The sequence below is a fragment of the Galleria mellonella genome, unplaced genomic scaffold (genome assembly GCF_026898425.1).
Source record: "Galleria mellonella isolate WM207_F2 unplaced genomic scaffold, CSIRO_AGI_GalMel_v1 utg643, whole genome shotgun sequence".
Lineage (NCBI taxonomy): Eukaryota > Metazoa > Arthropoda > Insecta > Lepidoptera > Pyralidae > Galleria > Galleria mellonella.
The window spans coordinates 956,100-1,244,457 of NW_026442135.1; the positions used below are offsets into that span (position 1 = coordinate 956,100).

A 288,358-nucleotide genomic window follows, 5' to 3' on the forward strand; every position below is an offset into this window, starting at 1 on the left:
TTTTTTTTTTACAACACAGGGTTTTTTTTTATTTGTAATTCAAATACAATACATACCTAATAAAACACATACACACACACGCACGTGTATGCACACACACGCATACGCACACGCGCAGCCACGCACACACGCGCACGCGCACATCGCACGCACACGCGCGCGCTTTTCTAATTCTAATATTAAATCATATTTATTTTTACTTCACGCAACTACCTTTTACTTCGAATTGTCACTACTTTATTGGGGGGGACCTAGTGTCTAAGATACAAGTTAAGACTTAGTTTAGGCTCCAGATCTCCCACAAATTACGATACTTTTATTTTGTATAAAGTAAATAATCCTCACACTGTAATTTGTGGAGATGAATAAACTAATTATTATTATTATAGTTCATACTTTCTATAAGGTGCCCGCATTACACCAAGTATTTACTTTAACAGATTATTTACTTGCACCCAGTACAGAAGCAATTGTTTCATAATACGAGCTTCCACTATTTTCAATGATGTATGAATATAGTAGGAATAATGAATGTATCATGGGTGAAACAGTATACTCTGTTATGTCCACGGTACTGCTCATGTCTATAGGCGACGGTTACCACTTTCCATCAGGTGGCCCGTTAGCTTGTTGGCCATTCTAAGTTGTATAAAAAAATAATAATAATGAAATAGATATATTTAATAGTAAGAGCTGTTATATAAGAAATACCATCGCACATTACAAATACTCATTAATTGATTTTAACGACGTTCAACTTGTAAACTTTATTAATTATCTAGATTGTAAGCAATTCAATTTTCGTTAATTATACTCGTATGTGGTAGCTTCTAATTTGCTTATTGTTGTTATGTATAGTTAATTATTAAGTTATTACAACTGTAAGACTTCTTTAAAAATTATAAAAAATAAAATTATTTTTCAAGGGAGACCGGATGGGCCTTGCGCATCCCAGAATTGTCTAGTTTTTTTTTTAATGGATGATAATGGAATGGTAACCCCACCCGCGCCATCGCTATACACCGGCGGGGCACCAGTGAAGGATGATAGGTGAGGATGAAGTAGGTCAGTAAGCCCATCATGACGAATTCAACAAGAATTGTTCACGATGGTTTCCAGGGGGAACCACGTGGAGGTCGACCTAATAAGGCATATTGCTAGCAATAGGGCTGTCAAACTCTAACAATCCCTTTCCCCCCAGAATTGTCTAGTGCCTACCCCAGAATAAAAAGTGGAGTTGTCAGTTATAAATAAAGAGAGATTGGAGAGTGCATATACGCATATTTTAAGGGGCTAGGCCCTTTCTGGAAAATAATCTTAAATACGCCGATGGGGGTGAGCTCAATCTATTCTAAAATAAGAAATTCCCCTCTTTTCCCCTTTAAAATACGCCTATGCTTATAACTAGTGTTGTATAGGGCATGTTAGTGTAAAACATGTATAATTTCTTTGTTTTTTTTTTTATTTAATTTTTTCGCCATGTTAGTATGGGAGTCTAAAAATTTCTTGTCTTCTTTAGACCTATATGATTTCGATTTAAACATGTGGACTGGATTAGTTATAAGAGGTATCATCATACCTACCCCTTGGCGGCATCTGCCAGTAGTTGCCACGCTTGGCAGGTGGGTTGGCAACCGCAGTTTGGCTTTGGTAATATTTTAAGACGGACGCTTCCCAAAGTTAGTGTTAACAGTTCCAAAATTATTTTCAGATTTCGCCTACCGTGGTCGAAATTTATTTTTACACTTCATTATTTTGATGTAGGACAATAGGTAGCTACAGTATGACGTGCCAAACTGCAAAAGTTGCGTGACTCTAGACATTTGTGGTTATCTATAGGAAAGTCTAATAGATAAGCAAAATAATTATAGATGGCTAAAGATAGTAAGCAAAGAACAAAAAACTAGTTTTAATGATGCTAGAATAATAATAATAATACAATTGAAATAAAATAAAAAAAAGACAACATAAAAAAGTAAGAAAAGCTTTTATAATTATTTATTTAGGATGGAAGGTGATTATCGGTTCTTATAGACTAGATTCAGATTGAAAAAAATAATTGACTCTGTTGTAAAAATCCAGTTAATTTGATTATAAAAACTATTAAATCGATTTCAATAAAATTTCTATGGGACCAATTTGTAAGTATATCCTTTCAGATAAAACAAGAATTTTCTAAAAGATACATATGAATACTGATGAATACGTGGATGATGAAAAAATGTTTATATCGGTAGGAGATCGACCCCACAGCCGTCAAAGGTGAAACACCTCAAGGTCATCGAAAGAGAATAAGGTTGTGATATAATAAAACAAATACAGGTGAAATTTACATATGTGCGTGGATGACCACATTTAATATAATTTAAAACTGTGTTGTTTAATAATAAAACGACAACAACTAGTTATTTTCTTTTAAAAACTAAACATTTAGAACAAATTTCAATGTGATTTCTAATAATAATAATAATTTATTTGCTCAAAAACACGGTATACAGGTGTTGTTAATAATATATTATGACATCGTGCTGTCTTTTCATTCTCAAGTATCATCCCTCACTGGTGCCCCGCCACTGTATACTATTAGCGCAGGCGGATTACCATTCCATTATCATCCATAAAAAAAAAATTTATGAACATGTGTGTTTTGCCAAAACAATGGCCTTCAAAATTTAGGTATAATACTGCTAGTAAACAAATGAAAGTTAATGATAATTATTTAATTACAAAATAAAATGGTAAAAAAATAAAACTGAGTATTCTGCAATCAGACTTTGTACAAAAGTCGATTGCTTGGGTACCTCTGTCCCATTCGTGTTTCAACCGTGAAGCAGTTGTTCGCATGGCTGTGTTTCGGTTTGAAGGGTGGGATATGGCGTGAATTTATTGGGTACAGAGGAATAACACCTGAGTCCTCAGGAATGGCAACGCATGGGGGGTATCATGGGCGAAACAGTATATTCTGTTATGTCCATGGTACTGCTCATGTCTATAGGCGACGGTTACTACTTTCCATCAGGTGGGCCGTCAGCTTGTTTACCATTCTAAGTTGTATAAAAAAAAGACACTATTTTGGGAAATCTTTAACATTACAAATCTATAGGAATAACCTGCAAGTATATCGTTTAGATAAAAAAAAAAAAGAATTTTCCAAATCGATTTGAGAGTTATGAGGTAAAAACCAAAAAAAAGCAACTGAATTGAATGCCTCCATCTTCTTTGTAGAAAACCTAGTTTAGCGAGACTCATATGTATTTAAAAAATTCTTTATTCACCTGTAATTTCAATTGACATCAAAAAAGGAAAAAGTTCTCAATTACATTGTATTTTTCTGTCATATAACTCTATAATCTACTTATAATTCTACCAGAGGGAGACTGTACAAAAGTCGTTTGTTTAGCCACCTCTGTCCCATTCGTGTTTCAACCGTGAAGCAGTTGTTTGCATGGCTGTGTTTTGGTTTGAAGGGTGGGATAAGCGTTTTATTTGCAACAGTCTTGATCTTCATTTGTTTGACAGCTGAAAATAGAATGGTATCCTCGTCTATTATGTTTTCACCATTAACGTTTTCAACGGGACGGTGAGTAGGTAGTCCTTATGCAAAGGTATATTGACACTGGTGACTAGTGTCCCCATTACAGACAATCCCTTCCTTCCTTTTCTCATCATTTACAATACGTACATAATATTTAGGCTATAGTGTGGTTTTATTAGTAAATGAACATTAAAATTTGTCGACACATTATAATAGGTTGTTAGGAAATTAGTGTTTTGTATCTATCAAGGTCTTTTAAAATTAGATATGACGTAAATTCCCAGTAAGCCTATGTCTAAGCTAATACTGTAGATTGTAGGTACAGCACATTCACATTAATCTATTTATTGCAATGTTATTTATTCATCCCTTAAAAACTTTATTATTTACTGCACAAGATTGAAAATCGCCTGAAAATTATTTACAGCTTTTGAACCTTGTCTGGTACAGCCTGCATATGACTAGACCTGGCGAAAATAAACGATCTTGTACGGAAATAGCCGAATGTATAGAAAATGGCTACCGTTTTTGCGCATGTCACCCTTCAGCCCTTCAGCCAGACGTGACGTCATCACCAAATAGGGATGTTTTACATCCCTCTAACGTCGATATTATAACCCTTTAAATTATTTTTATCACAGTTGTGCAAAAATAATGTTAAATGAGATATACTAATATATATAATAAGTACCACTGGAGATATAATACAGCGCCCTCTAATCTAAAGCTAATACAAGTTTGGATATAATTATGGGCACTCAACTATTGATTACTTAAAAACTTTTTTGCAAATAGTTATGATACATTACTTTGGATTTGGAGTTGTCTTTAATAATATGTGTCTCAAATCTTTTTGCAAAAAATTCTTAATGTCTACTGTCATCTATTAGTCCTCTATGATTTTTATAAAGTCACTGAAAAAGTACGTTACGACCTATAGTTGTAGTTGAGTTGGGTGTATTGAATTGGATGCCAGTATTTTGGAGAGTCCAATTATTAATTACATGATGTTAAAATGGGGGAATGGGGAACTGAAAATGCACACATTTAAGAGGAGAAAACTAAGAAGTAACACATCTGTATAGCTCAATCTTTGGACGTACTTCTTAATTATTAATTTTATTACTTTAATAGTAAGGAGGGTGACGTGAAAATGCACCCTTTATTAATGCGGTGGTTGGTTTAATCGATATCGAAAACACAAAGGTAACCCATCTCTAGTAAACTTTCGATGTCGGCAGTCAGTGCAGTAAGCGCGCCGCGGATGTTCGCATATCGCGTCATCGATTCCATATTTGAATGAAAATTTTGAAAGACGAAAAAATAGTGTACTTTTATGGCCAGTCTTATGATAACTCAAACAATCAGAATAAGAACATTTTTATTTTTAAGATCTTGTGTAATAAATTGCGTAAGTGTGAATTTGTTATTATATTCATTTTGCATAATTATGCATAAAGAAATTGGATAAGTATAATTTACGATAACAGGAGTATAATAATATTGCGTTCACTGATAACATTTTTTTTCAGTTAATTAGTTTAAATTAAGAACGTGTATATTTTTTAGGAGACAAAGTTAAAGTTGTTTAAGTGCATATTTTTTTCTCTATATAAATAAAAAAAAATATATTGGAATCTATACAAAATATAAATTGAAGTAGTAATTAATTGTAACCACGTTGCACCCACCTGGCATATAGAGTAAAAACGTGCATGCTATTTTACAAGTCCTGAAGGTATTTTATTGATTGTGCGCGGTTCACGGGCTGCAGGGATGCGCTGTAAGTCATGAGGAAGGTCAGGACTCTATTCCTGGATGGTTCAGTCACGTGTATTAGTCAGAGCACGTGATCATTGTTTATGTTTTTAATTTTTATTGTGTCCTAGATAAAGTATTTTCGCCCTATAATAATATTTTGTAATGTAACAGGACTTTTCCTTTTGGAAGAGAAACTTTTTTATCTTTGTATCTAGTCTCTTTCAACTAAAAAAGAATATATTTGTGTTAATTAAAAATATATATTTCTTTATACCAGAGTATAAGTAATAGTACTACTACATTTAAATGAAACGAAATTTTTGATGATTACGTGATGATGACGCAATAATGTGACGCACTTATATTGACCAAATCATTTCCAACTACCCCTACGCCAATTTTTATTCAAATAGGGTCACAAATTTAGTCATAAAACGTCATAAATAATTAATTTCACATATAGACATACTATTCCTACTTTAACTGATTCCTAAATAAAAAGTATTTATCTTGGATGTGATTTAATTCTATACTTGTCTCTGTCGATTTTATCATCTCTATTTTGCAGAAATTGCAATGATTTATATTAAATTATGTAAATAAATTACTCTAAAAGTACGAGGTTTGTCCGGAAAGTACGTATAAAAGTTTTTTAAAAATTTTATTTTACAATTATTCAGGTAAATCAATTTTATCCCCTTCAAAGTACTCCCCCTGTGACATAATGCACTTGTGCCAACGCCGTTTCCACTGTGAGAAGGCTCCTTGAAAGTCCTCTGGTTGTAGGTTTCTCAGCTGCCCCGTCGTAGCTTTTTTTATCTCATTTATGTCCCCCAAATGCCGCCCCCGAAGTACCAATTTGGTTTTTGGGAACAAGAAGAAGTCACACGGGGCCAAATCCGGCGAATAGGGGGGTGTTCGGTCACCGTAATGGAATTTTTACTCAAAAACTCACGGACAACAAGAGAGGTGTGGGCAGGGGCATTGTCGTGGTGAAGAATCCAACGCCCCTCTCGCGCCAATTCTGGACGAACTCGTGCCACACGAGCTTTGAGGCGTCTGAGCACATCGACGTAGAATTTTCCATCAACTGTCTGGCCTGGAGGGACGAATTCTTGATGGACAATCCCCCGAACATCGAAAAAAACAATCAACATTGTCTCGGCCCTCTCTGAATCTTTTTAGCCACTTGTGGACGGTTGGTTCCTTCACAGCATCATCCCCATAAACTGTTCTGAGATCGGCAAAAATTTCACGGCCATTCTTGCCGAGTTTCGAGAGAAACTTGATTACGACGCGCTGCTCTTCAACGGAAGCGGGCTCCATGCCGACGGGGTTTCGTTAAGAGGTAACTTCACAGATGGCGTGACAAGCCAGTTCGCACCGCACGGCGGTCAGACCAGAACTGAAGCATTGTTAGGGACATAAGGAAGGGGTCCTGCGCTTACCTGGCCTCCCCACTCCTCTTTCTCGCATTCCAGAACACTTTTATACGAACTTTCCGGACAGACCTCGTATTAATCTAGTATTATAAATGTGAAAGTTTGTAAAGTTGTCTGTCATTGAATCACGTTCAGACGAATAGATTGAATGTAATGTAATGTAAATTGGACTCTCTTTTCCGTGCTTAACCTCTCATTTAGGCAGTTGTGCATATGAGTCGTGGCTAGTACAGCCAACTCGGGGGAAAGGGATTGTTAGTAATGGAGACTGAGAATCCCATTGCTAGCAATATACCCAACCAGGTCGACCTCCTCGTGGTTCTACCTGGAAACTATCATGGTTAATTCCTGATAAATTCATCATGATGAGCTAATTGGCCTGTTTTCATTCTCATCTATCATCCTTCACTGGTGCTCCGCCAGCATATCCCGTTAGCGCAGGTGGGGTTATCATACCATTTTCACCGATCAAAAAAAAAAACTAGGTGGGGAGTGAAGGGGAGGGGAGTCGCTAATGCATTAAAAGTGAGGTGAAAATGCAAGCGAGTCAATTGATCCAACGTGACCAATAATACATCAGAAATTAATCACAATGGTTTCCAGGGTGACCATGAGATCAATTTGACAGGGTATATAGCTAACAATGAGGCTGTAAAACCCTATTATAATATTAATAATCCCTTTTCCTCTTATGCAGGGCTTCTTAAATTTTTTGCAGTCACGGACCATTTTCACAATTTAAACTATTCCACGGACCTCTGTCAAATGACATTTTAGTTAGGTCCTAAAATTTAGGAAAAGAAAAAGGATTTTTTATAAAACAAAAAAACTTTTAGTGGTAGCTTCAGTAGATTCTATTGACCTGACGACGACGATGCGTCTCGTCGAGTATGCTACACAATTTTCTAATAAATATTTTTACAGTTGACTGACCTATTGCGGAATCCTGATACACACGCCACGGACCCCTAAGGGATTCGTAGACTCCACTTTAAGAAAACCTGCTTTTTTTTATACCACTGAGGTGTCAAATTAGCATATGGCCCACCTGATGGCAAACGGTTTATGATGGGTGAAAATGGAATGGTAACCCCGCCTGCGCTGACGGGATACGCTGGCGGAGCACCAGTGTAGGGTGATCGATGAGAATGAAAACAGGCCAGTTAGCCCATCATGATGAATTCATCAGGAATTAACCATGATAGTTTCCAGGGGGAACCGCGAGGAGGTCGACCTGATTGGGTATATTGCTAGCAATGGGATTTTTAGTCTCCATTACTAACAATCCCTTTCCCCCCGATGGCAAACGGTTACCGTAGCTTATTAGCTACGCGCGCGTTGCCGACCCTGCAGAAAGTTTTTTACCCCCCTTTTGAAGAACCCCATGCAGTAGTCTCTTGGGAAAACCTCGGCAAGGAGCTCATTCCATAACCTGAAGCTCTTATGTAATGATTGAATAACGATGAAATTGCACGTGGATACATGTCGTATCTCTATTACAGTTTTTATTCAACAAAATTATGATTGGCGCCGATTTTCGTTATGTGAATCGAGCGACAGTCTATTTGTCTATGACTCCAATTGAATGTAGCGGAATTAAATCAGAATTGAAATTAGAATGAAACCAGAGGAAGACTTTGTACAAAAGTCGATTGCTTGGGTACCTCTGTCCCATTCGTGTTTCAACCGTGAAGCAGTTGTGTTTGCATGGCTGTGTTTCGGTTTGAAGGGTGAGATATGGCGTGAATTTACTGGGTACGGAGGAATAACACCTGAGTCCTCAGGAATGGCAACGCATGGGGGGTATCATAGGCGAAACAGTATACTCTGTTATGTCCATGGTACTGCTCATCTCTATAGGCGACGGTTACCACATTCCATCAGGTGGGCCGTCAGCTTGTTTGTCATTTTAAGTTGTATAAAAAAAAATCAATAGCATTTTATTTATCTAAAAAAAATTAGAGCCTTCCTTCAACTAAATACGTCAATATTGACGTATATACGTCTGGACAAGTTTCCTTCTTGTTTTTCATCTCTTGTCCTTTATTTTTGGACGTAAAATATCTATCTGTATACAAAATTTAATATTATAACACAAAATTAATAAACATTCAACTATCTACGAATTTTCAAGTTCCGTCTGCGCTAACGGTTTACGTTTGCGGGGCACCAGTGAGGGATGAAAGATGAGAATAAAAAGACAGGTCAATTAGCCCATCGTGATGAATACACCTGGAAATCAGCACGATGATTTCCAGGGGAGACCATGTGAAGGTCGACTTGACAGGGTATGTGGCTAGCAGCGGAACTGGTAGTCCGCATTACTAACAATCTCCTCACCCCAAAATAACAGATTTGACTAGTAGAATAAACAGTTTAAACATGAATCCTGAAAATACATTCATTTTTTGAACAGTCATGTAAAAAGATACAGTATTAATGGTAGGTTAATAATAGAATTAACAGCAATAGCTTACCATTAGCTATGTTGTAGTCAATGTTTCGTGTAATTATCTTTGGGGAACGATTTATCATAAAAGGTCCGTCAACGTTAGCCGTATTATAACGTGACTACCGAATCTTAGTGGCCTTCGAACAGGCTTAGATCAAACACTGTAACGTATAATTTTAAATTGATGATTTGTTTACGCTGACGAGGTGTATCAGATGATAAGCGAGGCTAAATTTAGTTCACTATGATCGATGTTGGCAACCCAACATAAATACATTTATTCTAATGGCAACAGCGCCCTCGCTTGTTCTCCTAATAAAAAATCTAAACTTGATGCATGTGTCTTGTAATTATTATGTCAAATTAATTTTATTACTAATTTCTGGCCCATTCGTATTTCTACCGTGAAGCAGTTGTGTTTGCATGGCTTTGTTTCAGTTTGAAGAGTGGGATATGGCAGTAAATTTACAGGGTACAGAGGAATAACACCTGAGTCCTCAGGAATGGCAACGTATGGGGCGTATCATGGGCGAAACAGTATACTCTGTTATGTCCATGGTACTGCTCATGTTTATAGGCATTACTACTTTCTACTACTTTCCATCAGGTGGGCCATCAGCTTGTTTGTCATTCTAAGTTGTATAAAAAAAAAATTATATTATGGGGAAATTAAGATTTATACAAAGTAACTACAAGAAGCATTGAAGTTGAAATTTTCAAAAAACCTTTCTTAACAAATGTGTGCGTTATCAAATAATCTTATGTTCGAAATTTCAGCTTTTTAGGCTTAGTAGTTTTGGCTGTACTTCGATAGACAATAGACAATCAGTGCAAACGATTTTCAACCGAGTTTAGAAACAATGAGGTTCCCAAATCGGTTGTATTTTTATGTTTGTTACCTCATAACTCCGTCAGTTCTTAATCGATTTAAAAAAATATTTATTCATCTGGAAGGATATATGTGCAGACCTGCTTTATAGTGCCCTATAGCACAGATAATATAATACTATACAGTGCCTATAGTTTGTGTTTTAAAATAAAAATTATTGGTTTTGTCACAATTAAAGGGGAAGACATCTTTAATTATATAATTATAGATTAGAAACACTTTTTTTTAATTAATATAATATATAACCCGAAACCGTGTACAAGTAAATTTTGCTTTGAGAAACAATTTTTGCTTCGCAAAGAAAAAAGTTTTAATCATCGCAAAATGTCTATGGGTCTAACATAGTAGAAAAAGAACTATCGACACAATCAAGTAATATAGTTACGAATAAAAACTCGAACGAAACCTTATTCTTTTAAAATGCGTAATGATTTTGGCAGAGCGTCAATCAATCGCGTGACATCATCAAATGGTCATCAATAGAACGTCGTTTATTGTATTGGCTTTAGCAGACAGTCATCACAAAAGTCCTTTGTAAACTCAAATATACCTACCAATTAGGTACACGGTATAATGCTAACAATAAATTTTGTCTCGATTGACTGACCTGTACGGAACCGTCTCAATGTATTGAAAGGTCAGTGGGACAAACGAATCGATATATCATCGCTACAAACGGTTCATTGTTCCGTACCTATCGTACTGATATCGAGTATATTTATTTTATTTATTTATGCATTATTATGTGTAAGTACATGTAGTATGTGTAAGTCATACTCGCTTTAATGTCTAAATAACAATAATAATAATAATGAATGAGAGGTTGCCGTACTATAAGTACGAGCCCCAGCCGGTCCTCGAAAGCGACAGCGTCAGGCTCTACTGGGACCGATCCATCATCACGGACAGGACCGTTCTTGCGAACAAACCTGATATCGTGGTGATGGATCGGGCACTCTCGAGGGTGTTTTTGGTGGATGTCACTATACCGCATGACGAGAACCTCGTGAAAGCCGAAACCGAGAAAAAGAGAAAACATCTCGACCTGGCTCACGAGGTGACCGAAACGTGGGGGGTGACGTCCACCGGAATCATTCCAATCGTTATGTCGGTGAACGGTCTTATCCCAACCAGTCTGGAACAACATCTCAGACGGTTAGGATTCCGAGGCGGCTCACTCCCGGGGAAGATGCAGAAAGCGATGCTCTTAGATTCTGCCCGCATTGTACGACGGTTTCTCTCCCTGGGGCCCTGAACCCCGGCCGACTGTGCTTCTGCCGGGGGTTACTTTCCATCTCCTCTCTTTAAGAGGGGAGATGAGAATTTTTGTAAAATTAATAGAAGATAATAATAATAAAGATTTATTGCACATAAAAATATACAGTCATGGGGTTACAGAAATTTCAAAGTGAATTATATGTGTATAAAATGTAACATTATGCCCAGCACATTAGTGTCTAAACTAGGCCTAGCCTGTATCTTAGACAACAATGCCTTCAATTGGATACATATTTTCGTGCAGTTTCGCTATATTAAAATAGTACAAGATTCAGTAAACAACATGTTTCATATTAAATAAATTGGTGGGCTGGTTCGTTGGGCTCCCTATAATATGGTTGAACACAACGATGGCTAGCTCATCCGTCATACTCGTAACTGACTACTGCTGTACATAGGCCTTCCTCATAGACTGCCACAAGGAACGGTCCCGAGCCAAAAAACTAGAGATCATTTCGTCCTGGTTAAAATATTATAATTATGATAAATAATTTTTCATTATCTATTGTTTTTGATAAATTGTCATAAAAATGGATTTCGCCCTTAATCCGGCCCTGCACGTAGATAAGTATTTTTTTTGATGGGTGATAATGATATGGTAACCCCGCCTGCGCTAAGGGGATACGCTGGCGGAGCACCAGTGAAAGGTGATAGATGAGAATGAAAACAGGCCTGTTAGCCCATCATGATGAATTCATCAAGAATTAACCATAATTGTTTCCAGGGGGAACCGCGTGGAGGTCGACCTGATTGGGTATATTGCTAGCAATGGGATTCTCAGTCTCCATTACTAATAATCCCTTCCCCCCCCCGTACGTAAGTATTATTATATCATACGCAATATTGACGCATTCACTTTTCTCCAGATATCGCGTGCTGGTACTTACATTTTATAAAGTTTGACAAGCTTTCAAGCTTCCCAATTCATTGCTTGTCATTCCGAATATCGATGCCATTTATTGCGAGAAATATTCGATTTATAATCGAAAATATTTTACAGGATGAAATATGGAATTGTATACAGTCATATGTGGTCATACCACAATATACTTGTGTTTTTTTTAATGAGTGATAATGGAATGGTAAATCTGTCTGCGCTACCGGAATACCAGTGAGGGATGATAGATGAGGATGAAAACAGGTCAGTTAGCCCATCGTGTACAAAAGTCGTGTGCTTGGGTACTTCTGTCCCATTTGTGTTTCAACCGTAAAGCAGTTGTGTTTGCATGGCTGTGTTTCGTTTTGAAGGGTGGGATATGGCGTGAATTTACAGGGTACAGAGGAATAACATCTGAGTCCTCAGGAATGGCAACGCATGGGAGGTATCATGGGCGTAACAGTATACTTTGTTATGTCCATGGTACTGCTCATGTCTGTAGGCGACGGTTACCACTTTCCATCAGGTGGACCGTCAGCTTGTTTGCCATTCTAAGTTGTATAAAAAAAATCCACTAGAATTAACCACGATGGTTTCCAGGGGGAGCCGCGTGGAGGTCGACCTGAAAGGGTATATTGCTAGCAATGAGTCAGTTAGACCCCATTACTAACAATCCCATTCCCCCCAAAGTACTTGTATTAAGTAGGTACTAACTAAACAGTTGATGTACATCATTATCATCATGTCAGCCTTTAACCAACCCTTGGGGGGTTTTGCCAGTAGTTGCCACGCATGGCAGGCGGATTGGCAACCGCAGTCAGCCTTTAAAGGCGTTTTAAGAGGGACACAGCTATCTATCATTCTTGAGAGATGCTTTATCTTTTGCCCATTGATGTACATAATTACTAATAACTACAATTGTAATTCCTTAATAATATTATAAATGTGAAAGCGAGTATGTCTGTTTGTCTGTCTCAATGTCTTAACATCTTAACTGATCACTATCAAATTTGTTATACTTGTACTACACTCGCGAGCAATCAAATCGACTCAACCCTTGACGGCGCACATATGCATTGATTTTACTAAAACGACAAACGTCAATTATAAAAATGATGTGGCGTTCGAAAGCTTAAGATGTCAGCTTTAATTTGATATCATTATCATTGGAATCCATCAATTATTTCTTAAGTAAATGATGTCTGAACGTAAGAGTAGGAAAAATGGGAATTCAGGAAAAGGGCCTAGGTCCCGTATTCCCTTATTGTTTCCCGGGTTCTCGCATCGGTGAATATGGAATAAAGCAGGACATAGACTTTTTATCCCAGTTAGTGAACATATCCCGGTCATGCGGACTAAGTCGTGGGTAAAAGCTAGTAAGGGTTAAAAATTCCAAAATTCTCAAATAAATTACTCTAAATTATCCACACGATATTTTTCTGTCCAAAAATTTCTCCAGCATGTCCATTTCTCCAAAATTTCTCCAAGACAAATTTTTTTATCCAAAACCATAAATTTTCCATCATCCATTCGGTCGTAAAAAAAATAATTAACATCTAAATCTCTTTTTATTACTTTTACGTCTATAAGTACCTACGATTCTTTCGAATATAATTTATTCCATTGACTTTTGCCGAATTTCATTGCAAAAAGTTCTCTCTCGTAATCCAGTACCCCTTCTGAAGACAGGAGGGTGAGGTACAATGGTCCCCTCGACCTTGACACACTTACCTAGCATGGGGCGTCGGCTACCGGCCTACGATTTGCGTTTTGAGTAATAGCTGTATAAAGTGTATATTACACTTCCCCAGACGTAAAAAAAAAGATAATATGATTAAGATGTTAAAAAAATATATCATTCATCTATGGCGCCTGTTTTTTTATGTGGTCTATAGGCGATGGTTACCACTTTCCATCAGGCGGGCCGTCAGCTTGTTTGCCATTCTAAGTTGTATAAAAAAAATGTTTTCAAGAATGTATTGTGTTTGTTTGAACGAATAATTGTATTCATATTTTTTTATGCATCTTAGAATGGCAAACAAGCTGACGGCCCACCTGATGGAAAGTGGTAACCGTCGCCTATAGACATGAACAGTACCATGGACATAACAGAGACTGTTTCGCCCATGATACCCCTCATGCGTTGCCATTGCTGAGGACTCAGGTGTTATGCCTCTGAACCCTGTAAATTCACTGCCATATCCCACCCTTCAAACCGAAACACGGCCATGCAAATACAACTGCGTCACGATAGAAACATGAATGGGACATGTGATAGGTGCCCAAGTAAACGACTTTTGTACAAAGTATCCCTCTGGTAATATTGATACCATATAGGTGGGCCGTCAGCTTGTTTGCCATTCTAAGTTGTATAAAAAAAAGAACTAAAATAATAAAATAAATATTAGTAAGGTAGTGTAATATACTCCTTAGAAAGCACAGTGATGTTTATGTCGCCATAACTTTGATGCGGACTCCTTGATTTTGCTCTTAATTCAATGTGGTTTTTATTGCAAAATATTATTGCTAGCATTGTCAATAAAAACGAAATGGCTATAACGAGTATATTCACGACTGGAATTATAAAGGTGGTGATCAGGTGCAATTTGTCATTTCCTGTATTGATTTATTTATTTATTGTAGTATTGATTTTGATTAATATTTTTGCGACAATATATATATATATAATATAATATAATCTATTTTCGAATATGTTAAAAATCCACTATTTAGTATTATTATTAGATAACAGACTTTTAACATATATATATTAACATATATACATTGTATGTAATATATATATATATATATATATATATATATATATATATATATATATATATATATATATATATATTATTATTATTATTTACAATATACATATTACTCCTAAATAATATAACATTTTATAGAACTATAATGTATTATATTAAATAAATGTACGCCTCAGACAAAAATTTACTACAGAACTCGGTGTCACCCCCAAGGGAGAAGTTACTGCGTTGTGGACCCTCAATCAAGATTATAGAGATTGACAGTTGGATAGTTTTACGAAGGAAACTGCGCTGACATGATAGTTAATGTTACGTAACAATAGCAAGCAATTCGAAAAATATAAGCGATTTCGTATACCAATATAGGAGGTAGGCCTAATGATTGCAAAAAAGAACTACAAAATCTGGTGGTCTACCATGAAATGAAATTCCGAAATTTCGGGCTCAATTTCGTGTTTTTGTTCGTACCGAAATCGACCCAGTAAATGGAGCTTAACATTTCGTTCATCATAAATCCTATCCTAATAGTTCAGAGGGGGGGGGGGAGGGATTGTTAGTAATGGGATCAAATAGCCCCATTACTAGCAATATATCCTGTCAGGTCGACCTCCACGTGGTTCCCCCTGGAAACCATCGTGAACAATTCTTGTTGAATTCGTCACGATGGGCTAACTAGCCTGCTTCATTCTCACCTATCATCCTTCACTGGTACCCCGCCGGTGTATACGGATAGCGCGGGTGGAGTTACCATTCCATTATCACCCATTAAAAAAAAATAGTCCAGAGGAACGTTATTTTTAACATTTTTAATAATTTTAAACGGCATGTATGCGGCCCTCTGATTAGAATTTGGAAACTGTACACAATATATATACCTATAACATGTTATTACTCTCAAATGTGAGGCTAAGCGCGGAAAATGAAGTCCTTTTCACAACATGTTATATTTGACTGAATTGTATAGAGCGAGCGATTATAGACACTTTCGCACTGCATTAAGGTATCTATTCGCTTGCTCAAATTATTATTCATATTTCATTTTCAATAGCAACGATTAACAAGTGCGACAAAATCATTGCGAGTGAAAATCACGTTTTTATGATTTATCATTGATTATATCACAGTGGTTAAAAATAATATTATAATTTCACTAATTAATAACGAATTTAATATAGCAATATCCGTGCCTCTATTGCAAAATGTTTGGCATTGCATTCCAGATCTGCCAAAACCGTTATGTAGAGCTACGCCCCACTGAAAGTTTTGGCATATTTCCAAGTGAAAGTACAGCCTATTTTAATACAAGCGAAATACCTACTTCTGCACTTTTTTTTAATGGGTGATAATGGCATGGTAACCCCACCTGCGCTATCAGTATACACTGGCGGGGCACCAGTGAGAGATGACAGATGAGGATGAAAGCCGGTCAGTTAGCCCATCGTGACGAAATCAACTAGAATTAACCACGATGATTTCCAGGAGGAACCACGTGGAGGTCGACCTGACAGAGTATATATAACATAGAGTATTACTAACAATTCCTTTCCCCCTCTACTTTTGCACTATTCCTATAGACTTATTTAAGGGTGGGGCCGGATAGGCCGTGCCCACCTCAGAATACTCTGGTGCCCACATCTTAGGATTAGGGGTAACAAAGATATAACTGAAAGTACATTACGCACCTTTTTAAAGCGCTAAAAAAATTACTTTCTTAATTATACAATATTATCATACCTACTTGTACGACAATTAGTCCGTTACCCAAAGGTGGTCTTGAAAAGATTGTCTTAAATAAAAAGACCGTTTTACTGTACTTATACAACTGTATCGTTACATTTATTAATTGTCTTGCTGATTCCCTATATTGTATAATGCAAACAAAGTATAAACATTTATTCATTCACTTAAATAATAAAAACCTCGACTACTTTGTTAAGAGTGTACGACTAAAGAGAGAAAGAGAGATGGATTTATCGTAGAAAATATAGTCCTAATGAAAATTTTAATATTACATTTTTGCTTTGTTACAGGGAGAAATCACAACAAGAAAAATGAACATACCGCTGGAAAATGTCTAATTAAAAAAAAATACTAGATTTATTATAAATAAGTCTAAATAAAATGTCATTCATTTAGACGGAGTAGTTCATCAACCCACTCATATGCACAGAGACGGATCAAACGTATTCAGAGATTCACTAAAACTACGACAAAAACTATTAAAAAGGACGACGACATACTTCAAAGTGGTAGAATTCGTAAAAAAAGACGCGATACGGTATTTTACGTATGATTACGAAATACATCAATCATAGTATAAAATATTATGAACATATTCATAGGTAACAATTATCACTCTAAAAATCTTGTTAAATTGAAATTTATTTGATTTCAATAAACTAATAAATAGACAATAAACGATTAATATAGGTAGAGAAAAAAAAAATACCCAGACACGAAATTAAAAAAATAAAATCCATTAACCAAAGAAAAAATTTAAATATTCTTTTCTTTTAAATTTTTAAAAATCGAACTAATTATGGCGGCAAAAGCAGAACCTATTGGACCTCGGAATGGACATGAGTTAGCTCCGTTGAACACACGGGCGGACGGGAGTGAGCGGCCGCATGGTGTCACCATAGTACTGCAAGGATCCAGGGGATCTTTGCAGAGAGATGTGCCTGGCGAGGACAGAGCGGCCTGGTCTGGGAAAGTGCAATTCTTTCTTTCCATCATCGGATACTCTGTGGGATTGGGGAACATATGGAGGTTTCCATATCTATGTCAGCAAAATGGTGGAGGTGAGTACATTTTATTGTACTTTTTATTTATCGTTATCATCGTGTCAACTGTTTACTGTCCACTCCTGAACAAAAGCCTCCTTTTGGAGGGGGGAGGGGGTTCAGTAGCTGATACTCTTGGTAGGCTAGTTGGCAATTGCAGTTAGGCTTTAGTATTGTTTTAAGAAGGATGCTGCTGTCCATCCCTTGACCGTTAAGTTCCCTAGTTCCCTTAGTCGTGTCTAACGACATCCGTGAGAAAGAAAGGGGTAGTCCATTCTATACCGGGACCACACAGTAAAATCGATATTATGGTAATGCAATACATACCAGCGATAATTTATTCGAATTGCATATACAGTCTAAACTATCTTAATTCAGATAGTTCGTACCACGTACCAATGCCTAGGCAGGGTCATATCGATCGGCAACATGCCACCACGCTATGACCTTTGACCTTTCATGTTAACCCGTATAGATTGAAAAAACGAAGCTTATGATCATGTGATTTTTTTTAGTCGATTAATAATTATTGTTATATTTATAAGTTTTTACCAGCCATATGATATATGAGAAATGACAATGTTTCTTGACATCCTTGAATAAGCATATTAAATTATTAAGAGCTGTGCTCTTGTCAGTGGAGCTCTTGCCACTCACTACGATTTTCAGCGAGTCTCTTCACCTCTTGATACGACACGACACCAACTTTTCCCTTGATCTGCCTGATGTAACTATTCCTCGGTCTCCTTCTTCCCCTCTTTCCTTCTATCTTACTTTCTATTATAATGTTCATAAGTTCGTGCTGTCGTATCAATATTATTACAATATAAATAAATTAACAAAATTTGTTACCCTATAACTATTTTGTAAAATTAAGGTCAATTTTCAACTATCTCATCAGATAGCGTGATCCGTAGCAATGCCTACGTCGTAGGCTTGTCTCGTAGCGATAGGCGTAGCCAAAATCATTATTTTTCTGACTTTTTACTCCTTTATAAGTCAATAAGTGTTCAGTGCATAATTAAATAAATACTTCACATTATACATATATATTATATACATAATACATACATATTAATACATATGTATTATACAATAAAAATTTAATGTCAAATTGTGAATAGTAACAGTACAATGTATCCTCTTATTTACATGAAGCTGTTTATGTCTACAGGTAAAACTTTACCATCAGGTAGACTGCCTTCTTAGTAATTCAAAATTGCATAAAACATTATTAAGGTGATTTTTGTACAAAAATATATTCAAACCTAAACGTACATTTTTTTCACAGGAGCGTTTTTAATCCCGTTCCTCATAATGCTGGTGCTCGAAGGCATCCCGCTGTTCCTGATCGAGATGGCGATTGGACAGAAGATGAGGCTTGGTTGCCTGGGTGTGTGGAACACCATCCACCCGTGGCTGGGCGGCATCGGCATATCGAGCTGCGTGGTCACGCTCTTCGTAGCTCTTTACTACAATGTCATCATAACTTGGGTCTTCTTCTACCTCTTTAATAGTATTCGGGTGAGTTTTAGTATTTTATTTATTGTAAATTACTTCTTGTTGTAAACTGCTTCGAGAAAAGCGGGTCAACTTTTTCATACAATTTTACGTGATAAATAGTTATGAGTGATTCCTTTATAACTTATTTATTTATTTTGCCTTATCAATTCTGCATCTTTTTAATGAATAAACACCCATTTTCTTTCTTAAATAATAAGTCAAGACACATTTTATGCGTAAGTATATAGAATACTGATATCACCTTCTACCGAATTTATCATGGGGAGTGTTCTAAGGAATTGTTCGGATTGATACCTGCTGCTGATTTTCACCACCGTACAACCCGCCACAAACTAAAGTTTCATCCCAATCATCTGGACGAGTGGCGGTCTTCCACCGTGCGTTTTTCAAGGCACTTTCTTCCACGCACAACCATTCTTTGGAATCAACTTCCAGCAGCAGTATTTCTGAACCGATACGACAACATAACCTTCAAGAAAAGAGTATATTTCTTTTTAAAAGGCCGGCAGCACACCTGCAATGCCGCTAGTGTTGTGGATGATCATGGGCGGCGGTAGTCACTTACCATCAGGTGAGCCGCATGCTCGTTTGCCCCCTGTGTTGTAAAAAAAAAAAAAAAAATAAATAAAAAAAAAACGAGTCAGCTAATTTGACAATTGGCAAAAAATTGACAAAAAGTTGACCCGTTTTTGAGGTTCGATGCTCTATCTACATAGTTTAAACTTACTAGTTGTAAAAAAAATTAATTCCTTTACCTCATTTTTAAACAGCTAACAGGCGACCAGTTGCCTTGGGCGCACTGTCCCCAAGACAATGGCACAGCTGAAATAGAATGCAACAAAGCCTCAGCCACTGTCTACTTTTGGTACCGTGAAGCGCTAGATGCGTCACCCAGTATCGATGAGCCAGGCGTGCCCCGTTGGTGGATAGTGCTGTACCTTCTGTTGGCATGGATCATCGTGTTTTTTATCGTTATGAAAGGAATCCAAAGCAGTGGCAAGGTCAGTGTAATTTTTTATCGATATTTGTTTTTTAAATAGTAAAAGTAGTACTTTTTTTTATGCAACTTAGAACAGCAAACAAGCTGACGGCCCACCTGATGGAAAGTGGTAACCGTCGCCTATAGACATGAGCAGTACCATGGACATAATAGAGTATACTGTTTCGCCCATGATACTTATACACAATATTGCCGTGTGGTCCCAGCATAGAATGGGTCACTTCCTTTCCTGAGGGTGTCGTAAGACTAAGGGAACTTCATAGTCGAGGAATGGGCAGCAGAGTCCCTCTTAAAACATCACCAAAGCCGAATTTCGATTGCCAATCCGCCTGCCAAGCGTGGCGATTATTGGCAAAGCTCCCCAATAGGTCTTTCTATTTTTTTTTATGGGTGAAAATGGAATGGTAACCCCGCCTGCGCTAACGGGATACGCTGGCGGAGCACCAGTGAAGGGTGATCGATGAGAATGAAAACAGGCCAGTTAGCCCATCATGATGAATTCATCAGGAATTAACCATGATAGTTTCCAGGGGGAACCGCGAGAAGGTCGACCTGGTTGGGTATATTGCTAGCAATGGGATTTTTAGTCTCCATTACTAACAATCCCCTTTCCCCCAGGTCCTTCTATTACATGCTTATGTTCAGCAGTGGACTGTTAACAGCTGACATGATAATGATATAATGATGTACTTACAGTATTAGGATATTGGGGGGAAGGGATCGTTAGTAATGCGGGCTACCAGTCCCATTGCTAGCAATATACCCTGTCAGGTCGACCTCCACGCGGTTCCCCCTGGAAACCATCGTGCTGAGTTCCAGGTGTATTCATCATGATGGGCTGACTGATCTGCCTTTTTATCATTATTCACCTATCACCTCTCACTGGTGCCCCGCCAGTGTATACCGTTAGCGCAGGCGGGGTTACCATTCCATTAATCATGCATTAAAAAAAAAAGTATTAGGATATTAGCTCTAATGGTTTATTGTAGCAGAAGATACAGAAGTTCGTGTATCAACTAAAAAGACTGGCTGGCGAACAGATTCAAACTTACCAGGCCACCTCTGTCCCATTCGTATTTCTACCGGGAAGTAGTTATGTTTGCATGGCTGTATTTCAGTTTGAAGGGTGGGATATGGCAGTGAGTTTACTGGGTACAGAGGAATAACACCTGAGTCCTCAGTAATGGCAACGCATGAGAGGTATCATGGGCGAAACAGTATACTCTGTTACGTCCATGGTACTGCTCATGTCTATAGACGACGGTTACCACTTTCCATCAGGTGGACCGTCAGCTTGTTTGCCATTATGTGTTGTTTAAAAAGATTCAAATTATATTTGAATCTTCATTCATATGGTTCTTATGAAGCTTAATAATTAATTTATTGGTACTTTCCAGGTGGTATACTTCACTTCGTTGTTCCCTTACGTCGTGCTGACTATATTTTTCATACGTGGAATCACTCTACCAGGCTCATCTGATGGTATACTGCACATGTATAAACCTAAAGTAAGTATTCAATAAAGTAAGAGATTATCTGTATATATAAAAATTAATGCCACTTTTCGTTGTCATTTTATAACTCAAGAACGAGCTCATCTATCCATACCAAATGTTTAGACTTTGTTCGGACTATTTAGTAGATGGTTTATGTGAAGTTTGCACAAAATCGGACGAGCGGTTCTTCGTTTATCACATTTTTTGTAACAAATGAATTCAATAAATGGCGGATCATTTTGTTAATGGAGATTTTTGTGTCAAATTCAAACTGTTTTTTTTTAAGTTGGGGATTGTGCTGTCAAATTGAAACTTTTCAGTGTTGACAGTACAAGCATGTTGTTATGTCATTCATGCGGTTATTTAAAATTATTTTTTTTTTTATTATTTCACTTTATACATAGCGAAGCACATACCGGGCTGCTAGTATTTTTATAAATAGATGATCTATATCTGATTTCATCACTCTCTATAAAATAATAAACTATAAATGGGACACTAGCATACTGTTGAGCCTTGTTTCATTTCGTACAGGCAATAAAAGAATACAAAAATTATTTTATATACAGATTTGTAATAATAATGTATCGTATCACAATCCAATTATCCGCATGTGCAGAAAATATACCAATGTAATGCAAGGACCTTGATATTTTCCAACAATCCTTGCAATATTACATTAAGGCTGCCAATTTGTTACTTTAAATTTATAGTCGTTGCTCTTTTAATGTTTATAATATCGAATGTTATGCAGAGCAGTTGTTGGAGTGCAAATTTGATGCTGTTTTATGTAATATTTATTTTACTACTGTATTAATTTGTAATATGTTGTTTTGCTATAAATAAATAAATTATCTGCTGAATATGAAATGAAAAGGAAATATTTATTTATTTATTTATTTATTTATTCATTAGTACAAATATGTGTACATGGCGGACTTAATGCTAAAAGCATTCTCTCCCAGTCAACCATAGGGAAGTGTCAGAATACTCGAATGCGGTACTACTAATTATTGATATACATACATACTAAAATTACATATATAAACGAATAAATATATATGAATAACAAATATACTTACACATATATGATATATACTATATTATACACGAATTTGGGAATAATATGGGTTCACTATTAACGAAGCTAAACTAGAATATTCTGTTTTAGCTTATAGATCTTAAAGAATATTATACATTATATTTATTTATTTATGTTCATAATTTTTCTCGTATAAAACTTGAATCAAAATCGTGTCAGAATTGGTGATCCGTAATATACATACAATAGGGAAGAAAGATTCTTGAGTGGCGACCGTGTACGGACAAACGCAGTGTAGGACGACTCACCACTAGATTGAGTGACGACCTGAAATGCATTGCAGAGAGTCAGTGGATGCAGGTGGCTCAGGACCGTTCTTTATGGCAGTCTATGGGGGAGGTTTATGTCCAACAGTGGACGGATAATGGCTGAAATTATGGAGATGATCAATATACATACATATAAATTATAAGTAAATAGGCAGATAGATTGAGAACTTTTTATCCCATATTTAATTGTTTAATAATAAATATGGGGTCCATAAACTTTTTTTTTTTGTATTTATTTATACTAGCAATCTATCTACTTGCTGGGACAATAAGTAGTATGTTTGACGTTTACTTGAATGGCGTGCTCAGTAAGCGACCTATGTCGCTTCATACTTTATTTTATTTAATCATATCTTGGGACATTTCAGTCTGCCGATCCATCATTTTTATACTCGGGTCTTTGTTTCAGTTGGAGAAACTACTACAACCAACAGTGTGGTTGGACGCGGCGACACAAGTCTTTTACTCCTTCGGGCTCGCATTTGGTTCCCTCATTGCGTTCGGCTCCTACAACCCTCCGAACAACAACTGCGTGAGAGATGTACTCCTTGTGTCTGTTTGCAACGCTCTCACCGCTATCTACGCGTCGGTGGTCATATTCAGCATTCTGGGCTTCAAGGCATTTACAATGACCGAGAGCTGTATTACCAAGTAAGTTTTTCTGAAGTGAAGAAAATAAAGAGATAAAATGCTTAAAGTAGATCGTGTTACCAGTATACGATGACTGGTTACTAGTGGTGGCTGGTAGGTGAGGATGTCATGTCAATTGACCTACTTTTATTAATTCAGGTTTAATCATGAAGGGTTTACGTGGTCCGAAAAGGTTAACCAGACAGGGTATTTTACAAGCAATGGGGTCGTTGAACTCATTTGGACTTAAATACTAACAACCTTTAAAGAAAATAAATCCATAAGGGAGGGTTCTTTATTAAGTGATTAAGAAAGATTTGTTCTAATGATGTTGAGTTTTCATTGTTGCCACTTGGTAGAATTTTTATTTTACAATTGTTTAAAACACTTGTGTAAACATAGAATAGTACCCACAAGTGTTTTATAGGAATTAGTCAACAATCAGCAAATGAATGGACGAACAGCTGGATCATGGCCACCATCAGCAAACACCAAATACAGTCTTTTGCCCTTTTACCCCTAATGCATCTGTATTTCTGAGGATTGGAGTGTCACGTGTTTAAGCTGGCCAGCTGGCGTGGTATAGGTGCAGGGTTGTATATCGAGATTTCCTTCTCTTCTACTGATTCTCTCTTTTTCTCTTCTATTGTTTTTTAAACCCATTAGTTACCTCTTACAATATCTGTGGAGTGAAAAAAGTGGTGACGTATTATATACTGAGATAGCATAGTGACGTCAGCAAGTCTGAAAAGACGTCATTTTATTTAGCTAGGGATCTCGGTCTTAAAATAACTAAAAGAATATTTTATCTCTATTGAAGGACATCACCAATGGACCCTGTTACTTGGGTATTTACTCTGTCACTACAGGGACGTTATCAAGATTCCTTTAGTTAAACAAACTCTTAAATTACACTTTTATTGCATATAGACAAATAAAGATCTTGGCGTTGCACCACATCGGAGGGTTCCAGCTGAACTCCACCCACGACTACTACCGGCAGGAGTTCCCCAAGATCAACGAAAATATCACCTCTGCGTTAAACCTTACCGAATGCACCATCGGTCAACAACTTGAGCAGGTGAGTTAAAGTTCTAGTTGGAACTTCGATTAAAACTTTGCTGGCCGGAAATTCCGTCATGGTCCTCTTCAGAATTAAACTAAAATTGTGATAAAAACCTAAATACAAAGAAAAGTAATTTTTGGTCATGAACGTTTTGTAACCCAAATGATGTTGCCCGTCGTAGTAGGAGGACGTATCTACACGCCAGTGCAATGACGAGTTTACTCATCACCGGTTAGCAACGTTTGGATATGAAAAGGCGAGTTAACTTGTCACCGGCCAGTGTTAAGAAATACTGGTTTTAATAGAAGTAGGGAAATGATTTAGAAACTGACAACCATCTCCTGTACAGAGAATTAATCTGTAACATTAATACAGTGCATCCAGTCAAGTTAGTTATGGCCTGCTTTAAATATTTTGTCGTCCTTCGATATACGTTTTTTTGGAAAAAGGTTTAGCTGGTAAAATAATCCCTTAAAAGTATGTTAATTATTTGAATTCCATTCTTTAGGTATGAAGAGAATCTTAGATATAACAAAATACACTGGTACCTCGTTCAGTATTGTCACTGCAATATCCTCTCATTCAAACCGACATATCTATGCCAGAGCAGTTTGGTGGCAGAATCATGAGTAGATCATAGGTACCTATTAAGACAAGTTTGTACAAAGTTTCATCCTGTTCTTTACTTTACAGGCAGCAGAAGGCACCGGATTAGCCTTCATAGTGTTCACGCAAGCGATTCTGAAGCTGACGCCGGCACCGTTTTGGTCAATCACGTTCTTCTTGATGCTCCTATCGCTTGGATTGGGCAGCCAGATCGGAATTATGGAGGGGATGCTAGCCTGCATCTTCGATATCGACTTCTTCAAACGGCTCACCAAACCGATGATTACAGGTTAATAGATATTTAGGAATGTGAAGGTTATGCAATCTGAAGTGACAAAGGATTACTTGGATTAGCAAACAAGTTGATAGTCTACGTAATGGAAATTTATAATCTGCGTCTATAGTTATGAACAATACCATGGATGTCATGAAGTACACTCTATTATTATTCTGTCCACTGCTGCTCATAAAAGAAGTTTTATAAGTGGTAGCTACGCTTGGCAAGCGGATTAGCAACCGTAGTTAGGCTTTGTTGATGTTTTCAGAGGGAAGCATCTTCCCATCGACCAATAAATTCCCTTAGTCGCCTCATACGACACCCACAGGAAAAGTGCAGTCTAGCTGAGGTGGCTTGCCATCTAACGATTATTCCATTAAGCCTTCGAGTCTTGTATAAAATTTACATGTCATGCACTTCTATTTTTGCATATATCCGAATTTTTATATTTAGAATTTGCCCCAATCAAATAAATTGTTCCCAGGCGTGGTATGTACGTTCTGCTTCACCGTGGGCATGATCTTCACTACCGGCGCCGGCGAGTACTGGCTCAAGATGTTCGACTCGTTCGCCGGCACCATCGGGCTGGTGGTCGTTGCGCTGCTAGAGATGATCGCGGTCATCTACATATATGGACATGAGAAGTAGGTGTCTAATTATATTATATATAGTGAAATAAATAAATAGATCATTATATAAATATACATTAATTTAAATATAAATTATAAATAAATAGTTTTTTTCGTCATCATGTATAATGTCCACTGCTGAACATAGGTCTCACCCATAAGAGAATGCTAGTAGTTGCCATGCTTGGCAGTCTGATTAGCAACTGCAGTTAGGCTTTTCATTATGTTTTAAGAGAGACGTCATAGTCATCATAAATTGATGATGTTGGCATCTTTTCATGAGATGAAAATGGAAGATCACATTCACTGACGTTACCGACGATATGTACTGGCGGTCTATGTGATAAATTCATAAAAAATTACCGCGATGGTTTTTAGAAGGGACCACAAAGAAGCCAACCACAGAGGGTACATTGCTAACAAGAGCCCCCCCTCCTCTCCTCGCGAGTATTTACCATACCATTTACAGGGTACAGAGGAATAACATCTGAGTCCTCAGGAATGGCAACGCATGCGGGGTATAATGGGCGAAACAGTGTACTCTGTTATGTCCATGGTACTGCTCATGTCTATAGGCGACGGTTACCACTTTCCATCAGGTGGGCCGTCAGCTTGTTAGCCATTCTAAGTTGCATAAAAAAGATATTCAATAATGCACAACGGGAGTTCATAATATAATTAATGTTATTATTATAAGATAATCATAATAAAAAATCTAAATTAGCTGAATATTAATATGCAATATGCAAGTAAAATGGACGACATTATATAATTGAATCTAAAATGTAGAATATTGTATGCAACACATATTTGTAAATGTATGACGGACGTAACCTACTGAAAAATAATGACATGCATGTATAATTTTACAATAATAATTTGAACTTCAATGTGGCTTTAGTAATATGACTTCTAATTAATAGTTGATTATTAATAATACATATAAAATGTTGCATGCCAAGCTGGCTGAATGTCATGGTTACACAAAATGTATAATCTTATCTAAACTTACCACATTCATCGCAACAAATTTCATTTCATTTCATTTCATTTCGTTTCGTTTCGTTTCGTTTCGTTTCGTTTCGTTTCGTTTCGTTTCGTTTCGTTTCGTTACGTTTCGTTTCGTTTCGTTTCGTTTCGTTTCGTTTCGTTTCGTTTCGTTTCGTTTCGTTTCGTTTCGTTTCGTTTCGTTTCGTTTCGTTTCGTTTCGTTTCGTTTCGTTTCGTTTCGTTTCGTTTCGTTTCGTTTCGTTTCGTTTCGTTTCGTTTCGTTTCGTTTCGTTTCGTTTCGTTTCGTTTCATTTCATTTCATTAGACAAATGTGGACATGTTGATGGAAACAGTCGACATGTGCCTCTGATTACTCCATTTTTAAATTTAAATTATCTTTTTTTTATTTATTTATAAATTGTTCACTACACTTACAGTATTCCAAAACATGTAGTGAGCCATAGGTTTATTTCACTAACTTAAAAATTTTAAACAACATTTAGAAAATCTATCTAATTTATCGTTAAATATATCAATATCTGGCTGCTGAACAATCAGAGAATTGAGCAGAGAAATAGTATGATTAGTAGGAGCAAACTGAGCAGTAAACGGGGCGTGAATTTACTGGGTACAGAGGAATAACACCTGAGTCCTCAGGAATGGCAACGCATGGGGGGTATCATGGGCGAAACAGTATACTCTGTTATGTCCATGGTACTGCTCACGTCTATAGGCGACGGTTACCACTTCCCATCAGGTGGGCCGTTAGCTTGTTGCCATTCTAAGTTGTATAAAAAAAAAAGGTGCTTTATTCAAATAGACTTTTATTCAAACATTAGGAATAGTGGTGAATATTTTGCTTTATTCTACGGAGTGCTTATACTTTTTTTTTATTGATGATAATGGAATGGTAATCCCGCCTGCGCTAATCCCTCATTGGCGAGACACCAGTGAGGGATGATAGGTGAGAATGAAAAGGCAGGTCAGTTAGCCCATTACGAATACAGCAGTAATTCAGCACGATGGTTTCCAGGGGAGTCCATGTAGAAGTCGACCTTATATTGTTAGCAATGAGACTGATAGTCCGCATTACTAATATGGAATGGCTGTATTCAGGTTCACAAACGACATCTACGAGATGACGGGCTACCGGCCCGGGCTGTACTGGCAGGTGACCTGGCGTTACGTGGGGCCGTTCATCGTCACCGGCATCCTCATCTCCTCAGTCGTCTCCATGCTTATCTCGCCGCCCGAGTACAGTGCTTGGGATGCTGCTGAGGTGAGATATTAACATTTTCTTTGTTTTTTTTTTTATGAAAACTTGTCTATACAATGATGTACAATGACGAGGCACCAATGAAGAATGATAGGTGAAAGTGAAGTCAGTACAATTGCTGCTTCATGGAGAATTTATAGCAAATGATCCATTATACCCGAAAAGGGTTTTTTTTATGGGTGAAAATGGTATGGTAACCCCGCCTGCGCTAACGGGATATACCGACGGAGCATCAGTGAAGGGTGATAGATGAGAATGAAAACAAGCCAGTTAGCCCATCATGATGAATTCATCAGGAATTAACCATGATAGTTTCCAGGGGGAACCGCGAGTAGGTCGACCTGGTTGGGTATATTGCTAACAATGGGATTCTCAGTCTACATTACTAACATCCCATTCCAACTAACAATTCCTTCCCTGGTTGACGCTAGGTAGGCGGCACGGTCGTAAAACTAAAAGCCAAATCTTTTTGTAATATGGATAGAAACATATTACGCCGATCCCAAATAATAGTGAAATAAGGGTAGGAAGATGAGGATGATATCCATGATAGTTTCTAGGATAACCTTGTGGAGGTCGATCTGACAGTGTACATTACTAGCAATGGCGACTCTAATGACAGCATTACTGATATTTCCTTCACACATTATTCACACACATCTATTAAAAATATTAACAGTAGACGACAGACATCTTGTATAGATACTTGGTATCTATCTATCTACCAGAGAAGATTATTTTTGGTCGAAAGCATAGATTATATTCGAGACGTGAGCATATTTTTTTTATGACATTGCTACGAGACAGTGTTAAGGGAAACAATACTTTACAGCATTGCAGATGACCTCAAGACAATTAATTTAATGCTGGTCTTATTCAATCTATATTAGCTGAACCTAAACCAGAAATTTTTTAACATCTCTGTAAATTATTGATGCCCATTAATTCCTCTCTAGTGAAATGTAGTCTCTAGCGTCTAGGGAAAGTAGATAAAGCTTTATTTGAGAAATCAGTTTAGGGTACGATAGGGCTGATATACCTGAAAAAGGTAATAGCCCTTAAAAATAAAAAAAACTTTATTTATACTGTATTTATTGACAAAAATATGTCGTACAATAATAACGTCAATGATTCTAAATAAACGTCGTTTTTTAATCACTTTAAAGTTGTGGTCCTAGAATGACTAAATAATGACGTCCTTTTAGAGTCACAGACGTCGTTATACTAAGTGAAATAGGGAACTATAATATGTACAAATTTACAGTATTCTTTATTATACACAATTGATAAGTAAATATATAATAAAAATAAAAGAAATACTCATACATACAAAAATTTATAAAATGAGATTCCAATCAGCAAATTACATCCTTATTTATCTGCCACGATGGCGTGTTTCCAATAATTGCGCCAGAAGAGCTGCCAGAAGGCGATTCTCTCGTGGTACACATAGTCCCTCATCTCCATGCGAACATCGATATTCATGTAAGGTCGGGACTCGTTCACTGGACTCCATTGTACCGGAAGCAATTTCGTCAACTTTGGTGTTGGGTTCCTATAAGTTATAAATATAGATTAGGTAAGTTTGTGTATGGAACAGGTTTCAGATTTTGGCCTATATTGGTTTGCAACAAATTTTATCCACAAAATAGTTAAATTTGCCTTAGATAAATGTTTAATAAATGTTTAGACGTCTTACTGCAAAAGCGTTTGTAACTTTTTAATTATCATCATATAGGCCGTTTTTTTTTAATGGGTGAGAATGGAATAGTAACCCCGCCTGCGCTATCAGTATACGCTGGCGGGGCACCAGTGACGGATGATAGGTGAGAGTGAAAGCAGGCCAGTTAGTCCATCGTGATGAAATCCACTAAATTTAACCACAATGGTTTCCAGGGGTAACCGCGTGGAGGTTGACCTGATAGGGTTTATTTCTAGCAATGGGGCTAATGAACTCCATTATTAACAATCCCTTTCCCACCTATCAGCCGTTATTTGTTCACTGTTGAACATATGCTCCCATGGATTGTCATAAGGAACGGTGCCATGTCATATTGTATTTTACCATTGGGAGATAGTAGAGCTAGCTACGCTTGGCAAGCAGGTTGGGAAACGCAGTTAGGCTTTGGTGATGTTGAAAGAGGGACGCTGCTGTCCATTCCTCGACCTCTTAAGTTACTTTAGTCGCCTCATACGACACTCATAGGAAAGAAAGAGGCCACCCACTCTATACTGCGTTCAGATAGCAACAACTATAACAAATTTATATATTTCTACGTATACCGCTGTAGTGTCAACGTACACTTTAACGATTTCAAATTACTTATGGCACAGTGAGCACTGAGCAGTGTTTACTTACTATAAACATATTCACACATTTTCTATTTCACTGGCTTTAGATGAAAAATTCATGGTTAGACCCTCTGAACACGTATCTCGCAAACTGTTTGCGACAGTTTAAAGTCGCTTGTACCCTCAATCTTTATTTTTGACATATTTTGTAGTGACCTAATAGTGATTAGAGAATGAACAATAATAAATATTGGTATGGTCTCTATAGAGCGGTTTAAAAACCAAAATATCATTCGAAAATAGTTAGAAGTATTCAGGGCCGTGCCTGACGGGCGTTCATTGCGTGCACCGCACGCAGGCGGCCGAAATTAAGAGGCGGCCAAATCGTTACAAGTTGTTTACTGGGCCGATTTCGGTTAACCAAAAACTGATTTTTTTCCCGGTTTGATGCCCTGTGTATAATAATAAACATTAAAAATTAAAGTAGTTTTTTTTTAATGTTATCCTGGGGGCGGCCATACAGACTGGCACGCAGGCGGCCATATACCCAGGCACGGCCCTGGAAGTATTAGTAATAAAATAAATCCTGTTACTCAAATAAATTTTTTATTCCTATCCTTAATTTAAGTTATCACCGAATGCAATCAAAATGAAGTACATAAACAGCAATTATAATTTGTTGATTTAAAAACAAATAGTTTATATATTTTTAGTATATATATATACCTACTCTTTGTCTTTTTTCTCAATGTCCTCTACTTAAAGATTGTCTGGAAGAGATTGCTTAGCGATAAGACCGCCTTTTGTATCACTTGTTTTTAAAATTAACTGTATTTATTATTTTATATATATAAAATATTCATAAGAATATTTTTTACATAATCTCAGTTGTGGATAATTGGAATTCTCTGTCAGTCTACGATATTAAGTAAAAGCTTCTAATACTTTAGTTATGATACCACTCTCTAATAATACGTCAGTCTAAGTTTCTCCTGGTATCTGCATATATCCTATCATCATCATCATCTTAGCCATCATCTAATGGAGGGTCGTCCTACCTTTCCTTTTTTAACCTTTCTTCCCCATCGGTTGTCATATATATATATATATATTTTATAAAATATTAAGAGATAGGTTCATAATCTTTCAAGTACTACAGATATCGATGATATAACGTTTTCAACCGACATGTGTACTCGTATATGTTATTACTAGTATGTCACCAATTTGATAATTTCAATTTTATAAATTATTTCAATTAATAATCTACGAAGAATCTACATGTTGTTTTTTTTGTTGGGTAAAATATTAAGAGAGATAATGCGCATCGTTATATTTTAAGCTGAAGGATAGGCGTAGAAATAAATGAGTGTTCAGATGAATATATTTCTGTTTCTCGTGATATTTATTTGCCATTCTAATGAGTAAAAGGAGATAAGATTATTTTTTAGCCTTGTAAAATAGATACACGATATCGCAAGTTTAAACTTAACAAAATGTTAACAACTTACTCATATTTTACGAAATTCGCCCACATCGTAGTCATTCTGTCTCTAATTAAAATCTGTTCATCAGTAAATATCGTTCCTTTATCGAAAAGATATTGCAATTCCTCCGTGTGGGCTGCTCCAACACCTGGTATGTCTTTGAAATCACTACCTCCAACATAAGAAAATAAATACTTATATACTTTTAAAGCTCCCTGCTCCATATATCTGTTTACAGCACTTTCTGCCGCATGATTGAGAACAAAGTCTGATGAGAAATCTACTAGTTCCAACATCGAATCTTTAGAAAATTTCTTGCCACCCATATAAAATGATTGAATTATTTTTGCAAGACTTCTCAACTCTTCTTCTTTAAAATCGAAGGTATTCTTCAATTTAGCATAGAATATAGAACTCATATTAGCATAGAACTCATTTGATTTCCCAACAAAACCTCCAAAGTCTTCTTTGCTATTATAACCAATAAGAATTGACGTATTTTTTATTATCGTGGAATTATTCAAATGGAAAGGATCTTCTGTAACGAAATGTTGGACTCCTTTATAACGTTTCTCTTTACACACTCGTGGTAGGAAGTTAATATTATTAGCAGCTTTCATTAGTACAATAGGATCTACTGTCGCTAAGTATTTCAGAGCATCTTTTGTGTTAGTCGTATTGTAACCTAGTTGTTTACCCAATTTTATAGCTGCATCATGATCAGGCTTCACAAACATGCCTGTTACTTCAGCGCTTCCACTTTGTATTATAGCTTTATTGAATAATCTTTCATTTTCAGAATACAAATGTAAATCAACCGCTCCCCCTCCATAACTTTCTCCAGCAATTGTGACCTCATTAGGATTTCCACCGAAAGCACGAATATTGTCCTTTATCCATCTCAATGCAGTGACTTGATCTTTCAATCCCTGATTTCCTGGTACATCTGGATCTTTCAAACAGAAAAAACCGTATGGACCCAATCTATAGTTAACGGTTACAACTATAATACCATGTTGAGCCAAATATTTGCCATCATACTGGCCTCCGCTGCCTATAGAAAACCCACCACCATGAAACCAGACAAATACTGGAACGAGCCGGTTAAGATTAGTAATATTTGGCACAAATATGTTCAAACGCAAACACTGCAGGACACCCCCTTCTATCCTTCGAACTTGAGGGCATTTAACAGAAGAATTAGGAGCATTAAAAACCGTTTCAAATTTTGGGAACTCCAAAGATTTCTGTAAAATAAATACATTTCATTGTATTATTTTTGTAAAAATAATATCCACTTTTAAACTGTTTCAGTCTAAAATTTTTTAATATTTTTTAACTACAAGTATAGCAAGATGTTATTTTTATCTACCGCGAATGAAATTTTTTACTCATCTGTTATTAAAACAATTACTGAAATGAACTCTGAAATAAAGAAATATATTTTTTTTTTTATATAACTTAGAATGGCAAACAAGCTGACGGAAAGTGGTAACCGTTGCCTATAGACATGAGCAGTACCATGGACATAACAGAGTATACTGTTTCGCCCATGATACCCCCATGCGTTGCTATTCCTGAGGACTCAGGTTTTATTCCTTTGTACCCCGTAAATTCACGCCATATCCCACCCTTCAAACCGAAACACAGCCATGCAAACACAACTACTTCACGGTTGAAACATGAATGGGACAGAGGTACCCAAGCAGTCAACTTTTGTACAAAGTCTCCCTCTGGTAAAAATAGGTGGACAATTCTAGGTCGATATACGACACACTTCATCCTATTCATGTAATCAAACCTACATTAGAATAAATTATTTTTTAAAGAATTATCATAATCGGTTCAGCATTTCGTAACTTACACACAAAAAATTACAGTTGAAATCAGAATCTCCATCTTTTTAAAGTCAGTTGGAAAACAATCAAATTAATCAAGACCTCAATAGTTGTTATTTTTATTATTAAAACAGCATTCGATATACTCACCCCAAAAGGATTTTCCTCATCCACTAAAGCGTACGGTATACCTAAAAATGTGGAACTCCCATCCACCGCCCTCTGCCCCCTAACCGACCCACTGTTCGTTACCACAACATCACACCCCACTTGATGTAGCGCCAAAGTAAACAATACACTCAACAACATATTGAACAATCGGATTCGTACTGATTTGCAATCCACTTGACTGACTGTCCTCAAGTGATTCAGAACCACGAATATCATTTACATTCATAGAATAAAAAAGTGCAGTAGGCTCATTCTATATTTAAATGCCTAGCGGTAAGAGATTGTTTTCAAGTCTGAATTAGCGGATTCATTTTGAGACAATAATAATTTGTGAACTATTATCACTACAGTAAACGTAAGTTTGTAACAGATATATAGATTTTTTTTTCAATGGGTGAAAATGGTATGGTAATCCCGCCTACGCTAACGGGATACGCTGGCGGAGCACCAGTGAAGGGTGATAGATGAGAGTGAAAACAGGCCAGTTAGCCCATCATAATGAATTCATCAGGAATTAACCATGATAGTATCCAGGGAGAACCGCGAGGAGGTCGACCTGGTTGGGTATATTGCTAGCAATGGGATTCTCAGTCTCTATTACTAACAATCCCTTTCTCCCCAGATATATAGATTACTACTATTAAATACCACTGGTTTTTTTTTACAGACTAACAGTGTTTACCTTTTTACTTCTACTGAAGAATTTGACGAAAATTAGACATTTCTTGCAGTTATGGTGTCGGAAATGTTCGATTTTAAAATATTTGAAATGTCTATATATAGATTTATAGGCGACATTTATTATAAGTACTACCAATATAGTACTATACTCGTATTATCTATGCTATAAGATAGGTCGTCAGATTGTTTGTCATTCTGAGTTGTTCACTGCAGTACTGATGTTGTTTAAAGCCGTTATGTTTTATCATTATGTACAATTTATGGAATGGACAGTCTACAAAGTTGTATATTCTATGTTAGATATATTTGAAGTGGGAAAAGGTATTTACCCGTATGTACTAATGACATTTACTAAGCTTCTGTTTATGCAAGTTATTTTATGTTCATGACAAGTTAGCATAATATCGATTATTAATTCGACTTTTTATTTGAAGCTAAATTCATATAGATAGGTAGTTTTTTAGAGTGAATATGTAATGACAATCCTGTCTGCGGTATTGGCTGACAGAATTCCAGTGTGGGATGCTGATAGATAAAAATAAAGATGGTTGGCTCATGGAGAAGAATTCATAAAGAATTTTACCACGATGGTTTTCGGGGGGAGACGCGTTAAGGTGAACTTAATAGGACATTTTTCTAATAATGGAGTCGCTTCACTATAATAATATAACACTACTAGCGATCTGTCACGGTTTCGCGCGGTTAGTTTTTAACTATTTTAAAAAATAATATATTCGTTGCCTACGCTACTCGCTGATAATGTAGTATTTTAGAAATAAAATAATTTTTTAAATCTGTTTAAAGTTGCGTTTATCCATTACAAATCAATTTCTTCCTCTTTATTATATTAATATAGGTTTGTTTGGAAAGAGCCTACTTTACTAGTGTTCTCTCTTGAACTGTTGAAATAAATTCGTCTTTTATAGAGTTACTCGTACATGAATATACATATATATATATATATATATATATATATATATATATATATATATATATATATATATATATATATATATATATATATATATATATATATATATATATATATATATATATATGTAGGTATGTTTATAAAAAAATATTATTTTGACTTGAATTACTGAAACTGCCTAACCGTCGCCTATAGACATGAGCAGTACCATGGACATAACAGAGAATGCTGTTTCGTCCATGATACCCCCTATGTGTTGCCATTCCTAAGGACTCAGGTGTTATTCCTCTGTACCCTGTAAATTCACGCCATATCCCACTCTTCAAACCGAAACACAGCCATGCAAACACAACTGCTTTACGGTTAAAACACGAATGGGACAGAGGTACCCAAGCAATCGATTTTTGTACAAAAATTATATTACATAAGACATGCAAATGACATCATCTGATTCCAGAATCTTCTTTCAGGGTCACACTGTGAAGAAGAGCTATCCGGACTGGGTTTTGGGCATCGCCGTGGTCATGATTCTAGCTGGAGTACTACCAATACCGGTGGTACTGCTTCTCAGGCGATTCCAATGCCTGGCATTCGACGTGGATATCCATCAGGGCTCCATTAGGAGAATCGAGACAACCGTCTCCACGAAGGAGATGATGAGTGATCAGGATGTAAGTATTTTGGTATTTAATACGTTAAGGGTATTATATACTTACATGTGGTTTAACAAAGATAAAGGATTCAAAGGGCCTTACGCCTTACTTCTCGATTCGACAGCTCGATTTCTTTATTGTTTTATAAAAATTGTACTTTTTAATGAGTTCCTAATAATATTAATACTAATTATATTATTAATATAACGAAATAAAACAATTTGTAAAATAAATGAAATTGACCTGTTGAAGGTAAAATGAAAAAAAGGTAAAGGGTTTACTTACATACGACTTCTAATTTAACATATTTATTTAAAATAAGTTCACACAGACAAACACGGATCTTAACACATGAAATATAACATATACACCCTCATGTGTAATCAAAATCTATAGGCGAGCGTCATCGCTGTACATTGTTCATAGTATATAAAGATTTCTAACAAGATTTTTACTTGAAAGAAACATAATATTTATATTCGTTTTTGGAATAAGCGATACAGCATCTGATTTACATCCAAGATAGTATAGTAACGTATACAACTCTAATAAGAAATCAATTAAGTCATTTTCAGAGTCATGACCTAAAAATGACTAAAGAGCGACGTCACTTTAAAGTCGTAGACGTCACCCTACTATTTGGAATGTTAAACATTAGGTAGAGCTTATTTTAATGAAGGACATATAATTATTATGTATGTTTATTTTTTTAATATTTAACGATAATTACTGTAGATAATTCCCATGGCTAACCTTGTGTTAAAATAACTAACTATGCTAACCTTTACATGCATGCAAGCTAGTTTTTGTCAACTAATCGGTATATTTAACTATATTTCTATAATTCCTCTATGTTCATTAACTAGCAAACTTAAACTTTTATTTATAAAAAGATAAATCTAATATACCGATTGCATAGGTCATATGCATTAACCACAGACATAATTTAAATAGATGTCTCAATGTTTTTTTTTTTTGCCACTTATTAAAGGAGCTAATTCATTGATAGTAATCCCTTTCGTGCTAAACAAATTTAAACAGGAGCAGTGATAATGATGATTAACTTAAGGAAGTTTTTGATTTTATATTACTATTTATTACGTCTAATATATCCATTTGGTCGTTGATATTATTATTAGTACTCCCATGATTAAAATAAATTTAACGATAACTATATGCCGTTAACAAAAGTCCTTCAAGCCATTCTATCTATTCATTTATATCTGACATAGTATCAGACAGGAGCTGATAAGTTAGGTTTTTTTAATGGGAGATAATGGATGGTAAACCCCACCCGCGCTATCGGTATACACCGGCGGGGCACCAGTGAAGTATAATAGGTGAGGATGAAGTAGGTCAATTAGTCCATCGTGACGAAGTCAACAAGAATTGTTCACGATGGTTTCCAGGGGGAACCACGTGGAGGTCGACCTAACAGGGCACATTGCTAGCAATGGAGTTATCAAACTTCATGATAAGTTAGATAGGTCAGTTTGGCCACCGTAATCATTTTCCAGAATTAACAACGAAGGTTTCCAGGGGTACCGTGTGAATCTTAGTAATCGGGACTATTTTTTTACTTTAATAGATGATAATGGGATGGGGTAACCATTCCTTATCCCATCCAGAGAAAGGAATGGGATAAGGAATGGTTGCCTCGCCTGCGCTAACGGCATACGCTGGGGGAGTATCAGTGAAGGTCGATAAGTAAGAAAGAAAAAGCAGGTCAGTTAGCCCATCGTGATGAATACATCTGGAATTCAGCACGATGGTTTCCAGCGGGGACCACGTGAAAGTCGACCTGATAGGGTATATTGATTGCTAACAATCGGTCTGGTAGTCCGCATTACTAACAATTCCTTCTCCTAACTGATAACTTAGCTCAGTTGGCATACGTATGGAACATAGTAACCGGGATTATTATTTTTAGTAATATAAACTTATTGTTAGGAATAGGCACGGTAATCCCCTGTTACTAATAGTCAATTCTTCATTACCCACACAGGCAATACTCAAATACATTTTTATTTCTTTCTTTCTTTTACACCAAAACATTACTTTTGGTAGCTGTCGGGTAAAACAGACATACAAAACAGATATCTACGTTTGCGGCATCTATTTACGAAGTTATGTTTGTAGCATGGACAGCTAGCCAAATTGTAAATAACAATTTGTTGTGACTAACAGTGGATGCACACGTTCTTCAAGCATGCTTCCGTGTGCTTTACGTTTATTTCAACTAGCCAGAAATAGTTGGGTCAAAAAATTGACGCTTAAAATATGTATAACTGCGACATCTATTTTAATCTATGTCTGTGGGTACGTACGCAGTTTTACATAAAAATAGAGATAGCTCGAGTGAGAACGTGTGTAGACACTTACATGTATTCACCCCGCTTGCCGGCACACTAAACAGGTCCTATCTCCGGAAAACGCTCCGCCTGCGCCGGCGCAACTCGTCGCTGAGGCAGCTGCCACTAAGTTCACTATCGGAGATTTCGACGTAAGTAACTAACTAGGAGAAATAATTTCAATTATTGATATTGAAATTAATATTGAAAAATTAAGTGAATACCTATTAAATTTTCAAAATAAGGAAGTGTGTATTTTTGGGGTTTATCGGTTAATTAATTGCACATATATACAAGAAAGATTTTATATTCTGAAATGAAGTATATATGATACTCGTATTGTATATTTTTTTAATATTACGACACAAAAATTTATAGATCTGTATTTTCTTCTTTTATACTGTTATACTAAAATCATTATGCCTATTACAGTACAATAATAGAGTAAAAATTATTTCTTATCTGATAATGGGCTAGCTTTTGAGAAAGCATTTCTTTAAACCTATCTCTTAACTTTATATTATTATTATTGTTTACACTTTATTGCACCAAGTAAAAAGAGAAATAACAAATACAGTAAATATTAATGAGAAGTGATACAAAAGGCGGTCTTATCGCTATGCAATCTCTTCCAGACAACCTTTGGGTAGTGGACATTGAGAAAAAGACAAAGGGTAGGTGACGCACTATTATATAAATATTATCATATACAAACATATATACATACATACATACACATACATATTTCAATTTGATAATTTTGTAAAATTACTTTTTTGAGTCTTCCCCGAAAGGAGAAAGTTTATTTCTCCTTTCGAGTTCTCAAGGTTGACTGGGAGAAATCCCTTTAAGGGATAAGTCCGTCTGTAATATATTTTTGTTATAACCTAATGTCTATATTTAAAGTGTACATATAAAAGCATAAATAAATAAATATATAATAATTTTGTCTCCGATCTGTAATAAATATAGTTCACATTGGTTCTTAGAAGAAAGAAATCGCAGAACTCTCAAATTAAAATTTTAATTTTAGAGATAGGTTTTAAGGAAATAATGCCTCAAAGTGGACCTTCGAATATCCAATAAATTGTATCAAAAATTTCCAATAGTCATTTGAAGCTAATATTTTCAGTTCATTTACTGCCATGAATGTCAATTCGTCTGTAATATTTATTTCGCTCGTGCTAGTTTTCTACGTACAGTATACATGTTATGTTCATCCTTAACAACTCTAGGGAGTGGACAGCAGTGACGAGAGGCCAAAACGTCTACCCACCAGCATTGCTCGCAGTCGGCCGAAGAAATAAATGTTTGTCTCTCTTGTTCGTATACTTGCATGCTTTGCTTGTTTAGCTATATTAGAATAGATCTAGTATTTCTATGTTTTAACTTGATATTTTAAATAACATGATTGATAATCGGGGACTGTACAAAAGTTTGCTTGGGTACCTCTGACCCATTCGTGTTTCTACCGTGAAGCAGTTAGGTTTGCATGGCTGCGTTTCGGTTTGAATGGTGAGATATGGCAGTAAATGTATAGGGTACAGAAGAATAACACCTGAGTCTTCAGGAATAGCAAGACATAGAGGGTATCATGGGCGAAACAGTATACTCTATTATGTCTGTAGGCGACAGTTACCATTTTCCATCAGGTGCGCCGTCAGCTTGTTTACCATTCTAAGTTGCATAAAAAAATCTCAATTCTATTGGGTTAATACAGGTAGGTAATATGGTGTCATTTATTTTAGATTCGCGACGATAAAAGGACCAGTATCGCACCCCGAACACTTCATACAAAAAACGCCACGATTTTGTTTGAAACAAATTTGCACAAATTTTGAATTTACCTAATGCATGCAGCAGATAATAGATTCTTGCACAATTTGTAAATGTTCCTAATACGAGATATATTGAAGTAACAGTGCATAAAATAAAGGATGTAATTAAAATCATTAGCATTATTTTAAGAGAATCTTCTACATCTTTGGGTGGAAGGGTGGGGTATGGCGTGAATTTACAGGGTACAGAGGAATAACATCTGAGTCCTCAGAAATGGCAACGCATGGGGGGTATCATGGGCGAAACAGTAAACTCTGTTATGTCCATGGTACTGCTCATGTCTATAGGCGACGGTTACCACTTTCCATCAGGTGGGCCATCAGCTTGTTTGCTATTCTAAGTTGTATATAAAAAAAAATCTTTCCCAAAAAACATGATGAATACATCGTCTTGATGTGGGGACTCATTATTTAATTATATTTCGATCTATGTTCCATTGAAAAAAATATCCAGTTTCGCTTGTAGACAATCGTTGTTAATGATTTCGATTTCATCTCATAGTTAATGTCTGAGTTTCTGAAAAGAGAGAGACTTTGTACAAAACTCGTCTGCTTGGGTACCTCTGTCCTATTCGTATTTCAACCGTGAAGCAGTTGTGTTTGCATGGCTGTGTTTCGGTTTGAAGGGTGGGATCTGGCGTGAATTTACAGGGTACAGAGGAACAACACCTGAGCCCTCAGGAATGGCAACGCATTGGGGGTATCATGGACGAAACAGTATACTCTGTTATGTCCATGGTACTGCTCATGTCATAGTCATGGTGAGCCGTCAGCTTGTTTGCCATTCTAAGTTGTATAAAAAAAAGACAATTTTTCAATAATTTTACGGTTAAGACCTTAAAACGACTGAATAATGACGTCTTTTTAGACTCGCAAACGCTACTATAGTACTCGAGAAGATATGTATATATTTAATTAAAATAAAACATGTCTTTACAGTCCTCAGATAGCGAAGATGGGATCCGTACATCGGGCCGTTTCGAAGACTCGAGCAGCGACGAGGAAATATTAAATACTCGAACTGGACGCCTCGCTATGAAGCCGATTGGCCGTAAGCCCACCACATTTAAAATGGATGTTAATAATGATTGACGGGTAGTTTGTTTCTCAAACTTTCGACTACACTGGACTCCATAGCTGTCCACATTATTATTTTAATAACTTATACTTTCCATAAAAGGAGGATATTATTTTATCATTGCCACGTTGGCTAGAAAGAGTGGTATAACGTTTTATATCGAGTAATGGTGTATGTTCTTTGTTTTCTCAGTTGCGTCTAACAAAATCATGGGATTGAAAAGAAGTTATGGCACTTTGTAATCTTACTTCTTCCTTAATTCTTACTTATAAAAGAAAACAAGAATATTAGACCCAATACACCATTGTTAAAATACATCACATCGCTACTCTATATATGAGTATCAGATACTGAAATTAAAGAGAGAATTGATAGACGATTAACAGTCGTCAAAAGAAATGGCTGTAGAGTAGATGATATTTCACTGTTACCACCGAATATTTTACCAGTAAGAATAAGGCACATATATGAAATAGTAATACATAACTAAATACTGCCGATCGGCTACAAAGCGATCCCGTCCCGGCATCTCCAAACTGATATTAAAAGTATTTTTAATGTCGGACATAAAACAATTTTAAAATATATTTTAGTAGTTACAAGTACAGCGGGGGCACTTTTAACGCAATGGATTTGGAATCAAATATTTCGAGATTTAGTCCACAATTAATAGACGTTGAATACAAGGGTCTATATAAAACGCACATTGGCTCAAATGAGAGGAAGAAAGCTAAGTAGGAAACAAAGAGATCCATTTATTTTTACAATATCCTCTATATTATCCAGAGATATTAGATAAGTACATATAATAATTCACGTGATATCAGAGTAATGACCTTCTGGTATGTTTGAATGCGTCAAAAGTTACCCCGCAAATTTTCGAAATTGTTTTAGGTGTCTACTCAAAACGTCATAGCTGGATTTTGTTTACCAGTTTACATAGGATTACCATTCAAGACAACCATACAAATTACCATCACATCTCTTTTTTATCATTTAAATATATATTTTATATTTGTCTGTTAATTTCTTTTATACATATGTATTGAGATTTTTATATATTACATAGAGTGATTACAAAAAAATTAATGTTTTTCTCTGAGAAACATGAGTTGAGAAATAATAAAATATTTCGAGCCTTCCATGCTAACACACTACATCTAGTATCAAGTTACTATGGCAGTCGAAAAATTTTTGTTATATTACCTTGTACTTGGAGAAAAATCTATTGGTAAAGGATGCCAATTATCTCTCTATTCAACTCTATTGGTAAAGGATGCCAATTATCTCTTACTGTAAGTCGACTCATCTCATTATTCACACGGAATGAGGCAGAGCTAAGTGGGCTTTTATTTTAGAGTCGTATTTCACAATACGCGGTAGCACGGTGACGTACGCAACTCTAAATACGTGTCAATTTTGGATTAAAATTAGATCTTAAGATGACTAAAGAGTGACGTCATTTTAAAGTCGTAGTTCGCACCGTACTACTGGAGTACTAAAATCGAAAAATGTAGCAAAGTATTTCTTTAAATAAGGCCTGCACTGAACTATTTAGTGGGTATATATTACGCAGTATACGATGTATATTTCACATACAAAATTTCTTCTTTATTTCTTCTTTTTTTTCTTTGTACTTATTTTTCAGTGTACTTGCTCAACATATATATATGCGTTATAGTATATCATTGTAGGTGTTTTATTGTGACTAACTGAAGGAAGTAAAAAGTGTAGGTACGCCGGGGCCATGTCTTGTTGGATTTAAAAACCTGAGCGTACATAAAGTGGAATTTTATCCACGGACAATATATCCCTGATCTACGTAAGCTATTATAGAAAATCTTGCAAAATCAATTCTAATACTTAGTCCCCACTACACTACGAAATCTCATTTCGTAACTTTAAAACTAGTGAATTGCAGGCCTGGGTTTAATACATTACAAGATTGATGTATTATCCTTCAATGAAAGCAAGTGAGCAATTTTATTATAAGACATACAAATGTGGTTGTGTTCAGGTTTTTGATTGCAATGCTCTTAAAATTTGCGTACAATTAACTTAGTAGCCTGTTTAGGCATAATTTCTGATTATTATAATCATATAGGTCGACTGACAGAGAATGTTACGTTTGCCCTTTGCATCATACATTTTTTTTTTATTCCTAATGTAATAATTAAATTAAAAAAAAAAGAAACTTTTAGTCATAGAGCCCAATTTTTGCTACTTATGATTTGAAACTTAATAACTTGAGATAAGGTTTACTTTGAATGAAATTCGGGCATTCATCTATAGGTATTATTCATCATTAATGTAGAAGATCATTCATTAGATTTTAAGGAATGAGTGAATTAATCAGATGGTTCTATTGTAGAATTGTAGAACTGAGGTATGGAAAGGAGGGGACGATATTGATAGGTTTTTATAACGGCCGAATAAATAACTTTAATTTATAGCTCTGTCTGGGTTACGATTCTTGCCATGTCAAAGAAAAAAAAAAGCATTGCGATGTATCATGTATTTGATAAATAAATTCCAGTGAGTTACCAGCCGTCACCGAATTAGTGTTGATGTCTTATTTATATGGATTTCATTCTATGTATCAATGTTCATTGAGAACCACAAAGGTAAAAACACAATCAGTCAAAATATTCAAGTATTCAATTTATAAAGTACAGGAGAGTAACATCCGAGTCCTCAGGAATGGCAACACATGCGGGGTATCATGGGCGAAACAGTATACTCTGTTATGTCCGTGGTACTGCTCATGTCTATAAACGACGGTTACCACTTTCCATCAGGTGGACCGTCAGCTTATTTGCCATTCTTATTTGCATAAAAAAAAGTACGAATACCCTTTAGATGGTGTAGATAGTACCTAAATACATGATAGAATCGTTCTTTGTACATCACGTTTCATTCGAAGTAATTATGATCGAATTAAAATATGACTAATTTAATTATAGGTGTGTTGGATTTGTAAACGGAACGGTTAAGGATGGTCAATAAAGTAGAATGTTTTAGCGCTAAGTTGTTGATCACTTTCTAGTGAATTGTTGAATTCATGTCATTTTACGCACTCAATAGGGAATACTGGCTATTCGGAAATAAATAAAAATATATATAACATTCTCAGATAGTTTGGGCAAATAAAAAAAAAAATCATTGAAAAATTAATTACTTTGGCCTATATTTTTAAACACCAGAACTCCATACAAAACTACAATAATATAACTGGACTCATAAAATTGGTAATATCACTCATATGGATAATTAAGCCGGCAACATAACACCTGAGTGCATTTTCTTAGCCTTACATACTTTAAGTATTTATAGTTGATCGTTAAGCCGTTAAGGAATCTCGTCATTACCAAATTTATAGAATTAAGTATAGACAGTGCTTATTAAGCACATTAAATATAGTAAACGTAGAAAAATATCAAGGATATTGTAATAAAAATGCTTAATTATCGCTAATCACCGTTAATAAATCAAATTAGTTCGATGGAGACGCCCTCTGTCACGTGAGCAGCTGCAACAGTCAATAAATGCCTCTAACTGTAATTAAGGATTATATTTGTAAGCATATTTTTATTTTTTAATTAATTGTTTGTTTTCTAAAAATGTAAACGCATACGAAAACGATGTCTCAATCTCATATCTGTTACAATTAAAAATAACGGAAAATCCGAAATCATTTTTTAGTTAAAATGGACAATTCAAAGAACATGTGTTAAGGAAAAAATAGTCGAACATTTTAATTTATAACTATGAAATATTAATATTTTTATTTTAATGAGATTGTATTTTATATAAAAAACCAATGGCCCAGCTAGTTTAAGACACCTATTTTGCTTAGATTATTTTATTTATTTATTATTTTTATCAATCATATTTTATTTATATCAGCGTAATGGAACATAATGTAATGCAAAACATTTTAATATTTTTTAGTAATTTTACTAACCTGATATAATGCCCAGAATACACCATCAATCTAGTTTTACATAGAGCTCATAGATCTATATACATTATAGGAGGATGCTAATGAATTAGCAGATCTGATTGAGAGATCTTAACAACCTCATTTTTTAAGCAGATTGGGCATAAAGTAATTAATACAACAGAAATTATTAAATTGATATGACAGTAGGTACCATTACTGGTATCCATGTATTTTATATGAAACAGCTGTGGCAAACAAATATATGACACACAAAAAATGTATTAAAAAGTACCACCACACGTCATATCAAATCAAAATAATAAAAAATTATGTTATTTTTATTCTGTGCTATCCATCAAATATTGTACTTATTACAAAGTGCAATATATAGTTATAATGTTTCATGCCAATCATTAGATAATAATCGTAATAATATGGATTTAAATAAAAACTGAGGTAGCATGGCAACACTAGTGACTCTAAAGAGATGTCATTTTAACGTCGCGACCTTAAAATGACTTTAGAATGACGTTTCTATATTCACAGACGTCACCATATACGCGTAAAGACACTTTAAGTGTTGAGCATTTATTGTCCGATAAATACTCGAAGCAACCAAATAGTACATCATAATACCTAATTAAGTAGCTACTCATAAGTGATACTTACAAGGGAATATTTATTTTACATAGTTAAATTACTAATTTATTAATAAATTTTATTATTAACTTAATTCATATTATTCTATTATTAAAATATTGGATTATATTAATAAATTTCAGATTATGACTATGTGTCACAAAAGATTTAATATTAATAATTTAAAGTAACAAATTTCAATTATATTGTTCTCTCAACTACGTTAAAATGCATTTTAATAATAAAATTATAATTAAAATAATTAATCAAAATTAAATTTCAAATCAAACTCTGGGTAAGTATACACACTGAAGTTTCAAATATTTAATGGAAACGTTAGGTATTTTATTAAGTATAGAACTTAATTTAAAATTAAGGGACTGTGTTCCAAGAAACCGTTAAAACACTTTACACTTAGATTATATAGATAGAGCATTGAGTGTTAACGTGTCAACATTTTGTCAGCTATATTAACATTTGAACGATTTTTTTTTTTATCGCGCCTATTTTTAATTGTTACAAGTACTTGGATTAAAAAATTTCCAGATCAAATCGATTTCTTAAAATTGAATTGAAAACTATTAACATACATGTATAATTAAAAAAAAACTATAAAATTTTCAAATACATACCTTGCTCTTTCAAATACATTCTGGATAATTTTGTATCATTATTTTTTAATTTAATATTACAATGTAATTTCTCCCATATACTGAGTAATAAATGTACAATACGGTTACTGGTAATATTGACCTGTTTTTTGAGATTTGTACGGTGACACTCTATCTATATAATCTAGGGCTTTATATAACGTTATCAAAGATTAGACTGGGATGCTTTTATGGTTCTAATTTTAAATGCTAATTGCTTGTTAAGAATAAAAACTTTTAAAATGTATGTACCCAAATCATTGTTACAATGAAATTAAATTTGAGGCATCACTAAATTAAATTCATACAATATTAGTAATATTATAATTTGTACTTAATTCGCGTTTTATAAACAACTGCATTATGATTGTTCGCTTAACTTAAAGCAAGATATTTATGTTCTTATTATACTTAATATTAAATTAAAAATTTTAATTCTATAACTGTCAAAAACATAGTTTCATTTGATACATTCTTTTTTTTTTTTAATATGAACTAATACATAATCTTTAAATTATCATTTTAATTCGAAAATTAATTTCATTTCCAAACAACAACAATAATTTAGTTTAGTGATGCATTTAAAGTAACAGTTGGCAAGTTTATATAACGATATGCCTAAACTGCAATGACAACCCAGCCTTCACGTAGGTACTTAGAATACGAAATAGTTCTATAAAGCATGCTCAAACAAGAGCTACGTGTTTTAGTAGATAGCTTGGGATCACATCCCGTTCTAGTTGTAGAAAACCAATGATATTATATTATAAGACTATTGTAATTACATTTTGAAATGTAAAATTAAAATTGCTACATAATTATGTTGTTTTATTACCTATATATTTCATTACCTATATACAGATAGAATGTGTTAAAGGAAATTTATTAATATCTATTTTTTTATGCAACTAAGAATGGCAAACAAGCTGACGGCCCTGATGGAAAGTGGTAACCGACGCCTATACACATGAGCAGTACCATGGACATAAAGACATAGAGTATACTGTTTCGCCCATGATACTCCCCATGCGTTGCTATTCCTGAGGACTCGAGTGTTATTCCTCTGTACCCTATAAATTCACTGCCATATTCCACTCTTCAAACCGAAACATAGCCATGTAAATACGACTGCTTCATGGTAGAAACACGATAATAAAGTTTCTCTATACGAACTCACTGTGTTTTGTCGTTTCCGACAATTGTTTCGACTTCATCCGGATGTCTTCTTCGGGAGGTATACAGCACTTGACGAAATAGTGTCTTGTTTCACACTGCGAGCTGCAGCTCGCATAGGTCGTGATGGCGTCGGTGCAGGCAGAGCTGGGGGCGGTGACCAAAGAACCTGGTGTTGTCGAAGATGAGTAGCTGTATCTCGTGTAGTTATCGTTTTTTTTTTTTTATATGTATATGGACATCGGATTAAAATGAACATAAAATAAAAAATATTTATGTAAAAAAACAGGCATTCAATCATGACAAAATTCATACACGGAATCTGTACGGTAGTTAACTCAATTGGATATAAAAAGACATACATACATAAATACCACTTTGGATGGATATCTCTATCTCGAATTACGACCGAAGGTATGTATCAATAAATGTAAAGATACAACTTATTTATTTTTTATTGTACACAAAAAATTACAAACATATAATATATATTAAATACAGATGTACAACAGGCGAGCTTAACTCTGTAAGAGTTCTCTTCCAGCAAACCCTGGAAACTACCTTAGTAGGTAATTCAAATACACGCCAAATAATACAAAAACCTTTTATGATAAAATAAAAAAAAAAGTATTTTTGGGAGTCAAATAAAAGTAATTATTATTCTCAATACTTTATTAAGATATTTCATTCACAAAAATATTTCAATATCAATTAATGTAGATATAAATACACCACATATAATTAAATTTATTTCTCAATTTATGTCATGTATAATTTAGATCTGTTTTTTTTATATATATATATATATTATATCTAGCAATAAATACTTAAAAATACATTAAAAGTAAAATTTAAAGTCCATACAGTGTCTGTAAACACCGGTACCTCGGGTTTCCCTACTGAGGCGAAACAAGACAATTCTGTGTTCTGAAATTTGCTAATTATACCTCTATGTCTTGAAAGACAGTAAAATAATACGTAGTAGCCGTTTCCTTCTCTTGGCAATTAAAATATAATTTGAAATTTAATAAAGACAACAAAATACAAGTATTTTAAATATTATTATATGTTCAATATAAAATTGGCGCCCAACGTGGGACACAAATTTACATGTAAATGGAAAGTGACTATTGAGCACATTTAAAAGTAATACAATTAAGAAGCTTACTGCCAATTTATCTATATGAGAGCGCTTTTTCTTCTTTCCTTTTTTACGCTATTGTATTACAAACAATTACGCATTCATAAGTTATTCCCATACATATATACTCAAAAAACAATTTTATTAAATCCAATCATTTCCCGCCTATAATCTAAGTTCCCGCCATTTTCCTATAATTTTTCGTCAATCTTTTATCCAAATTTAATCACTGCTTATAGTCTATAGTAAAAAGGGAGAATGTAAGTTATGAAAAAAAAACCGCCATTGAGAAATATTTTTATGCTATTTTTTTGTCAGTAGACCTCCAATGACTATTTGCTATTGTATACGTTGTAGCACAGTGTCGCCACCTTTGCAGAGTTTATGTAGATTATTCTATTACAGTTCATAGCAGTCGCAGAAGCGACGGCGTGTACGACAAAAATGCAAGCTACCAGTGTTACCAGATACTATAGTATTAATTTAAAGCTATTATTATAAAATTTTAGCTAATTAATTTTATCTACTATTTACAGCCAATTCATTTTAAATATATTGCACTATGAAGTTTTTGTTTTACTTAAGTACCCTCTATTTACAAGCACAGCATGTTATTTAAAAAGTAAGTACTAAAGTTCTATAATCTATGCCCCTTGACTTTACAAATTCATGATGACAGTGATGATCAAATTAGGGGCTGAATAAATAACAAAAAAAAAAACTACACAAATAAAAAAAAAATGTTCGCAATTATAAATAAACAATACGAGTATAAGAAATTTAAATTTTAAATTACATCACATAAGATTGTAGGAAATGTATAATAAATTAATTTTCTAATAATAAATAAATAATAAATCTAATAAAACATGCTACAAGAATATCTAATTCGAGTTTTTAATTAAGTTTTTAGTTAATACTATCATTGTGATATTCACAATTTTTGAGAATATTGTTATTACACTATTTAAGTACAATTGTGTATAGGTAGAATATATCACTGTATACAGTTCATTTTCAAAAAGATCATTTGAAAAGAGGTAAGTTATAAAGAAATATACACTAAAAAAAACTAAAAATAATTGTCAATGGTTCAATGAAGAATGTATATGACTTCTTTTTGAATTTAATCGTAAATAATGTATATAATACTAGCTCTTACATGCGACTTTGTCTACGTGAGCGGGATGTTTACTGACCAAATTAAATTAATGGCCTATATCCTTCTCGATCCTATATAGGATATGTATTATAAATTTCATAGTTATTGGTTAAGCCGTTTAGGCGATACAAAGTAACTCAATTTTAACTTGTATAATATTAATAAGGATTTACTTGTTAAATAATAACAGTTGTGTTTGCATGGCTGTGTTTCGGTTTGAAGGGTGGGATATGGCGTGAATTTACTGGGTACAGAGGAATAACATCTGAGTCCTCAAAAATGGCAACGCATGGGAGGTATCATGGACGAAACAGTATACTCTGTTATGTCCGTGGCACTGCTCATGTCTAAAGGCGACGGTTACCACTTTCCATCAGGTGGGCCGACAGCTTGTTTGCCATTCTAAGTTGTATAAAAAAAAGCGGCAAATAACGACATATCAGCTTATGAAGTCCGAGATAATAAGATCAGGAATTGAAATCACAAAATAAACTTTAGAAATTCATTTTTGGATTCTTTAAAAATAATTATCACTTGTTTCGTGCCGTGGACAGTTTCTATCGTTCAGTAAGCCATGTCAGCGATATAAAAATACAATACTAGAGGGCACCACTAACACATGAACAGATATTATGTAAATAATCAAGTACAATCATTGATAATGACATAATTTAGTCCTGGAGTATAACATTGCAACCGAGTGCCAGCTATGCCTATAGGCGACAATTACCATCTTCTATTAGGCGGTAATACAGTGAACGCTCTATATAAGCAATACTTTTTATATTTTATTTATTCTACACAGCTTAATTAGTAAAAGAAATAAGTAAAAATATATTCCAGACATTCCAGTATTTTTATCCTTTAAACTCCTTTTTTTCCTATAAACTACCTAGTAACTTTTCCCAATAAGATTTTTATTTATTTTACTTAGTTCAAATGTGTTGCTTATATAGAGCGTTCACTGTAGTACCTTATATGCATACTATATCCACATTACGTACCAACCTTATCGGTTTTATTAAAAAAATAATAACTTACAGCAATAAAAATTGTTACAGCATTAACAACGATCGAAATTCAAAAAGACGTCCACAATTTCAAAATGGGGTTTTAGAACTGTTGGAAATAGATATTATTAAGAGTACATTAATAATGATAAACTACCAGTATGGATGGTAATGAAGATATGATGGTAATGAGAATGGTAATGAGGTGGTAATGAGAAATGATGAAGATGGTAATGAAGATATGGCTAGTATGGGAAGCAGTGTCCCTCTTAAAACATCACTAAAGCCAAACTGCGGTTGCCAATCCGCCTGCCAAACGTGGCAACTACTGCTAACACCCCCTTTATGGGGAGACCTATATTCAACTGTGAATGGTTGTTATGGTGATAATGAATGCTAATGATTTCGATTTAACCTTGTATAGTTGCTGGCAAAAGGCGAAACTAAATCCAACAGTTCCAAATCCTAATAGAGCTACCAACCTTCACGGTTGATAGCAGAAAGGGCATAGATTGAAAATATACTGTTACATAGCGTCACTCCTATTATTCTTTTGAGTCAACTTGCTCAACGTACTAAGTTGTGGGAACGCTGTCTTATTTTGTACTGGATTGAGCTTTGAGGTCATGAATATGAAAGGTTCATAAAGTGAGGGTCGATCCATTGCGGATACCTCAAAGTGCCGAACTTTCTCTCTGGCACACCAGTTGGAGGCTTTCGAACATGTGTTCTCGAGACTGTTGATGTCATCAGGGCCAGTACGGTTGCCAATGACTAGCATTACTACCTGTAAAAAAGTAACAATATATGACTTTCTTTTACCCGCGACTTTGTGCACATAACTATAATATACCACTGAGGTAGCAAACAAGTATATGGCCCTCCTGATGGTAAGCGGTTAAATACAGCATAACCTATGAATGCCTGCAATACCAGAGGCATTACACATTATTGTTAACCCTGAAGAAACCTCTTTACCTCTTTTTTGAAGAATCCCATACTGTAATAATATATTGATTAACTGAGACAGAAAGCAGGTCTTCTCCATTCGAAATAATATGTGAATACATATGGGAAATTGATGATGATGATTGTTTAAACAGTTAAAACGCCAATAAACAATCAGTTTCATAATTGTAACACTAATTATAACAATATGGTCAATTAATAATTAAGGTAGATTGTCGATATTTAAATGTCCGGCTCGAAGGACCAAGGAAATGTTTATGAAAAATATGGTATTTTGATTCTCATATATTGACATAGGTATTAGTAATTATTTGTAAACAAGCAACATTAATTTTACAAATAACTTTAAGGCATACTATTTGCAATAAGTAGATAAATACCTTTTCTCTGATTAAAATTTCCAGCACATCTATGAAACTTTTCTTTATTAGATTAATTTTTTTTCTAATAAGAAAATTATACCTCTTTTTTATCCTTATTTCTGTCTATATCTTTCTTCAGGTACATCAGAACATCGAGTGACTCTGGCTTTGTGGTGTCATATACCATAACAAATCCTTCAGCGAAGCCAAGGTAATGCCTCTGGAGGACTTGGTTGGCTGTTAGCTGCATTGTCGGTGATTGTGGTGGACCTATGGATGAACAAAATAGATATTTATTCACTAAAAAAATATTCTTATTTTTATTTAGGTTTCAATTTCCCTAAATGTAATAGATAAAGATCTTACACCACTTAAATCACTTTATTAAATATTTTTTCAATAGATATGTACAATAGTAAAGTAGAATGAACAGGCATTAGCTGAGGTATTAAGGCAGATAAAAGGTAATACAAAGTAATGATATTCAACTATAACTGAAATGGAATTTAAGATTAAAGATGTAAACAAAGAGGTTACCATGTCAAAAATATAAATGACTTTGTGTAGTATATCAAATATATATATTATTCATGTCTATGGATGACACTTTCCATTAGGTGGATGACTGGCTTTTTTACCATTCTAATTTGCGTAAAAAAATTATCTATTTAAATTAATCTAAACATTTATTATTAATTAGGTTAGAATTCTTATAATATTGGCAATAAGATAGTTACTTTGAACATTTGGATCACTTTTTTCTATACTTGTGAGGGTCTCATTTTGTTATTATATTTGGTTTCTGCCGAATATGTAAAATTACATATAATATCAATTCTGAAAGATAAATCTTACATAAAATACAACCCATAACATAAAATAATTCAGCAGTAAAATATAAATATTAATTGCATATAAGCCATGGTAGTTTTTATATAATTAACAATTAACAAGAGTAATTTTTTTATGATACTTGACTAGCAAATAAGCTGTCGGCCCACTTGATGATGATAATGGTAATTGTTAAGTTTTTTGCAGGTTCTTCTCAATAGGCAAAAAAAAAAAACAGTGAATCATAAAACATTACGATTTAAAGGAGCCTGTTAACAAGTGTATTTAAATAAAAATTATTTCTGTTCCATTCAAATATTTTCTAAAAAATGAAAAAATATTAGTGACTATAATATAAATTTTATATTTATGTTAAGAGACATGATCAAAGAACTTCTTGTGAGCAAATGATGCCTGATAAGCAAAAATGGAAGAGAAAGTCAGTGACGTTCTTTGAAAGTTGTGATACCTCTAAGCAGTGAGATAAAAGCTAAGAAATAATGATGATTCCGTATTTAAATTATAAAACGATTTGAAACCTTTCAACTCGCCTGTAAGCGGAGGCTCGAGTCCCGCAGTGTCATAGAAACAAACACGCTCCTTCGTACCCCTATCCGTTTCAATATTAGCCACGTAAATGTCTTCTATAGTAGGATAAAATGACGATTTCATATTTACATTTCCATATATTAGTTGCTCCAGTATAGCAGTTTTGCCCACCCCTTTCATGCCACAAATAACCACTTTACTTGTTTTGCCCATTTTTATTGAAATTCTATGTAAAAGGAAGAAAGTTAATCAATCGTAAACATGCTTTTTAAAGTGATGAGTTATGTGAAACCTGTTTTTATTTTTCACATTATTTATTTATGAATTGTGTTTCAAAAGTATATTGTTTTATATATTACTTTAATCCAACATATGGTAACAATAATAAATTATCAGAGAGCTATAGAAAATTTCGTAACATTTAGGACTGCAGCGAAGTACAGCATAGAGAGATTATTCCATTTAAAAGTTGGCATTCCCCTCACAGTCAAAACTGGGTAATAAATGTATGCAACCACGTAGAAGTATTAATCTAATTCAATGTATAAAAATTCATCGTTTTTCAACTATTATACAATGTTTCCATTAAAAACATCGATATTGATAGGCGTCATAAAAATATACCTATTGTATACAATTGTCAAATACACTAAACCCCTCCAGTTTAGGGGGGGGGGGGGGGGAATTGTTAGTAATGGGTTCTAAAAACCCCATTGCTCTAGTAATATACTCTATTGGGTCGACCTCCACGCGGTTCCCCTGGAAACCATCGTGGTTAATTCTTATCAAATTCTTCATGATGGGTCAATTGATCTGCTTTTATCTGGTTGCATAGAATTTAAACAAATATATTTTTTCAAAATAATGCGGACGTGGTTTGATAGACTTATAGTACCTAGTTTTCGGATTTGACATTGCATTTGACAGCTTTCAGAAACCGTCAGTTAGGTGACATTGACACTTCTTCGTCTACATTAAACTTGAAGAAAACATTTTTGTTTTATACAGTATTCTTTTCTTTATCTCTTTCTATGACATTACAAACTTATTAGAATTGAGTCATCTATTTTTCATAGTAAAGTAAAATATACAAAATTATTGATACAATAAACTTTTTTTGATTGATTGACGGCGAGTATGTCGGTCACTGCACTAGATTCTGAAATTACGAAAAGTGATAAATATTCAATTTTATTGCCCACTTACAATGAAAGGGAGAATTTGCCAATAATAATATGGTTGATTATTAAGTATTTAGACAACAGGTAATGTCTTGCAACATTATCACTTCATAACTTCTGTTATTTGTACCTATGTACTTCTAATATTTTATGCTAATTTTTTCAGCGGTTATGATTACGAAGTAATTGTGATCGACGATGGAAGTCCAGACGGTACTTTGGAAGTCGCGAAGCAACTTCAAAAGATCTACGGATCCAATAAAATAGTGTTACGCCCTCGTGAGAAAAAATTGGGTTTGGGCACAGCTTACATACACGGTATAAAACATGCGACCGGCAATTTTATAATTATAATGGACGCTGATTTGAGCCATCATGTGAGCACTTGTATTATTAACCTTTTTATATGTGTTATTTATAAATACTAGTGAGCATTCATCATGCACTCATTAATACCTGGGAGGAGAAAGGTATTGTTTAGTAATACAAGCTACCAGTCCCATTTCTGGTAATATACCCTGTCAGGTAGATCTCCATGTGGTCCCCCTGGAAACCATTGTACTGAATTCCAGATGTATTCATCACGATGGGCTGAGTGACCTGTCTTTTCATTCTCATCTATCATCCCTTACTAATGCCCTGCCAGTGTATAATAGGTGGAGTTACCATTCCATTATTATCCATTACAAAAAAAAAAAACTCGTCAATAGCCATAGAACTATAATAATAATTGAAAAACATTGGAAATTGAAGTATGTATGTATTATTTCACTATTAGGGTGATAGCTTAGGTAATATTTGTTTGTCATCTAGGGATCCCAATAGTTACAATGCATCAAAAAAAAATCTATTGCTTGGGTACCTCCCATGTGTTGCCATTCCTGAGGACTCAGGTGTTATTATTAATTTATTAAATTACTAGTACATAAACATAAATTCTTATTTGTACATTAATATATTTATACACCAATAGTATACCAACATACCACATCACAGAAGCATACTGAAGATATGGGCAGCATTATCTTCTTAGATTGCTTAATTAATTTATTTTTTCAGCCCAAATTCATCCCAAAATTCATAGAACTGCAACGGGAGCATGACTATGATTTAGTATCAGGCACACGGTATAACAATGGGGGCGGTGTACACGGTTGGGACTTCAAGAGGAAGCTTATATCACGTGGCGCCAACTTCCTAACTCAGATACTGCTCAGGCCGGGTGCATCTGATCTAACTGGGTCATTCAGGTTAGTTATCAACACTTAGTTTTTTACATACTAGTTGTCATTAGAAACCAAAATGACTTTTTTTTTTATTGGTGATAATCTAAATAACTCCACCTGTGCTATCGGTATATGCTGGCGGGACACCAGTGAGAGATGAGAGGTGAGCATGAAAGCAGGTCAGTCACCCCATTATGAAGAATTTCACAAGAATTATGTATGATGGTTTCCAGGGTGAAGGCTGACCTGAGAGAGTACATTGCTAGCAATGGGACTCTTAAACCCCACTACCAACAATCCCATTCTCTCCAGTCAAAATGACTAGTATTTATTAATATTGGGGCTGTGAAGGGCCTAAATGACATGCTGCTATACTGGTTTTAATGAACATTTATATTTTATTATTGATGGATTGATATAGAACAAATTTAGGCTTAAGATATTTTCTGTAATAACCATCGCTACATACTATTCACATGATTAAAATGTTTTCTATCTGCTTTCAGATTGTACAAGAAGGATGTCCTTCAGAAGTTGGTGGATTGCTGTGTGTCCAAGGGCTATGTCTTCCAAATGGAAATGATAATTCGGTAACTATATGTGAAAAAGACTCTATTTTCTGCGCTGAGCCTCTCATTTGGGCCGTTGTGCGGTAACTATATGATTATAGGTGCTATTTTTCATAACCTATATTAAAATAACAGTAAAATCTTTATTCTAAAGATCAACATGAACTACATTTGTAATCGATGCAAATCAAAATTATTATAAACATAGGTTATGATGGTTCATGAAATAGCAAATTTTATGAAACTAATAAAATATTAGGTTAAGAGCCTAGAGAAATGGTATCTTAGAATTAATCCTGATATTACATATAATTAAATTATATTTAAATAGTGACTGACTAATCTAATATTTTAGAATCATTGTCTTTTTTTTTTTTGTTTTAGCACTCACCCATAGACAATAAAAAAGAAATTATATTATTTTCTAATATAACTATAATATTAATTAATAGAAAATGAAATGTTTTTGGTAAGGGTTCATCTACTAATCTTATACTAATAATACGTACTAATCTATAGTATTAGATGGACTGATTTTATAAATTTTAACTGTCATAATAACCAAATTGACTCCATTCTTAGAAAAAAAAAATTATTCATCTGTCAGGTCATTTAATACAAAATAACAATGCTCTTTATTTTCAGGGATGTTGCGTTTTTCTTTTTTCAGGGCCAGACAACTGGATTTTACAATAGGAGAAGTGCCAATAACATTTGTCGACCGCGTCTATGGCGAGTCCAAGCTCGGCGGCTCAGAGATCTTCCAGTTTGCTAAAGCGTTGCTGTATCTTTTTGCCACTACGTAACTGAAATCCACACAATTAAACCTTTCGATAGATTTACACACATCTGTCATGTACACATATGAGATAGAACGAGACCGCAACATCTGATATCTTGTTATTTTCATGTGCGCATAATGAAAACGTATTTGAATGAATGAACGAATGAAAAGTTTTACTTTCAAATAATGATACAGATTATAAAGATTAACAATATGTACACAAGCAAAATGAATACTTAATTATGTAAAAGCAAGATAAAGAGGAAACAATGGGCGGCCTTATCGCTAAATAGCCATCTTTTCCAAGCAACAATATAAATAAATGTATACTTTGCAATTTTAACAAACTTGTAATAATAAATTTTACTTGTCTAAGAATATTGCTCTTGTATATTCACTTTACTGCTTATTCTAATAGCCGCCATGAATATTCTGATGTGTATACAGTTCACCCAGCAGTGGATATAAAAAATGGATTCATTAAAAAAATAGCTCATTAATAAAAATAGGCAAGTGCAATTATAACTGTTGTATCAAAAAGGATTTAATCCTGTTAATATTATTAAAAAAAAACTTCAACAATTTTTATAAAATTATAATTAATTTTATTAAATTTTATTAATTTTAATATCTATCCTTTTTTGCCATTAAGACATTTTCAAATGTGTTTTTTTCTCAGTGCATCAATTTAAAGAATTCTGAGATTTATAGAATTAAATCATTGCCCCAGTACTAATTTTGATTGAAGATTGAATTGATTAGTTTTTTTTTTTTTTGATATTAAGCATTTATAATGTCAATATTTTGAGATGTAAAGTTGTACATATTTTTTAATTATTGTTATTCTTCCGTTGAATATACAAGAATAGCTTATTTTTCATTTACATTAACGCAAGAAAAGACATTATGTAATAATTTTATTTTTAAATATATAATGAAGTGATAGGGGATAGTTTTATACAGTGTATAATCAGAAAGCTGGTGATCTTTTTATTACAAATATTATTCTTTTCTTTACTAACCAAAATACATATCTGATATTGTTTTATGGTCACAAAGATATGTACAAGTAATATTTTCAAAATTAAATGTGATAATAACCACGAGCTTTCCGATTATAGATGAATGTGTGGAGACTGTTAATATATATAATTTATAATTGTCACATTAACAAATATTTAATAAATGATTGTTTTATATTTTGAAAATTGATTATATTTTTTACCAACACTATAATAGTACACCTTTAACAAACTCATTGAATCAGAAAGCAATCCTAGTATTTTATATGCTGTAACAAATCTGGGCAAGTTCATTACAATAATAAACAGCTTGGACTTTGTAATCAGTCGATTAAATTCGAGCATAAACAGGCACGTATCTACTGCCGCTTTTAAGGGAAGGAATGAATATTCCGTGTTCTAGTGGTTCAATAGTATTATTTTGCAGTATGATCATCTACGAAGGCCGTTATATTCTTCATTATAAAACGAATGAAATGAACGAATGATAATATGGTGATTCTTTTTTGTTTGACATTGACAGATATTCAATTCATTGTTTTCGTCATTTCGTGTTCTGCATTGTTTGTTGTAATTTACCTATTATTTGTAAAATATTGCAAGACCTACATTTCGAAACTCAATGTAGTTTTAGTTAATTACTAAATCACAAAATGAGTTTCGCGAACGTTGGTTCTTTAATACGCAACTGTAGTGGTACGAGTTTACGATACGAGCAAGCGTGTTTGGAGCTAGTCACCAATGAAAAAATAAGCTTCTGGAGTCAATCTGAAGAATGCCAGGGTTGTGTTTTGCTGGAGACATTTAAGTTGCCGGCTACAGGCGCCGTCGTGGTACAAACCTTGAACCCTTTGCGATACGCCATCAAAAATGATCATGGAGTTATTTGCAATGGTTTGTATCTACCTACATGTTACTAATTAAATTGACATATCTATCTCTTTGCACACTTATAAGTCTTCTAGATAACATTTTTGTATGCCATATCTGCTTTTTTAACTATCCACTATATATAGATTTTATTATTTATTATGAAAGTTTATATAAATGATGCACGAGGGAGATTTCTCAGTAGTAAAGGATTCTACCCTCCTACTATATTTTAATCATCATGAAATTCTATTGATACATAATAATACTTAGCTTGGAGGACAGTAATTGGCTATTTTTGTCTCCTTAAGTGAACATAACACAGGCATTCTTATACCTTAATATTATTTTAATGTTAAATGAGTTTGTTAATCGTTAACAGCTTAAACTGTCACTAAAAGGAGGGAAAAGGGATTGTTAGTAATGGAGACAAAGAATCCCATTGCTAGCAATATACCCAACCAGATCGACCTCCTCGCAGTTCCCTCTGGAAACTATCATGGTTAATTCCTGATGAATTCATCATGATGGGCCAACTGGCCTGTTTTCATCCTCATCAATCACCTTTCACTGGTGCCCCGCCAGCGTATTCCATTAGCGCAGGCAGGGTTACCACTCCATTTTCATCCAATAAAAAAAAACCTGTCACTATGATATTGAATATACACATGTTATGCGGGATGGAGTAGAATATACACTACTTTTGATCTCAGTCAGTTAACATAACCTGGTTACATGGACAAAGTTGCAAAGGGGCTGCCTGAAAATCAGCACTGTATAGGTACATCTCGTTGGAGGTGTGCATATATCCAGCTGAGCGGGCTCCTATGACCAGCAAAATTAATTAGTTTTCTTTTCTATTGTTGTTTCTTTACCTGTTATTATTATTGTTAGTAATAAAGACTTTATCTATCTAAGTCATTAGTAAAAGCTTGTATTTAATAAATTATTGATATACAAGTATATTTTGTTCTGTAAGTGTTAACATTACTACCCACTTATGAAAAAAAAAAAAAAATTATAGCTCACGTTATTCATGATTGTTAGTTTACCAATACAAAAGTAGTCTAATAATATCTATGTATCTAAATTTTTTATTGGCATTTAGAAATTGTATTGAAATAAAGTAACTTGCATAGATACATGAACCTTTTACATTTTATATTATTTTTTTGGGCAGTTATCTAAAAAGTATTATTCATATACTGGTTTTTACCAACAACTTTGCATGACTAGGATATGTTGATTGACTGAAATAATTACTTAATAAAATTGTGTACCACAAAAAATGACTTCAATTAGAACATAACCAGTTACTTTGATTTAAAAACTAAGGGTGATTTTCTTTTTTTTTTTTATAAGTACACTTCTTGCATCAAATAGCTACTGTATTTTTGTTTTTCTATCTACTGTACACAAAGGTTGTCTGGAAGAGATATGCTGTAGCGATGAGACATAAGTGTAATATATATATATCTTTGTATTATTCTTTAAGAGGTGCAATAAAGAGAAAATAAATAAAACAAATCGATGGTTGTCTATTATGAAAATTATTAAATTTAACTCTAAACATCTTATCTGCTTTAAACATACCTATTCCAAAAATACAGAAAGTATAATTTATGACAGTATTTTTGTATGACAGTATTGATTATTCATATGATGTGACTCATGTAGTATTTAGATAAATAAATTGTGCCTTTGTCTATAATAAGAACAAGATAAATATTAACTGAAAATAAACATAATAGTGATTTTCCACTATTATATTTCATCAGACACCAATTGCTTGGGCACCTCTGTCCTATTCGTGTTTCTACCGTGAAGCAGTTATGTTTGCATGGCTGTGCTTCGGTTTGAAGGGTGGGATATGGCAGTGAATTTACAGGGTACAGAGGAATAATGCATGGGTGGTATCATAGGCGAAACAGTATACTCTGTTATGTCCATGGTACTGCTCATGTATACAAATGATGGTTACCACTTTCCATAAGGTGGGCCGTCAATTGTTTGCCATTCTAATTTTGCATAAAAAAAGTAATGAATGAGTATACTTTATTTGGATTATACAATATAGGGAATAAGTAAAACTAATGATACAGTTGTATGAGTACAGTAAGGCAGTCTTATTGTTGTTAAGAAACCTGTGTGTTATAAGAAACCAACTAAAATTTGGAAAATCAGCATAAGGCAATTTTAAAATAAGAGGTTCCTTATTATCATCTTCCTATCTTTATCCCAATTATTATTTGGGGTCGGCGTAATATGTTTTTTATCCATATTTCAATAAGATTTAGCTTAGTTTTACAACTGGGCACCTGCCTGACTTTAACCCTCTTTGGGAATGCATTTGTTGGTGGTTTCCGCCACCTACAAATGCATATGGAGGAAAAGATTAAGGGGAAAAAAGGAAAGGAACATTGGAAATGTGTATAGGAAATTGGTAAATAAGAAGAATAAAGAAATTATGTGGGAAAGAAAAAGGGGGGAGAAAGGACACTGCAGCGGATTGGTAGGCCGAGGTGGCCCTTATTTTATTGGACAGATTTCTAGAGGAAGTCATCCCTGATGCTATTAGGTTCCTTATAAATCAAGTTATTTATATATCTTATCAAGTTGTTTATGTGCATTTGTATATACCTTGATAAGTATTCAGTTTGACTACTTTGTTTTTCCAATATTAACCTATTTTTAAGTGATTTTCAGAATATTGTTCTTGTTTTGTTTGATTTTTTTTTTCAAATTTGTTATGTAATTCTGAATAGATTCTCACAATTAATTTAACTATATTTTTTCTAAAACAATCAATATCCTGGCCATGCAACCTTAGCTATTATTAAAAAAATAGTTTTGGGTGTGTTTCTGCCTTAGGCATTGTAATTACCAAAAATTAAATTTTTTGAAATATGCTAATTTAATAAAAATTACGACATCCACAAGGAAGGTGTGGCCTATTCTATGCCGAGACCAAACGGCCATTGGTATATATATTTGTATTATTCTTTATGTGTTGCAATAGTTAATAAATAAATAAATATCTATTTGTGTTTCAGGTACATACCAATTCGGCGAATATGGCCAGTATAGCATAAATGTCACTGATGTGACGACGGATGAGTGTTTGCCGCGGATGACGGCGGAACCAGATGCGCCCGCTTTACCCATTCTCACTGCCGTGGTCATTCTGTTGTCTATGGCAACACTATGGTACATCGTGAAGGGAATAGGCAAGAGGTTCATCGCTGGCCGCTTCTATGCCAGATTTTTTGGAAGGTAATTATTATTTTTATCTGTTTGTGTGTGTGTGACTACAAAAACTTATTGTTACGTATTTTCTTGTGTCCCCAATAGCGTTTCTATTTAATATTAAAAACTCGAGGCTCTGCTGCTAATAGTAACCTGAAAAGTTTGCAAATTTCACAAAATAAATTAGTAAAGGTATCATTTGGTTATGTCAATATTTAACATCGTCTACTAAATTGTATAAAGAAACTCAATTGTATGAAGGAACTAAATTGTATGTATGTATGTATGTATAAATACTAAATTGTATAAGGACTTATACTTATTGTAACATTTATACACTTACCATGTTTCTTGTAAATAAATAAATAAATAAAAGTATAAAGGAACTAAAATTATGACTATTACATAAACTTATATACTAAATACATGCATTTTGATAAGATGATATTGGATAAATAGACACTGTGAAATCACATTTCCGAAAAAAAGTCAAATTCAGAATTAAAAAACCACAAGACATGCAAATAATTTAATTTTACATAATCCAAGAACAAATTATGGAAAAAAGAATATAGTCTATGAGAGAGCACAGTTATATGATAAATAACCTAGAGATATAAAAGATATAAACTCGTCTGTATTGTTCAAAAGTATTGAAACACCACATTTTGAAGGTCTACTAGTAATAAGTAGTCTGCAGTACTATTTCTAATTCACGACAGTTATAGTTTTAAATTATATGTTAAGCTATTAGGATATGGCGTGAATTTACAGGGTACAGAGAATAACATCTGAGTCCTCAGGAATGGCAACGCATGGGGGCTATCATGGGCGAAACAGTATATGGTACTCTGTTATGTCCATGGTACTGCTCATGTCAGCTATTCTAAGTTGTATAAAAAAAAATGTTAAGCTAAGCTAATATAAATATAATGAGCGGCCGGAATAGGTAACTTTGTCTTTTTACTACAGAGAAGATAACGAGCTTGGCTCTGAGACCCGAGTGCTAACGACGGAGGCGAGTGTACCACGCTCGCCGACCAGGTCCAGACTGCGCTCGCTTGACATCTTCCGCGGCATCGCTATCGCTCTCATGGTAGGTATACAAGTTCTTCTATCTCGTTTTCTCATTACTAAATGTTTTTTTTTAATAGGTATAATGGAATGGTTACCCCGCTCGCGCTATCAGTATACGCTGCCGGGGCACCAGTGAGAGATGATAGGTGAGGATGAAAGCAGGTCAGTTATCCCATCGTGACGAATTCCACGAGAAGTAATCACGACGGTTTCCAGGAGGAACCGTGTGGAAGTCGACCTGATAGGGTGTATTGCTAGCAATGGCTCAGTTAGACCCTAATTACTAACAATCCCTTTCCAACCCATTACTAAATGTTGTGACCATATAGGTTTTTTCTATAGATGGATATAGAATGGTAACCTTGCCTTGAGGGAACATAGATGATGATGAAGTCATGTCCGTTAGTTTATTGTGAGGGATTCACTAGAATCTAGTTCATGAGAATGTGGAGTGAGTCAGTGAATAAAATGTCACGAACGAGGATGGAAGTGAAGGTCTGCTACCTTTTACGAAATCTAGCCATAGGCTCCATAATACATTATGTGGGGGGGGGGGGGAAGAGATTGTTAGTAATGGGGTCAAATAGCCCTATTACTAGCAATATACCCTGTCAGGTCGACCTCCATGTGGTTCCCCCTGGAAACCATCGTGACTAATTCTAGTTTAATTCATCAGGATGGGCTAACTGACCTACTTTCATCTTCATCTATCATCCCTCACTGGTACCCCGCCAGTGTATACCAATAGCGCAGACGGGGTTACCATACTATTATCACCAATTAAAAAAAATGCATTATGTGATGTTTATAGTGTCATTCACTACTATAGACAGTTATCACTTCTTGGTTGACTAATAGTTTGTGAAGTGTAAAAAAAAAATTGATCCATAGACTAATAACTAACATAGGATTAATTTATCCAAATTTTCAGATATTCGTGAATGCTGGCGGCGGTGGTTACGCTATCTTCAATCACAGCACATGGAACGGCCTCACCGTGGCTGATATAGTGTTCCCATGGTTCGCATTCGCTATGGGAGAGTCCCTTGTACTTTCACTCAATGGACGGCTGAGGACTTCTATGCCGAGATGCACTGTTTTATATCAGGTTCATAGATATTTCAGTAATTATTTACATTATTTTTACTTAAATGTACGTTTGTGTAGGTGAATTATGCATGCGATTTTTTTTTCCTAATATTTTGTAGACAGCTTTAGTTTTGGTGGCAAAACCATAGACAATTACAATGTATTGTAATATTATCGAAATGGCTTTTTTTTTGATGGGTGAAAATGGTATGGTAACCCCGCCTGCACTAACGGGATACGCCGGCGGAGCACCAGTGAAGGGTGATAGATGAGAATGAAAACAGACCAGTTAACCCATCATGATGAATTCATCAGGAATTAACCATGATAGTTTCCAGGGGGAACTGCGAGGTGGTCGACCTGGTTGGGTATATTCCTAGCAATGGGATTCTGTCTCCATTACTAACAATCCCTTTCCCCCCTATCGAAATGGCTATGTAATGTATAAATAATATAATCCTAATATGGGTATCAAATGAAAGCTTTTCCCTCGATATTAATATTTCACTTTCAGAAAGAGATATAACATTATAAAAGCTTGTTTTAAATATATATCTAAATTAAACATTTTCCTTGATAAACAATCTTGGCTACCGTTATATTTTAATTAATGTATACTTACTACAATAACTCACTTGTGTGCGTAATATTGGCATAATTTGATTAATACTTTATTATATTACTTTATTAGTTATTATTATATACCTATTGGCATAAATAATTGTTTCATACCTACAAAAAATAAGTTAATTAAACAGTGCTCTTTTAAATTTGATTTAGTTACGATAAATTCAAGGCCGGGGGAATTGTGAGGTTGTTGGCCATTCCAATTTATATACGATAATATTTATATCTGACACGCTTTTAAAGTTCATGTGATTAAATTTACGACTCCACTCTAGTATAAGTTAATCAAACTAATCTAAACTTATCACCAGGTGGCACGCCGGGCTTTAGCCATGGCTGTTCTGGGCATCGTCCTGGGTTCGGTGAACGTGTCGTGGTCGAACGTGCGCCTGCCAGGCGTGTTGCAGCGTCTCGCGGCCATGTACCTCATCGTGGGTGCTCTAGAGTGCGCCTTTATGAAGACCAGCCAGGATATCACGCCGGGTAATAAAACATTCTAAATTGTGAAGATGATTTTTTATGTACTTCTTTATTTAGAATATTAGAAGTATTATGCACAGAGATATATATATATATATATATATATATATATATATATTTTTTTTTTTTTTTTTTAATGTATGATAATGGAATGGTATCCTCCCCTGCGCTATTGGTATCAATTGTACAATCGAGAAGTTAAAATATGTGTAAACAATGCGAATGTTTAATATATATATAATATATTCCAGGTCGCTCGTTATTCCGCGACATCGTGGCCGGCTGGAAACAGTGGCTGGTCACCATCGTACTTGTCGTCATTCAGGTATGCAATATTTTTCATTATCAATTTTTTTTTATTTATTTATTTATTTAATACTTTATTGTACACATTAGTTATAAAAATATGACAGAGGTAAACAAAAGTACAAAGGCGAGCTTAACTCTGATAGAGTTTTCTTCCAGCAACACCCAAAGTGGAAAGGAGCATCAATGTCAGCGGATACAGCAGTGTACAATTTTTAAACAGCCAAAATTAAATTAATTAGATTATATTTTATAGTACAAATAAATTTATAATATACTTATCATTTTTTTACAATACCTAGAATGGTAAACAAGTTGACGACCCACCTGATGGAAAGGGGTAAACGCGATTCCGTACCTGAAGGTATCTGCTTCTTTATTGCCGAATTTTCACAACTGAATTGTCACGACTGGACTGAACTGAGCGGTGTCTTTGTCTGGCAGCTCGCGAAGTCTTTTCGGTACCCTCACACTGTCACTATTATTATCTAGAGCCCGCACTCACAGTATCCACACTGTGTTTAAACAATCTATGCTGATGAAAGCTCATACCTATCTTCATTAATTGAAACAGGTATATAGGTATTGTTTACCTGTAAAAGCCTTTACATCGCGTTCAGTCCCGATTGTGTAATCAAATAGACTGGTTTACAAGCACTTTTAAATCGTTTTTTATTTTTTTTATTTTACTGCAGGCTACGGACAGTTTTTATTTGTTGTGAAGAGCCCGCAAGAAACTCAACAGTTACTCTTTTAACAACAACTTTTCAAATAAAAAATATATATAAGTTTACCCTTTACTGTGTGTTTTACTAATGGGGAAAAATAGTAAAAAAATTCAAATATATATATATATATATATATATATATATATATATATATATATATATATATATATATATAAAAAAAAAACATTTGGTAACATGTAAACAGCCAAATATTAAAATAAAATCGATTGTAGGCGCTCAATGCGATTTATAACCCCGATATCAAATTTGAAACTTCAGGTATTTAAGGGTTAAATCTCTATTAACATTGTGTGTATTTATTTATGTATAAACAACGCGAAGGTTTAAAAGGAACTAAGTCTATTGGAATAAAGATGATTTGAAGGTGAATTTAACGGACATTTCACTTGTGTTCAGGTGTGCATAACCCTGGCAGTGCCTGCGCCAGGCTGCCCTCGAGGGTACATGGGCCCTGGAGGTCTCCATATGTCGATAGAAGGGAACTATCTGGAGAACTGTACCGCCGGTATCGCTGGCTACATTGACAGGTATACCTCGTTTAAAAAAACAATCTTAACAGGTTTGTTATAAAAAATTTATAATAAACGCATTTTTTACTTGACTGAAAAAAAGGAATTTTTCAATTCCGTTGTATTTTTTTTATGTCTAAATAGAACACAACCAAAATTTTTTTCCAATTTTTTATTTCTCTGTCTGTTTATAAGGGCTAATGTACGAAACTGTTGGACTGACTTTAATGAAATTTTGCATGGTAGTGCCTTACATCCCTGGTCAACATTTTAGATACTTTTAATTATGGAAAGTTAAAGAGTTCCCATGGGATAGTAACTTATACACACACAACCTACTTAAGTAAAGTCATTTTGACCTAAGACAAAGTGTGAGAACGACACGTCATTTGTTAATTTTGGTCCAGTATTCTCAGACATAGTAGGTAGATACATACATCGATACATACTAAACAGGAATAACAAATACCATGCGGGCAAAGTCGTGGTCATCAGCTAGTTCATGGGAAACAGTAATAATATATTATTATTTCATTTAATTATGAATAGGCTTATCCTGGGCGAGTCTCATCTATACCAGCACGGCGTGTTCCGCAAGCTGTACCACACACCACTGCCGCACGATCCTGAGGGCATCCTGGGAATTTTCTCTGGCGTTCTGGTGGTCCAGGCTGGTGCACACGCGACTAGGATCATGTTGGTTTACAACCACGCCAGGTATGATTTTTTTTTATTATTCTATATATAATATGGGCTTGTCCCAAGGGGGGAGGGGGTTGTAGTGTTTGAATAATAATGGAATGGTGCCCCACCTGCGCTATCTATATACACTAATGAGGCACCAGTGAGGGATGAGAGATGAGGATGGAGACAGGTCAATTAGTCCATCGTGACGAATTTTTTTTTATTGCAGTAATAATCCCCTGTTGTTTGTTTTTTTTTTTTTTTATAGGAAAAATAACATGTCAATAAATTGGTTGCAGAGCCCGCATGATGCGTTGGTTACTCTGGGCCCTAACGTTTACTATGGCCGGCGCCGCGTTGACTCTCTTCACGAGAAACGACGGGGTTATACCCATAAACAAGAATCTATGGTCGCTCTCCTACTGCTTGGTGACATCTTCGATGGCGTTCGTCGTGCAAGCAATGTTATACTTTGTGGTCGACGTGAAGAACAAATGGGGCGGTCGCCCTTTGTACTACGCTGGTGAGTATTTTTTTTTTTTAATGAAACTTAGAATAACAGAGAGGTTTGCAACTTGGAGAGTGGTAATTATTATACATTACCAGCATCATGGATATTACAGAGTGATTTATTACAGCGATTCCTAAAGTGGGTTCCGTAAAGTCACCAGGGTTCCGCCAAATTATTTATACAGAAAAACAATTCCATTCTTCACATTAAAAATTAAAAAAAAAAAAACTATAAAGTTTTTTATTTAAATTACATTGTTTATGATTTGTAATCGTTTGATATGGGGTTCCATAAAATAAGTATTTGGTGGATGTTCCGTTATCTTAAAAGTTTAGGAACCCCTGCTTTATTACCTGTATGGTAGCCAATATACATTAGTATTTCATTCTTGAGGATTGAGGTGTCCCTTTAATCGATGATAATGTACTGGTAGCTTCGCTTTTGCTATCGGCACCGAAGTTATTTAGATTTTTACTGTACCATGGACATAACAGAGTATACTATTTCGCCCATGATACTCCCCATGCGTTGCCATTTCCTGAGGATTCAGATGTAAATTCTCCGGTTTGAAGGGCGGGATATGGCAGTAAATCTACAGGGTACAGTGGAATAACACCTGTGTCCTCAGGAATGGCAACGCATGGGGGGTATCATGGGTGAAACAGTATACTCTGTTATATCCATGATACTGCTCATGTCTATAGGCGATTGTTACCACTTTCCATCAGGTCGGTCGTCAGATTGTTTGCCATTCTAAGTTGCATAAAAAACATTTTATTTTTCGCATTTTGGTTTTTGTTTAATTTTTTTTTAGAGAAATGGTGCCTCTCAATTGATCACATTGTCTGTATATTTTATATGTTTTTTTTCTTTCTATGCGCAGGTCAAAATGCCCTATTTTTATATGTGGGCAGTGAACTCCTTAAGAAACATTTCCCCCTAACGTGGTACGTCGCAGCGCCCTCTCATCAACAGATGCTGGCCGCCCACTCCGCCGCCATGTTGATCTGGCTCGCTGTCGGTGTAGTACTGCACAGAAAACGCATCTTTATCACTTTGTAATAAGGTTTATGTTTGCTGAGGGCGAGCTAATTTAATCTTTTATTTATACATAGATACTGGCCAACAGAAAAAAATAAACTTTATTTTTTTTTTAATACGGGGCTTATTATACAGTTAAATAGGTAGGATTATAATTTAGATCAAAATTATAATGCTAGTGCAGCACTTTTAACATTAGTAAAAATTATAGAATACCTTTTAACCCTTGGCGCTCCGCATGTTTTTGTTCCTCTGCCTACCAGCAATTCCGGCATATTTTCGCAGCGAAACGAGCGAAAAGGATTCTTATTTTAAGTGAGAAAAATTACACGTGCTTGTAAATGTTTGAGATTTTATTTATTATATACATACATGCAGTCTCTTCTTGTCAATGAGAGATAAATTTTAAATTGTATAATTCACCATGTTGTGATACCTTTGGAAACAATCTCCCACGTGCATTCTCGGTTTGCTTGGGCAAGTGTTAACTGATTCTTCCTGCGATTCTTCGCTTTCACATTCAATAACTATCATACGTCGTCTCTTTGGTAGTATAATTTCGGAATCAATACTTAAAGTGTCAGAATTATAATCAATATTGTCTTCCACAATATCTTCTAACATCGGAAAATCCAACACATCTTCAATGTCACTCAAATCTTTATTCACATCACAATAATTATTTTTCTCCATACTGCTAACAGCAAAATGGGTAAAAAAATTATTCAATCGTAACAGTAAAGAGACTGAGAACGTTTTAACAACAGATAACAATTGCCATCGCCAACAATTTCGTAACATCTTAGTATATTCATTATAAAAACATTGGGCTCCACAACGGAACAAATGACTGACGGCTCCGTAGCGGAGACAACGGGGCGCAAAGAGTTAAAACTTAGCTATTAAATTGATTTTTCATTTTCGCCTTATATTTAAGACAGATACACGCACACACGTGTGAACCTATTTGTTTGCTAGTGTAATAAATCCCTATAAAATATGTGTTAAGGTATGTAAAAAAATATTATTCATTATGTTTGAGAAAAACAATTGAAGGTTACGATTTCCCGCTAAAAATTTATACTTCATACATATTATTCTTAGTCTATTAATGTTTTATTTTTTTTTTTGTTCTGGCAATTTATGGCCAGTATCTATTGTATAATAAGGTGACATGACTATATTTTACGTGAATAATAATTTTCTATTTAATTCGATATTATCACGAAATATATGTTATAAAAAAATTATAAGACGAGATGCCAAAAGTTTAATTTAACGTCGTTTTAAATTGACTGAAAATGTATTATTGACTATTAACGAAATAAATTAAACAAATTAATCAATTTTTTTTTCGATTTGTTTAGTTTCATTCTTTTGCATTTTATTTTTTAATTAACTATATTTTCTTCACGCCTAGTCTCATAAGGGGTAGTTAAAAAGAAGTAAAAATCGACGGCTTATATTGCTTAGATAAATTTTGATCCTTATGAGTTTAATCATTGGCATGGACTAATACATTTTAACGCTCAGCTAAGAACAAGAAATAATACATACTCATATTGTGGTCTCTTTTCTTTGTATGCTAAATTAGTCTGTGAGAATAGGACAAGAATTATGCTTTTTTTTATTATTATAGATCGTAGTTTGAGAATAAGAACTAACATTTATGTTACGTACTGGGAACTCTTAGAATTGTATCGGCGATATGGCTTTTAAAGTTACACTAGTATTTACCCGTGGTTTCGTCCGCGTGTATAGCCTAATAGCACGTAGTTATTGAATTTCATAATTGTTTCAGCCGTTAAGGTGCTAAGAGGTACCAAACATACTTTCACATTTCTAAAATTGGTAAAAACAGTAACTTCTATGTTATTATTTGCTATAATCATAGGTGACTGATATTTATGCAAATATTAATTGAATATTTATCATTTATAATGTGAGATCATTATTGAAAATCGATATACGAATTTTGTATTGATTATAGAGTTTAATCCAATTGGTTGATTTTGTAAAAAGTGTCTATTAAATTATATATGTAGTTGGATTTATATTTAAAATGATTATCTGATAGCTGCATGGCCAAATATGGGCATGTCGAGTGATACGTCCATCACGACGGTAACTATCGACAAGTCTGACTACCCCATTGAGAATTATAGTCGTGAGTATATTTCTGATGTTATGTTTTTCGTATAGAGTGAAATAAAAAAAAAATATATATATATATATATATATATATTATGTTATATAGAATAATCATATAAAATTTTATAAATAAATAATACCACTGTTTTTAATTCTGTATTTCTTTAACACTGCAAAAATAAAACAGTTGTAAAGAAAACATATGCTCAAGTATCGAAAAGCGAATATTAAACTAACGTAAATTAAATATTAGTGATTAAGAAAAAATAATTTTAATATTGTAACCAAATTCTTTTCAAAAATACTACAAAAGTTCATTCGTGCGCTAATAATGTGTAATATAAGCTAAGTTTTATTCTTGTTCTTTCTTGTATAGACTTCATCATCATCATCAGACTACTAAAGTCCAGCAGTGGGTCTGGTAATGAGAATTTATTTTGATTAAATTTAATTAATAATTTTAAGTGGCAATAACATTGCGGTATAAATTTGATAGCTCAGTTGAACGTTTGATTATAACTCAGAGGTCCCAAGATCGTATCTCAGCACGGATATCGGAATTTTTCATATCATGTTTGAATAAATAATACATGATCACTCACTTCGTGCCTCGGAGGTTTTGTAAAGTGGTCGTCCGGTAAGTCACGTTAGGGGCCTTCGTGTACAAGGAAGGCGACTTAGAAATTTAACACCAGAGGGCGCCACCTTTAAACGAGTATTACTTTACAGCAACGAGTAGGATTAGTGTGATTTTTCAAAAGGAACTAGGATTATTTACTTTGTTAATAATAAAACGGATAATTATCATGTTTTAAGGCTGTCGTTCGAATTACACGAAAAGAAAAAGGTATATTTGAAGTGTTTTTTTTTTATTTTTTATTAAGAATTAATAATACAACAATTAATAATAATTGTTTTATTATAATCATAGTACAGTATTTCAATTTTGAATATAATAATTATTTCTTGTAAACTAGTGTAATGTTTTATGTATCATTATTTACAATTAACAGAATAATGGGTAAAGGAGTTTATATTTGTTTGTACCTATATAGATTAATAAAAATGTAATTTTTTTTTGTAATATTTTTAATCTGTAGATTCAACTGACTATTCTGATGTGATTACGTATTAAAGTTAAGTTTAATTAAACTCGTTGTTTTTTTTTTAGAATAGCAACAATATTTTGACAGCTGTTTTAAGGAATAAATTTAAATTTGAACCCTTTGGTAATAACGCCTAGAAATCAGGTGGAATCATGTGGAGGTCAACCTGATAGGGTATATTTCTAGCAATGAAGCTGTTATACCCTACTACTAATAATCCCTTTCCCCCAATAGGGTATAATGTTTTAAATTATGATGCTGGAATGGTACCCCGCCTGCGCTATCGGTATACACAAATGAGGCACCAGTAAGGGATGAGAGATGAGGATGGAGACAGGCCAATTAGTCCATCGTGACGAATTCAACGATAAATTAGTCACGATGGTTTCCAGGGGGAACCGCGTGGAGGTCGACTTGATAGGGTATATCGATAGTAATGTGGAGTAATCTTCCCATTACTAAACTTTCCCTTAATCCTTTCCCCCCGATGGGCTATATTACTAGCAATGTGGTTACAAAACCCCATTACTATAAATCTCTTCATCCAACCGTCTTTGACTTTGTTCTTAACTATTACTGCTAGCGTAAACCAGCAGTTTAAACAGGGTTTTTTAAGATAAATATATAATGTTATATTGATATACGCTTGTAGGGTGCCACTGAGTAACGCAAAAAATATATTCCTTGTTAATGAAGTCATAAGTTCAAACTCTTCAATAACAAAACCTGTTAATTTTCCATTGTTTAAATTTTCAATAGTAGAAAATACCTTTAACAAACGTAATTCATTCGAGAGATGGCTATAGGTTCGACATTCTGACTAACCTATCAAGTTTAAATTATATTGCCACGTTGGTTACGAATTATATTTTACAAGATTTTGTCCTCAAAGTGAAGGGTATTTTAGTAATAGCTAAAGAAAATCAAAATAGTTATTAAGTTTGTCACTTTAAATTGCTCTATTCTATTCTAAAATAGACAGTTAGATATTTTTATACATATATAAAATGAAGCCTAATTATAAGAAACAATATGTAATAACAAAACGCTTTGAGTAACCTTCACATGTCATTGAAATGTCAAACAGAAGTTTCTTATCACCTGTAATTTCATTGTTATTTCGACACTTTCGACCCCTACATTCTTCGCGACTACTTTTACTTTCCCCGAAAATAATGGAACCAAAAATTACCTTGAGAAAGGACCCAGCCTATCAAAAATTACAAGAATATTATAATGCGAACGCCGACAAAATAAATATTTTGCAACTTTTTCAAGAAGATCCCGATCGCTTCAATAAATTCAGGTGAGTTAATATAAAAAAAATATATATTATATTTCTTTTAAATGCGATATAAAGATGCATAAATTTTGTTTTTGTAAATTTTATTTTTATACATAATTAAATCATACACCGTTACATTCTAAATATTTTTAAAAAAATATTTGGTATTTTTTTTAAACTTACAAAAAAGTTTTTAGTTTTTTTTGCTTAACATATTGTATTTTAATCTAGTTATAGCTTATGTGTAAGATTTTATTAAATAAAAAATATATCTCTTTATTTAGAATATTACATTTTTCTAATTAAATATCCTATGTATATATTTACACAGAAAAATTAATTAAAAAAAATGAATAATTAATTCTCTATTTGCTGAACAGTGAGTCAGTAATAAATATTCAACATACTAAAGTACATATATGATTTATATACTTAATAAATTCAGAATAGGAAAAAAATATGGAACAATCTCAATAGAGAATCTATAGTTACAAATCTATGTTCAAGTAAATAATTCTCGTACATTTATACAATTCATTCTCCATATTTATTGTGTGATGGCTCCATTTTAGTCCTTAAATGTTATAGGAAATGATAAAACAAAACACTGTACCTTAGTGCAACTTTTTTTATGCTAAGATGTTGTCAGAAGAAAATTTTGATTTTACCACAAACACTACAACACAAATTGTAATCATTAATAATTAAATAAAATAATAATAATAAATCTCTTTATTTTCAGGTATATACCCATAGTTTACATTTTTATATTATTAATTAAATAAATTGTTATTATTATTTTTAAAATATGCATCAATTATAAAATACCAATTTAAATTATTTCGTTATAAAATCTTGTCGTCAGGTATGCTGTGAGAAATACAGTCTTTACAATATGATTACTTAAAACATTATATATTGTAAAGATCAAGAAATTAAGAATATATGTAATGTAAATAGAAATTATATTTAATTTCCAATTAAACTGTTTGGCTTATTACTGTCAAAAATCTAACATTGGGTTAAAGGAAAGGTACAGGGTATATGGAGACCAGTGTTTAGCAATAGTTGATTGTAGTCAAATTATGGTATATATAATATATTATTAAAATTATATTTTACAGCCTCAAAATCCAAACACCAAATGACGGAGATATCCTTCTGGACTATTCCAAGAATCGTGTAAACAATGATGTCTTTGCATTACTCCTTAACCTGGCTAAGAGCCGTGGTGTGGAACAAGCGAGAGATGCTATGTTTAATGGTATGTTTAGATTAGATGTATTTCAATGGGTGATAATGGAATGGTAACCCCACCTGCGACATCGATATACACTGGCAAGGCGCCTGTGAAGGATGATAGATGAGGATGAAGCAGACTTGCTTCATCCTCATCTATCATCTAACTGACTAGTTAGCTCATCGTGACAAATTCAACAAGAATTGTTCACGATGGTTTCCAAAGGGAACCACATGGAGGTCGAACAATAATAAATATTGCTAGCAATGGGGCTGTCAAACTCCATTACTAACAATCCCTTTCCCCCCAGATTGGATGTATTATATACTAGTAACCAGCCATGGCTTCACACAGATTTTTTAAATAATTAAATTGTTATAGCTTTCTATAGGTGAAAGAATTTATGAAATCGTAATTGATTTTATTTCGAGTTTCCCTTTATATATTATGTAGTTTAGTTTACACAATGTGTTCAGAAAAGGAGTGTACCGTTTTCAGAGTTTTCAGTCATATACTCTTGACAGAGTGGTAGTGTTTTTCATGAATATAGTGGATTTTCGTTGAGGCTTTTCTTCACAAGTGAAGTCCTCGCAATGTGTCTTCATGTATTTCTGCCCACGGCCGAGCGAGAGCATTCCACAATAATTGATAATTATACTTACGCAGGTGAAAAAATAAACTTCACGGAGAACCGCGCGGTGCTCCATGTGGCACTGCGCAACCGTCAGAACAGACCTATCCTGGTCGCGGGGACAGATGTCACGCCCGATGTGAACGCCGTGCTCGCACACATGAAGCAGTTCTCGGGACAGGTCATCAGTGGTGAATGGAAGGGGTGAGTCGATGGAGATAATAATAAAAATACTTTTCGTTCAACTTGTAATTTAAATTGGTTGAAATTTCCAAAAGTCTTGCATTATACAATTTCTTTTATTTTTTTTATGTTACTTAGATTGGTAAACAAGCTGATGTAAAGTGGTAACCGTCGTCTATAGACATGAACAGTACTATAGACATGAATAGTCCATGATACCCTTCATGCGTTGCCATTCCTGAAGACTAAGATGTTATGTCTCTGTACCCTATTATTACATGGCCATATCGCATCCTTCAAACCGAAACAAAACTGCTTCACGGCAGAAACAAATGGGATAGAGGGAAACTTTGTACAAACGACTTTTGTACAAAGTTTCCATCTTATAAAAAAACCTATGTTTCAAATATCAGCTTTCCAACTTGATAATTTTAGCTGTATATTGATAGTCATTCAGGGCAGGACAAATTATTTTTAACCGACTTCGAAAAGGAGGTTTTCAATTCGGTTGCATTTTTGTTTATGTTTGTTACCTCATAACTCCTGCAGTAAACCGATTTGGTTTTTGTTTGATCTGAAAGAATATTAAGATTGTTCCCGTAGGAATTGTATCAAAATGTATTTAATAGTTCAAATTTTATATCAAAATAAGTGGTTTTATCATAATTGAAGTCGGTTTTCTTTTGTGGGACACTATTATCTAGCTAAACTCAGTCATTACCACATTTTACTGATTATATATCTAAATTCAAAAATCAATGTCCAAGAGATTGGAAAGAATATTTTAACGAAATTTCAAAAGAAAAACGTATTTAGTATTTTTTATATACAACTTAGAATGTCAAACACCTGATGGAAAGTGGTAACCGTCGCCTATAGACATGAGCAGTGCCATGGACTTAACAGATTATATTGTTTCGCTCATGATACCTCCCATGCGTTGCCATTCCTGAGGACTCAGATGTTATTCCTCTGTACCCCGTAAATTCACGCCATATCCCACCCTTCAAACCGAAGCCCTTTAAACAGCTTTGCAAACATAACTGCTTCACGGTAGAAACACGAATGGAACAGAGGTACCCAAGCAAACAACTTTTATACAAAGTCTCCCTCTGGTTCATACCGAAATCGTCCCATTGAATGGAGCTTAACATTTTGTTCATCATAAATCCTATCATAAAAATCTAATGGAATGGCAATGGCTGGAAAGAAGCCATATAGTATATATTTGAAAAAAGAAAAAGAATTATTTGATTTTTTTCATACCATTCTTGTATCTGTTGATGTAGTGTTTAATACCTATAAATTAAATATGTAAATAAAAAAAAAACACTAGTGTAACTATAGAAGTGGTATCATTTTTACTACGTTTTGGAGTAATATGTTAACATTTTTGATATTTTAAAACAATATGTATCATGTAAATTTAATATGAAATTGGTTATATTTAATTTGTCATTAGTTTCGTTCGGTCACGTAATTTCAAACATTCATCGGAGGGTCTACCCTCTGATCATTTAGATCTTTCGTGTGAATACTATATTTTACATACATTATCATGTAATGTAATGTAAATTGGACTCTCTTTTCCGCGCTTAGCCGCTCATTTGGGCCGTTGTGCGTATGAGTCGTGGCTAGTACAGCCAGCCCAGAAGCACAGAAGCTTCCTGAGTTCTTCACAGGCCTTACAGAGCGACCTCATCGTTCCGAGGATTTCTAAACGTTGATGGGCCACAGCCTCACATTCCAGGATTACGTGAGCAGCCGTTTCTACGGCGTCGAAACACCCTCGACATAGAGGGCTGTCTGTGACTTCTATTGTGTATAAATGTTTGTTTAATGGGCAATGGCCCGTTATTGTCCCTATCATTATTTTGAAGTTTTTCCTATCTAGATGTAATAAACGTACATAATCATATAATAAAGTGTTGTCCTCTTCTCTCCTACTTGCTGTGCCCAACAGGGTCCATAATTGAAATGTTATCTACTAATTATATTATGGAACGCAATAAGAAATAAATAAATAATGTTACACTACTCATATACGAATATTGACCTCAGCTAATTTTATCGAACGTTATCACACTGATTATGAGTATGCAGTTAATATTAATAATAACATGGCGATAAAGTAGAGGGAAATTAGAAAATAAATCTACATTGTAAACTCATAAATTAATAGTTTTTTTTTATACAACTTAGAATGGCAAATAAGCTGACGCCCCACCAGATGGAAAGTGGTAACCGTTGCCTATAGACATGAGCAGTACTATGGACGTAACAGAGTATACTGTTTCGCCCATGATACCCCCCATGCGTTGCATCCCCCATGCGTTACCATTCCTGAGGACTCAGGTGTTATTCCTCTGTACCCAGTAAATTCACACCATATCCCACCCTTCAAACCGAAACACAGCCATGCAAACACAACTGCTTCACGGTTGAAACACGAATAGGACAGAGGTACCCAAGCAATCGACTTTTGTACAAAGTCTCCCTTTGGTAAATATTGTATTTCAACCGTAAAGCAGTTGTGTTTGCATGCCTGTGTTTCGGTTTGAAGGGTGGGATATGGCGTGAATTTACTGGGTACAGAGGAATAACACCTGATGGTACTGCTCATGTCTATAGGCGACGGTTACCACTTTCCATCAGGTGGGCCGTCAGCTTGTTTGCCATTCTAAGTTGTCAAAAAAATTAACGAAAACAGGAATTTGCGTTCGAAAATTAGGAATTTCATTTCATGGTAGACATTGTACAAAGTCTCACAAAGTCTGGTAAAAATGATAAATCCGCTTTATGTTTTATCTTGACACACCACCTATAAGTAGTCTGTCTTTTGTTTTCCTACTTTTGATATACACGTGTACGTAGTAGCGGGCAAAACCTAGTGTCCTTATTAATATTATTATAATTGTGAAAGTATGTTTGTTTATTTGTAACACTTTATTATATAGTAAAGTCTTAAATTATAGAATACAGAGTTCTTAAGAAAAAATGTGCACAACGACGGGGACAAGTACAATCCTATAAATGGGATCTCATTCAGTCAAACTTTAAGTGCTTGATAAAAATTGTGAAAAATAGCTAATTAACTAGTTAATTAATTACCTAATTATTTAGCAAATTAACTAGCTAATTAACTAGCTAATTATTTAGCTACTTAACTAGCTTATTAGCTAACTAACTAGTTAATTAACTAGCTTATTATTAATCTGTCTAGCTAATTAATTACCTTGTTTGTTTGATACCTTATAGCGTTTTTTATGTTTACTATGAAAATTGGTGTACGCGTACTATATGGATTGGAAATGGTTATAGACTACTTTTACTTTTAATCCCGGTCACGCGGACAAAGTCGCGAGTAAAAGTTAGTGTTATAATGTATTTATTTAAAAAATGTTGTTACGTCACAGGTACACGGGCAAGCCGATAACTGACGTCATCAACATTGGTATCGGAGGATCGGACCTCGGCCCTCTCATGGTCACAGAGGCGTTAAGACCTTACGCCAATCATCTTAAGGTATATATTTGTTTACCTATATGAAGTTATTCAACTAATAAAAAGTATTGGCTTGAAGTATAGATAATTTATCAGGTACTTATGTTATCAGTGTAATTATATATAATAAATAGATATCTGATATCAGTAGCGATATCTTCAATAAAATGCCTGCCCCCCGCCGACAATCTTTTTTTTTAATGCGTGAAAATGGAATGGTAACCCTGCGCTAACGGGATTCGCTGGCGGAGCACCAGTGAAGGGTGATCGATGAGAACGAAAACAGGCCAGTTAGTCCATCATGACGAATTCACAAGGAATTAACCATGATAGTTTCCAGGGAGAACCGCGTGGAGGTCGACCTGGCTGGGTATATTGCAATATAGCAATGGGATTCTTAGTCTCCGTTACTAACCATTCCTTTCCCCTCATCTACCGACAAGTTGAAAACGAATCGATAGGTACGTTTTCGTTAGCGCATAAAGAAGACGTCAAACGTCGCTGTCTCGTTTTATCTCACGTAGGCGATAGTAAATACGTATCTATTGACACATCACTTTGATAAGCAGTTGTTTAATATCCTTACTAATATTATAAAGGTGAAAGTGATATTGTTTGTTTGTTTATTTGTTTGTTTGTTTGTTACGTGGTAGCGCCTTAACGGCATAATCAATAGCTATGAAATTTGTTATACACCTACTATGTGGTATGGAGAAGTTTATAAGCTTTTTTTTATACAAGTTAGAATGGCAAACAAGCTGACGGTCCACCTGATGTAAAGTGGCAACCGTCGCCTATAGACATGAGCAGTACCATGGACATAACAGAGTATACTGTTTCGCCCATGTTACCCCCATGCGTTGCCATTCCTGAGGACTCAGGTGTTATTCCTCTGTACCCTGTAAATTCACGCCATATCCCACCCTTCAAACCGAAACACAGCCATACAAACACAACTGCTTCACGGTTGAAACACGAATAGGACAGAGGTACCCAAGCAAACGACTTTTGTATAAAGTCTCCCTCTGGTAGCTACTTTTTATGTCGCTTTTTTTAATACTTTTATGCGGTCACGCGGACGAAGTCGTAGGTAAAAGTTAGTGTTATATATATATTGTTGTTAAAAAACCAATATTCAGTATACTGCACAATCACTGAAGTCAACCCTTTTTTTTTTTAAGTCGGTTCAAAATGGTAACTCGTGAAACGTACCATGAGCAGCATCACCACGTGTATAGGCGATGGTGACCATTTTCCTTTCATCAGGGAAGCCGTCAACTTGTTTGTCATTCTAAGTTTTTGTTTTTTTAATGTTCGAAGGTGCACTTCGTCTCAAATATCGACGGTACACACTTGGCCGAGGTGCTGAAGCGCCTCGACCCGGAGACGGCGCTGTTCATCATTGCGTCCAAGACATTTACCACCCAGGAGACCATCACCAACGCCACCTCAGCCAAGAACTGGTTCTTGGAAGCCGCTAAAGATGTGAGTGTGCATACATCATTGTATGTTTTTTTTAATGGATGATAATGGAATGGTAACCCCACTCGCGCTATCGGTATACACCGGCGGGGCACCAGTGAAGGATGATAGGTGAGGATGAAGCAGGTCAGTTAGCCCACCGTGACGAATATAACAGTAAATCAATCACGATGGTTTCCAGGGGGAACCACGAGGAGGTCGACCTGACAGGGTATATTGCTAGCAGTAGGGCTAGGAAATAAAAGGCATATATTATTGCAGGCGTCAGCAGTGGCGAAGCATTTCGTGGCGTTGTCCACCAACGGCGAAAAGGTGGCAGCCTTCGGGATCGATCCCCAGAACATGTTTGGTTTCTGGGACTGGGTCGGAGGCAGGTGAGTCGTCATGTAATTCAAACAAACATTATTTGCTGACTTCTAATGATTGAGTTCTCATAATGAATTTCGTCGTGTTATCGTAGCGTCTCTGAAATTGATACTAATTTTTTAATTTAATTGAAACACATGGTGATGATTTGGTAACAAACTTAAAAAAATCTAATTGAAAACTTCCCGTCTCTTTGTTTTTTTTTTTATTTTTACAACACAGCGGGCAAACTAGCGGCTCGCCTGATGGTAAGCGACTACCGCAGCCTATGGTCACCCATAGCACCAACGGCATTGCAGGTGTGTTGCCTTGGCCTTTAAAAAAGCCATATGCACTTTTCTTGAAGGTTATGTTTTTTTGAAGTCGGTTGAAAATACTGTATTTTTCACATTTATTGTTTTTTTTTATGCAACTTAGAATGGCAAACAAGCTGACGGCCCACCTGATGGAAAGTGGTAACCGTCGCCTATAGACATGAGCATGTCCATATTATATACTTTTTGAAGCCAAGCTGCCAACAATGTTTTTTGGTGGGTAGTGGTAAAGAGCGATTTATTTTTTATATTTTTAATATTTTCTGAAAAAAAAAAAAACTGTTTACAGGTACTCGCTATGGTCTGCGATAGGTCTGTCCATCTCGTTATATATTGGCCATGACAATTTCGAGAAGCTTCTAGAAGGAGCCAACTTTATGGACCGACACTTCACCACCGAGCCGTTGGAGAGAAACGTAGGTTATATTACCCTTGGCTATTGTTAATATAAAAAAAAAATGTAATAAAAAATCATAACAATTATTTTTAGAAATTTTATCCGTTTAAGAACTGGTCTATTTATTGATTTTCCTACTTCTTAAAAAAACATGCTTAGAAATTAGCGGGGAAAAGTTAGTTAAGAAATAAAAATTCTTATGATGAAGTAAATAGGTTACATTTTATCCTGGCTTGAAGGGTAGCATTGAAATTACATGGTACCCAGGCGTAACACCGTCCTCAAAAAGGCGACACATGAAAGGTAACATGGATTTTACAATATGTTTAATGGGATACCCCATGGTGCTGTAAATGTTTATCGCTTTCCATCTGGCAAGTCGTCAGCTTTGCTATTGTTTTTTTTTTTATGTGAAAGAGTGATAAACGACCATGTGGTTCACCTGATAGGTTTTTTTGAGGGGTGAAATGGAGTGGTAACGCCACCTGCGCTATCGGTATATTTATTTATTCATTAGTACATATATGTGTGTACATGGCGGACTTAATGCTAAAAGCATTCTCTCCCAATCAACCATGGGAAAGTGTCAGAATACTTGAATGCGGTACTAGTAATTATTGATATACATACATATTAAAATTGCATATATAAACGAATAAATATATATGAATAACAAATATACTTACACATATATGATATATACTATATTATACACGAAATTGAGAATAATATAAAGTGCTTATATACGTATACGTTGGTTCCAAGTGAGTAATTACAGGTGAAGATAAAATAGGTTATTTAGTCCATTATGACGAATTTCACAAGAATTAATCATGATTGACGATGATTTCAAGGGGGAACCGTGTGGAGGTCGATCTGTTAGGGTATATTGCCAGCCATGAAGACCCCATTATTAATAATCCCTTTCCCCCTCACCAGAGGAATTACAGTGTGTTGCCAGTCTTTTAAAAGTAGTTTTTTTTTCATATAGGCGCCGGTTCTGCTAGCACTTTTGGGTGTGTGGTACAGCAACTTCTATGGGGCTGAAACACATGCTCTTCTACCATACGACCAGTATTTGCACAGGTAACTATTTTGTTAAGTAAATATCTTAATATATAAAAGTCCTGTGTCCGTTCGCTCACATTAATCTCTAAAGGCGCTTAACCGACTTTATTGATTTTTTAATTTTTATTATTTGCTCTAACTTGAACGATAGGATTCTATTCTGATAAGAAAATATTAACTCAGAATTAGTGGTTTATTTTCTTTTTATACAACTTAGAATGGCAAACAAGCTGACGGCCCACCTGATGGAAAGTGGTAACCGTCGCCTATAGACATGAGCAGTACCATGGACATAACAGAGTATACTGTTTCGCCCATGATACCCCCCAAATCAATCTATGTCTGTTGTTATATATTATTATTTAATAAATTACTTATCTATCTATCTATCTATTTATCTATTTATGCTCACTGCTGCAATTTTCAACTTGCCATCGTCTATGGACAGATTCGCGGCGTACTTCCAACAAGGCGATATGGAGAGCAACGGGAAATATGTGACGCGAAGTGGCGAACGCGCCAACTACTCCACCGGGCCCATAGTGTGGGGCGAGCCGGGCACCAACGGGCAGCACGCGTTCTACCAGCTCATACATCAAGGGACCAGGTAACATCGACTATGCTATGAATTTACAGAGTACAGAGGAATGGTAACGCATGGGGGGTATCATGGACGAAACAGTATACTCTGTTATGTCCATGGTACTGCTCATGTCTATAGGCGATGGTTACCACTTTCCATTAGGTGGGCCGTGCGACGCCGGGACGGGCCACTAGTCTATACTTATAATAAATCTGTAGAGAGGTCAATTCTGTACATGAAATATATTTCCAAAATAACTATCGGGGTGTGATTAGTGATCGATATTGATGCTAACAATGCAATCAGTAAAATTTTTGTCTGTCTGTCTGTCTGTATCTTCGTTATAGAAACAAAAACTACTCGACGGATTTTAACGAAACTTGATACAATTATTCTTCATGCTCCTGGGCAGGTTATAGTATACCTTTTATTACGCTACGATCATTAGGAGCAGAGCAGTGAAGGAAAATGTTGGGAAAACGGGAGAAGTTACTCCATTTTTAAGCTTCCGTCGCGTGTGCAGACTTAATGGCCACTTTTAAAATGTAAAAATGTCCACCCGTGCGACGCCGGGACGGGCCGCTAGTCATTTAATATATCGCACTACAAATTTATTATATTTATCTTATTTTTTCATAATACACTTTAAGCACACCATTTTGGATGAAACTGTTATAATATGCATTTTTTTTTTGTATTTTATTTATTTATATTTTTTGTGTAGTCTCCTAATTATAATTTTTAATAATTTTTTAACCCATGTTGTGTTGTGGTATATTTTGTGAAATAAAGTTTCTTTCTTTCTTTCTACTGTGACAGTATCGCCCTCTAGTGATAATAATTGTCAGGACGTCATTCGTTTGTGAAATGTGTATGGAACCATCATATCCTTTTTTAAATAAAAAAAGAAGAATTTTCGAAGTCAGTTTATAAATGACGGAGTTCTGAGGTGGAAAGCATAAAAAATACAACTGAATTGTAAACCTTCTTTTTTGAAATCGGTTGAAAACTAATAAATTGAGTGATAATTGAACGTTTTAAATTTCCAGGTTGATTCCATGCGACTTCATCGCTCCAGCTCAAACCCACAATCCAATTTCAAACGGTGTACACCACAAGATCCTATTGGCCAACTTCCTAGCGCAAACCGAGGCTCTGATGAAGGGGAAAACTCCAGAAGAGGTAAGTTTTATTATTTACTACTGATTTTGTAATAAAAATTTATAATAATTCTAGTACCTGTCTGTTCATGACAAAAGGGGGGAAAGGGATTGTTAGTAATGGGATCTAATGAACCCATTGCTAGCAATGGGTTCATTAGATCTCAAAATGCTCAGGTCAGGTCGACCTCCACGCGGTTCCCCCTGAAAACCATCGTGGTTAATTCTATTGGAATTCGTCACGATGGGCTAACTGACCTGCTTCATCCTCATCTATCATCCTTCACTGGTGCCCCGCCGGTGTATAGTGATAGCGCGTGTGGGGTTACCATTCTATTGTCACCCATTAAAAAAAACCCTTCCTTTCCCGTGGGTGTCGTAAGAGGCGACTAAAGGAGAGCGAGGGATGGGCAGCAGCGTCCCTCTTTAAACATCTCTAAAAGCCTAACTGCGGTTGTCAGTACTGTGGCAACTATTGGCAAAACTTCCCTTATGGGAATACTTATGCCCAGCAGTGGGCAGTTAACGGCTGAAATAATAAAAATAAAATGTTAGTGCGACGACGTTATTATTGTATTATATTTGTAGGCTCAAGCAGAATTGGAGAAGTCCGGCCTGGCGCCCGAGGCCATCAGCAGAATCCTCCCCCACAAAGTGTTCCTCGGCAACCGGCCAACAAATTCGATAGTCGTGAGGAAAATTACGCCCTTCACGCTGGGAGCACTTATAGGTAAAGCTTGTCTTATTGATTGACTAATTTGAACTAAAAACGGTTATTGGAAGGTTAAGTGCTATAGTACCAGAGGGAGAGTTGTTTGCTTGTGCATCTCTGTTCAATTCGTGTTTCTATCGTGAAGCAGTTGTTTGCATGGCTGTGTTTCGGTATGAAGGGTGGGATATGGCAGTGAATTTACAGGGTACAGAGGAATAACACCTGAGTCCTCAGGAATGGCAATGCATGGGGGGTATCATGGGCGAAACAGTATACTCTGTTATGTCCATGGTATTGCTCATGTCTATAGGCGCCGGTTACCACTTTCCATCAGGTGGGCCGTCAGCCTGTTTGCCATTCTAAGTTGCATAAAAAATATATTCATTTAATATAAACATATAATTAGAATTAATGTGATGAATTTGCATTTTTTTTTTTTTTATTTATTTTTAGCATTATATGAGCACAAGATCTTCACGCAAGGCGTGATTTGGGACATCAACTCGTTCGACCAGTGGGGCGTGGAACTCGGCAAGCAGCTGGCCAAAGCGATAGAACCGGAGCTCCAAGACTCCAGCCCTGTGTCCAGTCATGATGGCTCAACTAACGGACTCATTAACTTTTTGAAAGCAAACTTTTAAATTTAATAATAAATTATACAAGATGTCAAATCGTTAGTGGTATTTGAAATGTGTTCGCCATCGGTACAGCCGAACATTTTTACCAAAAAAACATGGCTTAAAAAACATGAAAAACTTTTAGCTTTACATAGTCCCCTATTAGGTATGTCCATCTCATAAATTTGTATAGGATACTCGACACTTTTTTTATGAATTTTTGATTTGCAAAATTTCTGTTCTAATATATTCTATAGCGTAAGTACATTTCGTCATAGTCGTAGAATACTGACGGATCTTTATATGTAATCTTTGTCAGATCCGTCAGTATTCTACGACTATGACGATTTGTGAATGGGCAACGATTTCGATTCCATCTTGTATATACCTATTTACAAAAAAAAAAATCTGCAATGATTTACTAAACTCAATCAATATGATTTCGTAGAATTTAATATTATCATAGGTACAATATAAACGTGGTAATTACTGGCAAAACCCTCCTTTTGGGGGAGGCCTATGTTCAGTAGTGGACGACAGACGGCTGATATGATGTAAGTACAATATATGATATTAGTTGGCTGTCTACATTATTATAATCTTTCAGTTACACATTTTATGAATTAGATATTTGCCTTGATTAAACCCAATTGTCGATAGATACGTCTGCGTGTGTATGAGAATGAATCTATCTCATTTATATGAACGTATTTATCGGTTTAACTTACCACGTAAGTTTCTAAGGGGACAAATTAGAATAAAATTCATAATGACCATTCATTTATTATAAGTTATAAATAGATAATTAAAACATGAGGTATGTATATATTTGAATCTGTAGAATCTAAAATAGATAGTGAAAACTTTTGTCTGTGGTTCGGTGTGGTGTGAATGCTATATATAGACAAATATACTATAAATTGATTTGAATATGAAAAATAATTACACAATTTCATTTGATTTTTTTCTTATCTGTAATGTCAAGAACACAAGCATGGCACCAATATTAAAATTAGTCAAAAAACTTATTACAATACACATTACCATAGACTTAGAATAACTTATTTACTCCTTAATCTAAGTACAGTATAATTTTGTCTTGGAAAGAAATAAATTGTGTTCAATAAAATAGAGAAGAAATATACGAGTGTTAACGTCTAGTTTTAAATATTCTAAGCTCTCATTGTCTATAGCCACAAATAAAAAATATTGTTTGTTGGTGGTTTTTTGTTTAAATGTGTAATTTCAGAAAAACCAAGGTCGCTGAAAATAAATGATAGTCTGTCGCATTTATAAAAATATTACAACAATATTTGTCTGTATTTTGTCGAAAGGTTTGCAGTTAATGGTACATTATTTTGGATCTACATGATTGCGTATATAATTAGTATTAAATATAATACGTAATTATAGATATTAATAAGGTTTTAAAATGTTTAGATCGAGATATATATTATATATTAGAATGTTTATAATAAAAAAATTATAAATAATTTTATGTTGTTTTAATAATTGCACATGGCGATGTAGTCACCTAACCCTAAAAGGCCTGATTTTTTAAATCAAATATTTATATATATTTATTTTGAAAGAAACATCTGGTAACGTAAACAGCCAAATATTAAAATAAAAATGATTGTAGGCGCCCAATGCGATTTATAAACCCGGTATCAAATTTGAAACTTCAGGTATTTAAGGGTTAACACATTACTCATTGCCTTATGAGTCGCAAGTTCGATCCTTGCAAAATACATAGATTTTTGTTCACAAGCGTTATTGTATTGATCTAGATATTTCCTATGTACGTCGATAATACATATTGCAGAACTATACTGCCTTTTACCTGCAGCTTCATCCGCGTGACTAAGGATGTTTTATTAATCGATATAGAGTAGTTTTTATCCATCTTTTAGGTATATATTAAATTTTATGGTATCAAAACACTGATCTTGTCATTTATAATATTAATAATGATTTTGTTTCAGTTGTCAAAATATTTCTTAGGTCTTACATGTAATACTGCAGAAAATAGATCGGCTATACTCTACAAGGGAAATAATACATTTCTATAGGGGAGGGGGCGAAAAATAATACATTATAAATGTAATCATATTATTTATTAGAACAGAATGTAGCTACATTACATCGTCAGATCATTATTATTAACATGATAATGTGGTTATACAACAAAACGGAAATAAGAGATTCTGTTTGCAGACCGGCTGTATAATATTATTTTCAGTTACAGGTTGACATAGGATGTAATTTTGTAGTCTACGGATTTATGTTACGTAACTTACACCATAATTAATATAAAAACAACAAAACATGTATACTAATTTTCATGTCTTACAAGGGAAAATCTTAATTTTAAAAAGTGATAAAACTAATAAATATTTTCTTGAAGATTTACGTTTTTGATATGAATTATATTATTTAATACGCACTGTAAATTTTCACGATGCTATTTCTCCATAGATAGACTATTTTTTTAAAGTATTTTCAGGCATTCATTGTAAAGAGTAAAGCTTCATACAATATATTTAAGATCTTCAAAGAATAATAGAGTTGGGAAAATTTACTGTACTTATTAACTACAGTAGATCATACAGTTAACGGTTTTTGGAGTAAATGACTTTAATTTCAGTTTGTATAAAAAATCATAACATTATATATATATATATATATAGCTAGAGAAGCGATTTTAAAACTTATCACTAGTTAAATTTACTGAAAATATAATTATAGTGATCATATCATAAGTGTACTGTGATTATACAATTGTTCAACTTAGTCACACTTGACATACTAATATTATATCTATCAAGTAAGCATGGGTAATATCCGTACCGTTGAGATATCTTTATATTGAATTCCTGTCGATAATGATGACGAAAAAATGGTCATTATCCATTTGAAATCGCACATACTGGTCGGATATTTATTATATATTTATTTCAATTTGGATTCTTTATATCCATATTGTATGTTGGATAACAGATATTTCGTCATAGTCGTAGAATACTGACGGATCATTATATGTAATATTCGTCAGATCCGCCAGTATTCTTCGACTATGACGATTTAACATATTGGTTATTAGACCAATATATAGTTATTGCAATCGAAATAAATAGATATTCTTATATATTACCCACTCCTACTGTCAAGTATATTAACATTAGAAACGTTTCATTATAACGTCGTAGTAACAAAAAAACAAAACAGATTTTTTACAAACATTATCGTATCATTAAAAAAGAAATTAAGACGGAATGAATATCGGAAAAATTGGAGATGAAAATTTCGTTCTTGAATGACACTCTCATTAGCTTTTTTTTTAATTTTGCAAAAAGTATGATAGCTCACCTGTTGGAAACATCAGTATAAGCCATCAGTTTGCCATTCTAAATTACATAAAAAATGGAAAAGAGACAACTATAATTTGCACCGAGTTAAGAACTTGTCCTGGCATCTGCTGTTAGTCTCGTATTTATCATCTATATAAATAAAAAAAAAAGGATGCTGAGTGACTGATCGACTGACTGACCTTATATATCAAGGCACAGCCGAAACACTGAAACCAAAATCTAAAATTTTGCAGATAGGTTCTTTATATAGCATAGACAATAAGAATTTGAAAATTCAACCACTAAAGAGGGTAATATTCTAAAATCCACGCGTAAGTCACAAAGTCGCGTACAAAAACTAATAAATTATAATTTGGTTAGTACAGCCAACCTCTAGACTTTTCTAGAAGGTAACAAAGTACTATTATAATCAAAACTTGCCATTTGATGAGCCAAGAACTTACTTTTTCAACTTCAACATTTCGAATCATTAATAAATCCTAAATTGAGATTTGCTCTTTGAATTATCTTCAAAGCACACATGATATGTACTTATAAATCATCAGTTATTACTTGGGTCGGCGACCCCGTCCCCCGACCTTCGCTTTCTTGTTAGCTGCACTCTTTTTCTCTTCTTCGGCTTTGCGTTTAGGATTTGGTGTTGTTGATAGTACCTGAAACAATAAATAACATGCTATAATGTATAAAATCATATTCCAATAATTGTAACTAAAAAAAATTATTGGAAGCCGCATCTTTTTTTTTTGTACAACTTAGAATGGCAAACAAGCTGAGGGCCCACCTGATGGAAAGTGGTAACCGTCGCCTATAGACATGAGCAGTACCATGGACATAACAGAGTTTACCGTTTCGCCCATGATACCCCACATGCGTTGCCATTCCTGAGGACTCGGGTGTTATTCCTCTGTACCCAGTAAATTTACGCCATATCCCACCCTTCAAAACGAAACACAGCCATGCAAACACAGCTGCTTCACGGTTGAAACACGAATGGGACAGAGATACCCAAGCAATCGACTTTTGTACAAAGTCTCTCTCTGGTATGGTATCTCATCTAGACATTCTAAGCCATATCCGTCAGTAAACATATCATTATATTTTAAAATACCATTGATTCCCCCCTTCCATTTCTCTGGGTGTCGTAATAGGCGATTCAGGGAACTTTGTAGTCCAGGCAGCAGCATCCCACTTTAAATATGACCAAAACTGCGGTTGGCAACCTGTTTACCAATCGTGCCAACTACTGGCAGAACCTCCCTTATGGGTGAAGCCAGTGTAGAGTTTTTTTTTTTTCAATGGATGATAGTAGAATAATCACTCCACTTGCGCTAATAAGAAGAGATTGTTAGAAATTGGGTTTAACAAATTTGTTCGTAAGTTTATTTTTAAATGAAAATAACTGGTTTTGCCATAGTTGATGTTTTTCTTTTTTATTTGTAGAACACAATTTAATTACTCAATTGCTTATATAAGGTAAAGGTAATAGTTTACAATATTTTTAAATAGCTTAACAGAAATAATTAAATAATTAATTAGACTATAGATTTGCTAATTTAGACCAAATTAAAAAATACACAATAATTTTCGACTTTTTACTGAACTGTGTGTTTTTTTTTTTGCGGAAGTCCATATAACAAGTTAGTTAAATAAGAATTATTTTGATTAAATCCACTACAATTACATTACTTACATTTATTATTACTATCTCTCACTTTAGTACTATTTTCCTGTGTTCTCTTTTCGTTTTCCTTCGTAATTTTTTTTTTCTGTTGTATGTGTGCTGTTAAGTATGTGTATGTTATGTATATATTTAATTGTGTATATATTATATATGTATGTGTATGTATGTATGTATGTATCTATATATGTTTGTATATGATAATATTTATATTATAGTGTGCCACCTATTCTTTTTCTCAATGTCTTTTTCTCAATGTCCTCTACTCAAAGGTTGTCTGAAAGAGATTGCTTAGCGATAAGGCCGCCTTTTGTATCACTTCTCATTAATATTTACTGTATTTGTTATTTCTCTTTTTACTTGGTGTAATAAAGTGTAAATAAATAAATAAATTTATTAAGTAAACAACTTAAAATTTTAATATATTTAATACAAATTCATAGTGATGTTCTGAGAATAGCCGTGGTATGATCATACACACATACATACCGGTCACAATTTTAAACCTTCCTTTTGCTTCGCCATAGTCAGGATCATAACGATTTACGTACCTTGAAGAACCCATCAAGCCTGCCCTGCGTGGTGCCAGTTCTTGCTTTCATCAGTTTCTTGGCGCCGTTCCGTACTCGTTCCTCATTGAACTGCTTGTCTCCACACAGAAACTTCACCAGACCTTCCTCATCAGGATCCGTCCATTTGATCTGGGAATTTATTTACGTTTTTAGAATTTGGCTCTCTATGGTGAAGCGATTAAATAAGCCGCCTCAACTTCAAATGGTCGCAGGTTTGATCCCCGCACAATACAAACATATAAACATGAATTTATGGGCATTTTCTACATATGATATGACATTTTTTTTAATAAATGCTAATGAAATGGTAACTATACCCATGTTGAACTTTAGTTGGATGTAATTTAATAGCCCATTTAACCTTTTTATAGCCGGAACAACAGCCGAACTTGTGGTTGCTATTTTTCCTTAGATCGCTATTGAAAATTAACTCTGTAAACCGTCACCGCAAGCAAATATAGTGGTTTTAAATTAAAATATATACACTTTACGCTCTGCTACCATGTTGGAGAAAGACTAATAAAATTATATATAAGAGGAAAGACATCGGTCTTCAAGTTTTATTAGTAGACAAACAACCAGAGGGAGACTTTCTACAAAAGTCGATTGCTTGGGTACCTTTGTCCCATTCGTGTTTTAACCGTGAAGTAGTTGTATTTGCATGGCTGTGTTTCAATTTGAAGGGTGGGATATGGCGTGAATTTACTGGGTACAGAGGAATAACACCTGAGTCCTCAGGAATGGCAACGCATGGGGGTATCATGGACGAAACAGTATACTCTGTTATGTCCATGGTACTGCTCATGTCTATAGGCGACAGTTATCACTTTCCATCAGGTGGACTGTTAGCTTGTTTGCCATTCTAAGTTGTATAAAATAAAAAAAAATACTACAACAGAATATCAATAATAAAAAAGAATTAATATTTTTATTATAGAGGTTATCTACTGTTAGAATAGATGTACAGTGCCCATAGTGCAAGCACTACTTAGTTCATGATTAGGTGATACTGTATAATATATCTAGTGATATGTATTAAAAAAAAAAATTATCTCACCTCAATCTCACTGGGATTCCGCACTTCAGGTTCTAAAAACAGCTTCCTCGCCTCCTCGTAGTCCCAGTTCTCTGGCGGTGGATACTTGGTAGTGTCGATATTCCGCAGCACTTCATCTAACGACCGGTGTTGCCGGATCAGCTCTATGGCGCGCTTCGGCCCGATCCCCCGGATGGAACCGCAGTAGTCACAGCCGAGTAATATGCAGAGATCTATAAACTAAACAATAATATGACGAGTCATTATTGGCGATATTTCGTTTTTTTTTATAGATGTAAAGAAAAAAATTACACAAATTGAAAACCTTTTAAAAATAGCTTTAAAAAAAATTATAAACAGAGATATAATACCTCCTTATACTCCAGTTCGAGGCCTTTCAGTACACTGCTCAGATGGAATTCCTGGACTGGCATTTTCCTCGCCTCGGAGAACGTCATGTGGCGCAGTAAAACATCAGCGCCAAAGGTCAGCGCGTCCATATCTTCTGTGGCCGTTCCATACACTTTGCCTGCTTTTACCTGATTATTGAAAAAAAAAAATAGACATTTTACTATGGATAAATTTGCTTATAAAAGTCTCCCATTAGAGTAGGTAGAAACAATGGCACGCCAAATGTTTCAATTCAAAGAAACATCTTTCGCTTCTTTTACATTCGTTAATCTTTTCATACACACTCATTGTTTACTTTTAATTTGGCCCTTCTTTAGCACGTCGCCTATTTGGTCAACATATGTCCGTCTAGAGCGGCCCCTACCGACATTACCATACATTCTTACTCCATAAATGTCATTCATAATTCTTCTTTCATCTATCCTCTGTAAATGACCAAACCAATGCAATATACCCTTTTCGACTTTTGTCACTACATTGTCTTTCAGTCCACACTTCTCTCTAATCACATTGTTTCTTGCTCTATCTTTTCTCTCATCTCTACAGCATTAATCTTTCTTTCATACTTCTCTATGGACTCACAATTCGCTTCCATACATGAATGTTGGTATAAGCACTCCCTGAATTATGGCAAGGCAAGCTTTGCTCCAGTGAAAAATTGGACTGTTTTTTTTTATAATACATAAAACTTAAAAACTACTTAATCAAATTTAAAAATTCTTTCACCTATAGAAAGCTATATTATTAGAGAGCAAAATAGACTATATATTATTTCTTAAAAATTCTATGTACTTGTAGAAAGCTTGTACATTATAAATTATTATGGACTGTCTACATACCAGTGCTGCACATTGTGCCTCAGCTTCACAGGGTGCCTCCACAACAGGGATGCCCATCAACTTGAGGAGCTGTCTAGCCTCCTCACTATGCTGTTTCGTCACCTTCACCAGCCTCCGGTTGAACTTCTCTATTTGGGATTGGTCACCTAGTAAGTAGAACATATATATTTAGTACAATCTGTTTATATAGATGTTATAATATTGATAATAGGGAAATTGCTGTTAAGGAACACAGCCCTGTACTTTATGTCCCTACATCTCAAGTGAAGAATCAGCGTTTTACATATTTATTCTGCTACTGCACTAGGCAACTGCTGAATTGACATCTAGTATATTTCTGCAGCACTGTATTTGAAAGAAAATTTGTCAATTTGATACCAACTTCATCAGAAGATATAAGATTATAACTTGTAATATTTTAAATGAAATTTATTAATAATGAATTAGTATTTTTCTTTAACTCCTATGTTTGTGACTTGCCTAATTTAGAAACCAATGAAGTTTGTAAACATATGTATAATTGACCTAACCTACAGGCAGTCTTCTGATGGCCAAATATAAATGGAATATTAATTAATTGATTGAATGTTTCAATTTATTATTAATTAAGAGTGTTTTTACCATGCCTTATGATTCTAACATAGAATGTCCAATTCCTTTAATTTTCTCAGGGATGTTGTAATTAATGGTCGAGAGTTTTTTGTTGGCAAAAATATTTAGTTACACTACTTTTGCCTATGCCTAGCATGGGTATTATTAAGTTTTCACTCTGTATAATAATTATATTAACATGATTACCAGCTTCAGTAGCCTTCTGTAATTCCTTCTCAGCCTCTTCTCTTCTCTCTGCTCTTTTATTTAGCTGATGCGACTTTAACTCTGGTGGTTTCCCATCAAAAACATAAACTGGTTTTATACCATTCTCCACAAGTCTGATTGTGCGGTAGAATGTTCCCATTAGATGTGATGTGGTCTCACCATCGACAGATGTCAATTGCGCACCTAAAGAAAGAATTAATAAAAACACTTTATTGTTACTTTTAAAGAAATATATGTATATATATATATATATATATGTATGTATATATATATATATATATATATATATATATATATATATATATATATATATATATATATATATATATATATATATATATATATATATATATATATATATATATATATATATATATATATATATATATATGTATGTATGTATGTATATATATAAAGAAAGAGTATTACAAGTAGCAAGATAAAAAAGAATATAATGAATGGCCTTAGTGCTAAATAGTTAATTCTTTTTATTTAAAGTTCATTTATGCTTAACCTGTGTGGTCCCAGCATAGAATGGGTCAATTCCCTTATCATAATTGTCATAAGAGGCAATTAAGAGAACTTGAAGGTTGAGGATGGGCAGCAGCGTTCTTCTTAAAATATCACCAAAAGCTTAACTGCAGTTGCCAACCTGACAAGTGTGGCAACTACTGATAAAACTCCCCTTAGGGGTAGTCCTATTTTCAGCATTGGACAGTTAACAGCGGATATAAATGAATGAAAGGTTCCATAGGATATAAAAACCAAACTAGTAAATCAATTTTAACAAAATTTTTATAGGACCAATCTGAAAGTAATATAATATCAGATAAAAAAGATCTTTTCAAATCTGTTTATAAATGATGGAGTTATGAATTGACAGACAATAAAAAATAAATAAACTGAATTGAAAACCTTGTGCTTTTTTGTAGTTGAAAAGAATAAAAATGCTTTCAGATTTTTAGTGAGCGGCTTTGAGCACATTTTCATTAAATACCATGAGCCACCATACATGTACTTTTCCTTACCTTCACTTCTCACGGCAATCAGGAATTGATATAGACTCATAGATGCATCAATAGCGATTTTGCGGCCTGCAATATATAATTAAGTATAGAATCTTTTACATGAAAAAAATTATCTACTTATCTTTCGTCCACATGACCAGGATAAAAAGTAACCTATAATGTATATGTAAAAGAAAACTATAATAATTAATAATTTAAGTTCTCCAATCCCAAGTAGTACCAAATTTCATAGTGTGGTTAAACCGTTAAGTAACAAACAAAATTAATCTTAAATTTTATCAGAGAAGAAGTATATATATTTTATTTATATCAGTATATAATGACTTTTATGTAGAAATTAAATAATCCTTCTTGATCAGTGGGAGTTAAATATAAAATATGATTTTAAAACCTTTCCTCTAAAGTATTGGTTAGGTAGCTAATGTAACAAAAGTAAACCCACCAAAATAGTTCTTTATCTCCATTTCTTTCACAGCATGAGGTGCAATATCTGCTATTAACTTTGATAATCCCAAAATACCCATTTTTAAATAATTCTAATATAACTGATAAGATAAATTACAAAGATTAAAATGGTGGTTTTTTTATTTTGTTTTTATTTGCTGAGTGAATTAAGTCAAGAGATTGGCGGGAAACTTTGATATTTCATTCGCTAGTACACTAACACTGCCTCGATATAATCGAGATTTTGAGGTATAATCAAGAAAAAATAATTAACAGTTTAATAAAAAAATTGTTGAAATATATATTATGGATGACTAACACACTTTTATTTGCAAAATCTTTATCAAATATAAAATAATGATTATTAATATTTTATAAATTGTAAATAATTAAAATATTCTTCTTCTGAAGTTCAAAGAAACATTCGGATTTAAAAATATAATGACATTGACAATATTAAATGACAACTTTAGCACTTGTTGTCTAAAATGACAGTTAAGTAATCTAAGTTACATAGGGAGAGACGACTAGCTAGTTTATTGATACGTTTTTACTTGACATATAAGTATTTGGAAATTTGGATCAAGGGCGTTATTTATTTTTTATAATTCGGAAGTGTTAATTTTTTATTTTACAATATGGGAAATTTAATTAGTATTAATATGGAAGAAAACTTTAAAAAGAACCAAGAATTCATTCAATCAATGAGTAAAATAAGAGTAAGTAGTACAGTTTGGATTTATGGATATAAATATATTGACTGTACCTATGATTACATGTGCATTAAAAAATGTGTTGTAGGTATAAAATCTCTAAGTACCCTTCAGGTACAATATTGACGTAAATATTTGATATATTTCAGAGCATCAAATAGTCAACCTTTAATAATTTATGTTTACGGATTTAACAATTTTAAACTTAAAATAGTTTCAAAGAGAAAACATGGTTTTGTTTTATACCAAAAAATAAATTTATAAATGGAAAAAAATATTTAATAGTTAAAATATGTATAATAACATCAATATGTTATGCATGTAGTAAATATTTAAATTATATTTAGGTGCCAAATATTTAATTTATAACTTCGTTTTAGATGGAAAGACAAATTCAATTACAATATCAGGTACAGGAGCGTCAAATGGCAATGCAAATAGCAAAAAATAGAGACATTTGTTTGTGGTTAACTACATTCTATATTACATCTGCTGCTGGATTGTATACTGGGTAAATTGAGTTTTAATGTGTTTATCACACTGTAAATAAGCATTGTTTTTTTTTGTATTAAAGAAAAATATTCATTATTTATAGAAAAAAAAGCTAGCTGTTGTACTGTAGCAATATTTTTAATGATTTTATTGAAATAATAAAAATTATTATCTTTTTCATTTTCAGTTTTCGAAGAACAAAACGGTCGTATTTTTTATTTCCATTGCTGCCTTTGACTTTTGTAACATTATATTATTGGGATCTCGCATATGGAAATAAAGTACATAGGATCAGGAGTAAGTATAAAATAATTATTGGAAAACTTAATTATTCTAAATGAATGATGAAGTTAAGACCAAAAGTAAGCAACAAATTCTCTGAGTTTTTTAAATGAGTTAGAATATAATGGTAACCCTGCCTGCGCTATTAATATATGCTGGTGGGGCACCAGTAAAAGATAATAGATGAGGACGAAAGATCAATTACTCCATCATGACGAATTTCACAAGAATTAATCATAGTAATTTCCAGGTAAAACAGCCTATCTTTACTTGTTATGGTATGTTAATGGAACAAACAATGGAACTAGCTAGTTAGGGTTGCAAATCCTCATTATTAACAATCACTTTTCTGCTCGAAATTCTCCGAGTTATTCGATGGGCTCCAGGAAGAACTGCATGGAGGTCGACCTGATAAGGTATATTGGGGGAAAGGTATTGTTAGTAATGTGGTTTTAACTGCGGCATTGTTAACAATATACTCTTTAAAGTCGTTCTCCACGAGGTCCTTCCTTAAATATATTGTGCTTAACAGTTGTTGAATTGGTCATGATGCAATAACTGTTAACCATGATAGTTTCCTACATTGATGCCCTGCCAGTATAAACCGATAGCGTTGGTAGTGTCACTATTTCATTTTTACCACTTTAAAAGAGTGAAGTATGTTATTTATACAACTTGGAATAGGAAACAAGCTGATAGAAAGTGGTAATAGTATATTGGAGAGAGGAGAGAGGAATTGTCAATTTCCATAGCTAGCAATACACCCCGACAGGTCGAACTTCACTCGATTTCTCCTGAAAATCATCGTATTTAATTCTTTTTGAATATGCCACTTGTGCTAATTAATCTTACTACATATTTATCTGTCATTTCTTACTGGTGTCCTGTCAACCTATATCGATAGCGCAGGCGAGGTTACCATTTCACTCTCAATAAAAAAAATTGGGTATATTGTTAACAATTGGGTCTTTGAATTTGATTAATTACAAACAGTTCTTTCTACCCGCATATGAATTTTAAAATTAGGCAGATTAGGTGTATCGTCCTTATTGGCTTAATCAAATGCTATGAAATTTAGTATACACATACTATCTGGTATTTGGTATACATCTTTTTATCTTGACTAGTAAAAATATTCTGGTCACGTGGACGATGTCACGGACAAAAAATTCTATCTTATATAATACCTAGACTTTTTTTATTCTAATTTATGCAGTTAATGTTGCGGATTTCAATTAGTTGTTTATAATTTACATGACGTTGACTCTATTATTTGTAGTGGAAGCTGAACATATAATGACACATGAAGCAGACTCCTTAGAATGGCCTTGTGGTTTACCATCACCATCTTCTATAGACCAAGGTGTCATGGAAACAGAAGAAAAAAAGAAGATTCATCCTCCACTTCTATAAAATAATATTTTTCATAATAAAGCTGTTCAGACGTGTGCCTTCACCACTTTGTAGTGAAATGGCAGTTTTAGTAAAATAATAAAAAAAAAAATAGTGAATGCTAGTTTTTCAAAATATGCATTCAAAATAAGAAATTTAAATCATCACTTACTGTTTTATCGTACTAGGATTAGCAAAATTTTTGGAACAATAGATATTTAGGTGAAATAGTTAAATTTTGCTTCATATATTCTTATGTTTGTTTTATTATTTCCATAGTGAAACTAAATCTACAACGATCCATCTCAATTTTTAAGTCTTTTATCAATAATGGTTTCATAATCGTACTTAAAATTGTGACTCACATTTTGGCATCTCATTATATTATATACAGGTATTATTATAGTAGTTTATATTTACTTACACAATTACTTAGGGCTGCTTTAGCATTAAATTCATTCCGTCTTTATCTGTTTGTAGTTAATTTAATGTGATATAGAAATTTAGTCATTAATACTATACATGTTATTTTCATTCAAAAAACTTATAGGTATAAGTATATTAAAATACTTATTTCTGAATTTTTCATTTTTAGTATAAATACCTAATGCATTTAGATTATATTTAATTACTTAGTCTTTATCTGTAAGAAAAGAAACAATAAACCTAAGTACGCTTACTGTTAAAACAATGCAATGATTCTTTTGTTCATGTTAACTTTTTTTTTTTTAATATTATAAGTAGATTTTTTTTATATACTTTTGTTACGTAGTCTTTATTTTGTATTATATATTCTTTAGATATAAATTTACTTAGAACCTTCATTATGTAGATGATAAGTGTACCTTATTTTTTTAGCAGTTTTGTAATACATAAATTCAAACCCGTTGTGTGTCAATCGTAGAAAAGGCACATAAAAAACGTTATTTTCTGAATTACAACATTTGTAAAAAAATATATTTAGTTGTACAAAAGTTATAAATAAATGGATCTTGGTTTATTTCCCATTAGATGTAATTATTTGTATTTTTTTCTGTCTATTAATAGAAAGTTTGATTGACAGATAAATTTGAATAAGATTAATTGTGTTGAGAAATACTAAGTCTAAAAATAACTATAATAACTCAATTAGCTGATATTTTTTTATTTGCTACTTAAAATATTAAACTACTTCAAGTTGATACTTATTGAAACATTTATGACTAATATAATTAACTACTGAATGTGTTTAAACTGTAGTATTCATTGACAAATAAAATTTTACTACGATAATAAAATATAGGTAGCTCAACGAATTAATATTAAAGGGAATTTTTATTGCCTACTTATTGTAGGTAATTTGTATGATGGATGATGTAGCGTTTTGGAACTCGAGATATATTCGTTTTTGTAAAATTTCATTAATGTTAATAAACTCTTCGTTATACAAAATGTGGTATTTTTTATGTACAGATTTGGAATTTATTCATATAAGTATATAAATAGAATAAAGAGTATATATCTTTGTAATATAAATAATTATGCAGACTGTTAGGTATATCTAATATTAATTATTATAGAAATGTGTCGACAAAAGTACGTTGTCATTAATTTATTACATGAGCCCTAAGTTGGTATTCTAGTTGGGTCTAGATGTTTCAGATTATCACAGATGTTCGTTGTCTGGTGATTGAAAAATCAGAATATTATAGTTTGGAGAACACTTTTCAACCGACTTCGGTTCACTTAAACAGAAGGAACTTCTTGATTCAGTCGTTTTTTGTTTGTTACCTCATAACTCGACAGAGTACCGACAAGTTCTAATCCGATTTGGATATTTTTTTTTATCTGAATATACAAACTAATACAATATATAAATGATATACAATCAAATTATCAATTGTTTTTTTTTTTATTAAAATTGACGTATTTGGCATGCAAATTTAATGTATTAATTATTACTAATTAAATCAAAATAACTCGTATTGTTATGTTTGAAGTCGGATTTTTTATAGGATACAATCTTTAATTAAATAAAATTTTCATAGTTATTTAAATATAAATAGTAAGTAATTTTAAATTAATAAATATTTTTTTATTAATTTCATAGGCAAATACGTATGAAGTAAAATAAGAAAGTATACCTATGTTGTGAATACTAATAATTTTACTACGGTATGTCATAAATTATCAGAGGTTAATAACTATTGAATAAATTCTAGACGCCAGTTTATTAAAATTCAAATAGAGTCACGATATATCGATTAAACAAATTATTTATTGTTGTCACATTACTAAAGTTGACATTTGCGGTTTCCATGGTTACTGCCGTTTGTTTGAATTGGGCACCGCCGTAAACAAATGAAACTCGGTGGATTGCAAATCATTGAGTACATATTTTATCCAATATCAACTGAAATACGAATATTAAGTTGTGTATTCAATAAATATGTCATATGAAAAGTGTATCTATTGTTATTTCTGGTAAGTACATTTATAACATTCATTTATTATTCAGTTAAAGTAGTTTGGGTGTAATGACAATTTTTTCAAATAGGACATCGAGTGCTATTGATCTATTTACGGTTGCTTAGCATAAATAATCAATATTTTAAAATGATCGGTGTCACGCTCGGGCATTCTATTCAAATCAGTAGAGTTATTGACTGAAATTTACATTTTATCTGCAAATCGCAGTATGCCTTACCGACGTACGCTGCATGCTCGGTATGTAAATATTATAAGGTAATATTCAATTTTAGTTCCGATTTCGGCAGTCGAATAGCTTAAGATTCTGTTGCTCTATTAAATAATCTCAAATGAACCACAGTCAACAAACCGTTAAGAAGGAAGACCGTAAGAAAGATGGTTCACAGAAGCAAACTCAGAAAAAGAGTCCTGAAAAGAATATGTCGGAAATCGACGAACATATATTAAAGAGGTTTGATGTAAAAAAAAGATTGGGCAAAGGTGCATATGGCATAGTGTGGAAGGCTGTAGATAAGAAGACGAAGGATGTGGTGGCAATAAAAAAAATATTTGATGCATTCCGGAACCAGACTGATGCACAGAGGACATTCAGAGAGATCATATTCCTCCAATCGTTCCGCAATCATCCCAATATTGTGAAGCTACACAGTATACATAGGTATGAATTGAAATATTAAGAAATTCCTGTAGCAAATTTTATTTAAAAACTCAGAAATAATGTTTAGCATTGCTTACTATTCTCTAGGGACTTTTTGATTTATTGTGAAGAATGTTGCTAGTAAAAAAAATAAATTTATACTAGCAATGGTTAGTAGGTACCTGTAAACTCAAATTTTATAATTTCTATGTTAGTATAAAAATATTCATACTTATATAATATTTAGATGTATTTAATAAAAGTCTACTAAAGTTATGAAATTAAAATAAAAAAACATTGTTGTTTTATTATACATACTTAATTGCAACACACAAGTACACAAACACAGTACACACACATACACATGTACACACATATACATACACACAACACAGATGCAGAATGTAAGTATGCTAGTAATGCATATTATTATTATAATTAAAGTCATATATCTGTGAGGGAGTTGTATTTAATGATCTAATACACAGTGTTATAATGATGTCTGTAGGACAAGGCAGTCTAATATGATTTGAGTAAAATGACAATTTTAATCTCTACATGGCCATTTTTGGTATCCTAATATATAATTAATTTCAGAGCACTAAACAACCGAGACATCTACCTCGGCTTCGAATACATGGAGACGGATCTGCACAATGTGATCAAACGTGGGAACATATTGAAAGACATACACAAGCGGTACATTATGTATCAGATGCTGAAAGCGACCAAGTACATACACTCTGGCAATGTGATACATAGAGATCAGAAGCCAAGTAATGTGCTTATAGACAGTGCTTGCAGGTAAACAATTTCGTATTTACCTCACGTATTTGGGGGGGTGGAGGGGGCTGACCACTTCGAGTAAGCACATAATGTACTCTTAGATGTCTTGAAAGTTACACTATTGATTTTGGGATGCGCTTCACCAAAATATTTCATTGAGACAGTTAATTGCAGTCTGCATGGAAGCCCTACTTGCTCTATCGGTATATTTTGGATGATAATGGAATGGTAACTCCGCTTACGTTTACGGTGTACGCTGGCGGGGCGCCAGTGAGAGATGATAGGTGAGAATAAAAAGTCAGGTCAGGTAGCCCATCGATATTTTTTATTTATATTCCAATACACCTGGAATTTAACACGATAGTTTCTAGGGGGACTACGTGGAGGTCGACCTGAATAGGTATATTGTTAGCAATGGGACTGATAGTTCGCAGTACTAACAATCCCTTACCCCCCTGTGAAGGATGGTAGGTAATGATAAAGCAGATCAGTTGGCTCAACGTAACGAATTTATCAAAAATGAACCAGGATGGTTTCCAAAGCTGGATAGCGTGGAAATCGACCTGACACGATAGGTATATTACAATAAAGCCTAACGTCTTCATTACTAATATTTTTTAATTATTTTCATTATTCATTAAATTATTTATATATTATTAAATTAGTGACAAATTCAACAATAAACCAATCACGATGGTTTCCAGGAGGAACCGCAAAGAAGTCGACCTGCTTTGCGGGTGGGTTGTTAAACCCCGTTACTAACAATCTTCCCCCCCCCCCCCCCTCTTCCCCACAATTAGGGTTAGGTCGTAGTGCAGTGTATCCATACTATAGTTTAATATTAATGTATTATAATTCAATCAGAGTGAAGCTAGCCGACTTTGGATTGGCACGCTCCGTGTCCAGTATGTATTCCGGTGGAGAAGATGGAGCAGACCCGTGCCTCACGGACTACGTAGCAACGCGGTGGTACCGTGCACCTGAGATACTCATTGCCAGCAAGAAGTAAGTATTGTGAAATGTAAATGTAATCGCCGTGTGGTCCCGGCATAGAATGGTCCACCCCTTCCTTTCTCGTGGGTGTCGTAAGAGGCGACTAAGGGAAGCCTAACTGTGGTTGCCAACCCACTTATCAAGCTTAACAAATACTGGCAAAACTCCCCTTATGGGGGATACTTATGTCCAGCAATGAAATGGACATAAGGATGGTTGAAAGAAGAATTACGAAAGGTATCTATCGAGCACGAATGAATGGAGATGCACGAAAAGTTGGATCCATAGTCACTAATGATCAGTAATCACCAAGGATCACATATTTTTACATGATAATATTTTTCTAGACCAAGATTGGACTGATAATGAACCGTGATTGATATTATATTGTGTTGTTGTATCAGCCGTTAATTGTCCACTGCTGAGCGTAGTCCCCACTATATATATATATATATATATATATATATGTATGTGTGTATATATGTATATAATTTTCATATATTTTTAATTTGCAAAAGATGCTTTTTTAATTATACAGCACTATCATACCTACTTGTACAACAATTAGTCCATTACCTTAAGATTGTCTTGAAAAGATCGCTCTCAGCAATAAGACCGCCTTACTGTACTTATACAATTGTATCGTTGTGTTTGTAAATTGCCTTGCTTATTTCCTATATTGTAAAATGCAAATAAAGTATATTCATTCATTCATTCATTCAAAAAGGGTTTTGCCAGTAGTTGCCCCGCTTGGCTGGCGAATTGGCAACTGCAGTTTGACATTTGGTGATGTTTTGAGAGGGACGCTGCTGCTCATCCCTCCATCATAAGCTCTCATAGTCGCCTCTTACGATGCCCACGGGAAACGATGGCCTATTCTTTGCCGGGACATCACAGCGAATTATATTGTGTACCTAGTCAAAATGATGGTTACCATTTTTCTTCAAGTTGGTTGCCATTCCAAATATTATAGAAAACATTTTGGGTTGTTAAGAATCATTTATCCATAAGAATTTGTTCTTTATAGCTACACTAAAGGCATTGATATGTGGTCTCTGGGCTGCATACTGGGGGAGATGTTGACCGGGAAACCCCTATTCCCTGGCACTTCTACTGTAAATCAGGTGGAGAGGATCATGGCGGCGCTGCCTAAACCATCTTCTGAAGGTAACTTAGAACTCGTTTAGTTTTGTTAGATCTAAAGTTATATACCTCGTATAAGTGAGAAGGGAATGTTTTCTCTTTTCAATGGGTGGAATCAAAATGGTAATCCAGCCAAATCGGTATACGCTGGCGGGGCACTAGTGAAGGATGATAGACAAGGATGAAGTCAAGTCAGCTGGCTCATTGAGACGAATTCATCAGGAAAATACCGCGATAGTTCCAGGCGGGACCTCGTAGAGGCCGACTACTTTCGTTATCAATAGAAGTTCTACGACTTTCCATATTAGTTGTCAACATTCAACAGTTATCTAGTTCACGCACATGTTGCGACACGTGTCTCTACACGACTCTAAATCAAGCAATTTCAGACTTCCGCAAGATAACACGTAGTTCAGTAAAATATTGACAATGTTTTACACTCAATGGTTGGACACACATTTTGTTTGTTTGATACACAGGATTGACCGGGATGAAAATAGCCTATATCCTCCAGCACCTGAAATAATAAATTTCGTAATGAATTTTGGCTTACATGTGTTATTTGGTTGTGAGCCATTAAAGCGCTAAGAGGTAGCAAAAAACCAATCTCAGCTTTATATTTTATAATATTTGTAAGGATTTATATATTGTCCTGCAGACATATCAGCAGTATGCAGCGGTTACGGTTCCTCATTAATACGGGAGCAGGCGGCCTCTGCCAGTGGTGGAACTTCATTAACCGCACTGCTCTCCTGTGCCCCACGCGACGCGGCTGACCTCGTCCAAAGACTCCTTGTCTTCAATCCGGCGAAGAGGCTTAGCGCTGAGAGAGCGCTGGACCATGAATATGTTGGGAAGTAAGTAAATAAACAAGTCTGTTTAAGTATTTTTTTAAAACAAATGTTTATAATGTAATCCGCCATCTTGTGACAGCGGCCATTTTGAAATTACATTTATTGTACCGTTACCCAATTTTTAAGTATTTTCTATTTACACAGCATGTAATTAACCATCGGTCATATGATACGACCACCATATTATACAGCGTTCATGGCGTAAATGGTAATGCATGAGTTCACGTATTGCCATTCTTGAGGACTAAGATCTATTCGTACTGCAATTCATACTGGTTATTTGGGAGCTAGTAACGCAGAAAATAGCTAACACAAAGCAACGATGAAACGATTCCTGATCGAGCCAATTTAGGAAACGAACTTTTCTATACTAACTGAAGTCGGGGTGTTCTGGAATATAATATATTTATATATATTGTAAGCAAGGGTGGATTTGTCTCTGAAAGAGATCTCTTCTAGCCAACCCAATACAGTGGGAAAGCATGTCATTAGCGGTCAGTTAAAGTGCACTAGTGCTGTACGAACAATTATTAATACTAATCATTGCATAAGCTGCCTGATGGAAAGTGGTAACCGTCGCCTATAGACGTGAGCAGTACCATGAACATAACATGTTTCGCACATGATACCCCCCATGCGTTGCCATTCCTGAGGACTCAGGTGTTATTCCTCTGTACCCAGTAAATTCACACTATATCCCACCCTTTAAACCGAAACACAGCCATGCAAACACAACTGCTTTACGGTTGAAACACGAATGGGACAGAGGTACCCAAGCAATCGACTTTTGTACAAAGTCTCCCTCTGGTGAAATAAGCTATAAATAAACAGTTAAATGAAATATTAATATATATTATAATATTACATAAATACATAAATATAATACCTAATAATAATGCAGAACATCTTAGCTAGATGATCAGGAGTTTAGAATAATTGCGTGGTATTCACATCTTATGGATATCTTGGATATGTGGTTGTTTTTTACATACTTGGCTCCATTTGGTAGTATTAGATTAACTTTTGGTAGATTCCATCGTGAGCGCGACGAGCCTACGTTACCATCAGACGTGCTGCTACCACTCAGGGACGATAAGCAGGTATCCGTGGATGACTACAGGAACAAGCTGTACAGCATCATGGCCAAGGGATCCAACTCCAACGGTCAACTGAAGAAAATGCACAGGTAAGTAAAGTGGAAATGGTCCTTGTATTGCGTATATTTTGTATGTGATTTGTATTGGCAAAAAAGATGAAGGCGCAACTGATGGACAGTGGAGAACACCACCCATAGTCATGTATAACATCATGAATGTGAGAGAAAAGAAATGGTTCGTAATGGGGTCTAACAGTTTTACTGCTAGCAATATACTCTACAGGTCGATCTCCACGCGGTTACCTCTGGAAACCATCGTGGTTAATTCCTGTTGAATTTGTCACGATGGGCTAACTGATCTGCTTTCATCCTCACCTATCATCTCTCCCTGGTGTCCCGCCAATGTATGTCGATAGCGTAGGCTCTTTCATATTATATATACTATTTCATATTCACCCATTTAAAAAAAAACCATCATCATGAATGTCAAAACTTTGAACAAAGAAATGGGAATGTATGAAGTGTATCATGGACAGTTCTTATGCGTTGCCATTCCTAAGGATTATCGTAGTAGTTTTCCGGACCCAGTAAGTGCTATATCCTAATTTTCAAACCGAAGCGCAGCACTGGAGGCAGAGTTTAGCATCTGAAATATATGAAGACAGAGGTACCTGTATAAATGCTATTATACAAGGTAAAAGAACTTATGGATAGAGACTCTGTGAGGTCGATCACCACTTGAGAGGATCCCCGGAAAACATTCTGTCTGATTCCTGGTTAAGTCCTCACGATGTGCGAACTGATTTCTTTTTAAAAGGCCGATAGCACACCTGCAATGCCTTTGGTGCTCTGGGTGATTATGGGCGGCAGTAGTCACTTATCATCAGGTGACCTGCATGCTCATTTTCCTCTCATGTTATAAAAAAAAAAACTGGTCTGCCCTTCTCACCTCCCTTCGCTGGTATTCCGGTAAAATCAATAGTGTATGTGGGATCATAATTTTCATTTTAATTGTATAGATAATAATCAGCTATTAATTTTCTTCTTTCAATTTAGAATTTCACGCTGCAAAATTTTATTACAGCAGCAAATCGCATCCCCTGCCGTCAACCGCCAGCAAAAGCAGCAAATCCATCCACGAAGCCGAAAAATACAAGCCAAAAACCGTATCAGCCGACCAGAAGACCCGCGCGAAGAAACCAATCAAGGAGTATAGGTCAGAGCAGCTCATTAACAAGCCACTACGAGCCACCAAAGTGTATAGCCACGACTGGCTGGAGACCAGCTGCCAAGGCGACTACTTTCAGCCACTAAACAGCCACCAGAGTCCTTCCGACCATGGGTTCTTGAATGGGAACAAGCCGTCTTTACAGCAAAGAAGGAATTCTACTTCGTTCTCCACTGTGACTATAGGCGGGGATGCTGACTATGGACTCAGGAATCAGAGGCATGGGGTCATCACTGCCAGTGCCCTAATGGACCTCCGTACAAGCATACGTTGAGGTGAAGGTAAGGTGGCGTGGAATGAATCTCATTTCGTTAACATAGTCCAGGAGCTGGTAGCAATTTCGAGTATATATTATACTTTTGTAAAAGTTGAATTTTGTTTAATCTCAACATCACCCAAATATGGAAACGTATATCAGAGTAACATTTTTATCTGGAATTCACGAGTTGGTATTTTTTTTTTATTTTTTGATATAGTCTTTTTTTCAACCGACTTCAAAAACAAGGAGGTTCTCAATTTCCTTTTGTTACTTCTTATTTGCGTCAATTATAAACCAATTTGGGAAATTCTATGTTTATCTGAAAGGATATACTTGTACATGGGGTCCTTAAAAATTTTATTAAAATTTCTTTTTGTAGTTTTTAAATATAATAACGTATTTTTCCATAACTGCAATCGATTTTTTTTAACAATATAAAGTTTTGTCGTGTGATCCCGGAATAGAATAGGCCACCCCTTCCTTTCCCGTGGGTGTCGTAAGAGGCGACTATAGAAGGGCGAGGGATGGGCAGCAGCGTTCCTTTTAAAATATCTCCAAAGCCTTACTGCGGCTGCCAATCTTTCTGTCACGCGTGATAACTACTGGCAAGACACCCCCCCCCCCCCTACATTGGACTGGACAGTGGACATTTAACGGCTGGATATGATGATGATGAAATTATTTCATATATCGTATTTTTAAATTCTTAAATATCTGTTAATCCTTTTATACATATCTTTCTTGTATAATCTTCTTCTTCTATCTATCTTCTATACTTATAATAAATCTGTACAGAGGTCAATTCTGTACATGAAATATATTTCCAAAATAACTATCAAGGGGTGATTGGTGATAGATACTGATGCCAAAAATGCAATCAGTAAAATTTTTGTCTGTCTGTCTGTATGTTCGTTATAGAAACAAAAAGTACTCGACGGATTTTAACGAAACTTGGTACAATTATTCTTCATACTCCTGGGCAGGTTATAGTATACTTTACATCACGCTACGATCAATAGGAGCGGAGCAGTGAAGGGAAATGTGTCTGTTACATCAAAACCACTGAACCGTGAGGAAGGACATAGGCTACTTATTTTACGAAAAACGACGGAAACGCGGACGGAGTCGCGGGCAAAAGCTAGTAATAAATATGATGTAAAACATTATTGTAAATTATTTTTAATTTTTTTTTTTTTAATAATTAAGTAGTGCAGTCCTACTAAAAAGCCACTTTAAATGTAACAAAATCAGTTATTTTAGTCTAAAAAGTAAATTACTGAACCGATATTGATAAAATTTCTATGGGACCCATCTTTAAGTATATCCTTTCAGATAAAAAAAGAATTTTTCAAATCGGTCTACAATTGACGGAGTTATGAGGTAACAAACAACACAAGTAACACGAGCTCCCTGCCAAGGTTTTCCCAAGAGACTACAGCATGGGGTTCTTCAAAAGGGGGGTAGAGAGGTTTCTTCAGGGTCGGCAACGCGCGCCTGATACCCCTGGTATTGCAGGTGTTCATAGGCTATGGTAACCACTTACCATCAGGTGGGCCGTATGCTTGTTCGCCACCTCAGTGGTATAAAAAAAAATACAACCGAATTTGAAAACTCCCTCCTTTTGAAGTCAATTGAAAATGCCCAGTTTTACAGTAAATTTAAAAGATACACTTTTAAAAGGACAGTAACGATTTATATTCTGGCTTGTGTAGGCGACGGTTACCACTTACCATCACATGATGGCAAGTAAGGGAAAGATTATTTGACCAATTTAAAATATAATAAATTGAAAAATTATGCCAAGAAATAATATATTTTTATTGCAATAATATTTTATTTACTCTTATTTTTTGTTGATTTTCTTTGTAAATCGCATTGTCTAGTCATTGTTTGTTTTGTTATAGAATGAATAAATTAATTGTAATACATACCAGAGGGAGACTTTGTACAAAAGTCGATTGCTTGGGTACCTCTGTCCCATTCGTGTTTCAACCGTGGAGCAATTGTGTTTGCATGGCTGTGTTTCGCTTTGAAGGGTGGGATATGGCGTGAATTTACTGGGTACGGAGGAATAACATCTGAGTCCTCAGGAATGGCGACGCATGGGGGGTATCATGGGCGAAACAGTACACTCTGTTATGTCCATGGTACTGCTCATGTCTATAGGCGACGGTTACCACTCTCCATCAGGTGGGCCGTCAGCTTGTTTGCCATTCTAAGTTGTATAAAAAAAAAATAAAAAAAAACCGTCCATCGTTCGACAATATTTTTAAGCGTTTTAGATATAATATTATTGAAATTTATTACCACATAGTTGAATGAATGTTCTAGATACACAGTCGTGTCGTGTTAAAATGGATTTTAGGTAATTTTTCATTCGGGAAAAAACGATTTTGTTTATGAAGAGTGATGATTGAAATAATTATAATAATAATAATATTTAATTAATCAGACTACATAAGGCCCATTTTGTTAGTTATAAATTGACTTAACCTATGTTAGTAAATGAGCGGTCATAACGCTCTTACATTGATAACCTGTCCCACCCAATATTTTAGGATATGACAGTGCATTTTATCAGCAATTGTCTTCAGGACACCGTTTGAGCTAACACGCACCCTAGCCAACAGCGAAACAAATCGTTTGCGTCGTATTGCGTAAAAATCATCCGTACGCTCCCGTGCAAACATGTGTGACGCACTACAGTGACTAGGTAGCCCCAACAGTGCCCTGAAGGCATTATTATATTGGACTCGAAGAGCATTGTAAGTTTTTTGACTTATAGTTGACCCACGAGCTACTCGTGTAGAACACCTGACAATTTTTATGGGAAAAATATGGAAATAACAAAATGCATGCACTATGGGTGTTAAAATAACAATACATTGTAATATTCGGTGATTTAAAACTCATAAACTAGCAAAATTATTTATCATTTACTAGCTTTTATTCGCGACTTTGTCCGCGTGATTCGAGTATGTTTACTTGCCGGGATAAAAAATAGCTTACATTCTGTATTCTTCTCCGTCCAATATAGTATGTGTATATCAAATTTCATAGTGACTGGTTAAGCCGTTAAGACGTTACAAGCTAACAAACAAACAAACTTATGATATTAGTTAGGATTGAACACATAAAATACTTAATATAAAAGATATAATAAAAGCTTGAAATAATTAGCATCAGAATGTTCTGTCAGTGAATTTAATAAGTTTTCCAAAGATAATTTTTCGGATTCAAAAAAAAAAAAAGCTTCTGCACTATATTCAGAGTTATTATGTTTTTTTTTTTAATGTCTGATAATGGAATGGGTTAGCCCTGTTGTTAGTGCAGACGCTAACGGTATACGCTGGCGGGGCACCAGTGAGGGATGATAGGAAAAGACTGGTCAGTTAGCCTGTGATGGATACACCTGGAATTCAGCACGATGGTTTCCAGGGCGGACCACGTGGAGGTCGACCTGACAGGGTATATTGCAATACAGTGGACCCCCGATAATCCGGCCCCTGTCTAATCCGGCGCCCCCTGTAATCCGACATGACAGAATTATGTTTGACAATCTTTGCTAATATAGATCACGCAAGTTTGAACAGGTCACAACTCGTACGCGCCACCGCTATTGTGCTCGACGCATATGCATTGTTTTACTTAGTTTGAATTTGACTACTAGTGATAGCGATACGGCCTAGCGTACGTTCATTGTTTACTATTTATTCATTGTGTATTAAGTATATGTAGTACCTAGTAATGTCGTCACAAACCCAGAAGCGAAAGCACAAAACGTTGACAATTAAAGAAAAATGTGATATTTTAGATCGCTTAAATCGCAATGAAACTTTCAGTAGTTTAGCAAGTGAATACGGCGTAGGCCGATCTACAATTTATGACATTAAAAAAAACCACGAGAAGATTAAGAAGTTCGTGTCAACTACTGACTGCGGGCCAGGCAAGAGACAGACACTCAAGAAAGCTGAACATCCAGAAGTGGAAGAAGCTTTGTACATGTGGTTTCTTCAGGAAAGAAACAGGCATGCACCAATTTCGGGACCCATGTTGGCGATGAAAGCTAAGTTTTTTTATAAGGAAATAACAAAAAAAGATGATTTTATGGCCAGCAAAGGATGGCTAGAACGTTTTAAAAGTCGTCATGGCATACGTTTAATGACTATTACAGGAGAGAAACTTTCTAACGATGCCACCTGCATAGAGCCCTTTAAATTAAGATTTTTGCAAAAGGTGAACGATTTTAATCTTGACCCGTCACAGGTGTATAATGCAGACGAATCAGGGCTTTTTTGGCGTGTGATGCCTAACAAAACTTTCGTTTCTTGTAACGAAAAAGACGTACCTGGACGAAAAGTGAGTAAAGAGCGTGTAACCATACTACCATGTGCTAATGCTGCAGGTACACGCGCTTAAGATGGTGGTCATTGGGAAATCTAATAAACCAAGGGCATTCAAAAACATTGATTTACCTGTACACTATTACGGACAAAAAAGTGCATGGATGACAAAAGACCTTTTCAAAAAGTGGTTTGATGAATGCTTCGTACCTGAAGTTAGAAAATGGTTAAAAGATCATAATTTTCCTCAAAAAGCGTTGTTGCTTCTTGATAACGCTCCCGGTCATCCGTCTGAAGAAGAACTGACAACTGAGGATAAATGCATCACTGCGATGTTTCTTCCGCCAAATTGCACTGCACTGATTCAACCAATGGACCAGAACATCATTCAGTTTGTTAAGCAAGACTATAAAAAAAACCTACTTTTGAGAGCCGTATCAAAAGACCAACCAATAGAAAAAACTTTAAAAGAATTTAATATGAAAGACTTGGTTTTTGCTCTTAGTCAGTCGTGGAGTGCGTTACCGTCATCAACTATTAAATCGTCTTGGAAAAAGTTATGGCCAGATATAATCACCACTCCTAGCAACGATCCACAAATCAGTGTAACTTCGGAAGTTATAGAACAAGTCTCTACTGAAACACAGATAAGTCCGGAAGATTTGGAAGTCTGGTACCGTGGAATGGATAAAGAAGAAAATGTTTTTCTTGAAATGTCTGACAAAGATATTATAAAAGAGGTTTCTAATAATACAACAAACGATCAGGAAGATAACGACGACGTGATTGCAACTGCTCCACAAGTCACAGATCAAGACGCAGTTAACGCTTTTGAGCTAGGTTTACAATGGGCTGAAGAGAATGGTACATCCTACAACGAACTTTTACTTTTGAGAAGACTGAGGGACAAAGCTCTGATCTCGCGTTATAACAACCTTAAACAAAAAAAAATTGATGAATATGTATTTCAAAGCTTCATAATTTGATATAGTATTCACTACATGATTTTGATTAATAATTCTTGATTATTTTGGTAGATATGTATGTGCATTTATGCTTAATTTTATAATAAAACGTAAGCTCTCAATTGTTATTTAATTTACTAAATTCGACTTACATAAATTAAGTCTGATTTGTACTTCAAAGTACATACATATGTACGTATAATATAGTATAGACTCTCGTCATTAGATATGTAATTTGTCGGATTACAAGGTACTCTTTCGTAAAAAAATCCGGACTATAGGGGTCTTAGGCAGTGGTCTATAATCCGACAAATTCGATAGTCCGACACTGCCCTGCATAATGTTTGCCGGATTACCGGGGGTCCACTGTATAGCAAAAAGACTGATAGACCGCACTACTTCCCTCCACGGGCTGAATTGGTAGGCCAAAATTTTCTTTAACGTTTTTTTTTTGGGAATTATAACTCGTATTTTTTTGGGAATTTTTTTCATTGATAGAACATTTAAAAATGAAATGCTAATGATTTTTTATTTTTATTTTAATCTGTTTAGTATTCTCTCCTTTATTTTTTTTTTAGAACATACCGTTTGGATATATCATAAGTGCCTAATATTCATAGGTTTTATTCTTTGTTGGAGAATATTAATGTATTTATTTATTTAAAATAAATAAATACTTTTTCAGTTTCATTACACTAGCGGCCAGGCTTTACACTTTTTTTTTTAAATAAAATACAACGCATGGTACTCTCTGATAATGTAGCTTTCTATATTTGAATTTTTAAGTATATATTTTTTTAGATTATTCATTACAAACAAAAAAGTAAAGCTATTCCTCATTATATTTAGTTTAGATTTAATTTAATTAATCAAATTTTTCAATCCAATTACAATTTGACTGATTGTTTATGACCTCTTCTCATGTGAAAATAGCTGTGTTTGTGAAATGACGTCTTCAGCGTCGAATAGTCCAAAATATATTAAATATAGCAGGTACGGTCAGCATCAAAATTTGATGAGAAATGAAAGATTATCCAAATCTCTGTACTCATACATATGCCATTGTAAACGTTCAAATAGTTTTGATTTTATACTATGTTAATTAAATGCTAGTCTTGTTGATTTAATTATGTACGCAAAACTGTTTATGATTTGCAAATTGTAAGTATTCATCGACTTTTGATGCTGACTGTACGTGTAAAATGGATTTGACTGTACAAAAGTTACACAGTACACTGCCATAAAATAATGAATAATAGAAAATAGGAATATATGTATTTTTAAATATTTGCTCACTCGTGTAATGTAATTATATTAATATAATTTATCAATTTTCCATTTATGTTGCGAAAAAGTTTTTTTTTCAATGCATCACAGTTTTTTTTATAATCTACCTCGTGATGGCAACTATGTTTATGATTTTTAGATATAGGTAAAGTATTTCAAGATATACTTGAGCATAAATAGAGAAATTGCATCCAATTTGGTACAGTAGTTTTTGTGGGATATCAAAATAAACATACAGACGGATAAAAATTTTGAAAATTATTGTTTTTACTGTTATCGTCCGTAAGACCTCATATTGAAAAAAAATTGTGTGAAAAAGCACTCGGTGAACCGCCAGTACAGCCAACCGTTGAGAGTGGAACATTCTTATTACGGTTGGTCGAATTCTAGGACCATATAGTTTCTGTGTTACCTCAGAATGGTTACATATGGTATAAAAAACATATATTTTTCTCAAATATGCTTGAGAATGTGAGCATTATTTTGACAATCTTCTTCGAGATAAATCGAAATTGCCGTACTGGCCAGATACATGCGGGCAGCGGCCGGCAAAAGTTGTATGAAAATCCATATCTGTCGTGTTTAGCGGCCAGATAAATTACTATGTAAATTCATATCTGTCCTGTAATTTAAAAATGGAATGACCTTTTACTTCGATACATGGCTACCAAGGAGGTAACTAATAAAAGGTTTTATTTAAATTTCGAACTGGCTTGCAAATATAAAGCTGTTTATTGAAAAAAAAAAAAAAACAGGAACATTATGGCGCGTGAAAAATTATTATTGTTCGTTATTCGTCATTGAACTTAAAAAGTAAAATTATGTTTATGATTTCCGCGCATTGTTTGAGAAAAGTACTATACAAGTCTTGGCCACAACTAGGCATTGATGGACTCACGTGTGTATGCCTCGGCTGCGCTTCGGCCCACATTTGCACGTCCCTCCATCAATGCCATTTTAATCTCTAAAACAAGGACTATTATATAAAATTGTTTTTAGAAGCCTTTAAGCTACCACACACATGGGACAGAACGGGGCAGCATCCTAAGGTTGTCTGGAAGAGATCGCTGTTTAGCGATAAGGCCGTCCATTGTTACAACTTTGTTTTGCTTTTATGTAATGAAGTATTATATAATTTGGTATATTTATTTTGTTTGTATTTCATTGAAGGGAACAATAAATATTCATTCATTCAACGTCTGTGTCTTGATCTTTCTCATGTGTGCAGTAGCGTAAACGTTACTACAAATATATTAATATACCTCTTTTCTAGAGAGTTAAATAACAAATTTATATATTAAAAAAACGTTTGTACTGTTAAACTGAAAGCAAAAATGCAAATTATATTATATTTGGAAGATGTCAATATATTACTAGCTATACATTAAATAATTATAAATTAACAAAATAAATTTTTTGTACACCTACCTTTGTCAAACTATTAAAAAGTAACCCCTAATTGGATAGAAAGAAGTCTCTAATATCAGCGTAATTACGTTTAATTTTTTTTAATTACGTACAATTTGTATTCTTTTGTGTGATTAGAAAATATAATGTATAAGGTCACGTTCACACTAACGTATAGTCAGCCGCTGATTGAACAGGTCTTACTGTGTGGTTATAAGACTACATTATAATCATCGCAGTACAATAAATCAGACGTCAATAAGGGAGATTGACAACGAGTAAAACACTCGTTGATGGTAGTAAACTGGAGTACTTCAGATTTACATGATGAGTACTCTAGTCTTAACCAGTTACAATATCTCTTTTATATTAACTGCTGCGTATTGTTATCTACGTTACCATATCACAAGAGCCTCTGACTACGTTTAGCGTAATAATATATTGTCGGTTTTATAATGTGAACGATAAGTTGAGTATGTTGTATGTGGGAAAATGGTAAACTGTAACGCTTGTTTATAGTCAGTGGCTGTCTATACTTTGGTATGAACTTGCCCTAAGTGTTAATTATAATAATTGTATAGGTAATCAGATGACATAAAGACGGTATTAGATTTATTAGTGCTGACCGTAAAATGTCTGATAAATGACGTCTTCATAAAATCGTCGAGGTCAACGTGTTGTCCCTAAAATGACTAGGAAATGACGTCTTAATGTCATTGACGTGACAGTGCTGCCTAGATAGTCGCAGTTCATCTAGTTGTGGTCCAGTACCTAAACAAGTGTTCAAGCGGTACAATTGTCTTTCGACGTTTACAATGTTTTCGGCTTGTTTTGACAATTTTGTAATGTATTTTACATGGGAAATAAATACTTTGAATTCCTTTTTGGTTTTATTTTTTATTATCACTTGAATAATATGATGTGATGGTGCTGCGTCGTCAGTTCTTGACTAGAATTGGCTCATGATCGCATTTATGGCAATTTAGATTATAAAGAATAGTGTGTTATACTAAGTCTATGTATGGCATACTAGGAAACAAATAGGGGCTAGTATTGCTTGTCCCTGCCATGTCCCTGGTGAATAAATGGAATTTTATTCCACCTTTTCCCACTTTCATTCAAAGACGTCTTTTTTGGGCTGGAGCCTTAGAATAGATGAATTATGGTAACCCCACTTGCTTTATCACATTATGAGTGCCCTATACTTATTGTTATTATGAGCCTTATACTAAGTCTACTGCTATCTTTTAATGGGTGTAAATGGCATGGTAACCCCGCCTTCGCTGTCGGTATACGCTGGCGGGGTGCCAGTGAAAGGTGATAGATGAGGATGAAAAGGCAGGTCAGTTAGTCCACCGTGACGAATTCAACTATAAATTTGTCACAGTAGTTTCTAGGTCGATCTGATATAGTATATTGAGCATATAGCAATGGGGACTAACCTCCCCATTACTAACAATCCCTTCTCCCTAGTCTACTGCTATCAGTATACACTAATGGGGTACTAGTGAGGTGTTATCAGGTTAGGTTAGGATGAAGCCGGGTTAGTTTTTCCTTGACTTGGTATAACGTACTACTATAAATTGTATGACTCGATGGTAGAGTATTGACTCTACTATCGCATAGACAAAGTAAAAATTTATGGAAACTAAAGAGTTTTACTACCAGATAATAAGCAGAATATGTCACAAAGAAATCAAAAAATTTGTAGATCAACAACCAGAAAAAATAGTAAAATATGCAATTCTCAATTATACTCTTGTCTGAGATATTTATTCTTCTGCATGTTTTTGTTCATGTGGCATCCAAGAGTGTTGTACCAATTTTATCTTTGAATCCAAAAACTAAACAGCTTTCCAATAAAACAGTAAATGGAGAACTCAAGGTATATTTAACTAGGTACATATAATGTAGCTCTAAGGGTCTCTAAAAATGGCAACGATTGGGGGGAATTTCTGTTTTCAATGGATGATAATGGGATGGTAACCCTGCCTTGGCAAATGGTATATGCTGGCGGGGCACCAGTTAGGGATGATAGGTGTGAATGGAAGCAGGTCAGTTAGCCAATTAAGATTCACTTGGAATTCAGCACGCTAGTTCCAAGGGGGATCACGAGGAGGTCGACCTGATAGGGTATATTGTTAGCAAAGGGACTGGTAGTCCGCATTCCTTACAATCCCCCCCCCCCCCTTTATTGGGGGGGAGGGCAATATGATAAGGCATGTTTGCCATTCTAAGTTAGATATATAAGCATTTGAAATATTTCCCTTAGCATTATAATAAAAGCGCATATAAGTTCGTCAGGATAAGGTATGTATGAATAAAAATAGCTGGATAAATTTTAGAGAAAAAGGAAACATTTGGGTTTATTAATGTTCATATAAAAATGAGAAAGAGAGAGGAAAAATTCGTGTTAGTTTCTTCATTAGTACACCGGGGTCGTTAGAAATCGGCGCGTAGTAAGTTTATAATATTAGTAAGACTTCTTTGAAAGTTACCAACACACCAATAAACCTCTCATGAATCTAGAGTTGTCTAGAAGGCAACAATGGTATCTTCTTTTTGGCTGCGGTAGGCACTTACTGCGTGTATATATCTTTGCTAGTCAAACATTACAACAAGCATTACTTTTTACTACTCAATCTCAGTTACTTCTAGTCGTTTTTTGACTTACGCCTATACCAGCTACAGGAGTATGATTGCAAGTGTAAACGACATTCAAGAGGCATATGAAGGGCACCTTGGTTGGTTTCAAATAACTCTAAAAAGGAGTCCTTTCATTTCCAATCTTCTCACTGACACTTTACAGTTCCTCCCATTCATAATGCTGATAGACAAGGATAAAGATACAAGCGAATATTGGCGTGAGACGGAGATACTGTCGCTAATAAGGAATGACGAGTCTGATATCGATTATGACAAATGTGATCAGACACCGACCAGTTACTTGGTGCAATTAGCCAGCAGAAGAACTGTGAGGCCAATTTGTAGGAGCAGATTAGGTATGGTTACTATAGATAAAATAATACCTAGTTATTTATTAATTATTATTTTTTATTTAGACTTTAATTGACTGAATTTAATTTAATTTAATTTCATTGCTTTGTATGTGTAAACTACATATTTTTTGTTTGTTTTGCTCTGTTTTTTTTTGTTCTTGTTTTGTACACTACTGTGTGGGTCCCATGCTTCTTTGATCAAATTATTTCTTTCTTTCTTTCTTTTTTTCTAGTATTTAGAGTATTTAGTTTTTTTTTAAATCTATATATTTTTATTCAACAGTATCAGTCGTTAAGTGTCCATTGCTGAACATAATGCTTTCCATAAGGAGTGTTTTACCACTAGTTGCCACACTAGGCAGGCGGGTTGGCAACCGGCGTTAGGCTTTTAAAGATGTTTTATGAGGGACGCTGCTGTCCATAACTTTACCATTAAATTCCCTTAGTCGCCTCTTACGATACCCATAGGAAAGGAAGAAGTGACTTATTCTATATTGGGACCAAACGGCCATTTTTATTTAATGTTTATTGGCTAAGAAGCTGAAAACAAGAAACATGGTGACGTTCGTGGTACTTCTTATGATTTGCCATTCCTGAGAATTAAGGTATTATACCACCATACTTAGTCATTTTATTGCGATATCCCTGACAACTTCCGATCCGTGTGGTCCCGGCGTAGAATGGGTGTCATAAGAGGCGACTAAAGGAGGGCGAGGAGTGAACAGCAGCGTCCCTCTTAAAACATCTCCAAAGCTTAACTGCTGTTGCCAATCCGCTTGTCAAGCGTGGCAACTACTGGAAAGACCCCCCTAGGAGAAGGCCTATATTCAGCAGTGGACAGTTAAAGGCTGATATGATGATTCCTGACAACTTGAAATATAAGCATACAAGTATTGCTGCTTTACAAATGCAGAAATACGTGAGGGTCAGAGGTACTTAAGTAGATGAACTTCTAGTAAATATCTATTTTGTATATTTTCAGATTATCAACTATGTCCACAATGCCCTCATTTCAGTAATCATACGGAATGTGAGCTATTTAGAGATTCTTGCAGGTAAAATAGTTGACAAGTCGTTGTCTTTATTTTTACTCGACACCAGTGTTTCCCAACCTTTACTGTGCCATGCCCCACTTGAACATTCCTAAAAATGCCCCCATGCATAATTTTTCCCAACAAAGTTTACTTGACGACTTTAATCGCCTAGTTGATATTTTGGTAACGTCAAACAAAATTATACCTAATAAATATTTACAGCATTTTCTTTTTATTTACTTTTTTGTTAAATTTGGTAGCGATATCTACTCGTAGCATTTAAATGGCTCGGAGCGTGGGCTCCGAGTTGGGAAACACCGCTCTATAGGGGGGAAAGGAATTGTTAGTAATGGAGACTGAGAATCCCATTGCTAGCAATATACCCAACCAGGTCGACCTCCTCGCGGTTCTCCCTGGAAACTATCATGGTTAATTCCTGATGAATTCATCATGATGGGCTACCTGGCCTGTTTTCATTCTCATCTATCACCCTTCACTGGTTCTCCGCCAGCGTATCCCGTTAGCACAGGCGGGGTTACCATACCATTTTCACCTATAAAAAAAAAAGACGCCGCTCTGCATTAACGTAAAATATTTCTAGAAGAACTGTTATATTTTGTAACACGATTGGATTCATTTATATGAAACATAGTTATCAATTGACCTTTTGAGTTAATATGATAAGAAGGTCCGAATGTGTATCGCTAAAACCTAAACTAGCTATAAATAGAATGGTAGGGAAGAGATCGGTTAGTAACGGGCAAAGGGCTTTATTGTTAGCAATATAATTTGCAACCCAATTAGCATAAAGTAATAGCGAGAAATAAGACTTAATCCAATTTTTTTTTATATTTCAAGGGAGAGGAAGGTCCATCCATCGGAGTATCGTACGTACTGCGACAGAAAGTATGGAAAATGGCGCGCGATGTTCTTGCCAGCCGATTACTCGCAATGTCGATGTTGTGATGAATGCATATTTTATAGAGGTACAGAATTTAGTTATAAAATGAATACCAGAGGGAGACTGTACAAAAGTCGTTTGCTTGGGTACCACTGTCCCATTCAAGTTTCAACCGTGAAGCAGTTGTGTTTGCATGGCTGTGTTTCGGTTTGATGGGTGGGATATGGCAGTGAATTTACAGAGTACAGAGGAATAACAACTGAGTCCTCAGGAATGCAACGCATGGGAGGTATCATGGGCGAAATAGTATACTCTGTTATGTCCATTGTACTGCTCACGTCTATAAGCGACGGTTACCACTTTCCATTAGGTGGGCCGTGCGACGCTGGGACGGGCCGCTAGTCTATCCTTATAATAAATCTGTAGATAGGTCAATTCTGTACATGAAATATATTTCCAAAATAACTATCAGGGGGTGATTAGTGATCGATACTGATGCCAAAAATGCAATCAGTAAAATTTTTGTCTGTCTATATGTTTGTTATAGAAACAAAAACTACTCGACGGATTTTAATATAAAATATTTTCATTCCATTTCAGAATTAGATCAGTCTTGTATGCAAGACGAATACAATTTTGATACTGAAGAGTTTCTGCCCGTAACTACTATAGGTAAAATATATTTTAATAAGATATTTATAAAAAAATGTTTTCAAGTAAATGCCTCGTGTAGGCTAGCGTAGTGAAGGCTAGTGCTCCACAAATTAAAGTGATAAACTCTAGTGACACAGTATCGTGCTTTATGGCGAAATATGAGAAAGACCAATGTTCAGCAGTAGACGATGGAAGGGGTTTTTTTACTGGATGATAATGGAACTCTTTTTAATGGGTGATAATGGCATGGTAACCCCACCTGCGCTATTGGTATACGCTGGCGGGACACCAGTGAGGAATGATAGACGATAATGAAAAAGGCAGGTCAGTTAGCCCATAGTGATGGAATTCAGCACGATGGTTTCCAAGGAGGGGAGGGGCACGGGGATGTCGACCTTGTTAGGGTATATCCTTAGCAATAGGACTGGTAGTTTGCATTACTAACACTCCCTTTCTTCCAACGATGCAAGGGTTGTAATCATAATGGCGATAACCGATGATTGGAAATTAATTTATGAATTTGTTTTTGGTTCAGAAATATTTTTTTATGCGTAGTGATGGAATAATGACACAATTCCTTTTATTGTAAAATGCATGTATAAAAGTAAAGCACGATATAATAATAAAAGTCTAAACTAAAGTTTATAGAGTAATAGGTTAGAATCCTTTAGACCCTAATGGGAGGTGTTCTGTTCCAAGTAGTGATACTTTCCTAACGCTCCTCAAATATTGCGTCTAAACTGCGCCCACCATGTACCCTCTTGTATAGGCATTCCGTCACCCGTAACCAATAGCGAGGACGGGATGCCATAAATACTGTAACGCAAACCATAAAAAAAAAATACCAAGTAGTGAGATGTTTAATGGATTGTTAAAGATGCCTTGTTTCTTGTACTACCTATATCAATTTCACCTTTTATTTTTTTTTTCTGAGCGTGTTTGCTGTTGGCCGTGAGTGGCCTTTCCAGCTTCACGCGAATGCAGGGGCGAGTGCTGATGGCACTCCAAGCCTGCGAGAGGGGAGCGACAGAGGTGTCGACTCTTTCTAATGGACTGCGGTGTGTGCGCCTAAGGGCGCCAGAGTGGCTCGGCCTCGGCTTAGGCCACCGCACTTCGACCCCCGTCAAGGGACGGCGAAGGGTCGGTACATCTGGGTTTCACCTTTTAATGATTAGATTTCAGAGCCGGCTGCAACCCTTACTGGGGTCACCCAGACCAGGAATTAAAAGCTCTCCGCTGTGACGACAATTTGCGTAGATGTATGTTACCATTTCCTTATTAAAATTTCATAGATGTACAATTAGATTTTTCTACTACCACCTGATAGAATCTACGATGAATATACTTTTATATGTATTTTTGGTAAAAGCTTATTAGTGTCTTTATTTTCATGATTATTTTTAAATATTTTGTGTTGTTAAACTCTTTATTAAAATGCCTATATGGTTTTTTTTTATACAACTTAGAATGGCAAACAAGCTGACGGTCCACCTGATGGAAAGTGGTAACCGTCGCCTATAGACATGAGGAGTACCATGGACATAACAGAGTATACTGTTTCGTCCATGATACCCCCTATGCGTTGCTATTCCTGAGGACTCAGGTGTTATTCCTCTGTACCCAGTAAATTCACGCCATATTCCACCCTTCAAACCGAAACACAGCCATGCAAACACAACTGCTTCACGGTAGAAACACGAATGAGACAGAGGTACCCAAGCAATCGACTTTTGTACATAGTCTCCCTCTGATATTTAAACTCTTTATTAAAATGACTATTTGAGTTTAAAGAAGTCAGGATGAATTTTCAATCGAAGGCTAGCAGTGTGATTGTAGAACTAATTCTTTGAAATAATTTTTATAGTTTAAATTTTATAAATTATTTCAAACTATTTCAGGTTTTTATACTTATTATAATTCACTATAATATATTTGTCGATATTTCCAGGCGTGCCTGTAACCATGCCGTCATTGGCCAGTAACTCATTAAATCTGTAAGTACGACATTCATTCAAATTTGGGAGAATGTATTTATTGGATAATCTATCATTTAGTTATTTTCAGGTAAAAAAGTAAAATTATTTGGTTGCTTCCTAACTTATACAAAATTAAAAATATGTATGTACCAAGTCATATTATTTAATAAGCAAGCTAAAGGGGCAATTTTTTTTTTTATGGTTGAAAATGGTATGGTAACCCGCCTGCGCTAACGGGATACGCTGGCGGAGCACCAGTGAAGGGTGATCGATAAGAATGAAAACAGGCCAGTTAGCCCATCATGATGAATTCCTAATTAACCATGATAGTTTCTAGGGAGAACCGCGAGGAGGTCGACCTGGCTGGGTATATTGCTAGCAATGGGATTCTTAGTCTCCATGGCAATGGGTTGGTCACATAGCTCTAAGAACTGATAACTGATGGGGAAGAAAGGTTCTTGAATGACGACTCTCTATGGGCAAACGCAGTGCAGGATGATCCCCACAATATGGAGTGACGACCTGACATGCATTGCAGGGAGTTAGTGGATGCAGGTAGCTCAGGACCGTTCCTTATGGCAGTTTATGAGGAAGGGCTGTGTTCACCAGTAGACAGATAACAGCTGAGAAAGAGACTGACTACCAGAGGGAGACTTTGTACAAAAGTCGATTGCTTGGGTACCTCTGTCCCATTCGTGTTTCAACCGTGAAGCAGTTGTATTTGCATAGCTGTGTTTCGGTTTGAAGGGTGGGATATGGCGTGAAATTACTGGGTACAGAGGAATAACACCTGAGTCCTTAGGAATGGCAACGCATGGGGGGTATCATGGACGAAACAGTATACTCTGTTATGTCCATGGTACTGCACATGTCTATAGGCGACGGTTACCACTTTCCATTAGGTGGACCGTCAGCTTGTTTGCCATTCTAAGTTGTATAAAAAAAAAGCTGAAATGATGATGAGTCATAATATTTATATAGTATAGAAAAATTTATATCTATGATAAGTCTATGGGAGTCTAGGGTTATGGCCAATAGTGATTATTTGCTCTGTGGTCAATACTATAACAGAATAAGTATAGTGTATTTGTCGATAGACATGTCTTTATGCCCGCATGAAGACGTTAGCACAAGATTCTCAATATTTCCGTCCTACAATTTGTTTGTATCTAGAGTGACTACAGTTTTTTTTTTAATGGATGATAATGGAATGGTAACCCCACTCGCGCTATCGGTATACACCGGCGGGGCACCAATGAAGAATGATAGGTGAGGATGAAGTAGGTCAGTTAGCCCATCGTGACGAATTCAACAAGAATTGTTCACGATGGTTTCCAGGGGGAACCACGTGGAGGTCGACCTAATAAGGTATATTGCTAGCAATGGGGCTGTCAAACTCCATTGCTCACAATCCTTTTCCCCCCGAGTGACTTCAGTTGCAAAAACTTGTTTTTATTCAGGCGTCGTAATTTTCGATACGAGCCCGCGAGCGACGGTAGCGATTGTCCAGTGTCCTGCCGAGGGTATGAATGCAGGAGTGGATTCGTTCAAGAGACCGAGTGCGTAAAGGGGGCATTTCTCCCTGATAAGGAACAATGCAACTGCTGTGGAAGCTGCAGCGCATATCAACGTTAGTTTCTATCAGGAAACCTAACAGGAAACATACCAGAAGGAGACTTTGTACAAAAGTCGATTGCTTGGGTACCTCTGTCCCATTCGTGTTTCAACCGTGAAGCAGTTGTGTTTGCATAGCTGTGTTTCGGTTTGAAGGGTGGGATATGGCGTGAATTTACTGGGTACAGAGGAATAACATTTGAGTCCTCGGGAATGGCAACGCATGAGGGGGTATTATGGGCGAAACAGTATGTGTGTATACTGTTATGTCCATGGTACTGCTCATGTCTATAGGGAACGGTTACCACTTTCCATCAGGTGGGCCGTCAGCTTGTTTGCCATTCTAAGTTGTATAAAAAAAAACCAACAGAGCAAATGTTCATAATGGGAAGTATTCATTTTTGCTGAGTATGAAAAAACAGATTGGACCCTGGTTCGGTTGCCACTATTTTTTATGTAATGGCAAATCCTGACGGCTCTCTTATGTTTTTTTTTTATTATACCACCAAGGTGTGCTCTGCCAACTATGTGGCACTTTTGCCTACTACATAGTTTTTATTTTAATGAGTGATAATGGAATGGTAACTCCACCCATGCTATCGGTATACGCTGGCGGGGCAGCAATGAGGGATGGTAGGTGAGGATGAAAGCTATTCAATCAGCACATCGTGATGAATTCCACTGGAATTAACCACGATGGTTTCCAGGGGGAACCGCGTGGAGGCTGACCTGATATATGGGTGGGTGTATTGTTAGCAATGGGTCAGTTAGACCCCATTACTGACAACCCCTCCCCCCACTACACAGTTCAGTGTCATCAATTTATCACTGCATACAAGCTAGTACTTTCACACAAGTAAGACGTCTTGGAAGAGGGCTTTATTCCGAGTTTTACTTTTCTTTTGCTAGATATATATTTATTTTAATAAATTACAATGAAATGGTCACGTCGCCTTCACTATCGATATATTCTGGCGGGGCATCGACGTGTCATAGTAGGTAAGGATAAAATCAGACCAGTTAGTCCATTATTGACGCATTATAGACGCATTAACTACTATAGTTACCAGGGGAAACGCGTGGAAGACTTGATATTGCCCACAATGGGACTGTTACCCGGTTACAAACAATTCCTTTTCTTTCTACACTAGACATCAGAGGGCCTACTATGAAATGTTTTCCGAAATTTCGGAGCCGAACGAAACACAAATTTGATGTTAAAATTACATAAAACTTACCGTTTAAAAACATTAAAATATTATTCTATTAGATTTTTATGGTAGGATTTATGACGAACGAAATGTTAAGCTACATTTACTGGGCCATATTAGATATAAACGAAAACACAAAATTGAGTCCGAAACTTCGGAATTTCATTTCATGGTAGGCCCTCAGGTATACTTTTTTTTCTTATTGGCTTCTTTCAACAACCTTACAAACATGTTAATTAATTACAGAGTTGAATCAAAAATGCGCCGAATTTAAGAAGACAGTTCACCTAGTAAATGGTTCCAAAGAAATTGAGGTACATTTATAGTTACATTAATATAATGATTGATATATGGGTAAAATAGTGGCTAAAAAGGAGTTTTTTTTTTTTATTATTATTTAGGTAGAAGAAGAGTTCTTGGAACCAGGTTGTGACGATGGACTGGTGTGTCGACAAGGTCGCTGTCAGGATATTCATACGGTGCAAACCACAGCGGGAGGTCGTTGGAAGAGGGACGAGGATTCTATGAGTTTTAATGGTAGTTTTTATTGGAATATCCCGAATAAGGTATTCTTAGTAATGAGGGACTAGAGCTCTTTTTACATAATGTGATATCCCTGGGTACGATCGCTGTAAATTGCTGATGAGTTTGTCACGATAGGCTAACGGACCTGGTTTCTTCTTACTTATCATCCGTCTCTGATAAACCGCTAGCATAAATCGTAGGCGATGTAACAAAAGGCCTTTGGTCGAAGTTTATAGAATCTGACCTAAATTAAATTAACATTATTAGGATGTTGATTAGCTGGATGCGGATCTCTCTTAATAAAATATAATTAATAAAATTTTATGTTATGAATGTGTTCTACTAATAATATGTATATATATATATATATATATATATATATATATATATATATATATATATATATATATATATATATATATATATATATATATAATTATAAGTATATATTATTTGTCACTATTACTACATGTACATATTATAAAACAAAGTCGCTTACCGTCTCTCTGTACCCATGTATGCTTAAATCTTTAAAACTACGCAATGGATTTTGATGCAGTTTTTTTAATAGATGGAGTGATTCAAGAGGAAGGTTTATGTGTATAATACATGCATAATATATCAGAGAAATACTAATAATTTTATCGTACCTATACGTTTTTGTATCGTACGTTACAATAAATAAAAATAAAATTATATACTTATTCGAAATTGTTTTCTGTCGTATATTTAGTATCAGCATTACATCCGTGCGGAGCCGGGGCGGGTCGCTAGTTATACTTGTAAGTGCGACGTTGTCGGATTAGACTTACGTTACTGTTTCGCAGAGCCTTGCAAACTCGAACTGAAGTATTTCAAGAAGAAATATGGCGTAGACGGTCACTTGCACTACGATGCACCGCAATGTACTCCGTTATGGCTGTATGCTCCTGTGCAGGTAAACCTTAAATACGAGTAAGTCCTAAAATAATCAAACTTCCTTTGTATTACGGGTGCTTGTACAATTTATATATATATATATATATATATATATATATATATATATATATATATATATATATATATATATATATATATATATATATATATATATTAAGTACTCCATCCAAAGGTTGCTTGGAAGAGATCGCTCTTAGCGATAAGGTCGCCCATTGTTTTCTCATTGTGATTATTTCTTGTAATTGTTTATATTTATAATAAGTTTACTATTGTAATCTTTTGGAGGAAACAATAAAGAGTATCTATCTATCTATTTATCTACTTTATCTTATCATTATTATAATTTCAGCCATTATCTGTCCACTGCTGGACATAAGCCTCCCCCATAGACTGCCATAAAGAACGGTCCTGAGTTACCTGCATCCACTGACTCCATGCAATGCATTTCAAGTCGTCACTCCATCTAGTGGGGGGTCGTCCTACACTACGTTTGTTCGTACGCGGTCGCCACTCAAGAATCTTTCTTCTCCATCGGTTATTGATTCTTCGAGATATGTGATCAGCCCATTGCCACTTCAGCTTGTTTATCCTTCAGGCTATGTCGGTTATTTTGGTTCTTTTGTGGATATCTCCGTTTCGGATTCTATCACGCAAAGAGACTCCGAGTATAGCCCTCTCCATAGCCCGCTGAGCAGCAGTAGACTTTATCTTATAAATACATAGAAATAATTCAAATCTTTTTTTTATACAACTTAGAATGGCAAACAAGCTGCACTACCATGGTTACTACCATGGTTTATCAGAGGGAGACTTTGTACAAAAGTCGATTGCTTGGGTACCTCTGTCCCATTCGTGTTTCTACCGTGAAGCAGTTGTGTTTGCATAGTTGTGTTTCGATTTGTGTGCTGTGTGGATTATGGCGTGAATTTACAGGATACAGAGGAATAATATCTGATTCCTCAGGAATGACAACGCATGGGGGGTATCATGGGTGAAACAGTATACTCTGTTATGTCCATGGTACTGCTCATGTCTATAGGCGACGGTTACCACTTTCCATCAGGTAGGCCGTTAGCTTGTTTGCCATTCTAAGTTGTATAAAAAAAAGTCACTATTCATTTATTTTAAATTTATTAATTAATTTTAATTATTGTAAATTAAATAAATAAACTATGAATAGAGATTTTTAAATATTAAGAAGGAGATATGTCTTATTTACCAGTGTCGCCGTTTTGTCTGCTACTGCGCTTTGGAAGATGGTACCTTCATTCAGGGAATAAAAGTGCCACGAGTCGAAGTATCCAACATGAACTGTGGTTAGTAGCTACACTTTACATCCTTCTTATTTTATTTATTTATTTATTTATTAATTTTATTTGGAAAACACATCAGTTTCAAATCATAACCTTCTGAAATTTTATAATGATGTTTGTATGTAGATTTGAATGTAAGTGGATAGGTGGATAATAAACTTTATTAGCTTTTTGTATTAGTGCAGTAACGACTATCGTGAGTATTATATTTCTATATCTATATTCCAGAGGGAGACTTTGTACAAAAGTCGTTTGCTTGGATACCTCTGTCCCATTCGTGTTTCAATCGTGAAGCAGTTGTGTTTGCATGGTTGTGTTTCGGTTTGAAGGGTGGGATATAACGTGAATTTACAGGGTACAGAGGAATAACACCTGAGTACTCAGGAATGGCAACGCATGGGGGGTATCATGGGCGAAACAGTATACTCTGTTATGTCCATGGTACTGCTCATGTCTATAGGCGACGGTTACCACTTTTCATCAGGTGGGCCCTCAGCTTGTTTGCCATTCTAAGTTGTATAAAAAAAAAAGGGTAATTATTTATGCCATAAATATTAATAAATGAATTAATGAATGTAAACTCAACAATAAAGAGTTTCCTTCTAAAAATTAAACCCCATTACTAACAATTCCTCCTCCTTTTTCAAATTAGACATATTTAAAATGATACTGAAGAATATCGTACCTATATTATTAGTGCCTGTCATATTGGGGGGAGGGGAGGAAAGGGATTGTTAGTAATGGGGTCAAATAGCCTCATCACTAGCAATATACTCTGTCAAGTCGACCTCCACGTGGTTCCCCCTGGAAACCATCGCTAATTCTAGTTGAATTCGTCAATATGGGCGTTAGGCTTGATTATCTGCTTTCATCCTCATCAGTCATCTAGCACTGGTGCCCCGCCAGTGTATACCGATACCACAGGCGGGGTTATCATTCCATTATCATTCATTAAAAAATGTGTAATAAACATAGAAATCATGATAGAACGATGATTCGTATCATATTTATATCATATAAATAGTGATAGAATGATAGTTTCATAATTGAAATAGGCGTTTTATTTTTTCGGTAGTCCCACTGTTATGTTGACGTCCGTGACGTTATGTTGACGTCATACTGACGTTACACTGACGTCAATTAGGGGTTATAGATAATTAAGATGGTAACTGTGACGTGATCTATGATTAAGGTCCGGCTTTTGATGATTTGTAATTGATGATTTTAATCTTTGCCCATCGTTTTGTGTCATCCTGCGTTTTTCATTCGTCATACTTCTTACCAGAGTGAAAATTTGTACAAGAGTTATCTGCATTTAATGAAATATCGATCAAAAATGACAAAATCTTGACCTTTTTTATTGGATGACAATGTAATGGTAATCCTGCCTGCGCTAAAGGTATACACTGGCGGGGCACCAATGAGGGACGATAGGTGATAATGAAAAGGCAGGTCAGTTAGCCCAGCGTAATGAATACATCTGGAATTCAGCATAATGGTCTCGTAGGGGGAGCACGAGAAGGTTTTTTTTTTATACAATTTAGAATGGCAAACAAGCTGACGGCCCACCTGATGGAAAGTGGTAACCGTCGCCTATAGACATGAGCAGTACCATGGACATAACAGAGTATAATGTTTCGCCCATGATACCCCCCATGCGTTGCCTATCCTAAGACTCAGGTGTTATTCCTCTGTACCTAGTAAATTCACGCCATATCCCACCCTTCAAACCGAAGCATAGCCATGCAAACAAAACTGCTTCACAGTTGAAACACGAATAGGACAGAGGTACCCAAGCAATCGACTTTTGTACAAAGTCTCCCTCTGGTAACAAGGTATATTTCTACCATTCCATTATCATCCATTAAAAAAAGACAGTTATTTTAACATTTTTATAGCACCAGTTTGGAAGTATAAAAGGTAAAAAAGGAATTTTCAAAATCGGTTTTATAAATGACGAAGTTATAAAGTAACAAATATTAAAAAATAAAGCCGTCCTTTTTCGGAATAATTTGAGAATTATTGCGATATTCCCGATCACGCGGACGAAGTAGTGTGCAAAGACTAGTATTGCAAATTAAATCGACGTGTGTATAGATTGTGTCCGCGAGAAATGCCGCACGAAGTCCAACGTGGAATGTGACGGCTACGGGAATTACAAGGAGGCTCTATTCGTACCCCACATTGATGAGTGGGGCGAGTTGCGAGACTATGACGAAGGTAAGCTTGGATATTTTATTTATTCATCAACATTATCATCATCATATCAGCTGTTAACTGAACAGAGGCATCCCCCAATTGGGGGGGGGGGGGGGGGGATTGACAGTAGTTACTACGCTTGGCAGGCGGGTTAGCGATTCCAGTTAGGCTTTGGTAATGTTTAAAAAGTGACGCTGCTGCCCATCCCTCGATCGTTAAATAAATTTTATTTATTGGCGTTAAATAAATAGAAAGCAATTATTATAATAATATATGGCTGGTTGAAAACCAGCGCTGTGCAGCTGTTAACATTGCGCTGGGACACACACAGCATCAGCTGAGCCTTCCTTTTGCCTAGTGTGGAACACTTCTTGTATATGTATTTTCTATTGTTATTTTGTGTTTACTGCCATTAAATGTTTTCTATTCTATTCTAATATTTACTGGATTTATCCCGCGACATTGTCCGCGTGACCGGCATATGTTTGCTAATCAGGATAAAAAACCTACGTTCGTCTTAGTCCGTTAAGGCGCTATGAGGTAACAAACAAACTTACTTTCATATTTATAGCATGAGAAAGGATTACATTGCTAAGGAATGGAATGTCTTTCTGCTTCTGTGTTCCCGGAGAAACACAACCCGGGACTCTTTAAGTCGATGGTGAATTAATATTTTCTGGGTAAGTAGTATTATCACTTACCGTCTGGTGAGGTAAGATCAAGCGCAAACCCAGCTTCTAATATAAAAAAGCACCTTTATTAAATTAAGTAGAGCTTACACTATGAGAACTAAACAAATTATAAACATAATTAATGTCAATTAACGTAAGTCATTCCTTAAAACTAATGTCAGTATTCATCGACAAGAAATAAATTAATTTTCCCGATAAAAGTCGAAGTAGAAGAAAGATTTTTTCTTTTTAAAAGTTTTTTTTTAAACCTTAATGTTTTCTTTTTTTGTATTTTGTGCAGGTTCTACTTTTTCGGAGAACCGTTCTGCTAGAGATGTAGATCAAACGACAATAGATGTGACACAAGCTGTTTAAGTTCATATGCAACCAAGGAACTTTTTATCCGTGGGCAAAATTTCCTTTTGTATGTCAGAGTTAAAAGTTTGCTCAGACTTTTAACTCTGACGAGAGAGTGACGTACCTTTTGGTACGATCATAAACGCTATAATGCAATCCGACATTTTTAAGATTTGCACAAAGGGTCGCCGCGGACTTATGACTGCGAATAAAATGTACGTTGGCTTCACATACCTTAACTTTATTGATTCTTTTCTAATTAACAGTTATAGAATAAATAGATCTGTACTTTCAAAATAATATTTTTGTTTATTATAGAAAATGGGTACATTGTAGCATCCGGCTTTTATGCCAAATATATTTTTTTCATAATTCTTTTTGTTTGCCTTTCTGTCCAGTTTTCTATTACGCTGTTCAAGTTTCTAGGTCTAAACAAGCTATAAACATATAGCATTTTTTAGACCTACATTTTTAAACAAATATTTTTTTTACCTATCGAAAGTTATTATGAGCAAGTAACATAGGCTATATTATTTAAAAAAAAATAGAGTTCCTATGAATATAACAATAATCAAAGTATCGACAATTTGCCTAATAGATAATAAAAAAATATTTTTACCCGAGCGAGACCAGGTCAGATTGCTAGTGGGTTAAAAAAAATCTAGAGCCCACGAACAATAATTTGAATCTGAGACTTATAATAATAGTATCTCCCTCACTTATCCTAATTATTTGAGGTCGGCGTAATGTTTTTTTTTTATCTCTATTAACAGTAATTTCCGCGTTCATTTCCATTCAGACCAGATGTTTTTGTTTACAAAGTCCATTTTTGTCTTTTTAGTTTTGTTGCTATGGCTTATTTTATAGTACACATACTAAAAACGTGAAGGATACAGGTAAAGAACAGGAACTGTCACAGTTTTGGTTTTTTTTTTCTTATATTATTTTATTTCACACATAAAAAAGACTGAAATATTAGAAAATAATTATACTAAATATAATAATAATAGAAATAATTAGACTAAAATATGTTTAATAATAAATAATATAAGTTCTTAATAAAAGTATACTTTAATCTCAATAAAAATGATAAAATTTGTAAATTTTAATTTAAGTTTTTCTTAGGACATATCTATTCTTTGTTTGTTGCTAAGTCTGTACTCTTCGTGTGGCGTAAACTAAAGAAAATGGCGGCAAAAAATTGGCACACAAATTACGAAATGAAATACAATTTTAAATTCGGAACAGCCAACATGTAATTTAGAAATAATTAGCCAGTACGCCGCTTTCAGCGTTTCAATGTCATTCTAATTTGGCCGAACTATCTTCCGTGTCGCGCACGCGCCCTATCGTCCTCAACAGCTGATTGATATGTCAATAAAGATGTAGTTATTGGTTACGTTCATGTTGTGTAATACCTACTAGTTTCGTATTATTTATTTTATAGTTATAAAAGTACAATAAAGAACGTCAGGTATTTAGTATTTAAGTAAATCGAACAGTAGATACATTTTATAACCTTCACCTAGCCGCTGAATGCGGGTATTTCTGTGCGCCCTTGTGACGTTACGTGTCACGCCTGCACACAGTGTTGCCACTTTTGGAAAACTCCACAATTATGTGTAAGTAAATAATTTATGTGTCGGGAAATATTATTCAATTTCTAGATTTAATAGGAAAGATTAACAGATGACTCTCTATCTATCTATGTCTTCAAGTTTGGAACGTTTAAATGTTCTCTAATAAAACTATTCTTAAACTATAGCTAATTGATATAATTTATCTAACTGGAATGTTATGTTTCGTAAAGTTCGTTTAAACATTTTAACAGAGTGCTGTGTTAACTTACATATTAAAATTCTGTAGAGTTTGTGTTTCACAGTAACTATGAGAGATAAACAGACTAATATACACATATAGATTGAAATTAGAACACTTCCTGTATAATTACAAACAGGGTCGAACTGGGCCAGAAGGGCCCGGGTGACTGACTACAAGTCCAGTGTCTGAGACTAGATGATGGTAGTTGCACCAGTTGGTAGCGGCACCGTAAGCCCCGTAAGTCAGGTCCATGGGGGGGCCATGCAGGCTGGAGCCCGCCTCCTCGACTATATGGCTAGTCCGACGCTGATTACGAAACACTAAAAAAAAAAGTAAAAAAATAAATTATAGGCACATAGGATGTCTAGTTGTTGGCAACCCCAACTTGCAGCGGCAGTCGATACCGCGCGCGGGAGGAGGCGCGCTGGCTGTGAAAATATTATTTTTTAAATCGCGAGACTAGACTAAGTGTTTAGTGACAAAATGCCTAATATTATTAACGAAGTGAAATTGGACTTCAAGGATGTGCTGCTAAGGCCTAAAAGAAGTACGCTGAAGAGCAGAAATGACGTAAGTAACGAATTTCGATTGTGATGATTCTGAAATATTAGCTGAAAGATCAAGGTTCAATGGAAAAGGCCATCTGATTCGGCGAACTCTTCCGGGATATGGGATTGTAATTATATTTTTTTTTTACGAAATTCATAGAGTAAAAGTTTATAATAAATAAGTTGTTTACTGTAAAATTTCATTACGTACGTAACCATCTCATAACATTCTTTTTATACATAAATATTTAATTAATTTATTCGATTGGTAATTAATATGTAAAGTATTTTTGTATCAGGTTTATATGAATTTTGTATGGAGTAATATATAGTTTTATATATAGTATTTTTATAAGTACAAAGGAAAAATGTTTTAGTGAATAAATATACTATATAATATTTCTTACTGTTATTAATAAAAAAATATAGTTTTCTGCCTTATTCTGTAAGGAGTTGGCATGAAGATAGATAAATAGATAAAATTATATATTAATTAAATAATTAGATTTAACAATTTTAAGTTATTCCATAGGTTAATATGGATAAAGTTCTTCGTCTTCATCATTCCTCATTGGTACCTTTTTTTTAAACGAGTAATGACGATATCTGACTCTGCTTACCACTATCGATATACGCCAAAGTTTTTTTTGATGAATGAAAATGGTATGGTAACCCCGCCTGCGCTAACGGAATACGCTGGCGGGGCACCAGTGAAGGATGATAGATGAGAATGAAAACAGGCCAGTTAGCCCATCATGATGAATTCATCAGGAATTAACCATGATAGTTTCCAGGGAGAACAGCGTGGAGGTTGACCTGGTTGGGTATATTGCTAGCAATGGGATTCTCAGTCTCCATTACTAACAATCCCTTTCCCCCCTACGCTAAAGATTTGTTGTTTTTCAGTATACGTTGACAGGTCAGCGAAGGTCAGGTTAGTTGAACTGGAAATTATCCACAATGTTTTCCAAGGGAAAGCGTGAAAGTCGATTTGACAGGGCAATATACCCTGTCACGGTCGACTATCATGCTAGTAAAGGGGACTAGCGTCCCCATTACTAACAATCCCCTTCCCTCAATTTAAAATGTACAATGCCATGGATACACGAACGGTAGAGTCATAAGAATAAAAAAAGTATAATTTATTCTTCAATAATCAAAAGTACGCGTTATCTAGTCGGCTAATCATACAGTATCTGTCAGAAGTAATTTATATAAAATTGTATTTCCATTTATAAGCGAACCACTGTAATAAATACCGCATCTTCCGTGACCATAGACATTACATTGCCAAGAAAAAATAAACTCCCGCCAACTCCCGCCTTTTTGTCAGAAAGACCATAAATTGTCATGTCGATCAATATCTAGTTTATTACACGTTATTATGGAAACGAAAGTCGTATTACTTTAGGGTAAAACAATATTAAAAACACCGTTTATCTAAACAGTGTTTAACTAAACTCTTGTGTGAGTGATTAAACATTATTAAAGTCTTTGTAATAATGTTTGTTTGTCATTTTACGGGTCAGTTTATAAACAATTTTAATAAAATCTTTCCTTTGCTTTTAATTAGTTTTCAGTTAAGTTATTACAGTCACGTGACTTCATCTGCGTGATAAGTAAATTTTTATTGATTTCAAATTAATAAGAGAGAAATAGAAAATAGGAATTTACGCGTAGATAGTCCAATTCAATTTGCCTGTTACTTTTTTTGTATTTTGAATGTGAAAAATGTTTGTTGTTACAATGACGTCAATGGTATTTACGGCAGTGTAGGTTGTAAGCTGTTTTATTGTATTAGACTTACTTAGTGTAACAAAACATGTCGTGTAGTTCGCAAATTCTGAAAAGAAGATCCCACTAATTGTTAATTAATAAAATCTCTTAGACTTGGTGTAACAAAACATGTCGTGTAGTTCGCAAATTCTAACAAAAAGATCCCCTTAATTGTTAATTAATAAAAACTCTTAGACTTACTTGGTGTAATAGAACATGTCGTATATTTCGCAAATTTTGATAAGATCCTCCTAATTGTTAATTTATAAAATCTCTTAGACTTGGCGTAACAAAACATGTCGTATAGTTCGCAAATTCTGATAAGAATATCTCCCTAATTGTTAATTAATAAAATATCTTAGACTTGGTGTAACAAAACATGTCGTATAATTCGCAAATTCTGATAAGAAGATCCCCCTAATTGTTAAATAATAAAATCTCTTAGACTTGGTGCAACAAAACATGTCGTATAGTTCGCAAATTCTGACAAGAAGATCGCCCAAATTGTTAATTAATTAAAACTCTTAGATTTACTTGGTGTAACAAACCCGTAAGTTTAAAAACTGAAATAAACGTTCTGAGAATGAAGAATAAAAAACATAAAAATAAGAATTTTATTTATTTCTTTATACAAAGATAGTTACATTACAGGATTAGGTATCCCCTGTTAAGCAAAGATTGCTTTTATTATATGAAACCGCTTTTTCATAACAATTAATTATATTTCATAATCTTTGCAATTTACTTTCTTTTTTTACTAATCAACATGATTTATTTATTTATTTTTCTTTTTTACCCAATAATACTAAAATAATAGTGCCTTAACTGGATATATGCCAATAAGGCAAATATTATACAAGATGGGCTTATCTTCGGTTACACTGTATGGTACTGCTCATGTCTATAGGCGACTGTTATCACTTTACATCAGCTTGTTTGCCATTTTAAGTTGCATAAAAAAACACTGCAGATTGTGTAGTGAGAAATCGAAATTCGTGGAAAATTTGATGTGCTATGGAGGCTATTGGGAACGACTTATCCAAAGCCAGGAGACTATAGATATCTTAAACCGCTGGATATCGTAAAGGTATCAACATAGAATCTATAAAGTGATAACATAATACGACTCATACGCACAATGGCCCAAATGAGAGGCTAAGCGCGGAAAATAGAGTCCTATTCACATTTCACATTTCAGTGATAACATAATGCAGAGAGAAGCCCAAAATATCCCTATGGATCGACGTACAACGAATTTGCTGACCCCATACGCAAATAAAATATAAAATATTGACTTATAATTGAGTAAGAAAGTGTGTAATCACACTTTCTATGGATTGAAAGACGATGTAGTGACAAAAATCGAAAAAGGAATGTTGCGTTGGTTTGGTCATTTGGAGACGATGGATGAAAGAAGAATTACGAAAGAGATTTATCGAGCAAGAATGAATGGAGAATGTCAATCAAATAGGCGATGTGCTGAAAAAGGGCCAAATTAAAAGTACTCGTAACCGGCGAGCGTGTATGAAAAGATCGATGAATGTGGAAGAAGCGAAAGAAATTTGTTTGAATCGAAGCATAATTATGGCGTTCAATTGTTTCTGCCTATCCTAATGGGAGACAGGCATTACAGATATGTATGTGTGTAATATTGACTGTAAGAGATACCTTTATAAGTCCGCCATTGTGTATTAAATCTTTTTAACGTGTCCCATGTAAAGTATGTACAATAAATATTTCAATTTGCACCATAAGTCTCTCAGCTATCTATAATTATAAATATGGCATGTCCCTTAAGTTGTACGTATGGAGAATCAAATGTTAATGACCTTTACATACTGGTGTGGTGTACCCACGCTCCCCCTTCCCTCTTAAATTGTTCGCTATCGCCGATTGCTCTCAATGCAGTTTACTGTCTGGCTGTCTAGGTTGTCAGTAGGTCTAAAGTTCCGTACTGCATGTGATGTACTGCAAGTGGACATTGCATCATTCTATTTTATCTTTTCTAATTATAAATGTGAAAGTGAATTTGTTTGTTTGTTATCTTATAGCGCCTTAACGGCTTATCCAATTTCTATGAAACTTGTTATACACGTACTATATGAGATTTTTTAATGGATGATAATGAAAAGGCAACAGTGAGGGATGATAGGTGACGATGAAAAGGCAGGTCAGATAGCCCATCATGATGAATAAATACACTTGGAATTCAGCACGATGGTTTCCAGGGGGACCACGTGGAGGTCGATCTAATAGGGTATATAATGGGTCTGATAGTCCGCATTACTAACAATCCCTCCCACCCGTACCTACTATATAGCATAGAAAAGTATAGTAAACAGTAAGCGTATCTAACTACGGCTAAAACTCCCCTTTATGGGGACTCTCTATGTCCAGCAGTGGACAGTTAACGGCTGAAATGACTGGGTATTATTGAGTTTTCATTTTAACTGTACGGTTTTTACCCTTGAACATTCTATAGTTTTCTTTCAGCTTCTCAAAGGTTGACTGTATGAGATCCCTCTGTGGGATAAGTTCGCCATTGTATATTGAATTTGTTAATGTGTCATATATAAATTATATAAAGTAACTTTTTTACAATAGGATAAAAGCTTAACTAATATTATATAGTTGGACCGTCAGTTCGTTCGTTAACTCAGAAATTGTTCACACAAGTCTGCGCGTTTACCGCAAAAAAGACATCGTTTGACAACTAGCTGACCAGGCGAACTTCGTTCCGCGTAACAGTTGATTATTTATTTTTTTTTTGTTTTTTTTTTTATTATTATGATACCTACTTAATTTCATTTTATTTTTACTTATTCCAAATTAAGTTATATTTTTATTGACAATAGCTGTGGCATGCGCGTAAGCTGCGCGCAGTACTGGACAGTACTTGGACATTGCAACATTACTTTATTTTTCTAAAATAAAAGAATTTTTCTAAAATAAACGTAACCTAAGTTACTCCTTATTACATCAGTTACCTGCCAATAAAAGTGTCGTCAAAATCGGTCCAGCCATTTCAGAGATTAGCCGAAACAAACAGAGAGACAGACAAAAATTGTGAAAAATGTTATTTTGGTGTATGTATCGTATATATAGATGTAGTAAAAAACTGTTATTTCAATATTACAAACAGACACTACTTTTATTTATATGTATAGATAAAGATTTTACAATACAAATCGTAGATAAAAGCTTAACTAATAGCTGGACCGTCAGTTCGTTCGTTTACTCAGAAATTGTAAGAGATCCCTTTATGGGATAAGTCCGCCATTGTATATTAAATCATTTACCAGTATTTAATCTGAGTTATGTACAATAAAGATTTTTACAAAAGATTTACAAATTGCATAAAAATTTCATCAAAAATTTCATAATTTTACTTGTAGATAATATACCACCTTCATAGATTATGCATAGATTATATTTATTATCTCGACTTTCTTATCAGATGATGTGTTTGAAATGACTAAATTACTTGCTGATTATCACTAAACAGCTGTGCAGGTGTTATAATTGTGCAGTGTGTTAATATGATGATTTTTACGGTAAGGTGATAATTTATTATGATATTTATTTATTTATAGGATCACCAATACGAGATACAGCGAAACATTTCAATACAATACACTAGTGCAGGGCATTCCCAAAGAGGGTTGACGTCAGGCGGGCGGCCGGTCGTAAAACTATAAGCCAAATCTTTTTGTAATATGGACAAAAAACATATTACGCCGACCCCAAATAATGATTGGAATAAGGGTAGAAGGATGATGATGATGACACTAGTGCAGGGCTGTCCAAACAAGATAGGATTTAGGGCCAATAAAAATGACTAATTTAATTAAGGGCCCGCAAAATATTTGTATAAACAAAATGTAGCAATAATATAATATATAATTAAAGTCGATTGCTTGGGTATCTCTGTCTCATTCGTGTTTCAACCGTGAAGCAGTTGTGTTTGCATGGTTGTGTTTCGGTTTAAAGGATGGGATATGGCAGTGATAGATATATATAGGGCCTCAGAATTAGCAACGCATGGGAGGTGTCATGTGCGAAACAATATACTCTATTATATCCATGGTACTACTCATGTCTATAGGCGACGGTTACCACTTTACATCAGGTGGGCCGCCAGCTTGTTTGCCATACTAAGTTGCGTAAAAAAGAAATAACGTGTATAAATTTTAATGTCTAAATTATTTTTTTTTAAATACAACGTAGAATACTGCCTGATTAGAAATGAGTTTATGATATAATATAAAACAATATAAGCTCTATGTGGATCCAAAGATACGAAGTTCTATTTTTTTTTTCTAATATTCATTCTATTTTTTTTTTCTTTTTTTAATTTAATTTTTTTTTAACGCGATAAGACTTTGTTCTAGGCCAAGGGTAAAAATGTTCAGAAATAATTGATATTGAAAAAAAATAATAATAATAATTGAAATAAGTAATATGGGAACTGCCTCATACCTCTTGAAATTATGGATGTCCTACACAATATACATATAAAATTTGTAATCGTTTGTATATATGTATGTAGACGATATTGCATTGTTCATTGTTTTACAAACTATGTCGCTTGCTACTTAAAATACAAATTGCACTGCATTTGTATTTATGTCTCCTGTCCTCTACGTAATGTCTGTTTATAGTATACTAGCGGCCTGCCCGGGTTTCGCACGGATAGATAAGTAGAAGGAAATGAGTATTTAAATTATTTTATTATATTTTTTGTGTTACTACCCGTGTTTTAAAATGGCTCATTTAAACAAACAAGACATGGTTATTGTGACTTAACTATAATAGTTAAACATACAGCCTCGTCGAGTTTTTCGTGGCCAATGATGTGTACTATAATGTGTAGTAATTTTTTTTATGTATCGTCAACAGTTTTCGTAGCATACATCAATAAATATTTGTCATAGTAAAATTTTCATTTCTTGGGTTACATTATTCTAATTTTTGCAAAAAATTCTAGTTTTTTGCAAAACTTTATATATAAATTAAGTTACTCGCAGTTTATGTAGCTTTATATTGGTGAAAGAATTTTTAAAATTGGTTTGAAATTTTGTTTCACAAGAAAAAAAAAAGAAAATACTACAAATGGTGGCATCTAAAAACTAATCTACTAAACTGATTTAAAAAAAATTTATATGACCATTTTTTCAGGTAAATAAATAATTTTCCAAATTGGTTTATAATCCATAATTATGAGGTAACAAACATGAAGAAATTAACCGTATGGAGAACGGTTCTTTTTTAAGTCGGTTGAAAAACATCACCTCAGCTGAAATACGATATATTTTCAAAAAACTTATAACCAGCGTTACTTGGGGTAATATAAATTTAGATGTACTCGTATGGGGTACCATTAGAGGATTCTAATCACATATCATACATCCAAGTCTAGGGGTAAAGAATTATTATTAATGGAGTCTAGCAACCCCACTTTTGTTTGAAGCATGATAATGGAATAGTAACCGCGATTGCGCTATCGGTATACGCTGGCGGGGCAGCAGTGAGGGATGACGGGTGATAATGCAAAAACAGGTCAGTTAGATTAGACCCTATTACTAACAAGCCCTTTCCCCCTCAACCCCACTGTTTTTTTTATGGGTGATAATGAACTGGTTATCCCCTTGAGCTATCGGTATACGCTGGCGGGGCACGGATGAAGAATGATAAATGAAAATGAAAAAAGGTCAGTTAGTCCATTAACCGGGAACTAACCGTTCCGAAGTTATGATGGGACAAGGAAACTGACGTGTATATATCATCATCATCATCATCATTTCAGCCATTATTAGTCCACTGCTGGAGGGGGGAAAGGGATTGTTAGTAATGGAGACTGACAATCCCATTGCTTGCAATATACCCAACCAGGTCGACCTCCTCGCGGTTTTCCCTGGAAGCTATCATGGTTAATTCCTGATGAATTCATCATGATGGACTAACTGGCCTGTTTTCATTCTCATCTATCACCCTTCATTGGTGCTCCGCCAGCGTATCCCGTTAGTGCAGGCGAGGTTACCATACCATTTTCACCCATAAAAAAAGGCCACTGCTGGACATAAGCCTCCCCCATAGACTGACATAAAGAACAGTTTTGAGCCACCTGCGTCCATTGACTCCCTGTAATGCATGTCAGGTCGTCACTCCATGTAGTGAGGGACGTCCTATACTGCGTTTACACGTACGCGATGCCGCTCAAGAATCTTTCTTCCCTATCGGTTATCGGTTCTTCGAGCTATGTGACCAGCTCATTGCCTTTATGTAGAATTTACTTTATAATAATATATATATATACTCAGAAGATAATATATATATATATATATATACATACTCAGAAAACATAAAATTATTTTTGAAGTGTCGCGAAAAACATAATATTTTTTGTGGTATTTGCAATAAATGATTAATAACCTAGATAAGTACTTGTAAGTAGTCGGGGTCGTTTGAGTGTAATGACCTCATTATCTAGTTGTGAAACATTTTCTAACCGACTTTAAAAAAGGAGGGTTTCAATTCCGTTTTTTTTTTTTTTTTTTAAGTTTTCTTACTTCATAATGCGACCATTTATAAATCGATTTAGAAATTTCTTCATTTAATTGGGAGGAATATATTTTACTGAACTAGTTGTTATTTTGCGGAATTCCATATCACTGGTTAGTTGATTAGAATTATTTTGTTAAATTTCACTACCATTAGTATGTGTGTGACTGCCAACACTCGAAGATTGACTACTATTATTGTTGCTAGTTGTTCTTTTTTTTTTAATGGGTGAAAATGAAATAGTGACCCCGCCTGCGCTATCGGTATACACTGGCGGGGCACCAGTGATAGATGATAGATTTTTTTTTATACAACTTAGAATGGCAAACAAGCTGACGGCTCACTTGATGGAAAGTGGTAACCGTCGCTTATAGACAAGCAGTACCATGGACATAACAGAGTATACTGTTTCGCCCATGATACCCCCCATGCGTTGCCATTCCTGAGCACTCGGATGTTATTCCTCTGTACCCTGTAAATTCACGCCATATCCCACCCTTCAAACCGAAACACAGCCATGCAAACACAACTGCTTCACGGTTGAAACACGAATGGGACAAAGGTACCCAAGCAATCGACTTTTGTACAAAGTCTCCCTCTAGTAAAGATAAAAATGAAAGCAGGTCAGTTAGCCCATCTTCACAAATCCACAAGAATTAACCACGATGGTTTCCAGGGGGAACTGCGTGGAGGTCGACCTGATACACCTTGTATTGCTAGCAAGGGGGTTGTTAGACCCCCAATACTAATAATTCCTTCTCCTCTTGCTAGACGTTCTAGAACCTTCCATATTAGCCATCAATCTGTGACTGCCATTTGAAATGGCTGCTGGGGTACCAGTGAATGAAGATGAAGTCAGGTCAGTTGTTCCGTCGTAACCAATTCACCAGGAATTAACCACGATGGTCTCCAACGGTGTCTCACTCTCAGAAAAGTCGTAGGCTTGATTCTATGCACAATACATTTGTATTCTTGTGTAAATCTGTTTGTATTGACCTTTTTTATACGAGTATGTATATATATATATTTTTTATACAACTTAGAATGGCAAACAAGCTGACGGCCCACCTGATGGAAAGTGGTAACCGTCGCCTATAGACATGAGCAGTACCATGCACATAACAGAGTATACTGTTTCGCCCATGATACCCCCCATGCGTTGTCATTGCTGAGGACTCAGGTGTTATTCCTCTGTACCCTGTAAATTCACTGCCCTTCAAACCGAAACACAGCCATGCACACACAGCTGCTTCACAGCTGAAACACGAATGGGACAGAGGTACCCAAGCAATCGACTTTTGTACAAAGTCTCCCTCTGGTAACATAACAAAATTTTAGTATAAAAACATACTTAATTATTATTTCTGTTATCTAGTACCAACTCATTATATTGATTTTTAATCGACTTCAAAAAAATGGAGAACATAATTCCGTTTTTTTTTTTATATTTGTTACCTCATAACTCCGTCAGTTCTGAACCAATTTGAAAAATTCTTTTTTTATCTACAAGGATATACATACAGATTAGTTCCATAGAAATTTTATCAAAATCGGTTCAGTTGTTTACTTTTTAAATTAAAATAACTGGTTTTGTTGTAATTGAAGTAGTTTTTTTTTGTGGTACATAATTTAATTATGAATTTATGTCACATCATATTGTTGACCCTTATTGCATCGGATATTTTATTTGCTATCAGTCTAGGATAACCTCAAGTTGAATCCAGTCAAAACTGGTTCAAAGCGGATAGTACTTACGAGAGTTATTCGTGTTTTAAGGACAACTGATTAATTAGGAAACCGAATTCAGAACTTAAATATTTTTGAAGCCGTTTGAGAAGACAGAGCAGTTTGTTTTTGTTCTTCATGTAGTCCATGAACGACTTTTATAACCGATACAAAAATGTTACTTCTCAGCAAATTTATTAAAACGACCGAATGACCTCCCCGAGATACATTTGCAATCAGTTGTAAGGCATTTATCAGTAATAGAATGACCGAACTAGTTCATACCGGTTTGACTGTCAACTGTGTGCGCAACGGAACGTGTCTCCGTGTCATTACGCCGTGATGATTCGATGATGTTCAATTGATTATAATGATCGTCACGTAAATGATAATATAAAACGTAGTGGTTAGAGAAGGCCATCACAGGCATAAGAATCTATGTCCAGTGGTCACAATTTAGTGAAATGGTAACCCCGCCTGTGTTATCGGTATACACTGGCCTGCCTTTAAATTCTCACCTGTTATCCCTCACCGGTGCCCCGCCAGCGTATACCGTTAGCGCAGGCGGGGTTGCCATTCCATTATCACCCATTAAAAAAAACTTAGAAATCCTGGTCAATATAGGACGCTGGCCTTAAAAATAATGGCATTTGGCAAAATGATGTAATTACGCAACCTTGACTCTTAGCTAATGAAATTGGCGGTTTATGGGTAACTGAATCAGTTTTGGCAACGAGCCCGAGCAAAAGTTGGATTTCCTCTTGGATCCGGACCAAATGTCGCAGGTCTGCATATTTTCTGCAAGATGCCATAATTAAGGTATTTTTAATGGATGAAAGTGGAATGGTAACACTGCTTATAGTGTCGGTTTTTTTTAATAATCGATAATGAAATGGTAATTCCGCCTGCACTGTTATATGGTATTTGCTGGAGAAGCACCAGTGAGTGATGATAGGTGATAATGAAAGCAGGTTAGTTAGCCTATCGTGATAATTTCCATAAGAATTAACCAAGATAGTTTTTAAAGGAAACACGTGGAGTTCGATTATTCCCTTACACAGATGGACTTTGGCCTAGGATTTACAGTTATACTTTTTATCACATAATTTCTATTATTAAAATCTTTTTTTTTAATGGGTGATAATGAAATGGTAATCTCACCTGCGCCAACGGTATACGCTGGCGGGGCACTATTGACCGATAATAGGTGACGATAAAAGCAGGTCAGTTAGCCCATCGTAACGAATTCCACTAGAATTAACCACGATGGTTTCCAGGGGGAACACGTGGAGGTCGACCTGATAGGGTGTATTGCTGGCAATGGGTCAGTTAGACCCATTACTAACAATCCCTTTCTCCCAAGTCGCTACCTACTGTAATAATACAGATATATGGGGGGAAAACCCGGACTCCCTTTTCGTAGGTAGTCATTCAGTCGCCATTATCGCTCAGCTGTCGTTTGTTATCAATATAATGTTTCATAGTCTCACTTCATTAATTTATGTCACTCTTTGACTTCTATTTCCGCTATAAGGCATTGTTTTGTAAACTTATAAGACACTGGGTTATCTCGTAAAATTGCTCGCGTTTATTAGAATTCTATGTTTAAACATAGAATCATATACTAAATTTTATTCAATCCCACCGAACAGATACATAAATAAATATATAAATATTTTTACAAACTTTTATATTTACAATATTAGTAGGACAGTTTTATTTTTTATTACAAAGTCGGCTATCAAGAGCTCATCAGCATGGAGTGGTAATGAAAAGAGAAAGGAAAGACGAGGAAACGTAATTTTACCTTGGATCCTTCATGGAATAAATCAGCAAAATATCCTAAACTATACGATTGTGATATTGGGGATTAGCAGTCCAATTGTTATCAATTGGCAGCATGAACTCCACATAGTCTTCCCTGAAAATCGTCGTGCATATCTGGTGAATTCGCCTTACTGGTATGTTGCTGCAAACGGGGTTAATGTCATTCTATTGTTGTCTTTTTAAAAACACTTCGAGTTTTGTTATATGGAACGGTGGAAGCTCAGTCGGATGAGGTTTGATTGTGATCCAGAATCCTAAGCTTAAATCCAGTTTCTGAATTTTTAAAATTTATGTGTGGCTTGGATCGTATCAAAATGATTGTCACTTACTTTGTAATTTGTCGTCCTGTAAATTACGTCTGAGTCTTTCGTGTATAAAAACGACAACCCCCGAGAAGGGTGCAGGCTCCAGGGTCTCGGAGGAATCATTTTGCCCTGGCTTTATCTCCGGGGGCAACTCTCAGGTCTTGGCATATTGTGCCTCTTCTTTGCTAGTTTCTGTCATCTTCAGTGGTAGTTGGCAACTTTTCTCCTCATGTTTTTTTTATCCTGTATAAAAAAAGCGGGTTAGGAATCCTTAACACCAGAGAACGTCACTTTCATACGAGTAGTGGTAGTATATTTAAATCGGTCGTTTTTGTTCAAGTTTTTGTTTAGAAAATTCCAGTAAAGCGTCGACACAATGTCGTCGTATAGTGAATTATTTGGCATTGTGCCTATCACAGATATACCTAAGCTTTATATAGATCGCCCAAGTATATACTTTTCGTTCCAATTTCTTGACCTAAGTAAGTGAAAGTTATTGCTTAACTTCTGCTAAATTTCAAATTGGATTTTCTAGAGTAGAAATATGCCATTAGTGTCATATTTATATATGTCACTAATGGCATATTATATTATATTACATACATATACATTATATACTATAGCCCCATTGCTAGTAATGTACCCTATTAGGTTGATCTCCATGCAAGGCCCCCTGAAAACCGTCGTGGTTAATTCTAGTCGAATTCATCACGGTGAGCAAACTGACCTGCTTCATCCTTACCTATCTTTCACTGGTGACCTACCAGCGTATACCGATACCGAAAACAGGGTTACTATCTCATTTACACTTTAAAAAAAATGAAATTAGTAGTAAAAATTAAGTTCAAAACTTAAAGTACTATACAATCACGTCCTAAAAAGAACGTATCTAGAAAATATTTTCATGTGAAATTGTTACATAAAGACTATTTAATATATATTGTGTAATTGAATATACAATTGTGGGCAATTTGTGGCCAATCTGGCTGCAAAGCGTGGCGACTACTAGTAGAACCCTTCCTATGTGGGGAAGCCCATGTTCAACAGTGGACAGTTAACGACTGATCTTCTTTTCATTTAAGAGTTTCCTCTTGTCGGTGCAACTAATTCATGCATCTTCCTCCAGCCAGCTCTATCCCAGGCCATATCCTTTATCTCCCTATACGACATGACGCCTAGTGTTTCCTTTATCTGTCCCATGTAGTTAATCCTCGGCCTTCCTTTTCCTCTTCCTCCTAACGACTGATATACTAATAAAAATGAAAAGGTTTTATTGACACTATTTATTTATTTATTAAAATTTTAATGCACAGTAAAATTCTATGTACATTTGGCGGACGGTGTTCTCTACCAGTCAACCATTGGGCAAACCGAGAAATACGTAGGCGGTACATTTTTGAATAGAGGAAAAATAAAGCAATTATCATTGTGTAAACTTTTCTGATTTCTACTACTATTGATCATCAGCCGAAGCAGATCAACAGCAGACTGTTACATTGTCGCGTTATTTATTCGTTTGTTATTATATTTACATTAAGTTGCATTGAAACAGATTATTAATAAGATCCAGCTGTTTGAAGATATTGAAACCTATTTCTTTAATCTTTATTACGACTGTTTGCTTCTAGGTGGACCTTTATCGAGAGATCACGTTCCGCAACTCTGGGCAGACGTACCGCGGCGTTCCGGTCATGGCAAGCAACATGGACACAGTCGGCACATTCGAGATGGCACAAGAACTCTCCAAGGTGATTTCAATTTGTTTTATCTAGATTTTGCGTTTAGTCGTGATATTGGTTTTGGAACCTGGAAACAAAAGAACTCTGGAGTAAAAAACAACCCAAAACAAAATAAATATCAAATGCACAGCAATATAATACAAATGTTGTTTTGAGAAGTTTGAATCGAACATTTCTCTTCCGTCAATAATGATAGACAAAATGATTTTGCATTTAATTCTTAATCTAATGAGATATCTACATAATAGAACAGACGTGGTGTCTTTGTCAGCAGTGAGACTAGTAAATATAAAAAAAAATGAATTCTTGCAATTCTCTCTATGGGAAACAATGTTTTTTAAAGCATCAATGTTTTTAATATAGTTCACAAGATTGATCTTGCCATTGTGATCGATTTAATTAAAGTTTGTACTCATTGGCATTTGTCTCAATGTTGATCGTAGCGGCTGAAGGTCATCATCACAAGACCTAGGTTATTTGATTTTCTAAACCGAATCGATAAGTTCAAGCGTCAAACTACTAAATATTACTATTATATGGTAAATGTGACACTTTGTAATGCTGTAAGCAAGAGTTAATTTTGTGATCTTCAAACGAGATTATAAAATTCTGCACTATTTTTTTTTATTTAGGAGCAGTTATTGTTATCAGAGGTTCCATTGTTCTCATTGCAAAAATATTTATTTTTATATCAGGCTACTGTGGAAGTTGTTCTGAATTCTAGGTACTAAGAACAAAGGGTTAGTTGTATTATAACTTAGAAAGTATTTTTTTATTTGATACAATGTCTATACAATGTTTTATTTGTATGTGACTGAATCTATTACGTACGATTTCGCAGAAAGATTATATTTTTATTTAAATTAATACTAAAGCACATTCTATTCCTGTAAAGAGACTTTTGCTCTCTCTGGCCTTTTTGCCCATTTTGCTTGACCGATGTTGCTATAGAGAACGTTTTTGATTTATATTGTAGACATTTATTGCTACATTTAATTCATTACCATCTTATGAAATTATTATTTTTGTTTGATGTAATATCACTAGTAACAAATCACAGAAGTGACTTTACTGTTACTATACAAATTGGAATTTGATTGATGAATTGAATATGAAAATGAATTTTTATGAGTCTTCTATGTTTGGATTGCTATTGTTTTATTGTATAATCATATAGCGTTAGCATTCCGTCCCAGCTTCCGTCGCACGTGAAAATTTTTTTGTTATCCACTGAGCTAGCAAACTTGATGGTAAGCGATTACCGTAGTCTATGAACGCCTGCAATACCAGAGGTATTACGCGCGTGTTGCCGACTCTGAAGAAACCTCTTTACCCCCTTTTGATAGAAGATTTGAGATAGATTGCTATTTTGTGTTAGCTGTAATAAAAAAATTTTTGATATCTTGGGTTCTATTATTGTAATTTTCGTAGAGATCTAAAACTTATTTGAAAACTTTGTAATTTTATATCAGAATTTAACACCAGATTTTTAAGTTCATACAACTGAGAAAACAGCAACCAAATTGTTGCAGTAGTTTTTATAAGATTCCGAAACAAACATACAAATAAACTGACAAAATTGCAAAAAAAAATTTTTTTTTTACTTCTATTGCTCTACCTCAGATATAAATTTTTCTAAAATATCTCCCAAGAATAGACATCGCCTAGTGTATCAGTAATATTGGTAAATATTGTTGCAGCATGGGCTATTCACATGTATCCACAAATACTACACGATAGAAGAATGGAAGAAATTCGCTGAAAACCATCCAGAATGTTTGGAGCAAATGGGTTAGTAAAAGATTTTTTTATGCAATATAAGTGGCAATTAAACATACCGTCTATCTGATGGTAACTGATCGTAGCAGATCAGAAACGCTTGCTGTAAATACCTGAGACATCATATATAGTCCTAGCGAGGACGCTCAGGTTGTAAAAAGGGTTTTCTAATGATGGTTTCCCTAAGAGATACAGTATGGAGATAGAGATCGTCAATTACCTTCTAGAAAATTAGAAACTTGCATGGCTATGTTTCGGTTTGAAGAGTGGGATATGCCAGTGAAATTACAGGGTACGGAGGTATAAGATCATCATTCTCAGACAGGCAACCCCTTAGGAGTATCATAGGCATCACAGTATGTTCTGTGATCTCCATGGTACAGTTCAAGTCTATAGGTCTAACTGGTGAAAGTAGACAGCTGTCATCTAAAGACATTAAATAAATAATCGTTATTATTTTTTATTATTCCAGCTGCAAGTTCAGGAACAGCGGACGCTGACTTCGAACGGCTCTCCGATATTCTGAATAATGTGAAAGACTTGAAGTTCGTGTGTCTGGACGTCGCTAACGGGTACTCGCAGCATTTCGTGGAGTACGTGAGAAGAGTTCGCGCTGCTTTCCCTACTCACACCATCATTGTTAGTATCATCGTCAGTTGATTATTTGCTGATTTTTGTGGTGTAAGTGTAGTGGTGAGCATGTTGCTTTGACTTAATGAGGTCTGAGCCAATTCAGAAAAGTTAATTTCCAAATTTAGGAAATTGGCTTGCGTTTGGATGTTTTGAGTTATGTCCCTGAATTTCGTTGCTTGTTCTTTACAGTATAGAGTATTCTAATTTGAAGATCAGGCGATTGGTGGTAGTATGTGTCAATAATTTAAGAAATTAAAATGGTACTGCTGATGACGGTTACCGTTTTGCATCAGATGAGCTGTCAGCTTGTTTGCCATTCTAAATTGCAGAAAAAAAATTTACGTGTCTGGGAAAAAAACATGCGTCTTTCCCTTTAACTCTTTAAGCTTAGGCTTATCGCAAGATTCAATCCCAGTTTAAAACTCCGAATTTTCAAATTTATATTTAAATTAATAAAGATGATTGTTACTTGCCATGTGCTTTACTTGTACATGTAAAGCTGTCTCTGATAAGCCACGCCAGAGGATATATGAAAAATAAAGACCTTTATTGAAGCATGAATCGTTTCTCCATCTCTCTCCATTTATTTATTTATTTAATTAGCCTTCCTTAGTGTCTTCTACCGCATATTTCATGGGAAGTACTCAGAATAGCTTCTTCCCCATTCCGATATTACAGCATAAGGATGTGCTAAATGATAAATAACTTTACCAACTCTTACGTGAATCGTACAATAATAGTGGTTCCTTCGTCCTATAATCTTAGATTTTTCAAACGTAGCATGAAAAAGCATGTAGTGACTCGACATAGCGCGGCCAACCGTTAAGAGTAGAACATTTACTGGATATCGCCCTGTCGCTGGTGGTGGTGACATGGTTGGATATAATAAAAAGTTAAAAATACACTTCGCTGTGTTCCAGGCTGGCAATGTGGTGACCGGTGAGATGGTGGAGGAACTGATATTGTCTGGTGCTGATATTATTAAGGTGGGTGTAACTGTCTTATCGCCAAACTTTTTGGACACGTTCAAGTCTTATAAGGGACTAGCGATCCGACCCGGATTCGCATGAGTAGATAGAATTTTCGAAAATAATATGTAGTCTATGTTACTCCCTGATAATGTAGCTTTCTATACGTATAAGAAAATTTTAAATCAGTTGTATAGTTTTTGAGTTTATCCATTATCTTTTCTTTTAATAATATTGGTGGAAATATATTGAGATAGAGCATCCAATATTAGTAGTGTTCATGTCTACAGGCTCCTAAATTAGTATTGGAAACTCTAAGGCATTTGATGTAGCTATCGCAACATTGTGTGCAAAGGCTTCGCAATTTTTATATAGCAAAGTACAAATTGTCAATCGACTATGGAGGGCCGTTGCACAATTGCAAATTTGTGCTGAACTGAATGCAAACCGCAGTCTTTGCATTTAGCAATGTTCAATTTTATCGGTAACTTTTAATAAGGATATTAATGATTTAATTACCCACAGGTGGGCATAGGTCCAGGATCTGTGTGCACAACTCGGATTAAGACTGGCGTAGGGTATCCACAACTGTCCGCGGTCATTGAATGCGCGGACGCAGCGCACGGTCTCAAAGGACACATTATATCAGTAAGTATTATATTTAACTTTAATAAATATTTATTATTTATTTTTATACATTTATAAATATTTATATTTATTTATTTTCCCATGGGTATCATAATTGAGATTTGAGACGACTAAGAGAATTCAGCGTCTCTCTCATAACATAACCAAAGGATAACTTCGGCTGTCAATCCGCCTACCAAGCGTGGTAACTAAAAAAGAAATAATACTTCGTCCTCGTGTTTTGATGATGCGTAAATTAATTAATTTACGGCATCGAAAACAATGTACATATAAACTTAATTAAATCTTACTTATCAGACTGAATTCAAAAGGTAGCTTTATATTTCATGTGTGATTGGGTGTACTTCAAGGGTCTATTATTGGTCCTAATTTTGTTTCCATGATTTTCATAGAATACCATATATTAAGCTCGCCATTTGTACAAATTTTATTGCGCAATAAAGAATAAATAAATATTCCATAGATAGTATATTATTTTAAGATAACACTTTTGAATATTGATAGAAAATATCTTTTTTAAATATATAAAATAAAACAAATTTTAGAGTAAATATGTTTTTGTGATTTGTTATATTAATAAATATTATAATAAATATAATATTTATAAATATTGAGTTTCTCAATTCTTTATTTTCAACAAAAGAAAGAGTTAAAACACCTATAACACTCATAACTCCGTTAGTTTAAAACTGATTTGGCCTTTTTATATCTAAAAGGTAATATACTTACAGATTCTTTCTGTCGATATTGATTTGTTCTCGTGCTGGTAGTCATATTAAATTTGTCATTAGTGAGCAGTTGTTTGTAAAACATATAATAAAATGTAAAACAAATTTGGTATTGATTTTCCAAACATCCTTTCAACACTAGGACGGTGGTTGCACGTGCCCAGGAGATGTTGCCAAAGCCTTCGGCGCCGGCGCTGACTTCGTAATGGCAGGTGGAATGTTCGCCGGGCACGACCAGTGTGGGGGAGAGGTGGTCACCACAGGTGACGGGCGGAAGGTGAAGCTGTTCTACGGGATGTCTTCATCCACGGCGATGTTGAAGCATTCCGGTGGAATCGCGGATTATAGATCTTCTGAAGGTATTTATTTTAGTATAAATTTACTACAGCTTTCTAATAAACACATTTTTATAAGTAGAAATTTAAATAACACAGAGCATAACCGTTACAAACAGAGGGGTTACCATTCCATTGTCATCCATTAAAAAAAATAGATAAGGACGAAACCTGGTCTATTGGCCCATCATGATGAAGTCATCAGAAAACCACGATGGTTTCCAAAGTCCACGTCAAGAAGCACGTGGAAGTCGATCTAATAGGATAATTGCTAGCAACAGGGTTGCCATTCCTTACTACTAGTTTTTTGTTTATCTTCTAAAGCTTCAGTATCTCAAGGAATTGGTCATTTTAGCTTTTTATATTTAAAATTATGGGTGTACATTCTGAAAGCCTTTAGTATCGCTATAAACTAATACAATATTTCAGGTAAAACAGTAGAAGTGGAGTACAGAGGGGACGTGGCGACTACAGTTAAAGACATCCTCGGTGGACTGCGGTCAGCGTGCACCTACGTGGGAGCCGCCAGGCTTAGGGAACTACCAAGGAGGGCCACCTTCATCAGGTGTTGTAGACAAGTGAACGACACCTTCTCGTAATTCATGATGCCCTGGTACAATTTCTATCAAATGGCATTGTAATTTCCGTGTGATATTTTTGTCGAGTGGTATTATTAGCTTACCATCAGGTAGGCCGTATGCTTGTTTGCCATTTAACACTTAACTTGCCACATAGCACATTCGTCAAAAGTATGGTTTTTGACATTTTATAGCATAACCATCGTAAAAATAAGAATAATTTGTGACAATAAATATTGTACCTTATTTTTGAGGGAATAAAAAGGTTTTTATTATGAGATACGTCGCAAGTCGCTTACGTGATAGATAAAACAAAGTGGTAATAAAAGGAATATCACTCGACAAACGGAATACACGCTCGTATAGTAAATGGATTAGATAACGAAATTATTGAAAGATATATTGTGATGATTATTTGTTCCAATATAACTTTAATGAAAATATATTTAAAGATGTCATGTCCAATGCTAAATGATTATATATTATTTACAACTGACTTCAAAAACAATTGTGTTCTCGATTCGGTTATATTTTTTCTTTTGTATATTTGTTACCTCATAACTCGGTCTTTCTTTTTTCTTTTTATCTGAAAGGATATACTTACAGATTGGTCGATACAAATTTTATCAACATTACTTCAGTAGTTTAGTTTTCAGAACTTAATAACTGTCAGAATCGATTATTTTTCTACGTTTTTCTACGATATCTATATATATATATATATATATATATATATATATATATATATATATATATATATATATATATATATATATATATATATATATATATATATATATATATATATATATATATATATATATATATATATATATATTACATATACTTATATACCAGGGACGCTTGATCTTGACTAAAAAAATGCAACATTATGTGGAAAAGAAATACTAGTGACAAAAATACACTCTATCTAGACGACAGTCCTGAATCACACATACTTGCAGCCTCTCAAAGTCGATGGATCATAGTCTAACAATATACAGATAGATCGCCAGCAGTTCAAGTCTGAGCATACCTGACGTAATAATTCGATTTGTTATTTACCTAATTTTCAGAGTGATTCTGTGATAAGGTCAACAAAACTTGGTTATTATTTATTTATTTAAACTTCAATGCACAGTGAAACTATGTACATGTAGCGAACTTAACACCGGACGGTGTTCTCTACCAGTTAACCATTGGGCAAACAGAGAAATAAATAGGCATGCAATGGCAATGCATTCTTGAATTGAGGAAATATAAAAACTAATATAAACATACACATAATAAATTGTAATTAAATATATTTTCATTAAATTCTATTGAAATAGATTATAAATAGGTAGTATATTTACTATTGTGTCCCGATATGAAGAATATTGTTGCGTGAACGAATTGTGAACAAGAAAATGACATTTTGCTGTTTGTCTTTATTTTGTTTTGTTCGGTTAATAGCTGTCACTCGATTAAAACAATAAAATACCGGGAGTATTTTACTGAACTAAGTGTTAACTTATGGAAGTCCATATCACTGGTTATATAATTAGAATTATATTATTTATTTCTTCTTTTATTCTTTATTGTACACAAACATACAATTTTAAACGTAATATACAAAGGAGAGCTTGTCTCTAATAAGAGATTTCTTTCAGCAAACCATTTCTGTTTTGTTTTGCACGTTCTGCAAAACGTGAGTAAGCAAAATGGCAGTCGGTGATTGATGGCTATTATGGAAGGTTGTGGAACTTCTGGTAGTAATAGTGAAGAAAGAAAGAAATAATTTAATCAAAGAAGCATGCGGCCCACACAGTAGCGCACAAAACAAGAACAAAAGAAACCAAAACAAAACAAACAAAAGAAAATAATAATTGTACACAAATAATTGAAAGCAATTAAATTATAATAATAAACAATAATCGACCCCACAGGTATATACGAATGTGTACGCGTACGCGCGTGTGTCGCAATGTTCTATGATGTAGGTCCGTGCTCAGCATATTGCTGCAGCGCTTGAAGCGCTACAGCGCTGTTTTTCAGCAAGAACCATAGCGTGGTAAATTTCCGAGTGTTAGCGGTCACACACATACTAATGGTAGCGGAATTAAACTAAATAATTCTAATCAAAAATAACTAGTGATACCTATTGATATTTTTATTTATACTTGATATAATGAAGCATGAGCACTTGCGCCAAGCAAAAAAAAACACGTATTTAAATCCCCTTATGCTTTTATTATATTTATCTATTACAACAATTTCCTCTGCTTAATTACTTATTACACACACACACCAAAGAGAATCATGCAGCGCCCTCTGGCCTACTCTACCGTAACTTCTCTTTCGTTGTCTATGCCTAATGTTGCAATTATTAAAAATAATAATTGTGGAGGCTGGAGACACAAAACAATTAAACTCAACAATACTGAGAGTATTTACTAAGTATGTGAGATTAAATTATATCTCTATGCCATCTCGTGCGCATATGTTACTACCTAATTCGTAACCCAAATGTAATTTTACATAAAAATCTATTAGAATATAATAGAAGAATAAAAATCCTCTTCACTCAAATAGAATGGAATCATTTAATTGTAATTTTTTTATGATTCAACGGCTGGGTGGCTGAGAATGTTGTTATTTGCTGCGAAGAAACCGCAACAAACTCAGCAGTGGCTCTTTTCAATTTGTTTATGTACCTACTACATAATTTTGTATTAACATTTGTACAAACATAAAATTATGTTACTGACTGATTCCGACTAATAAATTGAGCGGGAAAAGTGTTCTATACATAAGTATGTAATACATGTAAATGTTTTTTTTTTCACAAGTTGTTTATCGCAAATTCTAAAGGTTCCGTCGACGGTCAAGCGGCTTGAATCAAGCATGTATATTATGCTACTTTTAAGACGAAGATTCTCCTACAATGTTCTCTTATAGTAATAATCTCCTTTAGATGCTTTGTTTCATTTTATAAGTGACTAGTAAACCGGCCCGGTTTCGCTCGGGTAGATAGAATTTTCGACGTAATATATAACTCATGTGATTCGCTGAAAATATAACTATAAGAATTTTAAAGTCGAGTATATCAAACAAACAATCAAAACTTTCACCTTTATTATATAGATAAAATCAAGCCATTAAATGGTATCACAAGACCGTCTACGGAGTCCATAATAGGCAAATTATTAAAAAAGATATGGCCAGCCGTGATACTTTTTTATTGTGTTATCCACAAGTTATATATCTCCACATTTAAAGCCTAATAAATTCTATTTATATATTGTTCTGTCCGTAGAAATATAACGCTTCGCACATGATCAATTTGTTGGTGCTACATTTATATGAGTATTAAAAAATTCCGCGTGACTGTACTTTTATAAAGGGGCTAGATCTGAAGGACGTTTAAATCACAATCCTATATAGTAGTCAATAAGAATTAAATTCAATTAATGTTGTCCTTTTTCTGTATTAAAATGTCATTTTACAAAATACAGTACGTTAAATTTTAGCTTCGATATTTCGCCAATTGTTGCTACACTGTGGTATTTGTAGTACTGCCTTACGAATTGGATAGGCTAATTAAACATTTATACATAGATTAATAGCACCTAGATAGAGCGTGTCATAGTGGCTACTGTTTGGACAGCTTGACTACGGTTCACGAATTTCAAGACCCATTCTAAATCTTTAAAATTCATGTTCGTATCATTTAAAAGATTTACACTTGCTTTGTGCTTTGAAAATCATATTAGAGACCTTCTTGTGTAAAAATAAATATGGACTAGAAATTTAAAAACAGAAGGCAACCACCTCATAAGATTATTAGTACTCATACAATGGGGTCGATTCTGAGGCGTGATTTCTCTAAACCTACTTGTATTTCTTGACCTAATATTTTAATTTGTAAGATTCGCGAAATTATTATTTTATGAACAGTTATTAACTAAATTTATAATAATTTTGTCTTATATCTATTAGAAATTTAGTCCTTAGAGTTAGAATTACGCTGTGGTATCAAATTGAAATATTAACTTTAGAGATAGGTTTCAAGAAATGATGCCTCAAAATCGAACTCTGTGTTTCTCTACAAACGCTTCGCCAAATAAATAAGTCCAACTTTATTCCTGTGTGATTGAATTCGAAATATAAATCGACTTATGTGTTATTTCAGTATATCCGTGAATTCTGAAAACTATCGCAACTAGTTTTGTTTTAATATGCCAAGTGTTATTTGATATTTTGAGACATTTTTTTATATCTCACACTCCATCTAGTTGCGTATAATCTATATACATAAGTACACTGTGCTTCAAATTAATGCTAAAAATTAAATAGCAAAATTTGTATTTTATCAAGCGTGTCTTAGGTATTTGTTAAGAATACTGGAAAACAAAATTTTTGTACCTATTTTATGGGTTTCTATGTATTTGACTGTTCTGGATTGCATCTCCAGATGTACGTTGCTTGGTTCCTCATAATATTATATCCTAATTTGAGGATCAAGCGGTTGATGTGAGTGTGTGGCACTTATTTTTTTTTTAATCAACTATTGACAGATAGGTACTTATCCGTAATGTTTTTTTTTTTTATTTAATATTAAGCACAAATTAACTGTGATCGTTTTAAATTATGTTAAACGAAAAGAAACCACGTTTAATACATATTAAAACATACATTTGATTGTATGAATCTGATATGAAGGAACCTATTTTCAATAAGATGGAACTTGTTTCTTGCTATATGAATAAATATTTCAAGTGTTAAAAATGCTGTTGCTAATTTTTTTTATTGACATGTTTAAATAAATAATGATGCGTATAAATATTATTAGATGAAATTAAATATAGTTATGACAATTCATATGTCGTTTTATTTCTGATAAAAAATCGTTAAAAAATAATTTTTAATCTATAACATAATGTTGCAGAGTAGTGGCGATTTTTTTTATACCACTGAGGTGGCAAACAAGCATACGGCCCACCTGATGGTAAGTGGTTACGTAGCCTATGAACACCTGAAATACCAGAGGTATTACGCGCGCGTTGCCGACTCTGAAGAAACCTCTTTACCCCCCTTTTTTTATTTTTTTTTATACCACCAAGATGGCAAACAAGCATTACAGCCCGTCTGACGGTAAACGGTCACTGTAGCTTATGGACGCCTGCAACACTTAAAATGTTACAAGCACTTTACCGATCTTGAAGAAACCTTAATACACCCTTTTTGAAGACCTGTGTGTCTTTAGGGAAAACCTCGACAGGGAGGATGGCCGTGAGCTCATTCCATAGCCAGAGCGTTCGCGAGAGAAAATTTATTTGAATTCACACTGTACTCTAACAAATAACTCTAATCAACTAATCAGTGTTATGTAATTCGGCTAAATAGCACCTAATATACGAAGTCAGATAAAAATACATATAAGTATTTTATAGCATTATATTAAAAGCTAGGCCGTGTAGTCCCGGCATAGAATAGGCCACCGCTTCCTTTCCCGTGGGTGTCGTAAGAGGCGACTAAGAGAGGACGAGGGATGGGCAGCAGCGTCTTAAAACGTCTCTGAAGCCTAACTGCGATTGTCTAACCGCCTGCCAAGCATGGCAACATCTGGTAAAACCCCCAAGGAGGTGTTTGTTCAGCAGTGGACAGTTATACTAGTTCTAATAATAGATTATAACATAACCTTATAAGAGAACTTACGCTTTTCATATTTCAATGCGGTGATGATAATAATTTGAAGTATTAATAACAAAGACACTTTTCTTACAACCATTATAATATGTTAGCTAATTTTTGTTTCCATGTGTTCAAGTCATAAAACTGCTTTTTAATCTCGACTTTATTTCCAGCTCTCTCAATTAATTATTGTTTCAATTTAAAATTGCTTTATTGTTTTTTTTAATGACTTTGTAGTCAAGAATTTGTCGATTGAGTATAATTTAATGCTGCTCTGTTAATATTTGCATAATTTAATTAGTATTATATTAATACTGTTTTATTATTATGCCGAATTCGTCTTTCGTTAAAAACTGCTGCTAGTGAGTTTGCAGTTATGTACTAATTAGATCTTTAGAAACTGGTCAGGTGCGAGTTAGACTCACACGCTAAAGTTTTCGTACATATATGACATAAAATAACTTTTATTTTATTTTTCATATGAAATAGGCACCTTTGGGAGACTGAACAAAAATCGTTTGGTTGGACACGTCTGTCCCATTCGTGTTTCTACCGTGAAGCAGTTATGTTTGCATGGCTGTGTATCGGTTTGAAGGGCTGTGAATTTATAGGGTACAGAGGAATAACATCTGATTCCCCAGGGATGGCAACGCATGGGGGGTATCATTGGCGAAACAGTATACTCTGTTATGTCCATGGTACTGCTCATGTCTATAAGCGACGGTAACCACTTTCCATCAGGTGGAACGTCAGCTTGTTTGCCATTTTTAAGTTGCATAAATAAATCTTATAATTATTATTATTGAGACTACATTTCGTAATTTATTTTTTGGCTATAATTGTGGTTAAAAATTGGACCGCATAACTAAATAGTTAGAAACATCGATTGTATTTTCTTATAATATTCACATTTTAGTATTCATTTACTTCAAAAACTTCGGAGATAAGGAGAGGTGAAAATAGATTTTTTTATTACATTATTAATCAAAACTAAAAAACTATGCAATATAAAAATAAATAAAAATCAATATCTAAATATATTTCAAATAGATATGAAGTTTTTTCATATCTATTTGAAATAGTAGGTCGTTTTTGAAATTTTAAGTATCCGTTTTGAACCTCTTTGTAAAGAAAATAAAAATACTCTTTCTATTATTTCTATTGCATTATGGGCGGATCAATGTAAAACTATTCCATATTTCAAATCGAATACATTAGTAGTTGCTGAGATATGACGAACGGATGGATGGACAAAGTCCCACCATAAGGGTTCCTTTGTACCTTTTTGGTATGTAATCTTAAAAAGATGAATGGCAACTGGATTATTACCACACTGCTGTTTAATTATTGTATTTAGATGAAAATTGACAGAGAAATGGCTAGAATCTGGTTAGAAAGTCAAAGTTTCGGAAAAGTGATGGTTTCTTAGATTATCTTGTCATTTCTTGTAATTTTGTGAATAGTTAAAGATGAAATACAACGTTATTTCGATGATGACAAAACGATGAATAGGAATCTCAGTAAAATATTTCACTTTAGTATAAATCCGAAGAGCCGCTTCAGCACTGGTGATGAGAAAGGACATGATGTAGATGATGAATAAAATTAAAATATTCCAGCAAAATTAATGCAATAAAAATCACTCACAATTCACTTATTCACAGACTTTATTGGTACAAAGCATTTTTGAATTTTTCAAACAGAAAAACGTGTTACATTTCAAGACTTCCGTAGAGCCGGGTACACATTTACTATCATTATTCAGCGTGACCATTGACTTCCTCAATACCATCTTCAAAACATTTTTCAAAACCGTTGGAAGACTGAACTTTAGAAAATCTGTATTACCTTGAATAGTTTTTGGTGTATTTGATTTTGTTTCTTCTGATTTTTTAATTTATCTCAGAACATCGTTTGGAGTTGAAACTTCAGTGAGTTTATTTCTTGTACATTGTAAAGATGGTTTTATTTCTGTTTCAATGACTATTTTATTATTTGAGTTTCCATTCTGATCACTTGTATCTTCAATTCTATCAAAGTAATTTACCTCCCTGCTGTTATATTGTTCTTCGTCTTGATAAGGAATTTATGTAAATCCTTTCCGGGTGATGATTTTTGCCTCTTTATTTTCAATATCTTCATCACTCTTTGAAGAGGAGTCTTTTTTATTTATATTGCCTAGAACTATATTTTCATCCTCATTTCCTTCACGATTTACTTCAATTGCAATATTGTTTTCTTCTTTAGCAATATCTATAATAGTAAAAGATGTATTAACTATAGAACTAAATTTATTTTGTTGCATTTCTAGATATCCCGCTACGTCTTTCTTTTTATTTTGTCGTAAAGTATTTTGAATATCTGGAATTAGCTCTATTGCTTCTTTTATTAAATCTTCACCACATACGCTCAGATTATAATTTCTCAATTCCAATTTCTTAGTTAGATAACGTCCTCTATTACATAGTAGTTTATTTTCGTTGACACAGTAACAAAATTGACAAGGTGCTAAGGAGTACCAATTCTTTCTTTCATATGTATCGTATACATGACTCAGTATGTTTGATTTTCTGGGATTGCTCGTATATTGTTGAATTTTATCTTTACACATATTTTTAGTGCAATGTTTCTTGTCGATTTCACCATTCGAGTTATTATTTCACCATTAGAGTTCATAGGCGGTTTTTTGGTGTTTTTTTTGTTAAAACAAAAATCAAATTAGTACGAATTTATTATCTTTTAAAAACGTAGGTTTATCAATAGCTACACACAACTGAGAATTGCTTCTGAAACAATGTTCTTCTATAAGAATATGTCGGTCTTCGCATTCGCAGATGAAGCAGTCGTCCATGATTCTACCTGGCTTGGAGCATTCGTATTCTGTATGGTTGTGATTCAATGGAATTATTTCCATGGTGCTCATAGTTGAGTTGTGCTGGGTCGAGTTATCTGTAACCCAATTAAATACTAACACACAGTTTAATTCTTAATTTAAGCAGTCCATCACTAGGCACAAGTTTTTCTGCTTAAGAGGAGTATATAGTAGGCATGAGTAATATCGGTTATATTGCAATATCGAATCAAACATTGAGGGGGGAAAGGGATTGTTAGTAATGGAGACTGAGGAACCCATTGCTAGCAATATTGGGTATATTCCAGGTCGACCTCCTCGCGGTTCTCCCTGGAAACTATCATGGTTAATTCCTGATGAATTCATTATGATGGGCTAACTGGCCTGTTTTCATTCTCATCTACCACCCTTCACTGGTGCTCCGCCAGCGTATCCCGTTAGCGCAGGCGGGGTTACCATACCATTTTCACCTATCAAAAAAAAATCATACATTGATATTAGATTTGAATATAGAGATATCGTAAATATTTATTTCATTATATAGTCCAATGGAATGTATATATGGGATATTAAATACTCATTCATCACCGTAAAGTTGATCACTGATTAAGATCACTCGATTCAATCTTCGCCTTTTTAAATATAGCCATATTAAAAAAAAACTTATTAAAAATCGAATAGAAGTAAAAATAAGAGAGAAAAAGAAAATGTAGTCCGCATTCATTATTGTTATTCATTACCTTGATTGTTTCTTCTGCCCATAGGTAAGTAGTTGAAATATGGGAACGCTTGTTTACAGTAAGTTCCCTCAGGTAGAGGGCGACAGAAGTGGTTGATATTGCCCATATAGGGACATATGCATTGTCTACATCTACAATGTTATCACAAATAACAATAATAAACATTAGTTCTCGATATATATATTTTTTAAATGGATGATAATGGAATGGTAACCCCACCCGCGCTATCGGTATACACCGGCGGGGCACCAGTGAAGGATGATAGGTGAGGATGAAGTAGGTCAGTTAGCCCATTGTGACGAATTCAACAAGAATTATTCACGATGGTTTCCAGGGGGAACCACGTGGAGGTCGACCAAATAAGGTATATTGCTAGCAATTGGGCTGTCAAACTCCATTGCTAACAATCCTTTTCCCCCTAGTTCTCGATATATTGAGTTGTGACTGCATACACATTTTCGTTTTTACATTACATATTCTTTTCCTGGTTTCTTATAGGGTATCAGGCTTGAAGACTAGGCGATTTATGTGATGTAGAATTCTTCTTAGCTTCGAAATATTGTTGTTCAAATAAGAGATTCAGAGGATTACTAAATAAGTAAATTATACTAGCTTTATGTCCACTATTTCGTATGCATCAATTTCAAAAGTAGGAAAAACAAATTGACCATTTCTAGATAGCGTATTAATAAACCATATACCAGATCTCAAGGTAGACCTTCAGAAACATAAGTGTTATCCGAATCCAATTTGGTTTAGTAGTTCTTGCGTCTTATCGCAACAAATAGACAAACAAAATTTCTAAAAACTATTGTGTTGGCATCTATTAGTCTTAAGACCTCTCATATAATCTTTTCTTTCATATCTCCAATGTACAGGCATTTAGTTATAATTTTAATATATTAGTAAAAATATTGATTAAATATAACTAAATTTCCTGCCCCCTAGAGAAGTGATCAACGAATTTCTCGGCAAATATTTCGTTTTACGTCACTCTTCGAGTATATCGTGTGATTTGACGTAAAACGAAACAGTATGCGATGCATCTTGTCTATCGAGAGTTTTGTTACCCACCTCACTAGAGTGTCACAGGCTGGATCAGATTTGATTTAAATGGGGATTCTAAATATGTAAATAAAAAAATATCTTTCGAATTACCGGATGATGTACATGGATCCGGGCGTACATTCCTTCCTCTCTGAGCTGTCTGTCAGGTTAAAAGACATGCAATCCTCGCTTTCTCTTCTGGATCGAGTGTGAGATTCTTCAGGGCGATTAGAACCATTTGAAGATACTTTATTCTATGAATTTTCATGTGATTATAGATTTTTTTCCGATTGATTGTTAACAGATGGAAAATATTTTTCTGGGTATAATCATCATCATTTCAGCCTTTAATTGTTCACTGCTGGATATGGATTTCCTTCTATTAGGGTTCTGCCAGTAGTTGTCATGCTTAAGAGGCGGGTTGGCAACTGTAGTTAAACTTTGGTGATGTTTAAAGATGGCCGCTGCTGTCACGATAATTTCTAGATATTATTATAAAAAAATAATATTAACAAGTTATATAAATCATTTGCATTTTTGTGCAAAGATTTTAGTTTAACTTACATAATTTTTGTGAATAATTTCATCGTCACATAAAATTTGAGTACAGGAAGCATAAGCTCTTAACCCCATATCTGGACAAATGCACACTTTGCAATCGACCTCAAATTCTTCACCGGGAAAACATATATCCAATTTCCTTGTACTGTCGTCTAGAGAATGCCGATTAGACAAACTTTGTGAAAGCATAAATATTCTTTTCCAAGGCGTGTCTAAATCGGTGCATATATGATTAGTACATGCTCTATCCGCTTTGTTGCTATTAGGCGGACACACACACACATTACAATCTTCGCTGAATAATTGACCAGGAACACAACTATCGGATCTTAAGAAATTCTTTTCACACACATTCTTAGTGCAACGCGCCACATTCTTAAAACCATCCCGGGGGCAGAAACATGTGTTACAATCTACGATATAGTATTCCAAAGGTTCGCATGTTAAGGCGTCATTGTTTACTGATTGCTCCAAATCATCGCAAGCATTTTTTGTACAGACTCGTTCTTTAAAAACACCTGAATCAGGACATATACAAAAGTTGCAATCCACTTTAGATATTGATCCTGGTGTGCATGTGTCACTGAATTCTGGAATTGTTATTATCGGTAAATATTGTTTAATCTTCTGTTGAACTATTCTTTTTGCTTCGCAATCATCGTAAGTACACCATTTGACATCAACCGTTCCGTCTTTTGAACAATAGCAAGTATTACAATTAATTTCAACAAATGTATTAGGTTTACAAGTTTTATTAAATACTTCATTAGTGATATCATCGGTAATTTTTATATATGATCTTGTTGTATATATCTCATGTTCAGTTACGGAAGAGCAAAGTTTAAAACTAGTACTATCATTTTCTGGACATAAGCAATATCTACCCTGATCTATGTACACTGTGTTTGGTTTACAAAACTCATTTGCAGTTGTCTTACTAATAGCTTCTACGTCTATCAGATTTCTATTTTGAAGACTATCTTTTAAAACCTTTTGTAAAACGTTGAGTTTACTTATATACGAACATTCTCTTGTACAATAGATACTATTTGTTTGCCCATTATCTAAACAAAAGCATTCGATACAAATTGGTACCATTTCTCCGGGACTACATGTCTTTTTTGTTATACTCGTATCATATTTGAATTCACTGCTTTTCAAACAATCTAACTCAAGACAAGCATTTTCATTCACATACCCTTTAGTGTTACAGTCACAGTAGTAACATTTTGCTTTTGTGAATGTGCCAGGTACACATTTTAATGATCCTCTTCTAAAATTTTCTAGATATTTGAATTTTGGATTTTTATTGCAAACAACGTTAGTACAATATTTCTCATCAGGTATACTGTCTTCAGGGCACCAACAGACATTGCAGTTCTTTCTGTAAAAAGTTTTCGACGTACACCTTCTGGGTGATTCTGTATTCAACGTAATATTACAAGTTTCTATGCACTTGTCAAGTATAAAATATCCGCTATCCGAACATAAACAACGCAGACAAGGAAATAAGTACATTACATTTGGTATGCATACGTTTTTGTTGGTGATAAAATCGGATGGCAATTCTTCCAGACAAGATGTGTCTAGAGTACAAGTGGCTTCAGAAGTCCAACCTGACGTTGGACAAACGCATATACTACAGTTCACGTAATATGATTTTAAAGGAGTACACCAAGGGCTCATTGTTGATAACTTTTCACGTAGAATCAAAGGAGCAATAACGGTTGTTGTTTCTTCATAGCAAACTGATGCAGTACAGTCTAATTGTCCATCTTCTTGACAAATGCATTGGTTACAGCCTTTCCATATAATCTGACCTGATTGGCATTTTTGTCGACTGTGGCAGTTTGTTTCGTTCCAACGGCCAGTGCTATTACATATACACAATCGTCCATTCAGAAGAAATTTCGTATTTGGAATGCACGTATCTAGAAGCAAACATAAATTAAAATCGCTAAAAACGTAACTGACGACAGAAATATGGTGTAACACTTACAGTCTGTGTATACAGATGAAAAATGTGATGATAAAGTTAGAAACGCTATTACCATTAGCATTTTCTAACTATAATTAAAATATAAAATTTTTTTGCTGTTCAAAAAGTAATATAAACTAATTTCACGGATAGTAAACATGTAAGCTAATAAAGTTCTAATTCTCATGTGTTGTTTTTAATTTCAAACCGTGATTGAAATTCTCGTGAGAAATTAATTGTTTTTATAATTTAAAAGTCACTATTTATGAGATATAACAATATAAAACTTGTTTAAAAAATATGCTGCAGTTATATTATATACCCCCATGATATCTTTATACAACTTAGAATGGCAAACAAGCTGACGGCCCACACGATGGAAAGTGGTAACCGCCTAGACATGAACACTGCCATGGACATAATAGAGTATACTGTTTTGCTCATGATGCGATGCTATTCCTGAGGACTCAGGTGTTATTCCTTTGTACACTGTAAATTCACTGTCATATCCCATTCTTTAAATCGAAACATAGCCACGCAAACACAACTGCTTCACGGTAGAAACACGAATGGGACAGAGGTGCCTAATTTTTGTACAATCACCTTCTTGTAAAATCTTTTATGCGTAACCTTTTCTAAAGAGTAGTGTTATGCCACCATACCCTGTAACTTTCTTCCTCTTTAAACCGCGACCACACGAGTGATAGATATGCACAATCTGATGATTCTTATATAAAGTATGTGGCGTTTCGACTTGAAGGATTATTTAGTAACATAAGAGGCATTTGCATGCCATAGATTAACCATTTATTATTTATAAAAACATCAAACCTTTCATAAAGCTATTTCAGCTATTGTTTAGCTAGAGTTTCGTCTCTTTCTTTTGTGCTAAATTCTTAATTTGAATGAAAGTGACAAAACAGTGTAATAGTTAAATAGATTTGTAGGAGGTTTTAGCTTTTATGAATAAGGGGGTAAGAATATTATAACGTATACGCTCGTGAGTCTAAAACTTGTAATTTGCATGCGAATGGTACGAATTGGCCACTAAGGACAATGTGGCACATTTTTAGACAGTTAATGAAGACGACCTACTTTTAGTCGTGGATAAGGAATAGTAAAACAGGTTGTCTGTAAGAGATTGCTTTTAGCGATAAAGCCGCCTTTTGTATATGCACATTCTGTATAATTACTCCTTGTATACATCTCTACTGTGCGCAATAAAGAGTTTATTATTATTATTAAAAAATTTATGAAAATTGAAAATGAAAGACAATTGATAATTTTAATACTCCACTAAAAAAAACACGAACAATTAAATATTAAACTCCATATGATCATTTAATTTTGAAATAACTCTTCTAAATATGAAAGCTAGATGATTGGAACACTATAGACCATGTTTTTCTAGATACAGACGGCGTTTCTTTAATTTAAGAAACTGTACGTAGTTCAGACATATTTTCTGGGTACATCTCAGAGTACTGTCATCTTGACAATAACATTTGTTGCAGTCATCGCTGAAATAAACATCATTATCTTAAAATTGGTGGTAGAGATTTGTACGACAAGGCTTAGCCCAAACCAAGTAATTTGAAGGTCTATGTCATGTGATTTGGGTTGAGTTTTGAATGCCATGTGAAATTGGATATGCAAGACTCTTCATGGAATGACATGCCGTGTCATGGGCATAACAGCTGTTCTGTTGTGCTGCATTATGAGTTACTATTCTAGATTATGTAGAATGTAATGTCAACGACAATATCACTCTAATCAAACCAAATAAAATATAAGCATACGTGCATATTTTCTTAATGACCAAAAATGAAACACTAACATTGCCTGCATTATCAATGTACGCTGATGAGGTAGAGACGATAGGTAGGGATGAAAACTGGACAGTTAGCCTATCGTGACAACAAGAATCAACCACGATTGTTTCTAAGGGGAAGGATGGATAGCGCATGGAGGTCGACTTGACAGGTTGACTTGTTTGAAATAGAGCTGCCCAATCTAAACCCCATTACTAACTACATAAGTACAAATGTGACAGGGCGTCTGTACAGATGATTGTAGTCTGTCGCTCGTTAAAGATGAGAAGACGATGATGAAATTTATAAAGTTTGTCTTGAGTTTAACAGTAGGAGAAGCCCAGAAGTTCAATAATAAGAGGCACAACTCTATTTTTATATTTTATACAAATTAATAATTTATTAATAATATTATATAATTTATAATAATAATATCAACCAGAGGGAGACTTTGTACAAAAGTCGATTGCTTGGGTACCTCCGTCCCATTCGTGTTTCAACCATGAAGCAGTTGTGTTTGCATGGCTGTGTTTCGGTTTGAAGGGTGGGCGTATATATGGCGTGAATTTACTGGGTACAGAGGAATAACATCTGAGTCCTCAGGAATGGCAACGCATGGGGGGTATCATGGGTGAAACGGTATACTCTGTTATGTCCATGGTACTGCTCATGTCTATAGGCGACGGTTACCATTTTCCATCAGGTGGGCCGTTAGTTTGTTTGCCATTCTAAGTTGTATAAAAAAAAACGTACGGAAGCCACCATAGTTTGCAGAGAAGAGAGAAAGAGCGGGCGGCAGATAAGAAAGGCCAGTGTTCAATACAGATTAAATATTGTATAGGATATAGATTACTTATTCTAACAATTTGTGTGTACATACATACAATAGAACTTACTTATAAACTGAAAATGGTATACATTTGTCATTATCTTTCTTTAAACTGAGCATTAATTTAGGCTTCTTTTTTCCATGCTCCCCGTGTGGTGTCCTCATTGCGTTAGGTATACAGTCCGGTATTTCTTTACAACGAGTAAGTTTAGTTATGCAAGAGCATTTAATGCATTCATTTTCTGTTGTTTCATTTTCCTCGCAAGGCTTCCCTGGTTTAATGAAAACATAATTAAATGAGCTGGAATTTACTAGAACAGTACAATAATTAATAGATAACAAAAGAATTACAGTGAATTGATTTCAACTCATGATTTTATTTCCCCATTTCTTTCCCCTAAAAAAAGACTATTTGGTCTGTGTTTTTCAATAAATTTTTAAATATGATTGTTAAAATGTGTATTTTAGACCAGAATTTGCACTTCGAAGTAATGAAGTTTAACAGTCTCATTGTTAGCAATACATTGATCAGTTCCACGTGGCCACCATTTGGAATTAACGTGGTTAATTCCAAAGAAATTGTACTGACTTTGAATTATTTTCTACTATCATTAGTCATTGTTATACTTCAGCATATACTTATAACGTAAGCGGGGTTACCAATCTTATTAAATTCATTAAAAATATATATATATTTATTTATATACTTGTAAAAAAACTATTCTCACCAGTATATTTAAGAGCTTTGATTCTATATGTATCATTAAAACTTAAACACAGCATCTTCGAGCACAGTAAGTTTCTATTTATTAAACATAGGCAAAAGTTGCAGTCCACTTTGTAAGCTTTACCAGGTTCGCATCTTGTGGCAGTATTCGGCAGCAAACTTAATGAGTTTAGTTCCTCCTTTTCAAAGCGAGGACGGACATCTTCTGGTGTTAGCATTAATATACTACCTAAAACATTTACAACAGTTATATATGCTCAGTTATTCGATTTTCAAATTTAAGCTCTGAATATATTTTCAGAATTAAACGATATCGTAAACTAAGTAAGCCGTATAGTTCCGGCATATGGTAGAATAGGCCACTTCTTCCTTTCCCGTGGATGTCGTAAGAGGCGGTTAAAGGAGCTTACGGTGGAGGGATGGGTAGCAGCGTCCCTCATAAAACAACTCGAAAGCCTAAACGCGGTTGCCAACCCGCGTGCCAAGCATGGCAACTACTGGCAAAACCCCCAAGGGAAGGCTTATGTTCGGCAGTGGACCGTTAAGGACAGATATAATGATGATGATGTCGAGTAAACTAAAACGTTACCATATGGTATTTCAAAGGCGAAACTTTTGCTTTCTTAATTGTAAATACTACGACAGTTTTTAATAAACTAAATTTTTTTTGTTATGTATTGAAGTAATTTATTAAACGTAATAAATAACTTACGATCATCATTACATTGTATCCTATTTGCACATCTCGCTGTGCCTGACTGATCACAGAAGCATTTTCTGCAGCCTTTTTTATACAATTTGCCGGGTACACATTTCTTAGAAGGTACATCTGGATATTTCAGATCGGACTTCATTCGTTTCCTCAGAATGTTGTCTTTTTTCTCTTCTTGTAGTGATGATGGTTTGCTTTCATGAAATATTGCATCTATGTCTTCGTCTGTTAGGCACGCCATTTTAGTGCAGAGAAGGGAATTCTCTTCACCACATCTACATGTGTTACAATCCATGCGATACAACTTCCCAGGGACACAAGATTGACCATTTTGAATGCGAGGAAGATCGCTTTTATGGCTCCAATGGCTTATATTTGCTAAAATCATAAGTATATTAATAATTCGTTTACATTACTAAAATATTGACATAATGTACGATTACAATTCGAAAGACGTAGTTGAAGCAATTATAAAAATAAATCATAAATTCAAGCCAATTAAAATTTTATTTTGGCGTTGTGGGTGACAACAAGCCATAGTTGATTATGAAAAATCTGGGTCTACAATTCGAAGGTCTTTCTTTAAATTATATTTTAGGTCACTGCATTAAGTGACAATATGAACCTTCTAGTGTTCTAACATGTTAAGAAACAAATAAAGAAGGATTGCAATTAAAATACATTATTTAGATTTGTAACTTTATTAAAAATCGTATCATATACGAGAAATTTTGCTCCCCAAAAATACTAGTCGAAGATTGTTTTTTAAAAGAAATGTATACATATATGAATAGAATGACATGACACTATTAAAGGTTGTACTGTTGTAACATTTTAAAGAACAAATGAAGAAAGGGCTTCAATAAAATACAATATATTGATTTGGAACTTTACTTGTGCTTAAACTTTACTTTTGTAACATTACAGTAAGCTTTAAACATTTAATAATTCCTTAACATAGAATCAACTGCTTTGGAATCTAATACGAAATTTTCCAAACATATCATAGTTGTGCAAGACAAAATTCCTTTTGCGGAACATATACAAGTATTACAATTTAGCCGATATTTCTGGCCTGGTTTACAATGATCAGTTTCACTGTACAATGTGGGCAAAGAATTAAATTCTTGAAGACTTCTTGAAGATCTTAAGATGTTTTTGTCGATAGATTGATCGCATTTTCTATCTGTACATGCTAATGTCTCCCCATTCGTACATACACATCGATTACAATCTATCATATAAGCTGTATTTATTCGGCAAGTGTTTAAGTAATTTATATCTCCAATCCTTTTCCAACTTTTTCCAATATCTATAAGATATTTTACGTCACTTCTGTTGATCCTGTATAGATTAGTTTGATTATGGATTCTGATACAGAGACGATCTATGTAGTAATTAATATCACTGCACGAACATAATTCATGATCAGTTCTTAGTATTTCGCCGTATTTGCATCTGTTTGCCTTGTTTCCTCTTGTGCATTGTCGGTTGGTGCATGAACTCAATTCAATGTAACCGTTAGGGGAACACTGACATATATTGCAATCCATTATGTATAAAGTGTTTGGGGTACATTTAATATTTGTTCGTAATATGTGAGACATTTTTGTCCTTATTAGTTTGAGGTAACGGAATTTATTTCGGCAGTTTGTTGAAGTCCAATATCCTTCATTATTACAAGTGCAGGGTAGCGTTTCTTCTCGATACATTAGTTTCGATTCACATTCTCTATTTTGTAGTGTATTAGTATTTTCTGTAAAAAAATCAGGTACATATGATTGATTTTAAAATAATTATTTTCAAGCAATTTTAAAAAGAGAAGATATTTCTAATTTGTCGTGTCGATTTTGATTATTTTTTGCAACGGTTTTTTAACCTTAGTTATACTGTATTTTTGGTTTATATGTTATGGGTGATATTGTCATGTAGACTTACTTATATTTTGACAAGATTTACGTTGATACTTTTTTGAAACTTTAAATCTATGTATACTATCTTGGTGGTCATATTGTGATTATGATTAGGTTCTTTTGCAGAAGTCATTGTGATATGATTTCAATAGGCTTATTAAGTACCTTAACATTAAGTACCAGAGTAAGACTTGGGTAATTCTGTTGCAGTCATCAAGCAATTATAAGGATAACTGCTTGGTGGCTGAAACATTTAAGGACAAGGATGTATGTTAGGACATAGACGAGTATTATTTGGAAAGATGTGGATTTAAAATTAAAGGGTACGGAGGCATAACATCTTGGTTCTCAGTGTCATGTGTATATTTAGGTCAATTCATTTATAAATTTATAATTTAATAGTTATTATTTTCCATCATGTGAGTCCTTAGCTTGTGTCATTCCGTATTACACAAAAAAAAAAAATTGTGAGTAAAATTTACCTGATTCGTCCACATTACATTTTTCAGACTGGCAATAATATATACCGTCGACATTACAGATGCATATATGGCAGGGTCCTCGTGCAACGGAGGTAGGAATACATTGCTTCGAAGGTTCCACTAGTACAGCATGAAATGACATACATACATATAATGCCATATCAAGTAATGTTTACATAATTCGAGCAATCAATAATAACCGATGGATAAATAAGGTTCTTACAGCTCAAGCATTCAATAATCGATAACGAAGTAAAATTCGAATATCTCGAGTAAACCATAACTAATAGAGAAGTGAGGTTCACACAGTTTGAGTAAGCAATAACCGATGGGGAAGTAAGGTTCACATAGCTCGAGTAACCGATAGCTGCTTGGAAAGTAAGATTAACATGAACAACCGATAATCGATGGGTAAGTGAGGTTTAGATAGCTCGAGCAACCGATAATAACCAATGGACAAGTAAGGTTTATGAAGCTCAAGCATCCGATAGTTGATGAAGAAGTAAGGTTCACATAGTTCGATTAAGCGGTAACGATGGAGAAGTAAGGCTCACGTAGTTCGATTAAGCGATAACGATGGAGAAGTAAGGCTCACGTAGTTCGATTAAGCGGTAACGATGGAGAAATAAGGCTCACGTAGTTCAATTAAGCGATAACTATGGAGAAGTAAGGCTCACGTAGTTTGATTAAGCGATAACGATGGAGAAATAAGGCTCACGTAGTTCAATTAAGCGATAACGATGGAGAAGTAAGCTTCACATAGTTCGATTAAGCGATAACGATGGAGAAGTAAGGCATACGTTGTTCGGTTAAGCGATAGCGATAGAGAAGTACGGTTCACATAGTTCGATTAAGCGATAACCGATAAAGAATTATGGTTCACATAGCTTGAGCAACCGATGAGCGATGGGTAAATATGGTTCACATATTCATATAGAGGTAGTTTAGTTATTTTCATCATGCAAGTAAGCTCAATATGGAGCGGTTTAACCTGAGATGGAGTGACAGATTCTACATTCACCTATAACTAATTCCATTTCAAAACGTAAAAATAATTAGAAATCATTTGTTTATATTCTCGCTAAATTAGCTTTTATAATAAAAGGTTTATTTATTCATGTATTTTAGAGACAGATAAACAATAGTTTTATAGTATGTATAAATGTAAAAGGATTACGTTTTGCACGACAGTTAAATGTCGAAAAAGGCCTCTGACTATACCATTAGAAATTACAGTCATGAGAATATTTACATATATAATTAATTTTTGTCAAACGTAACAATAAATTATTTATAGTATTTAGGTTTGATAAATATTTAATTATGTCATAGGTTTCCAATCTTCTTCTTAGGATATTCCGTAAGGAAAATTTTGTAGATACTTACAAGACAAGGAATCGACGTTCAATAACCAAATAAGAATACAATTTATAAATAAAATATACATGGTCTCCGCTTGGGCTGCCTGTTCAAAGAAGTAATTGAACAATGTTTAATTTTTTAATAATTATAAAACATTGCATGTAATAAAACGTTTAATGGATCATAATTAAAGTCGAGTTAATGGAGTTTAATCAAGTTTTAATTTATAATCAGAACATTTTTCATTTTTTTTTATGATATTAAGAATGGCAAACATAGTGGGCCACCGCTTCTTTTCTCGTGAGTGTCGTAAGAGACGACTAAGGGAGCTTATGGTGGAAGAATGGGCGGCAGCATCCCTCCTAAAATATCACCAAAGCCAAACTGCGGTTGCCAATCTGCCTGCCAAGCGTGGCAACTACTGGCAAAACTCCTCTTATGGGGAAGGCTTATATGATATGAAATAATGATAAATGATAAATAAATAATACAATATGACATTCAAACTTCTTTATTCATTTTAAAATCATTTTATTTCACGACTTAATTTACGTATTGTCTAATACAAGAGGGTACACAGTAGTACAAAAACATACAATTAAGCCACTTATCAATTAAAAATTCACTAATTAACTAAATAAAAAAGTCACGTAAAAATTCCCACACCATACTGTCACACAATCGATTAAAACTAGGATTCGAATAATCTTATCGAATAATCGATATAGATCTTGCATATAACTAATGATATCTTACGGTCATATATGTATCATAATATGTGATTGGCACATAATTTTAATCAGAAATCGTTTTATAGATTCTAATAGACAATGTAACTAATTCGTGAATAAACCAATGATCAATTTGGATAATTAAAATAATTACGAACATAGAACAGTGCCGATTTAGAAATTTTCTAAATCCATCCCTGCTTAATGTTAACAATAATTTTAGAGAAATACGTTTAAAAAGTGGGTATTGATGGTGTCGATTCCCTAAAAGTTAATTTAAAAATGTGAAGTGTTAATGAAAGTTTAGACAAATTTCAAAATAGGCTCTAGCGGAAATTTTTCGTTTACATATTCATAAAATCAGTTTCATTTTGACAAAATCATTAACGATGTATACAAATTCTGAAAAAAAATACTAATACCTATCGACTTAGTTATGTCAACTCAACTATCGATTAATAATCGATTACGTACAAATACTAAACTAAACACGTCATTCAAATATTAAAACTAAAAAATAATTGTTGATGATTTAAAAAAGCAAATATTTATTCAATTGGACTGCTCCAGTTTTTTTTTATGAATTTAGTCATTTACAATTATGCAATAAAAAAAAATTAATAATAGTACAAATTAAAAGTTTACTTTAAATATTTGCTTTTTTATTGTCAGATTGATTACTAATACTAAATAATAGCTAAGTAAAAGTAATCACAAAATACTTAATAGAAACTAAACATTCACGACACAAAGACAATAAAGAGCAAATTAGTACTCTAAAAATTACATTTAGTTTAGAATAACTAAGTTACAAAAAGTTAAGTAACTATATGAGACGGAAAGTAATGCTGCTGTTACTACCACCTTGAGACGATAAACGAGTAGATGCTTCATTTTTATTTTATTAGTAATAGTTTAATAATAAAATACTAAATCGAATACACACGCCCTAAATGTAATAAAAGTACAAGAGCCAGTCAAATTCGACGATGGAGTAATGCTGTTAATTTTAATGAATAATCAGATGAATAAAGGGCTACAATAAAGCAAAAAAGGAGACAATAGTGTAACAAAAAGTGGTTCAGTAATTATTTTTATTCGATTATACGAATTTATCGATGCGTAATCGCAATTGTCGTATAATTATCTCGATAAAAAACTTGTTTGCGATACGACGTCAGATTCAATTGTGTGTAATCGCGAGAATTACGATTTATGTAATCGAATGGATAATCGATTGTGAATAATAATCGATTAGTAATCATAATGAAGTTCTCAAGGTGGTTGGGAAGGAAATTAGATGTCTGGATACAGACTTTGATCACAAAGACGCAGGGTGCAGAAGACGTCTTTGCCGTCGGCCGAGCATGTGCAATCGTTGCATTCGAAATTGAATTGCTCGCCGGGATTGCAGCGGAAATTGGAGTCCACATTGGAGTTGACTGCTGGAAAATTAATATACAAAGATTTATTATTAGTCTTCTATCTGTATATACTAGCTGACCTGGCAATGGTTGAAATTCGACCGTAACATGTATTGTAATAAATGAACTTATTATGGTTATGTTTAACATTCAGTAAGACTAAAGAAATAATATTAAAGACAAACAATATTAATCTATTCTCAGTTTGACCACAGATTTTAGCAATAAACAAAGGAATATATATATATATGTGCGTGTGTGTGTTAAATGCATGGTAGTGTGCGTAATTTTTTTTTTTATTGATTTAATGTATTTTTTATGGATAATTGTTAAAAATATTAGCATTTTGCACTCCTTCTCTATATAAATTAAAAGTGTGGCAAATTCCATACTCCTCCGTCCTCGCAATTTTCGTAAAAAGAGGTACAAAGTTTTTGCTTTACGTATTAATATACAATATATAATACCTTTGAAAGCCTTTATTTGTATTTGTCAAATCTGTAATTTAGTCTTAATTTAGTATAGAGACAGTTTTTAGTTAAAATTTTATTATATTACTAAGATTATATTATAAATGAATGATTACTTTTAGATTAAAAAAATTAAATACATACAAAAAATTAAGTATGTACAATGTAAATATGTTTTTAGGTTAGGTTTTGTTTACTCATCAAGTTAATTTCAAAGAATTTACCTATTGTGTCAACAATTGTAACCTATGAACGATATATCGTGGAACTGTACGATAATACCGTGGAAGTACACGATAAATCGTGTACGGTAAAGAATAAAAGCACTGTATCACGAAATAAAAGATTAAGTATTGTATTGTATTGTAAAATTGTTGATTGATTAATCGTAATAATGATAATTGATTAATATAATTGGTTAAAATAAATAAGACTACCATTTTGCACGTCATTAGAACTATGTGGTTAAATATACCATATAATTCTATAGCACTAATTAAGATCTACCAACTATAAACTAAATATAAAATAAACTTAACTATATTTAAGCAAATCAATTATTATTATTTTTTAAATTAAAAAAAAATCACATCTTTCCTCTTAAGGAGAGGAGATGGCAAACTAACCTCCGGCAGAAACACAGTCGGCCGGGGTTCAGGGTCCCAGGGAGAGAAACTCCTTATTATTGTTATTATCGAACGATTGGTTGATCAACCAATCGCTTAAACATTGATTGATTGACTAATGTACCTGGTGCAGGCGTGGCGCTGGTGACCTCGACGGTGTAGACCTTGCCGCACTTGTTGTTGGTGCAAAGTGCTTCGCCCTCGCCGGTGCACCTGCATACATTGCAGCCCCTCTCGAATACACTGCCCGGTGTACATTGTGTAGCTATCTTTTCCGTTGTATCTGTTGAAAACAAATACTTAGAACAGTTATAATCGTTAATAGATTTACGTTAATCGTTACAAAGGTAAACGGAATTAAATCCAGTGAGTTTAATGAAACGTGTTATGTGAGTTGGCCCTATACAAATTTCATCAAAATCGGTTCAGTAATTTCGATTTTGAATCAAAGTAACTAGTTTCGCCACCATTGAATGTGGTGTTTTTTTTTAATGGAACCAAATATACTTGATTTAATTATTTCTTCTGTATTAATGTGTGGATTCAACCAATGTCTAAAACTATTCCAAACTTCGAAATAACATTCGTAGTTAATAAAAAGTGCTTTGTCAGAGAGATGGACAAAATAGCACTATAAGAGTTCTTTCACTTGGTACAGAACCCTAAAAAAATATTGTGAAAATCGCTTCAAAATTGGCGATGGAATGGCGTAACGTAAAATTATATAGCATAAAAATACAATTTAATTTTAAAGTAGCCTAAGATACCGCCGTTGAATTCTGCATGTATGAAACTTTTTAATGAAATTTGGTTTAAATGCAAGATTGGCAAAAATATAATAAGGTTGCAATGGATTGCTTGCCCTCAGTTAGCCGCAATCAGGTTGTCAGGTAACCCTTACTTGCAAAATTTTTCTTATTGCATATAGTGCCATTTTTGTCAATCCTATGTTGCGATTAACAGATATCGAGTTTCAACTATATTGGGAGGGGTGGGGGGGGGGAGCAAACAATATTCGTCTGACCTCTCTTCGATCGGAGTCCTCCATTGTTGTTATTGTTCTGTGCATTACAATCGATTCTGGTGCAGGAGAAAGCTTGCCCCTCATCGTCGCACAGGCATTGGTTGCAGTCCATACGGAACTCGGAGCCGGGCTGGCAAGCTTTAAGTGGTCCCTACTAAACACAATACGCGTTATTTCTTTGTAACTTGTGTACTTAAATCATAATCTAGACGAGAATCTTGGATCTTGAACACAAATATTAATGTAATCGATTAAAATCGGAAAGTCTTAAATCGACTCATGAGAAAGAATATATCGATCATTGAATATATCGATCAAAAATCAAAGTCAGACTAGCAAGCCTTAGGTAGTTTCTACTAATTAAAAGACACGTCGTATCTTTGTAATTTACTAAAATAAAAATTTAGACATTATCCAGATTAGAGTTTATTTTAGGTTTATTATTTTAACTATAATCTGTTTTAACAAAATTTAATGCAAGGTTTTGACAAAATTGCACTAAATGTAAAGAGTCAATACAAAAAATGAATAAATCGATTAAATGCAAAGATGTTGAAATCATCACAGAAGTAATCTAAATGAAATTATTAATAGGTCGAAATATTAAATAAATCATTAGTACTGTTAAAGTGGACTATATTATAAAATTCATGTAGTTCTGGAATATCAAATAAATTATAAAATAACTATAGTTATATATTTATGAAAATTGGTAAGCGTTATCTATAGACATGAGCAGCACTGCATACATTACAAAAATCAATATGAAGCCCCTGAATTATGGTAATATATCCCATTTTCAGTAATGTCACCTTTTAAGTCGAAACATTCATGAAACCATACAAGAACTCTTTTAGTACATATGTTATATTACAGATATAAAAAAAAGTAAAAATGTAATCAACACTTTACCTGTGATAAACCTCGCACTTTTCTGACTAACGTAGAATTCTGTAAACAAAAATAAAAAAACGTTTCATTAATTATACCAATATTGATACACAAAAGCTAAAGATAAAAAGATGTGACAAGTATTTACAAATATATAATTTATAACCTTGCACTTAAGGAGTCCTAAGCAGTATCAGAAGAAAGAAAAAAAAGTAGAAAAGAAAAATAAAAACTTATTATAGTAATAGTATTTCTTTATTCATTTTTCAAGGTTAACAAAGAAAAAACATACTGAAGCAAAACCATACTAATAATGTAATAGACTACAAAGTTACAGAAAATAAAAAAAGAACAGTAAAAGATAATAAGAGAACAGCCATAACGAATACAAGAAACCAAAGTACCAGAACCATCGATACCAGTAGATAGAACAATATCGCACCTGAACATCATCAGTTTGTTCCGCGCAAGCGCGTCTGGTGCAAGAAAATGACTTTCCATCAGGATTGCATCGACACATATTGCAATCTAGTTCAAACACCTCGTTTGGACGACACTCGCGATGTATTACACGAAGTTCCTGCTTGTACACTAAATATTATACTTCAAATGCAAAAAAAAAAAATTGGCAGTGATAAACAGTTATGTGCAAGGGAATTAAAAATCTCGTTTTTTATATGCAAATTGTAATAGTTATATATGCATATCAATTATGCATATTATTGCAAATTTAGTATTTAAGAAAATTTTACCAAATAAAGGTATTGCTAACCACAACTATATTAAATTTAAAATAAATCAAATAGAGGAACAAGAATTCGGATTTAAAACTGCAAAAGCAGAAGCCAAAACCAATGCAATAGCATTAAAACTAAATAGTGGAATACCACTAAAACTTTTTAGCAAATTCACCTCAGTGTTTTGGTTGTTGCTGTCAACGTCTTCAGGTAATTCGGGGATACAAACTTTTCTAGTACAGAAGAAACTGGTCCCGTCATCATTACACCAGCACGTATTGCAATCCTTGATGAACATGCGATTTGCAACGCATACGATTGTTTTGTTGAGACTCGACTTTGTTGTCTACAATATTTAGAAATGAACGAATAAAAACATTTGCGATGTGATTCAGTATAAAACAAGTCCTAATTATTGTTAATACAATATAATATATCATCTTCTTTCCTGTATCCAAAATTATTTGGGGTCTGCGTAGTACGTTTGTCCCTTATATATATTTTTTAATTTTCTCTCTCTTATCTATTTGCAGTCATTCCAATATTTATTCTTTTTCTGGTTGTATCTTCTTTTATATATTCAATTCATCTCTTCTTAGATCTTTTTCTACCATTATAATTACATCCATACTTAATACGCGTACTTTTTAATGGGTATGTATTTTAAATAATATTAAGTACAAAAATTAAAACAACTTGAAATTAATAATCTTTTTAATGATTACATAATTAATATTATACAATAATACAATAATTGCTTGTTAATCAATTAGGAAAGGAACAGTTCTAGGAAATATTATATTAACATTTGGAATTACAAGTAATTTTAATTCAATCGCATGAAATAGTGTACGTTTGATTCTTGCTTTTAAATTGCCAATTCTCTCCCCGACAACACAGTTTTTATTTTTAATCTACAATTTAGGAGTTTGATGCCCGCTCTTATATTCGTCCTTGAGTTCGATCGGCTCCTTCTCCTGAAACAAAGACGTACTTCTAGATCGCATCACTATCAAATAGCTCCACGTCTTTAAGCCAAGAGCAAATTTGTTCGGAGCACAGGTAGTCTGTCCCGTCCTGGTTGCATTTGCAGAGGTTGCACCCTCTGTTGAACTCTGCGTAAGGCTTGCACAGGTATTCGATTTCGACGTGATCCACGCCCTTAAACGAGAGTTTTCATTTAGTAATATTTGTGATCCATTAGATTTTTTAAGCCAATTAAAATTCTTAACAATTTCTGTCAACATTTTCTATAGTTTTAATATACTTCTGCTAATATTTAATTCAAAAAGAGTTATGAAATTTTTGTGTATAATTATATAGCTCTAACTACATACATCATATAATTAATATACTTTGTAATTTTGGTAAGAATATTTTGTAGTTTTTTTTTCTTTTTTTTTTTTATAATGTATTAATCTGTCTAACAATCACCTGTAATTTGCTTCTTGTGGAATTTCTCTTATACGATTATCTGTTTGAATACTGTTAATTCTGGTCTTTGTATATATATATATATATATATATTTTATTTTGAAAAATTAGATTTTAATATATAATAAAAATTTGTCTAAATCTTATCTGCGTTGATGCGTTCATGAAATTTAAAGAAATGAACCACTTACCGCACTCTCAGCAAAAACTTCAACTTCTTTATTCATGTCTCTTTCGAGACATTCTCCTTCAGTGCATTCGACATTTTGTCCTTCTGTGGTACACTCCTGATTAGGTTTGCAGACCGATCGCTTTACTTTGTTACTAGTCATATCTATAACATTGTTAGCCTGCAATATTATTATTTTATTATATTTCTCAAATTATCAAGTTATTGATAATAAAATATAAAAATTACATTTAATTAATCGTTTTAAATGATGTGATAAAAAAATATGTGAACAAAGAAATCGTGAAATAAACAAATTACTTACCTTAGACGTAGAATACAGTGCAACCTTTTTCCCAACAATTTTGTGCACACTATATGTTTTCGAAATTAGTTTAGATTAAATGTAAGAATTATCTGATGTAAATATAGAAAACTTATTGTACTAATATAATAAAATTGTAATTAGACAATGTCTGAACATTAAGACTTGTCGGGCGGTCTCGGCTTAAGTCGGCTCTGTTCGCCACTTCGTGTTATGCCACCGATTGCATGTTACGCGTACTTTTAATTTATATATTATTTAATATGCAATTAACTACAACGAGAATTGTAACAGCTTTACAGTCCACTGTTGTATCATTAAACCATCATCTTTCATTAGTAAAGGCTTAAACTTTTTTTATTTAATGAGATTTTTAAGAAAAAATAATATGAGGTCTTAAGAACATCAAAATAGTAATTTTAAAAAAATTTATATTTTGTTACAGACATTGTCTATTTACGATTTAATTATAAATTAGTAAAACACTGTATAAATGAAATAAAAAAAAAAATGTAGTGATGTGCAAATAACACTTTTATTCGTCGTAGAATGTCTAAATATAATATTAGTAACCTGTCCCTGGTATTATATATTTTGATGTTAAAAATTATTAACTCAAAGTCGAGTTGACTTTATTAATATACCGCAAAAACACACTATTTTCTCAACTATGCATAGATGGAGGTCGTGAAAGAAAATACGTCAAATATTAGAAACCCGATATATGCATATGGATCCAACACCATTTTTGAGAAATTTGCAAACCGCTCTTAATGCGACTGTAACAAGTCTTTATATTACAGTTTAAATGAAGTTATTTTAATAAACGGATTTTTTTAATGATTAAAAATAGAAGCGATGTTAAAAAATATAATAATAAAAACAAATGAACTTACCAATTCCGGGCTCTTTTTCGTTGTGCTTTCTTCAAATAAAACAGGATCTGAAAAAAGGAATTTACATTGAGATGTATCTTTTAGCATTTTATAGGTGTATTGAAATGTATGATAAATATCGATAGGCGGTTAGTACTTGGTCTCTGGGTGTAGTTATTATTATAATTGTCATTGAATTGTTTATTTCTCAGCTTTTAGCGCTGGTACACTACTACACTTACGGGTACGTGACCAAGTAAGTGCAGTGTGTATGTTTGTATGGAAGGTTATGTTTGTGTATGTCGGGTGGCTACTTCATCCTGATCTATATCTAAGAATTTTCTGACTATTCTGCAAGTATTTATTATGGCAACCTTTTGTAGGGAGATGTAGAGATTTTTTCGTAGACCTATTTGTTTTATACCTGTTTGTTGACCTAATATTATTATTATATTAACTATTAACTGAGCACTGATGAACATAGATTTGCCAGTAGTTGCCACGCTTGGCAGGCAGGTTGACAGCCGCAGTTAGGTCTTGGTAATGTTTTAAGAGGGACGCCACATATATTATAAAATATTATTAAAAATTACATTCGTATTAAAATATACTGATGATTTTTTAATAATGTTTAATGATTTTTTTTTCAATAATTCAAAATTCTGGATAAAATTTTATATATTTCCTCACTTAGTTTGTTTTGTAAGGTTTGTAAAAAGTGTTCATAACCCCCTATGCTAGAGAAGCCCCTAAGCTATGCAAGAGATTACAAATACTGAAAATGGTCATATCCTACCATTTTCGTCACAATGAAAATTGGTGCAAATACGGAATCCATCTGGTTGGCAGGAGCATTCGTTGCAATCCGTCTTCCACGAAGTTCCTGGTACACACTCTTTGTTTTCTGGCTGTTTCATTGTTGTTTTATTAGTTTTACCTGAAAACAGATATGTTTCTGATTGATATTAATATAAAGGATAAACAGACATGGAGCATGTCTCCTTTCCATGTAGAGGAGACCTATTCGAAGATAGAAAAAAGTTGATATAGATAGAACAATAGGATCTATTCTGGGGCGCTATTTCTCTATCTGTAAAATTAAATTTTAAATTTGATATTATAGCTAAGTCTTTATTGTAAAGTCCAATATGAACTAAATTTGTATTAAATTTAAAGCAAAATTATTATGATGATCCATAAAATAGTAATTATGCAAAATTAACTAAAATGCTTGCTTGAGATTGCATAGCAATAAGACCGCCTTTTGTGCTACACTATACTTATCGAAAATTCTTTAATAAATCCTGTAATGTTACGTATATATAATATGTCCTGTAATGCAATAAAGTGTTAAATAAAATAAATAAATAAAATATTAGGTTAAAAGATAGGTTTAGAGAAATAGCGACTCGGAATGTACCCCAATGTCTATTCGCTACCTATAAGAGACTTGGTAGTTTATGGAGCTGTATAGAAATATTATTATTATTATTAAGAAGGGCTTTTACAAGTACAAAACCTGTGACACTGCGACCTTTCTATGACTATATATATATAACTTTCTATGTGCTCACCCTTTTTTTTTTAAAGTTCGCTGCTAATTCCTAGCAGTGACAGGAATTTTACGATGTTCTTTGTATCGATGTTTTTATCTCCTCAGGATATAAACGGTATTTACCAATGAAGATATATCGTTTATGTGTGAATGGGATACAGTCACAAATTAGGTGCTGTTTAGAAATAAACTGATAACTATAGAAACAAAATCAAGATAAATAAAATACTTATAGCAACAGACAGTGTAAATCATCCACTTGATGTTGTTTCAAAAATAAAACTTGAAGAAATCAAAATTGGTTCAGAATTATTAAAGACTAGCTTTTTGCCTGTTATTTTGTGCGTATGGATTTCAAAACGAGAAAAGAAGGCTCATGGGAAAGGCCACATACACTACAGTGTTTCTGTTTATGATAATAAAGACAAAGAACTTACCATCCGGAGATTCGCATGCCAATAAAGTGCACAAAGGTCGGCCATCGTAACAGTAGCAACTGTTGCATTGGTACTTCCAGAAAGTGTTTGGTGCACATTTTGTTTTTCGCTCTGAAATGAGACATTAGTTTTGTATTAAAAATTTTAATCCGGGAAATTCTAAAATTTTCGGAATGCTGTTCACGATGATGGTTTCTTTTTAAGCGATTTCGAAAAGAAATAGGTTGTCAATTGGATGGACTCTATAGTTTCTTTTGTTACATGATATAAAGAATAAAATCGAAATCGTTGGCGATCCGCAAATCTAAGCAACCGGGAAAAGAAATGGCTCACCCAATTCTTTTCCTGTGGGCATCGTAATGGGCGATTAAGGGTACTTAATGGTCGAAAAATGAGTAGCAGCGTTCCTCATAAAACAACATAAGTAAAAGCCTAAAAGCGATTGTAAACCCTCCTGCCTAGCGTGGCAACTATTGCCAAAATCAAGGGAGGTTTTGCCAATAGATCCTACGATGAGAATAAAAACTAAGAAACTACATATGCTATGGAACATATTGATATAGAAATTTCATAATCTTACTAACTTAATAGCTAATCGCAATTTTTTCGCAAAAAAAATTCTCTACTTGTGAAATTTTGGAGAAGTTACATTTTTGGAGAAAAGTGAAATGAGCTAGGGAAAATTTGGGTAATCCTTTTTTCAAATTTTGATATATTATATATAAACCGGATATTTGTATCAGATTTTAACTACATATTTCATTAATTATAGGTATGTATTAAATATTGTGATTGGAACCGTAATCATTTGGAAAAAAAAAATTACATTTAGGTAATAAAAAATCAGAAATCCCATCTGGCAATTCTGACTGAACACGCATTGTTAGTGTTCCTTATTGAAAAACCACAATAATTTTAAGGCTTCATATTTGAAAACTTTTTGTAGAAAATAATCAATATTACCATTCAGACAAGAGTTGAGGGTACACATGGCCAGGCCTTGAGGCGAACAAATGCATGAGTTGCATTCAGTGTGCCATGCGGTTCCGGGCGCGCATTCCTCCCCTTCCTTTAGTTCTAAAACTTTACGTTTGTTTGTATCTGGAAAATAAGAAAATAGTAAACTAGAGTAAGTTGTAAGTAAGAAAAAAAGGTTGTCGAGTGGCGACCCCGTACGGGCAAACGTAGTATAGGACAACCTCAACTAGATGGAGTGACGACCTCAAATATATTGCAGAGAATTAGTGGATGCAGGTGGTTCAAGACCGTTCCTTATGGCAGACTATGGGGGAGGCCTATGTTTAGCAGTGGACAGATACTGGCTGGGATGATGATGATGACGATGATGAAATTGGAATAAAAGAGAACAGATTCATATTACCCAACTTATTATTGTCCTATAAAAGGCATGAATCTAATCCTATTAAAAGAGAATTATAGATCCTAATGGCAGTGTATGGGTGAGGCCTATGTTCACCAGTAGACAAATAATGGCTGAAATGATGATGATGATGATAAATCGTCTACAAAGGCTGGTGCCTATTATGATCACGTTAGTCAAGCAACTTGTTATAGTTGTTGTGTTTTTTCTAATGAATGATAATGGAATGGCAGTCACATCTGCACTAACAGTTATGAATTTAAATGACGTTGCAGACAAGTCTAATAGAATAATGATTACTTGTAAGTTACATATAAAATATTGTATTTATAAATGTTGTGAGCAAGGGTGGACTTATCTCTGATAGAGATTTCTTCCAGTCAACCCAATACAGTGAGAAAGCATTTTGTTAGCGGGCAGCTACTTCTATTCTATTCTATTTTGTAATCACACAAAAATGCTTCATATACAAATTTTGTTGACAGATGGAAAGATAGAAGAAAGAAGAAAGAAGAATAAACAAAGAAGAATAAAGTTAAATTAGTTAACAAAGATAAATAATTTGTAAGCGGGGAAGACAAATAGAAAAGTTAAGGTTTTTAAAGCTACACGATTGATTTGTGTCGCTTAATCTAACTTGAAAGATGGATCGTACAATAATTTATAGTTTTAAGGAAAAAATAATAATAAAAGAATTTACCTAAAGACACAGTGCAGTCTTTATTACATTTCGGTTGTCCGTCTATGCACCAGCAGGTGGCGTTACAATCATTCGTCCATTGGGAGCCAGGGGCGCAGACCCTAGAACGTTCTGAAAAAAAAAAAACAAAAAAAAACATTCAACTTTCAACAGAGGGAGACTTTGTACAAAAGTCGATTGCTTGGGTACCTCTGTCCCATTCGTGTTTCAACCGTGAAGCAGTTGTGTTTGCATAGCTGTGTTTCGGTTTGAAGGGTGGGATATGGCGTGAATTTACTGGGTACAGAGGAATAACATCTGAGTTCTCAGGAATGGCAACGTATGGGGGGTATTATGGGCGAAATAGTATACTCTGTTATGTTCATGGTAGATACTGCTCATGTCTATAGGCGACGGTTACCACTTTCCATCAGATGGGCCGTCAGCTTGTTTGCCATTCTAAGTAGCATAAAAAAAAAGATTCCAGAAAGAAAGAGGCTCCCAATTTGGTTGTATTTTTCTTTGTGTTTGTTACCTCATAACTTCGTCAGTTATAAATTTTGTAAAATCCTTTTTATCTGAAAAAACTTAGAGACAAATCCCATAGAAATTTTATCAAAATCAGTTGTATAGTTTAGATTTGAAATAATTTGAAGTCTGTTTTTTGTGGAATTTAATTTTAAATATATACTGTCTCGTCGTGGACACAATGGAATTTATTTTAGAATAAACTCTGGTAAAAGTTGATAAGTGCGTTTTATTAGATATAAATATTAACAATAATGTTCTAACTGGCGTTACAACTATCCAAGTCAAAACAAGATGGCACCGTACTAGAAATACAGCAGTGGACGGTAGGACAATAATAAAAAAGGAAACGCCTGCTCGAACAGGCCGAGCACGTAATTACGAAATTGTCATTAACATATACTATATTTTTTATTTTTATATTATACAATAAAAAAGAAAATTAATAAATTTACAAAAGAAGGAGATTTCAGTTCATTGGATTTTGTTTTATAACCATGTCATGTAATATAAATTACGTGTCACTATTTATGAATTGATTTTCATTATTTCTTTTTTGCAGCCGAGTTTACTGTCGTATATATATTTTATTTTTGTAACCATCAAACTAGGTGCTTTTCTTTTTCAACTAGAAATTTATTTCATATAGGTTCTTAGAATAAAGATTTCGGTTTAGAAAAATGGCGTCTCGCAATCCACCTCATTGTTTGCATCCATCAACAAATCCAATGTTAAACAGCAACAGAAATGTTATTTTTTTATTTTTTTTTTACGTCAGTGGTTAATAAGCTCTGTTGTCCCGGCATATAATAGGCCTCCTTTTTCCTATGAGTGTCTTAAGAGACCACTAAGGGAACTTTGAGAAAAAGACTTAGGGAACTTCGAGGAAAAGACTAAAGGAACTTCGAGGAAAAGACTAAAGGAATTTCAAGGAAAAGACTAAGGGAATTTTGAGGAAAAGATTAAGGGATGTTAGAGGGATGGGAAGCAGAGTCCCTCTTAAAACATCATCAAAGCCTAACTACGGCTGCCAACTTGACTGCCAAGCGTGGCAAATACTGATAAAACCCTCTTCATGTTTAGCAGTGAAAAGTTAAAAGCTGATGTAATAAGATGATGACGCATCTGATAGAAAATGGTAACTGTACTTATGAAATAACTCACCATTATCGCATCCCACTTTGGTGCACGTTGCAAATCCACCAGGTTCACACGTGCACGTGTTGCATTCCGTTTTCCAATACGTGCCCGGAGCACACTGGTTACCCCAAGAGAGGTTTGATATGCCTAGAAAAATATTTAGTAACTATTATTAAGATTCGCGTTTCTGCTGTGAAACAGCTGATTGGATGACTGTTTCGGTTTAAAGAATAGGCTATAGCTGTGAAATTACCGAGTATAGAGGCATAAAAACATTATTCTCAGACATAGCAACACATGAAGCAACCGCAAATTTAGACAATTTACTTCAAATTATTTTTAATTACAAAATAATCAACAAAAAACAAGGCTCAATTCTAGCGTATTTCTTATCCAATTTTATTTAGCGACCAAACACCAGAGGGAGACTTTGCACAAAAGTCATTTGCTTGGGCATCTCTGTCCCATTGGTGTTTCTACCGTTAAGCAATTGCATGGCTGAATTTCGGTTTGAAGGGTGGGATATGGCAGTGAATTTACAGGGTACAAAAGAATAACACCCGAGTCCTCAGGAATGGTAACACATGGGGAGTATCATGGGTGAAACAGTATACTCTGTTATATCCATGGTACTGCTTATGTCTATAGGCGACGGGTGGGCCGTCAGTTTGTTTGCCAGTCTAAGTTGCATAAAAAAACCTTTACCCACACTATGAAACTTGGTATTTACGTATTATATGGGATGGAAAAGGATACAGACTACTATTTGTCCAGGTCAGTAAACGTATTCCGGTCATACGAATTTTTTCGCGGGTAAATAAATAAATAAAATTAATACATAAAAATCTATCTATCTACACATTCGAAGCCGGTGTGGGTGGCTAGTACTTAAATACAATACACACCTTTCTGTTCCATGTTGGGGAGACACGAAGGATCCTCGTCGTTGGATGCACATCTCAGTACTGGAAAATATTAAATTAAAATCATCAATGCTTAATACGTGAAAAACAATTTTTTTTTTTATATTATCTTGGCATTTTAAAGACTCAAGTGATGGCTAGGAAATGTTCTACTTTTAGATATACCATTTTTTTTTATACAACTTAGAATGGCAAACAAGCTGACGGCCCACCTGATGTAAAGTGGTAACCATCGCCTATAGACATGAGCAGTACCATGGACATAACAGAGTATACTGTTTCGCCCATGATACCCCCCATGCGTTGCCATTCCTGAGGACTCAAATGTTATTCCTCTGTACCCAGTAAATTCACGCTACATCCCACCCTTCAAACCGAAACACAACCATGCAAACACAACTGCTTCACGGTTGAAATACGAATGGGACAGAGGTACCCAACCAACCAGCAATCGTACAATAAGTAGTATAAAAAAAATATTATTTCAGCTGTCCATTACTGGGCATAAGCCTTCCCCATAAGGGGTGGTTTGTCAGGAGTTGCCACTATTGGCAGGCAGGTTGGCAACGGTAGTTAGGCTTTTAGAAATGTTTTAAGTGGGACGCTGCTGCCATCCCTCGCTCTTACTTAGCCGCGTCTCATGACACCCATGGGAAAGGAAGGGGTGGCAAGCTTTTTTGGTTTTGTTTTTTTTATTTAGACTTTGAATTTGATTAGTTAGCAGATGTAATATTCGATGCGGCAGGTGGCAAGCCTATTACAATCGCATTAATGCAATTTGTTATCGGTGATTTCCATCGGAAAGTTGGTCGCGAATTTAATTTGGTGCACATTTTCTTTACCATTGACCCACAACTTGATATAAAAAAAAAAACAAAAATGTAGATTAAATAATACAAGCTTATTTTAACAAAATAAATTTGTATTAATTTACGTTTTTGTCAAGATTGTATGTATAAAGACATCTCACGTCCACATTTCAATTCCAAAGATGGCGGTTAATTATTGTGTTACAATTTCGAAATCCTCGCGGACAATGCTATCTTCGACGAGTTCTCTAATTATACAGCCAATTGTTTGTCGCTATTAATAGAACTGCAATAATTGCGAAGGTTAAAGGGCAAATTGAGGATCGGACGGGCGCGCTGAGACCGAATCAATTCACGTGACTTTCAGCGACCATTATCGGAAAGTTGGCGGGAAACGAGATGTCATGTAACTTTTTAAAACTATCATAATCAGGTTTCTTAGTTAAGCCGATTTTTTTTTTATTATCATCCCTCACTAGTCCCGCACCAGCGTATAACGATGGCTCAGCTTAGGTTACCAATCCGATGTCATCTTATAAAAACACAGCAGCAATAGGGGGAAAAGGGATTTTTAGAGATAGGGTATATTGCTGGTAATGGGGGTTGTTTTTCTGTTGTTTATTTAACGGGTGACAATTGAATGGCACCCATTAAACATTACGCCTGCACTATTGGGATACGCTGACGGGGCACCAATAAAGGAAAATAGATGAGGATGAAAAGGCAGGTCAGTTAACCTTAGCCTAGCAGGTTAGTTAACTTCGTGACGAAGTTCAGTAGAATTAACCACGATGGTTTCCAGGGGGAACAGCATGGAGGTCGACCTGATAGGGTGTATTGCTAGCAATGGGCCAATTAGACCCCATTACTAGTAATCCCTCTCCTCACTAGTAATGGGGTTGTTGGACCCTATCATACAGGGTTTATTAATAACCTTTTCATGACCGAGAATATGAGTAACCTATGTCCTTTTCCATCCCATATAGTACATGTATTCAAAATTCAGAATGACCGTTTATGATGTTAAGAAGTAAAAACAAACAAAATTATTTTCGTACTTATCATTAATTAGAATTAATCACAATTATTGTTGAAGTATAACGTTTTATTTTAATAAAGTTCCTAAAATATTAATATATTGTTTATAATTGATAACAATTTTTTATTGGATGTCTTATTTTTGGATAGTGGCAACCCCTGTATTTTTTTTATTACTGCGTGCTCTCTCGTCTGTGGCTCTCTTAAAATATTCATGTAAAGAAGCGTTAAATAAAAAAAAAAATAAAGATACCAAAATATTGTCTGTTGTTTTTAAAAAAAAACACCACTTCAAGCTTCAATAGAAATTTACATCACTTTACAAAAATATGTGATACAAAAGTTAAGACTAAATATGCTATATAAAATAGCATACACACATAATTACATTCTGTCCTTGGGCATGGGTAATCACTGGAGAACTTCCAACTGCATCGTAATAGGCTTGTTTACCGTGAACTAATTAACAGGATGAGCTATGAAATCATAGTTTACATACGTATTCTTGGAATCATTATCATGTATTCTATACAGATATGAAACTCATTCATATATGACATCAATTTATCAATAATTCATCGTTTCGTAGTAAATAATATCACGGGTCAACTTAGTTGATCCATATAAGATACGGATCAACTGAACGGCCATCTTGTACTGTATGAATGATTTATTTGTAATATTAGTTTAATATATATGCTTTTATACATTTATTGATAGTATATTTATTAGGTTATAGCAAAAATACCAGAGGGATACTTTGTACAAAATTCGACTGCTTGGGTACCTCTGTCCCATTCGTGTTTCTACCGTGAAGCAGTTGTGTTTGCATGCCTGTGTTTCGGTTTGAAGGGTAGGATGTGGCGTGAATTTACAGTGTACAGAAGAATAACATCTGAGTTCTCAGGAATGGTAACGCATGGGGGGTATCATGGGCGAAACAGTATACTCTGTTATGTTCATGGTACTGCTCATGTATATAGGCGACGGTTACCACTTTCCATCAGGTGGGCCGTCAGCTTGTTTGTCATTCTAAGTAGTATAAAAAAATGTACACAGGCGGTCTTATCCCTTGAAGTGATCTCTTCCAATCAACCTTAAGAACGCGAAAGAAGAAAGTATCTTTAGGGTTTATATATGAAGCATAATATATTATATATATATTTTTTTTTGTGATTCTGTGAAATGTATTAGTTTTATTAAATATTTTTAGTTATTAAATTTCCTTATATAAAATATAACAACAATATTTAATTATAAATATAAATTATATTTATATATATAATCCCTATATATATAATAAGTCCCTTTCCCTCCACTTTTTCATATTATAGCATAAAACAAAATATAGATAGTTCAATGTGCAAACAAATTGACTGGCGGCCAACCTAATAGAAAGTTGTAAAAGTGGCCTAGAAATACTATCAACACCATGGACAGAATCCTTTCTTCCTTATTAATGCGAAAGTGAGTTTGTTTGTTTGTTACCTCTTAGCGTCTTTAACTAATCGCTATGAAATTTAATGTACACGTACTACAATAGGAAGGAGGAAAACAGCATACTTTTTATTACGCGGTAAATCGCGGGTAAAAACTAGTATATTGTAATGCGCATTATGTCCCTTCTGCATTGCCATTCCTGAAGTCCAAGATTTTTTATAGATGACGATGGAATGGTAACCCCCCGCCTGCGCTATCGGTATACGCTGGCGGGGCACCAGTGAGTAATGATAGGTGACGATGAAAGCAGGTCAGTTAGCCCATCGTGACGAATTCCACTAGAATTAACCGCGATGGTTTCCCCGCGAAACCGTGTGGAGGTCGACCTGATAGGATAGATTGCTAGAAATGGGGCTATTAGAATCCATTACTAATAATCCCTTTCCCCCCAGGATCAAAATATTAGGCCTCAATACCCAATAATTTCACCACCATATTCTATCCTTCAAGTCTAAATACGGTAAACGTAAATTTTCTTAAATATTTACGTGACAGCAGAGTACAGACAAAACAGAGTGCTGGAGGTTATACTGTAACGATTACATACTAACTTTTGATTCATCCACTATAAAAAAAAAGTCATTCATTATCTCATACAAACACGTCGATTTCAGTGTCTATCGACCGATTTTGCTGATGCGTAATGAACACTAGTAAACAAGGCCTAAATATTCCTATTGACATTGACTTCTATGATTGCGACTTTGTTTACAAACTTTGATAGTCTATGTCTATGATATGTACATAAATATAAACAATTAAGTATTACCACACATAAATATGGAAGTACATAACATTATCGAATAAGATTCCTCAATCCATCCTTTGTATCTTTGTTCCTATGTCACGCAATAACCACTGCACCAAACTGAATGCAGATTTTACAGTTGTATTTCATTTGGTCCCGCCATCTAGAAGTGACTCTCCATTAATTTGTTTTCCTGCTTTTGAAATGTACGCGTACAAAATACGCGTCAGACTACACTATTTCTAGTCAAATAAATATTTACGTACTTCTAAATATGAACTCTGTTAATGAGATGCTAAAAGTAGTTTAAAAATAAAACTAAACATTATAATAAAATACAGTACAATATGCATATTACTTGCTTGAGGACAAGTAAGGCTAATGCCCCCGCAGCTAACAGGTAAATCTGGTATACGCCTTATACACTTGTGGCCAAATAAAAATTTAACAATTTCTTCAAAACGAAATAAAAAGTCAAAAACTATTAGCACCTTATTAATAATGCTGGTAAGTAAACAATTTAAGGAAATAACAAGCAAACTGCAGAAAATTTAATCATCATCATGATGTCACCCATTATCTGTCCACTGCTGAACTTAGGCCTCCTCCATAGACTAGACTGGCAAAAGAAACAGTCCTCAGCCAGCTGAATCCACAAAATTTAATCTACTCATATAATCGATCGTTTTTAATAAGCCTTAGACTGACAAAAAACATGGACTGTAATGCTCCTGGTACCCCTCATGCATTCCCATTTTTGAAGCCTAAGCTAAGGTGTAACTCTATAACCTGTGATTTTACTTCCTAGATGCTTTGCTGAAACACGTGTGGATTAGAGGTACGAGTATCTAGACAGACGACTTTTTTTTGTAAATTTTATTCCTAAGACGTGTGGTCCTGGCATAGACTTAGTCACATCTAATAAATATCGATGCCAGTTTATGATTAGGTAAAAATAAAGTAAATCGATTCGATTAGGCGAAAAATATTTGACATTGGGTAAAAAAATTAACAAAAATCATGTCATTGAGGTTTTTAAACACTCAGGTGAAATATTTGTTTATATAATTTTAATAAATTCTATAAAAAAAAAACTACAGTAAGGTATCACGGCCGCCAGTGTAATGCTCTTTAATATTATGCGAGGTGCGCGCTTAGTAGCAGACCTCCGCGGTCTCAGTCCTCATAACGGGACGAGACTAAGGGTAATAAATGTCCTTCCTAACATCATTATGCTAATGTATACACCCGACATTACGTTGCTAACAAGATAGCTGGTTTTCGACCATAGACAATGATTTATATAGATGCCGCAACTGCATCGTACGTATACTTTATGCTTTAATGTCTTGTTCCATTTTTAAACGATTTTCAAGAAAAGATGATTAGTAATTAGTTGGTAAATAATTTATGTATATATTGAATTGATTTTGCTAATTTATCTTGCAATCGACATTGTTTTACCCGCGTGTTGGTTCCATATTAATTATGTGACAATTAAAGATAAGTAAAAATAATAACAATATAAATAAAAATAAAATAATACAATTAAAGCTATTGTTCTTCAATTTGTTTATGCAGAGCAAAATTTACTTTTAACACAATTCCTCGTTCTAAATTCATGTATTTTGAATCACTCGTGGGATGAAAGTAACTTTTTCTTTTTTTGTGGGTCGAAATTTACTTATTTAACTTTAAAAAAATAATGCTACCTAATTGGAAGACTTCGGGGGAAGGGATTGTTAGTAATGCGGACTATCAGTCCCATTGCTAGCAATACACCCTGGCAGGTCGACCTTTATCTGTCTTCCCTGGAAGCCATCGTGCTGAATTCCAGATGTATTCATCACGATGGGCTAACTAACCTCATCAACGAGGGGAAAGGGATTGTTAGCAATGGAGTTTGACAGCCCCATTGCTAGCAATATGCCCTATCAGGTCGACCTCCACGTGGTTCCCCCTGGAAACCATGGTGAACAATTCTTGTTGAATTCGTCACGATGGGCTAACTGACCTGCTTCATCCTCACCTATCATCCTTCACTGGTGCCCCACCGGTGTATACCGATAGCGCGGGTGGGGTTACCATTCCATTATCACCCATTAAAAAAAAACCTCATCAACGTGCGAAATACTACGGCACAAAGATCACCAAAAACAGAAATAGAATACATAGAAAATACACAAACAAACAAACAAACATATTTATAGATACTAGGCATGAGTAATATAGATATCTATATATGTATTTCGCCATTTGGATATTGCTCATATCAATCAGATATATATACTCAATAATAAATATATACATATATAACAATACACACATATAATATACATATATTTTCATTCATTCATTCATTTACTGTATCACCAAGGTCGTTCACAAATTAGAATAAGATACAAATATACCTGAATAAATATCCACCACAGCAACACGAGTATAATATAAACAATATAAATAAATAATAGATGTAAAAGAAGCAAGAAAAAATATACAATTGATTCTAAGTAAACTCATATGTAGATTAATCTATTTATATGTATGTATATATGTGCATATACTATGCCTGCCCATATGTATATTATGTACATATAAATAGACGTTAGAATTGGTCCGGAAATGATATTCAGCTTGTAACAAACAGAAAACAAAGGTATGAACAAAAAAGAGAGCAAAATCTTTGTAAAAAGACATTTTTCGTTGTCATGACGAATTCCACAAGAACTACTTTCAAAGGTTTCCAGGGAGAACCGCGTGGAGGTCGATCTGATATGATACATGTCTAGCATTGGGGCTGTTAGACTTCACCAATAACGATCCTTTTCTTCCCTCTTCTCCCTTTATGTATTTATTACTTTTTTTTTATACAACTTAGAATGGCAAACATGCTAACGGTCCACCTGATGGAAAGTGGTAACCGTCGCCTATAGACATGAGCAGTACCATGAACATAACAGAGTATACTCTTTCGCCCATGATACCCCTCATGCGTTGCCATTCCTGAGGACTCAGGTGTTATTCCTCTGTACCCAGTAAATTCACGCCATATCCCACCCTTCAAACCGAAACACAGCCATGCAAATACACATTTATTACTTATTTATGCATTTCCTTGAATCACATTCCCTTTTATTACAATTATTTCTAATACCAACCAAACAAGCTCTTTATCGGTGGGAGTGCTACATCACTTCCTCACTAGCTTCCGATAAACGAGTAGGTATTTATTATGGTTAACCGAATAATGTATGGGAAAGAAGCTATTGTGATGCGAACACGACATTATTTTATTTATCTTCAACGTTGATTAGGTACAATTGAATATTCAGAAAAAAAAATATACTGTTGTGATCCAAACGTCTTTAGTTGATCCATACATTATGTTCCAATCGGACCAACAATGAAATTATTTTAAACTTTTTGTGACCATACATTGAGATGGTGATGGTTGTCTCCGCTATTATTAATTAATCGTTTACATGGGGAAGAGAGGTTCTTGAGTGGCGACCGCGTACGGGTAAACGCAGTGTAGGACGACCCCCCACTAGATGGAGTGACGACCTGAAATGCGCTACAGGGAGTCAGTGGATGCAGGTGGCTTAGGGCCGTTCTTTATGGCAGTCTATGGGGGAGGCTTATGTCCAGCAGTGGACAGATAATGGCTAAAATGATGATGGCGGGACCTATGTTGGTGTTGGTGTGCTTGGATGTGGCTTACAGAGCCAATTTTCTTAATAAAGGTCGCATAGCGCGCATGCAAGTACTTTGCTGTTAGTGGTCGAGATTAGGGGGAAAAGGGATTGTTAGTAATGCGGACTATCAGTCCCATTGCTAGCAATATATCCTATGAGGTCGACCACCATGTTGTCCCCGTTGGGAACTATCGTGCTGAATTCCTGGTGTATTCATCACGATGAGCTAACTGACCTGTCTTTTCATCCTCACCTATCATCCCTCACTAGTGCCCCGCCAGCGCAGCCGTATACCGCTAGCGCAAACGGAGTTACCATTCCATTATCATCCATTGAAAAAAAAAAGTGGTCGAGATTTTATTTCGTCTCTCTTTGTGTCCAGTTGAGAAAGACATTTTTTTTATGGGTAAAAATGGTATGGTAACCCCGCCTGCGCTAACGGGATACGCTGGCGAAGCACCAGCGAAGGGTGATAGATGAGAATGAAAACCGGCCAGTTAGCCCATCATGTTGAATTCATCAGGAATTAACCATGATAGTTTCCAGGGAGGACCGCGAGGAGGTCGATCTGGTTGGTTATATTGCTAGCAATAGGATTCTCAGTCTCCATTACTAACAATCCCTTTCCCCCCAAGAGAAAGACATTTCAAAATTATAAATTTTAAGTTTTTTAGAACTCTCTATAGTAAGTTGATTTTAGTATGCCGAAAGCGTAGCATAGAAGTATAATAGGATAACTAAGCCTTTATTAAAGTTATTGCACTATTGTACATATGTATATTGTTGATTGTGTATGTTAAATGCAGTAACACAGGTATAGGAGTGGTTACAGTTCAGTATTGAAATGCAAGAATTGAGCATTGTGTTTTCATCTCGGTATTATTATTATTATTTACAACACAGGGGGCAAACGAGCATGCGGCTCACCTGATTGTAAGTGACTACCGCCGCCCATGGTCACCCACAACACCTACGGCATTGCAGGTGTGCTGCCGGCCTTTTAAAAAGGAATATGCTCTTTTCTTGAAAGTTATGTTGTCGTATCGATTCGGAAATACTGCTGCTGGAAGTTGATTCCAAAGAGTGGTTGTGCGTGGAAGAAAGTGCCTGAAAAACGCACGGTGGAGGACCGCCACTCGTCCAGATGGTTGGGATGAAATTTTAGTTTATGGCGGGTTGTACGATAGTGAAAATCAGCAGCAGGTATCAATCCGAACAATTCTTTAGAGCACTCCCCATGATAAATTCGGTAAAAGATGCACAGAGATGCAACATCTCTACGCAGTTTGAGTGGGTCGAGTCGGACAGTAAGATATAAGTAAATATGAGGGTAGTCTGAATGAAATTTAATCCAGCGAGCAGTAGACTGCATACTGAGTTCAATAGGCAATCGGTTAGCTCAGATCATGATTTTATCTAATACGCCTTTTAATTATCGAGACTGTTTATTAGCATGGGAATATTTATATAAAATATGTGTATATATCAATAAAAATCAATCTGTAAATGTGTTGCCAAACTCGAGAACAGATGGACTGATTCGGATCAACATTATTCAAACATTTGTTGAAGTCTGAGGAAGGCTAAGATAAGCCTATCTCTGACGATCATGCAGACATATGATTTCACAGATACGGTTATTTATATGTATAATAGTTATTCTATAATATAATATAATTTTATTTTTATATAATAGTTATTGTATAAATATATATATATATATATAATTTTATTTTTTTATATTTAGTTACTAACTATATTTCTACTAATAATATAATTTATTTATTATAGTATTATTTTTGCACCATATATACAATCGCTATAGTCTCTTTTCGGTTCTCAAGGTTGACTGGAAGAAATCCCTTTAAGTGAGAGATAAATCCGTCTGTATATATTTTTCTTATAACGCAACATCTATATGATAAGTGTCCGCCTTTTCTACCACATTTTATTAGTCAATAAAGTTTAAATAAAATTAAAATTAATTGTAAATGAGAAATATATATAAAAATTGTGTTTTACAAAAAGCGGTCGTATTAAAACCTTATTTATTATTACTCGTTCTACATTTAAATTTCATTACTTTTTGTTCTCCCATAATTTTTACTATTTTTGCCTTACCACAGGCGATATATCAAAGCGCTGTACGCAAAGGAAATCGTTATGTGTATATCGGGCGATACGTCACGCGTTATCGCGGGTTAAGGGTCGGCTTCATTCACGAATGCGCTGCTATCGGTGATGTCATATGAACACGAGCCCGGCGGTAATCAGTAGGCCCGAAACGGTTAACCAATTATTCGTTTTGCAGTTTCTTCTAATATTTAATTATATACAAGTATACAGGGTTGGCTGTGTGCTCCCGGAATAGAATAGGCCATCTCTTTCTTTCCCGTGGGTGTCGTTAGAGGCGACTGAAGGAATTTAATAATCGAGGGATGGACAACGACGTCCCTCTTAAAACATCTTTAAGGCCTAACTGCGGTTGTCAACCTGCCTGCCAAGAATGGAAACTACTGGTAAAACCCTGCCAATAGAGGGAGGTCTATGTTCAGCAATGGTCGATTAATGGCTAATATGGTAATAAATATTACGGAGCGGTGGACTGTGATGAGGTGATGAAATGATGTAGACACGGAATTTAGTAGCGAAATATATGTATTGAACAGCAAGCAAGGAACAATAAATCAATGTGTCAAAAAAATATAAAATTGAAATTACAAACAATAAGAATATTCTAAAAGTAAATGTATATAAAAAAGTACAATAACGTCTAAAGAGTTTGCATCGACCGGTCGCCAATATACCGGATCCCCAGTGGAACACTAACAACTGGTGGCGGCCGGTCGAGGCTCAGTCTCTAATAAAATTAGTTTGCGGACTGGTCTGCGCAACGTACCGCCTTTGGTGAAGACGTCCGCTACGCGGACCACTCCGTCCTGGCCTGGGTAAACTTTTACTATTCTCCCTAGGGGCCAGAGGCCACGAGGGAGAGTAGAGTCCGCGATAAGCACCACATCACCCTCACATACTTTTAACGCCTCTTTGTTCGATCATCTTGGTTGGAGCGTGGGTAAATATTCGCGCAGCCATCGTGCCCAGAAATGGTCGGCAAGACGCAGCACTCTTTTCCAGTCACATCTTCGTACCAAGTCGGCATCTGTTAACGAGCATGTCCATGGTTCTGTTTATGAAGTACCCAGTATGAATGGCGTTAGTGCTTCTGGTGCGTGTGGTGATGATGGGACGTACGTGAGCGGTCTCGCATTGACGATGGCTTCTGCTTCGAGTAAGAGTGTTGTTAAGGTTTCTTCCTTTAATATTTTACCGTTTAGACAGGCTCTCAGGGCGGTTTTGACAGTACGTATCAGCCTCTCCCAGGCTCCGCCCATAAACGGAGATGCTGGTGGGATGAAGTGCCACTCGATTTTGTAAGTTGTCGCAAATTCTTCTACTGAGTCGTTGTATAATGCTCGTAGCTCACGGGAGGCGCCGACAAAGTTGGTACCATTGTCCGAATGTATGGTAGATGGAGATCCTCGGCGAGCTATGAAACGTCTCAGGCTCATAATGGCCGCATCAGATGAAAGCGAGGTGACCATTTCTAGATGTACTGCTCTCGTCACTAGGCACACCTATCATCACTTATTGGTGCTCCGTCGGCGTATCCCGATAGCGCAGGCGAGTTTACCATTCCATTGCCACCCATTTAAAAAATACTAAGAACTTGCAACCCCAAAATACATTGCATTATATTAAAGGTTCTTTATCATTTAAACCAAATTTCATTGAAAACTCTTACATCTACAGAATTCAGCGACAGAATCTTAGGCTATATAGGAAGTGTTCCGCCATTGTACCTGAATAATTTCACCAAAAAAAGAAAAAAACAAAGAAGAATATCAAACAAAAATATTTTTTCAAATCCAACTGGTATTTCCAGAGATTTGTACGTTCAGACAAACAAACTCTTCTGGTTTATATATTAAAATAGAAATATAGATAATCTATATAGATTGTGACAAAGTATATAATTATATATTTACCGATATCCTTGCATTCTGCAATTAACCGGTTCATTATATAAAACACAGGTTATTTACTATAGATAAGAAAATAATTGTTCTAATATTAAAATTACAATATTACTGCATATTTACCGAAGCGACATCTATGTGTTAATATATATGGAAATGTTAAACTCTACATTTATAGGTAAACGAAGCTATAATTCTCGGTGGAACTAGGTATTTTAAAAAAGAATTTCTTTTTCCTTTGATTTGATTAAATGTTACCAGGGCGAAACAGTATACTCTGTTATGGACATAACATTCCTCTGTTCCCTGTAAATTTACTGCCATATCTCACCCTTCGAACAAATAACCATGCAATCACAACTGCTTCACGGTAGAGACACGAATCGGACAGAGGTGCTCAAGCAAACGACTTTTGTACAAAGTCTCCCTCTGGTAAGATCTGGTAGACCTATATACGTAATAAAAAAAATCATTAATAAATAAACATTTTTTAATTTGACAAATTAGTTAATTTCATCTAGATTCGGTCATAACTGTTGCTTTTACTAGACGACGACTTACTTACTGATAATTTATTTATTTAAGACAAACAAATAGCTAGAACAATATATAATTACACACTTAAATATTAATTTGACAGCCACTAAAGTTTGCACAAATGTAATACAAGCGAAGGAAACACAAAATTAAACAATACTATTGAAAACTACAGCAACATTGTCAATTATAATGCTTAGATTTTAACAAAGCCATCCATTTTTTGAGAACAACATAATGTTTATTTGTTTACAATCGATAAACTCAAAAACTTTTAAACCGTATTTAAATATTCAAATTTAAAAGGAAAGCTATCTTATCAGTGAGTATATATATTTTCTATCCACACGTGCGAAGCTGGGTTGAATTGCTAGTTGTAGATTAAAATAAAATTCTGCTGCAAAAATAGCTGTGCAAGTATAAAAAGCTCATTACGTAAGAAGGGTTGTCGCAAGCACCAACCTATTTATCCGGGTTTGAAAATAGCTATCTCATCAACTTCTTATTCAGGTGATAATCACAAAATGACGATAATAGGGTTGTCGCTTACTGTCACTAATTATTTCATAAATTATTGTAATTTAATTCCTGTCAATAGATTGTATACTAATGTAGTATTAAATTTATTTTTGACCAATAAATACTTATGCACGTATAATTCTCGACAAAAAAGAACTATTTTAATTGTGACAGAATCGGTTATTTAAAAACTAAAAGACTAATATGTGTGTTTTTATTTTCAGATAAAAGAATTGTCCGAATCGGTTTATAACTGCCGGAATCATAATTCCAACTTTTTTTATTACCTCATAAGGTAATAAAAAAAAAGTTGGAAATTTTTACAGATGCCAAATAGTGAGTATATTTTAACCAAAATTTTAACCAGAAGCAAAATACTAGTACTTTTTTTTAGGGATACTTACAGCTATAATTATTTAATTATTATGTAATGAAACAAAATATAATAGAATTATTAATTTTAAATTAATTACAATTGAATGGAAAGGCTTCGTTTTCTTTGCCTACAACAAGTACAAACATAGAAAGAGAATCCTCAGATACTATTCTCAATCCATGAACTTTAGTCATAGGAATTTGTCATCTGTCAAAATAGGTCTTTTTAATATTATTTTTACTCGAAGCTATTCTTAATCTATACGTTTTTTCTATACATAATATAGCAGACTAGGTGTCACTAGTCTACACTAGGCTACACACAGATAGATATATTTAAAAAATAATATACAGCCAATGTTATTCGCTGGTAGATATTATCGTGAAAAATGTTTAATATCGGTTAAGTAATTTTTTGTGTTAGTCCCTTATAAACTTTAAATTCTATTAATGTACCTGGACTGCTCTAAACTTTTTACAATTTTAATTTATAAACATTGAAAAGAGCGGCAACGCACGAGCAACCCCTCTTGGACTGTCTGCTTGTTTGCCTTTCTAACAATAAAAAATAAAATGGTTTTAATATTTTGATTATATAGATAGAGTATCGAGCCTCAAAAACGGGTCAACTTTTTGTCAGCTAATTGTCATATTAGCTGACATGTTTTTTTATCGGTATTCTATATTATTTATGCATAAAATATATCTTGGTGTATTATTTAATAAATAAAATGAGTGTTTACGCTTTAAAAAGGTACAAAATTTATAAGACAAAATAAATATTGAAGTTATAAAGGAATCACTCATAACTATTCATCACGCAAAATTGTATGAAAAAGTTGACTCGCTGTTCTCGAAGCATTTGTATGGAGACACTGTATCTAAATAATCTAAGTTTAATACAAAGTAAAGGGGGAAAGGGATTGTTAGTAATGGAGACTGAGAATCCTATTGCTAGCAATATACCCAACCAGGTCGACCTCGTCGCGGTTCTCCCTGGAAACTATCATGGTTAATTCCTGATGAATTCATCATGATGAGCTAACTGGCCTGTTTTCACTCTCATCTATCACCCTTCACTGGTGCTCCGCCAGCGTATCCCGTTAGCGCAGGCGGGGTTACCATACCATTTTCACCCATAAAAAAAAATACAATGTAAAATAAATTGAATATGTCGACAACCATAGATTATAAGGAAAATAATTTGCGATTCCCACACTGGAACAACAAGGTTATTGTGTAAATGAATTGTCGGACAACTCGCTTGTTGCGTGCGCGACGATTTTCATAATCTTGTTTTGTTTTTTTTTTTATCCTTAGCGATGATAACAACTTAATCCTACATATAAAGTAGTTTTGTTTAGAAATCATTCTATTGTTAAATCATGGCAAAATGGTATCAATCATGATACTAGTATTGTATAAAGAAGTACATACACTATAATGTAAAATAACTCCTAGATAGTCCATCCATGGAATTTTATTCACGTGGGCATAAATTTACAAATTTATCACTTAGAAAATAAGCAAAAAAAAAGTATTTTACTTTTTATTTTGCACCCCCTTTTGGTAGATTGCCGTGTGGTCCCGGCATAGAATAGGCCACCCCTTCCTTTCGTCGTAAGAAGCGACTAAGGGAACTTATGGTCGAAGGATGGGCAGCAGCGTCCCTCTTAAAACATCTACAAAGCTTAACTGCGGTTGCCAATCCGCCTGCCAAGCGTGACATGTACTAGCAATACCTCACAAGGGACAGGCTTATGTCCAGCAGTGGACAGTTATAGTTTGATATTATAATAATATTTAATAATAATAATATTTATTTAATTCCAAAAATACATGTTTCAATTATGTATAGAATGAGGCATTTACTTTTTATATTTCTGTATTTTGTCGTCGTAGCGACTTGCATTTCTTGCAAATAAAGAATTTGAATTTGAAAAAATTGTTTATAACAACAACAATTAATTTTTTTTTTTATAAAAAAGTAAACCTCTGTCTAATATTCTGCTATGTTCATTGCATTTTTCATATCTTTAGACAACTGTTACTACTCTCTATCAGGTGGGCCGTCTGCTTGTTTGCCATTTTAAGTTGCATAAATATTTACTTGTTTACATCGCTTAAGGCAATTAAACAGGTGCTAAACTTTGTATTCTAAAAAAACTTTTTTTTTTTTATTGGACTTCACAATAATTTAAGATCTGTAAAAACAATGTTACCAATATATACGAGGAGGGATCAAAAAGTAGTGAGAATGACATACTCCTTGGTAAAGAAAAATACTGACAGGTATAGCTCAGATAGCAATGGGGCTGTCAAACTCCATTGCTAACAATCCCTTCGCCCCTTTTATCCTTATTACGGAAACCTTGATGAAAAAAACTAATAGTTTAAAAATACCTCTGACTACCTTCATTAGGATTATTAGTGAAAATAATTATTTTATTTTTAAAATGGCCAAGATCCCTCGTTTCGATCAATTCCCAAAGTCTAGACATTAGACATATAAATAACATTTAATTGTCCGACTGTCCGTCCGTGATTTAAATGCAATCATTTGCGGTTCTTTTAATCTGCAACGCCAATTTATCTGTCTGTTGAGACTATTCTCGGAAATTAATGTCACGATTATTTACAATGGCCGTTGTCAAATTTAGATATTAATATATACCATTTAGGTGGTTTTGGTAAAATTATACCAATTTAAAAAAAATTAAGATCGCGTTCAACAAAATAAAAATCGACTTAAATTGTGGCAAAACCAATCTATTTCGATTTAAACACAAATTTTGATAAAGTTTCTATTGGACCAATTTGTAAGATAAAAAGAAAGGAATATTCCAAATAGGTTTATAATTGACGAGCTTATGAAGTAACAAACAATAAAAAAAAACAGAACTCAGAACCTCCTTTTTTTGGAGTCTATTGAAATTTATTAAATTTTTTAATTAAAATAAAATTATTTCCTGGTAATTATTGCAAGGTTTGCTGGAAGAGAATTCTTCAGAGTAAAGCTCGCCCGTTGTAAATCTTTATCTATTTATAACTATCTAGATTTATAACTGACACGAAGTGATGATGAGGTTACCAACATAAAAAAAAAATCTATAACCGAAATGAGAACCTCGTACTTTTTAAAGTTAAAAATCGTTTAAAATTTCAAGAGATTCTATTATTTACACTTTAAGAATGACTTACTTACACTTAAAAATAAGACATTTTTTTTTTAAAAGGAGGTAGATATAAATTCAATATCGATATTTTATTAATATAATAAAATGCCAACTGGAAGATATAGGTATTTGAAAAACGTTTAAAAACATATATATAAGGGATTACATAGGTTTTTTTTTTATAGGAGCGATATAAATTAAAACAGAAATTATTTGAAATTTTATCTGTCTATCTATCTGTTCGCATGTTTGTTCCGGCATCGCGGAAAGATTACTGCACCAAATTGAATGCGGTTTTCACTATTGAATATCTAAATGTCTAACTCAAAAACTGGTTTATGTTTTATCTTCATACGCCATTTCTTACAAATTTATTTTTTAAATGGAGGTAGCTATAAATTTCACATCCATATTTTACTAATATAATTGTAAGTGAACGATGTCTTTATGCGAAAGAAATTTAAAAAATCTTTAGGGGTTTTAACAAAAAGAACAATAGAAGCGAAAATAATAATTTTTAGAAATTTTATCTGTTTGTCTAAATGTTTGTCCAGCATCACGCAAAAACTGCACTAAATTTAATGCGGTTTTCATTTTTGTAATTCAAAAATTTCTGTATGTTTTATTTTCGTACACCATTTAGAAGTAGTCTATGTAATTGGTTTTCCTATTTCGAAAATCCGCGCGTACGTATTAGAGTGCAAAATTTTATTAAAAATAAAATAAATATATTTTATGTTCTAATATATTAAAAAAGGAAAGACATATTTTTAAATAAGAATTAATTAATACTTGTTTAATTTGTAAAAGGATGTATAATATGAGGACACCTAGTTACCTACCTACCTACATTGTTTAAAAAAAAATATTAATTACAATAAAACTATAGAATTTACATTATACTTAAGACTGTTATCAGTGTTTAATATACTCCTAATACGTAAACAAAAGTTCAAACGAATCACTCTTTTGTTTCGGAGATAAAATTTTTTTTTTTATTATAAAGTTTTCAACATTTTTTTGTTGGTAGGTAGATACTTTGCAATTAATTTATATTGAATACCAAGTATCCAGTAACGAAAAATATTGATTTATTATTTAAAAAAAAAATATACACTCACCGCTCCCGAAGCACGAACTGGTCAGGCTCAACGAGAAACCAATTAACAAAATCAACCTCATTTCACTAACGTAGCTACACTAACACTTTAGAAACACGCACGACCACACAATCCTGCGGTCAGTAAACGACTGATTCAAGTTCTCACGTATATAAACTAGGTATCAAACTCGTACACAACTTTTTAAAAAGTTTTTTTTTTATGGCAAAGATGTAAGATCGGAAATGCCTTGATACTGTAATAATGACAATTAAATAAGTATGCCATCACGTGGTTATGTTGTCAACTGATCGTCAGCGCTGAATGAAGTAAGGATAATAAAAAAGATAATTGTATTTAAATTAGTGCATGACCTTTCTAAGCTTTGATACACATGAGGATGGCGATTGGGGGGAAAAGGATTGTTGTAATGGAGACTGAGAATCCCATTGCTAGCAATATATCCAACCAGGTCGACCTCCTCGCGGTTCTCCCTGGAAACTATCATGGTTAATTCCTGATGAATTCATCATGATGGGCTAACTAGCCTGTTTTTATTCTCATCTGTCACCCTTCACTGGTGCTCCGCCAGCGTATCCCGTTAGTGCAGGCGGGGTTACCATTTTCACCCATCAAAAAAAACACATGAGGGTGCGTAGGGATTTTTATAATAAACTTTCAACGCCACTTCTTTCACATGTCTATGTCCGTGAAACTTAATACGCGTACTTAGTTAGGTACTACGCGCATTAAATTTCATTAAAATTGGTCGAGCCAATAATGCGCTAAGACAAATTAATAAGATAAATATTTGCTTTTACAGTAATGATGTTAGTAGTACGTATATAGGTAGAAATATTTTTAAATAGAATATACTAATATTATAAAGCTTAAAGCGAGTTTTTTTGTTTATTTCTTAGAGCATTAACGGTTAAACCAATTGTTATGAAATTTGGTATGCACATACTATATGGAATTAAGATGGCTACAATGAGGAAGGTTTGCGGAGAGTAAAATACACTCGTTAATGGTTGTAAACTGGTGCACTTCGGATTTACATGATGAATACTCCGGTTTTAACCAGTTACAATATTCTTATATATTAACTGCTAATAAAGGAAGTTATACCATACATGTTTATGGGACATGTCATAAGTCACATTATTACATCATGAGGCAAACTTTTGTACTAGTCAATACACAACCAGAGGGAAACTTTGTACAAAAGTCGTTTGCTTGAGCACCTCTGTCCCATTCGTGTTTCTACCGTGAAGTAGTTGTGTTTGCATGGCTGTGTTTCGGTTTGAAGGGTGCGATATGGCAATGAATTTACATGGTACAGAGGAATAACACCTGAGTCCGCAGGAATGGCAACGCATGGGGGGTATCATGGGCGAAACAGTATACTCTGTTATGTCAGTGGTACTGCTCATGTGACAGGCGACGGTTACCACTTACCATCAGGTAGGCCGTCAGCTTTTTTGCCATTTTAAGTTGCATAAAAAAACATATTCGGATAACACGAACACTAGTTTAATTTATAAATAAACATACATGTAATTTTAATATTGGGGTCGATTCTGAATCACCAGTATTCTAAGTTTAACTCTTAACCAATTATTTCAATGGTAATAGTAGTTTGATATGTCTGTATATTAATTAGTTATTAAATGAATGAATGAATGAATGAGTATACTTTATTTGCATTATACAATATAGGAAATAAGCAAGGCAATTTACAAACACAACGATACAATTGTATATGTACAGTAAGGCGGTCTTATTGCTGAGTGCAATCTTTTCAAGACAACCTTAAGGTAATGGACTAATTGTTGTACAAGTTAATCTGAGTCTAAATACACTGTAAATTAAGTCACGAGTTCCATTTTGATGATGTTAGACACAGATTAAAATTTACATAAAAATAATGCAACTACCCACTTGTAATTTCTAGTTAATAATAACGTAAAGTGACACTGAGTTTTGCATATAAAAAGTGACAAGTTAAAAGAAACAAATTGATGCATGTTTGTCTTTCTATCCATCTATCCCTGTTACATATTTGAGAAACTTATCGCTTTAAAATAATTAGAATATTCCTCAAATTCAAATAATTTTTATTTAACAATACTTGTTTACAAGCACTTTTAAATCGTCATTTTTTTTTTTAAATCTATTGCTGGGTTTGGAAAGTTCTTATCTGCTGAGAAGAGCCCACATGAAACTCAACAGTTACTCTTTTAAATCTCTGTTAATATTATGTGTATTTATTTAAATGTACTATGTCTAAAATTACATGGTCGTTAAAAGCCCACCCATGATCGACTAACACCATGCACATTTCGTCATAGTCGTAGAATACTGACGGACCTGACGAATATTACATATAAAGATCCGTCAGTATTCTACGACTATGACGATTTGTCATTCAAGTAATCTTTTAGCTTTGGTCAATAACTGTTTTTAGTAACAGTTTTAAACTTGTTAAAAGGTAAATCCAAAATATCCTTCGCTATCTTATAATAATATTCTCCTCCTGTTTCTTTAAATAATGTTTAATCTTATAAAGTTCATACATATGTCTGTACGTTTTTTTTTTTAATGGATGATAATGAAACGGTAACCTCACCCGCGCTATATATATACACCGGCGGGGCACCAGTGAAGGATGATAGGGAAGGATAAAGCAGGTCAGTTAGCCCATAATGACGAACTCAACAAGAATTGTTCACGATGGTTTCCAGGGGGCACCACGTGGAGGTTGACCTAATAGGGCATATTATTAGCACCTGTATGTTCTGGGTCAATAAGTACAAACATCAAAAATGCAATACATTCGGATATAGGTAGGTATTTACAATTAAACAAGATAAACAATAGGTAGAAAAATATAAATTAAATAACAAAGATGGCTGTGTGGTCCCGGCATAGAATAGGCCAACCATTTCTTTTCTCGTGGGTGTCGTAGTCACGATGGTTTCCAGGGGGAACCGCGTGGAGGTCGACCTGATATGGTATATTGTTAGTAATGGGAACTAAGCTCCTCATTACTAACAATCCCTTCCCCCCTGCGTGTGTATGGTTAGAAATAGGGCTGTTTGTCCTCATTTCTAACAATCCCTTTCTCCCCTGAGTGCTAGGCTTGCCATAATTGCGGCAATCGACGAGTACCTTTGACTATCCTATTAGAGCTGAGCTTTATAGCTGAGAACATTTCGAACACAGCATAGGCGTGTCTATGGTCATTATTCGAATTAATTTAGTTAGTCAGTCAGAAATTTAAATTACGCACAAAATGTATATTATCGCCCACGATTATAAAAATATTAACATAATAGTTTTTAACACCTGTCGCGTAACTCAAATAGTTAATATAGAAGTTTAAAAAAATCCATGGATGAAATTTAAATGTAAATGATTCACATCTATTATCAAGTAAAGAATTGCCTCTACTGGACAATAGATGGCGTGAAAAATATAAATATTTTATATTTGAGAATGTAACACAGAATAGATATCTAGATACTCTTTATTATTTCCTCCAAAAGATTACAATAATAAACTTATTATAAATATAAATAATTACAATGAGAAAACAATGGGCGACCTTATCACTAAAAGCGATCTCTCCCAGGCAACCTTTGGATGGAGAGGAGTAATTATAAACAATTTCAAAATACTGTAGATACGTCGTACGCTTTCACGCATGTAAAGCCGCTGGATAAAGCTAGAGGTTAAAGATATTATTGTACAGAATCAAACAGTATAAGCACAGATAATTATATATATTATTCAAGTAGTATGGATACGTACGCGTGGCACATATAGGGTTGCCAAATATACTGTTAAAAACGGTATTATGCTGTTTTTCACTACATTATACTTGTTACTGTTGAACAAAAAATAAAGTATACAAGATATTGTTTTGAGCATCAAAATGCTTGACACTATGTGTTAGACTTAGACGGTTACACAATTTTTTTTTTATTCCGTCAGAGGGCGCTCAGTGTAGATTAATTTAATAAAAAATGAGCTTCTCATTTACTTTTATTTATAACTGTGGGGAGGCATATGAATCTTTTAAAAAAGACTGTAAATTAATAAGTTATTTGAGAAGCTCTAAAGTGTATGTATTTAAAAATTTAAATCAATAAAATACTGTTAATTTTTCTAAAATATTGTTTAATATACTTCTCGAATCTTAACATACTTTATTTCTTAGGAAAAAAGTTGGAAACCCTAGGCACACACAGCGTGCCATTTCATTAGCCAGTTTATATACTTTTTAGTCGACTCGTGTGACCAGCTTGTTGCTACCCGATGTTTAGGGTTCCGTACCACCATGGTAGAAAGAAATCCTTATGATGCGACTTTGTCCGTCCGTCAATCATTTGTCACAGCGCTTTACCGCAGCTACTAAAACTGCCATTATTTTGAACACTACTAAATTCGTTGCCTAAATTCTAAAATAGTTTTCATTAAAGATGTAATTTATTTTTATTGAAGTGTTTCCTTATATCCGGCTAACTATCTTCATGTATTATGTTCCAGTCAGCTATATTCCAGGCCGTATTTTTGACCTCCTTATACGACATGATACCTAGTGTTTCCTTTATCTGTCTCATGTAGTTATTTCGCGGTCTTCCCTCTTTTCCTCTTTTGTCGAGATTTATATGTGAATATTACAGGAAAAATAAAACGAGATTTAATAATCTATAAACTACTATTAACTATCAAAAACAAACTTAGTTATGAAGTTTAGTACTTAAACACAGTTACGGCTCAAAGAAATCTATTCTTAATTGCTATGAGAATAATTATTATAATGAGGTATATGCATGATGATGCAAGAGAAATATCTGTTTAATTATTGCGACCTTTTTTGTTTGAAGTCTCCAGAAAAGTTCATGTATCTAAAAAATATTTCGTAAAAAACTTAGCTTCTATATTTCGGGGACATCAGCTTTTTTGGGGATTAATTGAATATACGTTGAGAGGTCCACAGAAATTGGATTAGAGTCGCATTTACTTACTGAAAATGAGCCCACTATTTCATATAGGAAACACTATAAGGTAATTTAATCATTTTCAAATAATCTTATATATGCACATAATTCAAATTAATTTGTGATTAAAAAAAAATTCTTAAAAAATCTTTAAACCTCACAAATTAGTTAATGTACGGAACTCTCCTCGTGTAAATTTAACACACAATTGACCGTTTTTTATTATTTTTATTTCAGAAAACAATCGTTTCGACGCGGTCAAATTGTAGATTTAACGACATAAAAAATATATGACCTGTGCCCATAACGTGTGCCTAAAATAGAACATATATTTTTTATTTTGGCACGAAATATTTAAATTGCATTTCTTGGATGTGTAACAGTTCGATATGGTACAGTAGGTATCATGGGGTCGGTTTTCGGAGAAAAACAAAGCGTGATTATAAATTGAATAAAATGGCTGTAAGGTAGTAAAATAATAATTCACGTCCAAAATGAAATGACCGCATGAATGACATAACAACATGCTTGTACTGACAACACTGAAAAAAGTTTCAATTTGACAGCACAATCCCCATTTTAAAAAAAGTTTGAATTTGACACAAAAATCTCTATTAACAAAATGATCCGCCATTTATTGAATTCATTTGTTACAAAAAATGTGATAAATGAAGAACCGCTCGACCGATTTTGTGCAAACTTCACATAAACCATCTACTAAATAGTCCGAACAAAGCCTAAATATTTGGTTTGGATAGGTGAGCCCGTTCTTGAGTTATAAAATTACAACGAAAAGTAGCATTAATTTTTATATATATAGATGGAATGGAAACAAGCTGACGGACCTCTCACTGGTCACACTATAGACAGGAACATCTAGAGTACACTGCGATGCCAATGATAAGGGGTATCGTTGCTATTCCTGAGGACTTTTTTTTATGGGTGAAAATGGTATGATAACCCCGCCTGCGCTAACGGTACGCTTGCGGAGCATTAATGAAGGGTAATAGATGAGAATGAAAACAGGCTAGTTAGCCCATCATGATGAATTCATCAGGAATTAACCATGATAGTTTCCAGGGAGAACCGCGAGGAGATCGTCCTGGTTGGGTATATATATTTTTTTTAAATGGGTGATAATGGAATGGTAACCCCACCCGCGCTATCGGTATACACTGGCGGGGCACCAGTGAAGGATGATAGGTGAGGATGAAGCAGGTCAGTCAGCCCATCGTGATGAATTCAACAAGAATTGTTCACTATGGTTTCCAGGGGGAACCACGTGGAGGTCGACCTAATAAGGTATATTGCTAGCAATGGGGCTGTCAAACTCCATTGCTAACAATCCTTTTCCCCCTAGTTGGGTATATTGCTAGCAATGAGATTCTCAGTCTCCATTACTAATAATCCCTTTCTCCCCTATTCCTGAGGACTATATTCAGTGAGGTCAGGTTAGGTTTTTTTTATAGATGATAAGGGAATAGTAACCTCGCCTGTGCTATGAGAGATGATAGGTGAGCATGAAACAAGTCAGTTTATGTTTTTATATAAACGTAATTTATTCAGTTTTAAGTTTTAGTATGTAATAACGAATTTACAAAGAAATAGTCATGATGGTTTTCGTAATAGAGTCGCGTGGAGGTCGATAGAATCGAATAGAGTATATTCCTAGAAATGGGGCTGTTGAACTCCTATTACTTACAACTTTTTTTAATACAACTTAGAATGGCAAACAAGCTGACGAAAAGTGGTAACCGTCGCCTATAGACATGGGCAGTACCATGGACATAACAAAGTATACCAGGTTGTCTGTAAGAGATTGCTTGTAGCGATAAGGCCGCCTTTTGTATATGCACGTTCTGTATAAATACTCCTTGTATACATCTTTACTGTGCGCAATAAAGAGTTTATTATTATTATTATACTGTTTCGCCCATGATACCCCCCATGCGTTGCCTTTCCTGAGGACGACAGGTGTTATTCCTCCGTACCCAGTAAATTCACGCCATATCCCACCCTTCAAACCGAAACACAATGCAAATAATTTAAAATAACAATTAAAACAAACGATTTAATTCACATGAAAATGTTTGTTTGAAGTAATCTCTTATTAGAGATAATATTTGTGTACAAATAAAGAATAAATTCCTTCACTTATGAATTCTATATTTCGCTGACAGGATGGGATTCCTTCAAACCGAAACATATCCACGTAAACACAGCCGCTACACAACAGTATAGAACATGTATTAGAACATTATTTTTAGAACATGTATTGTTTTTTCAATTTGTTCTGTGACAGACTCTTATCAAACATGTATTTTTTTTACCATATATATATATATATATATATATATATATATATATATATATATATATATATATATATATATATATATATATATATATATATATAAAAGTATATACAAAGTAGTATATACATTTAATTGCTGCATTCTGCTGTTTACATCAGATGCGACTTCACATAGGCGTCGCAGTATATTTTCTACCGCGATGCCATTGTACCAAAATATCGTTTTTGTATTTCTTAATAGTAAAGTAGTAAAACTTGAGAGAAAGAAAGAAATATTTTTATTCAAGTAAACTTAGATTTAGGCATTGCTATCAATCTGGCCTGAATATACACTCTACAGCGTTTAACTTAATAATTAAAAAGAGATAAAATTTAAACAACTTTATTTTCTGTCTCAAAATCAACAAGGACAGTAGTCATGCAAACTAGAATTAAATATACCAAGATAAGTTACATCACTAACATAGACCAAGTAATAGTATTTATGATCTCAAAAATACCTATCTATTACACCTGATTACTTTACTGATATAACTGTAATTATAATAAAAACAATATATCATTTAAAAATTAACATAATTTAAAAAAATAATATATCTATTTTATAATAAAAGTATTCAGAGTGGAGGGATTGTTAATAATGGGGTCTAACAGCCCCAGTGGAATATTATAAAGTAGCTCGTCCCGTGGCTGTGGTCCTGCGAGACCAGAGAGAGACAGTACAAAAGTCGATTGCTTGGGTACCTCAGTCCCATTCATATTTCTACTGTGAAGCAGTTATGTTTGCATGGCTGTGTTTCGGTTTGAAGGGTGGGCGTGAAAGATGGCGTGAATTTACAGGGTACAGGGGAATAACATCTGAGTCCTCAGGAATGGCAACGCATGGGGGGGTATCATGGGTGAAACAGTATACTCTGTTATGTCCATGGTATTGCTCATGTCTATAGGCGACGGTTATCACTTTCCATCAGGTGGGCCGTCAGCTTGTTTGCCATTCTAAGTTGTATAAAAAAAAACTTCCTAACGCCTCCATTATCCTCATCTATATCTATGTTCTACTTCATCTGTATCTTATATCATCATCATATTAGTCATCAGGTAGCTCTATATTCAGAAGTGGACAGTTAGTCCACTGCTGGACATAGGCCTCCCCTATACGGGGGTTCATACTTATACATACATACAAACACATTGATGACTCCGATTTCTATCCAGATTAAAGAATATACCTGATTATGTATTTGCTCATTTTATTTTTAATAGTTAAAGTTTAGTAGGTAGGTTAATTATTTGTTTTCCATAACATATTTAAAAATTAAAAGAAAGAAAACATACTCTCTATCTAAATGGCTTTAGTAATTCAAATATACCAATGTATTGTTTCTATTCCTTTCATCGTAAATAGAGAATACTGTTGGTAATGTCTTAAATCAAAATATTCCTTTAAAGATAAAGTAATATTAGCAAATATAAGAATTTCAATCTGAATAAGCTAAATAATCAATGAAAGAATAAAAGGAAACATTGTGATCATAGATTAAGAATAGTAACTGAAGCAAAAAAAAAAAAAACACAAAACCATGACTCTCAAGCTGTTAAACACTTTATTTAAAAAAAAGTTCAGTGTTGCCAACTTTGCCATTTAGGTGCTAAATCCAGCTCTTATTCTTCAACTTTTGTTCTACATGTTTTTATATAAGTTTTAATCACAAAATCCCTTATGTTAATTTCGATACAATGGGCACAGTTTTTTTTTTTTATAAAATTTCATCAAATAGTGCTATTTTCTGATGTCAGAATCAGTATTAGTAAAATGTTTAAGTACCAAAATATTTTTTTCTATTTTTGTACAAGTAAACATATATTGAAAGCCCATTTTTTTGGCGAATTTTAGCAGATTTTATGTGGCAACACATAATGACACTCCTCAAGGGCAAGCCAACCAATCCAACCTAAAATCTTTTTAAAAAAGTTACGCGTCTTTGTATAATTTTTTTTTTATTGTTCGAAACGCATTTTGAGGGATCCTAGCTTTAGCGTCGATTTGCTATCATTGTATTTTGCGCGCTTCACTTATCTACAAATTTCCAGATTGGTTGAAAATTTTAATATCAATCATTGAATTATAAATCTATTAATTAAATATTTTAGTTCATCCTGCTTACCATCATATTCAAATAAATATTCCGTAAATACATCATTCTATCACCGGATTGAATAATACTGCAGAAGACGGCAGAGGTGTTTTGGCTCTGTTTGGTGAGTTGAAGTTTGACAATTCGTCCATGCCACCAAAAACTAGAAATATTTCGCTCAACTACTACGTTGTTCAAATACTAGCTACCACCTCCCTAACCTATAAAGAAGAAACATAGTCATAAGATACTCTTAGCAAACAATAAGTCTAATTTTTATCTATTTAGGATAAAAATGGTTTGGTAACCCCTGCGCAAATGGTACACCAATGAGGTGTACATGAACAACCTGGTTTTTTCATTCAATTTACAGGATGTATTACTATCAATTTAGCTGTTAATCCTCCTTGTTCCCTAGTAATGGCTGAAGTGGAATGTTTAGATTTTTTTATGCAACTTAGAATGGCAAACAAGCTGATGGCATACCTGATGGAAAGTGGTAACTGTCGCCTAAAGACATGAACAATACCATGGACATAACAGAGTCTACTGTTTCGCCCATGATACTCCCCATGTGTGCCATTTCTGAGGAGTCAGGTGTTAATCCTCTGTACTCTGTAAATTCACTGCCATATCTCACCCTTCAAACTGAAACACAGCCATGCAAACATAATTGTTTCACGGTAGAAACACGAATGGGACAGAAATGCCCAAGCAAACAATTTTTGTACAAAGTTTCTCTGGAATTTTTTATGGATAATAATGGTATGGTACCAGTGAGATGTTGGATCTGTTAGGCCATACTGATAAATTTATCTAAAATCAACCACAATGGTTTCCAAGGCGGACTATTTGGAGTTTGACATGATATCTAGAAATCTAAACTCTATTACTAATAAAGTAATATATGAAGGAGAATTTCTGTTGATAGTTATCCTGTTCCATGGTTTATAGGAACTAGTGTTTACTCACAGTTTTGTTTGTGACTGCAATATGTTGTTTGTATATTAAATTTCATAAAATTTGATTAACTACAAATCACTAAGCTCTAATAAATGACCAAATCCCACATTTTAAATTTTTTATTATTATTTCACTTATTTACTGTCCACTGTTGAACATAAGCCTTTCCCATAAGGAAAGTTTAGCTAGTAGTTGCTAAGCTTGGCAGGCGAGTTGGCCCAAGCTTAGTAGGCGGATTGGCAGATGTTTTCAGAGAGAAGTTGCTGCCTTTCCTTGACCATAAATTCCCTTAGTTGTCGCTTATGACACCTATGGGAAGGGAAGGGGTGGCATATTCTATGCCATGACATATGGTGACAGACACATTTACAATATTAGTTAATAATCATTGTAATTTCTTTTTGTACTAAAATAATAATATTTTTTCTTCACAGGTGAAAAGGCTGATAAAGAAAATGAGAAAGAATAACTTCAGTCTTGTCTCAAAACATCTCAATAGAATATATCAATATGAAAAAAGCTGACAGAAAAACATTTTTTATGCAATATATTTGGGAATATGAAAATAATATGTCTGAAAACTGAGAACAATGATCTTTATTTGGAAAATGCATTATGCATAAAGATAAAATTGCAGAGATTGTCAGTTTAGAAAATTTGTTCTACATAAAGAAAAAATTCAAAACTGTGCTGGTTTACAAAATTTATTATTTATTAACAAATTATTGATGAATACTGTTACTTAGAAAAATTTTCATTTTACAAACTTGTGGATACAGTTGGTGAGGTAGATAGCAGAGAGATTCAATTCAATTAAATTAAAATTTTCTTATTCTTCATATAAGTATCAGCATTCCATTTCTGTTTATAACAAATTGAAGATTTCTCTGTATCTGAAAGATACTATCTAGTTATGCTTATCATGTGAATGGCACTAATACAAAAAACAAGAGTCCTGAAAAAAAGTTACATATGAAGTGAAGAATGAATTGAAATGAAGAATCAACAATATGGCTTTTTAAAATTCCCAAATCATTGTCCTTAATACCAGTGTGATGGTAATTTAGAAAAAATGTAACAAATGATTCAAAGAGTGGAGTAACAATTGGAAAATTGTTTATTCTTTTTACTCTGTCCGATTGCATACAAATAGTTCATTTAGAGGTATTTTTATTTTCTTCTTACTCTACTCGAAGTAGAACATTCTATTTGACTTTGTTTCTTTGTAATTATACCAAATATGTGGTAATGAATTAAAGGGGAAAACATTCAACAATATTATGTTGCACAATAAAAATAAAAAATGGTTAATAAATACTATAAAACAAAACAGAAAAATAATAAAAAAAAAATTAAAATAAAAATAAGCAGTAAAATTCCAATTTTGGAAAAGATCAATAGTCTTCTTCTCAGGTGAAATTATTGTTCAGTAAATAGTATATGGGGAAAAACTTGAAATAAAATTATTTTGGTCTCTAAGAACAATGTATTTTTGATTTTGATTATGGAAAAGTTGGATGCTCATTGTGGTACATATTATCATCATGGTATTCTCATGCTATCATGGAGAACTCGATAATAGGGTTTGCAATTTTTGGTTATTGTCTTGCTTTTATGTCTTGTTTAGATTTTCCAATCTCAATATTGGTCTTGAAGTAATATTCTTACAATTTAAAATCCTGGTGTCAATGAAAATCGCATAATCAAAATAAATTTTTATTTACAATGTTTTAATTATAATTATTATTATTATATAATGAAGATATGCCATCACATTAAACAATAAAACAAAATAAATGGTCTGGTGGAAGAGGAGGCCTCTGACATGCAAGATCTGAATGGAGTACTTTGCAGTGGTGTGACCTGTTTATGGAAGGCCTTGTCGTCAGGCAGCTAGTTGCGAAAGATAAGTGGAGAATTAAGAATGGGGAGAACCCCGATTCTCTTAGGGAGAAAAATGTTTAGATGAAATAAAGTGGGTAAAGTCGGAGAATTTACAATCCGACCACCAACACGAATTAGTTTATTTTTATCAATAAATAAACGTAATTTACAAATTATGTGGATTCATTTAAAATAGAGACTCTTATATCGAAACTTCTTTAAAGAGAAACTGTCTGCTTCTAATTTTGTTACTAGGATTATTGTAATATTTTGCAGTGAGGTGTTATACCACATTACCTTTATTATCACATTTAAAACGAAATTTCTTAAAATTTTCTGTTTTTATCTCTGTAATAATGTGTATTGAAACGCCAATGAGGACAATACATAGGTTTTGTGTGGTTAAATGGGCAGCGTGAAGTAGATACTGGAGGAAACTTGTGGTCTGTTTTGTGTAATATTTTTATTCTAAATTAGTGTTGGTTGTCATTATTTTTCATGGTGTACCTGCCATATACTCGTATTTTGTTTGCCAACAACGGCTCCTGATGAAACATGAATGGAGCCGGTCACTACTGGTTTACTATTGTTTTTGGTGTTCAAATTTAAACATCTGTTGATTTAATGTTTCTGATAATGATACTGCCTCATGTGTAATGGATTTTTCTGATGAATCTAGAACTCAAAAGCGTTGTAACTAAGAAAAGGTGCGTTATTTGGATGTTTTTGAATCTTTTAATTCTGTTGCTAAAGAGTATTACAATTGATACTATCTCAAATAGTTTGTTGACGTTACTGGGTCTAAAAGAAATAGATTATAGGTTTATCAAAATAAATAATAGCTTTGGGCTCTTGAACTTGAGTTTGAATCATGCAATTTTTTGCGGTTTTGTACAACGATCAAAGTTCCTATTTCAATATTCATAATGATTAGAAATATAAACGAAAACACAATGAAATAAAAACACCAAAATATAATAAAAAAGGGACTTCACTTGTACTGTATTAGTTTACAAGGTGTTAAAAATGTATTCATTATATCGGCTGTTATTTGTCTTTTGCTTCTCCATAGACTCAAGGACCGGGGTCGTTCCTGTGGCGGGTTGGGGTTCAAGTGTTTGTGACGTTCGGCAGCCGGGTTTGTAACCGCAGTTTGGCTGCTGGTGGTGGTCGTTCTTGGTTTTCCTTTAAAAAAAGACAACGCTAATCCCAAGTTAGTACCCAGTCTTTTTATTAAATGCAGTATTTACAATATAGCTTTAATAAATACAACAAAAATCAATTGAACTAAAATGTATATATAAATATGCTTCATTGAATAGGGACTTATTATTATTATTATTTTTTTTTTTTAATATGATCATTCTTTCTTGCTCGTTCTGTTTTGCTGTCCAATCGTTACAATCTTAAGATCTTAAGTTAATCACAGAAATATGAGCCACGGCCCATATATGATGAGGGCGCCTTGTAGGTCCATAGTTTATATATACTACACTAACAAATCTTTCACAATATGTGTATACTCCTCTTTGCAAATAGCGCAGAAAAAAGTAGGCAGTTTTCTAGATTTTGGTGTAATACCTCGAGTTTTTCGTTATTTAACGTGTAGTAATATTAATATTACTACTAAAGAGCACTAGACAATTGTTTTTTTTTTGTCCAATGTTTTTCACGTTTTTTTTTTTTATACGAGAATCGATCGAAATTTCTTAAGAACTTTTTGAATTCTAAAACTGGAACTGATCTATTCTTCTGAAAAAGTCTGTGTCTTAGCATTATTTACTTTTAAACTGTAACCTAAGCAAATTAAAAGTAACAATGTCACTTCAATTTACTCTTATTCTTTGACAAAAATACAATCTACCATAAACTAATACATACAGTGCGACAAACTTATCTGTTCCGGTGACGGGGGCGGCATGATCGACTTTAGTGTTGCTGCTAAACAAAATATAACCTGTTTTTGGGGTCAACAAGAAGTTAATAAAAGCATAGGCAGACTACAATGTATTACAAATATTATAATCTACCTGGTATTTGATAATTTTATATATATAGTATGTTGATTGAATTTTAATAATAAAACTATTCTATTCTTTTACTAAAATTTGTATTATATATAAATACAATATTAATTATATTTACATATAATATTAATAACTATACGGGCGGCTTTATTAAAACAAATAATTATAATTAATTATATTTTAATACAATAATTATGGTCTTGTAGATAATAATCATTATTGCAGTTTATAGGCTGGGTGCCTGAAATTCCATATTCAATTCTATATTAACCCAGATAAGCCTGAAACTAAAATTTTCTGAAAATTTTGAAAAAAGTTACATTATTTAGTTTATTAGATCTTATGCAACATAAAAAAAAATATGAAAAAAAAATTAAGTGTAAGGCTTTCAGGGAAACAGCCGTCCTATATGTAGGACAGTAGGATAATAAGAGGAAATAAAAGACCATTTATGACAAAACAGAATGTAATCAAAAAGTGTAGTTTATTAGATAACTATTGATTATATTACCCATTGTTATATGTAATTTACTAGATTAACACTATTTATGAATGATATGTTTCAAAACACTTGACACACACTCCAACATCACATTTCTTGCAACGTGTCAAACATTTTTTGTGACATTGACGACAGCGTGTTTGCTTCGATTGAGGAATAACCAGATGATTCATTTGGTCTTTACGACTATCAGCATGTTCATGATGGGAGGGTCGGCTAGGCCCTCTTTTGGCATTTTTTCTGTTTGATTCAATCAAAGCAATTGCTACCCTTCTGCGAAAGCCAAGATGATCCAGTTTTCCATGATTTATTTTATATAACTGCCATGCATTATGTTCGGCAAGATCAATCATGTGTGTGAGCAACGGCATGTACCATTTCTTACCTCGTATACCAATTCGGTAATGTGAAATATTTTCATCAGACCGATCCACTCCTCCCATATATTTGTTATAGATGGACACCATATGTGGTTCTTCTATGACAATGTTTCTCTTTTCACTTTGTGAGAAGCGTTTGGCAGATTGTTTAGGATTTATTCCTACAGCATTAGAAGCAATACTGAATATATTATTGTCATGCCATTTAGCAATAATGAACGTGTTGTCATGTGTCGTTCTGTAATCGACAGCACCACGTTCCTTTTTTTACAGTAACTTCGATGTAATCAGAGGACAACTAGATGTCCTGTTTTCTCGAACTGTCCCAGTGCAACGAAGGCCTTTCTTTGTTATCTCTTCCAGCAAGGGCGTCCCAGTAAAAAAAATATCAAAAACTACGTGGTAAGGAAGGTCGAAGCCACGTGAAATCAGCACATCACAAAAAGTGAGAACAACGCTTGCACCCAGCCCCAATTCTTTATATATTGGATTGCACATAGTTGTAGCACCTTGGTATGGTTCCATCCATAAAACATACCCTAACCGTGTAGCACCAACCCAAGCTTTGAACTCGTACCTAATAGGTTTACCTTTTATGTGCTGTTTGCAGCCATGTCTACCATAGTAGGGGATCATGGCCTCATCTACACTGTAATGCTCTTCAAGAGGAGAAAACTCTAAAAACTTTTTATTTAGAAGTGTAACTAGGGGGCGTACTTTTGTGTATTTGTCTTGCAAATCCAGATTATCATTGACATGAAGGTGGCGAAAAATAAAGTCAAATCTATCCCTAGTTATAGCCGAGCTGATCAATTCATTCTTTGTATCAGGGGAGTTTTCCCAATACATTCTTCTACGGGGGAGCCATGAATAACCACTAACCAACAATATGCCGATGAAACATTTCATATCTTCAGTGGTTATGTCTCCAGGCAAATTCTTTTTGACAGCATATTTATTGCTCTCTGACACCAACAACGAAATAACATCTTCATCTAAGAAGTTTTCAAACCACTCAATTGGGCGCTTATCTTGGCAAGCGCCTTGAACATCTGGCCAATTCACGGGATTTTTTGCCAAGTCCCGTTTTCTCCATGCGTAGGTACGCCTACGTTTAGTTCGACCTGTAGAATCAGAAGGTTCTTCTTTTGTATCACTCACCATAATCTGCCCTTGAATCATTACTTCAGCCGGTTGAAGCAGAATGTTTCGTGGCAAATTATTCAAAGTTACATTATCTTCTTCACCCGAATCTTCGTCAGTGAGACAGTCAGGATCAACAGGAGGAGGTAGAATACATATCAGTCGTTCTCTATAATCTTCTTCATTATCAGAAACATTTTCTAAAGCATCTAAAATTTCATGCGCAGCTAACGGTCTGTAAAGAAAAAGTTGTATTATTGTACTAAAATCATGTATATTATCCTACTGTCCTATATATAGTACGCTAGTATTTGTAACAAGTTATACGTAATTTATTTATATTATTTTGCTAGAATATTTATTTAGTACAAAAGTTAAGGTTATCAACTAGATATTAACACAGAAAAAACAACTCACGAGTAAAATAAAACTTTTTATACATACCTGTCATTTGCCATGTCTGCAACGCACTTTTATTACACACTTATAAGGTAAAATATAAGGTAAAAACTGTTAAAATAACTGTCTTTTTATTTTTTCTAATAAAGCTGACACGTTTCTTACTGCAAATCATAAGACTAAATAATCTTAGATAAAGAGGGTATTCTGATATTTTTTTTTATTTCTACTGTCCTAAATATAGGACAGTAGGCTTATCTGGGTTAAATTGACTATTAAATTAACATACTTTTTCCGATTAAATTAAGAATGTCAATGAATGTGTGCTGTCTTCCTGATATGGAAGGTAGGTGTAGGAAATAATAAACAATAGTATGTGACAATGCGACTCGCATGATCACCAGACCGAACGTCACCCAGATGAGTGTCCTGGAGCACATCATATTTCTCCAATTTCAAAATATAAAGGTCAAATATCTCCCTTCCGCTTTTTTGCTCTTTATTCAATACTTTATAAAAAGTGTTACAGTGATCGAATTTAGTTCAAATATACGCCGTTTTGTTCGATAATCTGTTTCCCCTCCTTATAGCCACTTTTCACAAGCCTCTTTTGAGTTCAACTTTACACCACCAAGGGCGTTCGCCATTGACAGGAACAGGTGGTAATCACTTGGCGCTATATCCGGGCTATATGGTGGATGCGATAAAGCCTCCCATCCGAGCTCCCGTAGCTTCTGACGAGTCATCAACGAAGTGTGTGGACAGGGCTTTGTCCTGGTGGAACACTACATCCTTCTTCTTGGCCAATTCTTGACGCTTCTGGTCGATCGCCTGCTTCAAGCGGTCCAGTTGTTCGCAGTAGATGGTAGAATTAAGCGTCTGGCCATATGGGAGCAGCTCCTAGTGGATGATTCCCTTCCAATCCCACCAAACACACAGCAAAACCTTCCTGGCCGTCAATCCCGGCTTGGCCACTGTTTGGGACGATTCACCGGCCTTCGACCACGACCGTTTTCGCTTGATATTGTCGTATGTGATCCATTTTTCGTCGCCAGTCACCATCCGCTTCAAAAATGGGTCGAGTTCGTTCCGTTTCAGCAGCATATCGCAGGCGTTGATTCGGTCCAGAAGGTTTTTTTGCGTCAAATCATGCGGCACCCAAACATCAAGCTTTTTTGTGTATCCAGCCTTCTGCAGATGGTTTAAAATGGTTTGGTGACTAACTCCCATCTTCTGGGCGATGTCACGAGATGCCACATGCCGGTCTAACTCGATGTTTTCCATGATTTGATCGGATTAAAAAATATTCGTATTTATTGAAAACATATTTTATTTAAAAATACGTTTAATAACTTCCGCCGGTATAATCGCCACCAGCATTTAGGGATCATCGGTATCCTCGGAATGAGAACTTCCTCACCTTTGAATTTTCCTATCATTATCGTAGCGTAAATTACATTGTTCATCAATTTTCTAACCACCAAACGCGTACCGTTGCACAGTTTTGGTTGGTTTATGTTTCGAAGCATGATTACTACGGAGCCAACCTTTAGGCGTAAATTGTGCGATGGTAAGCCATGTCCAAAGAGTTTAAAAATTCAATTGGATAGTTGGTGGCTTCATCTTCATTTGTGACGCAGTCAATAGATTTGAATGAATGCATTGTTCCAATGATCTTATTTTGAATTATGTAGTTTAGGTCATCTACATCTTTATTCTTAGCCGTTAAAATTGCTCGCTCACTCAACCATTCATTATTTTTGTAGTTAGAAATAATTTCTGGAAATACATTGTTGATAAGTTCGTCTTTTGATGAGACAAAATTACAGAAATTATTTGGAAATGATATTAATCCGCTCGATTCATCGACAGGTACTTAACCATTACCGATAGTCAGCAATTGCTCCGAGAAATCTTCAGCAGATGTATCATTAAGCAATGTAACTCTCATGTTTGTTGTCAGTTGCAGTTTCTTCACATAGCGCCATAGATTTGACGATTTGAGGCAAGCGTTTATTTCGTCGGCAGCCGTAGATCTTGGAATTACTGGCAGTATTTGGCGGAAATCGCCAGACAGTAAAATCATTGCTCCTCCAAAACATCTCGAGTCATTGCGTAAATCTTTTAATGTTCGGTTAAGTGCTTCTAATGCACGTTTATGCGCCATTGTGCATTCGTCCCAAATGATGATTTTCGATACCGCTAAAACTTTGGTCATTGCTGAGTGTTTTGCAATATTACACGTTGGTTCTTTAATAGTTTGAAGATTTAACGGTAATTTGAATGCTGAATGAGCCGTACGGCATCCTTCTAACAATGTGGCTGCTATTCCAGAAGATGCAACTGCAACCGTTATGTTAGATCTCGCCCGAACAGTTGCTAAAACTAATGACATGAGGAATGTCTTGCCAGTTCCACCAGGGGCATCTAGGAAATATAAACCACCATTTTCATCATCGATTGCCTTCATTGAAGTATCATAAACTTCCTTTTGTTAGTAATTCAACAGGGGTACATTCGTTTGAACTACTAAATCTAATTCCTGGTGATCATATTCACGTTCCCGTTCCAATTCTCGATTAAATGCGTCATTCATTTCACGATATGGTGCTGGCATTCCTAACCTGATTAATAAATTACCGCACATGAGGTAACACATATCTTCGATCAAGAGTAAAGCACGATTATGTATCTCCTCATTCATCTCAAAATCGTGATTTCTGGAACTGACACGAATTTGATGTAAAATATCTTCTGACATATTATCCTTGTATTTGTGCCACAGGTTACATGGGTTTGATAGAAAACATGTCGAAATTATGATAGCGAATAATGTGCGTATCTGACTTGGAGATGCAGAGATAATGGCTTCAGCGATTGTCGTATCCCAATGACTATCGTTTTCTAATAACTTCAATTAAGGGGGTCTTCCTATGTGACGGCCTGTTTTTTAGGGATATTTTAGGATTTTTTTTCTACGACCAGTAAATATTTAGAGCTTCAAGTTTTTTATCATTTATTAACACATATTTGGACAGTATAAATATAAAATTTCAGCTAAAAATATTCAGTCAAACTAGAGTTACAGCGCTCTGAACACCCCCGTCTCGAAAAAAAGAGCTCCCACTTCCTCCACGATTCCGGCTGATCGGCTTATCTGAAAAAAAAAAATAAACGGCGTTTTAATTTGTAGGCTTAAAAGCACGGAATGACCTATAATCAAATGAATATAAAAAAAATTGGATTTTTGATAGACATTTGAAATAAAAGTTGCAAATTAGGCGTTTTTTTTTTTTTGTTTTTTGCTATAAAAAAATCGAAGTTTTGAAAATTTTCGATTGATAATAGTTCATTCCATGCGTTTACATATATTGAGTGTGCCCTGTAAATTTCAAGTAATTCGGTCCAGCCGTTTCTGAGATACAATGGAGGAAAGTTTGAAAAACACAGTTTTGAGAAAAACGCGTTTAAAGTTTCAAGTCCGTTAAAAACTATTAAAATATCAACTTACTCTCAATCGGCGATGCCTGGTCCATAGAGTATTCCTTACTCTTCCTCGTGAAACTCTTTTAAAGCAGATTGTTCAGCTCTTGAGTCAATCCTGGCTTGTTTAACGACATCACTTACGCGCCGCTCAGAACGTAAGATTCGCTTTTCATCCCGTTTCTCAACATACGCTTGGGCTTCACGACCAACAGGGCATCCCATAATCGACATAACTTTTAAAATACCTTGAAAACCTTCATTAAAGATAATAACTGCTAAGTAGCTAGCAATTTCAACAATTTTGGGACCAGAATGAAGATGTTTAGGAGCGAAAGTCCAAATCAAAGAATTCAAAGATTCGTTATTGTTTTGTGTCTCTGCTCCTAAACAACGAATTAATAATTCGTCTTTCGATAAATCTTCGAAAACCGGTTTGATAGCTTCTTGGACTTGCGGAATTAGAGGTGGTTTATCGTGATGAAATTGGTCCAGTTCATTATTAGCTTCAGCCTTACGCCATTTACACCAACTGTCTTCGCCTTCTGGACAAAATTGATGCTGAGGGTTTTGATCAGAAGAACATTTGTGATAGTACGTTGCCCAAACTTCCTTTCTCATATCTTCAAGCGAATCTGGATGGCGTCGAATTGCTAATCCGTAGAATTTTGTAATTTCTTGGATAACTTTATCAGTAAGTTTACCTGCTCCTTTTCCTCCTATTCCTTTATTGGTTTTATCCTTTTTAACAGCCCGAAGTCGTGTTCCCATCCTCTTTTCTACGTGACCCACACATTCTTTTTTTGTTACCGCAGTATCTCCATACGGTTTAGTATCTAGGATCCCCTTGAAAGTTTTGCTGTCACCGTCGCCAATGTATGTTAGATACTTTACGCCATATTTTTCTACAGACCTCAGAAACATTTTCGTGATGGCACTTATTTCCATTTTACCGGAACTTCCGGAATGGTTTATGGTGCATTCATCTACATGCGTTTCATACCACATTTCGTATTCTAAAGGATTTGTTTTTTTTTTTTTTCCACAAATTACATCCACCACAAAAACTACTCATGACCATGACATCTAAAACTTTCCCAGTGTACTTGCCGATCAACGTAGATACGCCGAGCAGAGATGAAAAGCCTCTTTTCTTCCAAGTACCGTCACCTGACACAGTCAATTCATCCTGTGGTTTTCCTGATTTTTCATTCATAGTTTTTTCTTGCGTAACAGCGAATGCCAATAAAGTATCACACAGTGAAGATGTAGCAATATGAATGTTTTCCAGTAGTGCAGTATAAGTAGAATTTGCAACACCCGAACACATGTCCATAAAGCTACAGAAAAGATTTACTCCTTCTTGACCAACTCCCAATAATCGCATCGCAAATACAAACCGACGATTAACCTCAAATGCATTTCCGATCAACGGGCCTGAGTTTATAACTGTCTGTTTTTCACACTCACACGATAAAATAATTTTAAAGCCTAGGCCTCGGAAACTTGATCGCGAAATAGACACGTCACTTTTACAAGTTTTACATATAACTATTTCAGAGATTGCAGCAAATACAGAAACAAACTCCAAAATGCAATATGCGAAATTCGAAGCGATGGGAACCTCCATGTTCATGTTATTTTTAAGTTTATTGGCCGAAGCTGATGTAAATACCGTATCATTTTGGTGGGTAAAACGGTTTCCACTAAACTTTCTTTTTTTACTACGACCAGGATGAACATTTTCACTCGTACTTCCTTTCCGTCCACTCATTATGAAAAAAAATAATTTGTAGCTGTTGCTCTCTTCGAAGTTCAACCAAGACTAAAATAACTTCGGTAAAATATTATAACAATAGAAATTTCTGTTTAAGTCTGTAGAAACGTGTCTAAACTTGTATAAACGGATATATGAATAAAAGGGAGGCCACGTATAAAGCCGACGGTACACAATAGGCCCGGGCTCTAACTGCCAACTCAGCGCTCCGAACCGCTCTTCCTTTTACCTGCTGTATCTTTAAAACGACTTCGAATTTTCTAAAATCGCTTTACTACCGTATTCTAGACATGTTAAGGGGTTATATACAGTTAATGGGTCGAAAAAAAGCGAATTTTTAGGATTTTTTTTTGAGAAGCCGTTAAAATTTATTGATTCCAAAAGTTTACATACTTATTATGGTATTATTCAACAACATTTTAGTGCTTATTATTAGTAAAAATATTTCTCTGGAGAAGAGCTACAGCCGATCTCCAGGAGGTCCTCTAAAAAAAGACGTCTTGCGGTGACCACTCTATCTCTGAACTGGATCATCTGAAATTAAAAAAATAAAAAGATTTAGTTAAAGTAATGTTAAATTCAATTATTAATCGATGGAATAAGCAAAAAAAAATTTTTTGTCAAAATGGCGCCTTCTCAAAAAAAAAAGTCGATTTTTCACCAAAATTTCAACTTTAAATTGTTTATAAAAAATCGAAGTTTTTATTGGAAAAATAAAAGCTTCGATTAATAACTGAAAAATATATTTAAGAAGCTTGTATCAAAATTTTAGACGAATCGGAGAAACCGTTTTCGAGTTACAGTGGTCACCGACTTTGAAAACACCATTTCGAGAAAAACGCGTTTAAAGTTTTGAGTGCACTTTACATGGGATAAAAAAATTTTTTTTTCAACTTACATGGTGTCATCTATTCCAGGCCCATATAAGAGACCTTCTGCTGATTCATTAGCTTCCAATAACTCGAGCTGATGTTGTCTGCGAGCCATTCTTCCATCTCGGGTGCTATCGCGCGCTCTGCGGTCGGAGATGTTCACGCGCTGCTCATCTTCTTTTTCGGCATATAAATGTGCGTTGGGTCCAAGTGTAATTCCTATTGCATTCATATAATATAATAATGAAGCCATTCCTTCATTAAAGACGCCAGCAGCTATGTATGCAGCGGTTTCTACAGTTTTCGAGCCTGCCGGAACAATTTTGGGAGAGATTTTCCAAATCAGTTGATTATAACTCTCGTTGTTGTTTTGGTTAAAACCACCGACACATCTTTCCAATAAACTTTTATTGCTGAGGTCTATAAAAATCGGACGTATAGCTTCAGCAACATCATCAGGTAGTGGCTCATAATCATGTTCGAAAGTAGATACTTCATTGGCAGCAGCAGCCCTCTGCCAGCTGCACCATGAGTCTGGTCCACTCGGACAGTTGTCGTGCTGAGGTTTTTGGTCAGATGAACAATAGTGATAATATGTGGCCCAGATAGCATTATACATTTTCTCAATGGAATCACAATTTCTACGTATTGCTAAGCCATAGTAAACTGTTAACTTATCGATCATCTTTCCAGTGAGTTTTCCTTTTCCACCGAGAGTTTTCTTTTGTATTTTTTTTTTCCTTTCGCATTCTCAACAGTCTCAACATTTTTTTTTACACAATCTCGAAGTCTCGTACCCATTCGTTTCTGTACATGTCCAATACATTCTTTCTTTACAACTTCCTCATCACCATAAGGTTTAACTTTTAAAATTCCCGAGTACGTTTTGGAATCACCGTCTCCGATATAATTTTTATAGATGACTCCGAGTTTTTCCAATGAACGTTTGAACATTTCAACGACTGAATCAACTTCCATTTTCCCTGAGGAACCAGCATGATTTGCAGTGCAAGTATTTTTATGTTCTTCGTACCATTCATTATACTCTTCTGTATCAAGTTTCTTCTTCCAAGTTTCACACAGTTTACAGTAGGCACTTTTAACAACTATATCTATTATTTTACCTGAATAATATCCAATCAAAGAGGTCACACCGTACAAGGAAGTATACCCTCGCTTTTTCCATGTGCCATCACCAGATACAGTTAATTCTGTTGAATGTTCGTTACCTTGATTATCGGAAGTCAAATTTTTCTCTTCGGTACAAGCCTGTGCAAAAAGTTTTTCAGTGGCTATTTTTACACTGGAGTGAATGTTATTTATTATCAAATCATAAGTTGGCTGTGATATAAAAGCTCGCATGTCCATTAATCCACAAAATTTTGCTGCACCTTTCAATCCTAATCCGAGAACTCTCATGACAAATAAAAATCGTCGATTTATTTCATAAGAATGCGTGACGAACGGACTAGAATTTACGCTACGGTCGGCACACTTATCACACAGCACAACTATTTGAAAACCAAGTCCTCGTTCAGAAGTTGTTTGAAACTTGACATCTCCGTCACAGACTTTACACTTTACATATTCAGCAATTGCTGCAAAAACAGTAATGAAGTTTAGTATGCGATACTCAACAGACGGATCACGTGTGACGGAGATTTCCTCTTGCTCTTTAAATTTTTTCGCCGAGGCACTGAAACTCCTTTCATCTGTTTCAGCTGTTTTTGGGTTGAAAACATTTTTACGTTTTTTTACTCTCGACTTACGTACATTATGAGATTTTCTCATTATTCGGGAAGACTTCATTTTCACTGGAAATTACACACAAAAAAATAAACGATCTCACAAGTTTACAGCTTGGCTTGGCTCCGTATACTGACTACCACTCTTAAATATGTTCCACTTTAGGGTCGAAAAAATATAAACTCACTTTTCAGGTATAAAATAAAATAATCACACTGTTGATTTACACATCTAAACACTTTAGAAGGGGAATGCTTACAATAGACAGATGCATGAAAGGGACAGCGCTCAGGTAGTCGATGCCGCTCCGGCCTTATACTCCCAAGCGCTCCGAGACGTCGTTACAAATATGCGTGTAACTTCGAAAATATTTGCCGGATCGATTTGAAATTTCTTGTGTGTATTCTTGAATATATGTAGAATCAGAAAATAAAATAAAAAAAAATCGATTTTTTGAAAAAATTAACTGTATATAACCCCTTAAGGGAGCAATTTATGAAAAAAAAAAAATCGATTTTTTCAACCCATCACATAGGAAGACCCCCTTAAGATTCGATCGTCTTGGTCGCGGCATTATTAATTAAACTTCACTTCACCTAAAAACTCAAATTTTCAACCATACCGAGTTTTATAGTTCACTTCACTGTTTATACGAATGGGCAATGGCACTATCATTACATTATAATTGTTAATTATTTATTTAATAGAAATAGTTTTATTATTGATTTCTTACAAATATCAAATTGTCATCCATACGTCATTACATAGCTGTCATTTGCGTTTTGTTATTCCAAGTCTGATTCTTTTTTGTTATACCACGTTTTATAGTGACTGACGTTTCATGTCAAGTCACACGGGAATGCTGTCGAACGGGATAAAAAGTATCCTATGTCCTTCTCCTGGCTCTAAACTACCTCCCTGCCAATTTTCAGCTAAATTTGTTCAGCCGTTCTTGAGTTATAAGTGGAGTAACTAACACGACTTTCTTTTATATATATAGATGAGTATTGGAAAATTTTATTTTATAACAAAAATGTATTGTAATAAATTATACTGGTTTTACTTAACATATTAAATGCATATCATGTACTAAAAAAAATTAGCATCCTTATCCTTAAAAGCAATCTCATACAGGCAACCTCTGCAGGGTGGAAAGAAGTAAAGGATAATGAATAAGAAGAGAAAAGAATTAATAATTAAAGAAAAAAGAATATTATATAGGTAGATAGTCATTCGATTACTTCCTTCAAGTAAATTCATTTGAATGGTATTCTATTTACTTTGTATTAATGTTAAGTTCTTTTTTCTTGAACGTTTCCTGCATTGGATTACTTGCTAATCGTTGGAAGAATCTCTGAGAGATAAGCCCACCTTTGGTAACAAGTTGTTAAACTAATCGCGGCATCTTTTATGAGTATAATAAAGAATATATGTATATAATTGAAAAAATATCAGAAAAGTGCTTACCTTCTGCCACTGCTTCACAGTTTTAGTGCATCTACCCAATGCTCCAACCATGCAATTGGTTGGATCTTGTTCGCCCTTCTGCATTACTACAGTGGCCACGAGTTAACTCCTGGTGCTCTTCTACAAATGTTAGAAGGGTATCCACTCATCTAAATGCATAAATACCTTTGTTACCGCTTGACATAAATAGAAACTAATAAAATAAATCAAAATTATTAGATGTTCATTTTCATTGATGTTTAACGAACAAATTTAACAATAAAAATCATTTAACCCTTAATCAAATGGATTTTTTTTTTAAATAAAATTATGAATTAAACATGGTTTCTAAGTAAAAGGGCTTTGTAGATTTCGAAAAAAACATCATTTTTTTTATAAAAAGAGGGGAAATGGGGGTTTTACGGTGGGAAATTATTTCCCATTATCCAGTATGGAAAAGCAAAATATAATTAAGTGGGAAATTATTTCCCATCATCCGGAATGGTTACATTTTTTTGGGACATTTTTACTACAAATTCTATACATATTACTTACTCCTACTTTACTTGTTTATTTTTTTTATATAAAAAATTCAATATAACATGATTGAGTGATTGAATAAAATTATAAAAATAAAATGAAACTAGAATGTTACAAATAATATTTTATTAAGAACTTTTCAAATACTATATGAAAATAACATTACTGAGTAAGAACTGTGTGAAAGGTTTTGAAACAGTTTTTGGCACAAAGAGCTACTCCACAGGAGGAACATACTATTTTTGTCCTCTGTTCTTTGTGCTTTGTGCTGCAAAAGCGACATCTTTTGTAAGTGGCACTTTCTTCAGGCAAGTGTATGCCAACATTTAACAGCCGAATCTCATCGGGAACGCCAAACCTACCACCTTTTTTATTTTTTTTAAAAACTACATCTGTTTGTGTGTGAGTTTTTCGTGTCGTGTGATTATCTATAAGGGCACGTGCTAACCGTAGTCTGAAATCACGGTGGCCATGCAGGGTCGGGACATGGGAGTAGTTGTACGTTATGTAGGCATTAATTATAGATGCATCGAACAGAAAGAAGAATAGTCGCATCCAATATTTCCTGGATTTCCGGTTTATAGGGTATGACGATCTAAAATGGTCAAAAAGATCTACTCCGCCCATACTGAGCGTGTATGAAGCAATTGCAGCCGGGCAGAGAATGTCAGCTCCAGAGCCATCCTTTTGGGTTCTTTTTATCATCCTTGTGTCTAAGGGCTGATGTGCTGTTGTCAGGACAGTAACTTCCTTTGTGTCAAGCCATTTAATGGCTGTGATTGGCTCTGCAGTAACCGCTGAAAACTGATGTTTATCTAATCGCAATGGTTTCGGTTGTTTTTTTTTTATCATATCAGGTAAGTCCTTTCTGTTGCATCTGACTGTTCCCACTGCATAAATATTTTTATCGTAAAGATCCTCCATGAGGTTACAGCTAGTAAAAAAGTTGTCAAAGGCAATTAAAGTGTTTCTTGGTACGTTACTGCAGAGTTTCATGACAACATTGTAGCCTAACCCTTCATTTTCGGTGCTGTCGCCTTTTCCTGAATACACTTCGAATTGGTACAAGTACCCAGTTTTGGCGTCACATCTTGCCCATACCTTAAATCCTCTTTTGATGGGTTTTTTCGGCATGTATTGCTTTAAGGAGCTGCGCCCTTTAAATTTGACCATACGAGGTTTGTCCGGAAAGTACGTATAAAAGTTTTTTAAAAATTTATTTTACAATTATTCAGGTAAATCAATTTTATCCCCTTCAAAGTACTCCCCCTGTGACATAATGCACTTGTGCCAACGCCGTTTCCACTGTGAGAAGGCTCCTTGAAAGTCCTCTGGTTGTAGGTTTCTCAGCTGCCCCGTCGTAGCTTTTTTTATCTCATTTATGTCCCCCAAATGCCGCCCCCGAAGTACCAATTTGGTTTTTGGGAACAAGAAGAAGTCACACGGGGCCAAATCCGGCGAATAGGGGGGGTGTTCGGTCACCGTAATGGAATTTTTACTCAAAAGCTCACGGACAACAAGAGAGGTGTGGGCAGGGGCATTGTCGTGGTGAAGAATCCAACGCCCCTCTCGCGCCAATTCTGGACGAACTCGTGCCACACGAGCTTTGAGGCGTCTGAGCACATCGACGTAGAATTTTCCATCAACTGTCTGGCCTGGAGGGACGAATTCTTGATGGACAATCCCCCGAACATCGAAAAAAACAATCAACATTGTCTTGACATTTGAGCGGGATTTTCTTGATTTTTTTGTTCGTGGTTCCCCGGATGTCTTCCACTCTTTGCTTTGGGATTTTAATTCGACATCAAATTCGTAGAACCAAGACTCATCTCCAGTGATGACTCGGTTCAAAAAGTCACCATTCTCTTCGGCTTCCAACCAGTCCTCACAGCAAGCAACTCTTCGTGATTTTTGATCCGGGGACAAAAGCTTGGGAACGATCTTGGCGCAAATTTTTTTCATTTGAAGTTCGTTTCTTAGAATTTCGTGGACCACGGTTTTGCCCAAATTAAGCTCTTCAGCCACCTGTCTGACCGTTAAACGACGGTCCCCATTAACACAAGTTCGAATTCTTTCCACGTTTTCGTCGGAATGTGAAGTGGAAGGACGTCCTGAACGTGGGTCATCTTGAACGCTTTCTCGGCCCTCTCTGAATCTTTTTAGCCACTTGTGGACGGTTGGTTCCTTCACAGCATCATCCCCATAAACTGTTCTGAGATCGGCAAAAATTTCACGGCCATTCTTGCCGAGTTTCGAGAGAAACTTGATTACGACGCGCTGCTCTTCAACGGAAGCGGGCTCCATGCCGACGGGGTTTCGTTAAGAGGTAACTTCACAGATGGCGTGACAAGCCAGTTCGCACCGCACGGCGGTCAGACCAGAACTGAAGCATTGTTAGGGACATAAGGAAGGGGTCCTGCGCTTACCTGGCCTCCCCACTCCTCTTTCTCGCATTCCAGAACACTTTTATACGAACTTTCCGGACAGACCTCGTACACTCATCAATCGATTGTACTTCTGAATTGTATGCCTCTCTTTGATAAACTTTGTTGAGTTCTGTGAGGAGGGGTCTCAATTTAAATAATTTGTCATATTCAGGGGAGTTTCTTGGTGGTTCCATCTCGTTATCATTTAAGTGGAGGTTTTCTGTAATTTTTTTAAATCTTACTATTGGGAAAACCTGGGCAATTTCCTTATTGTAATAAAAGGGATCTGATGACCAGTAGAGTTCCATGTCCGGTAAAGGATTTAAGCCCATAAGGATTAAAACTCCTAGATACGCCTTAATATCTTGTAGAGTTACAGGTTTCCAGTTAGTACTATTTTTCTGACGGGCGTATCTGTTGGTTTGTTCCACAATTATTACCATCAGTTCATCAGGAAAAAGCCGCTCAAAAATACTTAGAGGTGATGTTTTATGAGTATCGTTAGCCTTGGGCTTAAAACGTTTTTCGAAAAGAGGAACTTCATGGGTTTCCGATTTTATCTCCCATACTCTTGGCTGAGAACGATCTCTGCGTACTTCGTTGTTAGTTTCAGACTCTTGCCCATCATCTGCCAAAAACTCTTCCATGGGGGCATCAATGACATCAAAATTTTGCTGAACTTCATTAAATGTGTGAACGTCAGAAGGCTGATCATAACATTGCTCAGTTTCAGTACCTAAGTGAGTTGGCAAAAGACTGTTGTCTGTTTTTGGTGTGTTTGTGAAATGCGATGTTTCATCTAAGACTGTCAGTAAGGCATCCGTTGAAATCTGTTGAGTTTGCATAGGGGGAGAAGGTGGGTCTTGTTTGTCTCCCGTCAATCCAAAGCCAAAGATATGTTCAAGACGTTGTTCAATTAGGTTATCATCGAGCTGATTTAGGTAACTATCGGAAGGAGAATGAATACTGTTGATAAAGCATGAGTCATCCTCAGAATCTGAGCCTGATAAATCAGACAAGTCGTCTAAATTTTGTACCACCTCTTCTAATAGTTTCTTGGCGAGCACTTTACGTTCCTTTCTTGCGTCCATATTTGAATAGCTGAAAGTAAATTATAAAAAGTTGGCAATTATGTAGTTTTATCAGCATATTGCACAAATAGTTACAAAAGTCCTAAAACTTATAAGTGGCTTCGTTTGGAATAAAGCATAGAAATCACATAAACGCAGTCACAATTTTGCAAAAAGCCACTAATTTGACTTACTCGCTATCGTATTACAAGTTCCTATACCGTTATTATTACAGCTGACAAACAATTTTATATATATATAAAGACACTGATGTTTATCAAAGCAGGAACGAACATTGGGAAATTATTTCCCACCTAATTAAACCTAATAAAATCCAAGAAATATCAGTGCAAAAAGCACAGAAACCGTAAAAAGCATTCAGAAAATAAGTCTAGTTTACATCAATATATTGTTTATGTACTTACCAGATTTTTTTTCTACAAAAATTTTCGAAAGTCCTGCGAGAACCGGTTTTGTGCACCAAAAAATTCAAATTGTGACTTTGACATTGACATACGATGACATTACGCAATTTTGTCCAAAATGTTGCCAAGTAAAATATTTAAAAAGTGTGTAAAATTATTTTGTTTTTGGATTGGTACTGATTAGAGTTACCAGTAAAGAAATAATAAAGAAATATTACGGTACTGTCAAGTGGGAAATAATTTCCCAATATTTGAATAAGGGTTAAAAGCACTTGTAAATATCTTACCTTGTATAAATTTAAATTTTATAAAAAAAATAAAAACAAAAATATTTGTTTGTTACTATCAACAAGATTTACGACGTAATTTTTCGGAAGTTGTCGCCAAATTTTCCGAATCATCCTTGAAAGATGCTTCAAATTATATACAGGGTTTCCTGCAAGCTTGCTCTTCATAATGGCCCAAATATTTTCAATAGGGTTGGCATCAGGGGATTTAGAGGGCCAGTCCATGGTGGTGATGTCATTTTCCTCCTTCCAGTGGCGATACAGGCGGCTCCGATGTTTCGGGTCATTATCCTCTTGTAAAACCCAGTTTTTATTGTTGGCTCCGAACATTTGTTTTGTAAATTTTTTGCATTTTATGCGAATCTAAATTTTGAGTAAAAAGCTCTAAGCAACCGAATCCGCGCTGGAAGAAACATCCCCGAACATTAATTATTAGTGGTTATTTAACTGTGCGCTGAACGAAATCTGTTCTACTCCTTAATCAGGCACGCTTCACTAAAACCCATACCCAAAAAGTCGCTTCATTAGAGAAAACTACTTTCGATCAGTCGGGATCTTTGTTGTCACTTGCTCAACTAAGGCGTTTAGGGATATGGATATTTAAAATTAAAATGGGCTTCATCACTCCAAATGATAGTGTTCACCGTGCGAAATTGCTCCAACGTTGTCTCACAGAAATTTTTACGCAAAATGTAATCATTTGGTTTAAGCGCTTTACAATTTGAATTTTAAACGGATGAAACTAAAGATCCTTCTTCAATATCTCGTGCACTATAGTTTTTGGAAGCCCCAAGGCAGCCGCTCTCTTGCGCACGGACTGACGCGGATATCGCTCAAACTGGACGTGACGAGTTCAATGTTGTTACAATTGTTGTTGTAATCGTCGAATATTGAAGCGCGAACAAAATTTTCGACGAGCAATTACACACGAATCATTGGCTTTGAAATACGCTTCGATTGCAAAAGCACGTTGCTCACCCGTCCACTGCGACATCGCAGCTAAATAACCCGCATGAATGACGATGCATGCTCGATGGGGTTGAGGTCTGGCGATTGTGCAGGCTAAGGCAAAACCAGGATGTTTTTCCTTGCCAAGTACTCTCGTGTGTGCAAAGTTGTATGCGAACGCGCATTGTCATGCATCAACGTGAAATCGGAGCCAAGCGTTTGTGCCATTGGACGAACATAAGACCTTAGAACATCCTCAACGTAATTTACAGCGTTCATGTTACCATTTACAAAAACGAGCTCAGTTCGTCTGTTCTTCATAATACCCGCCCATACCATAACTGTTGAGCCGTTGTATGGATGCACTTCCTGAACGCACCTTAGTCTTTCAGTATTTTCAGGAGGACGGTACACGGTAACGGACGAGCACGTTTCCTGTGACGTATCGATGGGCACCTAATTGGCCATCGTGCTCGTAGACTATACTCATGCAGTCGATTTCGCAATTTGGCAACTAACAACAACACCACTTGAATTTTGTAGTCTTAAACCTATCTCTCGCGCGGTTAACATCGGCTGGCGTCTTGCAGTCAGTTGTATGTATCGGTCTTTCCGTGTGGTTCTACACCTTCCTTGACCTGGGTGCTGCTCAGCAGGATCTCCCGTGTTAGTGTAATGCTGATGAAGACGGCAAATGACATTTCTGTTGACATCAAAATACCGAGATACCTAAGATTGACTTCTTCCCGCTTGCAACATACAATCTACAGCTCTTTGCATTTCATCTGCGTTCAAATGACGTCGCTCCATGACGTAAAATATGTTTCAAAATCCAAATTTGTTCAAAACTTTTTAAAATTTTTGTTTAAATCATAAAATTGATACAGAATACTAAACTTTAATAAGCAAAGAAAACACTATAAAATTCAAATAAATGCATTCGCTTTTGAATTTGTGAAAACAAAAAAAAAAAAAAACAAATAATACTCATATTTTTTTACAACCAGCCAGTATGTCCATCAAAAAAGTTTACATAGATATTCGTATTACCTACTTGGTAAGAAATGATATAATAATTGATTAATAATTTGAAATAGTATGTGTTGCTTAGACTTTTTTCATGTATGTATTTACACTTTTTTTGATGATTGAAAATTTGTTATAAAGAGGTTGTTCACAAAAACTCTTCGTAATGTAAAAGTATATTTTACATTGACTCTTATGGACAATTCAAGGGGATTACGAAAAAAGTCGTATTGAGGCTCGTTATATTAAGGTGGCACTGTATATTTAAAAAATAGTACAAAGATACAATTAACTGAAATAATGTTATTGTTTTACCCGTTAATTGATTCAGCTATCCTATTTAATGTATTGAGCATTTGCTCCATAATAACCGTCTGTCTTTTCTGTTCGTGCAATCGCAACCTTGTGACATCAATTAAGGTATTCCGAGCTGTCTCCATACTAATAGTTCCCTGTCGTCTTGGTCTACGCCGACGTGTTCGGTGAGACGTAGGGACTTCTGTAGGAACTTGGAGTTCTACTTGAGCTTTTGTATGTTTTATAGGTAAATATATTTTTATTCCACCTTTTTAAAGTACTCTCCACCAGTCTCTATACAAAGTTTCATGTGTCTGAACCAGTTTTCGAAACACTTTTTCCAGTCCGCCACAGACACCTTGCTTACAGCCTGCATTATACTAACGATACACAGTTGCTTTAGAAGGGCCTTCATCCATGAATACCATTTGAGGTCTATCGCACGATTCGTCCAGTTTCAGACGACACTTAAAATTGTATAAAATCATCGCGCGAAAATGTTCTCGACGCAAATCCATTTTTCAATGAGACACGGTAATTTTAATTAGCTCGCAAAAAATGTGGAGGGAAGTTTTTAATTTAGAATGTACCTATTTTTACTTATAAGTAATCATATTTTTAAATAAATTATAACTGGCCAGTCTCACATACATAAAAACTTTTTCTCGCAATACTTTCTGAATGACCTGGTATGTATATCTCCTCTGGACACAGTCTGTGATGCAGTGAGTTCAATCATCACTGCATCAGAATCATTGTCCAGAGGTTCCGACCCCAATGCAGTGCCACTGGTACTTTGTATCTGAAAATAATATAAATTTATTTTCATTTCGATACAATTTACGAATACGAGTACATATATATGAATAGGTGGATAATTTCTGTCAGGGTCAAACGTTATTATAGGAAGCTATTATTGTAATTGTTTTTCTTAAATATTGTTAAATAATTATGATAGTATGCTTCCAAATGAAATAAATAAAATATTATCAGATAAGCAGAAAGTATCAGGCATTCAGAAGGAAGAATAAATATTTATTATGACTTACAGACAGTATATATGAAGTAAAAGTCTACTCTCTAAAACTGATTTTTGTGCATGAGATGAATCATTGTATAAAACAAAACATTTAACTATAAAAGCCTCTGGTACTCTACTTTTCTTTACCTAATTTGCAAGAGACTTATTGTGAACACAGTTATATTAAAATTTCCTACAATTTACTTACGTTTGGAAATGGGTGTACTCAAGCCGGAACCGAAACCTGGCCCTAGGATGCTCAAGAACTTTTGTTCCAGTGCATCCAAGGGTGGAACATTCGTTGGTACACCTCCAGTACGGTTATGAGACAGACGTACTGTAGCAACTCTTCTTTTTAGTTTTGCTTTATAATCCACCCAATACTGTAAATATATTTTTGATATTGTAACACATGGATCAATAAGTCCCGAGACTAACAATGAAAACAAAATTTTTTTGCTAATTTTTTTTTATTCATCAACATAATCACCTTTTAGGGTGATACAATCGTTCCAACGCTTTTCCAATTTTTCAATACCATGTTTATAAAAAAAAAATATCTTTCGCTTCAAAATAAGCTTCAGTTTCAGCGATGACCTCCTCATTTGAGCCAAATCTTTTTCCCTGGAGCATTTTTGTAAGATCAGCAAAGAGCCAGTAGTCACTGTTGGCTAAATCTGGCGAGTGGGGGGGAGGGGGGGAAGCAGATCAAAGCCTAATTCCTTCAATTTTGCCATTGTTTTCATCGACTTGTGGCAGGGTGCATTGTCTTGGTGAAAAAGGATTTTTTTTCTCTGCATGTGCGGTCGTTTTTTCCTCCTGCAAACGCACCAGTAAGTCAATATAATAATCACTGTTAATCGATTTACCTTTTTCGAGGTAGTCAATGAAAATCACGCCATGCGTATCCCAAAAAACTGACGCCATGGCTTTGCCAGCTGACTGCTGCGTTTTCGGACGCTTCGGACGGCTTTCGCCAGCTGTACGCCACTCAGATGACTGCCGCTTCGACTCTGGAGTGTAGTGATGTATCCATGTTTCGTCCATGGTCACGTAACGACGCAAGAAATCTTTTTTGTTGCGAGTAAATAGCGATAAACAGCTTTCTGAATCATCGACTCGTTGCTGTTTTTGTTCCATCGAAAGCAATCGCGGCACCCACTTGGAAAAAACCTTTTTCATGCTCAATTTTTCATGGAGGATAGTAAATACACTTCCATATGATATCTGTGTCATCTCAGCAATCTCACGGGGCTTCATTTTACGATCTTTCATTATAATAGCTCTTCGCACATTTGACTGACTGCGACGACCTAAATCAGGTCGTCTTCTCCTCGGCATCGTAACGTAATTAATCAAAGTGAGAAAATTTCTGGCTCACTTAACAGTAACTTAATAGTAAAGTGCCACTATCACAAAATATCAACAAAAAAAGAGCACACTATTTGGAATGTCACTATCATAAAGGATCACAAAAGTAAAGAAAGTTCTCGCGCACGTAGCGGTAATCGTCACTCACAAAGATAGATGGATGCACTCATAGAATATTGTAACTATGATCGTAACACAATATCGTCAATCGTAATACTTTTTTCCGTGTTCTGATTATTTTTCTATTTTATATTGGAGAATCTCCGTGTTCTGAACTCTGAAGTGCGACAGAATGATTGACATATTAGTTGGTTGTCAAATCGAATGTCAAATATTATGGTTGCGTTCAGAAACTTAATTTGTGACAAAACTTAAGATTTATCAGACTTAAAAAAATAATCTGATACAGTTACAACTGAAGTTAGCTAAAATTAAGTTTCGCGAAACCGACCAAATTAATTGAAGATCAGTACTACAGACGGCTTATAACATTTTTTGTCGCGTTCGCGATTCACTTTTGTTTATTTCCGGAACGCAACATTAGATCCTCCAAAGCGCACGCGAAGACTATTTTGATAGATATGATTGAATTTGAACTTTATGCAGCGGTAATAAATTGCAAATTTACTTTTTGACGTTAGGAACACACCTAAATTGCTTAGACAACAGTAATTATAATTTAATAAAGCTCAAATTGACTCTACGTATTAGTTAGAAAACGTTTGTATGGGATAAAGAAAAGGGCTGTTTTTAGGGTTTTCCCGGAAATTATTCGATTCTTTTTCGTCTTTTAAACCTTCCCTAGACCTCCACGAACATTTCAAGACTAAGATAAGATAAATCCGTTTAGCCGTTCTCGAGTTTTAGCGAGACTAACAAACAGCAATTGATTTTTATATATATAGATTTATTTGTATTTATACATAATGTACTTTTGCTAATTATTAAATAATTTACGTGCGCGTTCAAATGTATTTGACCTTATCCTCTTCTGATATTGTTTTCCCTACCTCCTCTAATTGGATACAAATCTCATATATTTTTGTAAGATAATCTATAAGTGGTCTTGAATCATCATATTTCATTTCACTCAGTTGTTTTCTTAAAAATAATTTACTTTTTGTACCCATTTTTATGATTTCATTCTAATTTTTTTATACATATATTGTAGTATGTCGATTCTTTAATTAGAAACTCTAGATGGCTGTCGGGTCTAGCAGGTGACCCGATAGCCATTCGCTTCATGTCGTCATAGTCGTACACATGTTGCAATTGTACGCCTAACTGAGAACGAGGAGAGCTACTACTGTAGAAAACAGTGTCAGTCGCTAAATGTACAGTTGGTATGTTAATATATTTGATGCTTGTTGATTTCAATTACACTACAATAAGTTTTATACACACCAATATTTAATTTTGTGATTATATATAAATGTACTGAATTAATTCAAATTGAGCTTTATTTACATTTATAAAACAAAAATTAAAATTTGCAGTTATGTTAAATATACATTATACTAACTTATAAAACACATTAAACAATAATTTTATTATTAATACATTAATACATCTGTTTTGCCAAAGGTTGACTGGGAGAGAATGCTATATAGTATTAAGACCGCCTTTTGTACCAGACATTTTTTTTTTTGTAATGTGGTCAATAAAGCATAAATAAATATTAGGAGTACAAATAAGTTTCCGCCGTTTTTTAACACAAATTAAATATTTATTATAGAAGAACGGTAATATAGATTTATATAAAATATTGCCCATCACTTGCAACCACTTTTTCCCATCTCTCAGGCAGCATTCGAATTCCACGTCTGAAGAACTCCTTGTCTTTTGAGGCTATCCACGAATCAACCCAATTTTTGGTATCCTCATAAGATGTAAACCGCTGCGTCGTCAGAGCATGTGCCATGGACCGAAACAGGTGATAATCGGACGGTGCAATGTCTGGTGAATACGGCGGGTGGGGTAACACTTCCCAATCAAGTGTTTCCAAGTACTTTTTTACGGGAGCCGCAACATGTGGACGAGCATTGTCATGCAGAAGAATAATTTTTTCGTGTCTAGAATAGTATTGAGGGCGTTTTTCTTTCAGAGCTCGGCTCAATCTCATCAATTGTGTTCGATAGAGGGCTCCAGTAATTGTTTCGCTCGGATTAAGCAACTCATAATACACTACACCTAGCTGATCCCACCAAATACACAGCATAAGTTTTTTTCCGTGAATATTCGGTTTTGCTGTTGATGTTGACGCGTGGCCAGGTAATCCCCATGATTTTTTTCTTTTTGGATTGTCATAATGTATCCACTTCTCATCACCAGTTACGATACGATGTAAAAAACCCTTTTTTTTATGTCTAGCTAGCAGCATTTCACTTAAGCATAATCGGCGTTCAATATCTCTCGGCTTTAATTCGTACGGAACCCAATTTCCTTGTTTATGAATCATTCCTAATGATTTTAAACGATGTGAGACTGCTTGCTGAGTGACTTCTAATGTTAGAGCAAGTTCTTTTTGTGTTTGAGATGAATCCTCCTCCAATAATTCCTCCAATTCTGCATCCTCGTAAATTTTTGGCCTTCCACTGCGATCTTTGTCTTCTACGTCGAAATCACCGTTTTTAAACTTTTGAAACCACTCTCGACACGTTCTCTCACTCAAAGCACCCTCACCATATGCTTCTACGAGCAATTGATGCGCCTTAGCAGCAGATTTCTTTAAATTAAAGAAGTAAATTAATATTTCCCGCAAATGACGCTTATTTGGCTCAAATTTCGACATTTTCAAGTTATAAAAATTATATTTTACCAATATCAAATCAATAATATTAATAGGTTATGTTGGTCTTGAATGTCGAAACTATTTTTTAAGCCGGTTATCATCTGCGAAAGCTAACCGAAACTCCGTGCCGCGCCATCCACAATAAAACGGCGGAAACTTATTTGTACTCCTAATAATTAAGTCTTACATTAATTTAATATAACATTTTTTTTAGCACATAATACTCGTATATGTAGAAAAACACTAAAAACACGCCATGATATATATTTTTCTTGTTGATAAACAAAAAAAAAATTTTGTAAAAATTAAGTGACAGACTTCGAACTATTTTGAATGAAGCCAAGTAATGAAATAATTTCACAGTTTCAAACTCCACTTCAAAAAATTCATATTCAAGTGGTTCTGGCGCGGAATTTTAAGTGGATCAACGTCATCTAGCTACGTTCGAAAATTTGCACAAAATGCATTCTAAGAAATAATTCGAAATGTTCAAAAAGATAACGAGAATATTTTAATTAATAACGTAAATTTATCTATCTAATAATGTATTGTAGTAATTACATTTTCGTTATATTTATTTAACCACTACCTACTTTGTCAAAATTATGTGAACATAAAAACCGTAACTTACCGTAAAAACTCTTGTGTTGTTTCTGAACGAATGGACTGTAAATGAATAACCAGCCATAGACAAATTAGAAGTCGGATTGTTTTTTGTAAGTCATAATACGAAAAAGAATAAGGCAGTTTACGACCGTAAAGTGAATTGCCTGGAACTTGACTGGTTTTTTAAAATTTCATAATACGACTCAGCCTTATCGCCTCCGATGGACTCAAATTTTGTAATTGAGGTTTAAGGGGTTAGTTATTCCAGATAAAAGAATCGTGTTTGGCACCAGGATGACTAGCATCAATACTCATTATATCCATATCAGCATTACAAATCTAAAATAGATTTAACTTTCTTTATTTTTTGCTATAATTTTTATATTCGAAAGGTAGTTTCCTAATTTATTATAACAAAGTATAAAAATGGGGGAACAATCTATACCCCTTTTACGGTAAATATTACAACATAATGATAGTTTAGGGAATATGTAAATATATGACGATGAGGTATTTGGTGGGTATGCCAGTAGATAAATTAAAATCTGACTTACTGTTGTAAAATGTTTAAGTACGTTCACACAATGTTCACAACTCACATAAACACATAAACACAAAAGGAGAAAGATTATACAAGCACAGATATATACATTACAAGATCAAGGACACAAACAAAGATAATAATTAGCGAGCATATATATATTAAATAAGCGAAAGCGACATTCAAATATTAAAACAACTGTCCAGCAAAGCGGTAGTTTTCGACTGGTCTATGCGTCCGCGCAGGCCGCGCGGCTACCGTCACGAGTTTTAACTCGTGACGGTATTTTTAAATAGATCGAGCGGCAACGCTACTCGACTGCACGTTTTCATTACCTCTATACGATTTTAGACCAGCCGGCACGATTTACCGTGTGTAAGATATATAAATAAATATATGTGAATAAATATTTGTAAATAAATAAATTAAATATAATATTAATTGTGTAAGTCATTTACAATATATAAATAAATATTTGTAAATAAATAAACAAAATTATATTAAATATGTAAATCGCCTACAATAGTATGTTTTACTATTCAATTAGTTGTAGATATATGTGCATATCACCATTTGTTTTATAAAAAAATAAATAATGCAGCCTTGGTCAAAAGATATTGAATAAATTATGGGGTGCCTAATAGCACCCATAATTTATTCAATATGTCTTACATAAAGGAAAAAAAACTTTTAATTTTTAAATTATTTTATTTGCTTAAGAACAATAAAAAAGAAATTAAAATCTTGTTGGTCCACCCTTTGCTCTTATCACAGCAGCAATTCTTATGGGCATGCTGTGTACTAGCTTAGTATTGTACTAAGTTAGTACATTGAGTACTAGATATAGCGTCCTATTTTGCACCAACGCGTTTTTTAATGCGGTTTTTGATATAATGCTGTGTTTTTTATTTTTCATTTCAGAATACCCCAAAGATGTTCAATGGGGTTTAAATCTGGAGACTAAGCAGGCCAATTCAACAAATCAATGTTGTTTTCACTAAACCAGCGCATTATAGTCGATGATTTATGACACGGAGCATTGTCTTATTGGAATATGAGTCCATCTAAGTTGGTGTCGCCGAAAATACGAGTTAACGAAGGCATAAGCACAGTTTATAGCACATCTATGTACTTTTCGCTGTTTATGCGGCCTTCGCGAACGAACATTTCGCCGACATCACCAGCAGCCATGCAGTCATCAAAATCATTAAACTGCCTCCTGCGTGCTCAAAAGTCGGTATAACGCAATCTGGGTGGTATTCTTCGCCCACGCGTCGCCTCATGAAGATCACACCTGGTGTTCCAAATACCTGCAAAAAAAAAAATTAATATGGTATAGGGGAAATTGTTTTAATTGTTGATAAAATTGATAAAATAAACTTATCTCAAAGTTAGATTAGTCAGAACAGACGACATTAGACCAATCTTTCTCCTTAAAGTGTTGATGCTGTAGAGCCTATTCCAACTGTTTTCTTGTATATCTATGATAGAGATCTAAGTGTAATATTGTTTATTGAAATTATAAGACTGTTTAATGGGAGACAGGCGTGACAGATATGTATGTATGTATGTATAAGACTGTTTACAATTTTTAACTAATATAATAGAAAATAGCGGAAATATTTGAAGTGAGTTGCTGTTATAATCTCAAATTAATAACAAAATATTTACATTTTGAATGTTACGCTTTGAACTCATTTATTGTTTTCTCGAAAGAAACAAAAAAATCTTCTAATGTATTATTGTCTAGTCTTATCTTTTCATTTTTTCTTCTATATATTATTTGCATAGCTGTAGACTGTGTTAAATACCTCTTGTCAAACTTCTTCATCATTTCATATGCTGTTTTGCAGTCACTAATATATTCTAATTGTTTATCTGAGATTGTACTCATTATTGTAGTCCTTGCTTTTAAATCCTTCTTTTTCCATTCCGCTTCTGCATTTTCATTTTTAATAGGCATCTTGTCAATGGCGGCCTCGTGGGATTCTTTGTATTCCAACAAAGTTACTAACCTTAATTTCCAGCTTGAATAGTTGGCACCATCAAAAATAGGTATCATAATATCTTCTATTTTCGCTTGTTTAGTCATTTTGATAATAATAGATTAATATAAATTTATATACTTTCACGATAATTTTTTTTGTTGCGTGTCACTATAACCTCAAACTTGAATAGCACTTTTAAACTTTTGTACTTTGTATTTCACTTATATCAATAAATTTTTCTTTTTAAACGACGCTCTGCTTCCATGTTGAGATGGTTGGATGGAAAAATAGACGAGAACTTTTAATATTTCTTATATTTTATTCTAATACATATTCTAGACATGCGACGCAAGTGACAGAGGAAATCAGAGAGGGAAATACAATATGGCGTGCGCAGTTATTCTCAAAGCAATAACAGATAGCGCTACGTGTCCCCTTTACATAAATATGTTTATTAAATTTAACCTAATTAATTATAACAGATACTGTGCGGGTCACCTTCGATTGACCCGCTTGTGGAGCGTGGGTTGTTGGGTGTTGGATCAGGCTGGAGAGAGAACTTCGGCCCGGAAGAGGCGTGCGCGTGCTCCCGCGCGTCCCTCAGTGACGTACCACTCACACGTCATACAGTGAAGGGGTCCGCCTTGTGAGGTGGACCAAAGCGGTCGGGACGGGAAGATTGCTCGCGCACACCCACGTCCCGACGAGAGCGCTGATAAGGAGCACCGGGGGGTTTTAGCCGGTAAGAGTCCGGCAGTACCCGCATGTCTCCCCCGAGGTATGCGGGTTTGCATGAGCATTTCCTCTCCTTAAAAAAAAGGCTGAAGAGATAGATAGATAGATATAGCCTGACCAAAAAAATAAAAAACCTGCTCTGAGGGCGCTATATTAACTATGATTATGGCAACATCTACTATAGTCATACTATTGCGAATTGGCAAGTGTACTTTTTTTAGCTAGTGTTTAATTTAATATAAACTATCGCAGAAAGTTAGTTTACCTACTATTTATTTAAATTCGCGGCTAGAAGAAGAATCGACGTTTAAATTTTTTTTTAATCACTACAATACAATCTAGGTTTATTTCTTTCTTTTCTAACGACTCAGGAAGGACAGTTAAAATTTACTTTTTAAAGGTTGTTCCTACTACAAGTTTTTTTTTTAAAGTAAATATTTAATTTTTAAAGTATTGTGAAATAAACTTCCTTAAAAGTAAACTATAGGCATTCTGATTCTGATTCTAATTAGGCAGTTTAAAAAAGTACAACTTTATTATTTCAGTATTAGCTTTATTTAATATTTTAATAGCATAAGTCTTCAAAGTCAGAATCCAAATATTCAACAGATTCATATGTTTCATGATCTTCATTGTCTGATTGTTGTGTTTCAATTTCAGATATAACAGATTCATTGCTACTTGTATCACTGGATGTTTCACTATCGTCACCAACATTTATAATAAATTTTTCAATTTCTCCGTCAATTACTGGTCCCCTTTGTCTATAATCTTCTTCTATTTTCTTTGTATGCTCACAACAATTATTCCATGTATCGGCAGTTATATCCTAGAAAAATAATTAATAAGTCAGTAACTGTATCTAAACAAAATATTTAATTTTATATCAGATGAAATGTGATATTTACCTCAAAACAGTTTTTTACAAGCTGCATGAATGTGATATTGTCTAAACCAACATTCTTTGTGGCAAAAATTATTTAATAATTAGTCAAAATTAAAAACTACGACACGTCTATATAATAATTTTAGGGATTATCCTACTGATAGGGCCCCTCGGAATGTAGGTCAAGATGGCGGGCGATAAGCCGCCGCTCGACGGTTTGTTTACCTCCCCACCGCGAGGAGCAAGGGGGGGTGTGTGCCTAACGGTTTTATAACGAACACTAAAGTGAAAACGAAAAAGTAATTACTTATTTATTCTAACACGATACTTGTATTATTTCGATACCGGGTGTCGAGTGTTGTTGCCTACGATGGCAACCCGCTTGTTTTTTTTTTTTTTTTATACGACTTAGAATGGCAAACAAGCTGACGGCCCACCTGATGGAAAGTGGTAACCGTCGCCTATAGACATGAGCAGTACCATGGACATAACAGAGTATACTGTTTCGCCCATGATACCCCCCATGCGTTGCCATTCCTGAGGACTCAGGTGTTATTCCTCTGTACCCAGTAAATTCACGCCATATCCCACCCTTCAAACCGAAACACAGCCATGCAAACACAACTGCTTCACGGTTGAAACACGAATGGGAATTGTGTGTAGCGGCGCTAGTCGCCTGCACCGGCTGGGAGCTGGCGCGCAGTGCCTTCAGCACAGCACACCACTACACTGCAGTCCGGTGCACTTCTCCACTCACTGCACTAGTCCACAAAACACAAAAACACTTTCTATCACTGAGTCGCGGAACGGCCGGCCGTTATACGAACACGAATCGCGGGAGCAATTACGCGAAACGCGGCGAAAATAGCTAACCCCGATGGCGGTTAAATGATGATGATGACGATAGTTGATATCGATTGATGGATTGAGCTCTCGAGCCAGGTCGTAAAACCACACTCGCAGCAATGTCTATGATAACGCGTGCGCCACCGTAGACAGTCGGAATATGAATACTTTTTTGTGTGTGCCGCACACCTTTTTTTTTTTTCTGACTGTAAGTGTTGTTGGCCGCAGATGGCCTTTACAACTTCACCGAACGCGTGTGTGCAGGGGCGAGTGCGGATGGCACTCCAAGCCCGCGAGAGGGGAGCGACAGAGGTGTCGACTCTTTCTAATGGACTGCGGCGTGCGCCCGAGGGCGCCTAAGTGGCTCGAACCTCGGCTCGGGCCGCCGCACTTCGACCCCCGTCGAGGGACGGTGGGTCGGTGGAGCGATCGGGGGAACGAGGAGACGCCGCGGACGGCGCACTTTCGGGCGTATAGCGAATATTCCGCGAGCGCGAACCGGGTGTTATGAGTCTTCGCCCCCGCCGGCGGGGACGGTGTGTGCGGTGTGTTGGTGTGATGGTTGCGGGCCCTAGGGACGAGAGTTCCGCGGTAGTTGGGGAGGACGCGTTTGCCTTAGTTATGGAATCGTCGGGGTCTAAGAGTGCGTGCCTCGGGCGACGACGTCTAAATGTGACGTTCACTCTAGGGGTGTACGAGCCCGCCTTGACTATCAGCGGGTTCGGGTGGGATTCGGTCGCAGCGAAGTAGCGTCGAGACACTTCCTTCATGTACTGCTTAATGGAGGGGATCTTGAGATCGCGGTGAAGGTCCGCGTTGCGTACGAACCACGGAGCGCCCGTGATTAGTCGCAGACATTTACTCTGCACCGCCTGGAGGCGCTGCAGATAGGAGGGAGCTATGTGGGTGAAGACGACGCTAGCGTACGTCATCACCGGTCTTATACAGGCTTTGTACAGTGTTAGCTTCGCGTTGAGCGAGAGCTTGCTGTACTGATTTAAGAAGGGATGGAGGCGACCCCGTATAAAGTTGGCTGTCGCCCGGATTTTTTTGATGTGTGGTGCAAACGTCAGTTTTGCGTCGAGAGTGACACCGAGGTACTTTGTCCTCGCGACCCAGGGAATGGGTGTGTCGAACATCCTAATCTGATTGGGAGGGGATAGATTGCGGTTCACCGTGAAGAACACGGCGGCGCTTTTGTCTGGATTGACTTCTATGCGCCATTTTCTGAACCATTGGCCCAGTTCGTCGGCCGCCCGCTGAAGGCTGTTGACCACCAGGGCGGCCGACGGGCTGTCCACGTAGAGTGCTGTGTCGTCAGCGAAGAGGGCGAGTCGCACTCGGGGCTGGCGTGGGATATCGTTGGTGTACAACGAGAAGAGGGTGGGCGAGAGGACGGCGCCCTGCGGGACGCCGGCTCTGATCGGACGTGCGCTGGAGCGCGCGCCGTTGACGCGGAAGCGATAGGTCCTGTTCGACAGGAAGGCTCGTATGATGTGCACGAGCCTGTCCGGCACTCCCAGTTTGTGCAGCTTGTAGACTAAGCCGCTGTGCCAGACTTTGTCGAAGGCCTTCGCCACGTCGAAGAACAGGACACCGGTGGCCCCTTTGGGCTTAAAGTGTCGGGCCTCTAGGATGTGTTCCACGAGGCGGTGAACCTGATGAACAGCTGAGTGCTTGGCTCTGAAGCCGAACTGTTCATCGATCAGTATGCCCTCGGACTGTAGCCAGTCTTTCAGGCGCGCGAGAATGAGCCTCTCATACAGTTTCCCCAGCGAGCTGAGGAGGCTGATGGGGCGGAAGCTGGAGGGGTGGGACCTGTTTTTCCCCGGTTTGGGGAAACCTATCACATCGGCCTCTTTCCAAGCCTCCGGAAAGATGGCATTGGAAAGGGCCGCGTTGAAGATGGCTACTAGGAGTAGCAGAACGCGTTCGGGCAGGCTCTTGAGGAGTCTGTTCGTGATTCCGTCGGCGCCGGGCGCCTTGCGGGTCGTGGACTTCTTAATGAGCGTTTGCACCTCATCGAGAGTAACGGGGGGGAGTGTGGTAGTGGGGGGGATCGACATGATCCGCTCAACCTCCGATTCTACCTCCTGCAAGTGACCGTCCGGCACCGGAAGGGTGCTCGTTGAACATTGGGCTTCGAGGCTGTCGGCTAAGCATTCAGCCTTGTCCTCGTCGAAAAGGGCGGGGGTATCGTTCTCTCGGACCAGTGGCGGTAGGTCCGAGTAGTCTTGGTCTGTTTTGAGCGATTTGGCTGCTCGCCAATACGCGGTGTTGCTGGGGGTGAGCTCCCTAGTGAAGCTGTCCCACCTGTCTCGCCGAAGTTCCGCCATGCGTTCCTTTACGTCTCGTTGTAAAGTTCGCAAGCGGATTCGGTTCTGCTCTGATGGATAGCGATCGTAATATTGCGTGGCCGCGTTCTTCGCGCGCAGCAGAGCCCTTGCGTCATCAGGTAGGTTCCATCTGCGGTCTCCCGTGTCCGGAACCTCCCTGGAGCAGTCCTTGACTGCCGACTGCAAGTGCTCTGTGAGCGCTCCTATGGCAGCGTTAGTGTCGTCTGCCGTCTCGATGATGTCGGGGATGCGGTCCAGTGCCGGAGTGTCGATCGACTCGAGGACTTTCTCGAGCCGGCTCCAGTCTGTGACCGTTTTGAGTTTCGGCGTCCCGTCAGGTGGCGGGCCGAGAGTGACTACGACGGGGCGGTGTTCTGAGGTCAATTCGGCATGGACCTCCAAGGAACTCAGCCTCAGGGCTATGTTCTTTAGCAGGGCCAGGTCGAGAATGCAGGGCTGGTGCCGAGGGTTTGCTGGATAGTGGGTCGGATGAAGCGGTGGCAGAATGTCGAATTCCATGGAGTGCGAGAGCCTCTCCAGGGTGTTTCCATTCGTGTTGGGACGAGCACAGCTCCAAAGTGTGTGCTTGCTGTTGAGATCTCCGGCTATTATAACCGATTCTCCCAGGTCCAGAAGGGACTGGAGGTCGGAGCGGAGGATCTGTTTGGTGGGAGGTAAGTAGGCCGATACGAGATAGATCGGCCGGTGTTCGGTCATTGCTAGGAGGCATACCGAGGCTTCGATGTTTTCGAGCGGAGGCGTGTCGATAGGGATGCATTGCAGAGACCTTCGGTAATAAATAAGCGTTCCGCCGTCCTTGGTGACGCGGTCGTCTCGCTTGATAAGATAGTTGGCGATCCTAGGATCGCGCATCGAGGGTTTCAGGAAGGTTTCCTGCACGAGGAGAACGTCCACCTGATGGTCGGTGAGAAATTTGTGTACCTCGTCTTTTTGATGTTTCAGTCCGTTGGCGTTGAAAAACGCCAACTTAACTGACCGAGGTTTGCACCTTTTGGCCCTTAAGTCCATATTTAGGCTTCGAAGTTTAATATGGCGACTACGACGCCGATATGCTCGCAGACGGCTGCGAGTCTGTCTTGAGGGGCTGTAATGGTCCTCAGTTTGGAGGCCAGGGTGGTAATTTCGCCAGCGTCGATGGAGCTGGCGAGCTTCGCTACGAGGGCGAAGTCGGCTGCGAAGCCGGAGCCGCCGCTCGCTTTTGGTTGTGGGGCGGGGCGGGGTGGTGGCGGGGAGGCCACTATCTTGGCCAGGGTGGGCGCTGCAGGAGGAGCGGGGGTCGGGGGGGTCGCTTTGACGACCGGAGGTCGGACCCACGCGTTTTTAGGCGGTGGGGGCGGCGCAGCGGCCGGCTGCGGGACTACGGGTGGTGCAGGGCGCGCGGCGCGGGATGTCGGGGTCTTAGCGACCTGAGAGGTGGCCTTGTGCTGGCCTGGACGAGGGGCGCGGTGACATCCGCGATAATTGGCCGTATGGCCTTGGTTGCCGCAGAGCACGCAGCTCGGCGGGGTGGAGGTGCCGCTCTCGCGGGGGCACTGCTTGGTGCCGTGGTCACCCAGGCACTTAACGCAGCGCTCGCGCGCGAAGCAGTTGCCATATAATTGGCATCGATGGCACTGGCTAGGGTAAGACCGCTTGTTTGGCGGTTCGACTGTAAGGCCTGATATTAGACAGACCTGTTTGATGTTGAAAATGGATTTCCCCTCTGGGGAGAGGTCTAGGACTACCAGCACCATGTCGAGAGGTGCCTTGGTCCTGGATCGAATCATCCTGTGCACTTCGTGCACCGGGTAATTTTGAGCCCGTAGGTCGGCCAGGACATCCTGGCAGTCCAATTCGCGGGGGACTCCGCGGATTACCACCTGCAGGCGCTTCTCTTCCTCCAGGGCGTAAGTGTGGTATCCCACACTATTGGCCCTTAGGAATGACGTGAGCTGGCGGTGGTCCGCTGAAGTGGGGACCACAACCCTGATACCCACTGAGGTGACCCTCGCGTGGGTGAAATTGATGCGCCTCTCCTTTATTCCAGGCTCCTTCTCCTTTATTCCGGGCGCCGGACACTTTATTCCAGGCTGCTTTGTCCTGGATTATTATTGGGGGCGGTTTTTTGTCTCCCGCGTGATCGCGGGTCGCGGGAGCAGCGGTAGGGACGGGTGCGCCGTCGTTGGCGCGCTGGGTTTTGGGCGGGGGATGATCGCGAGCCCGCCGCGTGCGTTTGGTGCGCTTGGCACCGACTACTACAAAGTCGTCTTCCGACGACGAGGAGCTGCCCGAAGGCAAATCGTCCTTGGGGGGGTCGGCCGGAGCGTCGAGCTCCATACCGGCCGGGGAAGAGGGACGGCTGGTCTCGCCTAATTCTGCACCGGCGTTAGGCGAGTCTGAGGGTATTTCCCCAGGATGATGAAATATTTGTATTTATTACACTACTATATGTTGGTTTAGAATAATCATATTAACGCTTCATTGAACATAAAGTCGACCAGACTTATTCAGTCTATCTTTGATTAATGATACAATTTGTTTTACCAGATGTACAAAGAGACAGCTTAACTGTTGTAAGTGATTTTATTGGATGTAATCTTTTAACACATTATTTGTGTTAGTAGATAAATTCATGTGACTGTGGGGTGTATTATGGTAAACAAGCCTGTATGTGTGTAAATAGATAATTTGTCTTGATTTATTATAAACTTTAATATTGATTTTATTGTAGTATGGTCGTTTGATAATTATGGAGGGGCTGACAGCTCCCCGGTGTCCTCCTGAGTGGCGGACGCCGGCGAGGCGGGAGACTCGTTGTGCACCAGAGGGGTGCACTTTTCTTCTAAGAAGGCCTTGATGAGGCCGGGACCGAACTTCGCCTCTATGAAGGCGAAGAACCGCGGGAGGAACCTTCCTGCGTCAGCGACATGCTGACACAGTCGACCCCCAATAGGAAAATTATTCCAATAAGATTGTCACCCGACTGGAGTCGGGTGTAATTATATAAGAATAACAATAAGTTAAAAATTAATCGTTATATTGATTAATTAAAATTGATAGATTAAACTAAAAACTAAAATTAATCGTCGATTGGTCGACGTAGTGATCAGTTAAAAATTAAAACTAAAAATTAAAAATTAGTTAAAATTAAAAATTAAACTACTGATAGGCCCTTGCTACATAATTATTTAATCTGATTATTTCACAATGTGATTAATCAAACCTCTACAAATATTACAAAAGATCTCTATTATATAATAGCTTGTTGGACTTGTGTCCTCAAACTTATAGAAAACCCAACTGGTTATTTCACGAGAGTGTAAGTCAAGATACCGCTCCCCCCATTTTTTTTTATTATTACAGGGCGAAAGCCGTGCGGGCGAAAGCCGCCGCTCGACGGTTTGTTTACCTCCCCGCCGCGAGGGGCAGGGGGGGTGTGTGCCTAACGGTTTTAACGGACGAAGATGAAATAAGTAATTACTTATTATCCTAGCACGATACCTGTATTGTCTCGATTCCGGGTGTCGAGTGTTGTTGCCTACGATGGCAACCCGCTTGTGTGTAGCGGCGCTAGTCGCCTGCACCGGCTGGGAGCCGGCTTGCAGCGCCTTCAGCACAGCAGTGCCTTCAGCACAGCAGTGCCTTCCGCACAGCACACCACCACACTGCAGTCCGGTGCACTTCTCCACTCACTGCACTAGTCCACAACACAAAAGCACAAAACACTTTCTATCTCTGAGTCGCGGAACGGCCGGCCGTTATGCTAACGCGAATCGCGGGAGCAATTACTCGATAAAAACGCTGCGAAGTAACTAAAAATTAAAAATTAGTTAAAATTAAAAATTAAACTACTGATAGGCCCTTGGAGTGTAAGTCAAGATGGCGGGCGAAAGCCGCCGCTCGACGGTTTGTTTACCTCCCCGCCGCGAGGGGCTAACCCCGATGGCGGTTAAACGATGATGATAACGACGATGATCGAATAACAATGGATTAGCGATTTATTGCCTATGATGCCGCGTGCGTCACCGTCGGCCGTCGGAATAGGAATTCTGTGTGAACCTGTGCCGCACACCGGTAGGCGGCCTATATTTATACCCCGCCCAGTCGCACGATAACGATTACTGACTCACGTTGGTGAGTTTGTGCAAGCGGGACGGGGCAAGTGGGAAAGAGACGCGAGACTCTTCGGAGCGGTACCTTTCAGCATCTATTTATTTACGACACAAACAATTTCTTATTTCCTATGGCTATCATTACACAATTATCCTTATTTCTATTGTGGGTAATAAGGACTCGAAATGGAGAATGTTTTATTTATCTTTGAAACTATAGGAAAACTTACAATCAATAAACAACTATAAAGTAACAATTTACACGATTAAAACACTAATAACTATGCTAACAATCAATGATTAGAAATAACTATAAAATACCGCTATAACTATATAATGTAAACTATAATGTCGCGAACATATTCTTTCGCCGCAGCTCTCGTAGCTGGAGTAACTTCGTGTTCGCGTCGCTCGATGATGATGTGGGCAGGATAACCAACTTCTTTGTGGGTCACCGTAGGATGCCCTTGTTCGTGCGCACGTCGACTGCCCGGATCTCGCCGTCTGGTCCGGGGTAGGTTGCCACCACCACGCCTCGCGGCCACGTATTGCGGGACAAGGTCCCGTCTGCTATCAGGACTAAGTCGTCTAACTTAATAGCTCCGTGTGTCGCTCGGGGCTCTCGCCGGTGTTGCAGCTTGAGTAGGTATTCCGATTCCACCCATCAATTCCAGAAGCAGTCAGCTAGCCTCTGGCTGGCGCGCCAGTCCATGTGTCCTACCGCGTCGCCTTCTGTGAAGCTCACTGGTAGTGGGACGTGCGACGGACCGTTCAATATGAAGTGATTGGGAGTTAGGGCGCTGTCGTCATCTGCCGATGTTGACACGTGGGTTAGCGGTCGGCTGTTGAGAGTTGAAGGACCTCCTCCTTGGGGGCCCGCTCGTTCAGCGTAGCGGCTAGTGCGATCTTCACGCTGCGTACCAACCGCTCCCACGCACCTCCCATGCGCTTGGAGGAATGTAGCGCCACCGGATGAAGTGGACCGACGATTCCTCTTGAATGGCTTCCTCGGCTGCTTTTCTTAATTCCACATCGGCACCTTTGAGGTTGGTGCCTTGGTCGGACAATAGCTCCGCGGGGCACCCTTTGCGGTTTATGAAGCGCCGCAGTGCCATTACTGCGGAGTCCGTGGTAAGGCTGCCGGCGATCTCCAAGTGAACTGCGCGCGCGGTTAGGCAGGTGAAGAGTACGCCGTATCGCTTTTGGTGAGTGCGGCCCACGGTCACGGACATAGGCCCGAAGTAGTCTAGGCCGGTGAACGTGAACGGTCGCTGATGATGCGCCAGCTTCTCTGCGAATGGTTGCCCGTTGATGGCTGCGCCGGTCTCGCTTTTCGTATGCAGCACAGCTGACACCTCTTCAATTCACTGCGGACGGCGTGTCGTGGACACCCACAAGTGTTGTCGTACCTCGTTCGTGGTGATCTTTTCTTGGCGCCACTAGCTGTCAAAAAATTGCGCCAATTTTGAAAAAAAAATTGTTACTCCGTGAATCTTCATATTTTTTATTTGAAAAGAGGTAAGAATCTGTTTTTTATTATGTATTTATGTTTATTCTTCAAGTTGTTTGCTATAACTTAGAAGTCGTATCGTATTAGATATCGTATTTAGATGTGAGAGGACTTTTTACTTGGTGGGAAAAATATTCCCGCTGCTCGTGGCGTGTTATGTAAACTTGTTGAACTAGTTCCTTCTTTTCTCAGATTTTCATGAAAAATACCGCGCTATATGAATGAAAATGATATTGAAAAGACATATATATATATATATATATATATATATATAGGATATAATAACCCATTATAATGAGAATGCCCAAAAAAGCACTAATTTCCTGTTTGTCAACAGGTTGCCAATTTTTTTATATTTTGTTGCTCCGCATACAAGTTTGTCTGAGTAACAATCAAATCGAAGACTTCATCACTAAAAAACTTTTTGAAATGCGCTACTGGACGTGCTCTCCTATTCAATAAATACCGAGGTTTTATTGTCACCTTATCAAATTCATCAGGATCTGGCCTGGATGTCCACAAATCCTTCCCTATGACTCATCTTCACATTCAGATTCATCAGTCAGTTCTTGTTCTAAGAGTGATGATGATTGTACTATCAAAGGCTCTGGCTGCGAGTCATTTAATTGTGAACATAGTGCTATTGTAGATGTACCTGAATCTGAACTATTATTAGGGGTAGAATTCAAATGAGCAGAATTTTGTAAAAGGTTACTTGAATCATCATCTACTTCAAGTAACCGTTGTATTATATTCACGTTGAACTCTTCTGCTTCATCACACTCAAATCCGTCTTCTGAGCCATCATCGGGAATGCCGAAAATTTATAACGAACGTATCGCAATGGCGCAATTATTTGTCAATTTTTAAATACGATTGAACTTTTTTCAATGTTTGTGATGGATTATTTAAAAAGTGTTTTCCTAGCAAACTAAAACATTACTCATGCACTAATATTTTTATTAAGCTGTCACTAAAAAATTGGATTTGAATGTCAAAAATATATTAAAAATTTGTTTAAATCAAAATAATAATTTGGTGTAAACTTTTTAATGGTAGATTTATATACAATGTATTTTAATATTAACGTTTTATTAGTCACAAACATTTTTTTTTTGATGGGTGAAAATGGTATGGTAACTCCACCTGCACTAATGCAGTTTTATACTTCTGCGGATATCATCGTTTTTCAATAATATTGTAACCACTGTTTTTGTTCCAAATAAAGAATTATTATTATTATTATTATTATTATATGATGGCGGAGCACCAGTGAAGGGTGACCGATGAGAATGAAAACAGGTCAGTTAGCCCATCATGGTGAATTCATCAGGAATTAACCATGATAGCTTCCAGGGGGAACCGCGAGGAGGTCGACCTGGTTGGGTATATTACTAGCAATGGGATTCCCAGTCTCCATTACTAACAATCCCTTTCCCTCCAGTCACAAACATTGAAAAATATATAAATATTTTTTTTTTTTATTAATAGTTAATTGTATTGTTGCTGTACTCTATTAAACAAAAGTTGTGAATATTCTTAACCAGTGTTGGGCCTGAATGGAGGTTCACTAACAGGGCATATTGTTAATAGTGGGGCCGTTAACCCATGTGGCTAACCCTTGTGACTATCATTCCTTCCTCTTAATACACAGGATTACAGGATAATCTCGTCCTCTCTTAACCAATTTTATCCAATCTTTGTTGGTTATGTAATTTTTATACCTGGGCAATTACACATTATTTATGGGTTAAGCTTTGAAATATAATGTTTTTTTTTTTTTTTTTTTTTTTTATACCACTGAAGTGGCAAACAAGCATACGGCCCACCTGATGGTAAGCGGTTACCGTAGCCTATGAACGCCTGCAATACCAGAGGTATTACGCGCGCGTTGCCGACCCTGAAGAAACCTCTTTACCCCCTTTTGAAGAACCCCATGCTGTAGTCTCTCGGGAAAACCTCGGCAGGGAGCTCATTCCATAACCTGAGTGTTCGTGGGAGAAAGCATCTCTGAAACCGCGTTGTACGCGACTGGGCTTTAGGCTGTAAGGTATGAGGGTGAACTCCCTGCCGATGGCGAGCCGTACGATGATAGAAAGTGGCCGTAGGCATCATATTGAATAATTCCTCTGAGCACAATCCGTTGTATAAGCGGTAGAACACGCAGAGTGAGGCAAAATCTCTCCTAAGACTTAAGGGTTCGATATCGCTTGCAAGCATGGGATCATCGACAATTCTCATAGCTCGTCGTTGCACTGAGTCGAAGGGTTCAAGCTGGTATCTAGGTGCTCCCGCCCATAAGTGACAGCAATACTCCATATGGGGCCGGATTTGCGATTTGTAAAGCATTAATCGCTGATCCGGCGTGAAGTAATGCTTCGCTCTATTGAGCACACCGAGTTTTTTGGATGCCAGCTTCACCTTATCTTCGAGGTGGCCACGGAACTGTACGTCACTAGAGATGTCGACACCAAGGATCCCAATGCTTTTAGAGATGTTAAGAGACGTGCCTTGGAACTGTGGGGCCACAGCAAATGGGGTTTTTTTAGCGGTGAACGCGCAAGCTTGTGTCTTAGAGGGGTTAAATTGGACCAAGTTTTGTCGTCCCCAATCAGAGACTCCAGTTAGTGTTCTCTCGATTTCAGACACAAGCTGTTCACGATTGTTCTCCACGATGGAACGGGAGACATTGGTACGACCCGTATAAAGGGCATCCCCGGTGCTGTCATCCGCATAACAATGAATGCTACCGAAGGTTAACATATCATTAATATGCAGTAGAAACAGCGTTGGGGACAGCACAGAGCCCTGCGGGACGCCAGCGTTAATATCCATGCTATCGGAGCAGCAACCATCTACAACGGTTTTTATACGTCTGCCGGATAAAAAACTGGCGACCCATTTACAGAGGCTGTCGGGAAGTCCATAGTAGGGCAATTTCGATAGAAGACCCCGATGCCAGACCCGGTCAAATGCCTTTGCAATATCAAGACCGACAGCAAGCGCCTCACCTTGACTCTCAATGGCTGATGCCCATCGGTGCGTAAGATATACCAAGAGGTCACCAGTTGAGCGACTATGGCGAAAGCCATATTGGCGGTCACTCAATAAATCGTGATCCTCTAGGTATTTTAACAGCTGTGCGTTAACTATACGCTCCATCACCTTAGAGAGAAGGGAAGCGATCGCAATCGGTCTGTAATTTGAAGGGTCCGACTTATCGCCCTTTTTAGGTACAGGATGTACAAGGGTGGTCTTCCATGTCGAAGGAAATTGCCCTGTGGAGTACGAGATCGTGAAGAGACGCGTTAATACAGGACACAATTCCGGAGCACACTGCTTTAGGACCACTGCCGGTATACCGTCTGGCCCACTCGACTTATGAACATCTAAGGATAGTAACTCCCGCCGGACTTTACATTGTGTTATAGTAATTTCCGGCATGGAGCTTCCGCAACACAAGATGGTAGGTGGTACAGAATTACCTTCGTCCATAGTCGAGTTAGAGGCAAAGAGAATGCCAAATAAGTCGGCTTTCTCTTTAGCACTGTAGGCCAAGTTACCATTCGGTTTCCGAAGTGGTGGAAAAGACGACTGACAAAAGTTTCCTTGGGCAGCTTTAGCAAGCGACCAGAAAGCACGGTTACCAGAAGGAAGGCTTGATAGTCGCCTACCAATTCTGCCCACAAATTCAAATTTGGCTCTGGCAATTACTCTCTTACTGGACCTCGAAGCAGCATTTAATTTGCGCTTTGCATCACTGATTCCAGGATCAGAGTTAGTGCAAGCCGTAGTCCAAGCCTTGTAAGCAGCTTGCTGAGCAAATCTGGCTTTCTTACAAGACCGGTTAAACCACGGACGCTTCTTCGATCCCATTGCCACTAGCGGGTTGGGGATAAATAGCTTCATACCTTCAATGATAGCCTCGCTAACGGCAATTGCGCAGTCGTTAGGATCATGTGATGCAAAACAGAGCTGCTTCCACGGGTACGATGCATAAAATTCTCGCAATCCATCCCAGTCTGCTGACTTATAGTGCCACACGCGACGTCGTCCAATAGGACGGGGTGGATCAGGTCGAGTGTTGGGGACATCAGCCCGGATAAGACAATGGTCGGATGAGCCAATTGGCGCATCCACTCTGACGGTATATCCATCCGGGTGTGTTGTCAGCAGAAGGTCCAGCAAGGAGCTTGTATGGTTCTCTATATCTGGAATTCTCGTTGGAGAATGGACCAGCTGAGAGAATCCATAGGTCAGAGCAAATTCATGAGCAGCTTTTCCCGCGCAGTCAGTGGACCGAGAACGAAGCCACTCGGAGTGGTGAGCATTAAAGTCTCCAAGTATCACTAACTCCGCAGAAGGGTACTGCTCGAGAACCTTATCAATCGTCGTTTGCAGGTGCTCAAAAAGACGGAAGGTGTCCAGATCACCGCTGTGAGACCTGTAAAGGCACGCGTAAATACGAGTGTGGCTCCCGTAATCCACACGTATCCATAATACTGACAGGTCTCTGTCTTCAAGGCCATGGAGACGGCGGTAACAGACATCCGTCCGGATATACATACAAACCCCGGCATGACGAGCAAATTTATGCTCGAGTTTGTAACCGGGGTATAGTAAATAAGATGTATCAGCCGGACATGATATCTGCGTCTCGGTGAGGAATAACAGAGTCGGCTCCGCAGTTTCGAGATGATAGTGAATTGCGTTGATGTTAGAATGAATTCCTCTGATATTGCAGAAGTCCACTTTAAATGTGGATGAGGGTGCCGCTGTGTAACGTCTATTTTTTCTAGATCTGGCCATAAAGTATTAGGGTATTTGGAGGTTAATAGGGAAAGATTGTGCCGATATCAAAGGAACAAAGTGGTGTCCACTCTGTCCCTGCGCTAAACAGGTTGTGCAAATTGCCGACGCGGCGGTCGGAAGGGCCCCCGGTCCCCCCACTGATGTAGTAGCCGGGTCCACTCCGGTCTCCTCCTCCGGCACGACTACCACACCAGGGATTATGCACAGGCGGCGGTTCAGCCTCCCAGGGCGGAGATTAGGTAATCCCTGGGTTCGGGAACCCACCAACCTGCGGGCGGCCAGCGAGCAACCGTTTCACCGGGTCTCCCTGAACGCCGCGTCAGCACTTCGCGTCTGCCCAGCACAAAGATAGTATTAAGACACGCTGGTCCCTCCGATATCAGCACAACCCCTCCCCAAGATGGAACTGGATACCTTACTCACCGCAGGAACACAACGCTATAAAAACAGCGTTGTTTGGCTGCGAACTTCTGCAAGGTGGAGGTCCTTCCCCAGGCGGGCGGTTCCATTTATGAGCGAGAGTCCCGCTGTGCCCTACCTCTCTAAAAATAATGTTTCTAGTAAAAGTATTTAACCAAATATTTAATGGATGATAGTAAAATGCTAAATTTACCTGTACTATCAAAGATAAAAACAGGTTAGTTGACCCATCATAATGAGCTCATCAAGAACCACTACCACAATGGACCACAATAGTCTCAGTGTGGAGATTATCATAACAGGATATATCGCATGCAATGGGATCACTGGTTCTCATTACCAATAATCCCTACCCCTGTAGCTAAGGGTGTCACTCTATTAATTTCAGAATCATATATAGGTGCATAGCAATCAAGCACAGGTGCTAATGGGGTTTAATTAACTTTTATGACAGGTTAGTCTTTTATTTGAAAGTTGATTTAAACTACTTATCTACATTAAGTTTATGTGTGGTTTTAGGTAATATGACCATTGCACATTTGCCTAGAAAACGTTTGCAGTCAAGATATTTGTGTATCGACCTCTTTAAAAAAATATATATAAGAAATGAGACTGGTATTAGAAAAAGATTGCATCGTGATGCCATACCAGAACCTTATAAAATTCCTGATGTTTCAAATGAATCATACAATCATTCAGCAGGTATTTATTTTAAAATCAAAGTTATGTCACAAGTTGATAATATTAATAGGTAATTCTTGTTTATTATTATACAATTTTGATTTTGAATAATATGAATATGAATTTTGAATATGAAATAATATGAATTTTGAATGAATTATTATTAATCTATACATTAAAACAAATATATTTTTTTTTTATTTTCTGAGATATATATACATACTTTAGTGGAAAAAATTAAGGGATCCAAAAAAATCAAAATTTTTAGTGAATTTTTAAATGGTTGTATCTTTGACAAAAATGGTTATTTTGGAGTAAAAAAAAAAACGAATTTGAAGCTTGAACTTTTTAATTTTTAGATCTTACAAAAAAAAAATTCCAAGTAATACGTATCACACAATATTAATGCATATCATGAAAAACAAATTTTAAATTTTTTTACCGTCTTATTTTTGGCGTATGGACTTAAAAAAACTTTTTTAACTTAACCACCTTATGGATTGGGTAGGTTGTTCACTTAGCTTCAATTTTGTTTTTTTTTTTGGTCTCGATACGACCATTTTTCGCTGAGTTATCGGATATTTGAATGAAAATGGATCATTTTGTCTTTGTTCATCTATAACTCTGAAACCAATGGTTGCACAGAAAATTGATGGCGAATTTAAAAAACTTGAATGAATTCTCTAAAGGTTCTAGCACGGTTTTTAGAAAAAAAAATTCATAATGACTTCGTAAAATTGTAAAAATACGACTTTTAGGGGACTTCTAGAAATTCACGTGCCACAATGAGAATTAAATTATTTCGAAGAATGTTTCGAAAAAGATATTTTTGAACCGATTTTCAGAAATTTAGCAAAACTGCCGGCATTAGCGTTATTCAAAGCATACCATGTGGAAATTGGTTCACAAATATTTTTTTCGAAAAATTTTTCCAAAAAAATTGTATTTTATAATTTCAAACGCTTTCTGCAATAAGAATGTAAAAAATCAGGAAAAATGTTTTTTTCATTTTTTTTTTTACAGATTATGAGTGTTTAAATGTAAAAAAACGTGAAATATTCATTATTAAAAAATTCAATTTTTTTTATACATCTTAGAATAGCAAACAAGCTGACGGCTCACCTGATGGAAAGTGGTAACCGTCGCCTATAGACATGAGCAGTATCATGGACATAACAGAGTATACTGTTTCACCCATGATACGCATGGGGGCATGCGTTGTCATTCCTGAGGACTCAAGTGTTATTCCTCTGTACCCAGTAAATTCACGCCATATCCCACCCTTCAAACCGAAACAGCCATGCAAACAACTGCTTCACGGTTGAAACACGAATGGGACAGAGGTACCCAAGCAATCGACTTTTGTACAAAGTCTCCCTCCCTCAATCGATGTATCGAATTGAAACTCTGTAGGGCTTATGGCGGTACAATGACAGTCAAAGGCACACATTAGTTACATTAACATTAGATAACCATAAAGTGGTTAAGTTGAAAAGTTTTTTTTATCAAGTCCGTATACAATTTTTTTTTACGATATTTATTAAGATTGTGCGGTATGTGTAGTAACGTATGCTAGTAAGCAACAATTTTTTTTTTCATAATATCCAAAATCAGAAAGTTCAAGCTTCAAATTGCTTTTTTTTACTGCAATACAATCATTTTTATTAAAGATTTGAAAAATCGCTAAAAATATAGGTTTTTGATCCCTTAATTTATATATATATATATAATATATATATATATATATATATATATATATATATATATATATATATATATATATATATATATATATATATATATATATATATATATATATATATATATATATATATATATATATATATATATATATATATATATATACATTATTTCTAGAACTATACATGAAAATATATCATACTTCAATTATTATATTCGATTGTCATCTTGCAACCCTATTGCGGAATCTAGAAATCGCGATTAAACAACAGGGGTTGATCGTAATAGCGTGAAAATTTAAATTTGTATGTATTTTTCTATGCTTAAATCATAATAAAATAAAAATAAAAAATTTTGCCAAAAAATAAAAAAAAAATTAGGGATGGGTCACTCTTATCATTGAGGGACCGATATGCACACAAAATTTCATAAAAATCGGTAAAGCCATTTCGGAGGAGTTTGGTAACAAACACCGCGACACGAGAATTTTATATATTAGATTATATTATATATATTATTCTTAGTCAGATTTAAAGGTGCTCAAAATGGGTCTTCTAATCCAAATGGTATATCATACAAAAGCACTTCATTTGTATATTCTTAAACTATATTTTAATATTTTACTTATTTTTAAACTTCATATTATTAATTTATATTAGGAAGACGTGAAAAAGAAACACATTCTCCTCTAACCAGTAGAATACATAAGATTATGTTCCACAAAAAAAAATCGACTCATCAATCGTATTATAATCTATTCTTCTTGTGTTTCTGATGTGAAGTAGCTGTGATCGCATTTCTATGTTTATATTTGAAGAACGAAAGGATATGGCAGTAAAATTACATGATATGCAATAATAATACTGTAGTTCTAGGAATTAATAACGCATGAAGGATGCTTTAAACGTCATAGTGTTTTATGTGATCTCTGTAATGCTGTTCTTGTTTATAGATGTCGGTTCCATTTTTAATTTCGTTCTGAAAGTCTGGAGCCACCTACCTCCACTGACTCCCTACAATGCATTTCAGGACATTATATATTGGGGGGTCGTCCTACGCTATGTTTGTCCATACGGGAGTGCCACTGAACAACCTTTCTTCCCTATTGTTATTATTGGTTCTTTGAGCTATGTGACCAGCCTATTGCTACTTTAGTTTATCCTATATATATATATTGTTTTGTTTCGCTATCATACGGATGTTTATTTGAAAAATGCCAAAATGAAGACTTGAATCGTGGAACCTTCTGTAAATGAGACAGATATTTATTTATACTTGGATATCTGAGACACTGAGTAAGTGGAATATCTCTGTACATGAGACAAATTTACAGGTCCCTTATTGTCTCACATAAGTAGGTTTCACTGTACGAGGTCTGTCCGGAAAGTTCGTATAAAAGTGTTCTGGAATGCGAGAAAGAGGAGTGGGGAGGCCAGGTAAGCGCAGGACCCCTTCCTTATGTCCCTAACAATGCTTCAGTTCTGGTCTGACCGCCGTGCGGTGCGAACTGGCTTGTCACGCCATCTGTGAAGTTACCTCTTAACGAAACCCCGTCGGCATGGAGCCCGCTTCCGTTGAAGAGCAGCGCGTCGTAATCAAGTTTCTCTCGAAACTCGGCAAGAATGGCCGTGAAATTTTTGCCGATCTCAGAACAGTTTATGGGGATGATGCTGTGAAGGAACCAACCGTCCACAAGTGGCTAAAAAGATTCAGAGAGGGCCGAGAAAGCGTTCAAGATGACCCACGTTCAGGACGTCCTTCCACTTCACATTCCGACGAAAACGTGGAAAGAATTCGAACTTGTGTTAATGGGGACCGTCGTTTAACGGTCAGACAGGTGGCTGAAGAGCTTAATTTGGGCAAAACCGTGGTCCACGAAATTCTAAGAAACGAACTTCAAATGAAAAAAATTTGCGCCAAGATCGTTCCGTGAGTTTTTGAGTCAAAATTCCATTACGGTGACCGAACACCCCCCCTATTCGCCGGATTTGGCCCCGTGTGACTTCTTCTTGTTCCCAAAAACCAAATTGGTACTTCGGGGGCGGCATTAGGGGGACATAAATGAGATAAAAAAAGCTACGACGGGGCAGCTAAGAAACCTACAACCAGAGGACTTTCAAGGAGCCTTCTCACAGTGGAAACGGCGTTGGCACAAGTGCATTATGTCACAGGGGGAGTACTTTGAAGGGGATAAAATTGATTTACCTGAATAATTGTAAAATAAAATTTTTAAAAAACTTTTATACGTACTTTCCGGACAAACCTCGTATATATAACTGTATTATTTATTTTATTTAGATTTACCAGAATTAAAAGTATTAACGCCTAAAAGAGTCTACAAAAATATGAGACGAGCTTGTACTATCCCAGAAGATCCTCTTGATAAAAATATTACACCATACTGTAGTACGCCAAAGAAGAGGAGACCTCACGAACATATGGAAAAGGATACACCAAAATGTAAAAAGTTAAAAACAAGAATAAAATTACTAATAAAGAACTAACTGATTTGTCAAAACATAAATGTAGTGAGCAAAGTAAATTATTAATACAAATGCAAGTAAGAATGTCAAAAAAGCAATGGTCCAATGAGGAAAAAAAATTTTGCATGTCATTATTTTATAAATCACCAGCATCGTATAAATTTATGATTAAATCAGGTATAGTATTAGCTGCTCCATCTACAATCCAACATTGGCTTCAGGAAACAAATTGTCTGCCAGGAATTAATGATGATTTATTTAATAATATAAAAATTAAATTTGCAGATAAATCGATCAAGGAGAGGGCATGTGCTGTATGTTTTGATGAAATGTGTATTATGGTTGATTTAGAATATACTAACAAATATGATTTAATAGAAGGATTTGAAGATTTTGGTGGTGGTGATCGGAATCAAAGAGAAGCAAAATACGCTTTAGTATTTGTTGCCAGGGGTATTTATATGAAATGGAAAATACCCGTGGCATATTTTTTATCATCAAAAACTGTTGATTCATTTAATTTACAAACAATTGTTGATTCTGTGATTAATAAATTATTTGAATGTGGTCTGTTACCAAAGGTAACAGTTTGTGATCAAGCCACAACAAATGTAAAATTAATTAAAAAATTTGGAGCGACTGTTGATTATCCTTTCTTTTTTTTAAATGATCGTAAAATTTATGCAATTTTCGACACCTCATTTGATTAAAAATATTAGGAATAATTTAATTCACAATGACTTTGAATTGGATGGCAACTAAATTTCATTTAAGGATATAATTAGCGTAGTAGTATATAATATTGATAAAAATAATAAGAGTAGATGTTTAAAAAAATTAACACCAGTGCATTTGAATCTTAATAATTTTCAAAAAATGAAAGTTAAACTTGCTACTCAAGTTTTAAGTAATTCGGTTTCAAGAGCAATTAGAACTGCCATTGACAGTGGAGAGTTGAAGAGCAGCAGTGCAAAATACACAGCTGATTTTGTTAAATTGTGTAATGATTTATTTGATTGTCTTAATTCAAAAAATAGGTTTGATTGTAATCCATACAGATGCGCAATTACAAATAACTCCAATACTATTGTAAATCAAACTTTGCTCAAAAGTAAAGAAATTTTTAATAAATTAAAAAAAAATAACACGTAGTAAAAATAATAAAAATCAACTAACCCGCCCTCCATGCTTTGATGGTATGATTCAAACAATTAATGCTGTACTTCAACTTTCTGCTGAAGAATTTACAGAAGGCACTGGCGTTAAATTTATGATTACTTATCGATTAAATCAAGATGTGATTGAAAATTTGTTTGGTATTTATAGAATTAAAGGGGGAAGTAATAAAAATCCAACATCTAAATCATTAAGATCAGCTTTTCGATCAAATATGTTAAATAATTTAATGACATTCGAAAAAATAATACTTACCTACTGAACTATATATGTATAAACGCAAGACGAGACCGCCGAAACGATTCAAATAGATAGGTAATTATTATTTATATGTATAGGTACAACATTCCACAATAATAGCAAACGCCACAGAGATTTACGCAATCTATAGGTAGCTTACGCAATTAGTAATCATCGGTAAATTAACTTCTTAGCTTGAGCTGGCGAGCGGCAAAGAAAGTAGCGGCATCTAGCGCACATATGAAAACTAAAAATTAGACCGAAGAATAAACCGACTTAGAGCTTTTCACTTGTTTGTTCAAGACGATGTATCTGTACTAGTATAGTATTATATTATCTGTGGTATTAATAACTGGTGCGCTGTCATAAATAAAATTTTAAATGGCCACAATATAGTTCGCTTAGAACAAAAGCGATTAACAGAAATGCAAAGTAAAGCTCTTTTAAAATATAAAAATAAATTGAAAAAATATAAATAATTTTAATAAATATACTGTATTGTTTTAATTTTGAATGCTACTTTTTACTATGGGTTATATATTATATTCCAGTATACCTCTGGAATATAATATATATCCCAAGGTAAAAACATCTTGGGGTGCTGGGTCGGAAAACCTAGTGCGCCCTGGCCATTGTATGGTTACTTGTCCTGGTGGATACATCCGGCGGGAACAGTGGCTGACAATGGCTGGGGACGGTGTACCCCAGGCAACGGCGTTAACTGACGTCTCTTTAGAGATGTCGCTTACCGACGGCTAATAATCCGAAAGTAGTGTATGGCGGGCCCAAGTCCTTGAGCCTGCCGTGTTCGTTCGGGGAGCAGGTTCTGTCCCGCGACTCCTCATAGTAGGAGTGGTCGGCGGGCCCGGTTTTTGTGCCATCGCCGGAAAACCATAATCCCTCGTGAAGGTGTGGCCATGTTTTGCACCCGAGTGAGGGGACGGGGGCCTTGACTTAACCGCCTGGGACACGAGGAGACAACCTCTATAAAAATCATTTGTTTATATACTTATTTCGGCAGGCGTGTTCTGCGGGGTGGGCGGGTCGGTGACGTAACATCGGCCACAAGGGCACCAACCTTTGGGCACCTGCCGCATCCAAAGCGTAGTAGGCCGTGCATGGAAGCAGGGGGCTACCCCATGCACGAAACCAATCCCCTATACTCGTGGAAACTACATGGAAAAACATTTTAACAAATTAAAAAACATTGACGAACTTGTGTCCGTGAAGGACGGAGAAGATGTGGTGTCCGAGAAGGACGAAGTTGATGTGGTCGGTGGTTCGTCGAGAGCTACTGCTCGGACAAAGAGGCAGAGTGCCCTCGGCCGAGGACACGAACGAGAGCTGTGCGCGCACAGACCTGTCAGTTATAAGAAAGGGAGAGCCTGGGTATATCGAGGCTATAGAGGGCTTGGAAGCCAATCCAAAGGCGTTTAGCACGGTTGGATTGGTGGACGCCACGGAGACATGACCTTTTGGTCGGCCTCGGAGGCCAGTGATAAGAAATGCACAGAGGTGGCCATGCGAGAGGTAGAGCCTGACCCGCAGATAAGTAGACGCGTTACGCGGTCGCAAACCAAGGGTGGCTTGTCACAGCTGCCGTTCTAGTACCCCGTTCGCGTCCAGAGATTGGTCGGTGGAGTCAACTGCCCGAAAAAGAAGGCGTGATGGCGAACTGGTATCTCATTCCAGATACTCGAGCATCAGTGTTGATGGAGACTCCAGCAATACAGTTGTTAGTGATTCCGGCCAGCACTATCATGAAGTGGGGAAGCCCAAGACGCACCTTGTTCTGAAAAACAAACGGTGGCGGAAGCGTCTGTTGCCAGATTGAAGAAGGCGATGCACGCCAACGCCATGCAATTCAGAAAGGCAGTCCGCAAGTGCGGTAACATAAAGGGGCCCTCCATTAAGAAGCTGAAGGAGGGTATATCCTCCTTTGAGATGTTGGCAGACAGGCTTGGTGTCGACCTGATCCCGACCTCTATGGCACCAGTGTTGGCAAAAATCCAGCGTCTGGAAGATGAGGTCAGGGAGCTGAAGCGCCAGGTGGCGAAGATCCTAGAGGACAGGAACCACACCGCGAATAGGCGTGCTGCTCCCCCTCCATCACCTCCAGCGAGGCATTTGAGATCCTCCCTGGCTAGGGCTGATGCTCCTGAACGTGATCTCCGCGAAGTCCTGGGTTTTGACCCGGAGGAGTTTAAGGCGCAGATTCTGGAATCTGTTGGAACCGCTGTAAACCAGAAAATGGACCTGGTCTGCAGAAGGCTCAGGGGGTATAAATATTCCTTTGAGCATATTACATGCCAAAAACACAGGACTGAAGTCGTAAACGTCTTGCTTTCTGTAGTAATAAAATTATGTATTAATAACTGGTGCGCTGTCATAAATAAAATTTTAAATGGCCACGGTATAGTTCGCTTAGAACAAAAGCAATTAACAAAAATGCAAATATACAAAGAAATTTAAGAAAAATAAATAATTTTAATAATTATACTGTATTGTTTTAATTTTCAATGCTACTTTTTACTTTGGGTTATATGTACGAGGTCTGTCCGGAAAGTTCGTATAAAAGTGTTCTGGAATGCGAGAAAGAGGAGTGGGGAGGCCAGGTAAGCGCAGGACCCCTTCCTTATGTCCCTAACAATGCTTCAGTTCTGGTCTGACCGCCGTGCGGTGCGAACTGGCTTGTCACGCCATCTGTGAAGTTACCTCTTAACGAAACCCCGTCGGCATGGAGCCCGCTTCCGTTGAAGAGCAGCGCGTCGTAATCAAGTTTCTCTCGAAACTCGGCAAGAATGGCCGTGAAATTTTTGCCGATCTCAGAACAGTTTATGGGGATGATGCTGTGAAGGAACCAACCGTCCACAAGTGGCTAAAAAGATTCAGAGAGGGCCGAGAAAGCGTTCAAGATGACCCACGTTCAGGACGTCCTTCCACTTCACATTCCGACGAAAACGTGGAAAGAATTCGAACTTGTGTTAATGGGGACCGTCGTTTAACGGTCAGACAGGTGGCTGAAGAGCTTAATTTGGGCAAAACCGTGGTCCACGAAATTCTAAGAAACGAACTTCAAATGAAAAAAATTTGCGCCAAGATCGTTCCGTGAGTTTTTGAGTAAAAATTCCATTACGGTGACCGAACACCCCCTATTCGCCGGATTTGGCCCCGTGTGACTTCTTCTTGTTCCCAAAAACCAAATTGGTACTTCGGGGGCGGCATTTGGGGGACATAAATGAGATAAAAAAAGCTACGACGGGGCAGCTGAGAAACCTACAACCAGAGGACTTTCAAGGAGCCTTCTCACAGTGGAAACGGCGTTGGCACAAGTGCATTATGTCACAGGGGGAGTACTTTGAAGGGGATAAAATTGATTTACCTGAATAATTGTAAAATAAAATTTTTAAAAAACTTTTATACGTACTTTCCGGACAAACCTCGTATAATATATTCCAGTACACCTCTGGAATATAATATATATCCCAAAGTAAAAACATCTAAAACAATAAATCTATAATTTTACCATTAACCCTCTATAGAGCCTAGTTGCACTTCTGCAACAAACTATTTCAGTACAAGTAAAATTTTATAGAAACACGATAGATAGAGATAGATAGATAGAGCATTGAAGTCGTGAACACGTACAAACCGGTTTTGCGCTCTTTGAATTTGTTTTCAAAAGTGATTTTTTGGTTAAATACTGATATTTAGCTATTGAAATTGATGTGAATGAAAGGTAAGTTGATAAATTCTAATACTGAATAATAGTTATTTTAAAGATTTAAGTATTTTTGATAGTTTTGGACTGATTTTGTTTTGTTACACTAATGCAACATTGCGCGTTAGTAACACATTTTGTCATTTATGTAAATTCTGGATATTTCTTTTTCAGTATTAAAATGAGTCGTAATTCGCGTCCTTTATCTACTAAGGAACTGGAATGTATATTGGAAGAATGGAAAGACAGTGAAGATGGCCTAGATTTTTCTGATGACGACGATGTCGCTGATCCAACATATGACTTCCAGCCAAACGAGCTTGAAAGTTTTGATGAGGAATCAGAGGAGCCACAAGACTTGGAAAATGAAGTTCAGTCTGCCACCACCCTAGAAACTACATCCATAAATACTCACGTCAGTAGTACTGTAATCCAAGACCAGCCAGCGATTCTCTTAGTGCTAGTTCTAGAGAGCCCCCAAGTACATCTAATCGTGTGCCTAGGACTAATACCATATGGAAAACGAAAAATCTGAACTTGAATGAGGACCAACTACATTTTCATGGATCTGATGCGTTACCTCCAGAAATACTTTAGCTAGATACTACATTTGAGGTATTTACATATTTGTTTACTGAAGATATTATCGACTGGATAAAAGATCAGACTAATTTATACTCTGTCCAGAAAAATGCTAACAAACCCGTAAATGTGACTAGTCAAGAGATACGCCAATTTATTGGTATTGTTTATGACATGTCAATAGTGCGTATTCCATTGGTATTCGATGAGAATGTTCTAGCAGATATAGTAAATGTAAGGCTTTTTTGTTCATTTTCTTGTATACATTCTGTCACGTTATGAAATTTTATTTTAATATCTATTTAACTTTATTATTTCAGATTCAAGATAAAAATACAAGTACAGTATAATCATTTAGCGATAAGTGTATACAAGTGAAACTGAAAACAGAAAAATAATTTTCCTTTTCTTTTAAAAGTTTATCAATACTTAGGCTGTTCTTTAGATAAAAAAGATATCAGACGGTTTTTCCTGTATTCGAGCGGTAAAAGTATATAATATTTACTGTTTATTCGATGCGGCTCATATGTTGAAATTAGCAAAAAATACTTTAGCAGATTTTACTTTAAAATCCGAGCAAGCAGTATATCATTGGAATATGTTCGAAAATTAAATGACGTGCAAGAGAACGAAGGTTTGAAATTTTCAAACAAATTATGTAGTTATCATTTTAATTACAGAAATAAAAAAATGAATACAAAATTAGCAGCTCAGGTGATAAGCTGACGCTGTTGATTTTTTAAGGGTATGTATCTGTTGCTGCTTATAGGGGAAACCCGGTTAAAACGGGTACCCCGCCTAAAACAAGTAGGCAATGCGACGTTAAAATCTCAAGCGGCCATATTTCGCGAGGCGATTAAGGTAATTGCCCAGCTAAAGGATATTGCACTGGCAGTCTTAGCTGGCTTAAATTTCTGGACCATGGTAGAAAATTGTATAAAACTATTGGTACTTGTAACAGATAATATTTTCAAACTTGAAGACAATGGAATACTTATAAATGAAGTTTATATGGCCTTCAAAAATATTTAGTCTACATTTAATTTTGCATTTCCGGATATATCCATTCTAAATGAGCATCACAAACAAGATATCATAAATGCTGTAATTAGGCGAACATATAATTGTTTGAAACTCATTCATTATGCTGCATATTTATTAGATCCAAGCTCGCAAGGCATTGGATTAGAAGAATACGAAGTGGATGCCATGGAGTTTATACACGACGTGAGCCAATCGCTTAATATTGACGTTGGTGTTAGAGCTAAACAGGGTTTATAGAGCAAACCAATTATATGGAAGCATGTCGTCGAAATGAAACCGGTAGTTTGGTGGAGAGGACTATGCAGGTCCAAATTGCTGAATAGGGTTGCAGTACGTATTTTAACTACTCCCTGTACTTCAGCAGCCACTGAACGATCTTTAAGCACGCATGCGCATATACATAGTCACAAACGAAATAGATTGACTACAGACAGGGCAGTAAAAATATATTTTTTAACGTATAATTGGAACCTGTTACACAAACATAAAGATGATATCAATGACGATGATAACGAGTCGTTATCTACACCCAAGCAATTGTCAAGTCCATTGGGTAGCCCAATAAATGAAGAATGACCTTCAACATCTCGTGGAAATACACAAGAAATAGAATTATGCAATATTAATAATATATTTAATGAACATGACAGTAGCGACAGTGACTACAAATTTTAAATCGTAAAAAAACACTTGTAAGTTTTGTAATAAATAATTGTTAGTATCTCTCGTTTTTTTTTTGGTCAAATATTCTTAAAAGTTTCAACAAAGATACTGTCTGCAATTAAGTAACATTCCATCACAATGCTCAGAAAAAAATCTTATGATAAATTGAAATGATGAGAGGAAATTGAAGCATTACTGGATATTCTCTTATTTTCTGGAGTTAGTATGAGAAATGGTCGGTTGAATGCCAAAGATCTATTTAGAACTGATGGCGTCACCTAAGATTTTCCGATTGACCATGAGCTGGAGTCGATTTTACGTGTTAATATGTATAAAATACACACAATATTATTAATAGTTTTGGGAACTACTTAATTGGGGTTTATTAAAATTAAATTATAACATGACGATTTTTACTGGGAGGACCCCATCCAAAGAATTTGCCACAGACTTCAGATAGTATAGTTACGCCAGTGTACGGATTATTTTTTATAATCTCTATCTGCTTAAGGGTACATATGGTACACTTTCTCAATCAATCAGATCGTGTTCCTTACTGATGTTTTTTTTATTCATTGCAAAATTCAATATGCCTAGAGTATATAAAACAAGAGAAGGTGTATAAAAAAGAGTACCAAACGATAAAGATATCTTGTGATCGGATGTGAATGATTTTATCGCAGGTAATGATATTCGTGGTACTTCAAAAATATACGGATTAGAAGTTATGACACTAAGAAGGTACATTAGGGAGCGAAAAAATTCTACAACTGATGACATTGACTACATTCCAAATTATCGACAGTCACAATTTTTTCGGCTATGGAAGAAAACGTATTTGTTAATTATTTAATAAGGGTTAGTAAATTATATCACTGATTAATACCAAAAAATGTACAACAGCTCACATTTCAATAAATTACTAAAAATAAAAAGAAAATACCACTAAAATGGTCTTATAATGACAAAACAAACTACAATTGGTTCTATAGTATTGAGCTTCTATAGAACTCCTGACAACACTCCTGAACAGAGTTGCTGAAGCTTGTCTCGCGGCACGGCGTTTAACAGACATAACATATGCGTTTTTATACGCATTCAATTCAAGACTGCAATAAAAAAATCATAGTTACTGTGATGAGGAAAGCTATAAGAACTATCTAAGAAAAAAAATGCAATCTGATCAGCAGTCGTATTATGAACTTTTAAAAAACCAGTCAAGTTCCAGGCAATTCACTTTACGGCCGTAAACTGCTTTGTTCTTTTTCGTATTATGACTTACAAAAAACAATCCGACTTCTGCCTGAATAATTTGTCTATGGCTGGTTATTCATTTACACTCCATTCGTTCAGAAACAACACAAGAATTTTTACGGGAAGTTACGGTTTTTATGTTCACATAGTTTTGACATGGTAGTGGTTAAATAAATATAACGAAAATGCAATTATTACGATACATTATTAGATAGATAAATTTACGTTATTAATTAAAATATTCTCGTTATCTTTTTGAACGTTTCGAATTATATCTTAGAATGCATTTCGTGCACATTTTCGAACGTAGCTACATGACGTTGTTGATCCACTTAAAATTCCGCGCCGAATCCACTTGAATATGAATTTTTTGAAATGGAGTTTGAAACTGTGAAACTATTTCATTACTTGGCTGCATTCCAAATAGTTCGAAGTCTGTCACTTAATTTTTACAAAATATTTTTTGTGTTTATCAACAAGAAAAATATATATCATGGCGTAAGTGTTTTTAGTGTTATTCTACATATATTGTGTGCTAAAAAAATGCTATATTAAATTAATGTAAGACTTAATTATTTTAATTAAATCGCAGATCAACTTCTGCTGAAAATTCTCACACACGTCGTCGCGTAACGTACCGGCAGTTAGAAATTCTGTGGGAATTTTTAAATACCAATAAGGACGTGGCTGTCGGTTTTAATAAATCTGCCTAAGCGCGAGAATACGCAAAACGTATGTGGGAAGAAGTCGCAGAAGCATTAAATTCATTGGGAGAAGGAGCTTTTAAAGACTGGAAAGGATGGTCAAATGTAAGTATTACAAAAACTTTTTGTTTTTAATTTTTAATAACAAATTATAATCAACTTATATAATATCAAAAATATATTTACAGTATTGGGTGGATTATAAAGCTAATCTAAAAAGAAGAGTTGCTGCAGTACGTCTATCTCAAAACCGTACTGGAGGTGGACCTTCGAATGTTCCACCCTTGGATGCACTAGAACAAAAGTTCTTGAGCATTTTAGGGACAGGTTTCGGTTCGGGCTTGAGTAATGTACAAGTCGACCCATTTCCAAACGTAAGTAAATTGTAGGAATTTTTAATATAAATTCTGTGTTCACAATAAGTCTCTTGCAAAGTAGGTAAAGAAAAGTAGAGTACCAGAGGCTTCTATGCTTTATATAATTTTATGATTCATCTCATGCACATAAATTAGTTTTAGAGAGTAAACTTTTAATTCATATCTACCATCTGTAAGTCATAATAAATATTTATTCTTTCTTCTAAATGCCTGACACTTTCTGCCTATTTGATATTTTATTTATTTCATTTGGAAGCATACTATCTTAAGTAATTAACAATATTTAACCCATAAAAGCCTGATTTTTTAAATCAAATTAAAAAAATATAAGTGTATCCTTTACTGTGTTTACTAATGGGGAAAAATAGTAAAAAAATTCAAAACGATATTTTTATATATTTATTTTGAAAAAAACATGTGGTAACATGTAAACAGCCAAATATTAAAATAAAATCGATTGTAGGTGCCCAATATGATTTATAATACCGGTATGAAATTTGAAACTTCATGTATTTAAGGGTTAAGAAATACAATTACAATAATAGCTTCCTTTATTAACATATGACCCTGACCGAAATTACCATAAATTATTCAATATTATAATTATATATAGAATAAATTGCATAGAAATGAAAATAAATTTATATTATTTTCAGATACCAAGTACTAGTGGCACTGCATTGAGATCAGAACCTCTGGACACCGACTCTGATGCAGTAATGATTGAGATCACTGCATCAGAGTCAGAGTCCAGAGGAGACATACATATAGCAACTATAGACACACAAAACACAGGAACTGAAGAGCTTCCACATCCTCAAGTAGAACTCGAAGTTCCTACAGAAGCCCCTCCACGCCCCGTCTCGCCCGACACGACGTAGACCAAGACAACAGAGAACTGTTAGTATGGAGACAGCAAGGAATGCTTTAATAGATATCGCAAGGTCACGACTACAAGAACAGAGAAGACAGACAGCTATTATGGAGCAAATGCTCAATACATTAAATAGGATAGCTGAATCAATTAACAGGTAAAACAACAACATTATTTCAGGATTTTCATTGTATTATTTTTTAAATATATTATTTTTTACATATTTTATTTATCTAAGAGAATATTTGGTGTTTATTACAAATTTATGGAGAACATACAGTAGACATATAAAAACTCAAACAATATTTCTGTTTTGTTATATCAACTAAAATTCTATGAATAATAATAGACTTTTTATCAAAGTAATATAATTAATTATATTAAAAATGCAATTAGAAGTAATGAAATAAACTATTTATATAATACATTTAAAATTATTGTTCTGTCTATAAACGAAATAATGCTAAGAACTATAATGCCTAATGTCTACCACTTTAGACATTATAGTGCTTCTCAGAGTAATCTATATTTTTTTTATTTGTAGAAGCTCGAGAACTCCAGAGGCGAGAAACGAGGGCGCGCCTGGCAGCTAAACCTTCATTTAATTCTGCACTTGAAGACTGAGACAGATCATGGTGAGTATGATGGAGCTGCATTGTGCCCTCTGATGTAGCATATTCATCAGTGAGTGTTGGTGCTGGTATTTTAGACTTTACCGTCATATTATGCAATACCACACAAGCATTCACTATAGATGCTGCCACCTCTGGGGCATAATGACGTACAGTGTGTACAAGCAGGCAACGGAATCTAGCTTTCAAGAGTCCAATTGTCCTCTCAATCACATTTCTTGTCCTCACATGTACACTGGTGTAATGTGCTTCTTGTGACCCTGGGACAGTATTTGTAATGGGAGTCATTATATACTTTCTAAGAGCATATCCTGAAAGGAGCATGTTAATAATAATATTAAAAAAAAAAAATCTTTAATTACAAAAAGTATTAAAGTTCTAAAATCAGTAATGAGTAAACACAATTTTAATATTTTTATAATACAAATCAATTCTCACCAAGTAATCAAATGGACTCATTTCTGCTTAACTGTTCTAAATGCTGTCTTAGGGGATGATTTGTCCAAATGAAGGAGTCATGAGTAGCTCCTCCATAGCTGGCATCCACACTTATAATTTCCATGTCAGCATTACTAATCTAAAATGTTTTTTTTTTCAGATTAATAACATGACAGAAGAACATAAATCTTAAGTTATTAAAATTGTATATGAAATAAGTATATTAGTCAAATATTTAATTATAAGTGTGATGTAAATTATATTTATTTATTAGGAGTACAAATAAGTTTCCGCCGTTTTATTGTGGATGGCGCGGCACGGAGTTTCGGTTAGCTTTCGCAGATGATAACCGGCTTAAAAAATAGTTTCGACATTCAAGACCAACATAACCTATTAATATTATTGATTTGATATTGGTAAAATATAATTTTTATAACTTGAAAATGTCAAAATTTGAGCCAAATAAGCGTCATTTGCGGGAAATATTAATTTACTTCTTTAATTTAAAGAAATCTGCTGCTAAGGCGCATCAATTGCTCGTAGAAGCATATGGTGAGGGTGCTTTGAGTGAGAGAACGTGTCGAGAGTGGTTTCAAAAGTTTAAAAACGGTGATTTCGACGTAGAAGACAAAGATCGCAGTGGAAGGCCAAAAATTTACGAGGATGCAGAATTGGAGGAATTATTGGAGGAGGATTCATCTCAAACACAAAAAGAACTTGCTCTAACATTAGAAGTCACTCAGCAAGCAGTCTCACATCGTTTAAAATCATTAGGAATGATTCATAAACAAGGAAATTGGGTTCCGTACGAATTAAAGCCGAGAGATATTGAACGCCGATTATGCTTAAGTGAAATGCTGCTAGCTAGACATAAAAAAAGGGTTTTTTACATCGTATCGTAACTGGTGATGAGAAGTGGATACATTATGACAATCCAAAAAGAAAAAAATCATGGGGATTACCTGGCCACGCGTCAACATCAACAGCAAAACCGAATATTCACGGAAAAAAACTTATGCTGTGTATTTGGTGGGATCAGCTAGGTGTAGTGTATTATGAGTTGCTTAATCCGAGCGAAACAATTACTGGAGCCCTCTATCGAACACAATTGATGAGATTGAGCCGAGCTCTGAAAGAAAAACGCCCTCAATACTATTCTAGACACGAAAAAATTATTCTTCTGCATGACAATGCTCGTCCACATGTTGCGGCTCCCGTAAAAAAGTACTTGGAAACACTTGATTGGGAAGTGTTACCCCACCCGCCGTATTCACCAGACATTGCACCGTCCGATTATCACCTGTTTCGGTCCATGGCACATGCTCTGACGACGCAGCGGTTTACATCTTATGAGGATACCAAAAATTGGGTTGATTCGTGGATAGCCTCAAAAGACAAGGAGTTCTTCAGACGTGGAATTCGAATGCTGCCTGAGAGATGGGAAAAAGTGGTTGCAAGTGATGGGCAATATTTTATATAAATCTATATTACCGTTCTTCTATAATAAATATTTAATTTGTGTTAAAAAACGGCGGAAACTTATTTGTACTCCTAATACTTTAATCAAATCGCAGATCAACGTCTGCTGAAAATTCTCACACACGTCGTCGCGTAACGTATCGGCAGTTAGAAATTCTGTGGGAATTTTTAAATAGCAATAAGGATGTGGCTGTGGGTTTTAATAAATCTGCCCAAACGCGAGAATATGCAAAACGTATGTGGGAAGGAGTCGCAGAAGCTTTGAATTCGTTGGGAGAAGGAGCTTTTAAAGACTAGAAAGGATGGACAAATGTAAGTATTACAAAAACAATAAATAACAAATTATAATCAACTTATACAATATCAAAAAGATATTTACAGTATTGGGTGGATTATAAAGCTAATCTAAAAAGAAGAGTTGCTGCAGTACGTCTGTCTCAAAACCGTACTGGAGGTGGACCTTCGAATGTTCCACCCTTGGATGCACTAGAACAAAAGTTCTTGAGCATTTTAGGGACAGGTTTCGGTTCCGGCTTAAGTAATGTACAAGTCGACCCATTTTCAAACGTATATAATTGTAGGAAATTTTAATATAAATTCTGTGTTCACAATAAGTCTCTTGCAAAGTAGGTAAAGAAAAGTAGAGTACCAGAGGCTTCTATGCTTTATATAATTCTATGATTCATCTCATGCACATAAATCAGTTTTAGAGAGTAAACTTTTACTTCATATATACCATCTGTAAGTCATAATAAATATTTATTCTTCCTCCTATGGTAAATGCCTGACACTTTCTGGCTATTTGATATTTATTTCATTTGGAAGCATACTATCTTAATTAATTAACAATATTTAACCCTTAAAAGCCTAATTTTTAAATCAAATTAAAAAATATAAGTGTATCCTTTACTGTGTTTACTAATGGGGAAAAATAGTAAAAAAATTCAAAACGATATTTTTATATATTTATTTTGAAAAAAACATGTGGTAACATGTAAACAGCCAAATATTAAAATAAAATCGATTGTAGGTGCCCAATATGATTTATAATACCGGTATGAAATTTGAAACTTCATGTATTTAAGGGTTAAGAAATACAATTACAATAATAGCTTCCTTTATTAACATATGACCCTGACCGAAATTACCATAAATTATTCAATATTATAATTATATATAGAATAAATTGCATAGAAATGAAAATAAATTTATATTATTTTCAGATACCAAGTACTAGTGGCACTGCATTGAGATCAGAACCTCTGGACACCGACTCTGATGCAGTAATGATTGAGATCACTGCATCAGAGTCAGAGTCCAGAGGAGACATACATATAGCAACTATAGACACACAAAACACAGGAACTGAAGAGCTTCCACATCCTCAAGTAGAACTCGAAGTTCCTACAGAAGCCCCTCCACGCCCCGTCTCGCCCGACACGACGTAGACCAAGACAACAGAGAACTGTTAGTATGGAGACAGCAAGGAATACTTTAATAGATGTCGCAAGGTCACGACTACAAGAACAGAGAAGACAGACAGCTATTATGGAGCAAATGCTCAATACATTAAATAGTATAGCTGAATCAATTAACAGGTAAAACAACAACATTATTTCAGTATTTTCATTGTATTATTTTAAATTTTGAAATAAATCGCCACTTTTCCAAAATTTTCGTTTTCCTTTTGTAGGTTAAGTAGTTATCGGACTGCCCTCATACATTGGCTCTCCCTATACGGCTGTGTAATTCGCATAGTAGAACAGTGGAATGCACTTCAGCAAAAACATCTCTTAGAACATAACCCTAGCCATTAGGCGATTTTTTTACATGAAAGTTTCGAATATAAACAAATAAAGCTCTACTTTTTATTTTTAGATTATATTTTGCATATAGTCAACAAGTTAAACATAATTTTTCAAGGTAATGCATGTGTTGTGCATACTTTTTATCGGGATTTGACTGACATGTTTAAAACAATATTAAGTTGCTACGTAAAAAGCAACTACATTCGTGCCACTTATTGTAGACATAGATTGTAATAGTAATATAAATTTTGTAGAATTACATGAGATATACTTATGTATAAAACTATCTAATGAAATAGCGCTGTTTACAAATTAACCAAGTAACAGTAGTATCGTAATTAGAGACTTTTTAAAAAGGTGTCAAAGCTTTTTGATAGAGGTATGTACTCAAATGTCGATTTTCCATTAATGAAAAAATATTTTCCGAGTTACGTTTCATAGGTCTACAAATAGCAGCTTATGAAAATTTTACATCTCTTATTTCAGCATTATGAACAGGTTTCCGAACATTACTCCAAATGATACAGTAAGACAATTGATTGACGAGGAATATCGTCAAATTAAGTACTAAGTAAGTAATTCAGACGTACAAAATCTGATGTGTGATTCTAGTAGTAGTGCTAGTGCTGTAAATGTTGAACAGTTTCGGAGCAAATTAAGTTGTATTGTTAACAGTAAAAATGTTCCCAAGTACAAAAATTTAACTAACTTTGTAAAATATCAAATGTGCATACCCATTTCTAAAACACTGAATGCGAAAGAAATTTTTCAAAAATTAATCATACAAAAACTATATACAGAAATAGGTTTCTAGCTAAACATATAGCGTGCCTGTTGTATGTTAAGCAAGGTCTAAGTGAAGGGAGTGTAGGTTGTGTCTCATTGGACTCATCGAAAGATATGGTAAAAAATAATCCATCGAATACTATATAAAACTTATTGTAAATATTTATTAGTATTTTAATATATCTGTATAATGAAGGTGGTATAATGTAATTGGTAAAATTAAAAAAAAAAGTAATTGATAATGTTTTAATTAAATTTTTCCTCTTCTACTTTTTTATTTTTATTTTAGTACATTTTTAGTATAATTCAGTATGTGTTTTGGTATTATTTAGTACTGGCACCTTGTAGTTTTAGTAGATCAGACTAGCTAGTCAGACTTTCGGATTATGTCACGTCTCTCTTTATAGATACATAAAAAAAAGAAAAATAATGAAAGATTAAGAGTTGGTTATGTTAAGCCTAGACAAGTATTTACTTCTAGTTTCCTTACTTCCTATAGAAGTAGAGAAACTAACTTACCAATGTGGTGTGCAGCTTAGTGCTAAAAACATTCCTCCTTCTTGGAATCAAAATAACATGGCTGGTACTGACTGGTTCCAAAATTTTATGCGCAGAAATTCACATTTATCTTTAAGGACACCAGAAGCGACGTCTTTAAGTCGAACGACGTCTTTCAATAAGCCTAACGTTAATTCATTCTTTGAAATATATCAACGACTTCTCCAAAAATGTCATTTTAATGCTTCTCGAATATGGAACATTGATAAAACAAGGGTCACAACAGTTTAAAAACGTAATAAAATAGAAACTACTCGTGGCTAAAAGCAAATTGGAGCTATCACATCGGTTGAGAAGACAACTCTTGTAATTTTATCACACCGATGTTCGTTTTTTCCCAAGCTTAAATATTCTGAAATGTTTATTCATGGTAGACCTCCACATTGCATTGGTGCTGTTAATTTCTCCGGATGGATGACCGAAAAAGAATTT

General features: G+C 35.3%; 22 protein-coding genes and 1 long non-coding RNA gene across 31 annotated transcripts in view; 12 read left to right on the forward strand and 11 right to left on the reverse strand.

The window, feature by feature from the left end:
* Nucleotides 1-4,777: 4,777 nt before the first annotated feature.
* LOC113511322 (sodium- and chloride-dependent transporter XTRP3) lies at nt 4,778-48,025 on the forward strand. 3 transcript variants are annotated; one of them, XM_052900324.1, is made up of 14 exons: nt 4,778-4,946; nt 17,039-17,809; nt 19,083-19,315; nt 20,086-20,316; nt 21,713-21,823; nt 23,592-23,833; nt 24,743-24,893; nt 25,572-25,773; nt 26,246-26,405; nt 28,496-28,658; nt 36,526-36,726; nt 39,125-39,211; nt 40,295-40,368; nt 41,837-41,974. In XM_052900324.1, exons 2-13 carry the CDS (start codon nt 17,548-17,550, stop codon nt 40,364-40,366), a joined length of 2,115 nt encoding a protein of 704 aa, XP_052756284.1. In that variant the 5' UTR covers nt 4,778-4,946; nt 17,039-17,547; the 3' UTR covers nt 40,367-40,368; nt 41,837-41,974. The 3 variants fall into 3 exon arrangements, with proteins under 3 accessions (XP_052756284.1, XP_026750756.2, XP_052756285.1); XM_052900325.1 differs by lacking the exon at nt 4,778-4,946 and adding an exon at nt 12,095-12,173; XM_026894955.3 differs by lacking the exons at nt 39,125-39,211; nt 40,295-40,368 and having other exon boundaries at nt 41,837-48,025.
* Nucleotides 48,026-49,043: 1,018 nt separating this feature from the next.
* On the reverse strand, nt 49,044-54,984 carry LOC113511158 (NF-kappa-B inhibitor-interacting Ras-like protein). Of its 2 annotated transcripts, none has more exons than XM_026894767.3 (3): nt 54,395-54,984; nt 53,125-53,294; nt 49,044-52,480 (listed from the first exon to the last, which is right to left on the reverse strand). In XM_026894767.3, exons 1-3 carry the CDS (start codon nt 54,615-54,617, stop codon nt 52,220-52,222), a joined length of 654 nt encoding a protein of 217 aa, XP_026750568.1. In that variant the 5' UTR covers nt 54,618-54,984; the 3' UTR covers nt 49,044-52,219. The 2 variants fall into 2 exon arrangements, with proteins under 2 accessions (XP_026750568.1, XP_026750569.2); XM_026894768.3 differs by having other exon boundaries at nt 54,407-54,980.
* A 389-nt stretch (nt 54,985-55,373) lies between these two features.
* LOC113511063 (dolichol-phosphate mannosyltransferase subunit 1) lies at nt 55,374-59,372 on the forward strand. Its single transcript, XM_026894645.3, has 5 exons — nt 55,374-55,669; nt 55,752-55,962; nt 56,645-56,835; nt 57,318-57,401; nt 58,051-59,372. Exons 1-5 carry the CDS (start codon nt 55,542-55,544, stop codon nt 58,184-58,186), a joined length of 750 nt encoding a protein of 249 aa, XP_026750446.1. The 5' UTR covers nt 55,374-55,541; the 3' UTR covers nt 58,187-59,372.
* Nucleotides 59,373-59,715: 343 nt separating this feature from the next.
* Nucleotides 59,716-73,421, forward strand: LOC113511050 (heparan-alpha-glucosaminide N-acetyltransferase-like). Its single transcript, XM_026894624.3, has 10 exons — nt 59,716-60,080; nt 63,110-63,329; nt 64,275-64,398; nt 65,311-65,487; nt 66,407-66,578; nt 66,827-66,900; nt 68,027-68,157; nt 68,689-68,856; nt 69,123-69,346; nt 70,218-73,421. Exons 1-10 carry the CDS (start codon nt 59,840-59,842, stop codon nt 70,394-70,396), a joined length of 1,710 nt encoding a protein of 569 aa, XP_026750425.1. The 5' UTR covers nt 59,716-59,839; the 3' UTR covers nt 70,397-73,421.
* Nucleotides 73,422-74,715: 1,294 nt separating this feature from the next.
* Nucleotides 74,716-88,667, forward strand: LOC113511084 (glucose-6-phosphate isomerase). Its single transcript, XM_026894670.3, has 12 exons — nt 74,716-74,938; nt 76,042-76,181; nt 76,824-76,992; nt 80,388-80,496; nt 81,796-81,960; nt 82,219-82,331; nt 82,927-83,053; nt 84,026-84,120; nt 84,551-84,709; nt 85,735-85,867; nt 86,434-86,575; nt 87,011-88,667. The coding sequence occupies exons 1-12, from the start codon at nt 74,808-74,810 to the stop codon at nt 87,196-87,198; spliced, it is 1,671 nt and encodes a 556-aa protein (XP_026750471.3). The 5' UTR covers nt 74,716-74,807; the 3' UTR covers nt 87,199-88,667.
* Nucleotides 88,668-89,276: 609 nt separating this feature from the next.
* On the reverse strand, nt 89,277-97,568 carry LOC113511062 (flap endonuclease 1). Its single transcript, XM_026894644.3, has 8 exons — nt 97,371-97,568; nt 96,929-96,994; nt 95,880-96,083; nt 95,082-95,227; nt 94,203-94,370; nt 93,853-94,071; nt 92,775-92,924; nt 89,277-91,198 (listed from the first exon to the last, which is right to left on the reverse strand). The coding sequence occupies exons 1-8, from the start codon at nt 97,450-97,452 to the stop codon at nt 91,094-91,096; spliced, it is 1,140 nt and encodes a 379-aa protein (XP_026750445.1). The 5' UTR covers nt 97,453-97,568; the 3' UTR covers nt 89,277-91,093.
* Nucleotides 97,569-97,882: 314 nt separating this feature from the next.
* LOC113511169 (plasminogen receptor (KT)) lies at nt 97,883-100,997 on the forward strand. Its single transcript, XM_026894780.3, has 4 exons — nt 97,883-98,091; nt 98,466-98,596; nt 98,765-98,874; nt 100,139-100,997. Exons 1-4 carry the CDS (start codon nt 98,011-98,013, stop codon nt 100,270-100,272), a joined length of 456 nt encoding a protein of 151 aa, XP_026750581.2. The 5' UTR covers nt 97,883-98,010; the 3' UTR covers nt 100,273-100,997.
* A 1,407-nt stretch (nt 100,998-102,404) lies between these two features.
* LOC113511176 (extracellular signal-regulated kinase 2) lies at nt 102,405-110,908 on the forward strand. Its single transcript, XM_026894786.3, has 8 exons — nt 102,405-102,714; nt 102,993-103,378; nt 103,955-104,161; nt 105,008-105,148; nt 106,164-106,303; nt 106,938-107,136; nt 108,164-108,319; nt 109,314-110,908. The coding sequence occupies exons 2-8, from the start codon at nt 103,050-103,052 to the stop codon at nt 109,729-109,731; spliced, it is 1,590 nt and encodes a 529-aa protein (XP_026750587.3). The 5' UTR covers nt 102,405-102,714; nt 102,993-103,049; the 3' UTR covers nt 109,732-110,908.
* Nucleotides 110,909-113,463: 2,555 nt separating this feature from the next.
* Nucleotides 113,464-114,135, forward strand: LOC128201908 (jerky protein homolog-like). Its single transcript, XM_052900288.1, has one exon. It carries the CDS (start codon nt 113,464-113,466, stop codon nt 114,133-114,135), a length of 672 nt encoding a protein of 223 aa, XP_052756248.1.
* Nucleotide 114,136: 1 nt separating this feature from the next.
* LOC128201909 (jerky protein homolog-like) lies at nt 114,137-115,045 on the forward strand. Its single transcript, XM_052900289.1, has one exon. The coding sequence runs from the start codon at nt 114,137-114,139 to the stop codon at nt 115,043-115,045; it is 909 nt and encodes a 302-aa protein (XP_052756249.1).
* A 4,368-nt stretch (nt 115,046-119,413) lies between these two features.
* Nucleotides 119,414-134,299, forward strand: LOC113511216 (uncharacterized). Its single transcript, XM_026894833.3, has 14 exons — nt 119,414-119,603; nt 120,528-120,720; nt 121,700-121,772; nt 122,610-122,737; nt 123,253-123,324; nt 124,482-124,565; nt 125,255-125,300; nt 126,743-126,912; nt 128,354-128,421; nt 128,509-128,644; nt 129,460-129,569; nt 130,794-130,887; nt 132,982-133,104; nt 134,056-134,299. The coding sequence occupies exons 1-14, from the start codon at nt 119,457-119,459 to the stop codon at nt 134,127-134,129; spliced, it is 1,518 nt and encodes a 505-aa protein (XP_026750634.2). The 5' UTR covers nt 119,414-119,456; the 3' UTR covers nt 134,130-134,299.
* Nucleotides 134,300-136,299: 2,000 nt separating this feature from the next.
* LOC113511090 (GMP reductase 1-like) lies at nt 136,300-156,797 on the forward strand. 2 transcript variants are annotated; one of them, XM_026894676.3, is made up of 8 exons: nt 136,300-136,502; nt 150,303-150,422; nt 152,114-152,204; nt 152,665-152,831; nt 153,746-153,811; nt 154,319-154,441; nt 155,312-155,528; nt 155,934-156,797. In XM_026894676.3, the coding sequence occupies exons 1-8, from the start codon at nt 136,416-136,418 to the stop codon at nt 156,101-156,103; spliced, it is 1,041 nt and encodes a 346-aa protein (XP_026750477.1). In that variant the 5' UTR covers nt 136,300-136,415; the 3' UTR covers nt 156,104-156,797. The 2 variants fall into 2 exon arrangements, with proteins under 2 accessions (XP_026750477.1, XP_031767916.1); XM_031912056.2 differs by lacking the exon at nt 136,300-136,502 and adding an exon at nt 141,760-141,810.
* A 6,531-nt stretch (nt 156,798-163,328) lies between these two features.
* On the reverse strand, nt 163,329-166,647 carry LOC113511217 (uncharacterized). Its single transcript, XM_052900290.1, has 4 exons — nt 166,508-166,647; nt 165,350-165,480; nt 163,856-164,707; nt 163,329-163,642 (listed from the first exon to the last, which is right to left on the reverse strand). The coding sequence occupies exons 3-4, from the start codon at nt 164,367-164,369 to the stop codon at nt 163,413-163,415; spliced, it is 744 nt and encodes a 247-aa protein (XP_052756250.1). The 5' UTR covers nt 164,370-164,707; nt 165,350-165,480; nt 166,508-166,647; the 3' UTR covers nt 163,329-163,412.
* Nucleotides 166,648-166,921: 274 nt separating this feature from the next.
* Nucleotides 166,922-168,790, reverse strand: LOC128199973 (laminin subunit alpha-like; the record flags this gene model as incomplete). The annotated part of the gene is made up of 1 exon (XM_052900327.1): nt 166,922-168,790. A coding segment is annotated over one exon (1,839 nt), but the record flags the coding sequence as incomplete, so codon positions are not given.
* A 1,425-nt stretch (nt 168,791-170,215) lies between these two features.
* On the reverse strand, nt 170,216-176,943 carry LOC113511218 (uncharacterized). Its single transcript, XM_026894835.3, has 5 exons — nt 176,796-176,943; nt 173,015-173,392; nt 172,304-172,531; nt 171,643-171,847; nt 170,216-170,455 (listed from the first exon to the last, which is right to left on the reverse strand). The coding sequence occupies exons 1-5, from the start codon at nt 176,854-176,856 to the stop codon at nt 170,326-170,328; spliced, it is 1,002 nt and encodes a 333-aa protein (XP_026750636.3). The 5' UTR covers nt 176,857-176,943; the 3' UTR covers nt 170,216-170,325.
* Nucleotides 176,944-177,266: 323 nt separating this feature from the next.
* On the reverse strand, nt 177,267-209,834 carry LOC113511074 (laminin subunit alpha-5-like). 4 transcript variants are annotated; one of them, XM_052900329.1, is made up of 14 exons: nt 209,676-209,834; nt 192,103-192,162; nt 191,222-191,344; nt 189,551-189,661; nt 188,433-188,570; nt 187,470-187,580; nt 186,274-186,414; nt 185,499-185,545; nt 182,850-183,020; nt 182,380-182,517; nt 181,959-181,997; nt 181,047-181,197; nt 180,147-180,305; nt 177,267-178,944 (listed from the first exon to the last, which is right to left on the reverse strand). In XM_052900329.1, exons 1-14 carry the CDS (start codon nt 209,734-209,736, stop codon nt 178,799-178,801), a joined length of 1,596 nt encoding a protein of 531 aa, XP_052756289.1. In that variant the 5' UTR covers nt 209,737-209,834; the 3' UTR covers nt 177,267-178,798. The 4 variants fall into 4 exon arrangements, with proteins under 4 accessions (XP_052756289.1, XP_052756288.1, XP_052756290.1 ...); XM_052900328.1 differs by having other exon boundaries at nt 177,267-178,947; XM_052900330.1 differs by lacking the exon at nt 188,433-188,570 and having other exon boundaries at nt 177,267-178,947.
* An 8,918-nt stretch (nt 209,835-218,752) lies between these two features.
* Nucleotides 218,753-221,385, forward strand: LOC128201920 (uncharacterized). Its single transcript, XR_008253505.1, has 2 exons — nt 218,753-219,233; nt 220,507-221,385. It is a non-coding gene; the product is annotated as an uncharacterized LOC128201920 (long non-coding RNA).
* A 1,581-nt stretch (nt 221,386-222,966) lies between these two features.
* On the reverse strand, nt 222,967-226,466 carry LOC128201910 (piggyBac transposable element-derived protein 3-like). The gene is made up of 5 exons (XM_052900292.1): nt 226,453-226,466; nt 225,404-226,243; nt 224,871-225,103; nt 223,838-223,913; nt 222,967-223,141 (listed from the first exon to the last, which is right to left on the reverse strand). The coding sequence occupies exons 1-5, from the start codon at nt 226,464-226,466 to the stop codon at nt 222,967-222,969; spliced, it is 1,338 nt and encodes a 445-aa protein (XP_052756252.1).
* A 1,490-nt stretch (nt 226,467-227,956) lies between these two features.
* LOC128201911 (ATP-dependent DNA helicase pif1-like) lies at nt 227,957-228,877 on the reverse strand. The gene is made up of 2 exons (XM_052900293.1): nt 228,295-228,877; nt 227,957-228,186 (listed from the first exon to the last, which is right to left on the reverse strand). The coding sequence occupies exons 1-2, from the start codon at nt 228,875-228,877 to the stop codon at nt 227,957-227,959; spliced, it is 813 nt and encodes a 270-aa protein (XP_052756253.1).
* A 2,027-nt stretch (nt 228,878-230,904) lies between these two features.
* Nucleotides 230,905-234,738, reverse strand: LOC128201921 (uncharacterized). 2 transcript variants are annotated; one of them, XM_052900332.1, is made up of 2 exons: nt 232,566-234,738; nt 230,905-232,201 (listed from the first exon to the last, which is right to left on the reverse strand). In XM_052900332.1, the coding sequence occupies exons 1-2, from the start codon at nt 233,222-233,224 to the stop codon at nt 232,198-232,200; spliced, it is 663 nt and encodes a 220-aa protein (XP_052756292.1). In that variant the 5' UTR covers nt 233,225-234,738; the 3' UTR covers nt 230,905-232,197. Both variants share the same exon structure in this region; 1 of them encodes a protein (XP_052756292.1).
* A 1,695-nt stretch (nt 234,739-236,433) lies between these two features.
* Nucleotides 236,434-239,788, reverse strand: LOC128201912 (piggyBac transposable element-derived protein 4-like). The gene is made up of 2 exons (XM_052900294.1): nt 238,768-239,788; nt 236,434-237,428 (listed from the first exon to the last, which is right to left on the reverse strand). The coding sequence occupies exons 1-2, from the start codon at nt 239,786-239,788 to the stop codon at nt 236,434-236,436; spliced, it is 2,016 nt and encodes a 671-aa protein (XP_052756254.1).
* Nucleotides 239,789-282,375: 42,587 nt separating this feature from the next.
* On the reverse strand, nt 282,376-283,466 carry LOC128201913 (uncharacterized). The gene is made up of 2 exons (XM_052900295.1): nt 283,306-283,466; nt 282,376-283,211 (listed from the first exon to the last, which is right to left on the reverse strand). Exons 1-2 carry the CDS (start codon nt 283,417-283,419, stop codon nt 282,720-282,722), a joined length of 606 nt encoding a protein of 201 aa, XP_052756255.1. The 5' UTR covers nt 283,420-283,466; the 3' UTR covers nt 282,376-282,719.
* Nucleotides 283,467-286,247: 2,781 nt separating this feature from the next.
* LOC113511089 (uncharacterized) overlaps nt 286,248-288,358 on the forward strand; it is a 2,653-nt gene continuing 542 nt past the window's right edge. The window contains exon 1 of the mRNA XM_026894674.3: nt 286,248-286,372. Within this exon, the coding sequence (XP_026750475.2) occupies nt 286,248-286,372 (125 nt within the window). The remainder of the gene's footprint in view (nt 286,373-288,358) is intronic.

What these genes read in the sequence shown, in the direction of transcription:
- LOC113511216 (XM_026894833.3), top strand. Translation starts at nt 119,457, where the DNA reads ATGCAATTCTCAATTATACTCTTGTCTGAGATATTTATTCTTCTGCAT. An exon ending in GCCAGTAACTCATTAAATCT is followed by an intron (nt 125,301 to 126,742) that starts GTAAGTACGACA and finishes GTTTTTATTCAG; the next exon opens with GCGTCGTAATTTTCGATACG. An exon ending in GGCTGTATGCTCCTGTGCAG is followed by an intron (nt 129,570 to 130,793) that starts GTAAACCTTAAA and finishes CTTATTTACCAG; the next exon opens with TGTCGCCGTTTTGTCTGCTA.
- LOC128201911 (XM_052900293.1), bottom strand. Translation starts at nt 228,877, where the DNA reads ATGAAGGCAATCGATGATGAAAATGGTGGTTTATATTTCCTAGATGCC. An exon ending in GGAGCAATTGCTGACTATCG is followed by an intron (nt 228,187 to 228,294) that starts GTAATGGTTAAG and finishes ATGTATTTCCAG; the next exon opens with AAATTATTTCTAACTACAAA.
- LOC113511050 (XM_026894624.3), top strand. Translation starts at nt 59,840, where the DNA reads ATGAGTTTCGCGAACGTTGGTTCTTTAATACGCAACTGTAGTGGTACG. An exon ending in TCATGGAGTTATTTGCAATG is followed by an intron (nt 60,081 to 63,109) that starts GTTTGTATCTAC and finishes TTTGTGTTTCAG; the next exon opens with GTACATACCAATTCGGCGAA. An exon ending in ATCGCTGGCTACATTGACAG is followed by an intron (nt 68,158 to 68,688) that starts GTATACCTCGTT and finishes AATTATGAATAG; the next exon opens with GCTTATCCTGGGCGAGTCTC.
- LOC113511322 (XM_052900324.1), top strand. Translation starts at nt 17,548, where the DNA reads ATGGCGGCAAAAGCAGAACCTATTGGACCTCGGAATGGACATGAGTTA. An exon ending in CACCAAACCGATGATTACAG is followed by an intron (nt 25,774 to 26,245) that starts GTTAATAGATAT and finishes AATTGTTCCCAG; the next exon opens with GCGTGGTATGTACGTTCTGC. An exon ending in GTGCTTGGGATGCTGCTGAG is followed by an intron (nt 28,659 to 36,525) that starts GTGAGATATTAA and finishes ATCTTCTTTCAG; the next exon opens with GGTCACACTGTGAAGAAGAG.
- LOC113511217 (XM_052900290.1), bottom strand. Translation starts at nt 164,369, where the DNA reads ATGTGTAAAGATAAAATTCAACAATATACGAGCAATCCCAGAAAATCA. An exon ending in AAAAATCATCACCCGGAAAG is followed by an intron (nt 163,643 to 163,855) that starts GATTTACATAAA and finishes TTAAAAAATCAG; the next exon opens with AAGAAACAAAATCAAATACA.
- LOC113511084 (XM_026894670.3), top strand. Translation starts at nt 74,808, where the DNA reads ATGGAACCAAAAATTACCTTGAGAAAGGACCCAGCCTATCAAAAATTA. An exon ending in TCTTGGAAGCCGCTAAAGAT is followed by an intron (nt 81,961 to 82,218) that starts GTGAGTGTGCAT and finishes ATATTATTGCAG; the next exon opens with GCGTCAGCAGTGGCGAAGCA. An exon ending in AGGGGAAAACTCCAGAAGAG is followed by an intron (nt 85,868 to 86,433) that starts GTAAGTTTTATT and finishes TTATATTTGTAG; the next exon opens with GCTCAAGCAGAATTGGAGAA.
- LOC113511158 (XM_026894767.3), bottom strand. Translation starts at nt 54,617, where the DNA reads ATGGGCAAAACAAGTAAAGTGGTTATTTGTGGCATGAAAGGGGTGGGC. An exon ending in GCTTACAGGCGAGTTGAAAG is followed by an intron (nt 53,295 to 54,394) that starts GTTTCAAATCGT and finishes GTTCATCCATAG; the next exon opens with GTCCACCACAATCACCGACA. An exon ending in GAAATAAGGATAAAAAAGAG is followed by an intron (nt 52,481 to 53,124) that starts GTATAATTTTCT and finishes ACTTTTTTACAG; the next exon opens with GTAGTAATGCTAGTCATTGG.
- LOC128201910 (XM_052900292.1), bottom strand. An exon ending in TTACCGAATTGGTATACGAG is followed by an intron (nt 223,914 to 224,870) that starts GTAAGAAATGGT and finishes CCCCAAAAACAG; the next exon opens with GTTATATTTTGTTTAGCAGC. An exon ending in ACAGATAAGTTTGTCGCACT is followed by an intron (nt 223,142 to 223,837) that starts GTATGTATTAGT and finishes CTTTTTTTAAAG; the next exon opens with GAAAACCAAGAACGACCACC.
- LOC113511176 (XM_026894786.3), top strand. Translation starts at nt 103,050, where the DNA reads ATGAACCACAGTCAACAAACCGTTAAGAAGGAAGACCGTAAGAAAGAT. An exon ending in AAGCTACACAGTATACATAG is followed by an intron (nt 103,379 to 103,954) that starts GTATGAATTGAA and finishes AATTAATTTCAG; the next exon opens with AGCACTAAACAACCGAGACA. An exon ending in GCCTAAACCATCTTCTGAAG is followed by an intron (nt 106,304 to 106,937) that starts GTAACTTAGAAC and finishes ATTGTCCTGCAG; the next exon opens with ACATATCAGCAGTATGCAGC.
- LOC128201912 (XM_052900294.1), bottom strand. Translation starts at nt 239,788, where the DNA reads ATGGACGCAAGAAAGGAACGTAAAGTGCTCGCCAAGAAACTATTAGAA. An exon ending in AGTACAATCGATTGATGAGT is followed by an intron (nt 237,429 to 238,767) that starts GTACGAGGTCTG and finishes TCAAATTTAAAG; the next exon opens with GGCGCAGCTCCTTAAAGCAA.
- LOC113511169 (XM_026894780.3), top strand. Translation starts at nt 98,011, where the DNA reads ATGGGAAATTTAATTAGTATTAATATGGAAGAAAACTTTAAAAAGAAC. An exon ending in AATCAATGAGTAAAATAAGA is followed by an intron (nt 98,092 to 98,465) that starts GTAAGTAGTACA and finishes ACTTCGTTTTAG; the next exon opens with ATGGAAAGACAAATTCAATT. An exon ending in GCTGCTGGATTGTATACTGG is followed by an intron (nt 98,597 to 98,764) that starts GTAAATTGAGTT and finishes TTTCATTTTCAG; the next exon opens with TTTTCGAAGAACAAAACGGT.
- LOC113511063 (XM_026894645.3), top strand. Translation starts at nt 55,542, where the DNA reads ATGTCGGTCACTGCACTAGATTCTGAAATTACGAAAAGTGATAAATAT. An exon ending in GATCTAACTGGGTCATTCAG is followed by an intron (nt 56,836 to 57,317) that starts GTTAGTTATCAA and finishes ATCTGCTTTCAG; the next exon opens with ATTGTACAAGAAGGATGTCC. An exon ending in CAAATGGAAATGATAATTCG is followed by an intron (nt 57,402 to 58,050) that starts GTAACTATATGT and finishes TTCTTTTTTCAG; the next exon opens with GGCCAGACAACTGGATTTTA.
- LOC113511090 (XM_026894676.3), top strand. Translation starts at nt 136,416, where the DNA reads ATGCCTAATATTATTAACGAAGTGAAATTGGACTTCAAGGATGTGCTG. An exon ending in AGAATGTTTGGAGCAAATGG is followed by an intron (nt 152,205 to 152,664) that starts GTTAGTAAAAGA and finishes TTATTATTCCAG; the next exon opens with CTGCAAGTTCAGGAACAGCG. An exon ending in GGATTATAGATCTTCTGAAG is followed by an intron (nt 155,529 to 155,933) that starts GTATTTATTTTA and finishes ACAATATTTCAG; the next exon opens with GTAAAACAGTAGAAGTGGAG.
- LOC113511062 (XM_026894644.3), bottom strand. Translation starts at nt 97,452, where the DNA reads ATGGGTATTTTGGGATTATCAAAGTTAATAGCAGATATTGCACCTCAT. An exon ending in ACAGAAGGCTACTGAAGCTG is followed by an intron (nt 95,228 to 95,879) that starts GTAATCATGTTA and finishes TCTACTTACTAG; the next exon opens with GTGACCAATCCCAAATAGAG. An exon ending in AGGCACAATGTGCAGCACTG is followed by an intron (nt 94,371 to 95,081) that starts GTATGTAGACAG and finishes TTCAATAATCAG; the next exon opens with GTAAAAGCAGGCAAAGTGTA.
- LOC128201908 (XM_052900288.1), top strand. Translation starts at nt 113,464, where the DNA reads ATGTCGTCACAAACCCAGAAGCGAAAGCACAAAACGTTGACAATTAAA.
- LOC128201921 (XM_052900332.1), bottom strand. Translation starts at nt 233,224, where the DNA reads ATGATCGATAAGTTAACAGTTTACTATGGCTTAGCAATACGTAGAAAT.
- LOC128201913 (XM_052900295.1), bottom strand. Translation starts at nt 283,419, where the DNA reads ATGGAAATTATAAGTGTGGATGCCAGCTATGGAGGAGCTACTCATGAC. An exon ending in TAAGCAGAAATGAGTCCATT is followed by an intron (nt 283,212 to 283,305) that starts TGATTACTTGGT and finishes TTTTGTAATTAA; the next exon opens with AGATTTTTTTTTTTTAATAT.
- LOC113511074 (XM_052900328.1), bottom strand. Translation starts at nt 209,736, where the DNA reads ATGAGGTTGATTTTGTTAATTGGTTTCTCGTTGAGCCTGACCAGTTCG. An exon ending in GGCATGCGAATCTCCGGATG is followed by an intron (nt 186,415 to 187,469) that starts GTAAGTTCTTTG and finishes ATCTGTTTTCAG; the next exon opens with GTAAAACTAATAAAACAACA. An exon ending in CAGCGCCACGCCTGCACCAG is followed by an intron (nt 178,948 to 180,146) that starts GTACATTAGTCA and finishes TTAATTTTCCAG; the next exon opens with CAGTCAACTCCAATGTGGAC.
- LOC113511218 (XM_026894835.3), bottom strand. Translation starts at nt 176,856, where the DNA reads ATGTATATTTTATTTATAAATTGTATTCTTATTTGGTTATTGAACGTC. An exon ending in GAACGTCGATTCCTTGTCTT is followed by an intron (nt 173,393 to 176,795) that starts GTAAGTATCTAC and finishes TTATGATTTTAG; the next exon opens with CAAATATAAGCCATTGGAGC. An exon ending in CAAAGCTCTTAAATATACTG is followed by an intron (nt 171,848 to 172,303) that starts GTGAGAATAGTT and finishes TCATTAAACCAG; the next exon opens with GGAAGCCTTGCGAGGAAAAT.
- LOC128201909 (XM_052900289.1), top strand. Translation starts at nt 114,137, where the DNA reads ATGGTGGTCATTGGGAAATCTAATAAACCAAGGGCATTCAAAAACATT.